This window comes from Leucoraja erinacea, chromosome 13 (assembly GCF_028641065.1).
Source record: "Leucoraja erinacea ecotype New England chromosome 13, Leri_hhj_1, whole genome shotgun sequence".
NCBI lineage: Eukaryota > Metazoa > Chordata > Chondrichthyes > Rajiformes > Rajidae > Leucoraja > Leucoraja erinaceus.
Window position 1 is genome coordinate 29,437,186 of NC_073389.1, and position 287,332 is coordinate 29,724,517.

The 287,332-nt window shown below is 43.1% G+C and overlaps 7 protein-coding genes and 1 pseudogene across 12 annotated transcripts; 5 read left to right on the forward strand and 3 right to left on the reverse strand.

Annotated features, from left to right (window-relative positions):
* Positions 1–910: 910 nt before the first annotated feature.
* Positions 911–77,918, reverse strand: LOC129702779 (phosphorylase b kinase regulatory subunit alpha, liver isoform-like). The gene is made up of 32 exons (XM_055644754.1): positions 77,168–77,918; positions 75,817–76,244; positions 74,523–74,681; positions 69,465–69,512; positions 63,238–63,406; positions 59,426–59,508; positions 57,168–57,248; positions 54,134–54,232; positions 53,886–54,032; positions 51,297–51,350; positions 49,073–49,195; positions 46,210–46,305; positions 43,039–43,146; positions 42,189–42,267; positions 39,315–39,449; positions 37,287–37,396; positions 36,478–36,622; positions 34,840–34,918; positions 34,555–34,733; positions 33,276–33,455; positions 32,222–32,310; positions 28,386–28,522; positions 25,552–25,708; positions 24,930–25,009; positions 23,704–23,782; positions 23,474–23,603; positions 20,145–20,246; positions 15,253–15,371; positions 11,798–11,971; positions 10,001–10,054; positions 8,758–8,958; positions 911–4,944 (listed from the first exon to the last, which is right to left on the reverse strand). Exons 2-32 carry the CDS (start codon positions 75,892–75,894, stop codon positions 4,771–4,773), a joined length of 3,648 nt encoding a protein of 1,215 aa, XP_055500729.1. The 5' UTR covers positions 75,895–76,244; positions 77,168–77,918; the 3' UTR covers positions 911–4,770.
* Positions 77,919–82,173: 4,255 nt separating this feature from the next.
* LOC129702781 (lysosome membrane protein 2-like) lies at positions 82,174–113,977 on the forward strand. Its single transcript, XM_055644755.1, has 12 exons — positions 82,174–82,482; positions 84,746–84,903; positions 85,978–86,122; positions 89,673–89,873; positions 91,296–91,387; positions 94,694–94,813; positions 96,092–96,261; positions 97,228–97,346; positions 98,055–98,128; positions 102,071–102,122; positions 113,395–113,556; positions 113,675–113,977. Exons 1-12 carry the CDS (start codon positions 82,357–82,359, stop codon positions 113,720–113,722), a joined length of 1,467 nt encoding a protein of 488 aa, XP_055500730.1. The 5' UTR covers positions 82,174–82,356; the 3' UTR covers positions 113,723–113,977.
* Positions 105,487–105,591, forward strand: LOC129703127 (U2 spliceosomal RNA; annotated as a pseudogene).
* Positions 113,978–119,315: 5,338 nt separating the features above from the next.
* Positions 119,316–152,111, forward strand: LOC129702783 (AP-1 complex subunit sigma-2). 5 transcript variants are annotated; one of them, XR_008724434.1, is made up of 6 exons: positions 119,321–119,457; positions 126,392–126,570; positions 127,573–127,681; positions 130,630–130,767; positions 144,248–144,348; positions 146,635–149,837. XR_008724434.1 is itself a non-coding variant. In XM_055644761.1 (5 exons), exons 2-5 carry the CDS (start codon positions 126,392–126,394, stop codon positions 146,668–146,670), a joined length of 462 nt encoding a protein of 153 aa, XP_055500736.1. In that variant the 5' UTR covers positions 119,316–119,457; the 3' UTR covers positions 146,671–149,837. The 5 variants fall into 5 exon arrangements, 3 of the variants coding, with proteins under 3 accessions (XP_055500736.1, XP_055500735.1, XP_055500734.1); XR_008724433.1 differs by lacking the exon at positions 146,635–149,837 and adding an exon at positions 151,921–152,111 and having other exon boundaries at positions 119,324–119,457; XM_055644761.1 differs by lacking the exon at positions 144,248–144,348 and having other exon boundaries at positions 119,316–119,457.
* Positions 152,112–152,628: 517 nt separating this feature from the next.
* On the reverse strand, positions 152,629–177,117 carry zrsr2 (zinc finger (CCCH type), RNA-binding motif and serine/arginine rich 2). 2 transcript variants are annotated; one of them, XM_055644756.1, is made up of 12 exons: positions 176,995–177,117; positions 176,603–176,682; positions 174,961–175,030; positions 169,887–169,995; positions 168,631–168,717; positions 166,382–166,420; positions 161,740–161,855; positions 161,138–161,351; positions 158,347–158,402; positions 157,446–157,555; positions 155,996–156,884; positions 152,629–155,629 (listed from the first exon to the last, which is right to left on the reverse strand). In XM_055644756.1, the coding sequence occupies exons 1-11, from the start codon at positions 177,027–177,029 to the stop codon at positions 155,998–156,000; spliced, it is 1,803 nt and encodes a 600-aa protein (XP_055500731.1). In that variant the 5' UTR covers positions 177,030–177,117; the 3' UTR covers positions 152,629–155,629; positions 155,996–155,997. The 2 variants fall into 2 exon arrangements, with proteins under 2 accessions (XP_055500731.1, XP_055500732.1); XM_055644757.1 differs by having other exon boundaries at positions 176,592–176,682; positions 176,995–177,011.
* A 4,340-nt stretch (positions 177,118–181,457) lies between these two features.
* Positions 181,458–198,599, forward strand: cltrn (collectrin, amino acid transport regulator). Its single transcript, XM_055644762.1, has 6 exons — positions 181,458–182,271; positions 187,029–187,087; positions 188,746–188,828; positions 192,923–193,039; positions 193,131–193,325; positions 196,633–198,599. Exons 1-6 carry the CDS (start codon positions 181,977–181,979, stop codon positions 196,781–196,783), a joined length of 900 nt encoding a protein of 299 aa, XP_055500737.1. The 5' UTR covers positions 181,458–181,976; the 3' UTR covers positions 196,784–198,599.
* A 6,531-nt stretch (positions 198,600–205,130) lies between these two features.
* On the forward strand, positions 205,131–256,416 carry ace2 (angiotensin I converting enzyme 2). Its single transcript, XM_055644763.1, has 18 exons — positions 205,131–205,348; positions 214,750–214,908; positions 218,356–218,449; positions 219,472–219,615; positions 219,693–219,805; positions 223,709–223,817; positions 224,971–225,068; positions 228,873–229,045; positions 231,409–231,635; positions 234,420–234,564; positions 235,542–235,640; positions 236,782–236,904; positions 243,517–243,695; positions 244,455–244,513; positions 247,792–247,892; positions 251,637–251,753; positions 252,881–253,075; positions 254,524–256,416. Exons 1-18 carry the CDS (start codon positions 205,166–205,168, stop codon positions 254,663–254,665), a joined length of 2,460 nt encoding a protein of 819 aa, XP_055500738.1. The 5' UTR covers positions 205,131–205,165; the 3' UTR covers positions 254,666–256,416.
* A 2,355-nt stretch (positions 256,417–258,771) lies between these two features.
* Positions 258,772–278,890, reverse strand: il1fma (interleukin-1 family member A). The gene is made up of 6 exons (XM_055644764.1): positions 277,628–278,890; positions 272,518–272,614; positions 271,516–271,981; positions 267,016–267,165; positions 262,425–262,564; positions 258,772–259,846 (listed from the first exon to the last, which is right to left on the reverse strand). Exons 1-6 carry the CDS (start codon positions 277,738–277,740, stop codon positions 259,688–259,690), a joined length of 1,125 nt encoding a protein of 374 aa, XP_055500739.1. The 5' UTR covers positions 277,741–278,890; the 3' UTR covers positions 258,772–259,687.
* Positions 278,891–287,332: the final 8,442 nt, after the last annotated feature.

Here is a 287,332-nt window from a genome sequence, read left to right on the forward strand (position 1 = left end):
GACTGGATAGACTCGGTTTGTACTCGCTAGAATTTAGAAGATTGAGGGGGGTTCTTATAGAAACTTACAAAATTCTTAAGGGGTTGGACAGGCTAGATGCAGGAAGATTGTTTCCGATGTTGGGGAAGTCCAGAACAAGGAGTCACAGTTTAAGGATAAGGGGGAAATCTTTTAGGACTGAGATGAGGAAAACATTTTTCACACAGAGAGTGGTGAATCTCTGGAATTCTCTGCCACAGAAGGTAGTTGAGGCCAGTTCGTTGGCTATATTTAAGAGGGAGTTAGATGTGGCCCTTGTGGCTAAAGGGATCAGGGGGTATGGAGAGAAGGCAGGTACAGGATACCGAGTTGGATGATCAGCCATGATCATAGTGAATGGCGGTGCAGGCTCGAAGGGCCGAATGGCCTACTCCTGCACCTATTTTCTATGTTTAAGAATAAGGGCTAGGCCATTTAGGACTGAGATGAGGAAAAACCTTTTGTGAATCTGTGAAATTCTCTGCAACATTGGGGCATATGAATTGTGAGGTTTTGGTGGTTTTAAGGCACTTTAAAGTGAATACATTTCCAGGGCCTGACCCAGTGCATCCTTGAACTTTGTAGGAAGCAAGGGAGCAAATTTAGGAGGTCGTTATGTAGATTGTAAATCTCCAATTTCCACACAATGGCTACCCAGTAATGGCTGAGAGCTTCTCCATCCAAATACCACATCTGGAAAAATGTGAAACTTTAAAGAGCACAAAAATATATTCTCACTTTTCACTAGATTAAATAAATGTATGTTTTTGGTTGCTATAATCTCATTCACAAAAGATATTAATCACTGTAACTAGGTAATTTTTGTAAGTGAAAATCAGTTCTAAATAACCAAGCCAAATATTAAGAAAATACAAAGTAAATACGAGAGAAATTAATGATGCATGTTCTTTCATTTTATTTACAAGCTTAAGGACATAAGCAACATAAATGCAAAAATATCCTGCTGGTTAGAATTATTTAAAACCTAGTCAGTACTGTACCTTCATCAGATAACAGTTGTGGCATCTCAACTGAAAATAACTGGAATTAGGAATAGGAAATGTTTAAAATGTATATCAGGCAAAGAGGTATAAATCATTAGCACACACTCTCATCTCATCTTTATTTTACTTGTCGCAGTTTATCAAAATTGCTTCTCCTATCATCTGCAAAGATATTTACTTTGTAATATCTGTGTCTTTTGGTTAATGTTTTTCTTCAGTGCATTAAATTTGCTGGTAAATACACGAGTTTATTACTAACGGTCATAACCTAGATTTTGGTTGATGCATAATATTTTATTCATTTAACAAAACTATCAGAAAATCAATCATTTCTGAAAATAGCTCCTTGGACTTTGAGTGAAAGCCTGCAAGATGCTTTGTAAGTGGAATAGTAGAAACTGTTCTGCCTTCATTAGTTGGCTGGTTCCTGGCATTGATGTTAGATGCAGAGTCTATGCCCTCTCACTCAAGAACAAAACGCTGCACTGCACAGCTGAGGCAACGAGACCCTGTCTACAGCTCTGATCAGTATACTCAGTGTTGCACCATATTCAACATGGCTTGTTTTCTCTACTTTTGCATTACTTTTACAAACTGAAAAGACAATCGCTTCACTCGGGGGCCAAGTTATTGTTCATAGCAGCATAAACTTCCAGAATACAAGCTTCAAACAACTAAGACCAATTTCCACTTAATATATTGGGGCTACATGAGGGTGGAACCTTGTAGGTAAATGAGAGGAATTCTAAACAATCCAACTTTAATGCCATCCTAATGTCATAAAGATAACAGCAACAAATATTAGATGATCAAAAAATACAAAGTTCCAGTCTGAAGAGTTCTGACCCAAAACGTTGTCTATCCACGTTCTCCAGAGATGCTGCCTAACCTGCCGAATGACTCCAGTGGTTTGGTTTACTTCACTAAAAATCCCAGCATCTGCAGTCCTTGTGTCTAAATATTACATGAGACCCATTTCATCAACATAGTAAAACAAAATTGGTCGTCTTGGGAAGGAATAAATACAGCTGTAATGTACGTCGCCTCCCTCTTGTGTGGTGGGGGTATTGTTCTTAGCCATTACAAAAACTGACAATTTACCTTTAATAAACTAAACTAAAAACCTGCAGACATTCACACAGAGCCAGTTTGCTGTGGTGAGTCTCTGTGATTCTTCTCTTTAACCTCTCTGCACCACTCCCTACCCTTAAGACACCTATCCTAATGTCTCCTTTAGTTTACCTGCTTCTGTGAAAAGCTGGGACAGTCTTTGCATTAAAGCCAGCAGGTGTAGCAGTAACTTCAATATTAATTTCCGGGTTCTGCTCTATGAAGCAGATCTAGAAACAAAGAACTACAGATGCTGGTTTCCTGAAACACTTTTCCTCCAGAGATGCTGCCTGACCCACTGAGTTATTCCAGCATTCTAGTGTTGATCGAGACTAGAGCATGGTCATTTTGTTTATATAACAGAGTTCTGTTCTGATTAGTGGCTAACTGAGGTGTAGAGCATGTAATCAGCTCACAGATGGTGACCACGCTCTCAAAGGCTTCTTTCTCATTATTACGTCATGGTCAGTGATTTGCATGTAGATTTCTTCCAGGAACAAGAGTCCTCCAAGAAACAAAATCATTCATAAGTTTTGAGTTGTTGTGGAGAATGGGAGCTTTCACCCTAATTTTGGAACAAAATAACATGGATGCAACACATCTGGAAAATGCTGGAATACCCAAGATCAGAGAGCACATAATGAGATAATGCTTTAGGCTGATGACTATCTGAAAGAGGATCCCAGCCTGGAACGTCATCTGTCCTTTCCTTCCTCGGATGCTGTCTGACCTGCTGAATTCCTCCAGTACGTTATTGTCTGCTTTGGAATGTCCATTCCATTTTAACAGACACCTCTATAGGATTACCTTCACAGAGCTATTTTTTTTTAAACCTGCATCCACAGTGTATTAGTACATCATGGGGCCTTGGCAGAGGCATTGTCAAATACAATTATGAAGACATTAGGATGGCGATTAAAACTGAACTGTGAACTTTAAAGGAGGGGGAAGAGGTTTAAGGAGGAAATTTCAGAACACTAGCACGGACATTGGTGAAGCAAATTAATTTGGGGAAGGTCCATAGAGCAACGGAGATATCTCATTGTACTAGAGTAGTGGAGGAAATCAGAGACAGTGGACCCTTAACCTACATGGATACGTTCAGCTTGCCATGCATCACATTTATTTTGGAATGCACATGGTCTCCATGGGGTATGGCCATTCACAGCCTGAGCTTGAATACTGGTAATGCAACCTCCAACTCATGAACCACTACTCCAGTCATAAGGTGTTTTGGCTTTCATAAAAAATGTATTTGAATAAATGCTTTAACACTTTCAGTTTTCCATCTTCTCACAGATGGTAAATAATCACAGTAACATTCTCCATGGGGGGTGTTTGCTTCTGCATCTTACTCATCGCTAATGGCCAGCTGTACTACAGGTGATTGTACTGTTTACCTGGACAATGGGCCACTTTTATCTCTACAACTGCAAATAACATACTGAACCATGAGCAATTCATTTGAAATAAGATTGCAGCAGCATATTCATATTGTAACATTTTGTTTAGGTTTACTTGCTATGAATATAAATATACAACTAAAAATAAAAGCACATTTTCCATTAAAAACATTGTTCGAGCAAGGATCAGGCTAAATTACAGCCAACAGCGCAAACAGTAAACAGCTTTTCAGTGCATATGAACTATTTATTTTTTCGGAAACAATGAGACACAGTTGGTTGGTATTTATACATACCTAGATTACACTACCCTGAAACCAAATTTCTGCCGTATGTATAAACTACTGACCCTAAGGGACAGAATCATATTAGTGCAATGATGCACTGATATTAGTTTAATACAGTAGATAGAAATCTCATTTGGGAAACACATTTTAAAACTGCATTGGGCAAATTCAGACATTCATTAATGCATAGTTTGGCTTCACTCTGATAAGCTCATTCAAGCCAAACAAACTCTCATTTTCCTATCCCCACACTTGTGCAGTACAAAATTGTACCTTAACATGGTCTAGTAAGATTCCTGATTAGCAAATGTCCAAGTCAACTTTCACTGGAAGTTGAGACTGTTGATGTTTTATTGTTCCTCCACCCGTTGTATATAATTTCTATACTGCAAACACAATCTGCCTGGACATGCGTAAGATAGTTTGTAAATATTCACTCGCCAAAAATCACCATTAAGCACTGAAACTAATTGAGCTACATTATTATTCAGATTTGTTAATAGAAAGCAAAACTCTATGTACCTCTAAATTTTAAGTTGTAAATTATCAGAGCTTCATAAATCTTGCTACACCACAATGGAAATAGTAGGTACAGTGCATAGAATCCAGTGCACAGAAGATAATTCAAACATATTTGGTAATCATTTTTCTCACTACATGCTTGAGCTGATTTCGATGCAAGTCAATTATAAATATAAATCTTGGGAGCTGCCAGTTGTGAGTGAGTGGACTTTTGCGTGTCAGTCAGTAGCCACATGCAAAGAAGTTATTGTAACCGAGTCAAATAAATAACAGCCTTAGATAAACAATATTCCATATTATCCCATGCGTCATTGCATCTGGTTATAATTTGATCCGAAATATGTTCAGTTAAAACACAGTGCTGAAGCATAAAATAACATCATGAGGAAGCTCTTCATGCTGTTAACTGCTTCACGGGCCACTGCTCTACTGGAGGAAGCAGCCAGTATTTGGTAAGAAGTCTTGGACATAGGAGGCAACTGCTTTGGTCAGATAGGTCATGGTTCCGTAGTTGCCACTTGGAGCGCTGTCATAGAACAAATTGCAGATTCTTGTGGCTGTGTCCATCTCTAAAATTGAATCACCTGCTCCAAGGGATTTCTGGAATGAAAACAGAAGGATTGCATCTGATGTTATAAAAAGCCACTTGGACAGTTCCAACTCATGGGATATACAGTGCCCTCCATGTTTGGGACAAAGACCCATCATTTACTAATTTGCCTTTGTACTCCACAATTTGAGATTTGTAATAGAAAATAATCACATGTTACTGTGCACATTGTCAGAATTTAATTAAGGCCATTGTTATACATTTTGGTTTCACCATGTAGAAATTACAGCAGTGTTTATATGTAATCTCCCCCATTTCAGGGCACCATAATGTTTGGGACACATCAATGTCATGTAAAATGAAAGTGGTCATGTTTAGTATGTTGTTGCATATCCTTTGCATGCAATGACTGCTTGAAGTCTGTGATTCATGGACATCACCAGTTGCTGGATGTCTTCTCTGGTGATGCTCTGTCAGGCCTGTATTACAGCCATCTTTAGCTTATTTTGGGGGGCTAGTCCCCTTCAGTTTTCTCTTCAGCATATAAAAGGCATGGTCAATTGGGTTCAGATCAGGTGAGTGACTTGGCCACTCACGAATTGACCATTTTTTAGCTTTGAAAAACTCCTTTGTTGCTTTAGCAGTATGTTTGGGATCATTGTCTTGCTGTAGAATGAAACGCCTGCCAATGAGTTTTGAGGCATTTGTTTGGACTTGAGCAGATAGGATGTGTCTATACACTTCACAATTCATTATGCTACTACCATCAGCAGTTGTATCATCAACGAAGATAAGTGAGCCAGTGAGTTCAGCAGCCATACATGCCCAGGCCATAACACCCCCACCAGTGTTTCATAGATGAGGTGGTATGCTTTGGATCTTGGGCAGTTCCTTCTCTCCTCTATACTTTGCTCCTGCTATCACTCTGATATGTGAATTGTCTCATCTGTCAACAAGACCTTTTTCCACAACTGTGGTTGCTCTTTTAAGTACTTCTTGGCAAACCCACCACCCTTTGTGTGAAAAAGTTACCGCTCAGATTCCTATTAAATCTTTTCTTTCACCTGGTCTTCTGGTCCTCGATTGCCCTACTCTGGGCAACAGACTCTGTGCATCTACCTGATCTATTCCTCTCATGATTTTGTACATCTCTACAAGATCACCCCTCATCCTCTTGCACTCCAAGGAATAGAGACCCAGCCTACTCAACCTCTCCCTATAACTCACACACTCTAGTCCCGGCAATATCCTCATAAATATACTCTGAACCCTTTCAAGCTTCACAATCTTTTTCCTATAACATCGTGCCCAGACTGAACTTCTATACTCAATATTCTGACTAATGGCCAATGTGCCTAAAGCCTTTTTGACCACCTTATGTACCTGCGACTCGACCTTCAAAGAACCATGCACCAGCATTCCTAGATTCCTCTACACCACTCCCCAGAGGCCTACCATTTATTGCATAGGTCCTGCCCTTGTTAGACATCGGAAAATGCAACACCTCACAATTTTCTGTATTAAATTCAATCACCCATTCCTCAGCCCACCTGGCCAATCGATCCAGATCCTGCTGCAATCTTTCACAACCATCTTCACTATCTGCAAATCCGCCCAATTTACTTAGTTCATTTTGTTCTTCTTCCTACTCACCTAAATCAAACATTAATTGAATCAAAACTTCTTGTGAAAGAAATAGTTTTCTCTCACTGAGTCGGCTTTACAGGGACACTTTCACCAACAGGATCAGTAAAATTAGGCAATATTAACAGTCATTGGAGGTTTATCTAATGATTTTGTAAATCTACTTTAAGATTTACATTAAAATGTGGTTGTTGGATTGTCATGCACTTCATGTGGTGTGTGGTTAGTTATTACAAGATGGTAGAATGGTGAACTGCAGGAAGCAACTTTCTGAGACTGCTGCAATTTCTTTTCCGAAGTCTAAGCTGATGTAAAATTTCATAAGGTCATGTAATAGCAGAATTAGGCCATTCGGCTCATCAAGTCTACTCTTTCCCGCCATTCAATCATGGTTGATCTATTTCTCCCTCCCAACCCCATTCTCCTGATTTCTCCCCATAACCCCTGACACCAGTACTATTCAAGAATCTATCTATTTCTGCCTTAAAAATATCCATTGGCCTCCAAAGCCTTCTGTGGCGAAGAATTCCCCAGATTCACCACCCTCCAGAGACACTTCCATGTTTATGACTGGGGAGATGGTGTGACAATTCTGGAATGCCACACCATTGAAATGTGTTGCTTCACATTTCAGCACATGCTCCATGGTCCACACAATCCAGTATCAGGCTTCACATTTCATGAAAGCACAAGAAAAGTTGTTGAAAAGCTAACAAAATTTGGCACGGGATCATGGTAATAGATTGAAGCAGGTAAGGTTTTGAGAATCAGTTACAAAGCTCACGGGACAATGACCTCCAAAATAGCTTGAAATTGCAGGCTTTTATGGAGACTATTTCAATTATACCACTATGGGATACTGCTGACTTTCAAATGAATTCACCATCAAAATTCTCACTCTGTGATGGAACGTTTGTAATCTTTATGTGAAAACGATGTTAATACAGGTGCACAACCTTTTATCCGGAGTTCCAGAAACCGAAAAGCTCCGAAAACCGGCCATTTTTTCCAGATGTCGTCTGCGCACCAAAGCTCGCGTTTGGCGCCAAACTTGACCCAAAACGACCCACGGTCAACCCAGGTCTGTACTACTGTAGCGGCTGCCTCCTCCCTGGAGACCGGGAGACGATTAAACATAAGTAAATCATTGCTTAAATGTTAGTCAGTTAGTTTGGAGGGCTTTTATGTGAAGGGGGGTGAAGGGGTAAACTTTAATTCTTAGTCCCCTACCTGGTCGGAGAGGCGGGGAGCGGTCAATGCCTTACCGGGTCGCTTTGCAGTAAGCTCCGCAGCGCTGTGGCCGGTGGGGCCGCGGGCGGCGCCGGTTGTAGCTCCGACCCCGGCAACTCTACCCCTGGCTGCGAGGCGCTCCAAATCCAGTGCGGCCCGCGGCCGGATGCCCCAGCTCCGCGAATGTCGGGAGTCGGCGGCGTCGCAGCGCTGGGATACCAGCGGGGTGCGGGCAATGCCTTACCGGGTCGCCGTGCGGCAAGCGCCAGAGCACTGTGGCCGCCGACACACAACATCGCGGAGCGTCGCTGGATTTGGAGCCGCGCAGCCAGGGGTAGAGTTGCCGGGGTCGGAGCTCCAACCGGCGCCGCCCGCGGCCGGACGGAGCCCCCAGCTCCGCGGCTCCAAATCCAGCGACGCTCCGCGAATGTTGGAAGAAGGCGGCCACAGCGCTCCGGAGCTTGCCGCACGGCGACCCGGTAAGGCATTGCCCGCACCCCGCTGGTATCCCAGCGCTGCGACGCCGCCGACTCCCGACATTCTCGGAGCTGGGATGTCCGGCCGCGGGCCGCGCTGGATTTGGAGTGCCTCGCAGCCAGGGGTAGAGTTGCCGGGGTCGGAGCTACAACCGGCGCCGCCCGCGGCCGGACGGAACCCCCAGCTCCGCGAGGTTGGGAGTCGCCGACCAGGTAGGTAGGGGACTAAGAATTAAAGTTTCCCCCTTCACCCCTACACCACCACCACCACATAAAATCCCTCCAAACTAACTGACTAACATTTATGCAATGATTCTCCCGGTCTCCGGGGAGGAGGCAGCTGCTCCAGACTTTTCAAGCCGCCCGCGCTACCTACCTAATCTACGCTAAAAATCTTCCATTCTGAAATCCGAAAATGTCCGAAATCCGACAAGTGTCTGGTCCCAAGGCTTTCGGATAAAAGGTTGTGCACCTGTATATGCATTTTATTTGAAATCAGCTGCCACCAGTTACCTGATCCTGCAAAAAGTACTCATTGGCCATGTGTACGATGTGGTCCACACAGATGACTCCACCAACGGTGTGGACATCCAGTTCTGCCAGCATAGTGAGAACCAGGATCGTCTCCACCAACAGCTGCCTGTACTCAGGCTGAGGAACACGGTTCAGAACAGACTCCACATGGACGGCAAACTTGATCTCTTGGGGAGTCATCTTAAAATGAATCCAAATAAAGTGTTATATCCCACCACAGCTAATGACCGGACATGAAATAAATGCTTCCTCTAATCTTTAAACAACTTTCTTTCCTTAAAAGGCACGGCAATTTTCAAAGAGAACATTTACACTTTCCTTAGATTTGCTAAGTGAACAAAGATAAAGAATGTTGATTAGTTCTACCATAAAAAATGAACATTCCTAAAGTTCCAATAAATCATACCATGCCATCCAGACCATATTTTGTGCTGTTGTGACAGATCCTGGCTGTGCCATTATTCATCTTTGGGACATGGATCAGGAACAGTCTAAGGTTTGACACAGAATGCTGGAGTAACTCAGCAGGACAGGCAGCATCTCCAGAGGGAAGGAGAGGGTGACGTTTCGGGTCGAGATTCTTCTTCAGACTTAAGGACTGAGGGCTTAGTCTGGAGATAGGTCTTGACCCGAAACGTTACCCATTCCTTCTCTCCAGAGACGCAGAAATTTTTCAATCTGAATAGCATATTTCCAATAGCAGGTTGACCAAAACTGAAACAATACTTAATTTTGCAGATACACCAACGTCAGGTAGTCTTAAAAATTACTATAGAAATAGACAAGCATAAAATAAACTGTCTTTGATTTAATGTAACTTCCCTGCAGTAATCAGACTCTTTAGAACACAGGATATTAATTTCACTGGGAAGGCCATGGAAATTGACAACCAATTGCGTGATAACCAATCTATAGACACGTGTGCACTTGAGATTAATTAGAAAGCTAGTCCTAATTTATCACACATATAACATACGCAACTTCAGTTACCAGTGCTGTTGCAAAGAAGAAAAAGATTTGAGTCTTGAAAGTGTTCATTACACTAACCCGAGTTGTGAAAGTGTTCATTACTGGAACACCCTTGCACTTTGTGCAGGTTTTATATTAAAATACAGGAGTGCCAATGTGTGAACTGACAGGTAGGAGTATTACTGATGCAGAAATGACCCATACACAATACCTGTGCAATCCACATCAGTGACGTTGAAATAGTGTGTCTTACCTCTCTTGTGGTTGAAGAAGGAAGTACAAAGCCATCAATGGAAAGTCCATGGCACTAAATTCATAAGTAAGTCAAGGATTAAAATCATATCTTTTGTCCTTGCACATTTCAATATTTATGCTAAATTTTTAAAGGAGATAATGTGAAGAGGCGTTTTTGAAGTTGCCATCTGTAAAAGTGTTGCAGTGTGTGTACATGACACAGGTGATTGTCTCACCCACCGAGTCTCTGCCTACTCTTTGTAAACATTATCCCAGATGTGGTCTACTGCTGCTCCTCTTTTCTAGAGGTACTATTGATTCCAGATCATAACCAGTTTGATTTGAAAATAAATTGTCTCCCAGTTAGAGTTCTGACAACAGCTTTAAATCTGCATCCACAGGTTCCTAAAACTTCTGCCAATGGAAATGGTTTCTGCCTTACACTTTATCAACACTTCATAATTCTGAACACCTCTTAATTTTCCACTTAACATTATTCACTCTGAAAACAAAGCCAGCTTCTCAGGAACCGTGAATAAATGATCGGAGTTGGCTGTGTAGATCCAGCTGGGCATGTCATGGTAACATCGGTATCTGCACCAATATCGAATCCGGAAAAACACAACATCTCACCAATAAGTGACTACAGATGCTGGAACCTGGAGCAAATGGAGAGCCAACAGCTCTTCTTTTTTATTCTCACCAGCATGACATCCGGCAGAACATTACACCCTCAACAATATAACAACTTAAAATACCAGAGTTGGCCAGAGAGAAACAAATGAGAATATAACAATAGAAACAAAAGAATGACATCTGCCAACGTTCACGTTCAACCAACAGGTAATGAATCAAAGGAACATGAGTCGGCGTTGGGCCTCTGGAGCCTGCTCCACCAGTTGTCCAGGTCATAGCTGATCTCCTACCTTAATACCATCTTCCTGCACGTGCCTGGTCTTTGGGTATTTTTAAAGCAGAGATTGACAGGTTCTTGATGAGTACGGGTGTCAGGAGTATCGGGGACAAGGCTGGAGAATGGGGTTATGAGGGAGGCATAGATCAAGCATGATTGAATGGCAGAGTAGATTTCATGGGCCGAATGGCCTAATTCTGCTCCTATCACTTTATGAACATGCCTCTGCCTCTTTGTACAGGCTAAATCCCCTCTACCATTCCAGTCCAGACCTAAAATATCAGCTGTCTATTTCTCACCATAGATGCTGCTCGAACAGCAGGTATTTTGTTGATCCAGATTCTCTAGCATCTGAATTCTCATGTATCCTCTCTCATTACATAATACCATCCTTCACTGGCTTGCTGCTCCTACAGGTTGGCCTTTACTAACTAGTGTGCAACATACCGGTCTCTTTGACCATCAACACTACCCAATCTCTCACTATTGAATGAACACTCTGCTTCTCTGTTATATTCACCAGTGAATAACCTCACATTTGTTCCACCCTCCATGTTCTCCCGCTCTCACTGAGCTTGTCCAGATCGCCCTGAAGGCTCTTTACATCCCCCATAGGTTTAGGTTTATTATTGTCACTTGTACCAAAGTACAGTGAAAACCTTTGTTTTGCAGGGTATCCAATCAAATTAGACAATACTATACATCAATATAAACAAGTCAAAAATCGAGTACATATGCATGAAATCAGTATTTTTGCTCTTTGTGGGAATTTTTGACATGCAAATTAGCTGCTACATTTCCCCACGACAGCCAATGAAATATTTAGGCACCTTGTAAATGTGAAAGACAGTTTTCTCTTTGTGCAACCTTGCTTCCACATTTACCTTCACCACCAGAACTCACCTTCTGTAGAAGTTTCCAGACTTTTTCGTAGAAGCCCATGGGCACTCGGTTAATGGCTCCATCAAGACGCCGTCTGCGTAGCCACTGACCCTGGCGTTCGTCCCAATTCAAGGTGGCGCCGAAGAAGCCGGCTGGAGATGAGCTGGCGGTGGGAGACGAGGGGTTGCTGCATTGCTGAAACAAGGAAAACAGTACATGCTGCAGAGAAGTGGAAGAGCAAAGAGAAACCATTCTGAACATATGTGTTTCCTGGATTGCTACAATGGTACACGATAGGGTCGTATTTTCACAGTGAACGGTCGGTGTGCAGAACAAAGGAACAAAGGAGTGCAAGTACTTAGTTCCTGAAAGTGGTATCACAGGTGGACAAGGTGCTAAAGAAGGCTTTTGGGACACTGGCCTTCATCAGTCAGGCACCGAGTATAGAAATTGGGGAGTTGTGTTCCAGTTGTACAAGTCAGAGGTAAAGCTGAATTTGGGAGTACTGTGTTCATTTTTGGCCATGGTGCTATAGGAAAGATTCCATTAAGCTGGAAAGAGTACAGTAAATATTTATAGGGAGGAGGGCAGGACTTCGCCTTAACTATAGGGAGAGTTTAGATAGGCTGGGAGTTTATTCCTCGAAGCATAGGAGAATCTTACAGAGGTGTATAAAATCATGAGTGGAATCCACCACTTTTTTCCAGGGTCAAGGAATTAAAAATTAGAGGACATGGTTTTAAAGTGAGAGTGATTAGATTAAATAGGACCTAGGGTGTAACTTAATGATTGGTTATGGAGATACAATCTCCTGGAACACGTTAAACTAGGGAAACTCCAACCTGGTCACGGCCTCAACGTGAGGATCCATGTCTCTATGGCCACACCAGCCAGCTCCTCAGAACACTCTCAAACATGGAGATGATTTAGAAAAGTTAATGAGAATGTATTTTTTTAATAAAAAAGGCGCAGGATAAAAATCATGAAATACTGGGTGAGATTGGCGACTGGAAAACAGCTGAGTGCGAGTACAAAATTTCAATTGTTGAACACTTATGCATTCCATGTATTCGTCAACTTACTGTCATGTTACCTACAAATTAGATGGGCTTTACATAAGACAGCACCTTTAAAGCATCTGCTCACTTGGCAGAAGTTAAACCGCAAATATAAGGTTAGAGACTGTCTTTGTCTGTGTTTGTGTGTTGGTAATACCAGGGCTATATCACATGATCATCAGGCCAAAGTGCAGATATGGAGGGAGAAAAAATGAGCCAAAATCACAGATGGATCAGACATCTCCTCCCCATTCAACAATTTGAAGGGATTGCTCTCCTGGCTCCCTAGTCCCCACTTCCATCCCTGCCACCCACTCCACCTTAATGCTATTTCCCATGCAGCAGCATATTTTTAGCCAGAGGGTGGTGAATGTGTGGAATTCATTGCACTGACAGCTGTGGAGGACGTTTTGGGGTATTTTTTAAAGCGGATGTTGACAGGTTCTTGATTAGTACTGTGTCGAAGGTTATGGGGAAAAGGCAGGAGAATGTGGTTGAGAGGGAAATATAGATCAGTTATGATTGAATGGCAGAGTAGACTCCATGGGCCGGATGGCCTAATTCTGCTCCTATTACTTATGAACTTTTTCCACAATCCAGAGGGCCTCTGTGTGAAGCAGTGATTCACTTTCACTTCTTCCAAATCACTGCACTGCATTGGTGCTCGCAACGTGGTTTCTTCTCATTGCAGGAACCAAATGCACATCATGCAGCTCCTGTCTTCAATCCACAGGGAGGACTGTGAGCTGGCTGTTGCCCATCACTTTGATTCCCCGTCCCACTCTGACCTCGCTGTCCGTGGCTTCCCACACTCGTAAGATAAAATCCAATGCAAGCTTGACAACACCTCAGCTCCTCTATGGGCGTGTTGCAACTTTCTGGACTTGAAGTCTCCTACCTGAAGAATCTTGCTTTCTATCTATCTATATCAAAATTGGTCCTTTCTGCCAGTCAGCCTCTGTGAACCTAGCTCAGTTTTTCTCTCTCCATTATTACAGCCATCCCTTTTGGTCATGACCCATAGCCCTGCTATTACCAACACATGACTCGGATAAAGCAACATAATGTGCTTCTAACCACCACATCAACCCAATTGGTCTCCACCTTTAAGAGATACTAGACCAAGGGGAACACGTTGGGTGCCATCCCCTCAACCCGTGGTTGCGGGGAGGGGCTAGGCGGCCTTCGGCATCACACACACACTAACCACCCCCCACACATAACCCCCACCCCCCCTTGATATTATATTAATATTATTCATTCACTCCTTTTACCCCAACCCCCGCCCTATCCACTCACGCAAACCCCCAACTGCGCTGGCGCAGCTAGAGGGGGGGGGGGGGGGGGTAGAGAGAGGAGGGTAGGATTGGGGGGGGTAGAGATTGAGGGGGGGGGGCGTTGGGTCCCAGCATCACACAGGAGGGCTGGTCCCCCAACGCAATATTCCACCTCTCCACCAATTCCAATATTGGTGGCCAGTGGTGGGGGGGGGGGGGGGGGAGGGGAAGCTTTCTGGAGTGCTGGTAGGGGTTTTGGGGGCTGAAGGGACTGGTCTCCAGAGGGCTAGTATGGACATTGTGGGCCGAATGGATACTTTGGCTGGTGGCTCAGTCACTCAAGCCTGTTGTGCTGGCAGCTCACTCACTCACGGCTCTTGAGCTGGCAATTGACACGGCTATTCCTTGAAATTCTATTTGAAGCAGGGTGCAAGGCCACCAAATCAAGTGCAGTTTCATACCATTTCAAGCAGGGTACAATGCCACTAAAGACAACGAGTCGTGACCTCACCCTCCTCCATTCAGGGCACTGACAGGTTAGTAAAACCACTCACAGTTTAGTAAACATGTGTTCAGTGTTATTCACAGCTCAGACTGACAGAGGTGACCCTCTCGCTCCCCCATCTTGCAGTGACTGACTAAAGCACTCAACACTTTTGGGTTTTATAGTCCCTCCGGAAGGGGCGTGGCCTTCAGGAGAGAGAATCTCAACATTTTTTAAACACTAATAACTCGTTTATTTTTCATCGATGGGAAAAATCCTCTTGTTCTGTGCAGCGGAGGAGGACTCTGAGTAAGGTGGCCAAAAATCACAGCCGTAGGTGGCAGTGTTTTTTCTAAAATTAATATACAGAACACCAGGAAGTGGTCAAGATCAGACTTTTAGTAATATAGATATGATTTCCTTTGTTCTATCCATCCTCTCCACTTTCTTTGCAATTAAAACCATGTGTTTTCATATCCTGTCAGGATTAGGATCCCTCTTTTCTAATCCTGACAAAGGATTCCAGACTTGAAACGTTAACTCTGTTTCTCCCTTCACAGATGCTGCGTGACCTGCTGAACGTTTCCACAATTTTCAGGTTTTATTACTGGCACTTGGCAGTTTTTTTTTGACATTCATATTTTGATATTGACATACCTGTCTCATCTCACTCTTTAGCTTATTGATGCCTGTCCTCTCTGTTTTTGTTGCCCCTGTGTGGCCAACTTCATGGATGGAAATGGCCGGACTGATGCCAGTGGAATCGATCGGTCGAACTTGAAAACAGAAAACATTGTGGACTATTAGATTGATGTATGTTAAAAATATTGTCAGCAACAATGATCACTTACAATGACATAGATCCTCAAACATAATAAAAACATCCTAAGGCACTTCACAAGGACACTGCTGACTATATAACAAGATATTAGGAGAAGAACAAATGTTGGTCTTCTCCTAATGTTGAATGTTAAAGAAAAAATAGGAGGAATTCAGCAATTCAGCGGGTTGGACAACATCTGCAGACAATGAGAGATGGTCGACACTTCATGTTGAGACCCTATATCAGGACTGGCTGGAGGAATCTTAGGAGGAAAAGTTGTTAATTCTACCGAGAGTGGTTCTGAGCTCTGGGCCCTTCCATCTGAACGCATGGCCCACATACTGAGAAAACAGTGCCCTCCATAATGTTTGGGACAAAGATCCATCATTTATTTATTTGCCTCTGTACTCCACACTTTTTGAGAATTGTAATAGAAAAATATCACATGTTGTTAATGTGCACATTGTCAGATTTTAATTAAGGTCATTTTTATACATTTTGGTTTCACCATGTAGAAATGACAGCAGTGTTTATACATAGTCCCCTATTTCAACGCACCATAATGTTTGGGACACAGCAATGTCATGTAAATGAAAGTAGTCATGTTTAGTATTTTGCTGCATATCCTTTGCATGTAATGACTGCTTGAAGTCTGCGATTCATGGACATCACCAGTTGCTGGGTGTCTTCTCTGGTGATGCTCTGCCAGGCCTGTATTGCAGACATCTTTAGCTTATGCTTGCTTTGGGGGCTAATCCTCTTCAGTTTTCTTTTCAGCATACAAAATAAATGATCAGTTGGGTCCAGATGGGGTAATTGACTTGGCCACTCAAGAATTGACCATTTTTTAGTTTTGAAAAACTCCTCTTTTGCTTTAGCAATATGTTTGGGATCATTGTCTTGCTGTGGAATGAACAGCTGGCCAATGAGTTTTGAGGTATTTGTTTGAACTTGAGCAGATAGGATGTGTCTATACACTTCAGAATTCATTATGCTACTACCATCAGCAGTGTAGCATCAATCAAAGAATAGTGAGCCAGTACCTTCAGCAGCCATACATGCCCAGGCCACAACACCCCACCACCGTGTTTCACAGATGAGGTATGCTTTGGATCTTGGGCAGTTCCTTCTCTCCTCCATACTTTACTCTTGGCATCACTCTGACATGTGAATTTTCGTCTCATTTGTCCACAAGACCTATTTCCAGAACTGTGGTTGCTCTTTTAAGCACTTTTCACACAGAGAGTGGTGAATCTCTGGAACTCTCTGCCATAGAGGGTAGTTGAGGCCAATTCATTGGCTATATTTAAGAGGGAGTTAGATGTGGCCCTTGTGGCTAAGGGGATCAGGGGGTATGGAGAGAAGGCAGGTACGGGATACTGAGTTGGATGATCAGCCATGGTCATATTGAATGGCGGTGCAGGCTCAAAGGGCCGAATGGCCTACTCCTGCACCTAATTTCTATGTTTCTATGTTACTTCTCAGCAAACTGTAACCTGGCCATCCTATTTTTGCGGCTAAACAGTGGTTTGCATCTTGCAGTGTAGCCTCTGTATTTCTGTTCATGAAGTCTTCTGCGGACAGTGGTCATTGACAAATAGACACCTGACTCCTGAAGAGTGTTTGATCTGTCGGACAGGTGTTTGTGGATTTTTCTTTATTGCAGAGAGAATTCTTCTGTCATCAGCTGTGGAGGCCTTCCTTGGCCTGCCAGTCTCTTTGTGACTAGTAAGCTCTCTTTATTCTTAATGATGTTCCAAACAGTTGATTTTGGTAAGCCTAAGGGTTCGCTGATGTCTCTAACAGTTTTATTCTTGTTTCTCAGTCTCATAATGGCTTATAGAATAGAATAGTTTATTTTTGACTTTCATTGGCACAACTTTGGTTCTCATCTTGATAAACAGCAATACAAGTTTACAAAGGTGATTGAAAGACTGGAGGAATGCATTTCGTTGTCTCTGTACTGTACACTGACAATGACAATTAAAATTTAATCTGAATCTGAGGAAGGACTGGGTGCTGAGAGCTCTCTTATACCTGCATTAAGGAGGCAATTAAAAACACACCTGAGCAGTTACAAACTTGTAGATGTGACCATCTGCATGTCGGTCCCAAAACATTGTGGTGCCTTGGGTGGGAAATGTATGTATGAAACACTGATTGTCATTTCAGCGGGAACTGTGTGAAAGTCCAAAAAGGTAAAAAAGGGCCTTTACTACAAATCTGACAATGCCCTCTGGAGCACTTTAACCACATGTGATTTTTTCAATTACAAATCTCAGTATGTAGTATGCTACAGAGGAGCACCGATAATAAAGGATGGGTCTTTGTCCTCAAACATTATGGAGGGCACTGTCATTGGCTAGAAGTCGAGGTCCTCATGTTGATTTGAGCAATAAAAGTGATTGAAGGCGAAGGAAAGAAAAGAATGGTGGGTGCTGAGAGCTATCTTATACCTGCATTAAGGAGGTAATTAAACACACCTGAGCAATTACAAATGCCTGTGAAGCCATGTGTCTCAAACATTATGGTGCCTTGAAATGGGGGGACTATGTATAAACACTGCTGTCATTTCAACATGGTGAAACCAAAATGTATAAAAATGGCCTTTACTAAAATCTGACAATGTGCACTTTAACCACATGTGAAGAAAGAAGAAAGAAGAAAGGAAGAGGAGAAGCCAGTGGGCTGAGGGAGAGTTGAGGAGAGGAGGAGAAAGTAAGGACTACCTGAAATTAGAGAAGTCAATGTTCATACCGCAAACTGCCCAAGCGAAATATGAGGTGCTGCTCCTCCAATTTACGGTGGTCCTCACCCATGGAGGAGGCCCAGGACAGAAAGGTCAGATTCGGAATGGGAGGGGTAGTTGAAGTGCTGAGATCAGGTTGTTATTGTGAACCGAGCGGAGGTGTTGGGCGAAGCGATCGTCAAGCCTACGCTTGGTCTCACCGATGTGGAGCAGCTGGCATCTAGAGCAGCGGATGCAATAGACGAGGTTGGAGGAGGTGCAGGTAAACCTCTGCTGCACCTGGAAAGACTGCTTGGGTCCTTGAATGGAGTCAAGAGGGGAGGTAAAGCGACAAGTGTAGCATTTCTGTATATTGGTTAAGAAATTACCAAATGGGAAGAAAATGAATACAATAGTTTGTTGTGTGTGCACACATAGAAACATAGAAAATAGGTGCAGGAGTAAGCCATTCGGCCCTTCGAGCCTGCACCGCCATTCGATATGATCATGGCTGATCATCCAACTCAGTATCCCTTCCCTGCCTTCTCTCCATACCCCCTGATCCCTTTAGCCACACGGGCCACATCTAACTCCCTCTTAAATATAGCCAATGAACTGGCCTCAACTACCTTCTGTGGCAGAGAATTCCACAGATTCACCACTCTCTGTGTAAAAAATGATTTTCTCATCTCGGCCCTAAAAGACTTCCCTCTTATCCTTAAACTGTGCCCCCTAGTTCTGGACTTCCCCAACATCGGGAATAATCTTCCTGCATCTAGCCTGTCCAACCCCTTAAGAATTTTGTAAGTTCTGAATTCTGTAAGTTCACACATTCTGAATCACTTTGTCTTTTGAAAAGAACTTTGCAGTAATATTTAAAAAAAAACAGAAGTCCATGAGACGAACTAGTTCTGTGAATAATTCCTTAACTTGTAAACATGCCCTTGGTTAGATATGAATGGAAGGTGTTCCATTCACAACTGCTGTGCAGTGGAGATTTTAGGCTTCGATCAGAGTTTGCTGTAAGCATTTAACCACATATAGATTGGGCTAGCCAAATTGGTAACAACGCTGAGGATGAGGATTTTCTGGAGAAAACGGGATGGTTTTCTAAGCCAATATGTGGAGGAACCAGCTAGAAGGCAAGCCATCCTAGACTGGGTATTGTGTAATGTGGAAGGATTAGTTGGCAATCTTGTTGTTCAAAGCACCTTAGGCAACAGTGACCATAATATGGTGGAATTCTGCATTAAGATGGAGAGTGACACGGTTAATTCAGAGGCTAGGGTCCTGAACATAAAGAAAGGAAACTTTGATGGTATGAGATGGGATTTGGCTAGGATAGACTGGCAAATGATACTTAGGCAGATACTTAGATGAGGGTTGACGGTGGAGATGCAATGGCAAAGATTTAAAGACCACATGGATGAACTCCAAAAATTGTTCATTCCTGTCTGGCGTAAAAATAAATTGGGGAAGGTGGCTTAATTGTACTCATGTATAGTATGATTTGGTTTAAGTGGATAGCATGCAAACAACAGCTTTCAATACATTTTGGCACACATGACAATAATAACCAATAACAACACAATTTTGCATTTCAGAATTGCCGTTTAAGGACTGCAATTTGCTCATTAGCTCGGAAGCAGCCCACTCAATACTCACAACATACTGACGCCCATCAACCCAGCTAGGCTGCACTCTCAGGCGGGTATTGATGAGGGATCCCCAGCACATCACATTATACCATGACTGTTTCGTGAGAGGGTGAGTGTGTGGATGAGAGGATGCTGGTTTAGTGACTGGCACACAAAGGGTGAATGAAATACAAAGACTATCTTCCAAGCCTTCATCTTCACCAGGTCAGGGAAATTGAAAGATACAAACCAGGTAGTGCTACTGATTTTCTAGAAAATAATAAAAATCCTCCAACTTACAGTAATTTAAAAAGAAACACTTAATTTGTAACAACTTCATAAACATGAAGTTAGCACTGACCACTTTTTTCCACGCCAAACTCTTTTCCACTTAAAATGTGATGTACAAGTTTCTTCATGTCAAAAGGGCACAGATTCATCAAATTCTCAGAAGCTTCTTCTCCTGTGAGGATAAACGAGAATGTAATTTGAAACATCATTACATTTACATTTGGCGTTTCATCAGCTGTAGCTTAATGAGAGACACAAGCAGCTTATATATCTTCCAAACCAAGCCCACAATCTTCCCACCAGGTCAGGGAAACTGCCTTCCCAAACCCAAACCAGGTAGTATCCTTTCACCTTATTTCTAGAAAATGGCATAAAAATCCTCCAAGTTCCCTTACAGTACTCCTCCTGTCTCAAAAACTGAAATTTGCAGCAATTTGGTTAACTGAAAACTGAAGGTCATAAACATGAAGTTAGCACTGACCACTTTTTTCCACGCCAAACTCTTTTCCACTTAAAATGTGATGTACAAGTTTCTTCATGTCAAAAGGGCACAGATTCAGGGTTTCAAATATACTTATAACATAGATATATAAGTATGATTAGATCCTGTGAGGATAAACGACAAATGTTAACATACCAGAGAAACATCATTAGATTTAGCAAGGAATTACATTGACTAAAACTTTGTAGCTAAGCGATTGAGACACAGAGTAGGTTATATCTGTCAGTCTCAAAACCACCCTTAATAACCCACAAGCTCGTATCCTGGATCGAACATATTCAGTGACAGACCTAACCTTCCCAAACCCTAAAGCGACACTGAATGATCCTTTCATCTGTATAATAATTATGACTGGCACTTTATGTCTGCCTTGCATACATAATGCGAAACTATTGCCCTTGGTACCAAGTTCCCCTCCAGTGTTACTCCTCCTGTCTCAACCACTGCAAATTTGCAGCACATTGTGGTTACCCAGCTGAAAATGCTGAAGGTCAGACAACATCTGTGAAAATGAAACTGTTAACATCTAAGATAGTCCTACTCCTCCCACCTGTGCTCCTTCCAATGTCCCACTTAGGTGGCAACACCACATGTTGATATAACAGCATTCCCTCAATGTTTAATTCCAAGAACTGATAAAGGGTTATAGATATACTTATAACATAGATATATAGCCGTATGCTTATGGTCCCGGAGATGATATAGGTCCCGCCGCCTCCGCTCCGGGCCGCTGCCCCAGCTCCAGGCCGCTGCCCCAGCTCCGGGTTAACATCAGCCCCAGGCCGCCGAGAACACCATTACGATACAGCAGTCGGGCCACCATTGACTCAGCCCCGAAAACTTTGTGGCTAAGTCCTGGCTGGCTCTGAGCTGCCTCGGAGTAGGTCGAGGCTGGAGGCCGCCAGCTCCGCCATTAGGCCTCAGCGCAGACGGAGGCAGAGAAGGGGGATACGACATGAAAAAGTCGCATTCCCCCGAAGGAAGAGACAGAGAACATGTTCCACCCCCTCTAACACAACCCAACAAACTAAAACTTAACCAAAACAAGACAAAAAAAACAACAGAAAAAAGTAAAGACAGACGGACTGCAGGCGAGCCGCAGCTGTTAACAGCGCCGCCACTTCCGGACTCTGTGAATGTGGCTCTGAGAAGTAGTAGGAGCAGAATGGGCTCCTACTATGTCAAAACAAAATATAAGAAATAAATTAGAGACTTTTGGATAGGCACATACATATGCAGGGAATGGAGGGATATGGATTACATCCAGGCAGATAGGGGTTGATGGTAGCATCATGTTCAGCAAAGATATTGTGGACTGAAGACCCTGTTCCTGTACTGTATTGTATTAAATATGTTTGTAAATGTCACTGCCATCAGTTGTCTGCTTTGTGTGGCCACTAAACACTTTAAAATGACCCAGTGGATAGCACGAGATATTTCTGAAAATGGTCTCACAATAATGACAGTTATATTGTTCTCAAATCATCAACATGTGGATTGTGTAACTATTTTTAAAAGTAGATAAGCAGCGGCAGACATTTAATGGAGTATTCCATCATTCTTAACAAGGTTATATTCTTTTGAGAAATAAAAGGACGATCCAGTCACAGCTCAAACTGAAATGAATACACTGCTGCCAAAAATTGGATACATTTTTGAAAGAACCAAGGGATGACCAAAAAAAAGGCGTGATGTTCAAATAGATATAAAAACAGGCAGTACGAACTTGAACAGAAATATAAATGAATAGAAAAGGAACAGTAGAGATAACACAGCGGAATTGAAAAAGTAACACAAGGAATTATTTTGTGTCTGCCTTCATGGTAGAAAGCATTAAAAGTAACTCAATAATGGTGGAATATTAGAGGAAAGTTGAAATCCTTTGGGGAGAAACATCCAAACTACCTGACCTTCCACCCCATTATCCAACCACTTAACCTTCCACACCAACCATCAACCACCTGACCTTTCACACATACAGCCCAATCATCTAATCTCTACTACTTCAATTTCTAGATGGAGACGAGGATGAGGTTGTGAACCGGCAGAATTCTCTACGCCAGGGAGTGATGGAGCCTGTCATTGAGTACACAGATGTTTGGTGAATGGGAAGCACACAGTTCTGGGGAATAGGGAGGGAGTGAAGGCCAAGCTCAGATCAGCTGATGTTGCTGAGGGTTAGGCAGGTTTTGAGGGACACCACTACTCTTTGTGGAACAACATGACTAGCGGTGAAGCCTCTGATCCTCACACCATACAGGGCATGGAGAGTAAATGCAAGAGTAAAATGCAAAAATCTCTTTTTGCTCTTATTTGTCTGCCCATTCTCCTTTCATTAAAGATAATGAGGGAGTATGTGCATGCTATAATGCATAGTCACACATTGTACACGTTGAAACACAGCATGAGAAATAGGAGTGGGAGCAAACCATCCGTCTAATCAGGCATTTGATAAGATCATGATGATCTCCCACCTCAGTGCCATTTTCCTGAAATATCCTAATTTCCCTTGACTGCCTGAAGATCCCAGAATCTATTGATGCCTATTTAAAATGAACTGTTATGGAGCCTCACAGACTCACTGGCAGAGAGCTTCACTCTGGATGAAGAGACTTTTCTTATTTCAGTCTTAAGCAGCCTATTGCTTGGTCAGAATCTGATCCCTGGTTCCAGTCTCAACTGGGAGAAACAGCCTCCCTGCATCCACCATGTCAGTTCATGAAAGTGCATGGATTCTTTTAAATTCTAGCAGGGACAGACTGCTGATTTGTCGAGACCACAATGTTATTTCTCTGAACATCAAAGCTTTCAGAAGATGCGGGGTTAACTCAAACAGTAAAATGCCGAAAGGTGCATTGGGTACCATTTGTATCGTTGAACAGTTTATACTTTCGTACCTGAACAACTGAGACTATAAGCAAGCTCTGTGGCCATCACCTGAATGATGAGCCCAATTCTCAGCCTGAGCATTTCTGCAAAGAGACAGGGTTGGGTCCTCACATACATCGCGAGGTAGACCATGATTTCCTAATGCAAATACAGAGAAGGTGCAAGAGTGAGAAAATGACAACAGTGGAATAACTCGGAACAACATCCTTCCAGAAAGGAACACCAATGGAGATGGTACCTGGGTCAGAACTGCCAAACTAATGTCTTGCCCACTTGCCTCGTAAATAAGCTCTGCCAGTTCATCCGGTGGCAGGGGGCTGGGTAATGAAAACAAACACATTCCAGTAACTTCAGGTGCACATGGAATAGATTCTGAATACTTGCAAACATCTTGTTTTGATAGCATACACACTTCATAACGAAACACTTTTAGAATATGATATAGAAACTAAAAATGTAAAAAACAAATAACAGAGGCTAGTCATTGTTTGTGAATAACTTTGACTTTGGTTAGCAAGACCACACCAAAATTGGACGGTGAGGAAGGCAAGATATAGGAGGACATAAATCTGCCACAGAAATGGATGGAAAAAAAAAGATGGAGTTTAATCTGAGCAAATGTGAGTTAGAATGTAGAGAAAAAAAAGAGGTGCATGCAAACAGACTGATCTGAAAGGCAAGGCATTCTGGACCCAGCCAGGGGACAGGTTTGTGGAGCACTGAATCATACACAATTTATAATGCAGATAATAACCAATCAGCCCATTGTTTCTACGTCAGTCAAAAGAGAATCTCCAACTTAACCCCAGCACTGGGCCTGTCCCCCTGCAGCTCACCTCTCTTCACCCACACATATCTAGATCCTATCTAAGCATGATGAGGGCTCTGCATGCACCACCCTTCAGACAGCGAGACCCAGAGTCCACCACCCTCTGGGTGAAAAATAAACCTTCCTCAATTCATCTTCAATCTTTAGACCAATTACTCTAAACATTGCCCCCCTTGGATTTTGATCCCTCTGCTAAAGGAAAACGATCCTTCCTTATTTAATTGGTCCAAGCACATAATTTTAGACACCTCATTAAGACCTCTTTCAGTGTCCTCCATCACGAAGATGACAACCTCAGTCCATCCAATCTTTTCTCATAGCCACAAATCTCCAGTACTGGTGGTTACTAATCAGAACATACTGCAGGGGTGAGGGAGGGGAATGTAGGGGAGGACCAGGCTAATTCCAGAGCTGGCTGACTAAAAGGGTTCTCTACTTACAGCCCTCACAGCCCTGCGCATTTTTCTTTGAGTATTTATCCAATTCCCCATTTAAATTTGTTGTGGATTCTGATTGCATCCCCTTTTCAGGCATGGGTGCATTTTGACACAACATGCCTTTGGATCTCAGGCACACATACCAGCGCATCGGAGGAGGTTGTTCAATGAAACCATCAAAAGCCATCAAATACTCACGTTGTGATGATCCTCTCGCGTGGTTCAGGGGGAAGACCCACCGTCAGCTGCTTCTGATGCGACAGAAGGTCTGTGCAGGCCTACACCCAGAGCAGATCGTCAGTTTCAAGCGGCAAACCAAATAATGCTGGAGAAAGTATCTGCACTGCAAGTGCAGGAATTCATCCAATTCCACTCAAATCTCAACACCTGCATTCCCTACTCAAAGCACTAAACCTCAAAACGCTGGAGAATCTCAGCGGATCAGGTGGTCAACGTTTTGTTGAGACCGTTTATCAGGACAGAGGGTGTGGAGGGGAGATAGACAGTATAAAGTGGTGAGCAAGGATGTGCTCCTGACCCGCTGAGTTCCTCCAGCAATTTGCTTTTTGCAACAGATTCCAGCATCTGCTGTCTCTTGTGTCTTCACTAACTCGCAGAACCCTGTCCCACCGACCACATGCAAGATGATTCCCAGCAACCATCTGAGAACGCAACTACAATGTCTTCGAGAGGCTTAAAGTTACTTTGTTTCAGCATTTTGCCCATGGACAGGTTTCAGTCCAAGATGTGGACAAGTTACTCCAGAAGCCTCACCGCACAGTCCCACAGTTCAGCAGAGAGCAGCAGGTGGTGCACCTACCTCAGCGAGGACTTCAATCCTTTTCCTGAGCAGGCCGGAGATGTAGCGGATCAGTCCCCACTCGCGATTTTGGCCGGCTTTACCATACAGCTCAGTCATGAGGCTCCGAACCGTAGTACCACTCTGTCCCCCGATATTTGTGTCCCAGTCAGGGCCCCTGAATTAGAGAAAAGGAGGAAGAATTGTCCCTTGGTGCAGATTGTTCATCGGGCTGTGCTTGCACTGGGAATAGTTTAATTATTTAACATCATTGGAGATTCGAGCTCCCATCCTCGTCCTCCCAATAATCTCTCATCCCCACGCACACATCTACGCTTACTTCCAAATCCCACGCTCCTCCATCCTCAACCCCAGCATGGGGTGTCCAATGGTCAAAACCTCAGTATGGGAGCTCCAATGGTCAACAAAAGGGGATAATGACCTCCTGCACCTGGCGTTGGGAAAGGGTGGCCAGGCAGCAGATTTTGTACAAGAAACGTATGCAGATCTGAGACACAGCTGAAGCCTCCTGTACTGGGTGGAGAGATTGGAAGATGTGGGGGTTTGGGTGTTGGAATCCTTCCTTATCATTTCCTGAAGGATGCACAACCATTTCTATGAAGGACTTCACATGCCACCCCTGATCATGCAGTCATGGAGTCACACAGCATGGAGACTGGCCCTTTGGCCCACCTTGTCTGTGCTGACGAGTGGACACACAAAGAGTCACAGAGAGCTTCGAGACAAACATCAATGTGAGAATGATTGGGAGATGCGGAGGCCATTACACAGGAAGCTACAACAAGACTGGAAAATATAAACAGTATTTAGCTTAAGGGGTAAAACAAATAGATCAATATTAGTTTTAATAAGTCATGATTTCCTTGATTGATTATTATTTATGATAAGGGGATAATATCTCTTCAAAACGCTACTGTTACATGTGGTGTAGGGTTATGCTGACTATCCAGACGGTTGCAGCATGTGTCACAACGTAATCTCTTGAGACTGAATATTGTGATGGTATCAGTTACAAACATGTGGCGACTAGGAAGTCACCTCATTAATTTAAAACAAGCAGGTGGCAATATGCGACTTGAAATGCACACCATAAATAAGCACTGAGGACGTCCAACCAGGGCTAGAAACCCACCAAACCTCCACTCACTTGGAAGAAGCACAAGGATTGTTAAGATGGTTAACAAGAATTACAGTGGGGTCTTAATCAGCTGGGTATGTGGCCAGAGGAATGGCAGACTGAGTTTAATTCAGATAAGGGTGAGGTGTTTTGTTTTGGGAAGACAAACCAGGGTAGGATGCCACAATGAATGGTAGGGCCCTATGATATGCTGCAGAATAGAGAGACCATGCAGTACATATTTCTCTGAAAATGGCATATCAGTGGGCAGGGTGGAAAGAAGGATTACAGCACATCAACCTTCATCTTTAAAGGCACTAAGTATTGAGGTTGGGATGTTATGTTGCAGTTGAAGAAAATGTTGGTGAAGCAGTACTTGTATTTGTTTCAGTTTTTGGTCACCCTACTATAGGAACGATGTCATTACGCTGGAATGAGTGGAGAATCTATTTATGAGGGTATTGCCAGGATTTGAGGGACTGGGTTATAGGAAGAGGTTGAGGTAGGGTTTTATTCCTTGGATAGTAGGAGATTGAGGGGTGGTCTTATAGAGGTGTATAAGATCATGAGGGATATGGATAGGGTAAATACACAGTCTTTTTCTCAGAGTTTGAGGAATCTAGAACATAGGGTTAAAGGTGAGACGGGAAAGATTTAATAGGAACCGGAGGGTAACTTTTTCACACAGATCTTGGTACTTTTATGGAACAAGCTGCCAGATAAAGTGGTTGGGGAGGGTACAATAACAGCATTTATAAAAACATTTTGGGTAGAGAAAAATCACAATGGTAAAATGAAGCATTTAAAGACAGAAGTTCAGCCACATCCCAGTATGTTCTGCCAGATTCTGACTCTATTTCAAAAAATGTAGTTTAAACCCCAAGACCAATTACCCACAGAAGAATTGCTCATAGAAGAAATTAGGGTTGGGGATATTCAGAAGCAGATAGTCAAGTGTTCCGCATTGCTTCTGTGCTGCATGGTTTACACAGTCCCAACGGCCGACAGGCGATGAGGATGATGGTCAGGATCTTTGCCTGAGGAGTTGAAATGCCATGTTACAGTTTTATGAGACGTTGGTTAGGTTGCTCATGGAGTCTTGAGTGCAATTCTTGTTACATTGCAGAAAGGACATGATCAAGCTGGAAAGTGCACAGAGAAAGTTGCCTGGATAGGAGAGCATTAATTATGAGGAGAGATTGGGTAGGCTGGGATTGTTTTCCCTGGAGTAAGGAGGTTGATATGTATGAAGTGAATACAATTATGAGAAGCATAGATAGGGCCGATAGCAGTGTCTGTTTTTGATGATACGGTTGTCTAAAACTAGAGGGCACAGGCTTGAGAGACAGAGGAGGTTTAAAGGGGATCTAAACGCTAAATGCTTCACACAGAGCAGTAGGTAACTTGAATGAGCTGACAGAGGGGCTGGTGGATGCAGGAACAGTAACAACATTTTAGAGGCATCTGGACAGGTACCTAATTCGAGCAGTGAATAGAGGGATATGGAATTAATGCAGGAAGTGAAATTAGTATAGACATAAAGGTCAGCATTGATGTGGTGGGCCCAATTGCCTATTTCAATGCTGTGCAACTCTATGCTTCTAAATGAGTTATTGCTACAAAGATCTTAATGGACGTGCACTAATGGAAGGAAATAAAACAAATATTTCAAATTGCTCGGTCTCATTGTTCAGAACACTTCAGGAGTTTCACTTACTTAATGACATGCAGGATGTATAATATGTCTGCCTGGTCTTGTAGTGTAATGCATTCTTTCAGCTGTTCAACCAATGAAGCAAAGTCAATATCACCATGGGCATCCTTGGGCAAGCTGAGATCCATTCGATGATCCAACTTGGTAGAAAAGGAACTGTGGTTGGTTTTCTGAGCATATTTTCTATTTACTAAATTTGTAATATCTCTTAAAATATTATGGAATCAAAACATCAGAAAGCTCACACAATCTGGCCTTCTTGGTTATGATTCTGTCACACCATTTAGCCCATGTAAACAAAGTTGCAATCGTATAATGTGTGGGCACATATTAGACACTGACACACTCAATAGACAAATGAATGTATAGGAAGGAACTGCAGATGCCATAAAATGCTGGAGCACCAGATAGACAAAATGCTGGAGTAACTCAGCGGGATAGGCAATATCTCTGGAGAGAAGGAGTGGGTGACATTTCGGGTTGAGGACGTCAGTCAGGAATGTTACCTAAATGTAAGAGTTGCAATTGCATATTACAGTCTTATGAAATGTCGAATAGTCTGCTCATGGAGTATTGTGTGCAATTGTAGGATCTCGACCCGAAACATCACCCATTCCTTCTATCCAGAGATGCTGCCTGTCCCGCAGAGTTAATCAGATAAATGAACTTGATTGTTTTAGCAATAATACCTGCTTGAGAGCTTTAGGGGTCACAGTGATTTACATCAGAGGAATTAATTATAACAGGCTGTATACAATGAAACTGGAGCATTGATGCCCACAGACGGGATTACACGTTAAATTGCAGTTTTCTGGAACATTAGAACGTGTGGCATTGCCGATTGTATTTGCTTTTATATTGTAGCATTTTGAAGTAGCATCATCTCTTTGAAGATCATGTCTGTATGACGAGCATCTTGGCTAGACAATTGTGAGATTAGATTTGTAACATCAAAGTCTGGTCTCGCCATGATAGTAGAGATCGGATGTAGTTTGCTTGAAACGGACAGTGAGCAGTCTGAAGCCTGCAGCAAGGTTACGGGTGGGATGTTCCGTCAGCTGAAGGAACTGGCAGTGTACACACACTCATTCACAGGCAGTATACTCTATCCGACCAATCACCATTCATAAAGATAGACAGGCCCAAACCCAAACCCAATACTGAAAATACGGACATATTCACCAGCATCAAACCATTTATTTGACATATTCAGTAACTCATTGGGGTACCAATAAAAGTTGTGGATGTGATACTGAAACAGCTTTCTCTGGGCTTGGATGGTGAGTGCAATGGTAAATTGTGTGTGGCCGTGGGGCATAGCAGGAAGTGTTGCTGCCTCCCAGCTCCAGCAATCCGCATTCAATCCTGACCTCAGGCAGTCAGCAAAGTTTCTCCCCGTTTTCTCCAGGTGCTCCCTCCCACATTCAATAGACAATTGGTTTCTGTAAATAACTCTAGTGTGAGTGGGTGGTAGTAGAATCAATGGGGGGGGGGGGGGGGGTTGTGAAGTTAATGGGCACATAAGAGGGAAAGGTATCAGGAATATAAGTGGAGTAATAGGACCGATGGAATTGTTCGAGGAACATCAAGTGCTTGATGGGCCGAATTGCCTCCCCAATGTTTTGATTTTCCTTTTTTGCCGATAGGAATTCCATCGGTCCTATTTGTGGAATTCCCTGCCACAGAGCGCAGTGGAGGCCAAATCACTGGATGGATTTAAGAGAGAGTTAGATAGAGCTCTCGGGACCAGTGGAATCAAGGGATATGGGGAGAAGGCAGGCACGGGTTATTGATTGGGGACGATCAGCCATGATCACAATGAATGGCGGTGCTGGCTCGAAGGTCCGAATGGCCTCCTCCTGCCCATCTATTTTCTATGTTTCTATGTTAGGAACTGAAGGGCGAGAATATGAGGATGCCATGGGGGCATTCAGGTCTGGGTGGCATCATCTGCAACACCTCAGGACTACCACTGGTGGAGAGCTGGCCACTTGCTCTGGGTTCAGTCGTTACTGCAGTTGCAGGGAGAGGGCTGGTATGAGTTGCTGGAACCAACCAACATTGTGAAAAACTCACATCCACCAGCTGAGGGCGTTTGCACGTAGGGTCTACTAACAGCATAGTTATTGCCCTCTGGTAAGACAGGCACATTCATATTCATATTGGGTTTATTTATTTGTGTTAAAATGGTACGCGCAATCAATTTATAATTTATTTATTAACTTATTGGGCTTAGTATTGGTATTGCTAGTTTTCTGGTTATTAATGCTATTTATATACCAGCAACCATATAACCATATAACAATTACAGCACGGAAACAGGCCATCTCGACCCTTCTAGTCCGTGCCGAACACATATTCTCCCCTAGTCCCATATACCTGCGCTCAGACCATAACCTTCCATTCCCTACTCGTCCATATAACTATCCAATTTATTTTTAAATGATAAAAACGAACCTGCCTCCACCACCTTCACTGGAAGCTCATTCCACACAGCCACCACTCTCTGAGTAAAGAAGTTTCCCCTCATGTTACCCCTAAACTTCAGTCCCTTAATTCTCAAGTCATGTCCCCTTGTTTGAATCTTCCCTACTCTCAGTGGGAAAAGCTTTTCCATGTCAACTCTGTCTATCCCGTTCATCATTTTAAAAACCTCTATCAAGTCCCCCCTTAACCTGCTGCGCTCCAAAGAATAAAGCCCTAACTTGTTCAACCTTTCTCTGTAACTTAGTTGCTGAAACCCAGGCAACATTCTAGTAAATCTCCTCTGTACTCTCTATTTTGTTGACATCCTTCCTATAATTAGGCGACCAAAATTGTACACCATACTCCAGAATTGGCCTCACCAATGCCTTGTACAATTTTAACATTACATCCCAACTTCTATACTCAATGCTCTGATTTATAAAGGCCAGCACACCAAATGCTTTCTTTACCACCCTATCTACATGAGATTCCACTTTCAGGGAACTGTGCACTGATTTACCTATGATTTACTTCATAAAAACAAAGACTGAAGAGCTGAATTAACTCTCACTAGTCAGTCTTTTCATAATTGTTGAGCTTGAGTTAACAGAGAAGAAGAAAGTCATACATACCATATTAAGCCAGTATACCGTGCCCAACATTGACTTTCTACGATCATTATGCTATCAAGCTTGCAGATTAAATAAACAATGTATCTTACAACAGACAGTGAGCAACACCATGGGTGATTGAACATCGTACAAGTTTGGTCGGCCTGACCAACAAAATGCCACTCACAAAGAAGCACTTTTAGCACCCAGCTCCGTCCTGGAATTTACTACCGAAATACCAGTGGGAGTAGGTTCAATAGCAGTATTTGACTTTGCTATTGGATTCGGAGCTGGGTCACAACATTGTCAGGTGACACATTTTGGTTTGTGCACCAACCACTAACTAAATACATGTTTAGTATTGTTTAGTTTAGAGATAGAGCGCGGAAACAGGCCCTTTGGCCCACGCCGACCAGCGATCCCCGCACATTGACACTATCCTACACCTACTACGGACAATTTTTACATTTACCAAGCCAATTAACATACAAACCTGTACGTCTTTGGAGTGTGGGAGGAAACCAAAGATCTCGGAAAAAACCCACGCAGGTCACGGGGGGAACGTACAAACTCCGTACAAACAGCACCCGTAGTCGGGATCGAATCCTGGTCTCCGGCGCTGCATTCGCTGTAAGGCAGTAACTCTACCCCTGCGCCACCGTGACCATTCGCATCAATGATTTATTTCTCATTTGTTTTATATAAACTGTCTGGCCCAATAGCATACATCAAAGAAGAATCTAATTGTATTAAACAACTAACCTTAACCTTCTGTACTTTTGGAACTTCCAGCAGGTTCAAACACTTCCGATGAGCAACTGGAACTTTCATGGGCAGATACATGGAGCTGCCTGATAAAAAAAATGTGAATTGTGGAAACGCTAATAACCAATACTGTCATGTGCTGCAGAAAATGTTCATAATTATCTGCGACTTCAGTGCCACTAAACTCTGAGGATTTACTATGTTCTCATTAAATTGGAATATCCGTTGAACTAATTTACTGGAGAAGGAGAGAAGTCCAACCTCAAACATTCCCTCTATTTTTGCAATTTCTGTTTTAATTTCAGATTTTCAGGATCTGCAGGCTTTTTGATTAATTCCACTTTTCTCTTCACAGATGCTGACTGGGCAGCTGAATATTTCCAGCTCTTGGTTTTCACTTCACATTCACACCAGAACCAGCCATGTAGCAAGTGTTGGGATAAGGTATCTATGCACACACAGGTGGAGTGTGTTGCTTTGAGGGGGTGGTTGGATGAAGCACATGGAAAACTGACTATCGGCATGCTGAGGCCCTTTGGCAGTTTGAGAGAATCTACCATCCACACCACTGGGTGTGGGCAAGAGGGTGTCCAAGCGAACCTCCTTGTTCAGCAATGAGATCACTGCCCAGATGGTGGAATGGAGAGGTTGTGGGAGGGGGTTACCACAGCGAGGGCAGTGGTAGATGGGGCAGGGGAGATTGACTTTGCACGTGAGGCCACACCACTGGGGCTATCCTGGCCCCGCTAGTTTCTCAGCATCAGTGTTTCAGGCCAAGAAGCCTCAGCCATCCTTCCCTCTCTGCAGCTTGTGGCCGATCTTGCTGATTCTGGGAAAGTGCCGGTAACTTTTCACTAGTCACCTTCTACATCGCCTCAATACTGGCGAAAGTCGTGATCCATGGGTTGGGGCAGGATCAGTGCCAACACATTACATTACTATAATGGAGCAGGCTCAAAAATCCATGCTTGGGTATCAGTACCCATCCCAGAAACATCACTAAATAAATTTCAAATACATTTCCCCCAAAAAGTGCACCAGCTTCACTTACTTGGTAATTCCAACCCTGTTGCTTTGGCCACCATTGTGAATACGTCCTTAGTTGTGTGCTCCGTCTCAAACATGTGATGCATTCCTGGGTTCCGGGAAGTTGGAGGAAGTCGTTTCGATACAGGGGTGGTGCTTTGTAGCAGATGATTTATATACTGCATGAGCTCGTCTTCAGTGTCAACTGTGTGCCAAAATCCAAGAAAAATCAAGCAAGTCCAAGGGCAGTGCAGACAGGGGAAGGTTAGGTAACGTGAAAGGGCTGTACCTATCTTAATGCAAGGGACCTCACAGGTAAGTCAGATGATCTGAGAGTCTGGCTCAGCACTAGGAATTAGAATATTATTAGAATCATAGATTGGTGGTTGAAGGATGGGGAGAGCTTGAATCTTAATGTTCTGGGGTATAGCACTTTCGGACGTGATGGAAGGGGATGCAAAAGAGGAGTACTGATTATAGAGAACATCATGGCAGTTCTTAAGGAGAGATCCTTCATTGAGGCCATATGGGTAGGAATGAGAAGGGCAATCTCTCAGCTGGGATTATATTGTTGGCGTCCCAATAGTCAGCATGAATTGGAGGAACAGTGCTGCAGAAAGGTGCAAAAACAATACGGTTATAGTGATGGGGGATTTTAACTTTTCCATTATTAACTGGGATTTCCTTAGTGTAAGGGGCTTATATCAAGTGGAATTTGTTAAGTGTGCCAAGAGGGTTTTTTAAGGCAGTAGGTAGTCTGATGAGAGACAGGGCAGTACTTGACCTTATCTTGGGAAACGAACCTGGTCAGGTGGGGCAAGTGTTAGTGGGGGAATATTTTGGAATAAATGGGAGAAAGGCTGATTTCAATGTTGTTCAAGAGGACCTGTTGAAAACAGACTTGGGCAGAAGATTACAGCTAATAGGACAGTTCAGAAGTGGGAGTCTTTTAAAAAAGAATTAATATGAGTTTAAGGATGGCATGTTCTGCCAAACTCATTATAACACAACCCATCTGCCTGGAAACTGCAAAGATAGGAACAATCATCTTAGTTGCCACCCCTAATCTACTCTATATTCAATTCAATGGGAGGAAAGCTATACAAGTTCAAATGACCTCTCAAATATAGCTATGTTCACCTAAAGCAAAATTCACCACAAAGATGTAACTAAAAAATAAGTTGCTCTTAATGAACAGAATGTGATCTTCAATTGCTCTGAATTTGTAGCATACAAGAAACTGCTAGAAGATGAGGTGTGACTGTCAGACTTGCAAAGACAGCAGTAAAGAGGAGGACTCTTACCATCATTTTTGTAGCATGAATCATGCGCAGACACCGACTCTGGCACCTCTGTTGTTGGAGTGAAGCTTCCCTCACTGAAATAATCATCCAAGAGGAAGCCGTCGGGACCTGGGTCCATGAAACTCAGATTTGTGTAGCACGAGGTAATCAGAAATTCTGAAAGTTTCCCAATTTTTACCCTGAAAATGTAAATCAGTATATTCACAAGCACAGTTGGTTGATGAAACAATATCTACTAATAGTTCAAAATGAATTGACAACAGTGTCTAAATCAATTCTCCATACCTAGCCCCACATAAGTAGCCATCCTGCAGCTTTCGAAGTGTGCAAAGAATATTCGAGTCAATGTCTGCTCCATCCTCAGCTGGAACAGAAAAGGGTGGAGTTTAAAGAGCATACATTAACATTGTGCATTATTAATACTGAAATCAAAGAACAAAAAGATGATTTGTTTGCATTCTAATAAATACTCTCTGGAGGACTGGATCAAGAACACAAGAAGGGTGGCACTGTGGCACAGCTGCTACCTCACAGCACCAGAGACCCCGTTCAATCCTGACCTTAGGTGCTGTCTGAGTGGAGTTTGCACATTCTTCCTGTAACAGCACGAGTTTCCTCCCACATCCCTAAAATGTGCAGATTTGAGGGTCAATTGACTTCCTTTGCCCTTAAGCATTGGGATTGAATGAGAAAGTGGGATTACTTAAAACTAGTGTGAACAGGTGATTGATGGTCAGCATGGACTCTGTGGACTGAAGGGCCTGTTTCCATGTTGCATCTCTAAATGTTACCTTAAATCTGCAGTGACATTGGGGACAGTCCCAGTGATAGGCAGTGATGTAAAGGTTGCTAGAAAGAGTCAGTATTCCACCACATTACAAATGACTTAAGAGGATAACTCATCTCTTAAAAGGCGTCAATAGTACGTTCTTTCTACCCTATCAAGCACATTACCCCAATCTAACAACCATTTGGATAGTTTTGCAATGTTTACAGTCACGTTTCATGGTTGCAGCACAGAAACAGACCCTTCAGCCCACTATCTCCCAGCCAACCATCAAGCAGCCATTTACACCAATCACATTTTAATCTCCCCACATTTCCATCTAACTCCCCAGGGTCTATCTCTCACCAGCTCACTAGAGGTAACTTGCAATGTATCATTAATCCACCAACCTGCACTTCTTACAGATGTGGGAGGAAAGTGAGTACCCAAGGGAAACCCACATGGTCATAGGGCGAATGTGCAAACTCCACACAGACAGCACCCAAAATCAGGATTGAGCCCCATCTACATTAATGGCATCCCTGCAGTAACACTTGGTGTAGAATTCCACCCCACCCCCAACATTCTCACTGGCCAATAATTATCCGTTCATTAACATCTGCCAATTATTATCTGCCATTCACATATTGCTAATTCTAAAAGCTTTTCCTACATTACCACAGTGGCTATATTTATTGTATTGTATTGTATTGTATTCAAATTTATTGCCATTGTCTCAATTTGAGACAACAAAATGAATTTCCCTTACAGGCAGTATCATAAAAATAAAAAATAAAAATAAAAAATAAAAAAATTAAAAAAAAAATTAAATGTTTATGTTTAAAAAACATTTACAGAGTATTTCAGTGTCAGTAACTCCAATCTGGTCATGAAATGTATTTTTCAAAAGCTGATGGGTAAAAAAATAAGCTTCATTTGTAATATGCTTTTTGAAATTACAATTAAATCGCAAAGTACTTGTGCTGTAACCGGATAAGCGTTCAACCATGAAAAACAAGTATAAAAGAATAATAACCATTGCCAGCACAGTCAAAACTCTCCTTCTGTCGTGAAGCAGTAATTATGATTTAAGATTATGTTAAGATTAAACCTCAGGTGTTTGTTTCCAATGTTTAATAAGATGAACAAACTCTTACTCAGCATGGTTTTTGTGATTGGAAACGTGACTGTAGGTCGCCCTGTCATCTTCCAGGCGGAGAAGAGGTAGGCAAGGTCAGTCCGGAGCATCTCCACAATCATACGATTGTCCAGGGCCAAGTAAAACTGATGCTGATCAATAAACTGTTCATTAAAAAGACAAAGCACATTGAAAACGATTTGAGAGCGGGAACACTTGGCTCACGTTCAGAGGCAGGTGAGTCAACACTTTTATTAGTTTTAAATTTTGTTTAATTTAATGTTTCTAGTAGCGAGAGTGTCACGATAAGGGGACATAACTGTAAGAGTACAAGATAAGTAGCTAAAACTGAGGTGCGTAATCTCTTCTCTCGGAGCGAGGTGAATCACGGGAATTCCCTGCACCTGCAGGCAGTGGAGGCCAGTTCATTAGATATATCTAATGTGGAGATAGATAAATATTTGAAAGATTAAGGAATTGCGGGTACTGGGACTCTGGCTCACAGAGGGAGTTGATCAGCCAGGGTCATACTGAATATAGGGGCAACCTGAAGACCCTGGTGGCCTCTCCTGCTTCAGGGTCTGATCTTACTGTGGGTGGAGCAGCCTGGATGGGTTGTGTTTCCTGCTCCAGCTCCTGTTACCCTAGTATCTAATTGAGATTTAACTCCTATCCTGTCCTTTCACCAACGTATTATTCTATTGTAAATGTTCAGTGACATTTTAAATGCAGCAAAAACGCACGGTGACTTTAAAGTTAAGATTTATAACCTGTACACATTCAGGAACAGTTATACAAAACACATCACTGAGTTCCCGATTAATTTACCTGTGGAGTAAATGAGAAGGTCTGGTTTCTGATCACATACAACTTAGAAGTTCCAAGAACACCAATATGCCGATATGGGCGGCCACTAAGATTCAGATTCCTGTTGCATCCTGTTAGGAAATGAAAATTATCATGTTTCTTCACCCGTCAATACACATATTAACACCTTGCTTCATTGTAGAACTAGGCTATGATTTTCCAGGAGTATTGAATTTTGTCATGACTTTAACAGGTTTTAAGGCACACGGATTGAGCAGTCTGGCAGGAAAGTGTTGATGTGATCAGCTATTATCTTACTGAGTGGTGAAGCTTTGGCTTGAGGGACCAAATGGGCAATTCCTCTGAAACTGTTCCAGTTCCAGGGCTGATAACTGCACATCACCAACTGCGTGGGCCCAGCGAAGGTCAGCGAGGGTGGCGTTCACCCAGCGGGGGTGGCGTGGGCCCAGCGGGGGTGGCTTGGGCCCAGCTGTGGTGACGTGGGCCCAGCGAGTGTGGTGTGGGCCCAGCGGAGGTGGCATGAGCCCGGCGGGCCCAGCGGAGGTGGCATGAGCCGGGCGGGCCCAGCGGGGTTGGCGTGGGCCCAGCGGGGGTGGCGTGGGCCCAGCGGGGGTGGCGTGTTCCATGGCCCCCAGCGTGGGCTTGTGGGGGGGTGGCTTGGGCCCAGCTGGGGGGGGTGGTGGGGGGGGGAAAGATGGCTTGGCCCCTGGGGGCGTGGGGGGGGGGGGGGGGGGGGGGGGGGGGGGGGGAGGGGGAGCGGGATCCGCCACAGGGTTTTTTTGGGGTTTTTTGTGATTTTTTCTTAGGGGGAAAAAAAGGGGGGTGAGTCGCACCCAACGCAACCCCCCTTCGGACGGCCATGAATTCCAATGCTTTCTGTTATCTTATGTGTTTACATTTGCCTAATTCTCACTCAGTTATATGTTACAATGTTTGTTGCGATCCTGACGTTTCCTCCCTGGGATTACAATGGTTGTGTCCCATTCTATATTTATCCAGTGCTCTGTATGAATGCTTTATCAGCTTTATGTAGGTATGTTACAAAACTTACCTTCAGCGGCGCTGCAAATCTGCCACTGGCCGTGTGAACGATTTTGGCGCGTTTGAGGAGGGGGGCGGGGTTAAAACGGGGTTTTTTTTCCGACCTGGTCCTGGATTATATTTGTTGGAGTGCAAGTAAATCGCTGGATTGATTTTAAAATCAGCTTCTGAAGCTGCCAATGCCGACAACGGGGACGGATTTTATGGAGGACCAGGTAAAAGAAAGTAGTTTATTTTTATGTATAAAAGTGTTTCTTAAGATGTATTTAATTCACATTTTAAGTTGCGAAACGGTGATTTAGTCCCCGAACGAACTGTCAGAGTATAAGCTGCAGATATGGGGACTAAATTCACCGCATCCTGAACATTTCAAATGGTCCCGTTCCAGAAAATCCCACTCGCAAGCTGATTTAAATGGCCATTAATTTACAGGTATTTACATTACATTCCTTCCATTTGGCCTATAAATCCATGACAATGAGATTTAAAAATTATGTTATATTGTGAATTCTTATGTGAATGCTACTTGGACACTTAGGCTATTTAAAAATGTTAATCTATTCTTAAGAAATGGATAGATGTTTAGATCTAGTAATTGAATTTTGTAATTAGCTACAATTAGGTAACTAACTAATTATATGCTTTAATTTCAAGTCATCTAAGTAAGATTGTTTCATATTTGTTTCAGATTGCTTCAATCCATAATAACTGAAAATTTATTTCAGTTCTCTTAAATTTTAAGAACGTTATCGGCTTTTAAATGTTCTCGATCACAGCTTTTGTGTTAAGTCAATGAAAAAGCAATAGGGAACAAGATGCCAATTTCCGAGTATGAAAATGGCCATAACTTTTTTAATACTGAAGATATGAAAGTGCATTAGGTGTCAAATTAAACTTCTTTTTATGCTTTATCTGATGGGATAAATTAAAGACTTGATTTTTAAAATCTCAAAATGTTGTAACATTGCTACTTTATGCAACACTTACCCAGCTTTGCATATATGTGGCTCAGAATTCTTCCTGGCTGTACTCTGATTGGAAGAACGTCAGATATAGCCTCGACATCCAAATTATGCTTTGCTAAAATGTTCTTTATCTTTTCAGATTCAGCCAATATTGACACTGTACAATGAGAAAGAATGAGAAAGTTACACCCAGTAAAATGAATGAACTTTAATCTTCAACAAATATTTTCTACACAAGAGACTAGGTGGTTTGGGAATGTTTTTGAAAGTGCTGAAATTGCAAATGGCCATTTTGTCCTTTTTGATTAAAGCTCACCACTGACCATGACTTTCTCCCTTTGGCCTTACATTTCTTTACACTTAATCTTGCCGACAACATAATCTAAAAAATATTGAGATATTCAGCTGACAAAACTGTTCTATAAATGTTACTCTGCAGAAAGGGTTGTATAACAAAGCAATAGACCACACTCGGTAGCAGTTTCTGTCAAAGGCTTTATTGTCTACTGATGCAAATATCAGTTCATTGAAGGCAATTCATTAACATTTCCCAATTACCCATTTTACTTAAATAAATAGCTGGCCCTATCCCCGAACTCTACCTCTGTTGCAATGACAACTGCATTGGTGCTACCTCCTGCACCCATGCAGAACTCATGGACTTCACCACCAATTTCCATCCTGCACTTAAATTCACTTGGACCATCTCCAATACCTCCCTCCCCTTTCTTAATCTCACAGACTCCATCCAGACAGGAAATAGACTATTGACTGACGTCTATTACAAACCTACTGACTCCCACAACTATCTCAACCAACTTTTTCCCACCCTGCTTCCTGCAAAGACTCTATCCCCTACCCCCAATTCCTCTGTCTGTGCCGCATGTGCGTCCCAAGTTGATGTGTTCCATGCCCGGACATCCGAGATGTCCTCATTCTTTAGGGAACGGGTATTCCCCTCTCCCATCATAGATGAGGCCCCCCTAGGTTAAGAGGGTATCTATCGTTCTCCTAGTTCTCCCCATCAGAGTGAATAAACGATGAGGCATCTCATATTTCGCTTGGGCAGCTTACAGCCCAGTGGTATGAATATTGATTCTCTAACTTCTCCATCTGGACTATGTCGCATCAGGTTTTCACCCAACAACAATCTTTTCATCGTTAGGCAGATCTTTCACTCATTGCATCTCCTACATCACCTAAATCTCTCATAACTATCTGAAGAAGGGTCTCTCGAAAAGTACCCATTCTTCTCTCCAGAGATGCTGCCTGTCCCGCTGAGTTACTCCAGTGCTCAGCTAAATGCGACAAAATCAAACTGTGCCTGGTTGGAGGCGTCTCCATGTTCAGGATGTCAGGAGATTAACATTCGAAATATGGTTGGCACCATCCAAATCACCTAACATTCCAATCGTGGTCCATGAATATGCTCCATCCTTTCTCCAACTTCACTTTTCAGTAACCCTAACTATTCGCAATTTAAGTATGCAGGAGTATTAAAGCCTGCTTACCCATGGCCGATCTTCCACAGAGCACTTTGATTGGGAGATATAAAACTGCCGAATGCCTTAAACTGCAGTTGACTGGCACCTGATGATATAAAACTGTTGTCCATCATCACTCTGTCTACTCAACTAAATCTGCTCAACCATCACCAAGAGCTCATCCGCTCGATCACCAAGGCCGCATGCAGTTAATGTAGAAAGAAGGAACTGCAGATGCTGGTTTACACAAAGGGATACAAAATGCTGGAGTAACTCAGTGGGTCAGGCAGCATCTCTTGGATAGGTGACGTTTCAGGTATGGACCCTTCTTCAAAACCTGTTCTACTCTTCTTCTGATCTGCCCAGTGTGCTCACACACACACCATTGTTTTTAATACCCGTTGCCTCCAGCCTCCTTTCACCCAGATTCATTCCCCTCCCACCCACTCCATCTATCCGCTCCCAACGTATTCGTTCCACTGGGTCCCCCCCATCCACAGTTCCCATCTAACCTCCCGACCTCCCATTTTGGGTTTCATGCTTCACCTTCCTGTCCTATCAGATTCCATCATCTGCAGCCATTTTATTGGCTCCACCTATCACTCCCAACCTGGATCACTATTTCCTTCCTTCCCTTTCCCATCTGACTCCATGTGCCAATCAACATCTCCCTGCTTGCCAGCTTTTGTCCCACCCCTCCTCCTCACCTCCTGTACTGGACATCTGCCCTTTATTCTTTCAGTCTAGACGAAGCCTCCTGAACCAAAACAGTGATTGTCCATTTCCCTCTACAGATGCTGCCTGACCCGCTGAGTTCCTTAAGTACACTGTTGCTCCAAATACCAGCGTCTGCAGTCTCTTAGAGTCATAGAGTCAGGCAGCATACAAACAGGCCCTTCAGCCCAACTCGTCCACGCAATTTCTCAAACCTTCTCCAATCAGACCAACAGCACTCTTAAAGCTTCATTCAAAACAAGCTCCTGTAGCTGTGCATTGATACCAGTTATCTCTACCTAGGCTGCTCTCTCCAAAGCACTCTCAAACCTACTGCATGACAAGGCTTTGGTAATTCCTTGCACAACTTGCTGCTCAGCACCTACCATGTTTGCCTCACCTCGGAACATTTTATTTAGAAATGGATACAGTGCACATTATTGCAATCATCATTGGAGCATCTTAATAATGGAGTTGTTACGACATCAAGCCCACCTAGCATGGTATTTAGAACTGTTGTTATGATAGAATTAAGAAATTAAGATAAAAGATAAGAAATTATACACAATATTTTGTTGAATAATTTCCAAGAGCAGGAGAGCTTAAAAAAGGAAACATTATAGACATTTTTCAGCAAAGCTACTTTGTGTAATAACAACATTATACATGCACTGAAGAGTAGAATTCTGCAGACAGACCTTGGACAACAACATCAGGCCTGCCAATTGTAGAAAGTCTTCGACTTAAGGGATCAATTTCACCAGGAGCTAAAAATCCCTGCAAAACAAATAAAGACCAAATGAATGGTGATAGTCAGCTGCTGTTGCCTCATGATGATAGCTGACAGTAGTAGTTGCTGCTCTCTCATTATCCTGACGTGATTATGTCCTCTCACCATGCATTACATCAATGACAAACAGGTCAGCAGTACATGAACAATCAAAGAAATGGGAGAGGTGAGTCCGTGGGAAACATTTGCTGGTTAATGGTTAAAGAATTCTAGTGATTTTCAAATATAATTTTTCCATAGTAATAAATTTAATGGCTCCAAGTTTCCCCACAGAAAGTCATGACCACAACCTAATTATTTAAGAACGACTGATGATGCATTAAAAGCTTTACGGTGAGAGGCGAAAAGTGTAAAGGAGATGTGCGGGGCAAGTTTTATTTTACACGAAGAGTGGTGGGTGCCTGGAATATGCTGCCAGGGTGTTGGTGAAAGCAGACAATAGAGTGTCATTTAATGGCTTTTAGATAGGCACCTGAATATGCAACGAATGGAAGGATATGGATCACGTGCAGGCAGAAGGGATCCATTTTTTTGGGCATCATATTTGGCACAGACATTTTGGGCCGAAGGGCCCATTCCTGCACTGTTCTGTGTCCATTGAAATCATGATTGATTCTGAGGCTGGTATATCTTGGTTCTGGATGAACTGGGAAAGGCTAATATCCATATGGAAAGCATGGTGCACTATTAGTGTCTCCTTTAGAAGCCAGAGTGAAACTATTGTCCCACCATCATTAACCTGATTGTAATGTGCCTACCTCAGATAGGAGACTCCCCAGGATGTACAAAGATTGCCCCCACATATGAGGCAATTTTCCTTTCACAACTCTGTCCACCGTATGTGGGTTCTTATATTCCTCATCCACCTGGAAACAAAAATGACACACTTACATCTAACTGTAAACACATGGTCAACCTGGATATTCAAAGCGACCAAACTACAATACATGTAACCACCAATAGTATGAAGTGAGTGTTTCACAAACGTATGAACAATAAAGTGTGCATCATTCATGTGGACAGACATAGGTATGTTGCAAAGCCTACCTGAAGCGTCGCTCAAAATCTGTCGCTGCGGATGTGCGCGATTTTGGCGCCGTTTGGAGGGGGGCGGGTTTAAAATGCGATTTTCCCTAGGCTGTTCCAATCAGATTCAGATTCAATTTTTAATTGTCATTGTCAGTGTACAGTACAGAGACAACGAAATGCATTTAGCATCTCCCTGGAAGAGTGACATAGCAAATGATTTGAATAAATAATAATAAGTGTCGGGGGGGGTGGTGATTGGCAGTCACCGAGGTACGTTGTTGAGTAGAGTGACAGCCGCCGGGAAGAAGCTGTTCCTCGACCTGCTGGTTCGGCAATGGAGAGACCTGTAGTGCCTCCCGGATGGTAGGAAAACAGTCCATGGTTGGGGTGAGAGCAGTCCTTGGCGATGCTGAGCGCCCTCCGCAGACAACGCTTGCTTTGGACAGACTCAATGGAGGGGAGCGAGGAACCGGTGATGCGTTGGGCAATTTTCACCACCCTCTGCAATGCCTTCCGGTCGGAGACAGAGCAGTTGCCATACCATACTGTGATGCAGTTGGTAAGGATGCTCTCGATGGTGCAGCGGTAGAAGTTCACCAGGATCTGAGGAGACAGATGGACCTTCTTCAGTCTCCTCAGGAAGAAGAGACGCTGATGAGCCTTCTTGATCAGAGTAGAGGTATTGTGGGTCCAAGAGAGGTCATCGGAGATGTTGACTCCCAGGAACCTGAAGCTAGAAACACGTTCCACCTCCGTCCCGTTAACGTGGATGGGGGTGTGCGTGCCGCCTCTGGACTTCCTGAAGTCTACAATGAGCTCCTTAGTCTTCTTGGAGTTAAGGGCTAGGTTGTTGTCAGCGCACCATGCTGCTAAGTGCTGGACCTCCTCCCTGTAGGCCAACTCATCGTTGTTGCTGATGAGGCCAATCACCGTTGTATCATCTGCATACTTGATGATGGTGTTAGTACCATGTACAGGTGTGCAGTCATAGGTGAAGAGGGAGTAGAGGAGGGGGCTCAGCACACAGCCCTGTGGAACGCCGGTGTTCAGGGTGAGGGTTGAAGAGGTGTGCTTGTCCAACCTCACAGACTGGGGTCTGTTGGTTAGAAAGTCCAGTATCCAGTTGCAGAGGGAGGGGTCGATGCCCAGGTTACCGAGTTTGGTGATCAGTTTTGATGGTATAATGGTGTTGAAATCGAGGATGTTCAGCCTAGTTAATTATTAATGGAAAATCGCTGGAATATTCCGTCGCTTTAGCTATTATTAGTTTTAAAGGCTTTATATAATTGTTGTAGTAGTTTAAAAATTAACCTCTAAACCCGTGACCACCGGCAACCGGCAGGGTCTCATACAGCAGACAACAGGAGGTAGGCTGTTTATTTTTACATTAAAAAGGGCTTCTTAAGATCCCTTTATACAAAGTTTAAAGTTGCGAGTAGCTCATTTTGGGCCCATTATATCCCGCAGTATTTTTCTGGGCATTTGAGGGCACAAATCTGGCGCAATGTGAACGTTCTAAACCAGCGCGTTCACAGGAACCCACTAGAAAGCTGATTTAAATTGACTTTAATTTACAGCAATTGAACACTAAATTCCTTCCATTTGGCCTATAAATTAATGTAAATGAGATTTAAAAATCATGTTTTATTGTGAATTATTTGTGAATATTATTTGGACACTTAGGCTATTTAAAAATGTTAATCATTTATTAAGAAATAGATAGATGTTTAGATCTAGTAATTGAAGTTTGAAATTAGCTCCAATTGGGTAACTAACTAATTATATGCTTTAATTTCAGGTCATCCAAGTAAGATTGATTTATATTTGTTTCAGAATGCTTCAATCTATGATAACTGAAAATTTCATTCAGTTCTCTTAATTTTTAAGAAAGTTATGGGCTTTTGACTGTCCACGATCACAGCTTTTTTGTTATGTCCATAGAAAATCAATAGGGAACAAGATGCTAATTTCCAAGTATGAAAATGGCCATAACTTTTTAAATACTTGAGATATGAAAGTGAATTAGGTGTCAAATTAAACTTCTTTTTATGCTTTATCTGATGAGAAACTTGATTTTTAAAATCTCAAAATTTTGGAACATTGCTAGACAAAATAGGGGAATGAAATACAAGGTGACAAAAGCATTGATGGAAGCTAGGAACAGCACTTCCAGATGCAAAATATCTCCTTACATTTCCACACTAGGAATCAGCGGCAGGTACCCACTAACACCTAGATACTGTTAGGAGGCACAGAGCTGGAAATGTTTCTGCTACAAATGTTTATTCTTAACACTATGGTTTTCCATGTTAAATGCTTGATATGCAAATATGCTACTATTCAACCCTCATACAAACAAAACTAGAACCAAGAGAGTGAAGGAGTTCTGGATGATACGCTCACTTTAGTAGAAGTAACATCAGATCAATTGACTAAACTATATATCCCTACATAACAGTCAACTCACACTGTAAACGCAAGTTACTTTATTGGCAGTAATACTCCCCATTGTGTTCAATAAAACATACGAGTGGCACAGTGGCACGGCTGGTAGTGCTGCTGCCAAACAGCGCCAGAGATCCGGGTTTGATCCTGACCTCGGGTGCTCGATGTGTGGAGTTTTCAAGATCTTCCTGTGACCGCAGTAATTTCCTTCAGCTGCTCCTGTTTCTTCCCACATCCCCAAGACGTGCTGGTTTGTAGGTGAATTGGCTGCTATAAATTGCCTCAGTGTGTAGGGAGTGGATGAAAAAGTGGGAGAATATAGAACCAGGGTAAAAGGTGATCAATGGCATGGACTCGATGGGCCAAAGGGCCCGTTTCCATGTTGTACCACAAAAGAAATGAAAACATGACCGGAGCTTAAGATAATTGATAATGAACGCTTCACAGTGCCTGACCTTCTCAGCAGGGACGGCGTACAGTTCTGGCACCAGTCGTATGCCATTCTGTTCCCTTATAAGAATTTCTTCCAGGGCTTCTTTGTACTCTTCAACCTGTAACCATGTCAGAGAGAGAACTTATAGCGTAACTGCACTGTTGCTGAAATGCTTTACAGATAATTGTCCCTCATCTGTTGCACTCCTTAACAGCATTAAAATAGATATACTTCCAATAACATGTTCATATATATTGCTATAGTATAGAACCTCTAGGCAGAGAATAAATATGCACTTTAACCGGTGAAAGCTACAGAGGAGGCATTATGAAAAGCACCCTTCTAAAATTTCAGTATTTGTTAGATTGACACAAATGCCACTGTGTTTGAATAAATACTCACCAGTGGAACAGTTAATAGAAGAAACATACTACCTGGTTCACAGCAAACGTTAGAGGCAATCTATAGATATCAGTCCACCCCTCAAATCAGAAATCAGTCTCACCCCTCGATCTGAAGAAACTTTGACTATTTCCTTCGCTCCATAGAAGCTGCTGCACCCGCTGAATTTCTCCTGCATTTTTGTCTACCCTCAACCTACACTTCAAGGAATAAAGCCCAGCCTGTTCAATCTCACCCCATAACTAAAGTCCTCCAAATCAAGCAGGTCCATGAGTCTACTCTGCACTCTCTCTAACCTGACAATGGGACAATTCCTACAATGTGACAATTACAACTGCACATAATATTCTAATTGTGGTCCAACATATATTTTGTAAAGTTGTCACAAAACGCCCCCAATTTTACATTCAATGCCTCGAGCTATGATGGCAAGCATGCCGTATGCCTTCTTTACCACCTTAAGGGCGGCACAGTGGGGCAGCGGTAGAGCTGGACTTGAAAAAGAAGTATTAGAGGCAGGAGGAAGGTCATCAGTGTGGGATGAGGATCACTTGCCAAAGAAATAAGCAAAAATGATGGAAGAGGAGCTCATCATCATGGAGGTGCCAGAACTCACTGAGATGAAACCATGATTAGATTGTACAGTTACCCCAGTAAATGTACAACCTGACCTGGCCAGAAATAAGCTCTCTTTCAGAATTGCTTTGCTTCATCAGCAAAGTCTGGAGACAATCCAACACGTCCACTACAGCATGTACGACATGGAGAGGGAAGACATATCCATGCCCAATTAGTTAGTGGGTTACGTGGCATTCCAGATGTGGACTGCCAGGTCATCTGGATGCCAAGCAAGGAGCTACAGATTAAAGCAAATAATACAAAACTTTGGAATTTACAAACAATGAGTTTCATGACCATCTATATTACTAAATCTCTGATCTTGACCGCTTTTGGCCTACTGTGCTGCGATTTCCGAGAGAACGCCACCACCTACGGCTGTCATCTTTGGTCACCTCGCTCAGAGCTCCCCTCCGCCGTATGAGTGCGGAGGATTTTTTCCGTCGATGAAAAATTAGAGAGATATTAATATTTTTACAAAATTCCCCATTCTCTCTGCTGCCCCCGCTGGCGGCAGGGGGAGGGGCTATAAAACCAGGAAGTGTTGTGCCTCACTCAGTCTCTGCCAGACCCAGGAAGCGAGAGGGTCTGGCAGAGACTGAGCTGCGAATACCACGGAACGCACGTCTACTGCACGGTGAGTCCCCTCGATGCGGCTGTAAAGCGGCTGCAGCCCTTTTTTAAAAGTTTGTGTTCACAAAATGAATTTTGGTTGTCGGGTGTCTGCAGCCCAATTGTTTGCCTCGCCTTGGCTTTTAAAATCGTTGCAACAGTTGGATGCCTGCCCAAGTATCCATACGGCTCACAATGTCTATACTAGCCCTCTGGAAACCAGTACCTTTGTCCCGCAACACCCATACTAGCGCAACAGACAGCCCCCACCCCCACTGGTGAGCAGTATTGGAATTGGTGGAGAGGTGGAATATTGCGTTGGTGACCAGCCCTCCCGTGTGATGCTGGGACCCAATGGGTCCCACTTAGTCTAGTTGATTCTAGAATTTACTATTAAATCAAAAGTAGGTTGGAATAATAAGCGAGTTCGGTATTCCGACTGCACATGGCCAGGTCATAGGTGACTCGCGATAAACATTCTCGGCAGCTGTGCTGCTGCACGTATACAGACCTGCGTTTCGTCCGTAGTCAGGATCGAACCCGGGTCTCCTGCGCTGCAAGTGCTGTTGAATTGCTACTGGACCGTCCCCGTCCCCTCCCGAGTAGCCCATCCTTGTTCGGGGGCGGCCGGAGATGTCTGGGGTGACCCTGGGCTGATGGGACACCGGCCCGTTGCAGTGGCAGCACAGACTTACAGCCAGCGCGGAGAAGAAGCTCTAACTCCAGCTCAACTCTGTCTGTCCCGCCGGGTTAACCAACAGCCCTGGACTGATGGGACACCAGCCCAGAGCAGTGGAGTTAGAGCTTCTTCTCCGCTAGCTGTAAGCCTGGGCCGCCACTGCTCCGGGCCAGTGTCCCGTCAGTCCAGGGTCACCCTGGACATCTCCGGCCACCCCCGGACAGGGATGGGACACTCGGGAGGTGACGGGGAAGGTCCAGTAGCAATTCAACAGCGCTTGCAGCGCCGGAGACCCGGGTTTGATCCGGATCACAGATGAAGCGCAGGTCTGTATACATGCAGCAGAACAGTTGCCGAGAATGTTTATTGCGAGTGACCTTTGACAAATCCCATGATGCCTTGTGTTTTTCAGAATACCGAACTCGCTTATTATAACAGAATGATATCATGAGTAATAAATGATAGTGATGGTTCAAATGATTAATACTTCTACAGAGGTTGTCTTTTCCACGATATTCAGAATAAACAATATGTTGCCAGTTACTCAGCAGTGACTATCCCTGCCCCTTCCTACCTGCACCTTGTCTTCTTTAAATACCCCATCAATGAGGAGGTAGGTCCAGAACACGGGCCATTCACATTCAATGTTTTCAAACAACTGCAGCTCAGCCGAGTCATAATGTAGTCTGTTCGGATCCTGAAAACAGAGGCATTCTTCAATTACACTTTGACTTATAGCGATATTATGATTTTCAAATAATAATAAAAACAGAATGGATTTTCAAGGTATAACAACAATTATTAGGAAAATACATATCTCTCGAGGGAAAAGTGGATAGGTTTTATAGTCATTCATTTTAAATCAGAATTATTTTGCAAATTCTGTATCTGAGATAGCTATTTTTAATTGACAAACATAGTCCTGATGACAGAGTCCAAGGGTAGTTGCAAATGTTATTGAATGAAGGAGTTTCAGCAACACAGCAAGAATTTTGTGGGATAATTTACAACAGATTATATTGTGACAGACTCAACCCTCAGATCATGTTCATTTTGCTATCACATTGTCTTCTGCAGACACAGGGCTTCTGAGATGTTCTCAGTATCGTCACAGTGGTGTTTCCAAAAGTCAGGTTATCAGAGATGGGAATTAGGCTGCAGAGAGCCGGATTTAAGGCGGCAACCACAGCCTGTCTGATGGCTTCTGACGGCTCGTATTGTCCGAGACATTTTTCCACCACTTCTAAATACAGAGATATTTAGATACTGTTCAAATAATCAACAACAACAAAAACCAAATAAAAACTGTGTTAACAAAAAAAATGGTAACATTAATTTGTTAAGAGAAGCGTCAAAAAACACAAGACACTCCCTTTTTTGTGAGGGTCAGTGAACCTGGTCAAATGAATAAGACACATTAGATGCACAGGCTGTGGCTGACTTAAAGCGGAGGATCCAGATATGAAATACAAGAGAACATATCTTGATCCCAGCAGTGACTCAGGGGCTAATTCAACAGCATCCAGGACAAAGCAGCCCACTTGACCTGCACCACATCCACCACACTGAACATTCATTCCATCCACTACTGGTGGACAGTGGCTGCAGATTGTACCATCCACTAGATGCAGTACAATTACTTGCCCAGGATATTCTGACAGCAACTCTCAAACCTATGATCCCTACCACCAAGAAGAATAAGGCCATCAGGTGCAGGCGAGCATCAGCACTTGTGTGTTGTGCACCCTACTGACTGGGAAATATATTCCCACTCTATTATCATCGCCCAGTCCAAATCTTGGAACTCCCTCGGCACCATCACCAGCAATGGTTCGAGTAGTGGCTCCCAAGGGCTGTCAACAGTGGGCGATAAATACCTCCTTGCCAGCAATGCCCAAATCCTGAAAATGTATTAAATAATCCAAATAAAAATCAGTTCACAATGTGCTGGAGTAGCTCAGCAGGTCAGGCAGCATCTCTGGAGAATATGGATAGATGTTTCGAGTCCGGACCCTTCTTCAGTCATGTTCCCTCGAGATGCTGTTTGACCTGCTGGGTTACTCCAGCACTTTGTGTCCTTTTGTGTAAACCAGCATCTGCAGTTTCCTGCTTCTAAAACAAAAAAGAGCTGGTAGAACTGCTGCCTCACAGCATCAGATATCTGGGTTTGATCCTGACCTGGTATGCTGTCTGTGTGGAGTTTGCACATTCTCCCTAAGACTGTGTGGATTTCCTCCAGGTGCTGTATCTTTGACTCAATCAATTCAAAAGAGTGGCTGCATCTGACTTGCAGTGCTCTCTGTCTGCCGATGCTGCAATGCGCAAGGGCAAAAATATGTAACGTAGTACTGTATGTTGCAGTGTACAGCATCATTCTCTGGGACTGCCAGCTAACATCACTGTGATCTGGCCCACTGATTTTAACCGATTTCCCAAAAAGATGATTAGTGCATGCATCAATTAATCTGCACATAAAATGATCTCTGTATACCAAGATTCAGGAACAGCTTCCACCCCACTATTATCGGGCTACTGAATAGACCGCTCATAAGCTAAGTGTATAGTCCCAATCTCCCAATCTACCTCGTTGCAGCCTTTGTACGTTTTATTATCTGCATTTTCTCTGCAGCTGCAACACTATATTTAAACTGTTATTTTGCGCTTTCCATTACCTGTTTTTATTTGTGTATGGCCTGATTGTACTCAGGTATGGTACGATTTAACTGGATAGTATGCAAACAAGGTTTTTCACTGTATCTCGGTACAAGTGAAAATACAAAACCAACACCAACACCTACCTCTCTTGGGGTTTTGTAGCCGTCCCTCAGAAATCGACAGCAGCCATATCGACCCTATACAACAAAAAGTAAATAATAACGAACAAAATTCTGACTGGGCTGGGATAAGTCCATATGACAAAGCCGCAGTGTCCACCCCAAACAGATATCCTCTATGGATTTCCTGCATAAACTGCCACATCAACCCACTAGACATCCAACGCCAACAGCATTCAACCTTTCAATGCAATGACACTCCACATTGGGACATAGAGGGCTTCACTTTCCCCCTCAAAAGAATGCCTAATCAGCTCCAACTTTAACACTGTCCTTCAACCTAATCTTCAATATTAGACTAGCATAGTGCATATTTCAGGTTACCCAACTATAGCAACATAGAAAAATAGGTGCAAGAGTAGGCCATTCGGAACTTCAAGGTCAATAGATCATGGGCTTAAATCAGTACCCCCCTTCCCTTTTTCCCCTATCCTTTGTAAGAGCAAAAGAAACATCACACTCTTTCTTGGCAGAAAATTCCACAGATTCACTCCAACTTTAATCTCAGTCTAAATGGCCTACCCCTTCCAATCCTGGACTCCCCAAATCGGGAATGTTTTCCTGCATAGCCTGTTTCAATAATTTATAAGATATCCCTCTCATCCTTGTAAATTCCAGGGAATACAAGCCCATTCGACCTATTCTTTCATCATATGTCAGTCCTGCCATCCCGGGAATTAACCTGGTGAACCAACGTTGCACTCCCTCAATAGCAAGAATGTCCTTCCTCAAATTAGGAGATCAAAATTGCACACAATACTTCAGGTGCGGTTTCACCAGGGCCCTGTACAACGGCAGTAGGACCTCCTTGCTCCTAAACTCAAAACCTCTCGCAATGAAGGTCAACGTGCCATTAGCTTTCTTCACTGCCTGGTGTACCTGCATGCTTACTTTCAGTGACTGATGTACAAGCACACCCAGGTCTGGTTGCACCTCCCCTTTTCCTAATCTGACACCATTCAGATAATAATCTGCCTTCCTGTGCTTGCCACCAAAGTGGATGACCTCACATTTATCCACATTATACTGCATCTGCCATGCATCTGCCCACTCACCCAATCTATCCAATTCACCCTGCACCTTCATAGCATCCTCATCGCAGTTCCCACTACCAACTATAGGAAGGATGTCATTAAACGGCAAAGGGTGCCGAAAGGATTCATGCATATGTCATGGGAACTGGAGGGCCTGAGTTACAAGGAGAGACAGGAGTGTAGAGAATCCATTTTTTGTGCAGTACAGAAGGCTAAGGGTGAACAGGTGACTTTGTAGAGATTTATAAAATTGTGACAGGTGTAAATAAAGTGAATAACCAGTCTTTTCCACAGGGTAGGAGAGTCTAAGACTAGAAGGCATAGATTTAAAGTGAGAGGAGAAAGACTTAAAGGGGACCTGAGGAGCCACTTTTCCACACGGAGGGTGGTGGGTATGTGGAATGAATTTCCAGAGGAAGTGGTAGAGATGGGAACAATTATAATGTTTAAAATACATTTGGACAGGTTCATGGATAACAAAAGGTTTAGAGGCATATGGGACAAATGCAGGCAAATAGGTCTAGCTCAGGTAGATATCTTGGTTGGTTCAGACAAGTTGGGCTGTGAGGCTTGTTTCCCTGCTGTATAACTTTGTGAGAAACTAGGATATAAGACCAGCTCTGTGCACCTCCAGATTCAGGGACAGTTTCTTCTCAGCTGTTATCAGGCAACTGAAACATCCTACCGACAACTAGAGAGCAGTCCTGAACTACTACCTGCCTCATTGGTGACCCTCTTTGATCAGACTTTACTGACTTTATCTTACACTAAATGCTATTCACGTTATTCCCTTTATCATGTATCAGTTCACTGCGGATGGTTCGATTATAATCATGGATTGTCTTCCCGCTGACTGGTTAGCATACAACAAAACCTTTTCACTGTACCTCGGTACATATGACAATAAATTAAACTCAAACTCAAACAGTGTGGGGAAGAAGGTCCTACCCAGAGTTCTACAATATTGTAACATCATCTCTACCCCACCAAATCTCAGGCCCAATGAGATAAACCCACCAACATATCCTTCATCCCTGGAGGTTATTTTTTTATATCTGCATGCCAGTTTGGCTAATGTCTGTACTCACACCCCTAACTACCTCTGCTTCTCCAATGACTTCTCAACATTTAGAAAATCTACTTGAATCCAAAGTGGATGATCTCACTCTTTTCCACGTTGAATCCATCTGCCACTATACCAATCACTTTACTTATCAATGGTTTTTACCTGCTCTACATCATGTATTGCAATAAATACTCTATTTAGTACAACCAGCTCACTTAGAAATGTGGCTGTCAGTTTCTTCATCCTCGTAATTTATAAACAATGAAACGTTATTGCCACTCCCTGTTCACACCACCCACCCACTTCTGGAGTACAACCCCACTGATCCCATTCCCAACCAAAATAGTTGGATAGTTTCCAATTCCAGCTGCTCTCAGTGTCTGGTATGGAATCTCACTGATATTATCCAGGCGAGCTGAAGAGGACATGGTTCTTCAATGCTCAGAAACTTACTTGCAGTTTTGTAATTATTTCGTTTTTTGTCACATTCACAAGATCAATGTCGTCAATTGCAAAGGCAGGATAGGAAATGATCGAAAGCAGTCCAGCATCGATCTCTTTTGACGTTGATGCTCTGGGTAACATTGAGAGAAGAATAGACTGGAAGAGAAAACAAAAATCAATCATAATCAATCAAAGCACTGTACATGGACCGATCAACACACAGCAGGTTGTAATTCCCGACAATCTCTCTAGATTACCTGGCATTGTTGCACTTCATCCGGCAAAACGTGGATGACTGATCTAGGACCTCCACAGGCTCCAAACAAATCCAGCTCATCGATCGCCTCCAGCGCTGCCTGCAAGCCCAGGGGACAGTTAGACCAGGATCCAACAAACATCCTTTTACCTGTACCATCGACCTAGTGAACTCAGCCGGTAATGAACTGTTGCCCTGGCTCCCTCAGTTGAAACATTACTAGGCTCTTGACTCTTTGGATTAGCACATCAAGCTGGCCCAGCGGGTTGGAACAGTGCCAGTCCACGCTCACATCTCTGGACCTGAAGGGTTTACCACCCAACACGAACTTTGAACCAAAACAATTAATGGCATTTTCAGCTAATGGCAATGTGTTTAAATAATTGCAATAGGACCAGGTGAACCTAGTGGGGTGTGGTCTGAGTTTCTCAGCCTTGAGTCTAATCAAGAAAGTTGGATCAAGATGTTTAATCAATTTGTGGCCATTTTCAAGTATAGGAATATATAACTTCCAAATATATTATCAATTTGTATAATCACGTTAAATTTGTCAAGTTTAATGTAATCTTTATGTTTGATTATCCATCAATTATATTGTGCAAGTGACCGATTACATATACCTCCTACAATGGAAGCCAGTCATATAAGGGCTGATCAAGCAGGGAGGTGCCTGCAGTGATTCAGGCTGTCTCTTTTGATAGGAATGATCAGATATGGAGTTGCATGTGTTTAGGAAGGAACCATTTACACAAAGCACGTTAGCAGTTTTTCTTCACTCGGGAACCTTAAATCCGACAGGTAGATCTAATCCGAACCCTGAGCATTGCTAACTAAAGTGGAGATATGGTTCTGCATTTTCATTGACCACATAACTAATCATGATCTTTGTGTTCAAGAAGGAACTGCAGATGCTGGAAGATCGAAGGTACACAAATCATGATCTTTCTTCCTCGAGCACTGCCAAGTCAAAATGTGGGAGAAGTTTCAAGTGGGAATACAGCAGGATCGCATGACAGGTTCTTTAAATGGTGATGATGGATAACCTCAACAGAACATGTGATGAGCCGGGTCAAATTTGTGGCCCCTCTGTTGTATTTTGGGCATGGCATGAAAGGTTTGTTATAGATAAGAGGTCTCTGTATCAGATTTCATTGTGATCCATTCCTCATTAGGAAGGCATGGCATGTGTACATTCCTGCTGACACAAAAAAAGTCAACTGACACGGCAAAGCGTATACTTAGTGACTTCATCGTTTTACTATATATGCATTAACAAAAATGCTTTGTGTTTGGAAATATTAACATTTATTTGTGTTGGAAAATCGAAGATACACAAAAAAGCTGGAGAAACTCAGCAGTTGCAGCAGCATCTGTGGAGCGAAGGAAATATGCAAAGTTTCGGGCCGAAACCCTTCTTTGAATAAGGGCTTCGGCCCGAAACGGTGCCTATTTCCTTCGCTCCACAGATGCTGCTGCACCCGCTGAGTTCTCCAGCTTTTTTGTGTACCTTTAACATTTATTGTACTTGCTTAGGTTTTGAGAGTCAATAAATTTCAACGCATTCTCAATGTAAATAAAATCATTCAGGCCCTCAGTCGGCTGGTGTATGGGCTGGTGTATGGGCTGGTGTATGGGTGGTAGGACCTTGGAGGTAGTGGTGTTTCATGTGCCGGCTTTGCTTATCCTTCCAGACTGCTATGCCAGTGTATTCTGTGGTCAGGACACAGTAAAGCCACAACATAGGAGCAGAGGATGGGTGACAGTTAAGCAGGCTGCTTTGTGCTAGTTGGTGATCAAGTTATTTTGTTGTTGGAACTGCAAGGGGAAGGTATTCCAACACTCTCCTGACTTGAGCTTTGTGAATGGTAGGAAAACGCTTTGAGGAGTCGAGTCACCCAACAAAGATCTGGCCACTCTTGTATTCAGGTAGCTGCAGTATTTACGTGGCTGGTCCTTTGAACCAGACAGGATATCGTGATGGGGGAACCTAGCTATTGAATTTCAAGGCAGGTAATTAGACTCCTCCTTGTTAGAACTGGTGATCGCCTGGCTTATGTGTTGTACAAATGTCAAATGTTAGCCCATTCTTGAATATTGTCCAGGTCTTGCTGCATACAGGCAAGGGCTGCTTCACTTACTGATAAATTGCAAATGGAATTGAACATTGAGCAATCATCAGCAAACATCCATTCTGACCTTCTGATAAAGGCGAGGTCATCTGTTGAAGCCATTAAAATCCATGACTGTTCTTGGCATGACCCCCACATTCTAAGAGGGTCCAATAGCAATTATTTTTCACTGCCCAGTATGAAGGAAGCCTGGTCAAAGACCATACATAGTGACAATAGTTAACTATTTTGCCTTTGTATTCTATTATTCTGTTAATAAAATTAAAGAGGCCATAGGTGCAAATAAAATAAATAGCCCTCTATAGGATACGCAATGATTTGGGTCAGGACCCTTTTTCAGACTGATTGTGGTGAATGGGGAGAAAGTTGGAAGAGTGGCGGGGCAGGGCAAAGCATGATAAGTGATAGGTGGATACAGATGAAGGGATGTTTTGACAGGAATGGTTGGACAAAGGCCAGAGATTAAAAGAAAAAAGTGTGAGATAAAGATACAAGAGATGGGAATTGTGAAGCCAGAGGATGGAATATAGGTGGACGGGGAGAAATGGGTGCGAGTCCAGGTGGGGCACAGAGAAAAGAGGGGAACGGGTGGGAGGGGTATAGTTTGTAAGTTCATTACATAAAATTCGAGAATTCAATGTTGATCATGTTGGCTGTAAGCTACCCAAGCAGAACATGAGGTGCTGTTCCACCCTATCAACAATTCTGTTACCTTCAAAGTCTTGTCTGTGTACTTCCTCAGGTTCTTACACCCCCCCCGAAAACTTGCACCACTTTGAGTTCATATTGCTTTTTTTCACTCTCCTTATAAATATATATATTTTCAAAGTTTCTCTGCATTAACTTCCAGTTGTCATTGTCTAGTCCATGCATTCTATATTACGTGCCATTGGAGATGTTAGATACCTTGGCCATGCCCACAGAACTTGCATTTAGCTCTGCTATTCCCTGGTTCGTTTTATCTCCGCGCTCCCACATGCCGTAATCCTGAGGGGTGAAAAGGACAAGCATTAGTTTTCTTCCCTGCCAAAGGCTAATCCTTTTATAATTGAAATCATGCACATGTGGCAACCACTAGGAAATTAACAGTAAGCTAAACATTAGCGGGTTCGGTATTCCGACTGCTGCAGGACGACAGATAGCACAATGGGCTAAGAGTTCGGCTGGCGACCGGAAGGTAGCCGGTTCAAATCCCGCTTGGAGTGCATACTGTCGTTGTGTCCTTGGGCAAGACACTTCACCCACCTTTGCCTGTAATGGAATGTTACGGCGGCAGGCGCGGGCACACCGCGACGCCCTGTGTCTCCCTTTCAAGGGAGATGCTAAAAATGCATTTCGTTGTCTCTGTACTGTACACTGACAATGACAATAAATTGAATCATTTCATTTCATTTCATTTCATGCCCAGGTCATAGATCACTAGCTATAAAGTCTTGGCAACAATAAAGTGGTGCCGCATTGTGTGCACGCTTGCGTTTCTTCCGTGGTCGGGGACAATGACAGGGACTGGGTCGGGGGCGGGGTCAGAGTTGGGCACGACTCTCCGTCGCTGCGGGTGCTCTTGTTGCTGCTGGGCCGTCCCCGTCCCCTCCCCGGTGTTCCATCCCTGCCTGGAGGTGTCCGGGGTGGCCCTGGGCTGGCGGGGCGGCCCCGGACTTGCAGCCGCTGGTTCCAGCTCGGCCTATCCTTCTAGGTGGGCCGGCAGCCCTCCACCTCCATCCTCCACCCCTCAGTCCAACACAGAGATCCTGCTGAAGATGGGCTGGATGAAGTGGCAGCGGGTACCGTAGGGGCAGAACGCAGCTCGCCCCCCCACCCGGTCTCCCCACTCCCCCCCACCCAGCTTTAGAGCGGCGCTGATCTGCTTTGTGTAAACAGGGCTTTATTTCCTCTGTATTGTTGACAAAAAATCTTCCAGCTTCATATCTTGGTACTTTGAATCAGCCATGACAAATAGAAGCTTAAAAAAAGACAAATAATCGGACCAAAAGTATCTATGAAATCTATTTACCGTTATTGCTTACGACCTTTGACAAATCCCATGATTCCTTGCATTTTTCGGAATTCCGAACTCGCTTGTTCAACAACAGGTTTGTATAATAGAGAACATGCGATTCAAACACTTCAGTGAACTCTGCAAGGTCAGTCCACAATAAAAGCTGGTTGCAACACCCCATTTAGTGCCAGTGAAGTTGCAGTGACATCTGATTTACAGCACTGAGCGTTCAACATGATGAACTCAGATCCGGGCTCATTCACAGATCCCAGAGTGTGGCACGGCAAAGGCTCTCCATGGGCAGTGAACAACAGAACAGATGAGTATAAAGATAACAAAGAGGTGGATGAGTTTCAGCAGGACAAGGGGCAGGAACAAAGGCAGGCAAGGGTACAGACGAATAACAAAGCATTCCTGATGGGAGCGGGAGACGACAGCAAAGCTAAAACACAGCAGTATAACGTCAGCACATGATGGCAGGATGCAAAGCTCTGGAGTGACACCATCAATGCTGTTATCATAAAGTTTTCCAATTTATTGCAAGGATAAACAAAATGTCAACATCCTCTCCCATGTCAACATGTCCAGCACTGCGACCCTAATTACACTTAGTAGTCTATGTTGGCCAGGCTATGTCGTTGCCTGACCAAGAACAGACTTTTGAAACAAACACCTTTGGCAGAGTCCGTTTGTCCTACATCAATCCATCAGAACACACAGGACTGGTGACCCTTAGAAGAAGGTCTCGGGTCAGTAACATTCTCTCAAGTTACATCTTCCAGCACAGCTCACTGGAGGTCCATCAACAGCAACAGTTTTTGGAAAGGTTTCTGTTTCCTTGGCCAGGTCCCCTGGTGACCCGAGCCATCATTCATGCAGTCAGTTAGTTCTTTCTGCACTGCTTGCTTTATTTAACAGTCAAGTGGAGTTGAGTTCATATACACAAAGACGGTGAGCTATGGGTGTGATGAAAATCTTGCTTACAGCAGATTCACTGACACAGAGACTTAGACAATGCAGAAAACATAAATGATACATAAATTACAAGACAATGAAAAGAAAAAGACCATGCACTGCACTGTTGATTTTGAACAGTGTCTGAGTGAAGCAGTTAGCTGAATTAATTATCATGACTACTTCAGATTCTGAACTTTCTGTAAATACTCACAGCAACTTTATAAGCGGCCTCAATGTAAAATACGAGATTCTGTATAAACGATACTTCATCCAGGGTGAAAATGATGCGTAATCCTACAGTGAACATAATATTAAATTAATGTAGACTAAAAGCATTGTATTTCCTCTTGCCCTCGAAGGATCATTTTCAAATCGGTCTTTCAGGAATCAATTATGGTCAGAAGTCTAGAATATCTAGGCAACGCTGGGGGGGGGGGGGGGGGGTACCAACAGGCATTTCTACGCTGGTTACACAAAAAAAATCTACCAACGTTTCGGGCCGAAACCCTTCTTCAGACTGATCGGGGGGGGGGGGGTTGGGGACAAGAAAGGGAAAAGGAGGAGTAGCCAGAAGGCTGGGGGATTGAGGAAGGGGGGAGGAGACAGAAAGGACTAACAAAATTGGGAGAATTCGATGTTCATGCCCCCGGGGTGCAGACTCCCCAAACGGAATATGAGGTGCTGTTCCTCCAATTTCCGGTGCTGCTCGCTGTGGCCATGGAGGAGACCCAGGACAGAGAGGTCGGAGACGGAGTGGGAGGGGGAGTTGAAGTGCTGAGCCACCGGGAGGTCAGCTTGGAGACCGAGCGGAGGTGTTCTTATCCACGATCGCCCAACACCGCTTGGTAATCGATTAGATCTTTCCTTTCTGGCTGTCTTGGCAACTGTAGGCAAATGTAGAAACTGCCAGAGGACAATTCTCAATGTTTTTTACTGGCCTGGTAATATGTTGGATTTAATCACTCCAGGAGAAACAGAGCGAAGTGAGACCCGAAATCAGGGGAACACGGGTGATAACCATTATAAAATCTTAATCTGATTTCATTTGTTTGAAACATTTGCTTGGCATAAAATGGCAGGATGGTTCTCTGGGAGATCAAAGCTCCCCTGTGTTGTCATAGTGCTTGTGCGATGTCGCAGCTGCCCCCTGAATCACTCGTGGGAGCAGGAAATCCAAAAGCCACGTGCCAGGCATGTTCAGCTGATGGTGGGAGCTGGAGGAGATACCGGGAGTGGGAACCCTTAAAATATCCCGCACATTGCTTGGTGCAGTTCGGTCCACCTTGGTTCAGCTCCTTCTCTTCTGAGCTGTGCATCTGTTTCTGCGAACGGTACCATCAATCTCCTCACCCCCACCATCCCCCTCATCCTCCCCCCACATAAATCCCTGTTTTTTTGGTTCAAGGACTCCAACTGTGAATCAGCCTTTCTCACTCAAGCTCCCTGTATTTGTTAATTGTCCCACGTGTGACCCTCCAGCAGCACTTCCCATGTGTCCACACAGCAATTAACAACTTCTTTGATTGTAGCTGCTTCCGTTTTTCTTTATTAATGTGATGCATTTTTAAACCCTCTAAAGGTATACCCCAGAATACATTTCTAACCCTTTTTACTTAACGCTCAATGGCCAACAGTAACCTTCACAATTCAATAAATCAAGACCAATAGTAACTTAAAAATTTGGGTGACAATGGGGACAGATTTCTGCTCAGCTTTGATATGTTAACAACCGGGACTACCCTTGCATGAAGTGAAAGAGGGCAATGCATTAGTTCCATTGGGAGAGTTCATCCCAAAAGCTTTGATAATATTTTTGTACAACCATCTTCTCTGAAACATTCCTCCACTTCTGACTGGATGCAAATCAAGAGTGTACGCACCAGAAACAAAACATTGAAAACATTGAAGTCTGAAGAAGGGTCTCGCCCCCAAACCTTAAACCATTCCTTCTCTCAAGAGATGCTGCCTGGCACACTGAGTTACTCCAGCATTTTGTGTCGATCTTCGGTTTAAACCAGTATCTGCAGTTCCTTCCTACGCATTGAAATTCTTATTTTCTGCCGTTTTGCAGGCAGAATAACACAACATACAATAACCAATATTACAATAAATTATCAGTTACACGCGGTAACCAGACCATAATACTTTAAACCAAAATATACTGTTCAATCTAATCAAAAGGGGGAAAATAGGGGGAAACTTTTTTCAGTCACTTACCTTGAAGGAGATGCGATTTTTCTCCATTTCGCACCTTCACCCCCCCCACCCCCCCAGTGGCCTAATAACATGGATTGGTGCGGCCTTTCCTGGAGACCATCGTGGAGCCGAGGATCGCCAGACGAAGAGCGGGGCCTGTGGACTTTAACACCGTGAAGCCCGTGGTCTCTGGTAAGAACCGGGAGCTCCATGCCGCGTAGTGTTCCAATCCGTCCCGATGCCGGAGTTTGGATCATCCCGACAAGAGGGCCAGGACGTCAAACCGTCACAACGGCAAGTGCGGAGGGTTCAAGGCCCCGACCACGGTGAACAAAGAGGAAGATGACTGAACTTTATTGCCTTCCATAACAGTGAGGAATGTTGATTCCACTATGGTGGATGTTTACGTTAAATTTTATTTTATGCGTGTATCCTTTTTTTTTCATTTAGTATGGCTGTATGGCACCTCAAATTTCACTGTACCTTAGTTGGTTAAGTGACAATAAACGCAAACTTGAACTAGAACTTGCGTCTGATGGTTGATGGGAAGAAGCTGTATTTGAATCTGGAAGTAATGGTTCTCAGGCTCCTGTACCTTTTCCCCCAATGGTAGAGGCGAAAAGAGAGTGTGTCTACGGTGATGTGGGTTGCTATAGGCTTCCTCTTTGAGGCATCACTGTCTAGATCTCTTTGATGGTGGTTAGTACCATGATGGATCGAGCATGTCCATCACTTTCTGAACTTTCTTTATTCCTGGGCATTTGAATTACTGAAACCCGGCCATGATTTCTGGGTCTCTACATTTTAACAATGACTTCATTTCAAAACTATTTCACTGGTTGGTTGGTTGAACTGTGCCTCAAGTTGTCATTGGTTGTGAAAGTTGACAAATAAATGTAGTTTTTTTTCCCTTTCTGTTGAGTTAGTGATGTTAGTTACTGAAGATATTGATTTCAGGAACGAAATACCCCGATGTAAATATGTATTAAAGCTTCTACATGAAGCAAGGAGATGCACGGCACCTCAGTTGAACGTATCAAAGCTAACTGGAATTCTGTTCCTATTATCACACAAATCTGCAGCAACTACAGATGTTAATTTACGTCGCTTTTCTTTTGCATTTGAGGGTTCAAACAAAAGTTTCCGAATGATTCTGAGATTTTCCTAAAAAGGGTTAAAAATAAGTCATAATAAAATGATTTGCAAAATAGAAGCAGCAGTAATGGATCTAGCCTAGGGACTGTACCATCACCAACTTAAGATGAGTCCTCCACTCACTCATTCCTAGAGACACAGCAAGAAACTACATGGAATAGGCCTTTCGACCCATAGAAACCACTCTGACCATCAACCAAACATTTACACTAGTCCTACACTAATCCCATTTAACAAGACCTCACTTTCTCATCAATTCCACCCCAGTGCATTTTGCAGAAGCCAATTAACTAACCAATCCACATATCTTTGAGATGTGGGAGGAAACCAGAGAACATGGTGGATACCTACACGATCATTGGGAGAAGTTGCAAACTCCACACAGGCAGCACTTCAAGTCAGGACTGAACCCAGGTCTCTAATGCTGTGACATGGCAGCTCTACCTCCTGTGCTATCCAAAGCTGAAGAATAGGCAGGAAACTGCCCTAGATATTGATAATGCTTAGGAATAGGAAAGTCCACACAGGGTATACACCAACATAAGATGCTCAAAGCTTAGATTCTGTAGTGTTAAAACAGCTTGATGTGCAGGCTGCCAGACTAACTTGTAACATGGTTTCAAACATTGCAGCACAGAAACAGTCTCTAGAGTAAAGTGGAACAGTCCCCACCTGATGCAGTCATCTGTGCCAGGAAGAGCAGGTAGAGGGAGGTAGCATCAACCTGAAGGTGGCCCCACTCATTGTCACCAACCACCGTCCCACACGTGGTGGTGTTGTACTTGGCATGGAGAGCGTCCTTCGTGCTCTGGCTCTGCTTAAACTTCTCAACTTTCTCCACCTAGGTGCAAACACATTGCAATTGTGACTGCCCTCATAATACATTCACTAATGGATTTAATGTATGATTTATCTAATGCAGAAATCAAAAAATTACAATTGATTACAAATTTTACTTCGGAGTCACGTGAGTGATTCCGTGAAGACCCCAGCCCAGTGCGCAGGTGCGGCATAATCGCACAGCTGTGCACACGCGGCCAGCGGGAGTCGGGCGCTCCCGCAACCAAGGAACGTGAGGTAAGTACTTACCTTAATCGGGCCTTGTGGTTTTTTGCTCCAGGGGGAGCAAAGCAGCAGAGGAAGCGGCCCCCGTTCGACTCCAGCGAAGGAGCCGACAGTGGAGGGGGATAGGCGCAAACGGGACCGCACACGCTGCGGACCGCTGACAGAGAGCTGCGCTGATGCCGGTCCGCTGAACAGCTGTTTGGTTAACAGCAGCGGACCGGAGGGAAATTTAAAAACCCGACCGGCAGCCCTGCAGACTCCTGACAAGGAGAATCGCCGCCCGGGAACCGCTACAATGCCGCCTGAAAAACGGCAGGCAGCCTCTAACTACAGGTAAGACAAAAACCTTACCAAAATTACAGGTTCTACAGGAATCAACTTCCTCCAACACTGGAACAGGCTGGAGACAGCAAAAATAAGTATGTCTGTCTCCCCAAGACAGAGGAGGTCATGGAGTTCAAAACCTCCAGGGAAAACGAGGGGTCTCTGACTGAATGCCAAGGGAGCTGACACTCCTACCCTAGTGCTATTGCACTAGCCATCTCCCTTGTCGAGGGATTGATGCAACAACGGAGTTTGAGCTATGCCTCCTCCAATTTATAGCACACCCTTTTGCTCCCTCTTTTGAGGCTAGCTAAGGAGACCAGGGCTGGGCTGGCTTAAACGCTGGGCAGGCGGACAAGAACAGCAGTATGCCAGGGGAGCAGGATCAGGAAGAGCTACTGGGTGTCGTGGGCCACTACATGGCTCCTCCACGCGACCATCTTCCCAAACAAAGCCCTGCAGGAGTAGGCCTTTCTAGAGGCAAATCCGCAGGCAGCTGGGTCAGCAGACTCGCAGACAAGAGCTAAAAGCAGCGAACTTTGAAGCTCCTAACAGAGGGTAAGATGTCACCGCCTTTGCTCGTTTTTTCCACGGATGATACTCACCTGGCAGGCGAGACGCCATGATCACCAAGGTGGTTCTCCCAGGATGAGACTATCCCGTTGCACTACGAGTGTGCTGACGCCTAAGATGTTCCCAAATTTGGGATACTCGACTGACATTTGTGCATATAAGACCTGCCCGCAACCCCAAATATACGGGGCTATGCAAACCGCTGCTGCGGGAAGAGAGGCAGCTAAACCTGTGCGCCTCATGAGGGCAGGCCATGGAACGAGCAGGACATCGCATCCAACACCCAGCTGGCAGCACCCCTCGGCATCCACCAGCAAATATCGAACAAGGACTGGTGAAAGCCTGGCGACCGCTTCACATTACCCCCAAAGTTCTTTTTAGACAGGGGCCCAGAGCGAAGCCGTGGGAAAATGCGCCGCCCCACCGACAGCACCAGCATACCAGCAAAACTAAGCCTTCATGAAAAAACAATAAACATGGAGGTAGGTAGTCTGGTTCCTCCCAGTTTACACTAAATAAGGGTGTTCTACTAACTGCGGGGGGGCATTTACACTTGTTGATAAAGCTGTCACAAATAACTAATATATACTCAACAGTATTAGTGGATAAAAACTTGAATTCAAATTGGGCATATTACCGCCAGTTCAGCAATGCGCCCAAAGGGCATTTTCTCCCTCTAAGAAAGAGAAGTGAGAAGGTCAAGCTGAACTAGAAAGGCTCATTACTAAACGGATCATGGGAGTAAACATGAACCATTGGAATTTGTATCGAATATATTCACCAAAACTACAAAAGATGGTGAATGTAGCATCATCATTGATCTAATATCACTAAATAAATCTGTTGAGTATATACACTTTAAGATGGAGACGGGTTTTTTGTCACTGCCAGACATCTGATCTCCAAAGGATACCTTATGGCGAGCATTGATATGGAAGATGCTAACTATCTTATACCCATACACTAGGATCATTATAGATACCTAAAAATGTTTTACCTGGATAATGGATATCCCGGTTAGGGCAACTATGGGAGTATAGAGCATTCCCAATGGTCTAACCTCAGCCCTAAACTATTATAAATATTAAAAATGGCCATGAAAATATTAAGAAAACAAGCATAATCATGGCATATATTGGATGATATCCTCATATTAGGGGAAACAAAGGAATTAGCTGTGGCAGCAGTTCTAGCTACGAAACAGCTCCCTAAAGCTCTGAGGTTCATCCCACGCCCAGATAAACCAGAATTGAAGCCGTTAACTACCATGGATTATCTGGGCTTCAATAACAATTCCATCCATATGACTGTTACTTTGCCAAGGTACTTGGGTCACTATAATCAAATCATGAATGTACCCACTGAAGCTATATCACAATTACAGTGGTGGGCAGACATATATTTGGCATAGTTTTCAGCCCTATTATCATCACCAATCCCAACTTGGTTATTAAAAACCGATGCCAGTACTTTAGGCTGGGGAGCAACTAAACTCCATATCCAGCACAGGTAACAGATGGACCAATTCAGAATCATCGTTACTACACACACCGGGCATCAACTACTTGGGATTGGTGATCGCCTATTGGGCTAAAAAGCATATGCATTTCAAATGCAGCACGTACATATGTGGTTACGGATTGATAATACTATGGTGGTGGCTTATATTAACCATATGGGGAGCATAAAATCATTATTGTGCAACAAATTGGTCAAACAGATCTGGCAATGGTGTGTCAAAAGACATTTTAACTATCAGCTGCCTATTTCCTAGGAAGCTAGAACACAGTGGGAGACACCACGTCACGGGTAAAAATTTATGATAACATTGAATAGATGTCAAACCCAAAATATCTGCTAAAGGTATTAAGCAGTTTGAAAGCCAGATATCAATTTGGTTGCACAAGACGGAATCACCAGTAACCTATGTATGTGACTTAGGAACCAGATCAGAGGCAGCAGCGATAGATGCCTACACGCTGGAAGGGGGAATTTCTGCTTTGCCTTCCTCCCTTCTGCCTCATCAGTCGGGTACTTCGCAATACAGATGGAATCTGTCTCCGAGATATTGAACGTGCCCGACCGGCCTACACAGCCATGGTTCCCAGTTCATCACGACATGGTGGGCGAGTCACCTATGGATTTCCCTAGTGGACCATGGTTGCTGACTCAACCCAGTATCAGGCATAAGCCACCCATGCCAGAAAAACATCAAACTCCTGGGTGCAGGTTTTGAATAGACCTTACCAGGGACTGGGATTATCCAAAGGAACCATTACCACCATGTCGGCATCCCTGCGAACAGTCACCAAGAGCTAACATGGGTAAAATACTGCCACGACGCAGGGACAACATACCAAACTATTCAACCACTGACGTATTGGAGTTCCTGGAACATCTACACCATGACTAAAAGGTGAGTTACAGTGCCGTAAATACAGCATGGAGCGCCTTGTCTGCTTATCTAAAACAGCAGGACAGCAGAGCATGGGATCCCATCCACTGAAGATAAACTTATGAAGGGCAACTATAATAATAAGCCCCAAAAACCCAGGTATACCCATGTATGGGATATCGGTGTGATATTGACATATCTCAGAGAATGGCACCAGCCAGATCCCTCAGTCTTGCTCAATCTATGTTAAAAACGCTCATGCTTATGGCTCTTGTATACGCTCACAGAGTCCAGTCACTCCATAAAACTAGACTGGATAACATGGTGATTACCCCAGACGCATCACGTTCATCATTCTAGGTCTGGTAAAAACCTAACTCGCAGGTATATGGGACTAGGCGAGATTATGAGTTCGGCACGGACTAGTAGGGTCGAGATGGCCTGTGTTTTCCGTGCTGCAATTGTTATATGGTTATATGGACCAGGAACGCCCAATTCACTGGTGGGATTCCGGGCCTACCCACCAGAGTCCAGGTTGAGTGTGGTGACCCATCTACTACTATATAGACACAACCCACAATCTTAGAGGGAGAGGAAAGCCTATGGGTCAACCACAGAAACCCCAAGACGGGGTACGAGCCAAACCACTCCAAGGTGGCTCAAACAGGTACTGAAAGTTGCCGGAATAGATAATAATACATTTTAATCCCATTCCACTAGGGCAGCATTGATATCAGCGGCTGAACGAATGGACATCCCGGTTGACCACATTCTCAATACGGCAGAATGGTCAAGGGAACGACGTTCAGAACATTTTTTATTGTAAACCGTTGATAAGCCTGATTTAATTGCAGAAAGAATATTACAAACTGCAATATTAATTTAAGCTCAGGGGAGCTCTTTATGTTGTTATTGTTAACAAATACCTTTCTGTTTCTTGTGAAAGCAGATCCATTGGTTGATTACGATAACACTTCCTCCCTCAAAAACTTTGGCAGTGAGTGAAATAAAAACTGTTACACGGTTTGAAATCACAGACCTTTGAAGTCTTCACGGAATCACTCACGTGACTCCGAAGTAAAATAGTAAGATTAAACGAGTACTTACCAGTATGAAGTTTGATCTGTATTTTATGAGGAGTTACGATGAGGGATTACGTGCCCTCCGCTCCCACCCTCAATATATAGATCAAACTAATAAACTGATGTCTCATGATCTTTACTATCTTACTTCAAATATTGTGTCTATCCTGTGATTTCACACCGCTGCTTCGAAGTATGCCGCACCTGCGCACTGGGCTGGGGTCTTCACGTAATCCCTCATCGTAACTCCTCATAAAATACAGATCAAACTTCATACTGGTAAGTACTCGTTTAATCTTACTATTCCCTTTCATGACCATAGTCAGTGATAAAATAACTTGTACTTCCATGGCAACTTTACTATGGGATAATGTCCCAGGAGAGTGTTTTGTACGTGATTGTTTTCCGCATATACTATATCTTCAGTGTTTAAATACAACCTGCACATGCCACACATATTCAAACAACAGTTTTCACAACTTAAAAGGGCACATAGTTTTATTTGTTCCTCTTTCTGTATCTCCCAGCGTCTCGAACACAACCGTACAAAGCTGGGAATTTTTTTCATGGCTTCAATGCATTGTTGAAAGGCAGTGCACCTGCCTCCAATAATTTCCTGGGGAAAGCAGCTGCACTCATTAAATGCATACGTGGGAGACGTGTCCTTTTAGTATTTCACACTCCCTGGCTCATGTGCCATGGTTTGCAAGAGAAGTTTGTGGCAACCTGCACGCGAATGGTGTCTCAGACCAGTTGTTTAATGCTCATCCCCATCCCCGTAAACACTGTGAAGATACACCCTCGTTTCCACAGACCCAGATTAAATAACAGTCCACTTTCATTGACAAAACATCTTCAATACATATAGAACATAGGGCATAAAACAGTACAGCACTGTACAGGCCCTACTGTCCAAAACGTCTCAACTCGTGTGCGGTCCGGGGCGAGAAGCCGAAGCGAAGAAGTGAAAGCCAAGATACCGAACGGAAATGTCGCCAGAAAGAAAAAAGAACCTAACGGACGTGACGCCAAAAAGCCAAATAACGGACATGATGTCTCCGGGGATGGGATTTGTCTGAGACCTTGTAAGCGATTGGTCCAGACCCCCGCATCCATCACAACACTGGCCGGGGGAGACAGGAGGGTGGGGGGGGGTTTAATTTTCCTTTGCCGCTTTTGGACTGCCAAAGATCATAGAGCGGATTATTTTTGTAAGCGTTGATCTACCACGGTGCTTGAGGTTAAGAGGCTGGAATCGCTCTCTCCTCAAATTGTAGTAAAGATCACCAAGTAAACCAGAATCCTCATAACAATGAAAGATAACAATTAATATACACTTAATGTTACAGCTGATCAATCAGGTAACGTACAGGCAGAGAGTGGAATTGTCCATACTGACAACTATCACAATATTGTGCTTTTATGAAATGCTCGTAACCAGATTAATGCAAACAACTTACCTGCCTTAGCATGCATTGGAGAAGTCCCCTCATTAACTTCACAACACTCTGTGGAAATAAATAATCAGTTCAGACTTTCACACACATGGATCTTTGGTTAATGAGATAAACCATTATATTACATACACTGTCAAGATGCTTGATGGGGTCAAGTCTGAATCGGGTCTGAAGAAGTGCCTCAACCCGAAACGTCACCCATTCCTTCTCTCAGTGATGCTTCCGGTCCCGCTGAGATTCTCTAGCATTTTGTGTCAACCTTTGATGGGGTCAATATTGGTGCCTGAAATAATAGGTGATCAGTATGATGCTAGGTTTAAATTCAGAAGGGCATATCTTAAAATGAAGACCAGATTATTGATGAGTTAAATCAGGAAGAAATTCCTACTACACTCATGGAGCAGAGATGAATGAACGAGTAGTAAAATGTCAAGAGGTACTTGGATAAAATACTTCTGCTGAAATCTTTTATCACACACATCATTTTACTTAAATGCCATTTTTACATGATGGGTTAACTTGCCTGCAAAATAATTTCTGAGTTTTATTCTCAAACCCACCAAGGTAACTACAATGAGAGGAAAAAGCTTTTCGACAGAGTTCAAATATTGAATATCAAAAGCTTACATAAAATCTAAATATACAATATTTTTGCTGTACTAATCTTGTGCAGTAATGCCAATCCATTCCATAGAATGGACTTCAGTATAGTTTGGTTTATTATTGGCATGTGTACCGAGGTACAGTGAAAAGTTTTTGTTTGCTTGCTATCCAGTCAAAGACTATACATGAAGACAATCAAGTTGTTGACAATGTACAGATAAAGGATCAAGGACAAAACACATTTAGTGTGATATAACATTAAAGTCTAATAATGTCCATTAAAGATAGCTCAAAGGTCTCCAATGAGGAACATGGAAGGTCAGGACCGCACTCTAGCAGATGAGAGGACCATTCAGTTGCCTGATAACAGCTGAGAAGAAACTGTTCCTGAAATACTTTAATATATATATATATATGAAAGATTCTCAAACTGATAAAAAAAACCTTAATAATTGTAGTTTACCCATTCTAAAATCTGCTGTAAAGCATTATTTAAAACTGATCAATGTTTCTCTCTGTTAAATCACTGCTTGCTCCTCATGGTTTATCAGTTAAAACAGCGAGTAGATGAATCTCACAACCTCTGGCAGATCCTGGTCTGCAAGGGGCTAACTGTCCTCATTGGTGAGATATTTCATTAGTTCCAGCGTTCTCCAATAAAGCAGGGAGACTGATTAAGGTTTTGATTCCTGATGCCAACCTGACGATAGTGTGAATGAGTCAATATGTGCCAACGACAGCGAGGGGCATCTGTGCTCTGTTCTGTCCACACCTAAGTGACTGAGCAGCAGAAGCAGCTTGTGGACTGGATGCCTGGACACGATGTGAAAGGCCAAGGGCAGTATGGAGCGTCCCAGTGAGGGACAATGCAAGCATGGAATAGCAGACATAAATTCACATGTGACATGCTTCCTGCACCATTACATCTCCTAAATTTATCCTTGCAGTCCTCTTTCTCATGTGACCTATACAACCTCTCTGACCTACTTCATGGAACTGTCAGTTCATCCACATTCAAAGATCTCACTTCTTCCGGTGACGAACATTATGCTCTATTTATGGTGCACAGGTTATTTGAACCACAGGGTACAGTTACTCCTTTGGCAGACCTCATAAGTCTCATAGGAATTGTTTTGATACTCTACAATGTGTTACCGATACATAACACACCCTTCTCTTTATCAGCTCAGTTTCTCAAACACACCCCTATCATAAAAGTAACAAAGTTGATGTCCAACAGAGGCTCTGCTGACAGCTATCTAATCTCTCCAGCCAGGAGGCTGGGAATTCAAGGACCACTCCCACACCTGAGCGCACTGTCCAAGCTGAGGATGGGAATGTTACACAGAAGTCACCATTTAATCAAGATGCTAAACCGAACCCAATATCACTTTGCATCACTCGGGCATAGGCTGAAGACCAGCAGTCCATGGAGACCTGGCTGACATTTATCCAAACTAGCACCACAAATCTGGGATTCTCACAATGCTGTTCAAGGGGCCTTGCTGAGCAACTGAGGGTTATAGGGGACTGGTATGGAATAGGGGTTGAGGCATAGTTGAATGATGGGGTAGGCTTGAGGGGCCTGGTGGCTTACTTCTGTGCTGATTTTCCTGTATTTTTAGTTGCAATTACTTTTTTACATTCTTGCAATAGTGGGTACAATTCACAAGCAGTTTGGTGCTACAGGATTCTCAGGTACTTGATGCCACGATGGGCCAACCTTCCACTCTCTCACGTTCTCAGAGGAGCTGGAAAAATCCCAATAAGTATTGTGATGCGTGGAGGAGTCTCACGGCTCTCTCCATTAATTATCCCGCACGTGGTTAGGAATAATTCTGTGGTAAATGCAAACTGTAAAAATATCCTTATTGTACCCTCGCAGTTGATGTGCTACCAAAACATTTATTCAATAATTTACCCTTGTACTCCAATACAAGCATTATCTGTAAACCAATCACTAATATAATGTTTCTCTGCTTACTGAAGCGTGCATTTATATGATGGCTTTCACAATCTTCCCATTTTACAGTGTGGTAACTTAGGAGATGTGGCAGACTATGTGCCCACAGCAAGATCTCACTGGGGGTGTAGCAACAACTATAAATGGCAGAGGTCTGGAGAGTGTTATAGAACAGAGTTCTTGGACGGTTACACAAAAAACAGAGTTCTTGGACTACAGACCCTTACATAGTTCCTGAATGGAGAATAGATGCAAAAGGTGGTGAAGGTTTTTGGCGCGCTTGCCTTCATCGGCTAGGGATTTGAATACAGAAGTTGAGACATCGTGCTACAGCTGTACAAGATGTTGGTCAGGCCACACTTGGGAGTCTTGTGTGCAGTAAATTCAGGCGGCGCGGCTCTGGCCAGCAGCGGCCTCTGCAGCCTGTCCGCGTTTTTATTATTTTTTGTCTGTGTTTCTGTGTAGTTTTTGTTATTTTATGTTTGGGTGTGTGTGTGGGGGGGGGCGGGGGTGGGGGGTGGGGGGGGGGGGGAAACTTTTTGAATCTCTCCCTGCACTGAGACCCGACCTTTTCTCGTCGGGTCTCAGTCGTCGTTGAGGCCGTAACGAGGAGCGGCCTCCAACAGGAAGAGACCGGGGACTCAGGTGTCGACTCACCTCACCGTCGCGGAGCTGGCCGGGTCCGGAGCGGTGGAGGAGCGCTGCTGCTGCTGATGCTGTTGCTGCTGCTGCTGCTGCTGCTGCCGGAGAGTCGGAGGCTCTCTACAGGTCTGTGGACGACGGCGCCGAGCCCACGGCTCCCTGGAGGGAGACCGCTTTTCGGGGCTTCTGCGGCGGCGACTTCTCCCGCCCGAGTTGCGGGGTCAAAGAGCTCCTGGAGCGGGGCCTGACACCGCTGCCCCGCGCGGCTGGAATGGCCGCGGACTCTGCGAGCGCACACCGGGGGCTCCAACACCAAGACCCGGTGTGCGACCTCGCACCACCCGGCGTGGCTTTAATGGCCGCGGGACAATCGCCATCGCCAGCCGGGGGGCTATGACTTTGACTCTGACATCGGGGGGGGGAGAGTGCAGTGGAGAGATACGTTTATTTGGCCTCCATCACAGTTATGTGATGGATGTTTATGTTAAATGTAATTATGTTGTGTCTGGGGTCTATTTGTGTGTTATGTATGGCTGCAGAAACGGCATTTCGTTTGGACCTCCAGGGGTCCAAATGACAAATAAATTGATTCTGAGTTCTCATGGCCTGCTATAAGAAAGATGTCATTAAGCTGAAAAGATTCATTGGGGATAAATACAAAATGCTGGGGTAACTCAGCGGGTCCGGCAGCATCTCTGGAGAAAAGGAATTGGTGACGTTTTGGGTCGAGACCTTTCTTCAGACTGAGAGGGGACAGGGAAACTAGAGGTGTGAAAAGGTAAAGAACAAATTAGAGCCAGCACCAATGACCATGGAAAAGTGGAGCCCACAATGGTCCATTGTTGGCTTTGGAAGAGGTGATAACAAAGTAATACGAACAAACTAGCAGGATGGGGAGGGATGGAGCGAGAGGATATGCAAGGGCTACTTGAAAATAGAGAAATCAATATTAATATCATTGGGTTGTGCCCATGCAAAATATGAGGTGCTGTTCCTCCAATTTGCGTAAGACCTCAATCTTGACAGTGGAGGAGGCCCAGGACAGAAGGTCAGTATGGGAATGGGAGTTAAAGTGTTTGGTAAACGGGAGATCGTGTAGACCAAGGCAGACTGAACGTAGGTGTTGAGCGAAATGATCGCCCATTCTGCCCTTGGCCTTGCAGATATGTACGAGTCCACACCTAGAACAACGGATACCAGGACTCAAGGGATTGATGTAACGATTTAAGGGATTGTTTCTGTGTTGTTTGCCTCTATGACTGGACAATCAGTGCAAGTGATGTTGGGGTATAAATATTGGGGAAAGACTGGGGAAAACCAACTCTTCTTTAAAAATTATTTACCCAAGGGAAAACTCAATGCTCTCCTCGATTACATTCCGAATATCATTTTGCCAGGGCCGTCTACCCACTCTTCTGTACAGATGACAGGAAATACCTTTATGTTGCAGAGTGAAGGAAGAAATTTCAATCCTCTGAAATATTTCATGAGCAGCGCTGGCAAAAATAATAACACCACTGAGGATCTGAAATAGTTGTTGTTTCTTGACCATATTACCAACAACATTCATGTCAGTTTGGGAAGAAAGCTGGAACAGGGTATTGATTTTGGATGATCAGCCATGATCATATTGAATGGTGGCGCTGGCTCGAAGGACCGAATGGCCTACACCTGCACCTATTTTCTATGTTTCTATATTTCAGTTATATCTGCTCTAAAAGGCATCCATTGAAACCCATGCTGCCTGAAGGCATGAAAACATTGGCATTGGTTTGAGGAGGAAATAAACGACCCTGCACACTGTAATTTCCTGTTTTCTTTCTTTCATCACTTCCTTTACCGCCATAACTGACCTGCTCCAGTTCATAAGCTTTGGCCTTATCCTCATCTCGGTCTGCGTTCTTGCGATATGCTAATCCCAGGCCCCAGATAGCCAGAATACTGTACACATTATCTCGCACCCAGGCATCCTTCTGATCGACACTGGCAGGCAACAGTCCCGTTACTGGGTTCTGAAAACAAAAGCAAATTGATTAGGAAAACTATTTTAACAATGATCTGTTTAATCAGTCATTTTGAAATTCCTTTAAAATATGTATGTGTTAAATGTGAGGATTGAGTGAGGTGCCTAAGTTACAGGATTGGTGCATGGAGGCCGGTCGGGGGGGGGGGGGGGGGGGGGGGGGGGGGGGGAGGAAGAGACCGGGCGGCGGGGGGGGGGGAAGGGTAGGGAGACCGGGGAGGGGCTGGAGGAGACCCGCATCGCTGCCGAACCACCAGTGAACCATCCCCGGTGTCCCCCACTCGAGTGTCCCAACTCCGCTCCAACTCTAGAGGAACCCACTCCCCGATGGGCAGCTACGGCGACAAGTGCCAGTTCGCCCACGGCCTCAGCCGCAACCCCAAGTACAAGCCGTACCTTGCACACCACCGGATTCTGCCCTTAGGGTGCCCGCTGCCACTTCATCCACGACCCCAAGGAGGAGCGAGGGCCCTGACCTCGCCTGCACCAGAACGCCAGCCTAGGCTCAGCTTCCTCTGGCCCGGTGCTTGACTGGACCGCGCTGCGGGCAGCCTTCAGCCCCGACCTGGAGTTAGAGCTGGCCCAGGCTCTGGGCTTGGGGCTGTGCAAGGAAGGGGGAGGAGGTTGCTTCTGCTGCCAGCACCACCATCACCAACAGTACCCACAACTCCAGCAGGCGTCCGGCCTGCCCATGCCGGCATGAGCCTGTCCACATACTCTCTCTCCAACCAGGACAACTCCAGCAGCAATGGCTCCGAGTCGCCCGGCGGCTGCCCATCTTCAGCAGGATTTTGGGTCGGACTGAGGGGAGGTAGGTGGAGGCGAATGGCAGCCGACCCGCCCGGCGGGACAGGCAGAGCTGAGCTGGAACCAGCAGCTGCAAGTCCGGGGCTGTCCCGCCAGCCCAGTGTCACCCCGGACACCTCCGGACAGGGACGGGACACCGGGGAGGGGACGGGGACGGCCCAGCAGCAACTCAACAGCACCCACAGCGACGGAGAGCCGACCCCGACTACGGACGAAACGCAAGCTTGCACACAATGCAGCACCACAGTTGCTGATACTTATAGCTAGTGACCTATGACCTGGGCATGCACAGTCGGAATACCGAACTCGCTTATTACCTGGTGGCATAAGATGGTTCTCTGCACCAACCTTGCGTACCCATCCAACCGGACGCCAGAGTTACTCCTGCTCCTCATGCTGACCAGTCCTGACCAGCACTAAACATGGACAGCAGTGCCTATCATTGACCAACTGGTGGTACCTAGTGGAGACTAGGTTATTGGCCAGCAGAAACCAATGTTGACCAGAGGTGCTGTGATGGACTAGGTGTAAACTGCGTAGACCAGTTATCCCCAATATTGAAACCAGCGAAGTCCAGCCTTAATCATCGAAGTCCAATTGTAACTAGCGTATTCCAGCTGTAACCAGCATAGTCCAACGCGAGTTCTATTGACCAGCAGCAATGGGTGTAGACCAACAGAGGATGATCAGTGGAGTGTCTGGGAGTCTCAGCTTCCAGACTTATTGCTGAGCAGGCAAGTACAACCTGTCGACAAAAGAGCTCAATGTTATCCAACACGATGGTATGATCACACACACAGAGCCTCAGGGTACAAAATGCCAGAGTAACTCAGTGTTCAAGAAGGAACTGTAGATGCTGGAAAATCGAAGGTACACAAAAATGCTGGAGAAACTGAGCGGGTGCAGCAGCATCTATGGAGCGAAGGAAATAAGCAACGTTTCGGGCCTGAAGATGGGTTTCGGCCTGAAACGTTGCCTATTTCCTTCACTCCAATAGATGCTGCTGCACCCGCTGAGTTTCTCCAGCATTTTTGTGTACCTGCCAGAGTAACTCAGCAGGTTTGGCAGCATCTCTGCAGAACACCCCACCTGAAACGTCACCTATCTGTTCTCCAGAGATGCAGTCAGACCTGCTGAGTTACTCCGGCACTTTGTGTCCTTTTGTGTATTAACCGGCATCTGCAGTTCTTTATTTCTACACTCAAACGGAACTTGCACACTCAGAGACACACGCCCTTAAAGACGCGCACACTCAGACAGTCGTGAGACATGCACACTCAGATAGTCGTGTGCACTCACAAACAAAGATCTTATAGCGGAGCTCACAAAGACACACAAGATCCTCAGAGAGCGACGCAGATGCGGACACACGTACACTCACATTCAGACGCTCAGGCACAAGCATGAATTCAATGGCACACACACACACATACAACATAACTCTCAGTGCAAGGATACACCGAGAGACGGCTCACAAGCACCGGAACCCGGGCTTTTCCGCGTTCGTTTCTCTGTGCAGCCGCGGACTGGGGCCCGGTCGCTCTGCCCGCTCTGCTGCCTCTGCCGCCCCGGGCCAGCGGCCGAGCAGTGCCTGTCCGGCCCAGACCTGACCTGGAGCCGCCCGCTGGCCCCGGGGATTGGGGCAGCGCGACCCACGGGCTCGGGTACCTGGATAGCCGCCGACCGATGATGAGCTCAAGGTTGTAGCGCCGGCCGAGGTCGGGCGTCTCAGCAGCTGCGGCCCCGCATCTGCCAGCGGGAGGGAACCGTCCTGCAGACCGTGACCCCTCTCCCACAGGGCAGCTGGGAACTGAGACGCAGGCAAAGCGCTGCAGATATCCGATGTGGTCATTTCATTTTCTGCGTTACTTTAGGATTCCCATCTCCTGCAGCCCTACCTCGGCAACGGAGCACTCTAGACTACCTCTTGCACTACCACGGACGTGTTTTTAATTATGTTTTGCACTAATATCTTACTTTTAGTACACTTTTTTTCTTTTTCTATCTGGCAGAATTTATATGCAATTTAGGCATATTTTATGTTTTTGCGTGTTGTCTGAGTCTATGGGCATGTGATGTTACTGCAAGCAATGTTTCCGTTGTAATCTCTGACAATAAACTCAACTTGTTTTGAACTTGTTTTGACCTTTGTCTCCAAATGAGCACAAAATGCCCAGGTTTTGAGACAGCGGCTCTAGCAGCATGCTGACCTTTTCTGATCAAATAAGTGAGTTCAGTATTCCGATTGCGCATACCCGGGTCATAGATCACTCGCTATAAACACTCTTGGTAGATGTGAATCTGCATGGGTGAAGATCTGCGTTTCGTCTGTGGTCGGGGTCGGGCCCAGGTCTCTGGCACTGCGGACGCTGTTGAGTTGCTACTGGGCCATCCCCGTCCCCTCCTGAGAATGTCTCTCCGCCAGTCCAGTCTCCACCCATTCGCATCTGCCCCCTCTATCTCCCTGTTACACCCCACTCTCCTGCTACTTGGCACCCCAATTCCTCAGATTAAATATATTTTTACACATAAATCATGAATAAAAATTTATACACAGTTTATACAGTCAGCGCTTCGTTAGCTTTTTCGTTATAGCGAGTGACTTTTGACAAATCCTATGATTCATCGTGTTTTTCAGAATACTGAACTCGCTTATTGTCTAGCTTGCCTTGAATCTCATGCTCTAACATTTGGACTTACTGGCATGCAGGAAGACAACATCTACACCCCTGCCTTCATCTATCTTTCTGGGCTGAAATTCACATTCTGTGCACCTATATATTTGTGAGTGTGGTTCACTCTCATCTGAGTTGTAAATGTAGATGGGTTGGTGAGTAAGTTTACTGATGACACCAAAATTGGAGAACAGTGAGGAATACTGTCAGAAGATTCAGAGAGATATGGATCAGCTGCAGAAAAATGGCAGATGGAGTTTAACCCAAGCAAGTGTGAGGTGTTGCACTTTGGCAGGTTGAATGTAAGGGGCAAATATGCAGTTAATGGCAAGACCCTTAACAGCAGTGATGTGCGGAAGGATCTGGGAGTCCAAGTTCATAGCTCACTGTAGGTGGCAGCACAAGTAGAGTGGGTGGTAAAGAAGGTGTGTAGTATGCTTGGTTCATTGCTAGGGGCATTGAAGTCATGTAGCAGCTCTCTAGGGCAATTGCACAGCGGCGAGGTCACGACACTTGACCCATAATGTTGCCACGCAATGCCTTCTGGAGGACAAGCGGTGTACTGGAGGCAAATACGAGTGTGTTGATTACTATGGCTGCCAGTACAGCAGGACCATCTTTGGTCCCAGCAGCCATATAACCATATAACCATATAACAATTACAGCACGGAAACAGGCCATCTCGGCCCTACAAGTCCGTGCCGAACAGCCGTTAAATTGTCGCAGTATGCTTCCAATCTTTCAACTGACGAGTACGCACGATATGTTCCAAAAGTTTCTGTGATTGGTATTGACCCTATTTAGTGCCCGAAACAGAGAAATCACATGATATTTTCCAAAGTCCATGGACATCATGGCATACCTGATATCAATGGCGAGTCTATACACGGCAAATAATTTCCAGGCATACAAGTCATCGGAGGCTTACAATCGATTTGCAAATGGTTGGTTGCACAACACAAGACAAGACTCATCTTTTTTGTTTTTTAACACGAGTTATTAAAAAACACACACAAAATACTTTATGGGTATGCAAGTAATGGCTGATCTCATAAACTGATAAATCTGCAAAACTATATAACAGAATTATATTATGCATTGTATTCATAGTATTGGCATGCTGCAAGCAAGGACCTGAATTATAGCTCTACATTTTTTCATAAAGCTTACAGTCCCATTAAACAGGCTAAATTATTTTTATTTATTTCAGAAGTTAAACTTTTTTTTTCTGGTATATTTTAGATGGTCTAAAGTTTGAAGCTCGGGTAACTCAAGAAGTATCTGTTAAATTATAGATCTATGGTTAAATAAAGCAAAACATGGCCATACTTTTTTACAAAGGACATCACCATGCTCAATATAATGTAAATTGAAAATTGGTAGCCAGATGAAAACTAGACATTTCAAGCATTGGATTTGCAAAACAAATTGCCACACAAGTTTTAATACTTCCTAATCAATTTTGAAAACCCTTAGCATAAAAAAATAGCCAGTTCCATTTCAAAATTCACTTTTGTTGTTAGGTAGCCTGGAAAATTAAAAAGAATGCTATGCAAATTTTGGAATTGCCTCACAAAACAAATATTATTGCTAATTAAAAAACAATGCTGCAAATCCAGCGCTTGAAATTTCAGTGTTTCTTTTTTAAATATTCAGACGATAATCTTAAGTGCATTTACTGTTACATAAGCCTACTGTTACTGTACAAGATCATTGTACATGTGTGCATAGCTGTAAACATGGTAATTTTTCAAGTACGATTTTTGTGCTAAAAAAAATTTACATCTAAGCCAGTAGACAATTATTATAAAAATCATGTAATCTTCATGTGATTCGTGAAAACATGCTGCTTAAATTTCAAATTATATAATTATTAAATTGCATGATGAACCCTTTTAAATGAACATGAATGGAATTTGAATTTGTTATCATCTTAAAATTACAAAGTGTGCTTTTACCTCTGTGTTTATGATTCAATGAATTGCTAATTTCTTACAATTTCATTCATGGTAAATGCTGATGAGCCAAGTTACTTTTTTGTAAGCGTTGATTGGTCGTATATGCCCCATACGAAAGCACAGCTATCTGCACCTACTGTGAGACTATGTATTTGTTTAAATTGAAAAGTGCATAACAGATCCTTATCAATTTGATTGTTCCATGTTGCAGGATGTTCTGTAATGCAAAAATAAATAAATCAATGAATGTAAATAAATGTGAGTAGACATGTAAAATTGAAATGTATATTTTGGAAAATAATAATACGTCCTGAAACCCTCCCTTTCAAAGATATTGTCAATTGACCGAGCTGAATAATCAATTACTAGCTAACAATTCTGCCATTCCTTGGCTTGCATCTCAGTAAAATGTAATTCAAAACCCACGTATAAGTTCAATTATGTAAAAGATTTGCAATTTTTTTCTGAGAAATGTCCCTTCAGAAGCGATGTCTTTTTGCATGTAAACACCCACTCGAGAACCATGGTGACTTCTAAAACTTTTTAGATACCAGTGTGAAAAATATAGATTTTCTAGAGGCTCTGGGACACATCCTCAGTGATGTGACCTGGGGTCATCGGGTGTTTCGGGTCTCACAACATCAGACACCCTCACCCAGGCGACCCAGTCGGGGTTGATCAGGCCCCGACTTGCTTCCCAGCAGTAACCGCCTACGGATCAGCCATCTTCATAACTACTCTGCAGGGGTTGGGAGACTCTAGTGCGTGGAGGGACTGGGCTCTGTGGGGTGAGTCCTGACCGGGCTCCTCCTGCGTCTCACCAGGAATCAAGAAAAACACAAACAATGCCTTACCGTTGATGAAATGCAGTGAACAAACGCGATAATTCTCGATCTTTTCTATCTTGATATATGCACGGTCAATGTTCGCCAAACACTTTAGCTGTTGTTGTCCCTTCAACCCTCGCTTCTCTCTACCATTATTTCTCCTCAGTTTTGGATTTCTGAAGTACGTTAAATGGCTCTCACGGTTAGCCCCATTCCCACAATTTTTAACAGCACAAAAACTGACCATTTTTACGGTATTTTCCAGGTAAGAATGTCAAATGAAATTTTGTATAGCGGTAGTACATGTTACGTGTGTGACGAGTGTATGCCGGAGACTTGCTTGTCCTCCAGTACGCTTGAGCGTGGGTCACACACATTGACTTTTTGACCTCCCATGCAATCGCCCTATAGGACTTTGGCTAGATTGCATTTGGAGTATTACGTGTATTTCCTGTCGCCCCATTACAGGAAAGATGTGCAGACTTTGGAGAGGTGCAAAGGAAGTTTACCAGAATGCTGCCTGGATTGGAGGGTTTCAGCTGCAGCAGTAAGTCAGACAGACTTCCACTATTTTCTCTGGAACGTCAGAGGTCGAGGAAAGACTTGTTAGAAATATAAAAAAATTATAAGAGGCGGAGATAGAACCTTTTTCCCAAGGTGGAAATGTCCAATGCTAGAGGGCATTGCCATAAGGGGGGGGAAGTTTAAAGAAGATGTGTGAGACAAGTATTTAGCCAGAGAGTAGAGGGGGTGTGGAACAGATTGCCAAGGCTGGTGGTGGAGGCAGATATGATAGTGGCTCTTAAGAGGCTTTTAGACAGGCACATGGAAATGCAAGGAATTGAGTGATATGGATCATGCACGGGCAAATGAGATCAGTTTAACTTGGCATCATGTCCGTCACAAACATTGTGGGCCGCAGGACACGTACCTGTGCTGTACTGTTCTATGTTAAAGCTCTGGAATTCTCCCCCACAAAAAGCAGTTGAGGTCAAGTCATTAACTGTAATCAAGAAGGAATGAGATATATTACTGAAGGCTAAAGGATCAAGGGTGTAAGGGGACAGGGTAAAATGGGAGGGCTGAAAGCCATAATTTCTGGTCCTAATTTCTAGATTCCTCTGCTTAGAAGCTGGAGCTTGAACCTTTTTTTGTTTCCATGTAGATCGACCTTTGGCACGGAGTTTATTTGCCCTGTGACTGGACCTTGGTCAGCCAGTAAGACCAAGACAGCCAACTCATTTTTGAGTTCAGCAGATCCCAAAAGCTACGGTACACAAAGAGTACCTCTACCTTGTTGATCCATTTCTATAGAGAGTGAACAAGCTTCATGTACCCGGTTAGTTAGCCAGCAGCAGTACCTTGTCGTCCCTACTTCATTGTTTTTTTTTGTGGAAATGATGACCCGCTTACGAAACAAAATTGCTGTGATTGGTGTGTTTGCTTTGGGCTGCTTCATTACATTTGTGGTGTTGACTGTCAATGATGTTCTTAAGAATATAGTGGAAGACCAGATTAAAGAGGTAAGAAACAGCTGAATAGTTTATGATCAAGACATCTTACAAATGTTTGCAAAATTAATTTGCATAAAGTGATGTGAAACTAAGAATATATTTCACACGCGGAGATCCACTGTTACCCTATTTGTCAAAGTGGGTTTAGCAGAGGTCTTTGAAAGATTAATCAGGGAGGTGTGTGATCTTTGACAGGTCGTTCAGGTTTCCCACTGCTTCTTATAGAACGTTCTGACTTTGTGCAGATGACCTGGCTTGTATCAAATCTGCCTGTTGCCTTGTGCTTTGCCCAACTGCTGCCTACAAGGGGGAAGGGAGAGTGTAGATAACAGCCTGGCGAGCTGTTTTGAGAACATGGCTGCTGTGGTTAAATAATGCAGTTGCAGCTGAAAAACTCGGTGTGTAATGTGTGGTCCATGTGGGAAGGTGAGAGCTGCAGGAGTGCTGTTCGGAACATGCAACAGAGGGAATTGTAGGACTGCCATAAGGTACAGGAGAGTCAAGGGAAGCAGGGAAATGGAGGGGGAGGTGTGGTGCAAGGAGGAAGGGAATGGGGAGAGGAAAGGGAGAAAGAGAGGAGGGAGTAGGGGAGAGCAGAGGGAAGAGACAGGAGGGGATTTACTGTAGAAGAAAGGAAATGGGAAGGTATGGATAAAGGAAAGTTGGAGGAGAGGGAGAATTGAAGGAAAGGGGAGGAGTGGTAGAAGTAAAGAGGGGAAGGGAGTTGAGAGTGAGGAAGTGGAGGATTCTGTTTCAGGAAGCAGATGTGAACTGCGATGAGGTTTTCACTTTGATATTAATCAAATTCACTCACACAGAATATTGGTATTTCCATTCCTATTTGGCCCCAGACCAAGCTCACTTGCCTCACTAACCTCAGTTAATGTACTGACTTAGAACCATAGTCATTGTGTCATACAGCATGGAACAGGCCCTTTAACCCAACTTGCCCATGCTGACCAAATGCCCCATCTATACTAGTCCAACCTGCCTGCATTTGGTCCATATCCCTCCAAACCTATCCCATCCAGGTATCTGTCCACCTTGGCACTGTGTCCCACATTGGAATGTAGTATTGAATCTGGAGCTCCATCACATCTCCTCCACCAGGTTTGTTACCTCTGGAGGTGGTCCGACCCCTGTGGATCAGCCGATTCTGAACCACCAAACTACAGGCAGGAGACACTCATTGGGAGTTAGGTCGTACCACCTCATACTTGGATATCAGCACTAATCTCAGCTCCTTCTAACTCACCTTCTTGGGATGTACTGAATGGGAAGGTATTCCCAGTTATTCCTCTACTTACTGGACAATTTGCTATAAATGTCTTACATTGAGTAAGTTCAAATAGGTTTTGTTAATAATCAACATATCACCTAAAGCAAAGATAATAAATGTAAAGTTCAAAGGACCTCAGTGGTAAATCACTGAAACAAAATATTTACAATAACTTGAAGCTCATGAGTTAGGAACAAATTATTTAAAATCAACTTTGGAAGTATTTCACACTCCAGCTGGGAGTTCTGCTCAATTATTGAAAATCATTCAAAGGATTTTAACTTTTTCATTTCTCCCCTGTAGACGTTATATTTGTTCAATAGTCTAATCTTCCCATGTTGTAAAATGTAATTTAAATTTAGCAGTCATTGTATTTGCAAAAAATTTGAACTTAAATGATCAAACATGTAGTTTTGCAGTTTCAATTTACACACAATCTACCCTCATTGGAGTCCATCGGACTATCTTTAATCGGACTTTATTGGATTTTATCTTGCACTGAACATTATTCCCTTTATCCTGTATCTGAACACTGAACGTTGATTTTAATCATGTCTAGTCTTTCCGCTGATGGGATAGCCTGCAACAAGGAAGATTTTCACTCTACTTCGGTACACATGACAATAAACTAACCAAACTAAACTTAACAGGTAAAGTAATGTTTTGCAGTCAAATCTTATGTTTATTATCATATGCATTAGTGCCGTGAGGTACACGCACAATGGACCTAACCTCGTGGGAGGAAACCAAAGCATTCATACGGTCACAGGGAGAATGTTCCAACTCCACACAGGCAGCACCTGGGGTCATGATCCAACCTGGGTTACTGGATCTCTGCCATCTACAGCATGGTGCTGCCATAACATTTCAGGCTACAAACAGATTAGTTGACAAAATCATGTATTAAAAAAATCATACCTGGTTGCCTGGTTAGCCCTCAATTTTTGATCACAATTGTTCAATTTTGTGACGTTTCTGAACCTGTCTCTGCAGCATACAAAGCTGAAGTTGAACAGTGAGGCATTAAAGAACTGGAAGGACCCTCCTGTGCCTGTCTACATGCAGTTCTTCCTCTTCCATATTGAAAACTCCGAGGAAATACTTCAGGGCAAGCAAGCCATCGTGAAGGAAGTTGGACCCTACACATACAAGTAAGATAACAGTCATTGGTGATGAAAATCAAAATAACTGAAACATCAGACGCTGGAAATCTGAAATGAATACAGAAAAATGCTGAAAACACTCAGCAGGTCAGACAGCATCTATGGAAAGAGAAACAGTTAATGCTTCAAGTTTTCTACCTTCATCAGAAGTGGGAAAGAGAGAGATGCAAGCCAGCTTTCGGTAGGAGAGAAGGTGGGGTGGGATGTGCAGAACAGAGAGATGAAACAGAACAGGATGAGTGGAAATGGCTTCATGGTACCAGTAACCAGCACATTCAACAATGTACTGAGGGATATTGGGGTCCAAGTCCATAGCTCCCTCTAAGAGACAACACATGTAGATAGACTGATGAAGAAGGCATACATCAGAGTCATGCAGCGTGGAAAGAGTTCTTCAGCCTGACTTACTTATGCTGACCAAGATACCCCATCTACACTAGTCCCACCTGCCTGCTTTTGGCTCATATCCCTCTAAATCTTTCTTATCCATGTGGCTGTCCAAGTGTCTTTCAAATGTTGTTATAGTACCTGCCTCTACTCATTCTCTGGCAACCCCTACCATATACCCACCACTTCATGTGTGAAAAAATTGCTCCTTGGGTTCCTATTAAATCCTTCCTGTCATCCTTAAATGTATGACCTCTGGTTCTTTATTTCCTACTCTGGGAAAAATGACTGTACAGATATATCCTATCTATTCCCATCATGATCGTATACACCTCTATAAGACCACCCCTCATCCTCCTGCACTCCAAGAAATAAAGACCTAGCCTGCCCAACCTATCTCTATTGCTCAGGCCCTGAGCCCTAGCAACTTGGTGTGCTTGCCTTCAAAAGTCAGGGCATTGAGTATAAACTAATTTCCCTTTCCCCTGACTCTCAATATGAAGAAGAGTCTTGTCCTGAAACGTAGTCTATTCCTTTTCTCCAAAGATGCTGCCTGGCCCGTTGAGTTACTCCAGCTTTTTGTATCTATCATTGAGTATAAGAGTTGGATGTCATGATACTGAATTATAGAAGAAGGCACCTCCTAACAGCCCCCAACAATCTTGTTTTAAACAGGGAGCACAGGCACAGGTCTAATGTAACTCTATACGACAACGCCACAATAACTTCCACTATGCATAAAAGCTTTGTATTCCAACGAAATATGTCAGTTGGTGACCCCAGAGTCGATCACATTACAACAGTCAACATTCCATTTGTTGTAAGTATACATTTTCTTTATCATATTAAACTTGAGTGTAACAATAAACTATTGCATTGTGGAAAATATCCTGACTGATTGCATCATGGTCTGGCACTGCGATTCCAATGCACAGGAATGCCAAGGGCTGCAGAGAATGGTCGACTCTCCGCAGCCCTCCCACCATGGAAAGCATCTACATGAGGCATGGCCTCAATAATTGATTGAATTTAATGATGAAAAGATACACCATGGAAACAGGCCCTTAAGCCCACCGAGTCCATGTGTACCATCGATCACACTAGTTCCATGTTATGCCACTTTTGCAACCACCTCAGATTCAGATTCAGATTCAGATTTTTTTTTTTTCAGATTCAATTTTAATTGTCATTGTCAGTGTACAGTACAGAGACAACGAAATGCATTAGACAACGAAACAAAATTAGACACCTCCTCCTACACACTAGATAGAGGCAATTTACAGAGGTTTATTAACCAGCTCATCTTTGGGATGAGGGAGTAAACTCGTCCATCATCAAGGATCCCCACCGTCTCCATGCTCTCGTCTCACTACCAACACCAGGCAGTTGGTACAGAAGTCTGAAGACCCACATCACCAGGTTCAGGAACAGCTGCTTCTCTAGAACTATCAGTCTGGGTCTGTCACCACTGAAGCTCTGCAGGGATCTGTTCTTTGTGATGACTTAGACATATATATGTAGATGAGTTGGTTAGTAAGTTTGCAGATGGCACCATGATTGCTGAGGTCATGGACTGTGAGGAAGGCTGTCAACGTATACTTCAGAATATACAGCACATCAGCTGCAGAAAAGGGCGGAGAAATGGGAAATGGAGTTTAATCCGAGCAAGTGCAAGGTGTTGCACTTTGGAAGGTCACATGTAAGGGGAAAATATACAATTAATGTCATGACAGTCAATGGCATGGATGCGCAGAGGAATCTAGTGTTCTAAGTCCATAACTCCCTGAAAGTGGCAACACATGTAGATAGAGTGGTAAAAAAGATATGGTGTGCGTGCCTTCATAGGACAGGGCATTGAGTATAAGAGTCAAGAGGTGATAATCATAAGATCATAAGTGATAGGAGCAGAATTCAGCCCATCAAGTCTACTTCGCCATTCAATCATGGTTGATCTACCTTTCCCTCCTAACCCTATTCTCCTGCCATCTCCCCATAACCTCTGACACCCATACTAATCAAGAATCTATTGATCTCTGCCTTAAATATATCCACTGAATTGGCCTCCACAGTCTTCTGTGGCAGAGAATTCCACAGATTCACCACGCTCTGACTAAACAAGATACATCTTTATAGCACACTGGTTCGGCCACATTTGGAATATTGTGTGTAGTTCTGGGTCCCCCATTGCAGGATGGATATGAAGGCTTTAGAAAGGGTGCAGAGGAATTTTATGAGAATATTGCCTGAATTAGGGGATATTATCTGCAGGGAGAGGTTGGACAGACTTGGATTGTTTTCTATGGAACGTCATAGGCTGTGAGGAGACTTGATATAGGAGTATATAAAATGATGAGCGGCATAGACAAGGTAGACAGTCAGAAACTTTTTCCTTGGATGAAAAAATGAAATACTAGCCACATAGCTTTAAGGTGAGATGGGCAAAGTTTAAAGAAGATGGGAGGGGCAACTTTTTTACCAGGGTGGTGAGTGCCAGGAACCTGCTGCCAGGTTTGGTGCTACGATAGCGACATTTAAGAGGCCTCCATGATTTCCACCACAGCTAAAATTAGGTAGCTTCACTGTCAGATCAGAATGTCACATGTTTATTCTGGATATACTGTATATATGGATAGCTGCACTGCCACATCTCAGAGATTTGGTCACAAATCCTAAAGTGTGTCTGGGAGACCTCAGCAGAGTTAGGGAAACCATTGGATAGAAACAAGGACCCGCAGATGCTCATTTATACCAAAGAAAGACACAAAGTGATGGAGTAACTCAGCGGGTCAGGCAACATCTCCGGAGAAAAAAGAAGGGTGACGTTTCATGTTGGAACCTTTCTTCAGACTGAAAATGGGGGGCTGTGGGGGGAGGGGGGTGAAGAGCTGGAGGTGAGGAAATTCCAGGACTAATCAATGCCGGCCACAAATGACCCCAGGTAGGATGGTAGGTACACAAAAATGCTGGAGAAACTCAGCGGGTGCATCTATGGAGCGAAGGAAATAGGTGACGTTTCGGGCCGAAACCATTCTTTATCCTGGTAGGATGGTGCCTGGTAGGCCCATTATTGACTCGGGAAGATGTGGAAGAACTGTGGAACTGGTAAAACGACTAGGGTGGAGGAAGGGGGCTAGGGGGATGAAGGAGGGGAAGGGAGTGTAAGTAGAAGTTACTTAAAATTACATAAGCAAAATATGAGGGTGCTGGTACTCCAATTTGGGTTTGGCCTCACTCTGTCAATGGAGGAGGCCTAGAGCAGAAAGGTCATTATGGGAATGGGAAGGGGTGTTGATATGGTTGGTAACCGGAGATGCTGTAGGCCTAGGTGGACCGAGTGTACGTGTTCAGCGAAACAGTCGCCGATTCTACGTTTATCATTAAGTAGTCTTCATTAATAGACAACCCATTTTGGACAAGACCTACTGTGACATGTTGGGAGCCAACGTCTAATTTTCTCAAGTTGTGATCTTTCACCCTGTTTAAAGGGGATTGATGTTCCTTTTCCAAATTTCAGGGAGGAAATTAAGAAGTAGGATTTGAAACTAACTGGATCTGCATGAATACTCAAGACATTTAACAATGTCAAGGATAAAGTTTCCCATATGCTGGGCGCCTTCTCTGCTACTCTACACTTTTACCCTGGACTATGAAAAGCAGCTGCCCTCCTAGTCAAAGTCTGGAGACACAAGAGACTGCAGATACTGGAATTTGACGCAGCAAACAATGGAGGAACTCAGCAGGTTGAGCAGCATCTGTGAGGAGGTAGAGAGGAAGAATTTAGTTGTGATGTAGGGTCTAGATTCCAAACATCAACAATTATTTTCCCCCCACAGATGCTGCTCGACCTGCTGAGTTCCTCCAGTAGATTATTTGTTGCTCTTTAGTCTGCTGCAACAATAAATTGCAATCTGCATTGCTTGGAATTACAAGGGCAAGAGCTGCATGGGAAAGTGCAGGATCCCTCCAGGTCAGCTTGGACATGAATTGCCAGTTCATTATTAATAAAAGGTAGACAAAAGTGCTGGAGAAACTCAGTGGGTGCAGCAGCAGTCTCTGTACTGTACACTGACAATGACAATTAAAATTGAATCTGAATCTGGATCTATGGAGCGAAGGAAATAGGCAACGTTTTGGGCCAAAACCCTTCTTCAGACTCTGGAACTCCCTTCCAATGGCCTTCTGTGATATAACATGGGTGCTTTCAAACAACTTTGCAAAGACAGTTTATGATGGGAAGATGTTGACCGTGCTGGTGACATCCACATACTATAAATAAATTAAATCAATGTCAGGCAGGGTCTGCTTTAGTTTTAATTAGATTTTGCCTGTGTTAATGTGACTGACTATTATTCCCCCATTTTATTTCCCAGGCTGTGCTGCAATCACTGAAGCAGAGCGGTATGGCCCAGAAGATGTTTCTGTCCATACTGTTTTCCCTGAAGAGCAGTGCGATGTTTCAGACTCACAGTGTGGAGGAGTTCCTGTGGGGTTATGAGGATCCTCTGCTGAAACTTGGTCATAAGCTTCTACCTAGCGTTTTCCCAGACAGTCGATTCGGACTTTTCTATGGTGTGAGTAGTTTTGTGATGAGAACAGCTGTGCAATACACCGACAGAACAAAGCACATGATCTGCAGGGGCCTTTGCTTAGGTTTCAACATCCCTTGCACACTGTAAGATCTGGAGCTGGTTATCTACTTGCACTGTCAAGCTCTCACCCACCGGCGGCAGACACACTGTGTCCTCTGTGGGTAAACCCCTGACAGTCACTGACCAAACTCTTTAACCATTATTTTTGAGACATAAAGAAGGATCTTGAAATTTATTCGGAACTGCACAGGGAGCCAGTGGAGAGAGGCCAGGATCGGAGTGATGTGGTCCCTTTTTCGGGTGCCCGTCAGCAGTCTCGCTGCGTTGTTTTGGACCAGTTGCAGGCGGGACAGGGAAGATTGGCTGATGCCAGTGTAGAGGGAGTTGCAGTAATCTAGGCGGGAGCAGATAAATGTGTGGTTGATCTTTTCGAGGTCATCAAACTGGAGAAATTGGTTTATTTTAGCTATCGTCCGAAGCTGGAAGGAGCTAGCTTTTACCACGGCATTGACTTGTTTGTCAAATTTCAATGCTGAGTCAAACATCACGCCAAGGTTTTTGACATGAGGTTTGAGTAGTGGGGTAAGGCTTCCAAGGCTGCCTGTTATCGTTTTGATTGAGTCCGATGGTCCGAGAGATAGGGTGGTATAAAAGGCATGTCGCATATTTGTTTGGAGGCATTAAGTCTAAAAGTTTGTAAGTTGTGTTGCAACTTTATCAGACTTTGGCGAGGCTATATTTGGAGTATTGTATGCAGTTTTGGTTGCCATATTACATGCAGGATGTGGAGATTTTGGATTGGGTGCAAAAGAGATTCACTGGGATGTTAAATGGATTAGAGAGTTTTAGCTATTGTTTAGTTGAGTTTAGAGATACAGCGTGGAAACGGGCCCTTCAGCCCACTGAGTCCGCACTGACCAACGATCACCCGTACACTAGTTCTATGCTACACACCAGGTCACTTGCGCTGTAAGGCAACAACTCTACTGCTGCACCACTGGTGCTGCTCTACAGCTATATTGGACCAACTCGGATTGTTATCTCTGGAGCATTGGAGGCTAAGAGGCATCCTGAAATAAGTATATAAAATTATGGGAGACACAGATAGAGTAGATAGCCAAAGTTTTTTTTCCTAAGTTGACATATCAAATCCAAGAAGCGTCAGCTTTAAGGTGGTTTAAAGTTTTTGCGTACAGTTCTGCGTGCATGGGGTAGCAATAGATAAAGTGCAGAAGAGATTCATAAGGATGTTGCCTGGAATGGAGGGTGGTAATTATAAGGAGACATGGGGTAGGCTGCGTTTATTACAATCTTGTATGATGAACACAGAAATGATGGGAAGAATGGCCTCCTTCTGTATCACATGTTTTTTCATGATTCTAAAGGCATTTAATCCACTTTCAGGCAAATGGAACAGATGATGGAGTGTATCTATGCAGCACTGGCAAAAAAGATTACATGGATTCCAACAAAATAATAACGTGGAATGGACAAAAGTATGTAACAGTTCATAATTGCATTTATTTGTATCAAAATCCTATACTAATTCCTTTGTGATGGACAGGAGTTGAGTGTGGGGAGAGGGGGGAGGCTTTGTTGGTGTAAGTGAACATTTATCGGTTGGGGGTCTTGATCAGCTCCTGGCGCAAGCCAAGAAGGCAAGAAGAGCTGCAAGCCGACTGACTTTGCCACCAATGCCTTTGCAGAGTCCCAGTGAAGCGGCATGTATGTGCTTCCCGAGTTAACGTGCAGGCACCCGGCAGCTATTGCTCCCTTAAAACATCAGCAAAATAAGTAAGCAAATTAACCTACTTTGGGAATCTGGGGAATATCTAGGGAAACCCATTCTCTCACGTTGCCTCGTGACCATCTCGATGCACTTGAAATGGTAGAAAGGCCTCAAATTTTCACCTCAACTGAGAGCAGCACCTCTAACAGTGCAGCATTCATCAGGAGTGACAATCGCCATGCTGTGTCTATCTCAAGCGGGCCTTTGAGCCACAAGAGATAGGTTTACCATCCTTGGTTCGTCTTTCCTCTGCTGATAGCCTGTAGGCTGATTCTACCTGTCAACAGAATAACAGAAAGTGCTGGAGTAACTCAGGCAGCATGTCTGGAGGACCCGATAGGGGTCATTTCGGGTCAGTACCCTTCTTCAGACTGATTGTGGTAGTGGGGAGAAAGCTGGAAAAGAGTTGAAAGGGCAGAACAAAGCCTGGCAAGCAATAGATGGATACATGTGAGAGGGATTTAGTTTGGTAGATGGGCGGACAAAGGCTAGAGATAAAAAACGGAAACAAAAGGGTGTCAGATGAGGAGAGATTAGGAGTGGGATATGACCCTAGAAAAAGGGCTATAGATGGAAGGGCTCGGAGGGAAGGGGAATTGGTAGGAAAGTGAGAGAAATGGGTGCATATCCAGAGGGTGAAAATAAGGGGGGGGGGGGATGTGTTACCTAAAATTGGAGAATTCAGTGTTCATACTATTGGATGTAAACTACCCAAGTAGGATATGGGGTGCTGTTCTTGCAGTTTGCCATGTCCTCGCTCTAGAAATGGACGCCTAAGACAGATTGGTGAGTATCAAATGGGAAGGGGAGATAAAATGGTTAGCAATTGTTTGGCAATACAGCCACCTAGTCTACATTCAGTCTCACTGATATCATTGAGACCACATCGGGAACATCAAATACAATAGATGAGTGATCCGCCTCTCACTTGCCACTTTGAGGTCACCGTTATATTTGGTGTGAGGAGGAGCTGAATAAGCACGTTTCCTCTATCCTGTTACTTCTTTTTATAGATACATAGAAACATAGAAATTAGGTGCAGGAGTAGGCCATTCGGCCCTTCGAGCCTGCACCGCCATTCAATATGATCATGGCTGATCATCCAACTCAGTATCCCGTACCTGCCTTCTCTCCATACCCCCTGATCCCCTTAGCCAGAAGGGCCACATCTAACTCCCTCTTAAATATAGCCAATGAACTGGCCTCAACTACCATCTGTGGCAGAGAGTTCCAGAGATTCACCACTCTCTGTGTGAAAAAAGTTCTTCTCATCTCGGTTTTAAAGGATTTCCCCCTTGTCCTTAAGCTGTGACCCCTTGTCCTGGACTTCCCCAACATCGGGAACAATCTTCCTGCATCTAGCCTGTCCAACCCCTTAAGAATTTTGTAAGTTTCTATAAGATCCCCTCTCAATCTCCTAAATTCTAGAGAGTATAAACCAAATCTATCCAGTCTTTCTTCATAAGATAGTCCTGACATCCCAGGAATCAGTCTGGTGAACCTTCTCTGCACTCCCTCTATGGCGATAATGTCCTTCCTCAGATTTGGAGACCAAAACTGTACGCAATACTCCAGGTGTGGTCTCACCAAGACCCTGTACAACTGCAGTAGAACCTCCCTGCTCCTATACTCAAATCCTTTTGCAATGAAAGCTAACATACCATTTGCTTTCTTTACTGCCTGCTGCACCTGCATGCCTACCTTCAATGACTGGTGTACCATGACACCCAGGTCTCGCTGCATCTCCCCCTTTCCCAATCTGCCACCATTTAGATAATATCTAAGATTATCAGTTAACTGTGAGGGCTGAGTTATCCACAGCCACACTTGGACTAAACTCCATCTCAGTTTGATGAGAAGATGTCATTAGCATTCTCTATCAATGGTTCGAAAAGATTAAATAAATAATGGCATTGTTTAATGTATAATCAATCTTTAAAACACTTTTTAACTAACAGGAAGGAAGGTTTAATTTTGCACCCCTTTTAGAACATCCAAATTGATTTTATGGTTAAAGAAGTACTTTTGATATGAAGCCATTAATCTTGGAAACATAGCCAACTCCAACTTGTGAATGTGACTGAGCAGAATGTTTTCAGTCCTGCTGTGTGGAGAATAAATAAATATTGACATGAACAGGGGTTAGCTCTACTATCGCAAGTTCTATCCCTGACCTGCAGGTTCAGAAGTGAGCACTGCATCTTTCCAGCACTGTGCACTTGAAACTCATGATTTTTTGGCAGGGTGGAAGACTTTGTTACCATTTCTGGGCCAAGTCATGCCTTGTGTTAAATTCTACCAGGCCTTTCCAGCTGAAATTCATTCTTGCACATCTACCTCAGGTGACATGTTTTCGGGCTGTTGCTATTAATGGGATTATCTGTCACTGCTCATTCCTGGGAAAAGATAGATTAATTTGCCCAGTGATAGACACAAAATGCCGGAGTAACTCAGTGGGACAGGCAGCATTTCTGGATAGAAGGAATGGGTGACGCTTCGGGTCTTGTTCAGACTGAATTCCAACTTGAATGGAACTGAACGTTCTGCCTCAGAAGAGAGAGGAACACATTTTGAAAACCAGTCAACCCCAATGGCTAACACAAGCGTCCACGGGGGAAAGGTCCACCACCCAAAAAACAAGTCTTGCATCTCTTCAGTTAACATGGTGATCCAAAAGGCTTTACCAGTGATATGTATGTTCAAAGTGCAAACACTGTAGGAATGCACCCTGCTATTCTCACTTGACAAGGGAAATGGGAAATAGAGGTTGCTCTTCTGCTTTTAAGGCTAAAGACAATTGTTTGAAGGAGAACACAATAGCCTGGACCAAAGTGTCTTTAGTGATTTTCTTCTGGACAGATTGCTTGCTTGGTGGGAACATTAGTGGGTGTGCCCCATGTTAAGAGTTGTTATTAAGAATTCTCCTTCATTCCATTGTGGTCAGTGATGCATGGCCAAGGTGGAGGATTGAATGATTGACATTTTGAATACCATCACACTTTCTGTTGGACAGATCGCTTACTTGGTGGGCATCCAATACCTCTAACATGATTAATGGAACAGATGGAGCCTCCTTCCATCCACTGATAAAAAAGAACGAAGCCCTATATATTTTTGCTCCTGATATATGCAGGTAATTGAGCGGACCATGAGCACTGTGTGTACTGATGATTTCTGTATTGCAAGATCACTATGGGTGATGCAGTGGCGCAGCTGGTAGAACTGCTGCCTCATCGGACCAGAGGTCCGATCCTAACCTCAGGGTGCTGTCTGTGTGGAGTTTGCATGTCCTCCCTGTGACCATATGGGTTTTCATCTGGATATTCTGGTTTCCTCCCACATCCCAAAGAGTTTAAATTCTGCAAAATTGCCCCTTGTGTGTAGGGAATGGATGAGAAAGTAGGATAACATAGAACTAGTGTGAACAGGTGATCGCGGGTCGGCATGATTTAGTGGGCTGAAGGGCCTGTTTCCCTGCTGTAATTTAAACTAAATGTAAGAATAGGAAATGCTGGAAGCACTCAGCAGGTCAGGCACCATCAGTGGAGAGAGAAACAGAGTTATGCCCCTGTCCCACTTAGGAAACCTGAACGGAAACCTCTGGAGACTTTGTGCCCCACCCAAGGTTTCCGTGCAGTTCCCGGAGGTTTTTGGCAGTCTCCCTACCTGCTTCCACTACCTGCAACCTCCGGCAACCACCTGCAACCTCCAGGAACCGCACGGAGGTTTCCGTTCAGGTTTCCTAAGTGGGACAGGGGCATAAATGTTTCTGGTCAATAACCTTTTGTCAGAACTGAAAAAATGAGAAGACCATTATGTTTTAAGTTTCAGGGAGGTGGAAACATAGAAAGATAGAAAATAGGTGCAGGAGTAGGCCATTCGGCCCTTCGAGCCTGCACCGCCATTCAATATGATCATGGCTGATCATCCAACTCAGTATCCTGTACCTGCCTTCTCTCCATACCCACTGACCCCTTTAGCCACAAGGACCACATCTAATTCCCTCTTAAATATAGTCAATGAACTGGCCTCAACTACACCACTCTCTGTGTAAAAAATGTTTTTCTCATCTCAGTCCTAAAAGATTTCCCCTTTATCCTGAAACTGTGACCCCTTGTTCTGGACTTCCCCAGGGTGACAAAAACAAAGAGAATGTCTGTGATGGAGTGGAGAGCAAAGTTTGTTCAGGTAAACGTTTGGCTCCCTCAAATGATTGGTAGAATGAAAAAAGTTGGAGAGAGGTGAGGACAGAGGATTGGTGGGAGGATTGGAGGGCTTGGGGGAGAAAGGATGAGTTTGGAGCAAAGGAGGGGCAAAAGCCATGGAGGGGAGGGAAGGCAAGAGGGCAAATGGGAAGAGATGACACCAACCATTCCTGACAAAACTATGTTGAATTGTCCTGCTTTTATAGGTCTCTGCATTTGATTTTTGAAAAAGATGTGCACGTGAAAGGTATCAGTGCCTATCGGTTCATTGTTCCAAAAGAGATGTTTGCAATTGACTATCTCAACAAGGAGGGATTTTGCCCAGCAATGAATTGCCAACTCTCTGGAGTCCTGAATATCAGCATCTGCAAACAAGGTGAGGATTTTCAATCCCCAGGTCAGCAAACACCAGGCATTGTCATCTTCAGGCTGAATTGCACAACCACACGTGTGGCCGAGGTGCTTTCTGCTGCTGCTTACACTCGACACGCTCACCTCTCTCTGGGCGAGGTTGATGTAAACGGTGATTTATGGTGAAATTCTTCTGAGCTCCACCTTCCATTTATGCTCCTATCCTATGTGTTTCCCTCTCTCCCCATATCACACTCCCACTCCCCCTCCTCTTCCCTTTTCCGTGGCTCCCCTCTCTCCCACTCCTTTCCTCTACCTCCCCACCTCCCATTTCCCTTCCACTCATCCCCCATCTTCCCTTCTTCATCCATCTTCACATCCTCTGTCCACATAAATATCTCCATTTTGCACCGTGGTAGAGGTGCTGCCTTACAGCCCCAGAGACCCAGGTTTAATCCTCACTACGGGTGCTGTCTGGACGGAGTTTGTATGTTCTCCCCATGACCGTGTGGGTTTTCTCTGGGTGCTTCGGTTTCCTCCTACACTCCAAAGACGTACAGGTTTGTTGGATAAAATTGTAAATTATCCCAAGTATGTTTAGGATAGTGTTAGTGTGCGGAGATCGCTAGTCGGAGCGGACTCAGTGGGCTGAAGGGCCTGTTTCCACGCTGTATCTCTAAACTAAATGACCAGTAGCTAGTAATAACTAGTACTGATCTCCCCTCTGTGTAAATCTCATCTCCTTATTGACCTTTTTGTTATCTGTTACCTCCATTAAATCTTCTTCTCTCTATCATGGACTTGTCTCTAATTGTGTTTTTGCATTAATATGGTGTTATGCAGTCTTTTTCTTTTCAGCGCTTTGTATAATTTACATAATTTTATATTCTGTATTGTCCAAGTCTATGTGCCTGTGATGCTGCTACAAGCAAGTACCTGTATCTCACCTTGCTGGTTAATAAAATAAATTAATGTTTTTTTTATACCTCAGGTGTTCCTATTTTCATCTCATCTCCTCATTTTTATGGTGGGGATCAGAAGTTAGTGAGGGACATAGGCGGAATGAAACCCAACATGAAAACTGACCGAACATTCCTTGACATAGAACCAGTAAGTAGGATGGAAGAACTCTTTGTTGTCTTTTATGTATAGATACCTTCTAAACATTGACACTCAATGAACCTCCCTCAGAGTAAAACACGTATCAACACTGCATTGCTCAGATTTGGCATCATGAGGCTCTAAAGTTCACAGCACAGAATGAGACCAATCTATCCAGTATGTCCAGGACAGCTCCAAATTACAACAACCCTAAACTAGACCATTCATCTGGTCTCTTAAGAGAAGTATTAATCCAGATTTTCCCTGGAAGATGCAATAGTTCTTACTTTAGTCACTTGCTCCAGGCTCCTGCAACCTTCTCTTTATTCACAGTTGTATGGCCCCTCAGCCCACCATTGTCTAAATGCCTCTTAAACGTAATGATTGTATCTAGTGCTAGTGCTCTAGTGAGGGATTAAACTAGCAAGGATGGTTCCAGAGCAGAAAAGAGGAACATAACAAGTTGGGGACAAATACTGTAGTTAAGGAGCAGTATTAGCAGATAGGACAGGCAAGTGGACGACAAAGTGTGAGGAAAGACCCATCCTTGGTGTATTTTCTAAATCAACCACTACCACTCTCGCAGCCTCCCACTCCAGCTCTTAACTTTGTTTTATGCCGGCTGCTTCCCCTGTGCCTCTATAATATCGCATCTCAAAGACAAATGGTAAGAAAACAAATATACCTGAAATATATTGAGCTTCTTGCATCCAACAGATGACTGGTTTCCCTATCAGAGCAGCCAAGAGAATGCAGCTCAACCTCCACATCGAGGCAGTGGACTACATTGCGTAAGTTATTGGCTTTGTCTTTTGGGATAATGGGATGCTGCGATTGTTAATTTCAGAATGAACACAAGAACATAGTAAATAAAGGATAAACCCCTCATGTATGCCCCATCATTCGATATGATGGTTCTGTTGCGCTCAATTTCCCCTTCTGTGCCACCCCTTTATTTTTCAAACCATCAAATATTTATACACCACGACTTTAAATACTTTTAACAATTCAGCTTCCACTAACTGCCTGGCAAAGAATTCCACAAATTCACAACCCTGTGATAGAATAGAGGATCAATCACTCATTTGCAGTCTCTCTCCATTTAGATAATAACCTGCCTTTTGATATCTCTCACCTCACACTTCCCCACAATTGGAAAGAATTTCTGAATTCCACAGTCGAATATTAGTGAGGTAATTTAAGAGTAGATCATTCAGTGTTGGCATTTGAGACCATTCCACTTAATTCCAGATCTCTCAAGGATGTATTCATACTTTGTTGCCCTCTTATTCACTTTTGATTCTTGTGACCTTGTCCCTGTTGTAAAATAAACCGGATTCCTCCCACATCCTCCAAGTTTGCTGTGAGCCCAGAAACCGGCCACAATAAATGAACCATTGGTGGAACCTGAGGGAATTTAATGGGAACGTGAGGAGAACAAAACTTTGATTTGTGTAAGATTAGTGTAAATGAGTGTTAACCAAGTGTAAGATTAGTGTAAATGAGTGTTAACCAAGTGTAAGATTAGTGTAAATGAGTGTTAACCAAGTGTAAGATTAGTGTAAATGAGTGGCCAAAATAGACTGGCGATTGATTCTTAATGGGTTGACGGTGGATATGCAATGGAAGGCATTTAAAGACTGCGTGGATGAACTACAACAATTGTTCATTTCAGTTTGGCAAAAAAATAAATCAGGGAAGGTAGTGCATCCGTGGATAACAAGGGAAATCAGGGATAGTATCAAAACAAAAGTTGAAGTGTACAAATTAGCCAGAAAAAGCAGCCTACCAGAGGACTGGGAGAAATTCAGAGACCAGCAGAGGAGGACAAAGGGCTTAATTAGGAAAGGGAAAATAGATTATGAAAGAAAACTGGCAGGGAACATAAAAACTGACTGCAAAAGCTTTTATAGGTATGTGAAGAGAAAAAGATTAGTTAAAACAAATGTATGTCCCTTGCAGTCAGAAACGGGCGAATTGATCATGGGGAACAAGGACATGGCAGACCAATTGAATAACTACTTTGGTTCTATCTTCACTAAGGAAGACATAAATAATCTGCCGGAAATAGCAGGGGACCGGGGGTCAAATGAGATGGAGGAACTGAGTGAAATCCAGGTTAGCCGGGAAGTGTGTTAGGTAAATTGAATGGATTAAAGGCCGATAAATCCCCACGGCCAGATAGGCTGCATCCCAGAGTACTTAAGGAAGTAGCCCCAGAAATAGTGGATGCATTAGTGATAATTTTTCAAAACTCTTTAGATTCTGGAGTAGTTCCAGAGGATTGGAGGATAGCTAATGTAACTCCACTTTTTAAAAAGGGAGGGAGAGAGAAAACGGGGAATTACAGACCAGTTAGTCTAACGTCGGTAGTGGGGAAACTGCTAGAATCAGTTATTAAAGATGGGATAGCAGCACATTTGGAAAGTGGTGAAATCATTGGACAAAGTCAGCATGGATTTATGAAGGGTAAATCATGTCTGACGAATCTTATAGAATTTTTCGAGGATGTAACTAGTAGAGTGGATAAGGGAGAACCAGTGGATGTGTTATATCTGGACTTTCAGAAAGCTTTCGACAAGGTCCCACATAAGAGATTAGTATACAAACTTAAAGCACACGGTATTGGGGGTTCAGTATTGCTGTAGATAGAGAACTGGCTGGCAGACAGGAAGCAAAGAGTAAGAGTAAACGGGTCCTTTTCACAATGGCAGGCAGTGACTAGTGGGGTACTACTGCAAGGCTCAGTTCTGGGACCCCAGCTGTTTACGATATATATTAATGATTTGGATGAGGGAATTGAATGCAACATCTACAAGTTTGCGGATGACACAAAGCTGGGGGGCAGTGTTAGCTGTGAGGAGGATGCTAGGAGGCTGCAAGGTGACTTGGATAGGCTGGGTGAGTGGTCAAATGCATGGCAGATGCAGTATAATGTGGATAAATGTGAGGTTATCCACTTTGGTGGCAAAAACAGGAAAGTAGATTATTATCTGAATGGAGGCCGGTTAGGAAAGGGGGAGATGCAGCGAGACCTGGGTGTCATGGTACACCAGTCATTCAAAGTAGGCATGCAGGTGCAGCAGGCAGTGAAGAAGGCGAATGGTATGTTAGCATTCATAGCAAAAGGATTTGAGTATAGGAGCAGGGAGGTTCTACTGCAGTTGTACAGGGTCTTGGTGAGATCACACCTGGAGTATTGCGTACAGTTTTGGTCTCCTAATCTGAGGAAAGACATTCTTGCCATATAGGGAGTACAGAGAAGGTTCACTAGACTGATTCCTGGGATGTCAGGACTTTCATATGAAGAAAGACTGGATAGACTCGGTTTGTACTCCTGATGTTGGGGAAGTCCAGAACAAGGGGTCACAGTTTAAGGATAAGGGTGAAATCTTTTAGGACCGAGATGAGGAAAACTTTTTTCACACAGAGAGTGGTGAATCTCTGGAATTCTCTCCCGCAGAAGGTAGTTGAGGCCAGTTCATTGGCTATATTTAAGAGGGAGTTAGATGTGGCCCTTGTGGCTAAAGGGATCAGGAGGTATGGAGAGAAGGCAGGTACTGGATACTGAGTTGGATGATCAGCCATGATCATATTGAATGGCGGTGCAGGCTCGAAGGGCCGAATGGCCTACTCCTGCACCTATTTTCTATGTTTCTATGTTTCTATGTTAACAGGCGGCATGCACTTGATGGGGTGAAGGGCCTGTTTCTGTGCTGCATGTCCCTATGACCTGATGATAGGTCATTAAATGCAGTGATTTTTTGGGGGGTATAAGGATAAGAGTGCAGATTATGGTTTGACACAGACTGTCTAAAAGAACAATGCAGACAGAAACCCTCACCATAGTTAAAATAAAACTTCAATTAGTAACCATGAACTGAAGGGCTATGAACCAAGAGCTGGGGAAAATAATTAACCATCTGCCTGATGTGCTGAGTTATTCCAGCACTTTGTCTTCTACAAAGTATTTACCTAATCTGAAGTTGAAAATTTTGATTTGGAATTAACGAGAACAAGAGTGATCTTAATTGCAACATACACAAGCCTTTGAGGATCTGGCAGCATAGATGTCAAGATGTTTCGACTAATGAAAGAGTCTCAAAAGAGGGAATATAGTTACAAGGTCAGGTGACGGTCATTTAAAGCTGAGGTGTGTTCAAACTTCTTCTTGCAGAGCATGATGAATCTCTGGGAATTCTCTATCCCAGAAGGCTGTAGAGACTAGATTTGAGGGAGTATTTAAAGAGGAAGTTGACAAACATTTGTAAGATCAAGGAATTCAGGGCTGCAGGGAACTGAGACAAAAGAGATAAACTTTGAGTAGATTAGCCATGATCAAATTGAATGGCAGGACAGGTTGAAATGGTCTACTCCTGTTGCTCTTTTCTTCTGTTTTCAGTCATTATGGACATTGATACAAATTACATCTTTGTGTGCCCTTGGTGACTAAGTCTCCTGGCCTTTCCCTACAATGCGAAAAATTCTTCATTCAGACGTTAATTGGTTTCTATGGCTGATAATGAAAAACAATTAACATTGACATCACTTTTGAGGTTGCACTCAACCAGGTTGATACCCGCTATCAGCGTATTATCCAAGTTTCGATGATCAAACATGGGATGTTGTAAAGAGCAGGAAATGCTGTGAGAAATCTATGTAAAAGCAACAGATTGGCATCAATATTTTACATTGGTTACTTTAATAGTCCTTTTCAATGTATTTTGTTACAGCCAAACTGGTCGAATGAGGACAATGATTTTACCAGTTATCTTTTTGAATGAGGTGAGGTACCTGACTTATATTGTAATAAAAAGGAACTTCAAATGCTGGTTTATACCAAAGATAGACACAAAATGCTGAAGTAATTCAGCGGGTCAGGCAGCATCTCGGGAGGAAATGGATGTGATGTTTCAGGTTGGGACCCTTTTTCAGACTGATTGTAGTAGGGAGAGTGGGGGGAAAACTGGGCTCGAAGAAAAAATTGGACACATCAGGGCCAGTAATAGATGACCTCAGGCAAGGAGGTTCACTGATAGACAATAGACAATAGATGCAGGATTAGGCCATTCGGCCCTTCGAGCCAGCACCGCCATTCACTGTGATCATGGCTGATCATCCCCAATCAGTACCCCGTTCCTGCATTCTCCCCATATCCCCTGACTCCGCTATCTTTCAGAGCCCTATCCAGCTCTCTCTTGAAAGTATCCAGAGAACCAGTCTCCACCGCCCTCTGAGGCAGAGAATTCCACAGACTCACCACTCTCTGTGTGAAAAATTGTTTCCTCATCTCTGTTCTAAATGGCTTAACCCTTATTCTTAAACTGTGGCCCCTGGTTCTGGACTCCCCGAACATCGGGAACATGTTTCCTGCCTCTAGCGTGTCCAAACCATTAATAATCTTATATGTTTCAATAAGATCCCCTCATCCTTCTAAATTCCAGAGTATACAAGCCCAGCCGCTCCATTTTCTCAGCATATGACAGTCCCGCCATCCCAGGAATTAACCTTGTAAACCTATGCTGAACAAAGGTAAAACAGTTATAATGGGTGACTTTAATCTACATATAGATTGGGTGAATCAAATTGGCAGGGGTGTTGAGGAAGAGGATTTCTTGGAATGTATGCAGGATAGTTTTCTAAACCAACATGTAGAGGAACCAACGAGAGAGCAGGCTGTTCTAGACTGGGTATTGAGTAATGAGGAAGGGTTAGTTAGCAGTCTTGTTGTGCGGGCCCCCTTTGGCAATAGTGACCATAATATGGTTGAGTTCTTCATTAGGATGGAGAGTGACATTGTTAACTCTGAAACAATGGTTCTGAACTTAAAGAAAGGTAACTTTGAGGGTATGAGACGTGAATTGGCCAAGATTGACTGGCAATTAATTCTAAAAGGGTTGATGGTGGATATGCAATAGAAGGCATTTAAAGACTGCATGGATGAAATACAAAAATTGTTTATCCCAGTTTGGCAAAAGAATAAATTAGGGAAGGTAGTACATCCGTGGATAACAAGGGAAATCAGGGATAGTATCAAAGCAAAAGATGAAGCGTACAAATTAGCCAGAAAAAGCAGCCTACCAGAGGACTGGGAGAAATTCAGAGACCAGCAGAGGAGGACAAAGGGCTTAATTAGGAAAGGGGAAAATAGATTATGAAAGAAAACTGGCAGGGAACATAAAAACTGACTGCAAAAGTTTTTATAGATATGTGAAGAGAAAGAGGTTAGTTAAAACAAATGTAGGTCCTTGCAGTCAGAAACAGGTGAATTGATCATGGGGAACAAGGATATGGCGGACCAATTGAATAACTACTTTGGTTCCGTCTTCACTAAGGAATACATAAATAATCTGCCGGAAATAGCAGGGGACCGCTGGTCAAAGGAGATGTAGGAACTGAGTGAAATCCAGGTTAGTCGGGAAGTGGTGTTGGGTAAATTGAATGGATTAAAGGCCGATAAATCCCCAGGGCCAGATAGGCTGCATCCCAGAGTACTTAAGGAAGTAGCCCCAGAAATAGTGGATGCATTAGTGATATTTTTTCAAAACTCTTTAGATTCTGGAGTAGTTCCTGAGGATTGGAGGGTAGCTAATGTAACCCCACCTTTTAAAAAGGGAGGGAGAGAGAAAACGGGGAATTACAGACTAGTTAGTCTAACACCGGTAGTGGGGAAACTGCTAGAATCAGTTATTAAAGATGGGATAGCAGCACATTTGGAAAGTGGTGAAATCATTGGACAAAGTCAGCATGGATTTACGAAAGGTAGATCATGTCTGACGAATCTTATAGAATTTTTCGAGGATGTAACTAGTAGAGTGGATAGGGGAGAACCAGTGAGTGTGTTGTATCTGGACTTTCAGAAGGCTTTCAATAAGGTCCCAAATAAGAGATTAGTATACAAACTTAAAGCACACGGTATTGGGGGTTCAGTATTGATGTGGATAGAGAACTGGCTGGCAAACAGGAAGCAAAGAGTAGGATTTTACTTCGGAGTCACGTGAGTGACTTCGTGAAGAACCCGCTTCCAACGCATGCGTGTCATATCGCTACACGCATTGCAATGAGTCACACAGGGGGGAACGACGTTCCCCAAGCGGGAGAATTTGAAAGTCGGGAACAGCAGGTAAGAGACTCTGCGTTCCTTTTTTCTACTTACCTTTTAGGTGGAGACATGGACCTGATCCATGAAGGCTGCGGAAAGCTGGCGGGGAGACCCGCGGAGTGCGAGCAGCCGGCAGGAGCAGCAACAGCACCAGTTTCCTGGAGGGGAAAAACCTGTGCCCGACTTCGCTCCCGCACCGGCAAAATTCACTTCTTGGCCGGGCGGGAAGCAAAGCAAACAGGTCCCCTATGCCAGTCTCACGCGAGACTGGCTTGGAGCAGTCGCTAGCGGCCAGCGCAGAGGCTGCAGGACAGAGAGCAGGGACCAGCGCTGTAAGTACCGGGGGTACACAGGAGGGCTGGAAACGCTCAGCGAGTGCAGCGGCACTAATGGAGCAAAGGAACTGGGGACGTTCGGGCCGAAAACCTTCTTCAAAAGGTAAGCACCGGGGTTGGTCCAAGGGGTCCCTAGGAACAGCCGGGTTTTACCGACTGCGGAACTGCCGCGAAGGACCAGCCCCGTGAACACCGGGGTCGGTCCGAGCGGCTCGAACCCGACACGCAGGGAACGACGTTCACCAGCGGGAGAATTAAAAGTCGGGAACAGCAGGTAAGAGACTCTGCGTTCCTTCCACTTACCCTTTAGGTGCAGACATGGACCGGGTCCATGTAAGCTGCAGAAAGCCGGCGGGAGAACCGCGGAGTGCAGGCAGCCGGCAGGAGAGCAGCAACGGCAGCCGGCAGCGGCAGGAGCAGCGGCAGCGGCAGGAGCAGCAGCGGCAGCCGGCAGCGGCAGGAGCAGCAACGGCACATCGATCCCCGGAGAGGGAAAACACCTGTGCCCGACTTCGCTCCCGCACCAGGGGAAAATTCATTTTCTCGGCCAGTATGCCAGTCTCGCTTTGGAAGCGAGTCTGACTTGAAGCAGCGCTAACGGCCAGCGCCGAGGCCAAGGACATTGCAGTGGAGTTGACTGGCTGCAATTGACCGTGAGGGACCAGTACTGTGAGTACCGGGGTCGGTCCCAGCGGGTTTTTTAGTTACAGAGATCGCTTCTTGGCCTTTTGGCTAAGATCAACTATAGTATCTGTTTATTATCAGTTTTAATATCTGATACGTCCCTTATCTAAGGACCATATAAGCAGGAGTGCCCAGAACTGAGGGCATTGGAGTGGGGTTGACCGGCTGCAACGACCGCGAGGGACCAGTACCGTGAGTACGGTCCCAGCGGTCTGAGATAAACGAGCAGCCAGGAGCGCTGAGAGCGTTGGAGCCGGGTTAAAGAAATGGGCTAGATAGAATCAGCTGTGCCAGATGTCCTCCACACCAGCCATATCCACTCCACGGAAGGAAGGACAAAGCTGGAGAAGGAGGACCGTGGAGCAGCGGGCAGCCAGCAGCAGCCAGCGGCACTTGGATCAACCGTAGTGGGGTCAGCTGTGCCCGATGTCGGCCCCGCACCGGCCAGATCCATGCGGCCGAGCGGTAAGGCTAGACACAAAACAAACAAGGTTGTGGACTCAGAAGGGTCCGACTTTGCATAACCGCCGGCGACCAGCGCCCGAGAGTGCTGGAGCGGGAAGAAGCGGTGTATGGAGCCTTGCTCCAACGTGATAAACCCACAGCAGTACCTCTTTGAGGGCTGCACAGTGCTTCTACCCCATCAGAGGGGAGCACTGCGGGTCAGTTCTGGGCTGACCTGCAAGAGGGGTCCGCAGAACAAAAGACAAGTGGGCAGGAGGTAAGCCCCACATGTGCGGGACCCTAGAGATCTCTAACTCTATAAAAAAGAGTAGGCAGGATCCTGATGGGCCAGAGCCTGGTAATACAGCATCCCATGATCCTAACACAGCAGGGACTCTGCTGGACATGGTGGCTGATTACTTTAACCAAGTCAAACATGGGTAGACTTGGATCCAGGATGGCAATAGTATTACTATATGTCTGGCCACAAACGCCAACAAGAAATATTTACAGAGACTGGCCAGACATCTGCCACCTGGCAACGGTGAGGCATTACAGGTGCCCAGTGTAAACCAATGCATTTGGCAGCATATGGGGACGAACATCAGGAACCAGGACCTCAAGATCCAGAAAACCTTAAAGGGATTGACGGAAGGCCTTTTGACGTGAAGGGATCACAGCATACACCCGCACCCTGGACTAAACGGAGGTAACCAAAGACCCATCAAGACGCACTAGCTCTGTTTAGTAATATACAATATGAGCTGAACTACATGTGGAAGGCTGCCATTCAGCCAGCATTGGACCCCTAAAATGCTACCATTTGCAAACAAACAACCGTGGGTGGACAAAGCAAGACACTGGGGCTCATCAAAGCCAGCGCAAGGGCCTATTTTGGAGCACGATACCAGCCACATGCAAGGCCATAGAAAATGTGGCTCATACCAGTGGCAGTGCCAGAAATCAATATAACCCACAGTAGCCTTTTTAGGGTATGGCCAGGGCGGCCACCCTGGAAGATGCGGAAGCCTCAACCTCCCACACAACCCCGAACAAGAGATATCAAACCAGAACCCCCTTTTCAAAAAACCAAGGAAATAACACAACCACCGGTAACCATGGAGGTAGGTGGGTGTGGTTTCTTCTGTTAAAAAGGGACCCACGATGGTGGGGGAGGGGAGATTGCAACACTACAGTTATGTATGGTATATAATCACTACAGATTCATATTATCTCAGCAGTATTCAGGGTTATCTGATAGAATTTACTCATCCCAATAACCCCAGTACAACATACACCAGAATGGCATTTTGTCCTTACATAAACCAAACAATCTAAAGCCCACATGGTGCTACAACAATTGTACACAAAAGGTGGGATTGAGCATACTTTTCATGGAACATTAGAATTTGTATCAAACATATTTATTAAAAATAAAATAGATGGGGGTTGCAGGATTATCATTGACCTTTCAACCCTAAACACATTTGTTCAAGATGTTCATTTTAAGATGGATACTCTTATTACTGATAAAGACTTGGTGTCAGCTGGGTTTTTCTATATGGCAGGCATTGACGCAAAACAGGGGGAACTTTGGCAATATAGAGCTTACCAAAGGGGCAAACATCAGCCCCAATATTATTTACTAAAATTCTAAAACCTGCTTGGCATTGTTATGTAAACAAAGCCATAGGGTGATGTATTTCCCCCGTTCTGCCCCATCAATGGGGTACTAGGGAAAATTCAACTAGACTCGGCATCTGGAATTCTCAGAGTACCCGACTGGCCTACTCAATCATGGTATTCGGTCATACAGGGGATGGTGTTAGAACCATGTTCCCTCATGAACATAGCCAAATTTATTAATTCATCCAGTGACTGGGGGCAGTCATCCATGCCATAAGACTATGGATTTGTTGATTTGTAGAGTCTAAAAGACCCACTACACGGCATGGGGCTGTCAGACAGGACGATGAATCTCATCTCATCTGCACTAAGACTGTCAACACGGAAGCAGTACCTTGGACACACCAAGAAATGGGGTATATACTGCTTGGACAACAACCTCGAGCAAAAGGCCAAGAACATTCTGGCCGTATTGGAATTTTAACAAGCCTCCATTATGATAATCGATGGAGCTACAGTGCCATCAATAGTGCCAGAAGTGCACTCTCCAATTACCTATCACAAGGAACGGAGCGGCACACGGTGGGAACGCACCCCCTGGTAACAAAACTCATGAGAGGCAAATTCAATGGTAATTCCCCTAGAACCAGGTACTCCGAAATCTGGGAGGTGGGTGTCGTTCTAAACATGCTGAGGAGCTGGTAGCCCATAACAGCATTGTCACTTCAGTAACGGACCATGAAGATGGTTATGCTCATGGCGGTAGTTACCGCACAACGAGTCCAGCCATTAAGCAAACTGAGCCTGGACTCCCTGATCATCTCACCCGAGAAACTGGTGTTTGTCATACAAGATTTAATAAAAGAAAACAGACCAGGTTCAATGAATTTATGGTATACCCATATGACGAACGACTGTGTATAGCAAGACACATCCAACTATACATAGAATATACTAAGAGCATTCGAGGTCAGAGAATGGCGTTGTTAATCTCTTACAAGAAACCGCACAAAAGGGTCACGACCCAAACTATATCAAGGTGGCTCAAATATGTCCTAAAGATGGCAGGAATAGACACTAATGTTTTTTAACTCTCATTCCACCAGGGCTGCAGCAACATCTGCAGCAAAAATTCTAGAGGTACCCACAGACCAAATCCTCAGAATGACAGGATGGTCATCCGAAAGGTTTTTTCCAAAGGTTTTATAATAAACCAGTTATATTTTGGAGCCATCATCGTGTTCGGAAACCATTTTTACGTTCAACAATATAATTTGCCCGAAAGGTTACAGGGCTATGATTGTCAATTTAAAAAATTTATATATTTTTTCGTTATACCAAACAACTCTTTGTATAAGTGTGTTTTAAAATTACTAATGATGCTCTCTCCCAATACCCAAGGCAGTTGTGAAGCATGGACTCGTTCCACGGCATGAGGTCACAGAGCTTTGAAATCTTCACGAAGTCACTCACGTGACTCCGAAGTAAAATAGTAAGATTAAACGAGAACTTACCAGTTTGAAGTTTGATCTGTATTTTGTGAGGAGGAACGTTGAGGGAATACGTGCCCTCCGCTCCCACCCTCTTATGATCATATCGAAAACTGGTATCTCTTTGATAATCTTATTATGTTAGATCATTATAGGTTCCTGTGACCTCACACCACTGCTTTGAAGAATGACACGCATGCGTTGGAAGCGGGTTCTTCACGTATTCCCTCAACGTTCCTCCTCATAAAATACAGATCAAACTTCAAACTGGTAAGTTCTCGTTTAATCTTACTATTAAACGGGTCTTTTTCACAATGGCAGGCAGTGACTAGTGGGGTACCGCAAGGCTCAGTGCTGGGACCCCAGCTATTTACAATAAATATTAATGATTTGGACGAGGGAATTGAATGCAACATCTCCAAGTTTGCGGATGAAACTAAGCTGGGGGGCAGTGTTAGCTGTGAGGAGGATGCTAGGAGGCTGCAAGGTGACTTGGATAGGCTGGGTGAGTGCGCAAATGTAGGGCAGATGCAGTATAATGTGGATAAATGTGAGGTTATCCACTTTGGTGGCAAAAACAGGAAAGCAGACTATTATCTAAATGGTGGCCAATTAGGAAAAGGGGAGATACAACGAGACCTGGGTGTCATAGTACACCAGTCATTGAAAGTAGGCATGCACGTGCAGCAGGCAGTAAAGAAAGCAAATGGTATGTTAGCTTTCATAGCAAAAGGATTTAAGTATAGGAGCAGGGAGGTTCTACTGCAGTTGTACAGGGTCTTGGTGAGATATTGGGGTATTGCGTACAGTTTTGGTCTCCAAATCTGAGGAAGGACATTATTGCCATAGAGGGAGTGCAGAGAAGGTTCACCAGACTGATTCCTGGGATGTCAGGACTTTCATATGAAGAAAGACTGGATAGACTCGGTTTATACTCGTTAGAATTTAGGAGATTGAGGGGGGATCTTATAGAAACTTACAAAATTCTTAAAGGGTTGGACAGGCTAGGTGCAGGAAGATTGTTCCCGATGTTGGGGAAGTCCAGGACAAGGGGTCACAGCTTAAGGATAAGGGGGAAATCCTTTAAAACCGAGATGAGAAAAACATGAGTAGTGAATCTCTGGAACTCTCTGCCACAGAGGGTAGTTGAGGCCAGTTCATTTGCTATATTTAAGAGGGAGTTAGATGTGGCCCTTGTGGCTAAGGGGATCAGGGGGTATGGAGAGAAGTCAGGTACGAGATACTGAGTTGGATGATCAGCCATGATCATATTGAATGGCGGTGCAGGCTCGAAGGGCCGAATGGCCTACTCCTGCACGTATTTTCTATGTATCCATGTAACTCCCTCAATAGCAAGTAAGTCCTTCCTCAAATTAGGGGAGTAAACCTGTACACAATACTTCAGGTGTGGTCTCATTAGGGCCCAATACAACAGCAGAAGGACCTCTTTTCTCCAATACTCAACTCCTTTTGTTATGAAGGCCAACATTCCATTTGCTTTCTTCACTGCCTGCTGTACCTGCATGCTTACTTTCATTGACTGATGAACAAGGACCCCCCACATCCCCCCGCCCCAGATCCTGTTGTACTTCCCCTTTTCCCAATTTAACACCATTTATATAATAATCTGCCTTCTTGTTTTTGCTACCAAAGTGGATAACCTCACATTTATCCACATTAAAGTGCACCTGCTGTTTATCTGCCCACTCGCCCAACCTGTCCAAGTCATCCTGCATTCTCACAGCATCCTCTTCACAGTTCACACTGCCACCCAGCTTTGTGTCAGCTGCAAATTTGCTAATGTCACTTTGAATCCCTTCCTCAAAATCATTGATGTATATTGTAAATAGCTGAGGTCCCAGCACCGAGCCTTGCGGTACCCCACTAGTCACTGCCTGCCATTCTGAAAGGGACCTGTTAACTCCTACTCTTTGTTTCTGTCTGCCAACCAATTTTTTATCCATGTCAGCACTCTACCCCCAAATAACATGTGCCCTAATTTTGCCCACTAATTGCTTATGTGGGACCTTATCAAATGCTTTCTGAAAGTCCAGGTACACTACATCCACAGGCTCTTCCTTGTCCATTTTCCTAGTTACATCCTCAAAAAATTCCAGAAGATTGTCAAGCATGATTTCCCCTTCATAAATTCATGCTGACTCGGACCGATCCTGATCCTGTCATATGCTGAGAGAATGGAGCAGCTATCCAAATGTGTCGCTATTTCATCTTTTATGATTGACTCTAGCATCTTCACCACCACCGATGTCAGGCTAACTGGTCTATAATTCCCCGTTTTCTCTCTCCCGCCTTTCTTATAAAGTGGGATAACATTAGCTCATCTTTGCTACGTTGTACTTCTTCTCTTTTATTTTTATACTATCCCTGACTCCCTTTGTCAGTCCTTTACTTCTCTTGGAATCTTTCTTCCTCTTTGGAATGAACTGATCCTGCACCTTCTGTATTATTCCCAGAAATACTTGCCATTGTTGTTCCACTGTCATCCCTGTTAGGGTATCTTTCCAGTCAACTTTGGCCAGCTCCTCCCTCATGGCTCCATAGTCCCCTTTATTCAACTGTAACACCGACACCTCCAATTTACCCTTCTCCCTCTCCAATTGCAGATTAAAACTTGACCATATTATGGTCACTACCTCCTAATGGCTCCTTAACCTCAAGTTCCTTTATCAAATCCGGTTCATTACATAACACTAAATCCAATTGCCTTCCCCCTGGTAGGCTCCAATACAAGCTGCTCTAAGAATCCATCTCGGAGGCACTCCACAAACCCCCTTTCTTGGGGTCCAGTACCAACCTGATTTTCCCAGTCTACCTGCATGTTGAAACCTCCCATAACAACCGTAGCATTACTTTTACGACATGCCAATAATTATGATAAGATTACTGTTGTCTGGTGTGAACCCAAGAGGGATACATGGTTGCGAACTGTGGAATTAGTTAACTGACTTTTAGTGGAGGAAATGGGAAAGTGGGGGGGGGGGGGGAGGAGGGGGAGGAGGCAATTACCTAAAATTGGAGAATGCAACGTTGATATCATTGGGTTGTAAGCTACCTAAGCGAAATATGAAGTGCTATTCCTCCAAATTGTATGCAGCCTCACTCTGGCAATGGAGGGGGCCCAGGAAAGAAAGGTCAGTATGGGAATGGGAAGGGGAGTTAAAATGGTTATCCAGTAGGCCTTGGCGGATTGAGTGCGTGATCAGCAAAATGGTCACCGAGTCTTCGCCTGGTCTCACTGATGTACAGGAGCACCACATCAGGAACACCAGATGCAGTAACCCCAAGTGCTAACATCATCTACTGCAGTCTGAATATCATCTACTATCAGTCTGAAGAAGGCTCCTGACCCAAAACATCACATCCATTTTCTCCAGAGATGCTGCCCAACCCATTGAGTTACTCCAGCATTTTGAGTTACATGACTTTTCAGGTTAAATGTTAAACATACTGTTGCTGCTTAATATGTCATATCAAGTGATTGTGTGTGAATGACAATATTTGGGTAGATTTATTAAGTAGGTTATAACAGTTTCTTGAACTCGTGAACTCTTCGACGTGTTAGAAATACAACTTTGAGTGTTTTGCATCTGTGAAGCAATCCTGATCAGGAAGGGATACATTGAACGAGCACAAGTTACTAAAGTGAGAAAGATTTCAAATACAGGGGATGAAAAGATGAAACACAAGCAAGTACATATATAATTTAGGAGGCAGTAATATGATGCAACCATTAGTAGGCTCTCTATTGTACACCTGTACAGGTTCATTAGAGTATTCATTGATATACCAAATCGCCTCCATCTTTGAAGGAAGTAGAGGCATTAATGAAATTTCTTTATGATTGCATCAATGTGCTAGGCCCAGGACAGATCTTAAGAGATATGCATGGCCAGTAACCTGAAGTTCTTGATTCTCTCCATTACCATCCCGTTCATGAAGGACAGGTTCGTGGATCCTTGGCATTCTCCTCAATCAACTCAACAATCAGCTCCTTGGTCTTGCTAATGTTGAGAACACTATTGTTGTTTGGGCACCATTCAATCAAATTTTCAATCTTTCTCCTGTATTCATCATTACCCATTATTCGTCCAACAACGATGGTATGGTCGGCGAATTTAAAGGCGGCGTTGGAACTGGCCTCACAGTCATGGGTAAAGTGAGCGTAAGGCAATGGACCGAGCACCCAGCCTTGAGGTGCTCCTGTGCTAATGGTTATTGATCAGGAAGTGTTGTTGCCAGCTCGTACTGATTGTGGCCGGCCAATGCAGAAGTTGAGGATCCAGTTACATAGGGATGAGCGATGTCCAAATCCTCTGAATTTAACGATAAGTTTGTTTATCCCTTTCTTTTATTAGCATGCTGTGATTGATGACAAATCAGCAGTTAAATTGAAATGGGCGCTTCAGATTATGAAGATCGTGCTCTACATCCCTTATGTCATCCTAGGTGCTGGAATCCTGCTTTTGTTGATATCTCTCAGTCTCGCCTTTGTCATGTGCAGTTGCAAAAAGAATAAGGTACTTTTATACTATTACCAGAATTATTTACTGCTTTGCTTGTTGGAAATTTATGTTTTGCACTGCATATCTTGTCTTAAAAATACTGCAAATGTAACTTTTTCCTTTGACCCTCTAGGAATATACACCTGTAATTTTAAAAGTGCTGAATATAAAATCACACTGACGGAGATCCAACCACGTGAACTGCTGCAGTTAAACAGAAGTTCAGTCTGATTTGGAGCTGCAATAACTTTAAATTAGAACATACAAATACAGAGCCTTCCACTGACTTGACAATATATTAATAGAATCAGTTACCAATAACTGATGTTGTTTTCCAGATAGTCAACTACAGTTACAAATGGAATATTGCATAGTTCAAATAATAACCGTTTAAAATGAGCCAATCATGTTTCAAAAATAAAATACAATGATTGGATGCTTGGTGCAATCACTTTAAATAATTAATTTTAGTTGCTTTAATATACATTTTTCACAGCTCACAAGTGTAATGTCAAGTGTATTATGTTTTACACTAAAATCATGTAACCAATTGAAACAATAGATTCTGCCGGAGTTTCTGAATGTTAGTCGTTGTACTGACATTTAAAAGTTGCTTTTGTATTCATCTCTCCAGGCACCTAAAGTTCCCACCAAGAAGGACGCAAAGGCTTAAAGATGCTGCTCTTGAACCAGTGTCAACAGTACATGGAAATCTCATTTTTAGAACCACATACACTTTTTAAAAGTTAAACTCAATTCACAAGCTGTTATCCCCATTATCCTTGCTGAGGCAAAATCAGAATTATGGATCCTCTCCCAGGTTCCCAAGTCAACAATAGCATGTAGTTCTATTGCAACTTTAACATTACAAAAATGTTCCAATATACTTCCTTGGAGCTTTGACAAATAAAAGCAATACCAATGTCAAGGAAGGAATGATTAGGTCTGAAGGAGTGTCTTGAAGGTGAGAGATAGGCTCACTTGAAGTTTAGTAAGGAAATTCCTGATCTTAAGAGTACAGCTGATGAAGTAGAGCAATTAAATTATAAGTGTGTTGGAAGGAATTTTAGAATTAAATTCTAAGATTCAAACGTCCATAGCTATATTTTCATATTGATGTTTTTACAACTTCATATTCCATGTAGTTGTAAAAAAGTCTTTATTTTCTCAGACAATTTTCAGTGTGATGGATGCAGTCCAAAAGCAAAGTGTTGTAACTCCAAGATAAAAACAGAGAATACTACCCAACAAGCCAGGTAGTATTAGCAGAGAACGCAACAAGGTTAATGTTAAGTTTCAAGTCAGCTGTGTGGAAACAATGGAACAAAAGTAAAGACAATAGATTTTGTTTTCTCAAAACCCTACAGAAGAAACTCCTGATTATCCAGTAGTAGTGTTAGAGAGAGTGGGGGGATTGTTGGGTGGTGGTGTGGTAAAATACGGCTGCCATTAGCAGATATCACCCATTCTCGCTAAAAATGCACTCTCTGGCCCTGCAGTTTGCCCAGCTTCTGAAACATTATATCCACAAAACACTCCATCTCAGATGCCTTGCTATGCCTCTATTTATTTGATTACAGAAATAAAGTGTATCAGCACCTTTCTCTTCACATCAAGTTCATCCACTCACCAAAATCCCGGTTTTATACACTGTAGATGCTTCACTCCAGTGAACTGCGCTGCACCCACCTGACGCACTGTATGTTTCTCTCTCCACAGGGACTACCTGACCAGTCCCTGTATCTCCATGATGAATGTTTCGGGAAATTTTAAACTTTCAGCAAAAGTGGAGGAACAAAAGATATAAAATGCTCGGCAGATCAAACAACGGCTGTGGAGCTAGGGAATATGCCATTGGGATGGGTGGATGGGGGCTGAGATGACGCGGTGACAGGTGTGGAGCACAGCTTGTTCTAGTCAGGAATGCCACTTAAGCCCTTGCACTATCACTGGCCTGGCAGAGCATGAGATAGACAAGACAATAGGTGTAAGGGTAGGCCATTCAGCCCTTCGAGCCAGCACTCCCATTCAATGTGATCAACTCAAGTCAAGTCAAGTTTATTTGTCACATACACATACGAGATGTGCAGTGAAATGAAAGTGGCAATGCTCGCGGACTTTTGTGCAAAAGACAAACAACAAAACAACCAAACAAATTATAAACACAATCATAACACACATATTCTTTTACATAATAAATAATAGAAGGAAAAACGTTCTGTAGAGTTAGTCCCTGGTGAGAAAGGCGTTTACAGTCCGAATTGCCTCTGGGAAGAAACTCCTTCTCAACCTCTCCGTTCTCACTGCATGGCAACGGAGGCGTTTGCCTGACCGTAGCGGCTGGAACAGTCCGTTGCAGGGGTGGAAGAGGTCTCTCATGATTTTGTTTGCTCTGGCGTTGCACCTCCTGTTGTATAGTTCCTGCAGGGGGGTGAGTGAAGTTCCCATAGTGCGTTCGGCCGAACGCACTACTCTCTGCAGAGCCTTCTTGTCCTTGGCAGAGCAATTCCCGAACCAGATGGTAATGTTCCCGGACAAGATGCTTTCCACCGCCGCTGCGTAGAAGCACTGTAGGATCCTTGGAGACACTCTGAATTTCCTCAATTGCCTGAGGTGGTAAAGGCGCTGCCTTGCCTTACTCACCAGTGCTGAGGCGTGCGATGACCATGTCATATCCTCAGAGATGCGGACTCCCAGATATTTAAAACAGTTCACCCTATCCACAGGATCCCCATTTATACTCAATGGAGTGTACGTCCTCGGATGATGTGCCCTCCTAAAGTCCATGATCAGCTCCTTCGTTTTTTTGATGTTCAAGAGGAGGCTGTTCTCCTGGCACCAGAGTGCTAGATCAGCCACCTCTTCCCGGTAGGCCTTCTCATCATTGTCTGAGATCAGGCCCACCACCACAGTGTCATCAACAAACTTAATTATTGAATTGGAGCTGAACCTAGCCACACAGTCATGTGTGTACAGGGAGTACAATAGGGGGCTGAGGACGCAACCCTGGGGCGATCCTGTGCTCAGGGTGAGGGACTTCGATGTATTCCCTCCCATCTTGACTACCTGGGGCCTGGCGGTGAGAAAGTCCAGGACCCAGGCACACAGGGAGGTGTTGAGCCCCAATTCCAGTTGAGCCCCAAATGATCATGGCTGATCATTCACAATCAGTACCCCGTTACTGCCTTTTCCCCATATCCCCTGACTCTGCTATCTTTAAGAGCCCTATCTAGCTCTCTCTTGAAAGTATCCTGAGAACCGGCCTCCACCGCCCTCTGAGGCAGAGAATTCCACTGACCAGGGCTGGCCTTAAGCCAATTGGACCAATTGCTCCTAATTGGGCCCTACGCCTCAGGGAGCCCCGCGCTGGGCTGGTGGGCAACACACTCTATTCTCTCACACTCTCTCCCCCCATTAGCACACAAAACGTGTGTGTGAGCATAATACAGGACCCAGTGGTAAGCCACGGCTGCGATTGGTACATGTAGTAACTAACAAGTCTGTCAGAAAAAAAGTAGTCAATATCAGCTTCACAGGCTGAAGCTTGAGATGCTGCCGGGAGCAGTCGTGCGGCGAAAGCGTGGCGGCAGTGACAACATTTCCCGCTCTCCATCATCAACCTCGGGGTCTTCCGATACCCGCCCTTCATTCCCACCCGTCGGGAGGGAGCTGTACAGGGACGACATTCTCCCTGACCACAGACTTAAACATTGATTGCAAGGAGCTGGTTGCAACTGCAGAGCCCATGCAGAATATTAGTAAATCTTCACTAAATAACGCATGGAATAATGCAGTTTAATGGTAATTAGCAGGTACGGTAAAGGTTGGAAACCAGTGGAGGTACTGACAGTCAGACGAGACCTTGGCTGGGAACCTGGGGCTCACCAAAATTGTTCCCAATTGGGCCCCGCACCTAAGGCCGTCCCTGCCACTGACTCACAACTCTCCTCATCTCCGTTCTAAATGGCTTACCCCTTATTCTTAAACTGTGGCCCCTGGTTCTGGATTAACCACAACATTTAGCCTTAACATGATTCCATCTGCTTCCATTTTTCAGGTGTAGGTAGGAACTGCAGATGCTGGATAACAAAGTGCTGGAGTAACTCAGCCAGTCAGACAGCATCTCTGGAGACCATGTATGGGTGACGTTTCGGGTCGAGATTCAGTCTCAGTCTATACTTGTTCTTTTAAAAAATCAAAATAATCTTTATTCATGATATAAAATATGTACAAAATAAGATTTTTTTTCTTTCTTTCAAAATAGACTTTATTCAAATAATAAATATATACAATACGTGAACCGTGCGAAAAAATTCATCCAACATTTTCGGAGGCTCTACAAATTGTTCAATACAGTCTATACTTTTCTCAAGTCTGTCCCCCACCCATGCCACTCATGTGGCCCCCTGGCGTGGGATACCTTCCCTTGTTTTGAGGGGCGTCTCCAGCACACTGTAAAAGCCTCTTTAGATATGTAAAATGGAAAAGATTAGTGAAGGGAAATAGAAGAAGAGATCGAGCAACTGTCCATATGATAATAACCTGGCCCTCAACACCAACAAAACCAAGGAACTGATTGTGGACTTTGGAATGAGTAGGAGGAGGACCCACAGCCCTGTTTATATCAACGGGTCGATGGTTGAAAGGGTCAAGAGCTTCAAATTCCTGGGCGTGCACATCTCTGAAGATCTTTCCTGGTCCGAGAAAACTAATGCAATTATCAAGAAAGCTCATCACGCCTCTACTTCCTGAGAAGATTATGGAGAGTCGGTTTGTCAAGGAGGACTCTCTCTAACTTCTACAGGTGCACAGTAGAGAGCATGCTGACCGGTTGCATCGTGGCTTGGTTCGGCAACTTGAGCTCCCTGGAGAGGAAAAGACTACAAAAAGTAGTAAACACTGCCCAGTCCATCATCGGCTCTGACTTTCCTTCCATCGAGGGGATTTATCGCAGTCGCTGCCTCAAAAAGACTGGCAGTATCATCAAAGACCCCCACCATCCTGGCCACACACTCATCTCCCTGCTACCTTCAGGTAGAAGGTACAGGAGCCTGAAGACTGCAACAACCAGGTTCAGGAATAGCTACTTCCCCATAGCCATCAGCCTATTAAACCTGGCTCGGACAAAACTCTGATTATTAATAACCCCTTATCTGTTATTTGCACTTTATCAGTTTATTGAATCATGTGTGTATATATTTATATCATGGTATATGGGCACACTTATCTGTTTTGTAGTAAATGCCTACTATGTTCTGTGTGCTGAAGTAAAGCAATAATTTCATTGTCCTATACAGGGACACATGACAATAAACTCACTTGAACTTGGAAAAAAAAGACAAATGTAGGTCCCTAACAATGGGAGACTAATGGTAAACTTACTGCACCGAGCGCCCCCCACTGGCGCTCTCAGTCCAGGCGTCCGGAAAGCCCCGCCCCCTCACCACCATCCCACCAATGAGGTGCGTGCGGATCCGGAGCGGCAAGATTGACGGGCGTTGCACTCATCCCAGCGGCGCTACGCTCCGATCATAGTCCAATCAACTCCCACGTCCGTGTGATGTTGACCAAAAGTTGACCGGACCAATGGAAGCGCGGGATGCTGCGGGTTGTCCGGCTGCTCCACCAGTGAGGTTACCCCGGGGCCGTGGGCGGCGCAGGCGCAGACAGAGGAGGGACTCGACCTGTGGGCGTAGACACACACGCAGGCGCACATAGGTGCAGCAACGGACTCGACACACGCGCAGGCGCACATAGGTGCAGCAACGGACTCGACACACGCGCAGGCGCAGTCGGCCTGTGGGGGTTGGCCCCAAAGATATCATTGGTTGGCCCGAGCACAGCCACACGCGCAGGCGTACTAGAGGCGCAGCAACGGAACGGATCCGGGCTGAGGGGCGACTGCAGGAGAACACGGTGAGGTAACGCGGGGAGGCCCGCGGCTGAGGGGTTGCGCTGGTCTCGTCCCTGTTGCAGCGGCCGCTCGGTGGTGAGCGGGATTCAGGGCTCAGCCAGGGCCGGGTGGGGAGCTCTGGCAGCGCCGGCGGTGTGAGCTGGGCATGGCGCCCGTGGGCCTGGATGCTTTCACAGTGCATCTGTAGAAATTGGGTCGTTTGCAGAGATCACTTTCCAATGTTTGAAAGCTGAAGTTGTTGGCAGGCTACAGTTTTTCATAGCTTTGACAAGTAGGAAACCTGCACGATGATACACCAGTGGCAGATTGGGTTTATTTTGCCTCATTCCCTAAAGTTTTAAAAAAATGATTGAAATTGGTTTGTCAATTGCCTCTGGATAAAAGTAAATAAACTGACTATTAATGGTGAGGTAATATTTGTTTAATAAATATTAATAAGAGTTAGGCATTATTTTGTAGTGGAGCTTTCTCTCTTATTCTTTCAATTTGTTTTAGTTATTTTTTCTGTGTGTGTGTGTTAATTGCCTTTATTGTCCATTCCTAATTGCCAGGTGAAGGTGGTGTTATGTGAGGCAGCCCCTTGAACCAACGCAGTGCGTGGAAATGTTGCTAACTTAAGCTATAAACTAGGTACTTCACTCGTGCAGCTTAGTAAAAATAAGACCTGTTTTTTTTTCCACGAGCCTTTTGGAACTTTCTGTTCCCAAACAATGTTTCAGCACTGAATACAATTCATAATCATTGCACAAACAGACCATTTAGCACACCATGTCCATGCTGCCCCTTTGACCTTTTTAACAGTAGTTCCATTTGCCTGCATTAAATCTGTATCTTTCTATACCTTGCCTATTCAGGTGCTTGTCTTAATGCCTTTTACACTTAATTGCATTGGATTAAATCATCGCCATCTCGACCTGAAACGTCACCCATTCCTCTGTGTTTTTAAACACACTGTTCTGTGTTTAAAAATATCTTCCCTCTCAGATCACCTTTAAATATTCCTTTCACCTTAAATCTACGCAGTCTTGCTTTTGATACTGCCAGCACGAGTAAAAAAAAATGTATCTACCCCTTTTTTGTTCATCATAATTGTATGTACTTGTATCGTCACCTTTGGCCTCCTGGAAAATGAAGCACAACCAATCCAATCTCTTCTCATAGCTAGCCCTCCAATCCAAGCAATGTCCTTTTGAATAATTTCTGCACTCTCTCCAGTGCACTCGTATCCTTCCTATGATGTGGCCTAATCAGTATTTTGTAAAGTTGCGACATAATGTCCCAATTTTATATCCTGTGTCCCATGAAGACAAAAATGCCAAATGCCGGCTTCACTCTCTACCAAAGATCATAGACCGCCGGTCGCTCTGTGATCTTTGCTATCTACCCAGGTTGACATTTTCAGAGGACAATGGATTTGAACTCTAAGATCTCTCCCTTTACCATTACTTAGTGCTGCTTGCCCTAAGAGAGCCAGGTGTTTAATTGTCATTTGCACCGAAATGGAACAATTAAATTCTTGCAACAGCAAAACAGGTTTGTACGTCAAGTTTATTTTAAGTCAATACAGTGCTCAATAGATAACATCATAAAAAACAAAGTTCAATATTTTAAAAAACAATATCATACAAAACAGGCCAGAAGTACCTAGTGCAACCCTATTTTACTTCTCAAAATGCATCACCTCACACATGCCAGGATAAAATTCCATCTGCTAACACTCAGTCAACTCGCCATCTAGTTTATACACTGCTGTCACCTTAAGCAACAATCACCACACATTTTCAATTCATCTGCAAACTTAATCATAGCTCCTACATGCACATCCAAGCTGTTAATATATATCACATGATTGCAGTGCACCACTGATGTAGATTTACAAACATAAGCTTACCTCCACCACTATTTAATACATCCGACTACCAGATCAATTTTGGATCCAGTTTACAAGCTCATGGTTTCACTTAAGTCCTACCTTCATCAGTCTTTGTTGTGAGTGAGACGTGATTTTCCTTGCACAAAGCCATACTGACTACAGATAGACACAAAGCAGGAGTAACTCGGCGTGACAGCTCATCCCTCATCTGTCCCTGACTTTCCAAGTGCACCTAAATCCTATACCGTAAAAATGTCTCCAGTAAATTGCCTACCACTGATGCAAGATTCACTGGCCTGTTGTTACCTGGCTTAATCTGATTGTTTTTCTTAAATATTGGTGGGTGGTTTATAGGTCTTTATCTCAGAAATTTGAAAAAAAATTAAGTTTTTCCAGTTAGTTGAAAAAAATATGAGTTTTATTGACAGATTAATGTGAATGGAGTGTTTCCTGTGCCTTTCGTTTGAGATGTCTACATGTATTTTTGCAAATGCTGCCTGAACTCCCTGTTCATCTTTGGCTAACAAGTGCGATTACTTGTTCAGGAATGAATGGATGTTATCATGTTATACCTTTAACTTGGGAACAGTTACACTTAGCCATAAATTTACTTGAGATTAGGCCACCCTTTGTAAGTACATGACCTGAGAACAGGTCTTGCTTTCCATCCAGCCTGAATCATTCATTGCATGCATTGTCTGGTGACATCTTCATTTCCCCTGCATCAGTGGCTGAAAGATCTGCCTCAGCAAGCTTTTATAAAGTTCCTTCATGTCCTTTCAAGTATTTTCTGTATTGATTTATGAATGGACCTAGCAGGTTTGCAATCACTGTGCACATAAGTCCCCACATAGTGTACATGTGAAACTTCAGTCCAAAAATTACTTCAAAGTAGCTCCTCACTTTGTATGTAATGCAATTCTTTTGAGTCAGAACTTTTGCTGGATTTTCAATGAGCTGAACAGAGTTTGTGACTACAGCAATACCTGTTGCTGCCTGACTGTAGCATCCCCTGCAGCTATTTTTCTCTTGAACTTTCTTCTACCTATTTACCTACCTCTTTAACACGGTGTTTGGCGCTGGCTGCACTGTCAGAAGAATCTTTTTTGGGAGTGTTCTATTAATGTCTAAACAGACTGAGGGAAACGTGAGAATTTGCAGGCTAATTTCTGATGAAATGACAACACTGGGATAATGAAAATTTTGATCACTGAAATATTAACTGGGATATAGTCAGTGTAAGAATGGAGGGTACTGAATTTGTAAATTGTGTCCCAGTAAATATATTTTTTTGCCAATTTGTAGTAAGCCCAAATCCTGTAGTGAGTGGACAGGATGGGAGGCATGCCATTATGGCTGTTGTTTTGGGGAAGAAGGCTGGGCAGATGAAAATAGAAGTGGAATCATTACCACAATGCTAGATAAGGAGCATTATGGAAAAAGATGAAATTGGACTCGCAAATTGGATAAGCCTTACTTTATGACACAGTGATTTAGCAAATGTGAACTGGAAATATGATAATTAATTTGTCTCAAATTCAGGGAAGTATGCAAGATGAGGGTGGGCATGTTAGAGTCATTGAGTCATCTCACACGGAAGCAGGCTCTTCGGCCCAACCTGTCCGTGCTGACCAGGATTCCCCTCTACACTCGTCCTGCCTGCCCATGTTTGGCCCACATCCTTGTAAACCTTTCTGATCCATTTACCTGTCCAAATGTTTTGTAAATGTTGTAATTGTGTCTGCCTCAACTACCTTCTCCAGCATCTTATTCCATATACCCACCATGCTCCGAATGAAAAAGTGGCCCCTTGGGTTCCGATTAAATCTTTCCCCTTTCACCTTAAACCTTTGTTTTCTAGTTCTTGATTCCCCTACTCAAGGTAAAATACTCTGTGTATTTGCTCTATCTGTTCCCCTCCTGATTTTATGCACCTCTATATGATCACCCCTCTGCCTCCTGTGATCCAAGGAGCAACGTGCTACGCTGCCCAACCTTTCGTGATAGTTCAGCCCCTCTAGTCCTGGCGACATCTTTATAAATCTTCTCTGCACTCTTTCCAGCATAACATCCATCTTGTGGCAGGGAGACCGTAAAATGTTGTCAGATTTGGTGTCCCTCAAATGATGAGATTCATATAGGGTCAGATAGTATCTTTCAAATGCCAAAACCTGCACGGGGGGGGGGGGGGGGGAAGAAGGGAATTGTAGAGGCTCTGATCTTCAGTTTTTTTTAAGCATCCTGTACAGGCATAACTCTCCAGGATTGCTGATGTTTTGCCATTAGTGTAAATTTAGCAATAGGTGATTTACTGGAATTTATTCAAAGGGACAGGATAAACATTTAGATGAGCACAGATTAATCAAAGACAGTTGGTACGTATCTTGTCTCTTTAATCATGTCCGACTAATTGATTGCTCTGAACACTAAAAAGACAAAGGAGATCATCACTGATTTCAGGCGACATAGAGCGGAGCTCAGGCCACTGGAGATAGGGGGCGAGGAGGTGGAGAGGGTGCCTAGTTTTAAATTTCTGGGGATCAACATCAGTGAGGATCTTAAATGGTCGGTGAACTTTGCTGTAGTAAAAAAGGCGCAACAGAGACTTTACTTCCTCAGAACACTGAGGAAGGCCCATCTGTCTGCTAAACTGCTGGAGTCTTTCTACCGCTGTTCGGTAGAAAGCATACTGACTTACTGCATAACTGCCTGGTTTGGGAACTGTTCAGCAGCTGACAGAGCAGCTCTCCAGAGGGTGATAAAAACTGCCCAGGGTATCATTGGACTCCCCATGCCCCCACTGGAGGACATTTACCACTCCAGATGCCGCAGCAGGACCTGTAATATCATGAAAGACATTACACATCCTTGTCACCACCTTTTCACACTGCTGCCCTCAGGAAAAAAAAGGTGCAAAAGTCACACACTGCCAGACTCAAGAACAGCTTTTACCCATCAGCAATCTTGGAACTGAACTCTGTCTCGGGAGCGGGTTATGGGGAAGGAGGGGGAGTGGGAGACAGTGTTAATTTATGTAAATGTGAATCCATGGGTGGGTTTGGGGAGGGAGGGAGTGTAAAAAGTATGAGTATGTGAATGTTTTAAGTTCTTTTAAATGGAGAGACACAGTAATCTCGTTGTATGTGACATGCAATGACAATAAAGCATTCTGATTCAATGATTTCCTTTGTTAGCCAAGGCATAAGACCTGGAAAATAATGCATAAACCATGTACAGCAATTGTTAGGCCACAGTTTTGTGATTGTGCAGATCTAATCAGCACATTACAGTAAATCTGTGATTGCACTGAAAAAGGCACAGAAGGGATGTTGAAGATGTTGCCATGACATGGATGGGTGACGTTTCGGGCCAGGACCCATCTTCAGACTGGTCAGGGAAGTGATCACCTATCGATTTCTTGCAGAGATTTATGGATAGAAATGGTTTATAGGCATATGGGCCAAATGCAGTCGTGGGACTAGCCCAATATTCCAACCTGGTTGGCATTTTCAAGGTTGGCTGAAGAGCCTGTTTCTGTGCTGTACAGACACTATTGCAGGTGACATAAGCCAGTACAAGATACAAGATACATTTAATTGTCATTTGGACCCCTTGAGGTCCAAATGAAATGCCGTTTCTGCAGCCATACATTACAAACAATTAGACCCAAGACACAACATAATTTACATAAACATCCATCACATTGCTGTGATGGAAGGCCAAATAAACTTATCTCTCCACTGCACTCTCCCCCCCCCCCCCCCCCCCCCCCCCCCCCCCCCCCCCCCCCCCGGATGTCAAAGTCAAAGCCCCCGGCTGGCGATGGCAATTGTCCCGCGGCCATTAAAGCCACACCGGGTGGTGCGAGGTCTTGGTGTTAGAGTCCCCGGCGTGCGCTCGCAGAGTCCCGCGGCCATTCCAAGCCGCGCGGGGCGGTGATGTCAGGCATCATTCGCTCTGACTTGAAAACATTGTGTTCTCCTGATGAGTTGTACCAAGGTGGTAATTAGCAGCCTACTTGAAGTTGCACCTTACAGTGTATTTTCTGGAAAAATCATGAAATGCAGTGCCCATAGCCCTAGTGCTTGCATTACACTCTTAGCTGTGCTTATTCAAGCCGATGATTGTGGTGTTTGGGGGATTTTGTTCAGCAAAAAACAGTGCTTGAGGAACTATGCTGGCAGCAGTGGTGCCGCTGGTAGAACTGCTGCTTCACAGCGCCAGTGAGAACGCCAGTATGGCATAAACATTGTGAGCCCAAGGGTCTGTTCTGTGCTATGATGTACTATGTTCTTGGAATCCTTCAAATCTACAAGAATGCAATTCTCTACTCGTACTCTGAATCATAAAGAATAAGAGTAGAATTAGGCCATGCGACCCATCAAGTCTACTCTACATTTCCATCATAGCTGATCTATCTCTCCCTCCTAACCCCGTTCTGCCTTTTCTCCATAAGCTCTGACACCTGTACTAATCAAGAGTCGGCCTAAAGGATCCTTCCGCGCCTGGTTTCAGTGGAGAAAAACAGTCAACTGTTTAATCTCTATTTGGGAAACAATGCATTCTCTGGAGTGTCATTTGTGGCTTTATGACGGTACAATTTCCTCCCAAAGTGACAAAAGCAACACAGTGTTTAAAAAAGAACTGCAGATGCTGGAAAACTGTGGGCTACTGGAAGTTTGAGTGGAAGTCTGAGTTAAATGGGTCTAGATTACGGAAGTCCATGGGCCACCTGGCATCTATCCAGAGAGAAATAAAGTTAACAATTCTGGTCTTTCGCAGAAATCAATGAGCCACAAAGTACAAGATAGCTTGTACTGTGCTGTCAATGCTCGTAAGCAATAAATCTGGGGTGTAGTGACTTTCTACTTTGCACATAGGATGGATATCATTCAACGGGGTAATGTATAATCATGAGGGAGAAAGGAGGATGGTCTAATATAAAGTATGTGCCTTTGAGCACTAATGTAACCCAATGGATAAAATGAATTAATGCTGTGAGATTGTTTTTGTACTTGTGAGGGCTCAAAGCCATGTTACTTTTAAACACTTTCTTTTAACAGATGCAGTTTATGCTGCTATTTAGTCGTCAAGGGAAACTTCGACTGCAAAAGTGGTATGTTCCCCTTTCAGACAAAGAGAAGAAAAAAATTACAAGGGAGCTGGTCCAGACAGTCCTAGCACGTAAACCAAAGATGTGCAGCTTTTTAGAATGGAGAGACCTGAAGATTGTGTATAAAAGGTTTGAATGCAAACATTCACTTCTAACTCCTGTTTGTATATGCACTCACTACACCAGTTAGCTTGCTTTTTCACTTTAAAAATGTTCCTGTGCACGATTATTGAACAACTCGTCCTACAACAACTCTTAAATAATCCATCATTATTGAAAACCTGAAATCGAATGTATTTCTTGGAATGTATTTCGCAGAACTTTTTAAAAATTTGGCATTGAAAAAAATCCAATTTATTTTAAGATTAGCCTAGAGGTAAAATATTTTGTAACAGGAACAGGTAACTATGTATGAATGTACACAAAAATGCTGGAGAAACTCAGCGGGTGCAGCAGCATCTATGGAGCGAAGGAAATAGGCGATGTTTCGGGCCGAAACCCTTCTTCAGACTGATGGGGGGTGGGGGGGGAGAAGGAAGGAAAAAGGGAGGAGGAGGACTCTGTATGAATGTCTTGTCGTCATGGAGCTTGTCACTTTTAAGGTTGTGAAATAAATGACAGGATTAGCAAATGGGACAGGAGCTTCTTGTACTGTAATACACATCCTGAGGCTGTTTTCCCATTCTTTATGTAAAGGGATTATCCACGCTCAATTGGCAGATTTCAAACTCATTACATGAGAATTTAAGTTCATTATTAATTTAATTTTGATGAAGGATTAAAATTGAATATTGGGTGCTATATCAATGGTATTCAACATTTTAGAAACGTAGAAACATAGAATATAGGTGCAGGAATAGGCAATTTGGCCCTTTGAGCCAGTACCACCATTCAATATGGTCACGGCTGATCATCCAAAATCAGTACCCCATTCCTGCTTTCTCCCTATGTCCCTTGATTCTGTTAGCCCTAAGAGCTATATCTAACTCTCACTTGAATCTCCAAATTATTTGCAAAAGATGTAAAATAGTATGGTAAACAATTTATTTCAGTCATTTGAGCTGATGTAGCAGCTGTTGCTAAAAAGCGATGGTATTAACAACAAATGATTGAACTGTTATGTTCGTATAGGTATGCAAGCCTTTATTTCTGCTGTGCTATCGAAGACCAGGACAATGAGCTCATAACACTGGAGATTATTCATCGTTATGTTGAACTACTAGACAAGTATTTTGGAAGTGTGAGTTGAAATCCTTAAATTCATTATACAATATGCAGGAAATACACCTTAAGTGCATTTGATCCCCATGTATATGTAGTAATTTTGAAAAAGAAAAAACTTAATTCAGTGTATTTCCTTCAAAATCCTAATAATTTAAAATAGATGTTGGGAAGCTTCGACAAATCGGGTGGCATCTGTGGAGAGAAATTGTCCATGTTTCAGATCAATGACTGTCAGAATGAACATTACTGTTTTTTTTCCTCCATAGATGCACTTTCTGATTATTTCAAATATTCTGCACCTACAGATTTTTCTCTTTAGATTTCCAACTATTTAAATTAAGTTGACTAATCATTTAGTGCAAATTTGATCATGTTAGTGTCAAAACAAAGGCTGAAGTGCTCTGAACCGGAAGCACTTGCATTCACTGAATCACTCATGATAGTCCTCAGTTTGTTCTATGATATCAGGAATTGTTGAGAGCACTGGATACAGCAATTCTATTTGAGCAGATCACATCCTGTCAGTTGTTGAGTTCTAGAATTTTATGGGGGTGGGGGAGGCACAGTGACACTGCAGAGGAGTTGCAGCCTACAGTACTAAGAACCTCGGATGCTGTCTATATGGAGTTTGTATGTTCTCCCTGTGACTGCGCAGGTTTTCTCCAGTTGCTCCGGTTTCCTTTCCCATTCCAAGGTTTGTAGGCTAATTGCCTTCTGTAAATTGCCCCTAGTGTGTAGGATGTGAAACTGGGATAACATAGAATTGGTGTATGGGTGATCAATGGTCGGCGCGGACTCGGTGGGCCTGTATCACACTGTATCTCTAAAACTAAAATTAGCCATACTTCATGGCAAGATTCCAGTACAGTTACAATCTTACTGGACTATGTGAGAACTGCCCGAGTATATGCTGTCTACAGAAAGCAGGGCAAAGGTAATCCGGCCCAATAAATCATGTGAAAACTGCGAGCGAGCGGCACTTAATCAACAATAATATTGTCACCAGTGCCTACACTGGGTTTTTCCGGGACCACAATTTTGGACAAATGTGGACAAAAGAACCAAATTCAAGTTGAGGTGAGAATGCGTCAAAGCAGCATTTGACTGAATGTGGTATCAGTGAGTCCTTGCAATATTAACGTGAATAGATATTGTTGATTCCGGATCTATACTATCCCCTTAGTCTGGTTCAGTCAATCACTGAAACGAACACTCTTCTCCAATCACTGAGTCCAACCTCTTCTTTAATTGTAAACGGTACCGTGGGCCGGACTCGGATCAACTCACTCGAGTATTTACTAGTCTCGTGTAAACAGACTAATAGGGTGATTTCACCAAAGGTCAAATGAGCGTAGATCCCCCCTCACGTGACCGAAAATTCTGACTGGAGGACATCTCTCAGTTTGGTACATGTAAGTGAATGGGGAAACACGCACTTTCCCACCCGTTAAAAACATGGAAAACGGCCGACTTTTGAGCTGAAATTTTCTGTGCTAGTCGGGGTGACCCTGAAGCACAGCGACCTAAATTTTCAGGCAAAACAAAAGATAGAAAGTGAGGTAATTACAAGAGGGAACTGAAGGTAGAAAGCCGCGGAAATGAACAGCTGACAATTGCCGTGGTGATTTTAAGATCCAAAATATCGGGAATTATCGCATTTGCTCGCTGAATTTCATCAAAAGTAAGTTAATAATGCCTTAATTTTGATGAAATTCAGCGAGCAAATGCGATAATTCCCGATATTTTGGATCTTAAAATCACCACGGCAATTGTCAGCTGTTCATTTCCGCGGCTTTCTACCTTCAGTTCCCTCTTGTAATTACCTCACTTTCTATCTTTTGTTTTGCCTGAAAATTTAGGTCGCTGTGCTTCACTGTCACCCCGACTAGCACAGAAAATTTCAGCTCAAAAATCGGCCGTTTTCCATGTTTTTAACGGGTGGGAAAGTGCGTGTTTCCCCATTCACTTACATGTACCAAACTGAGAGATGTCCTCCAGTCAGAATTTTCGGTCACGTGAGGGGGGATCTACACTCATTTGACCTTTGGTGAAATCACCCTATAGACAACTGGCACACCCAAATGAACACCTACACTTTTATACCCCTAAACGGAAGCGGGGCACTAAAGGCATGAAAATGCAATAGGAGGGCCATCCCTACATGTCAATCACTTCTTACAGATAAGGGATCACATTAAGAGGCACTTTGCCTTCTTACAAACAATGTATACAAAAAAACACAACACATAAACAAAAAATCCTTCACCCAATCACACATTAACCCAGACGTGGTGGCACCAGAGCTTACTTGGAACAGAAACAGTTGGGAGCATCTTTACAAATCTAGACTTGATGGCACCATGTAATTACATGAGCCTCTTGCACTTGGTGTCCCTTGGTCGCCTCAGCAAAGCTTGACCTTTTTCATAGATGCCTGCCATTTCCAAAGTACCCAAACCCCTGCATATCTACAATGTCACTGGGAAATACTCCAATGGTCAGAACTGTACCTCACACAAAGGAAGGTGGTGGTGGTTAATGTAGGTTCTTCATCCCACGCTCCAGGCACCCACTGCAGGGCTGCTACTGGGCAGTGTCCTAGGCCCAACCTTTTTCAGCTGCTTCATTGTCAATTAACTTTCTCACGTCAGAATTATTACGGATACATACGACGTTAAATGATGCTCTGCCGAATACCGAACTCGCTTTTTGAGTGCTCTTATGTCCATCCTAGTAGTTCATCTCCTTTCATTATTTTGTGTTATGCAAAATGTCTGGAGTTCCTGGTTGCTATATATTTTCAAAGAAACATTTGTCAGTAGTATGGTAATTGTACACAAACTATCTATGTATGAGAAAAGTAAATGATTGCTGAAATTAAGTCACATTGAGTTGCAAGTAAAGTTACTTTGCCGTATTTATGCTTATGTGAACACCATTTGCTTTTGTTTCCTTCTCTTGAAGGTTTGTGAGCTTGACATTATCTTTAACTTTGAGAAGGCTTATTTTATCTTGGATGAGTTCCTGTTAGGAGGGGAAGTTCAGGAGACTTCAAAGAAGAATGTGCTGAAGGCAATTGAACAAGCTGATCTGTTGCAAGAGGTAAGCATTTAAGAATGTGCTTGGGAGACTTTTAGCATGTTGTGTTTTAATAGGAGAAATTGTCACCTTAGTACTAACCCTAATTTGAAAGAACAAAGATTGTTAAACACCCACTTTGTTAATACTTATGATTATGATTTGTGTATGATTGAAGTTGCATGTTTGTCTCGTGACAAAATACGAAGGCAGAAGAAGAATTTACTAATATTGTATAAGTATGAACACACAAGTCTTAACAGCCATTCCAGATTAAAAACACATTCTAGTGTTTTATATTTGTTTACACATGATCAATCAGAACTGCCATAATACAAATCTGCACATTTGTCCTCTGGTAAAATGGCTTTTAAAGTCTTCATTGTGGAACAAACAGTAGATTGTATTTGTCTCCATGTGTCTGCCTTCCTTTATATTGTCTTTTCCCTGAAAAGCTTGTGTTTACCGTTTATTGTTGCCATGTTAGTTGCTTTGTTATTTACCTCGCTTTGCTGCATTGTCCAATTGTTGAGGCCCCGGAATCAGACTTATTTTTAGATACTGTTTATTGTGTCATCGAGTAGGGTGGCAACCTTTGAGCAAATAGGCCATCAAGGCAACTTGGTTCAGAAGTATTTTGTCTTGATGTTTGCATGAAAATATTAGCAATACAGATTCCAGACTCATTATGTCTCACTACCTGTTGAGGCATAACCCAGAACCAACTGTCAAGCATTGAAGATATGAAGCATTTACACACATTTTGTACATTTATTTTACCTCTGAGCACCAGCTTCATTGTAGCTTGATTAGTGTGTAAGGCTTGATGACCTCTGCTCGGATCTGCTTATTCTTTGGTCATTATTGATCTTGTTGAAATTGGGTCAATGCAAATACTTTATGGCACTATTCAAAGTAATTTTTGGAGTTTCAGTTGTATCTAGTCTGAGCATTGTCTCTGCTGCTTATGGGAACTTGTTACATAGTCACTGGCATGATTCCTGCCTATTGCAGTACTTTAGCTGTAGATGTGAAAATAGAACTTTTTTTAATGTTAGTAGGTATTGAATAAAGGCCTTGCATGTAATAATAGTTAATCCTGACAACAGTATTTTTAAAGACTAAGCAAAATACTATGGATGCTACCCAGCAGGTTAGGTAGTATCTGGCAAAAGTAAAGCAGAGGTGCAGGAGAAAGTGCATATGGTTCCCCGATGATTGCAGGGGAAAGTGCCTGGGGACAGGGAGATTGGATGGTGAGGAATGAATGGACCAGGGAGCCAGAGGTGCATAACATTCTGTCTGTAATTGCATCCATTTCACTAGATCCCTTTTTCTAGTTCATTTTGGCGCCTCTGACACACTGGGTAGATTAGCAGTTTTCCTGACCGGCTTGGGCTTCCATTTGGAAGCCAAATATTCCAAACTGCCATAACAATGCAACCAATCTTATTTTGAAGTTCTACAAACTTGTACAATATAAATGCGCTTGTGGGTGATTAAATCTGCCAACAGTCGGCTTGCAAAGTCCAAGGACACCAAGCAAGTGTCTCCAACTAACTTGGGTCATTCCAGATCATTTAACTTTGCTTGATGTCAGTACATTACCTAAAATCATGAACAGGATATGAATATTATTGCAGTGAAGGATTGGAGCTAGTTAGTATACAGTGCCCTCCATAATGTTTGGGAGAAAAACCCATCATTTATTTATTTGCCTCTGTACTCCACAATTTGAGATTTGCAATAGAAAAAATCTCATGTGGTTAAAGTGCACATTGTCAGATTTTAATAAATGCCATTTTTATACATTTTGGTTTCACCATGTAGAAATTACAGCAGTGATTATATTTAGTCCCCCCATTTCAGGGCACTATAATGTTTGGGACAAAGTAATGTCATGTAAATGAAAGTAGTCATGTTTAGTATATTGTTGCATATTCTTTGCATGCAATGACAGCTTGAAGTCTGCAATTCATGGACATCACCAGCTGCTGGGTGTCTTCTCTGGTGATGCCATGCCAGGCCTGTATTGTAGCCAACTTTAGCTTAACCTTATTTTGGGGGCTAATCCCTTCAGTTTTCTCTTCAGCATATAAAAGGCAGGCTCAATTGGGTTCAGATCGGGTGATTGACTTGGCCACCCAAGAATTGACCGTTTTTTAGTTTTTAAAAACTCCTTTGTTGCTTTAGTAGTATGTTTGGGATCATTGTCTTGCTGTAGAATGAACTGCCAGCCAATGTGTTTTGAGGCATTTGTTTGAACTTGAGCAGATAGGATGTGTCTATACACTTCAGAATTCATTATGCTACTACCATCTGCAGTTGTATCATCAATGAAGCTAAGTGAGCCAGTACTTTCAGAAGCCATACATGCCCAGGCCATAACACCCTCACCACTGTTTCACAGATGAGGTGGTATGCTTTGGATCTTGGGCAGTTCCTTCTCTCCTCCATACTTTGCTCTTGCCATCACTCTGAGATAAGTTAATCTTCATCTCATCTGTCCACAAGACCTATTTCCAGAACTGATTGCTCTTTTAAGTACTTCTTGGCAAACTGTAACCCGGCCATCCTATTTTTGCAGCTAACCAGTGGTTTGCATCTTGCAGTGTAGCCTCTGTATTTCTGTTCATGAAGTCTTCTGCGAACAGTGGTCATTGACAAATCCACACCTGACTCCTGAAGTGTTTCTGATCTGTCGGACAGGTGTTTGGGGACTTTTCTTAATTATAGCAAGAATTCTACTGTCATCAGCTGTGGAAGTCTTCCTTGGCCTGCCAGTCCCTTTGCGATTAGTAAGCTCACCAGTGCTCTCTTAATGATGTTCCAAACAGTTGATTTTGGTAAGCCTAAGATTTGGCTGATGTCTCTTAACAGTTTTATTCTTGTTTCTCAGTCTCATAATGGGTTCTTTGACTTTCATTGGCACAACTTTGGTCCTAATGTTGATAAACAGCATAAAAGTTTCCAAAGGTGATGGAAAGACTAGGTGCTGAGAGCTCTCTTATACCTTCATTAAGGAGCCAATTAAACACACCTGAGCAATTATAAACACCTGTGAAGCCATGTGTCCCAAACATTATGGTGCCCTGAAATGGGGGGACTATGTATAAACACAGCTGTAATTTCTACATGGTGAAACCAAAATGTATAAAAATGGCCTTCATTAACATCTGACAATGTGCATTTTAACCATATGTGATTTTTTTTTTTTTTCTATTACAAATCTCAAATTGTGGAGTACAGAGACAAATAAATGATGGGTCTTTGTCCCAAACATTATGGAGGGCACTGTACGGATATGCACTATCCAGGTCTATAATGTTCAATTCTTCACTGGAGCCTATTTATGGACAGTGACTTAATTTGAACCTTGGCCTGTGGATAAACTGCTGAAAAATGATGAGCCTTCTCAAACCTGAACATTTGGACCAGATCCTATATCATTTCAGTAGTCTCTGTAATGCTCTTTTGTGAGAAATGCTACTGCTGAGCATTTTTGTGGATTTTTTTTTTTTTGGTTTGCTGTTGAGAAGGATTCTTGGGCAAATTTCTGGCCTGTATGAGAAGGTATCTTAACTTATCCTTTGGACTCGTTTAGATGGTTCGGCAAAACACCAGCACATTTTTATTTTTGTATTCAATAGTTAATCGGCAGTATGCGTGGGCTTTAACCCGTATAAACCTCTGTACAAAAAAAACCTGTATGATTACAACATGAAGGTTTTGGGCATGGAAAGGTGAAGTGAAAGGTGAAGCCCAATGAAGTAATCCAAAATTCTAGGGTCTGTTTGATTTGGAGATATTTAACTTTTCTTTTACATAATCAAGTGTAGAGGGGCCAATAAATAATATTAAGTATGTGGACAATGGAGATGGGGAAAGTTGAATTTCAGAAGGTCATGTGATAGGATTAAAATTAGGCCATTCAGCCCATCAATTCTACTGTGCCATTCAATCTTATCTGATCTATCTCTCCCTCCCAATTCTCCTGCCTTCTCCCCATAACCTCTGACACCCACACTACTCAAGAATCTATCTATCTGCCTTAAATATATCCACTGACTGCATCCACAGCCTTCTGTGGCAAAAAAAATGACAGATTCACCACCCTCTTTAGTCAAAAGAAATTCCACCTCATCTCCTTCTTTAAAGAGCGTCCTTTAATTCTGAGAAGATGATCTTGAGTCCTCGACTCTCCCACTGGTGGAAACATCCTTTCCATATCCACTCTATCCAAGCCTTTCACTATTCTGTACGTTTCAATGAAGAAATATAGAATGTATACTATTTTAATCGGTAACATTTAATTTGAAGACCAGTACTTATTGTACATTGTTTGTATTATTGGGAAGAAGTTCCAGACTATTACAAAGTCTCTTGGAACATAGGACCATAAAAGAGAGCAATTTATTTTCATCAAGATCTTTCTGAAAATCTAAATGCACCACATCCACTATTCAAGAGTTTAAAAAACAAACAGCAGTAGATTTGTCAAACACCACATTTCCCATTAGTAGTTCATGTTGATTTTGATTCAACTGTTATCTCAATTTGTCATCTCATCTTTCATAAAAATCTTGCCATTTTCCCTTCTACTGATTTTAGGTTAACCTGTACAGTTCCCTCCTATTTCTTTTGTTTAAATTAATGGAGATACATTTTCTACCTTCAATCTTCAAATTCTATAATCGGTAGAATTTTGGAAAATGATAACCCATCCATTTTCATGGATTCCTCTTTGTACTTTGGGCATGAGCATTTATGGGTTTGCAGCTTCATTAATTTTTCAAGCACTTTTTTGTCACCTTTTAATTGTTCCCTTTCCAACAACTATTGGTTTCTTGGTATTTCTGGAAAGTTATTTATGTTCTCTTCTGTGAGGACAGAACTGAAATAATATCACAAAACCCCCTGCAGTTTGCATACCGGGCCAATAGATCAGTGGATGACGCAGTCAACCTAGGCATGCACTCCAGTACCTAGACCGCCAGGCTTTTGTTTGTGAGTTTTAGCTCTGCATTCAACACCATTGTGCCAGAACTTCCCGACAGACAGAAAACAGCATGTGAGGCTGGGAAATCACCCCTCTCTGACCCCTCTCACCCTGGCCACAAACTCTTTGAAGCACTTCCCTCTGGAACTCGATTCCGGACTGTCAAAGCCACCACAGCGAGACATAAAAACAGCTTTTTTCCGAAAGCAGTAGCTCTACTCAAAAGTTTAAAGTCTGTAGCCTCCTTTTGCGCTGGTATTTTATTTAATTCTTCACGTGTTTAAATTATAATATTTTATTTTTAATTGGCTACTGTATATATTGTTGTTACTTGCAAACAAAGCACCAAGGCAAATTCCTTGTATGTATACATACTCGGCTAATAAAATTTATTTAATTATTCAATTTCAAGCAAATTTGCTGTCAAGCAAGGTGTAATTTTAATAAGGAGATTTATTTGGCTACTGTTTTAGTTTAGTTTGCAAGTTGAGCGTAAATTAGTTTTTTTCTACAAACATTATACCTTCATGACTGAAAATGAGTGTTATAATTAAAGTAAGTTTCATGTGAATTAATCTCGGAATTATCCAGATTAACAATTTGGCCTCCTATCTAAATATTGCACCTCTGTAGAATATAGACAGGTAAATGGAATATGGTCATGAATCTGACAATCTAGCCCTAACTTGGAACAGCTGAGAGAACCTGATGCTCTCATACTGAGCTGAAGAGAATAATGAGTGAAGAACTAACTGAACTGAATGGTGTATTCACTCAGCTATTCCGTGCACAGAAAGAAAAGTAAGAGGAAAACATTTTTTCAATGATGTACTGACTGTTGAGTACTATATTAAACTGTCGTATCTGTTCTTTCTAAATCTTTTTTGGAGTAGTTTTCTGATGAATATAACCTCTGGTGTGGGATCACTAGAGAAACCTGTTGCCACACAGCCATCCCATCCTGGCTCTTCGCATTTCCATGTACTTTGGATATGAAGGAAATGTGTTGAATGTTTGAATGCCATGGAATAATATTCAGTCCCAGAGGTCAGCCTGGTTTTATGCGGGCATAATTATTATCTTCTATATTAATGTTAGCTGTATTGTTGCATTCTCAAATGCTTTGACTGGAATTCTTTCAAAAATTATTTTTTAAATCTTTACTGATTATTCTAAGCTTGGCTTGCATCTGCAGACTGATCCATATGTCAAGTCCTTCTGTTTGCTGGTACAAATTTGGACACAGAGAAATTTACATTTGTTCCAAGAATATGTTTGGGCAGGTGCTACATTTTAAAGAAGCCTTCACTGGACAATGGTGGAGAAACAGAATGGTCTTTCATGTTGCATTCATGATGTAGTTCCCACTGCCCATCTGGTGTGTCACTCGACATAGTGTATAAGTATATACAATATATCATGCCCTGCTTTACTAGTCACAGTCATTTAGTGTTCCAATAGAAACTTACATCACATGAATTCTAAAATGTGTATCATAATGAGAGTGTATTGCTCTTTGACGATACATTAGCAGAAGTGGACCACTTGGACCTTAAGCCTGCTCTGTTATACAGTAATGGCTGGTTGTAATTGCAATTCCACATTGCAACCTAACCCCTCTGCATCAGTAAGCTATTACCCTCTGCCTACCTCTACCCTAAAAATATTTAGACAGCGTACATTGTCTTTTGAGAAGTAGTTCAATGGCCTACTGAGAGTAGAACTTTTACTTAATCTTGTCTCAAACGCCAACACCTTATTTTATAAACAGTGGTCCATAGTTCTAGATTTTCTCGTAAAAGGAAATGTCTTCTCCACATTCCTTGAGGTCATTCAAGTCATCTCTTATCTTCAGTAGATACAAGCCTGTCGAGGTTGTCTAAGAAGGAAATGTGAGACTGGCTAATCTGAATTTCATGCAGATTGCTTGTAACTCTCAACAGGTCAGGCAGCATTAATGGACAGGGAAACCGGGTTTCAGGTCAAAGACCCTTGTCTGAACTGGGTAGGAGAGAATACGAAGTAATACCGAGCTGCAGTGAGTGGTGATCAGGATAAAGGGAATTTCTTGGATGTCTAACATGAGGGTTGCTGTAGGGGGAGATGATAAATCATCCAGTTGATGGGTTATTACAGAACTGCTGGGAGGAGAGAGCATAGCTCATACATTCATTTGTCCGTGTTCTCGCTTGGTAACTACCCTCATTCATTTATTTAAGAACAAAGGGCCATTTCTTTTCTCTCCCTACAGGCCCTAATTAACCCATCATGCAAGACCTCATTTATTGCTTCACCCCAGGGCAACATTGACCTCTCCCTATCGGAGTTCCCCCATGCTGCCTGCACCGTTATATTATAGCAGAGAATTTCAAAGAACCAATAAATTGTCCACCCCTTTGACAAAACAAGGTGATATTTTATCTATAGAGCTATTTATTTTGATTTATATACAAGCCCCATTCTGCATGCTGAATAGAAATTTTATTTGTGAATTGGGCAAAATATCTCTATTCTTCCAAGAAAATGAATCTGATCACAATTTACTTTCTCTAGAGTATACTCTCAATTTTCCGACTTGATTTCTATTTGGCCCACCTTACTCGCCATTATCGTGGGGTGTTTATTTTACAAGTTATTGACATTTTAAACTTTACAAAAAACACTTTTCAAACCACTTTTCCACTTGCCTTGCACGTCAGCCGCCTTCAAAGTCACAATGACTTCACAATGGAATCCCGAATTTCATTTACATTAAACAATCGCGGTTTTCATTGATATTGATTTTTTTTTTTTTTTAAAACCTGTTTAAATCAAATTCTTCCGTTTTCATTAACGGCTAACATTGTGTTATGGTTATTTTAAAGAAAAACGCGATTTTCATTGAATTTCATTAAAAAAAAAAATCACGATTTTTATTTGGGGATGGGAGGCGAGAAGTGGGGGAGTGGGCGAGAGGAGGGTGTAGGGAGGGGTGACGGATATGGAATTGGGGGAGGAGGGGGGATTAAGGGGGAGGATGGAATGGAAAGTGGGGGAGGTGAGGAGGGGGAGGTAGGGAGTGGGGGATAGAGGGAGACAATGGCAGTGGGGGAGGTGAGGAGGGAGAGTGGGATTGGGGGGAGGTGAGGAGTTGAGGAGCAGGGCGATTGAGGGAAAGGGATGCAAGGGAACGAAGAGGGGTTATGGAGGGAGTGACTGAGGGTAGGGGAAAGGAGAGGGAGGGAGAGTTGAGGGAAGGTGAAGAGGGGGAGGGAGTGCTGGGGATGAGGGGGAATGGAGGAAGATAGGGTTAGGAAGAGGGATGGTGAGGTAAGGGGGGAGGGAGAGTGAGATGCGTTCGCATTGATATTATATTTTACAAATCATTGCCATTTTGAACTTTTAAAAACGTTGCAGTCGCGCTCCCACTTGCCGCCTGCGCTGTTGGGGGAGGGTTGCCGTGACTCGCATCACAATGGGGATCTCTGGCTTCACGACGGGAACCTGTCAGCCTCGCCTGCGCAGTTGAGGGCTATGGGTCAGTGGTGGAATATTGTGTTGGAGGACGGGGCCCAACGGGTCCGCACTTGGTCTAGTTTACTATAAATTCTGGACTTGCCATTGTCTTGTTAAAGGCATTGGATTCAGGAAACTGAAACTTTGGGCGAATGCAGTAACGTTTTTTATGATGCTTGCTTTGCTCTTGTCTTTTATGACACGTTCAGAACAAAAATATAATGTTGCCTTGAAAGTGGAACTGCTTGTGATTTATATGAATAAGGTTGATCATTCCAAGTTCACTTTGGAGATGAATGTAAGATATCATTTGATCTTTAAGAATTTACTAGAATGTTGCCTGGGTTTCAACAACTAAGTTACAGAGAAAGGTTAAATAAGTTAGGTCTTTATTCTCTGGAGCGCAGAAGGTTAAGGGGGGACTTGATAGAGGTCTTTAAAATGATGAGAGGGATAGACAGAGTTGATGTGGACCAGCTTTTCCCTTTGAGAATAGGCAAGATTCAAACAAGAGGACATGACTTCAGAATTAAGGGACAGAAGTTTAGGGGTAACATGAGGGGGAACTTCTTTACTCAGAGAGTGGTAGCGGTGTGGAATGAGCTTCCAGTGGAAGTGGTGGAGGCAGGTTCGTTGGTATCATTTAAAAATAAATTGGATAGGCATGTGGATGAGAAGGGAATGGAGGGTTATGGTATGAGTGCAGGCAGGTGGGACTAAGGGAAAAAAGTTGTTCGGCACGGACTTGTAGGGACGAGATGGCCTGTTTCCGTGCTGTAATTGTTATATGGTTATATGGTTAATAGCTCAAAGAAAAACAATGCGGTTTAGCGAGAGAAAACCTTGGTTTCCAGTTGATACTTTTTTTATTACTCTTCGAACATTAATTATTACTCTCTCCATGGAGGCTTTCTGATTTTTATTTTTATTTGTATGTTTTATTTATTTATTACTTATTTTTATGATACTCGACTGTAAGGAAAATTCATTTTGTTGTCTCTAATATGAGATAATGACAATAAATTGAATACAATACAATACAAAAGAATACAATACAATCTGCTTAATATTTCCAATATTTTCTGTTTTTATTTGAGATTTTGAGCATCTGCTGAACTATTTTTTACTTTAGGCAGCTCGTTCATCACCCTCTGGATGGAAGAAGTTGCCCCTCTAACTAAACCTTTCTTCTCTTATTATGTCCTCTAGTTCTTGATTTCCCAAAACTGTATTCACTGTATCTAGGCCCCTTATGATTTTATGCACCTCAATAAGATCATCCCTCGGTCTCCTGTGCTCCAACAGATAGTCCTAGCTGCTCAATCTCTCACTGTAACTCAGTCCCTTGAGTCTTGAGAATATCCTTATAAATCTTGTCTGCACTCTTTCCAACTTAATGGCATCGTTTTCCAGCTGTGGCATCTTATTTTCTGATCATAATCCCATTTTAATCAGAATGTTTCCACATTTTAAAATTTACCTAGATGCACTCAGCAAATGATACTACCTCATTAATTCCAGCTTGGGTGGTTACGTGCTGTGGTCTGAAAATGGTTCTCGTCTTGAGTAGAAATATGAAATTTTCCTTTCTTACTCCAAGTTTTCAGTTATAATTTTGAGATCAGTAAGACTTTTAAAGGCACATCTGTAATTGTGGGTCATTTTATCCACTTATTCATGCCTAGTTATCACCTTACATTATTTGCTCACAAGTTTTACAATCAATGGTTCAATGGCACGTTATTGTCAAATATACAGGTGCACAACCTTTTATCCGAAAGCCTTGGGACCAGACACTTTTCGTAATTCAGAATTTTTCGGCTTTTGGAATGGAAGATTTTTAGCGTAGTGGTAGAGTGCTCGGCTCATATCCGCAAGGTCGCGAGTTTGTGCCTCGATCCCGGCAGTTACTCAATCGCGAGTTTGAGTCTTCAATGTAGTTTTTTTCTTGCAGAATAGGAGAGAATAGGCAGGGTTAGGCTGGGATCATTCTCTGCGAGATGATCTTAGTGCGGGAGACAAGTGTAGGAGAGGTGTACTGACTGTGGGCAGAACTTTGGAAGTGATTGCCCACCATTCTCAAAAGCCGCTGTGTCTCCCTGTCCCTCCAACTCCAGAGGAATCCGCTGCCCGATGGGCCGCTACGGCGACAAGTGGCAGTTCGCCCACAGCCCGAGCTGCGGCCCCTCATCCGCAACCCGGGTTCCTCTGGAGTTGGAGCGGGGCTGGGCTAGAGTTGCTGCTGGCTGTGAGTCTCTGGGATCTCCGTGCTTGCAGTGGGCCTGGGGGTCGATGTCCCGATGAGGGGGCGCAGCTCGGGCTGTGGGCGAACTGCCACTTGTCGCTGTAGCGGCCCATCGGGGAGCGGCTTCTGGTGGTCCTGACGTCTCTCAGCTCCTGTCCAGGGGGACGGCCGGAGACGTCAGGACCAACAAGAACCCGCTCCCCGATGCGCCGCTACAGCGACAAGTGGCAGTTCGCCCACAGCCCGAGCTGCGCCCCCTCATCCGCAACCCGGGTTCCTCTGGAGTTGGAGCGGGGCTGGGCTAGAGTTGCTGCTGGCTGTGAGTCTCTTGGATCTCCGTGCTTGCAGTCGGTGTCCCGTTGGTCCTGACGTCTCCGGTCACCCCCTGGAATGGAGCTGAGACTGGGAACTGTACCGCCCTTGCCCCCTCCCTCTGCAACTGCAAACAACCCCACAGTTCCCAGTCTCAGCTCCTGTACAGGGGGGTGGCTGGAGACGTCACAGCCCGAGCTGCGCCCCCTCATCCGCAACCCCAAGACCAAGACGTACTTTGCACACCATCAGCTTCTGTCCCTACAGGGAGCGTGTTCCTCTGTAGTTGGAGCGGGGCTGGGCTGCTTCTGGCTGTGGGTCTCTGAGATCTCCGTGCTTGCAGTGGGCATGGGGGTCGGTGTCCCGTTGGTTCTGACGTCTCCGGTGACTGGCATTGCCGATGTGAAGACAGTGCAAAGCCCCCGCGCCGGTGCAATGGGCGGGGAGCTGGAGAAGGGAGGGAAGGGGTCACACACATGGCTGGGAAGCAGAGGGGTGTAGGTGGGGTGAAACTGAAGGGAGCGACAATCTGCTGCTACCAGCCCGCTGAGTTAAAAAGTCCCCACGCAAGACTCACGATACACTGTGTATCGTGAGTCTACCATGGGAACTTTTTATAACTCAGCGGGCAGGCAGCAGCAGATTGTCAATTATTAACCCTCCCGCGCAATATACCCTCACCTTCTCTTTTATGGATGGGGATTTAGTTCCCCTTTCTTCGAGGACCGACCGGAGGTTCCGCTATCACCTCTGCGGGCCGCCCTCGGTGAACGTTTTCAAGGACCTTTTTTCAAGGACCGAAAAAATGTCCGGTATTCAGAGCTTTTCGTTATTTGGAACCGGATAAAAGGTTGTGCACCTGTACCTAGGTTCAGTGAAATTCCTTTTTTTTTTGCGTTGAATTCAGTAAAGACCTTACTATACCTAGGCACTATCATACTCGAGTACAAGAATGTAAGCACGTAAACATTACACAAGGACCACACAAGAGGCACCATGTTTCCAGCGCCATCTTGTATCCTTCAAGTTCAAAGATGTTAAAAATGTAGCATCTTATATTAGCCAGAAAGGCCCATTGGCCGGCGCCGGGTTGCAATTGCAGGGGTTGGTCTGGCCTGACGATGTTGTCAATGTGCTGCTCCGCTGATCTGCACTCCATGCCACTGCAGGCATGTCTGATCTGCATGCTCGGCTTCTTGGAGCAGCATTTGATCCAATTGAGCCCCTGGCTGCTGCAGGTCCTCCAGCAGTTAATTCCTCCGACATCTTGATCCAGAAAAATCCACCTAGGACTGTGCTGTCCCTCACACAGCCACAACGCATCCTCCAAACCCTGGCCAGCCCCGCAGCCAACATCTGAACTCCCAGAGCGCCTCCACGGCCGCGGGAGGTAAGCCCCCAGCCCATTCACTGGCATTATTCTTTTCGTCCATCTGCTGCCATCTTGATAGGCTTGCATAGAGATGCTGTTTAACAGACTACCCCATTAGTCTTCAAGGAAACAAAAGGCCATGTTAAGCAGTAATATTTGCAGCTATGCTGTTGGGGCTAATGTATGCTGAAGGTCACAGAATTTGTTAAGATTTTAAAAAATTTAAAAAAAGTTATGGATCCATTGGAAAAGGAAAAAGAAGTGCAAAATGCTCATATGCAGGAGAGACTGGCTCAACTATAGTGTCACTGAACCTGTGCAGCTAAGTTTCAGTGACACAGTACCACCCTGGCATGTGGTTCCACCTTTCACTCCTAGCTTATGGCTTTTCTGAGAAAAGCTGGCATTGTCTGCAAGATCGATGAGTTGCAACTTTCTCAGGATCCTGGAATCATTTTGTCTTTTGCCTAAAATATGCTGTGCAATTAATCTTTTTACCAGTCTTTGCGAACTGAGTGTGTCCATCTGAGATGTGTCTTGAATCTGATTTGTGCTGTCTTTCTGTGATTAGACATGCAAAATTGCTTTCAGATGATTTGCACTGAATGCAGTCCTTTGGTTTGTTATGTGGTGAGACTGACCAATGTTCCATGTTTTTATCATTTTAATCTATTGTGTTTTAGTTTCGAGATGGCAGGGTGTATACATAAGGCTGTGGTTCTACCTTGCTAAAACAGCAGTGTGCACAGTTTAAAATGTGTAAAAATAATTGATTTATAGATTACTTTTTGCTCAGAATGCAGATGTTTTTCAAACTCTGATTTTGATTGTTTTTACTGTAATATGTACAATGAATTAAAATATATGGAATGCCTTGCATTCTAGCATGAATGTGAAATGATGGCTTTTGATTATCTTGCTGGAGACCAGTTGTTCAGTTGTAGCAATGCTTCTTGGAAACCGTGTGTTGCATGTCCTGTGAAATTGAGATTGTGTTCTTGTTGATAATGGCACTCCTTTTCCAGAGATGTTTAGAGGAAAAATTGTTAATTCTCACATGCTGCTTAATTTTGTGTTTTAGAACCAAAATGAAGACTGGGGAAGTTTGTCAGCTGACGATATCTTATGATTGAAAGAAATCTTAGGCTATTGGCCTGTTATGGCTCCCCATCCAGACCATTGGTAACTATTTTCCCATTTGAGTGGCATGGGTATAATTTGGAAGCATAATGAATGATGCACGTTTGCAAAATTGCCATGGCATTTATTGCTAAATTGCCTGATGTAGGGAGAAGAAAATTAAACACTGTACTAAAGCAGATGGTGACGGGATTGATCCTAATTGAAATTTGCATGATGGCATTGATGTGGTGTCTTGGTGCTGCGTCTATATTTTTGAAGCTAACATTGTTAAAAGGCAATGCTTAACTTGTAGCAGGCTTTTAAAAAATAAAACACTTATCCGTTTAACAATATCATAAAGTAACATTAATGCATCAAATTCAATCTGAAATGGACCGGAACAGGTTACAGGAGATCTTTAAACGCTGTTGCAAAAAGGAGAGGATTGGTGTGATAAACCGCTTGTTGCTGTTTGTGTTGAACATGAAATACCTCATTGAAGTGGGGAATTAGTGGATGATCAACTCGGCATTGAAATATTGTGATGGCAGGAGATTTAAAAAAAAATCAGTGTTGCTATTTTATTTTTTGTTTCTTTGACTTCAAAAGGAATATTTCCCGAGTGACTGTTCCCTTTTTATTAAAATTCACTCCGAAAATGAGCAGGAAAAAGTATTTGAAATTATTTCCTAACTTCCCTCAGACTCTACTGTTAAATTCAGAAAGATCTTATGAAGTTGTTGAAGTGAAACCTTGTCTCAGGACTCATTAACAAAATGTAGATTGCATTGATAAATCTATCATGTTTTAACCTTTGAAGTTGAATGCATATTTTGGTTTGTAGTAATAAGTTTATAGGAATAGGTGTGCCTGGAGCACGTGAGGAATCTCTTTCTAAATAATCCTGTTTAAACTGTACAGCTGTGGCATTAAAGTACAAGGCATAGCATTTAAAATTACCATTTCTATAGTTTGTTTATTTTAGGACTCATAGTCTGTATGATCTTGGATTTTTGTTGTAGTTTGTAAATTAGTTTTGCTATTCAAGAAGCAGATGCTTGAATTTGCATTCAACTATTTGGATAATTTGCCAACATCAAATGTGGAATCCAAAATGTGCTCCATGACATTTATGTCAGTTGGGACCAAAGTCCTTCACAATTAACTGAAAAGATAAATTCTCTACTTTTAGTAGGAAAGGATCAAATTGCAAAAGTGTTTTATTTTGAGTCATCAGTAACATATTCACTTCCATTTAAATATTTTAGTTTAAGGACTTGGGTACCAGGCAAATAGATGCTCAAGGTCCTTGTGCCTGAATTATGTGTTTAACTTACTCATTGTATTGTTTAATGAGCTGAGCTTGGATGAATGAGTATAGCACTTAAAATCCTAAAGTCTATGATTACTTCAGATGATCTTCTGAACATTGCTACGATAATTGACATGGCAGAGACAAGCATTTATTCCATCAGATCCACGGCAGTGTCTGTTTCGCAATGTTTTGCACACCAAATTTGTCTTGTGTTATTGGCATAGGCATATTCTTTTCTCTTGCAATTACTTAGCCTTTCTTGAAAAGTCTGTGCTGCTTCCTTCAGTCACTCATTTATTCAATGTCCACCCTATACCCTGGGTAAAGTTTTCCTGAATTACCTGTTTTATTTATTGACTGGGATTATGGTCAGTTTGTGGATTCTCTCAAGTGGAAAAACCCTCAGCATGCCTATCCTATCAATATATTTTGTAATGACTTTAATTTGGACTTGCCTCCCCACATAGTTAAAAACTTCTGTTTTGTGCTACTAGTCTGGTAATTTTTTTTTCTGCACCATCCCCAGTATCTCATGTCAAGTTACATTGATGAATGTGTATTTCACAGTGAGACGGCTTGAAATTAACATGAAATTGCTGTGGTGAAGAAACCCAAGATACTGTTTGTTGTTCCCCAGTCTTCCTTTTGACAGTCAAACACATTGTACCTTCTCATCATTGTCTTTGAAATGTGAATGTGGCCAATAACTGTTTGATCATTCTTTCCATTGATGATTTGCTTTCCATTAACCAATGTAAGCTGTGTTTGTAGAATGTAAAAAAAATCTAATTAAGCAGCATCCTTGTTCCAGCATGTTCTTGTTCGTTGGCTCTCAGTTAATACTCTGCATTTTGCTTACCAATGTGAAATCGTGGTAATGGGCTTCGGCATTCTGTTAATGCATTTGGGTTTAACATCCACGTGTTTCCATATTGACGCTGAATTTCACCCCACAGTTATCAAAGTGTTTTAATAAAGTCTGCATGCTTTTTCCACTAGAAGATATTGGCATTTTGTTTTTTCCCCTGTAGCCACGCCACGAATATTTTAATGTTCCTGTATATTAATGCCGTGGCTCATCCTACGTGGTGAATCGGAGGAGGTGACCGTGTCTGCTTGCTGTCGGAATGCTTTCCTGGGCTCCTAGGCTCTGTGAAGTTCACATGAATGTTGTACAAATACTTAGATGTAACGGGAACATCAGTACTTTGTCATCTAGCCGCCTGGTACATGTTTGTGTTTTGCTCATTTTAACCTTGTTCTGTGCTATCCTAGTTCCAATTGTAAAGCAACATTAATTGCATTTGGTTTAATGTCTCATTGCATGTTGAGTCTATCTCTGTAAGGTTTAACACAGTTTTAATGTGCACCAAGCAGGCCTGATACTGCTATATTTGGACATCTCTGATCATCTAAGATTCTAAATTTAATACCAACTTTTTCAAACAAAAGTATGATACACCATATTCATACATGGTAAATGATGCCTGCACAAGGTCTTGCTAATGTCAATTAGAGCTGGTGTCCTAGACCACAAAAGTAACAAGTTAGAGTTTTGTTAATTATAGTTCTATCAATTGCGCCATTTCTTATTTGCCAAGATCGAACCAGCTAGGTTAAAAGCTAATCAAAATTTAGGCTGGTTTAAAACTGTTTTACTCTTGACTCATTATAAGATGTCTGAAATGTTGAGTTATATTGCACTCCTGTCTTTTTTTTTTGATGCTCAGAAACAGCCACTAACCTGGCTATATTTGAGATTAATGTTGCAAAAGAGCTCTAAACTGTTAATTCCAATCTTTCCAACACAATCTGCACTTTTTATTTCATCACCCGCTGTATTTTCACATTCATTGTTCATCTGTACAGCAAATGAGATGCTTGCTAATGCTAGGTTAGTTAACTCCGTGCATAAAGGGCAGGTTCAGGGTGTTACGAGGAGCTGAAAGATAATTTTTAACCACAGTTTTTTTTTCATATCCGTGGTTTCTTCAGGGTGGAAAGGTCCATTCTCTCATTCCTTTTGCTCTGATTTTTGTACTTGTCACAACTCTGCAATTCTTCCCATTTAAAAAAAAAACACAAGGCCATCTCACACATTCAGTTCTGTGCTAAGTGTTTAAGCTTGGTGTTTTGTATGTTTGCAATACAAAAATATTTATGTTGTTGGAGAAACTATTTTTAAAACAACTGCTTGCTCAGCACCACAGCGTACCAATTAGCAATACTCTGGTTCCCTCGAGTATCATTGTGTGTGTCTATTAAACCACTATCCATGTGGTATGTTCAGATTAAGAGGACAGGAATACCCAAGTCCTATTTATCCAAAATGTATGCTGCTTCCGCAGTAATTTTTGCCACCTACATTTTATTCTGTGGCATTGGTGTAAGGAGCCATGCCATTCAAATTGGATTATATACTAATCTGTTTAAATGTTAATAACATAATTGTATCCTCATCTTTGTAATCCCAAAGCCATTTGATATTTATTGGGTAAAATATATAACTTAACAGTGTATTTTGCTTTAATGCAGGAGTTCTTGAATTATGCTGCTAGCCATTTAGTATTTGTATATTTTTTTAGTTTTCAGTTTGGTGCTGATACTTAATTTTTCCCTCCTTTCCTTTCTCTTCACCTTATCAATGTGGTTGGTAGAGGATGTGAATTTTCTTCCATGGTTTGAAAAGTGGAAATGAGTTCCAGTGAGTTGTCATAGGCAGTTCACGAGGTTATGTGACTGAAGCATCAGAGAAGGAAAGTTGAAAAATAACTAAGTGCTGAGGGAAAGGCAGAATGGTCAATGTTAGAGCTGTAAAAGTAAGGATAGTTGATTAGCTGTCAAGAACAGTATCTCATTGCCTAGCTCAGGCTGGATTTCATCTTCCATGGTCTTTCTGGATAGAACTGTAACTTGAGGATTTCTGTATTAAGTACATTTGCGATAAGATTTCAATTGAAATAATGTGAGAGAGAAGATCATTGATTCCCCCCCCCCCCCCCCCCCCTTGCTGCTTCCTCCTTGGCCATTTCTGTGCAGGTAGCAGCAATTTCGACTTGATCTGAGCAAAAGTGTTATATTCAAATATCCCAGAAAATATATCACTACCCAAGTAGCAGGAAACATTCTGGACTACTATATACATTTTATATTATGTAACTTAGTTAGCTGAAATCTTTTGGTTCTTAAATGTTGTAGTATTGGTGTAATTAAATGGATATAATTGCCTTTCTCATTTTGGTGATTTGGAATAGAGTAATGTAATTCCTATGTAAATTTAGCCCCCCTTTTTTTAAAAACCTGACTGTGCATCGAATAAATCTTTTACATTCATGTCTCTGAAATTGCCATCTAGACATAGAAATCATCTAAATACTATTTTTTGTCTGAGTTAATTAAATTTACAGCCAGTTCAAAAGCAATTATTCCCTTCCCAATTCGTATTAGCTTTGTCTAACAAGTGCAGCCCCTCAGAAAATCTAACCGTGCATGATTTCCTTTCTCGGAGCTGGGATTCAGCCAACTCTGTCAACTGGTAACCCTGGAAATGAAAACCTCATGCATATTTTACTCCATTGTACTCCCCTTACTAGGTCAAGTTATAGCTTGCTTTTGTATGCATAGTTAAAGGTGAGCTGATTCAGTCCCATCATTTAAATGAGAGGAAATAGCTTGCTAAGTCCAAAGTAACCTTGAAAAATATCATTTATTGTAGACTGCTTGTTCTCATGAAACCTACAACTAATTTGCACACACTAATTTATGTATTTTCAGTGATGACCATCTATAGTGTTTGCTAATCGTTTGACTTTCTAAAGGCTGGTGTAGTCTTAAGTGAAGCATTTGTTATTTGTACTTTATTTTAGCTTCATTTATTTTATATTTAACAGTAAGTATTTGTACTATGATTGGATCAGTAGTTTCAAGTTGCACCCTAGCAGTACTATCTATATCAGTGAGAGGGAAAGAAAGAAGTACTTTAGATATGTTATAATGTACAGAGACACATTTTAGACGGTAATATTCTGTTTTCAAAGTTCAATCGTTTAATGCCTACTTTACACTAACATTTGTTTGCTTTTGCAGTCTGCTGTGATTGGCTTTTGTTGCTATGCATTAAGCTCACTGAAATTGTTATTTTATTTGTGATTGTAAAAAGCTTGCTTTAAGTTTGTGTTCTATTGTGTTCAAGTGCACGGTTCTGGCATGTTATAAATAAAATATTCCTGCATGCATCAATGTTGTTTTCTGTGGCTATATTTCCTATATATGCAAACTTACAATAGTATATATTCAAAGTTATATATAATATTTAAGAAGTTCTACTGATCAGTAATAGAACTTGAAAGCCAGTTTAATGAGGTACTTGGTGGTTTTGGCTTCAATATGAATAGTTTTTTTCTGATTGGCCCGGTTATTTTACTCCCATAAATTCAGGTTCCTTTTTGTCTGGATGCCCTACTTATCTTTTAACCATTATTTTTATTTATTTACATAAAGTATTGTTTTTCAGTTAGCATTTGCTTGATATCGGCATTTGGCTTTAAATTCTGTCATCTAATTTACTTTTTCAATTAGGATTACAGTTACAAATAATGTTACAAATTTTGGAATCCTAATTTGAAATTTGGGTTGGAGTGGTAGTACATGATAAATTGTGCAGGAGTGGTTTAATCTGTTCCAGAATATAAATTTTCACAATGCAGCCATCACTGGATTTATTCATGTGGAACATTGTGGCGATTTTGACTGGATATTTGGAAGCATGCTCAGCAATTGATATGAGCACCCACTCTATCAGCCAGAATCTGCCGTTCTTTCCTAAGCGTTTACTTGGTGCAGCTACATTCCCATCTTCAAATTTTGACTTGGAATTTCCCATATTCATGATCTGCGTCACCATAGTGAAGAATTGACCAACACAAATGCACAGGGACAAAATGGGTTTCAGCTGAATCTTCATCCTGTGACCGAGTAAAAAACATATTGCCTGTAGCCATTCTTTGGAGTTGTCGGAGCAAGCAAGGGCTGACTTTGCCCCTTTGCTGATAATGAATTGAGAGCTTGTGGTCTTCTCCTCCAGTGTTTTTGCATTACTGATGCACGGATTCATTTTCTCAAAGTTTGGGAAATATAAAACCAACTTTATTAAAATTGTCCAGTCAAAAAAAATGTGCTTGTTCTTGACTTGGAAGTATTCTGAAGCAGCACAATGGTGCAGGTAGTGTTGCTGCTTCACAGCGTCAGTGACTTGGGTTCAATCCAGATGTGCAGTCTGAAGTTTGTATGTTCTTCCTGTGACTGTAGGATTCCCCCTGGGTGCTCTAGTTTCCCCCCACATCTCCAAAACTGGCTATTTGGTTACTGGAAATTACCCAATGTGTAGGTGAATGGTAAAAGAATCAACAGGGTGATTGTGGCGGAATGTGTTTGGTTTGAGATCCGGCATGGACTGAATAACCACCATCTAGGTCGTATGGAAATTTAGTAGTCTTTTTAAGTATAATTACTGCAGTTATAATGTCCATTTTAAAAATAGAGATGTAAAAGGCATTAAGCATTTAATTAATGCTATCTTGTGAAACAGAATATCCCTTCACTGCAGCCCCCATTAGCATGTGAGTGCGTGCACTGTTCACCGTCTCTCTCACCTCAAATTGTGAACTACAATTAATTACTGAGATGCTAATCAGTGTAGATAACTGATATTAACACCTTGCATCTGTCTACAGAAAGCTTACAATTTTTCTTTTTTCTTTTGCCACGCCCCTAATTAGGATGTCAAAGTAAGTTGTAATTATACATTTCCTGTAAATTTCTTGCCCCTTCTGAATAACTTTGTAAAATGTTGCTGTGTTTGAAAACCTTTGGTCTTTTGTCATATTTACCTAAAGCTATGCAAATAGTATATTCTCACCACTGGATCTTCAGTTACCCGCAGATTTATGTTGGTCTGATCTTGAGTGGGGAAAGTTCAAAACAAAAATCTGACCCTGCCTCAGTGAGGAAAAACTGGTGGGAAATTGCAATACACAGCTATTTTATACCACATGCAGGACGGATTATGGATAAGAAACTTTCCTAACCTCTTCATCAGGATTTGGTGCTGCATTGCATTAAATGGGAGAAAATACCTTTGAAATTGGAAGATGGGTACATTTTTTCAACTGGAAACATGGCTTCCACAATTGCAGGTTTATTAATGTTTTGCGCTTGTATTTTGGCTATTTCTATATATTTTGTTCCTCTTGAAAATACTGAATCCAGTGTTATTCCTTTATATTTGATTACCAAAGTGTTTAATTTTTCCTCCGCAGGAAGCTGAGACTCCTCGTAGCGTGCTTGAAGAAATTGGACTGACATAAGTCTTCAGTTAAAATGAATGATGCCCCAAATATACAAATTTAGAGTTAGCTGCTTTGGTTGTTAATGTATGGCTAATATTGTACAATACTGCCCTATGGATTTTTGTGATTTGTTCAGTCGAATATGTTATTTTTTTTAATTATGCTTGAGTCAAAAAGGAAAACAAGTCAAAAATGAGTTGATTGGAGACTTGGCTTAAGCTGGCAGAATCTTTTTAAGTATGACCAATTGCGATGTGTTTGAGAACTTACTAATGAAGCCAACTTTCTTCTCCCCCCCCCCCCCCCCCCCAGTGTTTGAGGAAGTGGACAACTTTATTTCCCGTTTAATGTAAATTAACATTTGTTCTCTGCTAAAGAGAAAAATCTCCTTTCTGAGTGATTGTCAGAAGTTTGTGTATCGTGTAAATGTTTTAATGTGTGTTTAATCTAAAATTCATTATACCAAAGCAGCCAATGACGACAGCTATTGATGTTTGGAAATGCAGTCTATTTTTAGATCGACAAAGTTAGACAGCTGTGTACTTAAATTTGTTTGAACTTTTAATCAAAAAATCTTGATTGGAAAATCATTGTCTTTTAAGGATGACTGTGATCATGATGCAATACAAGGGATATGTAAGGGATTTAAGTCTGCAATATGCTGTAATCATGTAAGACTAAAAGGCAATTTTCAATGATGTGGAATAACCATTGGTTCAGTATCTTGCAACACTGCCCCACATCAGATATAATTGCAGAGGCATCATTTTACAGCAATCAGTGTTGTATGGATCTGTTCAGTATGTAGTATTCCTATTCCAAGTGCTTTTATCTCACCAAACATACTGTAATTTCACCTAGGCATTTTGTTATGTGGTTTAAACAACAATTAGTATAGTTGTTTGCAAAAAATCTTGTCTAAGTCAAATCAGGTTTGCTCTTGCTTCAATGTTATTTTTGGTCAAATGGCTTGCCTTGTGCAAAAATGTAGCAAGCTTTAACTGTTTATCACAAGCTTGTCAGACAGTGATAGTCCAGTGATTTGTCTTCACGTAATAAACATCACAGAGTTAAAGTATTACAACAAATATACAAGATGCAGATTTAAAATGTTCTTTTTATACATAACATAACTGCTGTACCGTTTGCGATTAAGCAACAAATTTATGATTAAAACTATTTGGTATTTTTCAGACCGATCGATTTTTCACTGTGTAATTGTGGGTAGTTTGCAGATTCATTCACTCGGGTAGTTAACAGATTGTGTTAAAAGAACGGGTATCTACTTGTTGTTGTCTATTTTAATGTATACTCCCACTGACCAAAACTCATGTCCTGTTAAAAGAACATATCACTTTGTTGAAAGTACATGACAAGCAAAGCTGACTTTGGGGGTAACAGCTTTAAAAACAGAATGTTGGAAATATCCAACAGTTCAGATTGCATCCGAGGGAAGAGAAACACAGTTAACAAGCCAGGTTAAAGTCTCTGTTAAAACTAGGAAGGAGACAAAGCTTGTTAAGCTGCTGCCTTTGACAGGGGGAAACCATGGTATAAGCTGTAATGGTTCCCTAGTTGAATGAATGGGAGCAATTGGTGAGAGCACAGCAGTTGTGAAATGCAGAGTAGGAAGATGGGCCAGGCAGGTCAGACTGGAGATGTCCTTCAAGGTACATAAATTGTAGAATGCCAGCCCCGAAGGCTACATCATGCTCAGATGAAAGATATTAGTCTGTCGTGGGCCACATTGTAACTATGGGAAGCCACAGATTGAATGTTCAGTGAGTGGGTTGTGGAATTAGTGGCAGGCAATGGGAAGCTCGGGATCGCCCCTGCAAAGTGATCATCTGGTGGACTAATACCACATGAGCACTGAATAATAGTACGGTAGATTGGGGTGGCACAGTGGTAGAGTTGCTGCCTTACAGCGCCGGATGAGACTATGGGTGCTGTCTGTATGGAGTTTGTACGTTTCTCCCCGTGACTGAGTGGGTTTTCTCAGAGATCCTCGGTTTCCTCCTACACTCCAAAGACACACCGGTTGGTTTGTGTAAATTGGCTTGGTGTATGTAAATTGTCCCTAGTGTGTGTGAGTAGGATAGTGTTAATGTGAAGGGATCGCTGGTCAGTGCAGACTGGGCTGAAGGGCCCGTTTCCGCACGGAATCTCTAAATTAAAATTAAATGCAAGTGCATTTTCAGTATTGAGATATAACTTCATATTTTCAACAGTTGCAGCTTTGTTCATTTTCTGGATAGCAGGAACTCATCATCCCATTTTCAATAGAATTGTGCCATCATGCCACCAGTCATATTTGATAGCAGTCCAAGCACCAATTGTTCACAGAACATTCATTGTAACTTATACCTCCACCACCAAGAGTTTTGGGTCCCATTTCCCAACACAGCTCCCTTGTGCCTTGGCCTTCTGAGTTACTTAAACATTGTTTTAATACAATGGGATTTGCAAAATTGAATGTTATATATCCCAAAGCAATTCTGACTAGTGGGACATGATGTCCCAATCAGTCCCTGCCTTTCCAAGTGAACCCAAATCTTCAACTTTCCTATCACTAAGATTCGCTGGCCTGTAATGTCCTGGTTTATCCTTTTGTCCGTTTTGAACACGAGGATAACATTACCCAGCATCCAGTATTCTGGAAACTCACCTGTGGCTAATGAAGATTCAAAACTAAGACCCATAGTTATCTCCTCCCTTACCAAATTGGGATAGATCTAGTCAAGCCCAGCAGCTTTATCCACACTAATGTTCTCATATTTCAGTGGATTTGTTAAGCATGATTTCCTGTTCATAAATCCCTGCTGCCTGGTGTTCTTTAATTGCATCATTAATGGATTCCACCATTTTCTCCATTACTGCCATTGGCCTTACTAGTCACACATGCTTTGGTATAAAGAACATAAAATTTGGCAAATATTGTGAAAAATGCAGAATTTATTACGTGAGAATGGCTTAAATCACATGTTGGATATACTGAATGGTCAAAATGTAACAATATTTCACCTAAAATCAGATTACTGACAAACAAATTGTTATCTGCAATATCAGTTGCTGCCTACGTCCCAGGTAACATTTATAAACAAAATATACAACGAAGGGAAAAATGGGAAAATTTCATGCTGGATAATTGATCCAAATTGACGCTTCATGTTTGAAATAAACTTTACCCTCTGTTACTGTAAGTGTCCCAACTTTATTAACATGATACCAAGACTTTACATAACTGTTTCCTCCACAAATCCATGTTCACCAAAGTACAACTCTTCTGTGACATATTTCAGTCTATATTCCATTTACAGCGCAGAAGGCCACTTTGCTGGTTCAAGCAGGTTTTTCCAAAAAGTATGGCACGTAGTAGATGCGTAATGAATTTTTCCTCTTTCTGAAACAGCAAAGTGGGATGGAAACTTCTAAGTATAAGGGATCACAGCAGCTCAATATATGTATATGGCATTGCTAATGCCACACTGATCCTAGCTGCCAAACTATTCAAAAGGATTCTGCACTTTCATGATGCTTCAAGGTATGAACAGCATGCAAAGTCTGGCCAGTTCTACAACTGGATAGCAGTCCTTTAAGAGTTTCTCTTCAGCTTCACAGTGCTGCTTTGGGCAGCCAAAGACCCACACTCCATTGTCGTGCATCTTCCAGCACCAACCTGGAAAGGATAATTAAATGGAATATTGAATAACCATGTCTTGTCAATATTTCCAGCAGAAAAAGTTGAATAGCATTCAGACTGCTCCAGTGCCTTTCCAATTTACCTCCTTGCCATTATCCATTCTGCTTGATCCCCATTTCCACTATTCCCAAGGCACTCCTCACCCAAGCCCATTTCAACCTCTGAGCATCAAGAAACCCATTAGCTAAACTGCCCTTCATTGTTCCATCTCCCTGCCACTATCCCTAGCAGAATCCCAACCTCTTGTATCCCTTAATTTTGAGCAAAATGTCAGATTTTTTTCATAAAATTGGAGTACTCCTGTTTTGTATCCTTAGATAAGTCCCAACATTAAACAGTTACCTTCATTCATCAACAGCTTCTGTTTCAATTGTGTCATTCAGTTTGGTAGCTGTTGTTGTATCACTTGTAGAGCTCTTAACACTCGGAGAAGTGGAAAGGCTTCTTACATCAGGATGGTCCACGGTGACTTGTGAGTCCTTTTCCAGTGAACTAACTGGCAAGTGACTGAGATCACTTTCTAGTCTTTTTGATTTATGGCCCTTTGATTTGTTTTCAGACTTGTTTTTAGATTTCTTCGCTTTCTTAGCCTTCTTTTTGCTTTTTTTCTCTTTACTTTCTGATTCCTTCTTACTTTTCTTATTCCACCCATGAGGAGGACTTCTGCTTTTAGACCGTGACCTCTCTGTCCCTCGGTCCTTGCTGTTGGACCGGTCACGGCTTTTACTCCTGGATCGAGACAGACTTCTGCTCAGTGACCGTTCCAGACTTCTGCTCCTCGACCTATATCGGCATCTCTCTCTGCTTCTGGACCTCCTTCGTTCCTGACTTCTGCTGCGGGACCTTTGTGATCTGCGAGCTTCTTTACTCCGGCTTCTGCGATGCCTTTCTTTACTTCGTGACCGTTTTTTTTCCTGGCTCCTGCTCCTGGACCTCTGCAACCTTCTCCTTTCCCTGCTTCTGCTTCTCCTCCTATTCCTTTCAGGCTCTCCAGACCACCTCTGCTTTTTGTCTGGACTACAACTATACTTCCTCCTAGATCGACTATGGTTATCGTAACGATGGCTCAATCTATCTCGCCTCTCAGAATACTTGTTAGAGTAGGATTTCCTTCGCTCTGGTGATGTGCAAAGATCTCGATCAGCCTCCCAAAATTCACTGTTAGGATTCCGGAACACGTGAAGGAAGTTGCAATGTTTCCCTCTGGGGCACTTGCGCCTTTCGTAAAGTCCTGTTAAGTGTTTGAATTAAAAAAACATTAAAACATAACTGGTTCTTGATAGCATGTCATTATTAAACAATACTACAGGCTGCCACAGATTTAGACACCCCTACATACGAGTAAGCTCCCTTAATATTATTCAAACATCTGACATACATACAATTGGCAGAACTAATTTTCTCTTCCCCACTACAACTAATTGTTCTTTCTTACTCTGTTTAATTGCTATTCATTACAATGCGGTGAAGTTATGGTTATCCAATTGAGTATATTTCCTGAGCTGCACACAAAATTAACTGAAGGACTTTTGTAAAAATAGAAGGCATTGCTTTCCTGCCTGTAATTGATTTCAGGTGGATAGGCCGTGAAAACTTGCAAAACCATCAACTGTTAATTCAAGTAATTAGTTCGATTGGCAGATTCTTTATCTGTGTACAATAACGATGAAGCTAGAGAGCCAATAATATTAAGGTAAGATCTAATTGATCATTATGGTTGTGCGTTAAACATCACATTAATTCAACCATTATGAAAAGAAACTTCAGTAAAAAAAAACCATTGGGAACAAACCACATATTGCTGTTTTCCATCGAGTTACAGGTGAAAATTCACACTGCAACTGTTTCCCTGCATACCAGCGCCCATTGAATAGTGCAAAGGCTTGCTGGCATTCCTCTTCTCTGCAGCAAAACACAAACCGGTGTTAACAACATAATGGTGACACCGGATACATCAAAAATTCCCACACGGCTCTCAGATGGAGAATACTGAAGGTCTGAGCAGAACAGCAAAATGACCTTTCAAGGTGAACGTACACATATAACCAAAATGATTTTTTTTTTTAAAGCAGTCAACTGAGGAATTAGTTTAGAAATACAGCATGGAAATGTGTCCTTCGGCCCATGATGTCCACAGTGACTTGCGATCACCTCTTCACACTAGTTGTATTGTACGGACAAGTTTAAAGAAGCCAATTAACCGGCACATCTTTGAAATGGGGGAGGAAACCGGAGCACCCTGAATAAAATCTATGTGATCACAGGAAGAATGTACAAACTCCGTACAGACAGCACCTGTAGTCAGGATCGAACCCGCTGCAAGGCAGTAGCTCTACCACTGTGCTGAAACAAATAATAATTTGTCAGCTGGCCTCCCAAATGATGAGGAGCCCCAGCTCAATACTGCATAGGCCAATATTCTGTGACAAAAAGGTAATGTTGATCTGTTGTACTCACTCTGGTAAGTTCATCAACCAAGGGCCACCTGCCTGCTCATGCAAACATAAGAGTCCTTAAAAACCATCTAAAGGCAGGACAAAGGTGACCTGACCTCTTCCAACAACATTAGCCCCTTGATCAATGCTAAATAGAAGTGATTTAATTAAAACAGTCATCAGTAGCAATAAAATGTGTTTCTATGTCTGGACAACATTTGTTTGATATAATACAAAAGTCCATAGAAAAAGACTTACTTTTGATATTGCACATACACATTTCCTCTCAGATGTGGCTCATAATTGCAACTGACCTGGAAAAAGTATGAACAAAGTTTACAGGCAAGTAACATTTATGCATTTATCTAACATTTATCAAATGAGTTTGGTTGTGCTACATAACCCAAGTCTGAAGGAACTTGAATAGCAGGGGATTGGGTGATTATTGGAATTGACAGTGCGGCAGTGGCTCAGCTAGTACAGTCGCCACCTCATAGCGCCAAACACCCCGGTTTGATCGTGACCTCGGGTGCAATGTGTGGATTTTGCACGTTCTACCTAACTGCGTAGGTTTCCTCCCACATCCTAAAGGCGTACGAGTTTGTAAATTAATTGGCCTCTAAGTTGCCCCTAATGCAGGGAGTGGATGAGAAAGTGGCACAACATAGAACTGGTGTGAATGGGCGATTGATGGTTGGCACAGACTCGGTAGGCTGTATATTTCAATCGATTATGTCTACATTAATAATTTGAATGACAATGTAGTTAACAGTTAGTACATTTGCAGATTACCCTAAAATTGGTGGTAGAATGAGGAAGGCGATCAAGTTTACAAAAGGATATAGATTAACTCGAGAAGTGGATCAAGAAATGGCAGATGTAATTGAACTCTTACAAATGTGAGGTGATGCATTTTGGCAAGTTAAACCAAGGTTCTACAGAACAAATAGGATCATTATTATTAATAGTAATTATTAGTAATAATTCTAATATTTACTAATAATAGGACAGCTGGGGAGCGTGGTCGATCAGTGAGACCTTGGAGACCAGGGTACACAATTCCACGAAAGAGATGACACAAAATGACAGGGTGGTGAAGGGTACTGAATACAGAACTTGGGTCCCCATGGTACAGTGCATGATATTGGCAATATCATATTTAAAGTATTATATGCAGTTCTGGTCATCCTCCTGTAGGAAGGATACCATTAAGCTGAAAAGGGTGCAGAAAAGATTTGTCAGGATGTTACCAGGACTTTTTAAGGAGAGGATGGAAAGGCTCGGACTTATCACCCCAGACTCTTGGGGGGGGGGGGGAGGGGTAGACAAAAATATGAGGGGCATACTATTTCAATATACAATTATCAGTCTATTTCCCCAGAGTAGAGGAAGCCAGAAATAGAGGGATAAACATAAAATGCTGAAGTAACTCAGCGGGTCAGACAGCATTTCTGGAGAAACGGAATAAGTGACGTTTCAGGTTGAGACCCAATTTAGGCAGTCAGGGGAAAGGGAATTAAGGGGTAGAGAACAAGTGAAAGAAAGATATGCAACAAAGTAACGATGCTAAAGGAAACATGCCATTGTTAGCAGTGTTAGAGGGCATAGGTTTAAGGTGAGGGAGAAGTAAGAGAGACCTGAGGGACAGTTTTTCACATGGAGGATGGTGTGCCTATGTAAAAAGCTGCCAGAGGAAATCATTGAGGCGGGTATAATGGTGATATTTAAAAGACATTCAGACTAGTATGTGAAAGGTATGGAGGGATATGGACCTAAAGCAGCCAAATAGGACTAGCTTAATTCAAAAATATGGTCAACATGGACATGAAGGGTTGAAGGGCCTGTTTCCATGCTGTATGACTCTTATGCTCTCAGGCTCAGTTAGATCAGACTACTCTGACTAGATTGCTTGGAATAGTTCTATACACTGTCCAAGGCTAGGGTTCTGTACACAAGCTGGGTACCTGGAAGGTAGTCTTAGGCCTGATAAGGGGTGTGACTGGGGAAGGGGCTTCAAGGACCAGCTCCCCACTAAAGCCAGCTGAAAACCAGCACACAGCTGGAAGTGGCAGCCCTTCTATCTCTGCCATACCTACCCAATTGAGAGACCAGGCCCGTTGGATTCAGTTTTGAAAGCAAAAGGCCCCAGGGATTGGGTAGGTTAATGAATGATCAACCATGATCATATTGAATGGCAGTGCAGGCTCGAAGGGCCGAATGGCCTACTCCTGCACCTATTTTCTATGATGTTTCTATGTCAGGTTTTAGTTCAATACCCAAGCATCCTTTACTAATTGCCCATTACCATATTTCCATGGGTGCTTCTTAATGACGTTCATAAAAATGCTTGAAACTACCTTTGTTTACCTTACAGATTTCAAAGCAATGAAGCATTATTTCTACTTTTGTGCACCAAACTTAAATGAGAGTACAAAAGCGATTAAATGTAATGGGTTTGGGCTGATTATAGCTACATTAATCTAAGGATTAGACATAAAAAAGAGATGGATTTGATAATATTCAGAATCACAAAGGGTTTTAGGTAGTTGGGAGTATTATGTGCAATTCTAATCTCAATAATAGAAATCTGGACATTGGAAATCATTTAAAGGTTACAAGAGTGATACTGGAGCAACAAACAGGAAGGTCTGCCTAAGAATGAGGCCTTTTGGCAAAGGCAGCCAAAACAGTGTCTGACAGGTCTAAAACTTGGCAGGGCTCTGATACAGATAATTGTAGTGTATGCACTTCCATGCAGGGAACGTACAACATGTCTAAAACTAGGTACCATCTTTACATTGCACTAGTCACTAATAATTCTTGCACAAAATTTAACATAAACAGTGTGGCAAGAAGAACTGCAGATAGGAGTTGCACTTTCTAGGAAAGCTGGATAAATATAAATTGGAGAAAGGAATAGTGTGATATGTTGGTAGGTTATGTTGAAGTAAGTGGTGGGAACGGTGCCATGGAGCACCAATAACAACATGAATCAAATGGTCCAAACAGCTATCAATTTTATATATTGCGATAGAGGAAATGAAGATACCTTAAATTGTACAACTTTCCCAATGCTCTTAAATTCAGGCAACACATCCTCATAAAATTCCATGAACTGCTGGTAAATGTCCTCCTCACTGTGCTCCAGACCAGAATCGGTATCATAGTCATCTCGCCTGCTTTCTTCCATGCCAAAAGTAATAAACATGGCTCTAATAAGAAGGGTCTGACTTGATGCTGGATAGACATGTTTACGAGAGCACCTGTGTTAAGAAGTGTCATTGGTGTTACAAAGAATGGAACAATCATTGTTAGACATACCACTTTTAAAAAAAAAAAACAGAATTTCAAAGCAACTGCATCTCAGACCTGTATACCTGCCTGTGTTATAATAAGGGGGAAAATTAACACAGATTAGATTTTGTTAAGTGTTAAGTAAATCCCTAACATCTCCAAACTGAAGAAACTAAACACAGATTGGGTTATCACTGTGGAGTACCTCCACAAAAGAAATGAGACCAAAACAAAACACATCACCACTTTTAAAAGATTAGACAGCTTAAATGGATAATAAGGGATAGTCTGAACAAGGATAATACTTTCAGGTTTTATAAAATACTTTGGTCAGTTCTACTTACTGATTTTACTCACCTATCACCAAATCTGCAAGACCCAGTTTTAAGAAAGAATGGACAAAATGATTTATCCTTTTCTGTCCCATAATCCTCTGGTGCTTCTGGATTATGCCATGTGCCACCATTTTCAAGCTATTAGCAAAATAACAGTAACATAAATGATTAAGGATGAGCATTTAAAAAAAAAAAATAAGGTAGCATTTAGAGAATTATAGTGATCACCTAATGGATTTGCAAAAAAAGACAAAGTGCTAGTTTAAATCGGTGGTTCTGGTAAACATGGATAGGTGATGTTTCTATCCCAACGTCCAAGTCCTTCTGCCAGTCAGCTAATTTTCTATCCATGCTTGCCTCTAATACCCACCTCGTATCTGTGTTAGTAGCCTCACGTGCGGCACCTTATCAAAGGCCCTATGAAAATCCATGTAAGCAACATCACTGATTCTCCTTTGTCTATCCTACTTGTTACTTCTTCAAAGAATTCCACCAAATTTATCAGACAATATCTCCCTTAACAAAACCATGCTGACTTCAGCCTATTTCACCATGTGGATTGGAAATCATGAAGCAGAGCAGGGTCCAAGTTCATAGCTCACTGAACATGGCAGCACAAGTCGAGTGGTTGGTTAAGAAGACGTATGGTACCATTGCTAGGGATATTGAATATAAGAGTCAGGAAGTCATGATGCAGCTATAAAGGACTGGTTAGGCTGCTTTTGGAGTATTGAACAAAGTTCTGGTTGCCCCATTACAGGAAACATGTAGAGGCTTTGGGGAAGGTGCAGAGGTGGTTTACCAGAATGTTGCCCGAATAAGAGAGTTTCTGCAGGAGAGGTTGGATAAACTTGGATTGTTTTCCCTGGAACGTCAGAGGTTGAGGGGAGACTTGATAGAAGTATACAAAATTATGAGAGGAATAGATAGGGTAGGCTCAGATTCTTTTTCTCAGGGTGGAAATGTCTAACAATAGAGGATATAGCTATAAGGTGAGGGGGAAAAAAATTCTTGGAGATGTGCGGGGCAAGTTTTTTTTTTTACACAGAGTAGTGGGAACACACTGCCAGTGGAGGTGGTAGAGGCCGATGTGATAGCAGTGTTTAAGAGGCTTTTAGATACACACATGGAAGTTTAGGGAATAGAGGGATATGGATCATGTGCAGACAGGTGATATCAATTTAACAGCACCATGTTCAGCACAAACATAGTGGGCTAAAGGGCCTGTTCCTGGGGTGTACTATGTGCTTCCAAGTACCCCTATACCTCATCCATAGTAATGGATGCTAACATCTTACCAACCACTGAAGTTATGCTAGCTGGCCTAAAATGTCCTTTCTTTTACCTCAATCCCTTCTTAAACAGTGGAGTTACATTTGTTATTTTCCAATCCTCTGGAACCATTTATGACTCTAGTGATTCTTGAAAGAACACTACTAATGCCTCCACAATCTCTACAGCTCCCTCTTTCAGAATTCTGGGGTGTAGACAATAGACATTAGACAATAGTCCATCTGGTGCAGGTGACCTATCCACCTTCAGGCCTTTCGGCTTCCCAAGCACCATCTCTTTTGTAAGTGACGACACTCACTTCTGCCAGACTCTCTTGAATTCCTGGCATGTTGCTGGTGAGATGGTTCAGTTCGTCAACCATTTATTTGTTCCTCATTACGTCTCCAGCTTCATATTCTAGCGATCAAATGTCTAATTTTGCCTCTTTTACTCCATATATTTGTAAAAGATTTTGGTATCCTCTTATATAATTGGCCAGCTTACTTCTATATTTCATTTTTACTCGTATTCCTTTTTGTCGCTTTCTGGTGGTTTTTAAAAAGCTTTCCAATCCTCTAGCTTCCCGCTTGTCTTTGCCATATTATATACCTGCACAGGTAATTGGATAGGAAAGGCCATTTGGACAGGCAGTCAAACGATCTTGAGGGAGTCCAGAATCAGTGGCCACAGTTTAAGAATATGGGGTAAGCCATTTAGAACAGAGACGAGGAAACACTTTTCCTCAGAGTTGTGAATCTGAGGAATTCTCTGCCTCAGGGCGGTGGAGGACAGTTCTCTGGATACTTTCAAGAGAGAGCTAGACTGGGCTCTTAAAGATAGCAGAATCAGTAGATACGGAGAGAAGGCTGGACCAGTGTACTGATTGGGGATGATCAGCCATAATCACATTGAATGGCGGTGCTGGCTCGAATGGCCTACTCCTGCACCTATTGTCTATTGCTGTACAGCTCTATGACTATTTGCAAATTCATGGAATTATAGGTCACAAAGGTCGAGCAACCAGGTTCAATCCCAACTTCCACTGCTGTCTGAGACAAATAATAGGATTAATGGAAGATCAATAAGAATGGATAATTGATGATCAATGCAGTAGACCAAAAGTCCCTTTACAATATTATATGATGAGACCTGGGACAGCTCAGCCATGATCATTCTGTATTGATGGGACAGATTTGAGAGACTTGCACCTATTTACTTGTATTCTTGCAGTTATAATGCACATATCTGTTCATGACAGTTTGCAATACAATTAAGATTACAAACATAACTACAGAGTACCTCATTAGTTATTAAATGTTTAGTGGACATCTCAAAGCTAAAAAAACTTTTAATTATAAACCTTTTATGTTGAATGCTGGAGGACATTCAATTTTGAGCTGAAAACAGGCCGAGGGACTAAAATAAATATACAATTACATAATATACAAATATGCAATTACATAAAACACTAATTTCTCTGGGCAACGGAATAAATAAAAACTGGGGCATTAGTGGAATGATTCAAGGGGATCTGACAAAAAACATTTTCTCCCAGAGGGTGGCAGAGGTCCATAAATAGAGACACAAGCCCTCATTGCATGTAGCTGAAAACCATGACCTGTAAAACCATAGGTTACACAAAAAAGCTGGAGAAACTCAGCGGGTGCAGCAGCATCTATGGAGCGAAGGAAATAGGCAACGTTTCGGGCCGAAACCCTTCTTCAGACTGATCGGGGCGGGGGGGGCGGGGACAAGAAAGGAAAAAGGAGGAGGAGCCCGAAGGCTGGGGGATGGGAGGAGACAGCAGGGGGACTGAGGAAGGGGAGGAGACAGCAAGGACTAACAAAATTGGGAGAATTCGATGTCCTCCCCTTCCTCAGTCCCCCTGCTGTCTCCTCCCATCCCCCAGCCTTCGGGCTCCTCCTCCTTTTTCCTTTCTTGTCCCCGCCCACCCCCGCCCCCGATCAGTCTGAAGAAGGGTTTCGGCCCGAAACGTTGCCTATTTCCTTCGCTCCAAAGATGCTGCTGCACCCGCTGAGTTTCACCAGCTTTTTTGTGTAACCTTCGATTCTCCAGCATCTGCAGTTCCTTCTTAAACACCTGTAAAACCATGTCTGAAGAAGGGTTTTGGCCCGAAACATTGCCTATTTCCTTCCCACCATAGATCATGCCGCACCAGTTTCTACAGCACTTTTGTCTACTCATGACCTGTAAAGCTGATGACCCAACGTTGAGCAGTGGAATTAGGTTTGTTGCAGGTCTTTATTCAATCCAAATACCATGGTCTATGTTGTCTCTTGTCATAGAACTGATTATATGAAGCCCATTCTCGAGCGGCAGCATTTTGAAACAGTAATTCACGCCTTTATTTCATCTCGGCTGGATTACTGTAATGCGCTCTACACTGGAGTCTCACGAGCTTCGTTGGCTCGTCTCCAGTTGGTCCAAAATGCTGCCACTCGCCTTTTAACCGGAACTCGAAAGAGGGAGCACATTACGCCAATTTTGGCCTCCCTTCACTGGCTTCCAGTGCACTTTCGAGTTCATTTTAAAATTCTTTTATTTGTTTTTAAATCATTGAATGGCCTCGCCCCGCCTTACCTCTCTGAGCTGCTCCACCTATATGCTCCTACCCGGTGCCTCAGGTCAGCGGATCAGCTGCTCCTTGAGGTACCAAGGTCTAAGCGGAAGCTCAGAGGGGATAGAGCCTTTTCTGTTGCTGCCCCGGCACTCTGGAACACCTTGCTGCTGCAGATCAGACAGGCCCCTTCACTGTCCATCTTTAAATCCTCCCTAAAAACTCACTTTTATTCACTGGCTTTCGACACTGGCTGAGACATTGTTCCTGTTTTAGTGCTTTTAATGTCTTTTAATTTTTTACTGTTTTTATAGTCCTGTCGTCTTAATGGTTTTAGTAGTTTGTACTTTTAGTTTGTGTAATAACTTTTTGTTGATTTCCCATGTACAGCACTTTGTGGTAACTGATGTTGTCTAAAAGCGCTTTATAAATAAAGTTATTATTATTATTATTATGTATGACCAAATTGCCTTCAGTCATTTGGTGCAGAACATATTTTTGTGGAATTCCCTGCCAGAGGGTAGTGGAGGCCAAATCACTGGATGGATTTAAGAGAGTTAGATAGAGCTCTAGGGGCTAGTGGAATCAAGGGATATGGGGAGAAGGCAGGCACGGGTTATTGATTGGGGACAATCAGCCACGATCGCAATGAATGGCGGAGCTGGCTCGAAGGGCCGAATGGCCTCCTCCTGCACCTATTTTATATGTTTCTATATCCTTTTTAACGATTCAGCTTTGGACACAACTTTACTAAGTAGTTTTCATTCAATGTAACTTAGTTTAAATTGCATAATTATTCAAAAACAAACAGTACCTGACTTTCCGCCTGATCCAGCATTTTCTGAACAGCCTCCTACAAATGGTGTAAACATAGTACTGGTAAAAACCCTGCAGTATACGTCTGCTACATATCTGATTCTACTTGTTAAGATTGAGAGCTTTAGAATGTGAATTCCCGACTGTCAAAATATCGAAGTTATTTTAAAACAATTTTAAAACGACTAAATTAAAAATCATAAATGTACAAATTATCATTTCAATCAGGATTTATGAAACAGGAAAAAACATTTAAAAAAAAAACATGCACAGCCACATCGATATTAAGGGTTTGGTTTGTGACTAGCTCATTCCTTATTTGCTAGATGCTCAAGATTGTGGCATAGGTTCATCGAAAGGTATGGAAAACAGAGAATGGTGTTTTCCAAAACAAATTTAGATAGCAGTTCTACATAAATTTGGTCCAACAATTGATTTTGATGCTCATGATTAAACACCAAGGTTGTGAGACAAAAAGATTTCTACTAGTAAACCCTTTACATTTTGTATAGGGTGAAGTAACATCTTAACCGAAGAATCTGTGAAATAATTGCTAGTCGCATTTATTAAGCATTTCGAAAAAGATACGTCTTGATGAATTAGTCAGTAAGGATGAACGGTGGAAACTCTTTCGTACAGGATTGTTAAGGAATATCATTTGTATAGGTCCAAATAATTTTCACCATGTAAATACAATACTGGTACAAGAAAAATCATCATTTAAACAGCAAGGAGTATTGCAGTTTCTGTATAGTTCCTACATTTTAAAATTGTTCATATACAATCAATTTGTTATTTACATTCAATACCACGTTGGCTTAATCTTGGAAAGCATTGGAGTCTCGGCAACTTTTAAACATGATATTCTTTCAGAAATGACCCACAGACCTGTACCCACCCACCTTTCTCAACAAAGAAAAATATGGAATAGTATAATCTTATGATCACACACTATGCAAGGAAAATTCAGCTTACTAAATTATTTATTTATACATTATTTAAAATAAACGAGATTGAAAAAATTCAATAAAATTGAAATTTGTTGCTGAGATTAAATTCTCCCAATCCATACAAACACTTTAGTGAAGACTAGTTTGACTCTTCACTGAGGAAACACTGATCCAACAGCTCATCATATTTTGTTGAACACGTTTTTTGTTAAATGGTTGACGTTTATGAAAAATTTAATAAATTGGACTATTTAATAAATATGAATTACACCTGACTTTAAATGTGATCTGTCCAAATCATCTTAACAAACAGCCCATAGTAATGCACAAGAATTTGATCCCAAAGACCTATCTGCACTACATGCCTACCTACCACTATTCAGCTGATCCTTCTACCATCTAAATTAAAAACAATGGATTGAAATGGAAATGCTTTAACAGTTTAATCAAGTGCACAATCTCTAAAGATCTAATACAATTAGTTTTTGTGAAAGTATTATGATGGTGCAGTCCACAAAATATGGAAAATTGGAAATATTTTCTACTTTACCACCAAATATGGTCAATAAAACATGATTTGTTCAGAATTTAAATATATAATGGTTTCAAATAGTTATCAAAAATGCAAATGTCATGCTGGTCTGACACTCAGTAATGGAAATAAACACAAAGTCACTGCAAACACCAAGTTGATTCAATTCTCAAAATTATTTTGAAATACATCCAATTTGGCACATTATTACGCACACCGACTATAAAAGCTAAAAGACTGATCACAAAGTTTACCAATCATTTGCTCTATTGAGTTGTCTCAGTAAAGCATACACCTAAAAGGGAAACGTTCTTGTAATATCTCTAGAGCCAAGCAGTTGAATGCATTTAACCTCTCTCAACTGTATTCATATTCAGTTTAAATTGATCGAAAGCAGCCGTTTGCTGCCAAGACTGTAGACTGCCTGCAAACCAGTGACAGAAAATGGCTCCTGGCTTGGCAAACTCACGCAGGATAGGGGGTGAGAGACAAATCCGACCCATTGCAACTGCATGCCTCGAAATATATCCTGATTATAAATATGCTGTAGATGAATTTGGAAGTATTTAATTTTGAACTTGGAGGCATAAAGTATTCCAGTCACAAGACCCAGCTTGAAAACAAAAAACGTGTACTGCATTTAACTCCATGATTCTTTGTCCATTTAATTCTATTTTGAACTAGATGCAGATATTTTAAGATTCCAAAGAACTTTTTAAAGAGGATATATATGTTGTGAATTTATCCTCCTAGAGCTGGAATCACCTCTCGTTCTCTCCGCTCCTGACGTTTGTGCTCTACTTCCTCCTTTTCTTTCATCTGCTGCTGTTCCCATTCTTCTCTGATTTTTCTCTGTAGACAGAAAATAAGCACATCACTGTGATATCTCATTTCATAAAGTTACATTATTGCTAAGTATCTCATGTTTAAGGTCAATCTCACTTTTCAGGTTTAAAGATAGATTAGGAATATTAACTGGAATAATATTTACTATCCTCTAGAATATTTAATCCAATGGTGAAAGTAAAAAGCTCAAGATACGAATTACCAGTCAGACCTTTTCCGGACCCAGCCTGATGCCTGGAATTGCTGCCAGCAGTCCCCACCCACCTACATTCGCTGAATGAGCACCACCTATCTCACTTGGCTTCTGTACCCAGGATTCAGGAAGTAAAATCCAGATAGGCATGGGGTTTCAGGCACCAATCTCCTTGGCAGACTGCAAGGACCTGGCCTGTCAAAATTAAGAACCTCCTGAGAAACTAATTAATAAAAAAAACACATTGCAGCACTTAAAATTATGAAATAATTAAAAACAAAAACTATTCGACAGACATAGGATTTAGAGATGACGGTGGGGATTTCGATTCCCCCGCTGGAGTGCACAGGGACTCATCTGTCACTCAGCAGGTCTGAGACTTATTTCCATTGGAATACATTAGAAGCCGAATGTCCCATAGCCAACAAGAATTTATATTTCTTTATATAAAAAAGAGATATAGATTAGTTTGGACTGGACAAACTACAGATCAAATAGTTTTTCCCATAACACATCAGGTGCAATGCTATTTGTTCATTTCAAATAGCTTAGTTAAGTGTACACTTGCACTAATAAGAAATTGGAGGACATGACATATCATCCTCCAAGATATTTCTCAAAGCCGCTTCCCCTGCAAGGATGCATTCACAGCTTGGGAGTGGTGTCTTTAGCAGGCCAGGGTTGTATTGTTGTTTCATCATCGCGTGATCTCAGCTGGCCCAGAAAAACAGATAATCCAGAAAGGTTATGGAACAGAGGGTGCCAGAAAATCAGTGTTTAACCTGTACAATTCAGTTAGTTTGGACAATCTGATGCCAAGTGTTAAATGATATTTGAATTGCTACCTACATATCCTTTAAAAGGATATATGCAATTTCACGCCAGTTTATCTAAACAAAAAGCAAATGGGGTAGACCACCAATCTAATCCCACTGCTCTTGACAAAAATAATTAAGGTGCTTAAGTGCAAAAATCAGATTACCTCCTCCTCTTCCTGCCTTTTCTGTGCTGCTGCTTCCTTTTCCTTTTTTAGTAGGAATTCTTCTTGTGCCCGCTTTTCTTTTTCCAACCATTCTAAATGCAAACGTTGCCTAAAAAAGGAAACGGTATTGTGCTAGTTTACTACAGCTGTCACAGGATTGTAGCAACAGTGCCGTCTTGGAATCTGAAAATACAATTTACGCATATAACTTCTAACCTTTGACTAATTATAGTTTTAGTAACATCTACTTTTCATTCAATATAATTTATCACTAATGCAAATTGAAAATAAAAATCCTCAAATGAAATGCATTGTTCTTTGATTACTCATTAATAAGCAGTAATAAGGAAATAAAACAATCTATGATGGAGCTGAAAATTGAATATGGGCAAGCTTGAAGCCTAAGAATACAAGAATTTATTGACAAAGGCAGCACTGTTCAGCAAGATCATGGCTAATCCTCAAGAACCATCATGCCATCCAATCTCTTTATCCTTCAATTCCCCTACTGTCCAAGAAACCTTTGACCTCCTTTGAATACAAGATACAATTTAATTGTCATTTGGACCCCTTGAGGTCCAAACGAAATGCCGTTTCTGTTACTTTAGACCCAAGACACAACATCATTTACATAAACATCCATCAATCGCTGTGATAAGGAAATAAAACTTATCTCTCCACTGCACTCTCCCCCCCCCATGTCAAAGTTAAATGATGGCGATTGTCCCGCGGCCATTAAAGCCAAATTCGAATCTTGTGTTAGAAGCGTGCGCTGCAGAGTCCCGCGGCCATTCCAAGCCGCGCTGGCGGTGATGTCAGGCCCCGCTCCAGGAGCTCTTGCAACTCGGGCGGGAGAAAGGCAGCCCAGCGGTCTCCCTCCAGGGACCCGCGGGCTCCGGTGCCGCCGTCCGCCAGACCCGCAGTTGCAGCCTCTGAATCTCCGGAGCAGCAGCAGCGCTCCATCCGCTCCAACTCGGCCAGCCCCATCATGACGGTGAGTCGTCCAATCCCCGGTCTCTTCTTTATCCTTCAACGATCCCAAGAAAACGGGTCTCCCGTGCAGGGAGAGATTTAAAAACCTCCCTCCCACCCCACCCCCACCCCCCCACACACACACACCCCAACTCCTACATAAAAACATAGACAGAAAATAATAAAAACGCGGACGGGCTGCAGAGGCCGCTGCTGACGAGAGTCGCGCTGCCTACCGGATATACCCCATAACTGAAATTCCAAAAAAAATCACAGCACACAAATACGTTTTTGGTCTCCAAATCTGAGGAAGGAGATTATTGCCATAGAGGGAATGCAGAAGGTTGACCAGACTGATTCCTGGGATGTCAGGACTGTCTTATGAAGAAAGACTGGATAGACTTGGTTTATACTCTCTAGAATTTAGGAGATTGAGAGGGGATCTTATAGAAACTTACAACATTCTTAAGGGGTTGGACAGGCTAGATGCAGGAAGATTATTCCCGATGTTGGGGAAGTCCAGGACAAGGGGACACAGCTTAAGGATAAGGGGGAAATCCTTTAAAACCGAGATGAGTAAAACTTTTTTCACACAGAGAGTGGTGAATCTCTGGAACTCTCTGCCAGAGGGTAGTTGAGGCCAGTTCATTGGCTATATTTAAGAGGGAGTTAGATGTGGCCCTTGTGGCTAAGGGGATCAGAGGGTATGGAGAGAAGGCAGGTACGGGATATTGAGTTGGATGATCAGCCATGATCATATTGAATGGCGGTGCAGGCTCGCAGGGCCGAATGGCCTACTCCTGCACCTAATTTCTGTTTCTATGTTTCTATTTTTCACCAGTTTTATAAAGTTCAATGTCTTGAACTCAGTCTATGTTCTCTAATTCCATGGTCTAGCCAGAAGTCACATTCAACATCTTTCCAGTAAAATCTTCTTACAATTGTGTAAGTTTCAATGAGATCATCTCATTCATCAAACCCGAAGCATACCAATCTACTCAAACGTATATATCCAGTAATCAACCAGTGATTCTATGTTACTTAAAATCTCAAATCATATCCTTCCTTGAGTCCATGCACAAAAACTAAATTCTCCATGCTGCTTGGGCTGCAATATCCTCCGATTTCCCTGTGTCATCAGAACCTTAAATATATTTATTGATAGCATCAACAAAACATAAAGTGCTGAAGTAACAGCAGGTCAAGCAGTATCTCTGGAGAACATGGATGACGTTTCAGGTCTGGACCCTTCTTCAGACTGATTTAGGAGGACGGAGAGAAAGAAAGTTGGAAGAGACATAGCGTGGACACAGGCGAGGGGGGTTTGATAGTCAGATGGTTGGACAAAGGCTAGAGATGAAGAAAAAGTGCAAGACAAAAGGATTGAAAAGTTACAAATTGTGAAGCCAGAGCAAGGAATGTCGGAGACAAAGGACCGTTCCCTCCGCAGCTCTGTGGCCAACTTGACACCGTTCTCTCTGCAGCTCCCTGATCAACTCGTCCCTTCCCACCCAAACCACCCCCTTCCCAAGCACTTTTCCCAGCAACTGCAGGAGATGCAACACCAGTCCCTATACCTTCCCCCTCGACTCCATCTAAGGACACCGGTAGTCTTTTCAGGCGAGACAGAGGTTCTCTTGCACCTCCTCCAAACTCATCTATTGTGTGCACTATTCCAGGTGTATATTGTGTCCACTATTCCTGTATATCGGCGAGACCAAACGCAGGCTCGGTGATCATTTCGCTGAACACCTCCGCCCAGTCGCCTTATCTACCTGATCTCCCGGTTGCTGAACACTCACACTCACATTCACACACTGACCTTTCTGGCCTGGGCCTCCTCCATTGTCAGAGTGAGGCCCAGCGCAAATTGGTGGAACAGCACCTCATATTTTGTTTGGGCAGCTTGCACCCCAGCGGTATAAATATTGACCTCTCTAACTTCAAGTAACCCTTGCTTTCCCTCTCTCTTTCCATCCCTCCCCATTCCCAGTTCTCCGACCAGTCTTACTGTCTGACCAAATTTTTTTTGTTACCTTCTCCCAGATAACAATGCTCCAAGCTAAAAACATTGTCCTTGATCTCCAGTCCCTTTGGCCGTTTTCCCCCACACTTCCTTATCTATCTATCTATCTCCCCCTCCCCCTCCTCCCAACGTCTGTCTGAAGAAGGGTCTCAACCCGAAATGTCATCCATTCCTTCTCTCCAGAGATGCTGCCGGTCCCGCTGAGTTACTCCAGCATTTTGTGTCTATCTTTGGTTAAAACCAGCATCTGCAGTTCCTTCATACACCCTCAGGAGAAAAATCTGCTTCATCTCAACGTGTAATTGTTGCTCTATTGTCCCAGCACCAAATCTCATTATTCTGAACTTCTACACTATAGAACACACATCTTGTCACATCACCTCAGAATTTTTAATATATCATTGTCACATCTTATTCTAGCCTCCAGAGTATATGTACATTGTGCTCACCTATCCTTGCAGAAAAAGTCAATTTATTCTTAGAAATTATAATCTGGTGAATTTACTGCAGCACTGTCTCAAAAGCAAGGTAAACTTGCCCAAAATGAAATCAAAACTCCTTCCAATAATCTAATGTTGTAAAGCTACAAGAGGATTTAATTACCTTTGTATCCCAAACTGCTTACAATAAAAGCCAACATCACACGCTTTAATGACCTGCAATACTTGTATGCCTGCTTTACATTTCTTATTCAAGGACACCCGGATTTGCTGATCAACAAAATTTAAACACTCCTGATTTTCTATCGTTCATATCAAAGTGAATAATGTCACATTTATACAATACAATATTTATTACATGTCATTTGAACCTCAGTGAGGCTCAAACGAAACTTCGTTTCCACAACCATACAAAGACAATTTCCTACAGACATACGCACAATTCAATTTACAGAAACATCCATCACAGTGAATCTCCTCCTCACTGTGATGGAAGGCAAAGTATTTTCTCTCCCCTGCACCATTTCTCTCCCGATGTCGAAGCCCCAGGCGGGCAATGGTAAGTCCTACGGCCATTTTAGGCCGCGCCGGGCGATGTACGGCCCCGCTCCAGGCCCAAAAGTCACAAAGTTGGAGCCCCGGCAGGCACTGGAATGTCCCGCGGCCATTAAAGCCGCGCCGGGCGATGTACGGCCCCGCTTCGGGTCGTTCCAAACCCGCGACACGGGCTGGAGAAGTTGCATTGCGGGAGCTCCGAAAAGCGGTCTCCACCTGGACCCGCGAGTTCCCGATGTCCCAGTCCACCGGTCTACAGCTGCAGCTGGAGCTTCCGAACTCCGGCGTCGGGCCGTAGCAGCGAGCCACCACCGCCCCCCACACTCCGAGGCCGGCCAGCCCCAAGATGGTGAGTCCACAGCTCCGCGACTGGAGCCCCCAGGTCGTTCCGGTTGGAGGCCGCTCCACGGTGCTAGGCCCCAACGACAATGGAGACCCGACAGGAAAAAGGTCGGGTCTCCCGTGCAGGGAAGAGATTTTTTTTAAGTTTCCCCCTCCTACCCACGCCCCCCACATATACACAATTAAAAACAGTATTAAAAAACAAGCAACTACATTTAACTAGACTAAAAATTTAAAAAAAAGACAGACAGGCTGTGGTGGCCACTGCAACAGGCGAGTCACGCCAATCCCTTTACCCCAATCTAAAATCAACTGTGACATGTTTAGTTCTGTCCTTCCATTTGGTCTCAGGCCAGTACAAATGCAGCAAATTCCTTATTCCTCAAATTTAACCCTGCCGTTTCAAATCAGTATTGTACACAGGTAGCAGGATTAAACCAGAGCAGTGAATCCATTGGAAGATTGATACAGGTATACTAGTTGAAGTCCATATTCAAAGACCACTGGCACGTATAAAAAGGAACACAGAATTATTTATTTTAATAGTCATTGCAGTGTAAACATTCGGTTAGCCCAGCAAAGTACAGTACTCATTGGGACTATCAGGTCTTATTAACGAAGACACCACTTTACAATTCTGTTAAACAGTAGCTTGATCTCACCTTAGCAATGAATGAAACTTATAGACTGTTGCACTAAAAAAAGAACAACTTGCTTGTCACCTCTAAAGACCACTAACCTTTCAGCCTCCAATTCTTTTTCTTCTTCAAGTTCTTCTGCCTCTTCTATGTCATTGTCACAAGTTAATTCTGGAAATAATTGAAAATAATCATATTCTTGATACTGTCATAAACAGGTGCAAGTATAAAATTCAAGTGCTTACATCAAATCAATTGACCAACACAATAGACGTGGTCCATCATATTTCTCCAATTTTTTATTACATCATAGCCATTGTGAAAAAAACATTAATTATTAATGTACTAACATCATAATTTTCATAAAAAATAAGTAATTTCCCAAAAAACACTGAAAGGCTGATATTTTGACACAGACTACATCATGCTCACTTTGATGGCCAAAGTATAGTAAAACACAAATAATCTGCTATGCAAAGTTTAGAAAATCCTTAATGTTCAGCATCTGACTCACTGTTTCCCCCAACACTCCTCTAAGGCACGCCCGGGTCCCAGTACCCGCACTCCCCTTAATACTCAAGGCCCCTGCCTTCTTGAATGGCACCAAAGTCCTGAGGATGCCAATTTGTTGGAGTTTTACAATATTCTGATATACAGAATGCATTGTTTATTTCCTTTAAACACAGTTAGGTAATTTCCAATACCAAAATTAAGTTTACTTTGTTACAGATCAAACAGGCTATTTGTCAACAGCTTTTTGCAAATAACTATCTTACTTCCAGTTGTCTGTTTAAACCAGCATCTGCAGTTCCTTCCTACACATCTTACTTCCCTCCTCCATGTCTAGAACTTCACCCTTACAGCTCCAAGGTTTAATAGTCAGGGTTTTGAAAAGTTAGCCCTCTTTCCAAATGTCTGATCTGATCATATTTCCAACATTTTCTATTTTTATTTTGAAAGCTAAATGTGTTTACGCTGCAGGAGGATGAGAAAACTATTACATTTTCCCTTAAATCATGCAAGTTTCTTCTGACTTGTTGGTATGAACCATTGATCAATCCAACAATTTGTATGAACTGGAGCTCATTAACTTTGTCAAGTCACAGAACTAAACAGAAACACCCAAGCCTTGGGCAGAATATTACAGCGTGTAAGAAAGAACTGCAGATGCTGGTTTAAATCGAAGGTAGACACAAAATGCTGGAGTACAAAGTGGGTTACAAATCTCAATCGGCTTAGTTGATTAGGGAAACCTTAAATGAAGGTATGCAAAATTCAATTATAAAAGTTACGCAGGTTAAGTACACCAGATTTTAAATCAAAAAATATAGTTATAGGGGGTGGATTCATATTGATGAACAAATGAAGGGTTTCTCATGCACTTACTACATTCACACTACATCTATATATCTATCCAAGAAACTTATAAATCACAATCATTAGTTTATTCATTTGTGTCAATCCAGCTCAAATACATTCTATTTATGCTACAATAGGGAAATTTATCAGAATAGATATTTCAATATTTAAATTCAATGAATTACTCCTAATTTTATTATGTTTCCTATATGTCATAATAAAGACTGACATCTGACTTCAAAACAGAGAAGTATGACACTTTGAGGTAACTGTGTCTGTTGAGGTACTAGTCCCGCCCTCCACCTGGATATCATTGGGGATTTGATTTAGATTGTTATGTTATTTCCCAATTTTTGGCGCACTGCAAACCCACCGAGCACCAACCTTCTTCTCTCTGTTTAGCCGCTGCCTGCCGCTTTCTCTTGCGTTTTTCTTTTTTCAGTAAAGCTCTGAATTTCTTGTGACTGCAATTAAAAATATAGGGAAGATAGTACACTGGTTACAAAAGCTGCTCAAGCCTCCCCCTCCCCCTCTCCCTCCCTCCGACTCCTCGTCCACTCACCCCATCCCCAGAATCACCGTCCTGGTTAAAGCCATCAGGGGGCCTCAGACCGCGTCTCCCAGCTCCCCTCAATCCCGCCCCGCGTGTTTTCCACCCACAACCCTATTCTGCGCAGATGGCCGAACCCCTGACATTTGTCATGATAACTGGTGCTAATGTTTGACCCCCCCTCCTCATCCTACACATCGGCAGTGATCGGACACGATTCCCGCACCTGAGCTTATGAATCGGCACTACCATTGCCGCCATTTTGCGACCTGGCGCTTGGCGTGGGTCACGTGGGACGCCGACTGCGACGCACGCTGATCACGTGTCACGCTTTGGCGTGGGTCACATGAGACAGTAGCTGTGCGGCGTGGGGGATGACTGGCATAGGTCACGTGGGGTGACTGGCATAGGTCACGTGGGGTGACTGGCATAGGTCACGTGGGGTGACTGGCATGGGTCACGTGGGGGGTCACGCGTGGGGTGACTGGCATAGGCGTGGGGTGATAGGTCACGTGGGGTGACTGGCATAGGTCACGTGGTGGGGTGACTGGCATAGGTCACGTGGGGTGACTGGCATAGGTCACGTGGGGTGACTGGCATGGGTCACGTGGGGCACCTTCTGTCGGTGGCTCGGGTGAGCGTCGTGGACGGTAACCGGACAATCTCTTCAGTCAGCGCAGTGTTCTCCCAGCCCCTCAAATCAGCCACAATCCCCTCGCCCCAACCATCTCTCTAGCCCCTACCCGTCTACAACACCTCCTCAATGTGTGGGAAGGAACTGCAGATGCTGGTTTAAACTGAAGATAGACGCAAAAAGTTGGAGCAACTCATCGGGCCAGGCAGCATCTCTGGAGATGCATCTCCCCTCAATCATCCGCTTCCCTCCATTCCCATCCCTGCAACAACACACCATCTTTCCCGCCTTGACTAACCCAAATCCCTTCACACCTCCCTCATCCATCCCCACACTCTTTCAGTCTCCTTCCCCCTACCACCCGACCAAACCCACCTCTCTAACTAGCCATACCCCTCACATCCCCACACAGTCCTTCCAGTCTTCCAATCTACCTCATTGCAGATCTTGCATGTTTTCTGATCTGCAATTTGTAGCTGTAGTGTTGCAACACCATATTCTGCACTCTGTTTAAGAAGGAACTGCAGATGCCCTCTGGTTCTAGACTCACCCATTACTAGCATTACACCCCTCCCCCCCCCCCCTTTTACCTTTTACCATTCACTGATCAGATAGAACCCATGTAGGGCCCATGTGATGGCAACATAATAATTATTATTATACATTTTATTTATGGGCGCCTTTCAAGAGTCTCAAGGACATCTTACAAAAATTTAGCAGGTAGAGGAAAAACATGTAAGGGGAATGAAATAAATAGTAGATACATGACTAGTACACAAAGTAAAGACAGAATACAATTCAAAACACAATATGAGGCAATTAATGCACAGATGAAAAGGGAGGGGGACGTGGGGCTAAGGATAGGCAGAGGTGAAGAGATGGGTCTTGAGGCGGGACTGGAAGATGGTGAGGGACACGGAATTGGGCAACAGCCTGTCTAGAGCAGCATACCTCGTCTCCGGTGAATATTTGGTGTTCCTTTTCATCAAAGTCCTGAGAGTCCCTACCACTGTCTCGGAGGTGTCTATCTGTCCAACGAGAGGCCGATGAAGTAAGGATTGTGCAGATTAGGCTCACTGGCGAGAGCTGTTTTTAACTTCCAGAAGGCTTTGCTGCTATTATCCACTGTTTCTTCCCCAGTTGGCCCATCTTGGACATGTTTGAGAGGGAAATTGCCACTGAGGATAAAAGAGGAACAAAACATCACAAAAATGGAAACCAACCACTGACAATGCACCTATTCATGATGTAATATGTTCAATGCATGAAGTACAAAGTTTGCATAAAGTTCATGATAATACTAGCCCACACCTTGCACTGTGGGATAATCACATTGTCATCCATAGTCATTCACGGAATGTTACAGATGTTGTTCTCAAAGGCATCAATAAATTGTGGCAACTAGATAGTTAATGCAGGGATTGGTGTTTGGTTCCCAGCTGTTCATAATCTAAATTGATAATTTGGGTGAGAAACCAAAGGTTATTTCCAAATTTGTTGATTATTCTCACAGGCAGGAAAGAGAAGGATATTAAAGATTTCAAAAGAATATGGACAACAATGATAGAAGAAAAGAACATGAGAAATGAAAAATGTGGAAACTATTTGAGGTCACCTAATTTGGTGTATAAAACAGAAAAAAATGTTTTAAATTGGTGACAGATTGGGAAATGTTAATGGTGCAGAGACTTGGAATTTCAGCTTAGAGTTTGCCTTTCCATTTCTGGAGTGAGCTTTGAATCCAGTTTACTGACCTGAACAGCTATAGTAGACACTAACTCTAAGCATTCATTCTCAGTGACTCCAAATTATTCCCTGCAAGCTTGGTATCCTGAAAGCACAGGAGTTATTTTTATGTTTAATTAATTTGAGTAAGGTGGATGTTACTGGCAAAACCAAAGTTCAATACTGTCCTTAATTTCTCTGGTGAAGTGGTGGTGAGGCAATTTTTGAAGTAAAGTAACAAAGAACTGCAGGTGCTGGTTAATACACAAAAGGACACAAAGTGCTGGAGTAACTTAGCAGGTCAGGCAGCATCTCTGGAGATCATGGACAGGTGAAGTTTCGGGTCGAGACCCTTCTTCAGATGTGAAGGCGGCAGGACTTCAAACTTGAAGTGCTCCAATCCCTTAATAACATCATGGAGCTGGCGGCCTTGCTGGAAACTGACTTTGAGCCTCACCACCGGGCCGTGGACTTACTATCGGAACCTGCGACCCCTTGCCTGGGATCGATGGACGCTCCAACCACAACCTACGGATTTCAACCGAGGAGCTCGCAGTCTCAGGGAGAGACCGATGTCGGGAAGCTCCAAAGTCACAAGAGGTTCGACCAACCCCGACCCAGGGTCCCACCTCCCGGCGCGGGGGAGCTGAGATCCCCCGATGCGGACAATTGATCGCCCCGACACAGAGGGCCCGACCGCCGGTCACGGGAGCCAGGATTGTCCCGTCAACGGATGGCTTGAGGCCCCCGACTGCAGGAGAACAAAGAAGGGAAAAGATTGAACTTTTTCTTCGCCTTCCATCATAGTGAGGAATGTGGAGGGGTCACTGTGGTGGATGTTTATGTTAAAATGTATTTTGTGTGTCGTGTTGTTTTTTATTGATTTGACTATGGCAAATCAAATTCCTTGTATGTTGCAAAACATACTTGGCTAATAAAGTTATGATTGTGTTATAATGCCAATTAAGAATGGTGTGTGACTTGAAAGTATTGGGATTTCCGTATAAATCATAGATTCATTGAATATTTAGCAATCATATCTGTGGCAGTCAAAGAAAAATGTTTGCCAGCTTAATCTGAACTTCATAAAGGGCGAGCAAGTTCTGCAGATCCTGAGGTCACCGGAGGTCTCCAACATTCACCTGCATTCACGAGGCTTTCCGGCTCTCTCCCCCCTCCTCTCTCCCCCCCCCCCCCCCCCCTCTCTTCCCCCCTCCTCTCCTCCCCCCTCCTCTCCTCCCCTCTCCTCTCCTCCCCCCGCTCTCTCTCCCCCCCCGCTCTCTCCCCCCCTCTCTCTCTTTCCCCCCCCCTCTCCTCCTCTCCTCTCCCCCCTCTCTCTCCCGTTCCCCCTCTCTCTCCCCCCCCTCTCTCTCTCCCCCCCTCTTCTCTCCCCCCCTCTTCTCTCCCCCCCCTCTCTCTCCCCCCCCTCTTCTCTCCCCCTCCTCTCTCTCCCCCCCTCCCCTCTCTCTCCTCCCCCCCTCTTCTCTCCCCCCCTCTTCTCTCCCCCCTCCTCCCTCCCCCCCTCCTCCCTCCCCCCCCCTCCTCCTCCTCTCTCCTTTACCCCCTCTCTCTCTCCCCCCCCCCCCTCCTCTACCCCCCCCTCCTCTCCCGCCCCTCCTCTCTCTCCACCTCCTCTCTCCCCACCTCCTCTCCAGTGAGGTTCGGTGAGGTCAATGGCTGGGGAGGCACTAGCTTCTAGCACATCCTAACTTAGTTGTGTGTGTGTGTGTGTGTTAGTTGTCTGTGCATGATGTGTGTGTGTTAGTTGTGTCCTTCCTCCCATCTCTCCCTCCCTCCCTCCCTCCCTCCCTTCTCACTTTTCCTCCCAGACACATCACGCACAGCCAACTAACACACACACACAACTAACACACACAACTAAAGATGATCCAGGATTTATAAAACACAACCCTTTAACTAACTCTGGAAATCTGCAGCAGTAAAAGTTATTTACACATGAACAAGGTCCCCATTTGCTTGCTCGGCATATTCAGAAATTAGAGTGGTACTTTTGCTTGTTTTTGTTGTAGTTACTTGTTAACTTCAGCAAAATATGCATATGATGTGACTTCATCTTTTATTGATGTAACTCTTGTTAATCAGTGGTTTATGGCGGCAATAAAGACATATTCTGCATTGCTGAACAATTTGCTAGATAGCATAATTATTAACGTGCTGTGACTTTCTAAAAATATGTTCCGTCTCCACTCCATGTTGGCCAGAACCAGGCAAATACCCAACTCTCCTCTGGAAACGTGCCCAATGGATCCTCTTTTACTGTGCAATTATCTGGAGGTGCTAGAAATATGGTTTGGAAGAGTGAAGCCATAACCAAGAACTGGACAGTGAGCAGAGCCAAGTAGGTGTGGCATTCTGTCAGGAAAGAATTTGGCCACAGGTGTGAAGTTTCCTCAGTGTTGCTGTATGTCAAACAAATAAAGCCCATACCCTGCTCTTCCACCACAGCAGTCCACAAACAGTTTTCTACTTTATGAGGATTGAGACTTCAGGGAAAGGGTTGAAAATGCAATGAACCCGACCCTCAGCTAAACAACCACCTTGTGTGTGGCAGCTACAAGCAGTGTGTTGACCCCGGATATGCAAGCACCAAGAATCTGCACTCGCAGAGATTTGTTCCATCCCCAGCATTGTGATTTACTGTTCTTTTCATATTGTCACAAAACATTATTTTCCATTATACTACTTGTCTCTGATGGAAATGATTGTGCAGAAAAATAACTGGCCATGAGTCAATCAGGTAATGGTCTGCAAAGAATGTTCTCGACCCTGTGAGAATAGGAAAGGGTGGAGCTTGTTGAGGGACACAGAGCAGATGGTCATTTAGCAGAATGCCTAATCAGCAGATTTGTCAAATAAACACCAAGACCTATCTTGACCAGAGTCTTAATCTCAGCAGACACTGCCCTCGAGGAAGCTGTTGTGCAGATGAAAATGTCATACATCTCTTTTCAGAGTGTGAATTTGCCATGATAGTCTTCACAGTAGTCTTTGTCAATGTTCATTCTGAACAGCCAGAGAACACAATGTGGAGTCACAACACAACATTCTGTGCTTTTCGTGCTGTTTCCAAGGACACATTGAGACAAACATTGACTGTGCCGCAAGATTACAACCCATTGAAAGGTGAGCTTGGTCTGCACAAAACATATCTGGTCTGCCAGGAGCTGTCCACAATGGAGGACCATGTGCTGCAGTACACACTAACGATTGGAATAGGCACCACAAACAGTTTAGTACTTTCCCATTACTATACACAGAGGAGATGGAATCCATTTAATAAACCTGTAGAATTGTTTACTTGTAAAATGTAAGAAAAGAGAACATAGGTTTGTAGTGAGGGAGGAAAGGTTTAAAGAGGACCTGATAAAATATGAATTATCTGCATTGGTGGAATGCTCTGCTTTGACTGCGGAAGGTGACATTGGAATCTATTGTGTTACATATTGCAAATTTTATGAATAGGATACATTTGTAAAAGTAATCATTGTGAACATATTAGTTTCCCCAGCAAAGATTTCTTTAATTTGAAGAACAATTATCTGCATACAGATTGTTTTAAGCAAATTTGTGCCCAATTGGCTTGCTCACCCTGTGATTTAATCTTCTGGATCAGCCTACAATATGGGATCTTCAAGTCAAGTTGTAACATTTATTTATATAGCACATTTAAAAAACAACTCTCGTTGGCCAAAGTGCTCTGTGTCCCTCAACACTGCATGGCAACGCCTCCGTTGCCATGCAGTGAGAACGGAGAGGTTGAGAAGGGGTTTCTTCCCAGAGGCAATTCAGACTGTAAACGCCTTTCTCACCAGGGACTAACTCTACAGAACGTTTTTCCTTCTATTATTTATTATGTAAAAGAATATGTGTGTTATGATTGTGTTTATAATTTGTTTGGTTGTTTTGTTGTTTGTCTTTTGCACAAAAGTCCGCGAGCATTGCCACTTTCATTTCACTGCACATCGCGTATGTGTGTGTGACAAATAAACTTGACTTGACTTGACTTGACTTGACTTACATTTGTTATAAGAATAGTATAAACAAACAAACTACATACATATATCCATATAGCCCTCGCTCAGTGGACGTCAGGAAAGGCTTGGGAGCATAGATACGTTTTTAGACTTGACTTAAAGGAGTCGATGGAGGGGGCAGTTCTGATGGGAAGGGGGATGCTGTTCCACAGTCTAGGAGTTGCAACCGCAAAGGCACGGTCGCCCCTAAACTTATGCCTAGACCGTGGGATATTCAGCGGCCCCAAGTCGGCCGATCTGAGGGACCTGGAGGTGGAGTGGTGGGTGAGAAGACTTTTAATGTAGGAGGGGGCAAGCCATTGAGGGCTTTGTAGACATAGAGGAGGGTCTTGAAATGTATACGGAATCGCACAGGAAGCCAGTGGATTGAGGCCAGGATCGGGGTGATGTGGTCCCTTTTTCGGGTGTCCGTCAGGAATCTCGCTGCGGTGTTTTGGACCCAGGCGAGACAGGGAAGATTGGCTGATGCCAGTGTAAAGAGAGTTGCAGTAATCTAGGCGGGAGGAGATAAATGTGTGGATGATCATTTCGAGGTCATCAAAGTGGAGGAATTGTTTTATTGTCTAAAGCTCTCCCCAATCCTCTTGGTCACCTCTTCAAAAACCTTAACTACATTTCAGAGATATGATTACCGATGCAGAAAGCCATATTGACTATACCTTATGGTGTCATAGAGCCAAATAGCATGGAAACAAGCCCAACTTACCCAAGATGGCCAAGATTTCCCATCTGCACAAGACCTACGTGCCTGCATTTGGCCCATCCCTCTAAATCTTTCCTATCGCGGTTTGCCTATCGCAATTGCGGTGGCCTCAATAGGGGTGAACATGGGGTGGGGACTGGACATTGTGCCTATGGGATGATTTTTTTTTGTCTAATTGTAGTCCTGTAGGTCTGTGTCCAATATGGCTGCCGTGAAGAGAGAGTGTATGCTGGCGCGCTTTGGTTGCCGCTGCTCTCTCTTCACACTGTGTTTTCGATTTTCTGTTTTTGGATTGAATTCTGTTTTTAATTTGTGTCTCTGTGATGTCTTTATTACTTGTTTTATTCCGATTATATGTTTTCATTCCGATTACTATGTAAGGTGTCCTTGAGGTGTCTGAAAGGCGCCCATTAAATAAAATGTATTATTATTATTATTATTATTATTATCTCTGTACTTGTACAAATTTCTTTTAAATATTGTTATAGTACCTGCCTCAACTACCTCCTCTGGCAGCTTGTTCCATATATCCACCATACTCTGTGTGAAAAAGTTTCCCCTCAGGTTCCTATCAAATCTTTCTCCTCTCACCTTAAACCACGTCCTCTCGTTCTTGATTCCTTTACTCTGGGGGAAAGATTCTGTGCATCTATCCTATCTATTCCCGTCATGATCTTATCAACCTGACATGCCTCTTTTCACGGACTGGAGCCTCGGTATCCCTTGTCAGCTAGAATTCCCAAATCTTGCCAGTCTTGCCTTCACTCTAACAGGACCATGTTGACTGTAAACTCTTCCTTTCTCACTCTTAAAAGCATCTCACTTGCCAGATGTCCCTTTATCTGCTACCAGCCTCTCCCAATCAATCTTTGTAAGTTCTTGTTGAATGCCATTAAAATAAGGCTTGCCCCAATTTAGGACTTTAAACTTTGGGACTATTCTAATCTCTTTCCATAACTATTTAAAAACTAATAGAATTATAGTCCCAAAATGCTAAATAAAACGTGACCTATTCCTTTTCTCCAGAGTTGCTGCCTGACCCACTGAGTTACTCCAGCATTTTGTGTCCATCTTCGGTGTAAACCAGCATTTGCTGTTCCTTCTTACTCATGATCCAGTTAGCTAGCTCTACCTGGATTCCATGCAAGTTAACCTTCCAGAGCAGCCTACCATGCAGAAACTTATCAAAGGATTGCTGAAGTCAATATAGATAACATCTAAGGCCTTGCCCCGGTCAACCTTTTTCATTTCCTGTTCAAAAAACTCGTAATTCATAATCTCCCACATACAAAACCATGCGACATATCAGTCCGTCTATCTAAGTCTGTCCGAAGAAGGGTTTCAGCCCGAAACGTTGCCTATTTTCTTCGCTCCATAGATGCTGCTGCACCCGTTGGGTTTCTCCAGCACCTTTGTCTACCCTGTCTAGCCAAATGCATATAGATCTTATCTCTCAGAATCTTCTCCAGAACTTGTCTACCACAGATGTTAGACTCACTGGTCTATATTCCAAAGCAATTCCTTGCAGCCCTTCTTAAATAGAAGCATAACAATAGTCACCCTACAGTCATCTGGCACCTCACCTGTGTATACCGTTGATTCATATATCTCGGCCATGTCTCCTGCAATTTCTTCTCTAGCTTCTTACTACGTCCTCGGATATGTCCGAGAGGTTGAACAAACTTGAATTGTTTTCTCCGAGAATTGTTCCGAGACTGAGAGGAAACCTTTTAGAAGGATATATAATTCTATTCATTTTTCCCAGGGTGGAAATGGCACTAGACTATAAGACATTGCTTTCAGGTCAATGTGCAGGGCAAGTTTCACAGAGGGTGCTATGGAAGATGCTGCCAGGAATGGTGGTGGAGGTAGATATGACAGTGGCGTTTAAGAGGCTTTTAGATAGACACATGAATATGGAGGAAATGAGGGATATGGGTCACATGCAGGCAGAGGAGATTAGTTTAGCTTGACATCATGTTAGGCACCGATGTTGTGGGCCAAAGTGCCTGTTCCTGTGCGACATCCTCCTATGTTCTATGCTAGACAAACTCAGCGGGTCTGTGGAGGGATATGGACAGATGATATTTCTAGTCAAGACCCTTCTGACAGAAGAAGAATTTTTTGTCTGAAGTAGGATCCCAACCTGAAAAGATGTGTGGCCACGTCCTTCCGCAGATACTGCCTGACCCGCTGAGATCCCCCAGCACTTTGGTTTTTGCTTACATCAATATTTTAATCAGTTATGACCACAGCAGTGACAGCTTTGTGAAGATATACAGGGTGTTTACCAGATCACCCATCCTTGTTTAATAATTAAACCTTGTACAAGCTAGAAGAAGCATTTTTACAGCCGTTTTTTGGTGGTGGTTTATATAGTACGGTTCTCTGCGGGTTATTCCTGGCAGTGTCCTTCATTGTGAAGATGTTGTTTGTGCTTCTGCTTATTGTTTCTAATCCTTCAGTGGCTGCAGGGTCTGGAGCTGTAGCACCAGGTCAACTCTGTTCCAAAGGTATGTCACACTCTACTGGAACTCCACATTTTGTGAATTTAGAGGTTTTATACTTTTATCAATGTAATTAAGTGATACACTGCGGAAACTAATCATATCATTTTACTATTGGTGTCACTTAATTTCAGAATTTTTGACCTAATTACGTTATTCAATTTCAAATCAGACTTTAAATCCCAATCAGGAATGACTTAAAGTCACAATGTTATACACTTGGTATATTTTAGCTGCTCCTCCTTTGGCTGCTACTTAGTAAAATGAAAACTGGAAAGACTTTTAACACTATTTGTGAATGCACAATGAGCCAATTCAACCTGAAATGTCACCTATTAATGCCCTCCAGAGATATTCCCTGACCCGCTGAGTATCTCCAGCACTTTGTGTTTTATTTGTAAGCCAGCATCTGCAGTTCCTTGTGTCCCCAGTCTCCTGTAGTACTGTATGGAAAATCAGTAAAAATCTTAGGAATGAGATTTCAATTCACTAGTTCCTGAGTCAGACAACAAAACTGTCAGCTGAAGAGAGCTGAGCGAGTATTGTAAATGTATTCAGCAATGCAGGGAATCGTTTGGACAAACATTTGCTTTTCTGTGTGAGTTTGATATTTTTTTAAATTATTATTCATTTCAGATTCATCTGATGCTTTTAAAGTGCGAATCAGCCTGAAGACAGCTCTTGGAGATGAGGCTGTAAGTTCATCTTTATTGGAGATGTATGTGATAACATGCAGTAATCAAGGGTAATTTTAATCTGAATATAAAGATGGAAAACTAAATGACTGCTAACAAGTAGAGGATGAATTCATGGAATATACCTGAGATGATCTTTTCGTACACCAACATTGGAACAGACTATTTTAGATTGTACTCTGTTATGAGAAACACTCAGTTAATGATCTAGTTGCAATAATTCAATTTCAATAGTAAATTAGTTCAACCTGAAGCTAGATTCTCAATCCAAACAAAATAAATGATGAAAGTTTGAGGGCAAGTTGGTTGGGAAGACTGGGTAACTAAATTGAAGAGTGTGCTAGAACATAGAACATTTCAGCACGCGAATAGGCCATTCTTAAAAATCTCTTAAATGCCGCTATTGTATCTCCCTCCACCACCACTCCAGGCAGCTTGTTACTACCCTTTGTGTAAAAACTGGCCCACATATCTCCTTTAAACTGACCCCCTCTAAACTTTGCCCTCTAGTATTTCCAGCCTTGTATAAAGGTTCTGACTGTCTACCCTGTATATATCATTTTATATACTACAATCTGATCTTCCCTCAATCTCCGGTGAACCAGGAAAAACAATCCATGTCTGTCCAGCTCCTCACTGTAGCTGATGCAGGCATCACTCTGGTAATCCTCCTCTGCACCCTCTCCAAAGACTCCTCTAATGGGGTGACTAAATCCCATGGGTTGATAATTTTTTGGGACCCTGGAGAGCCATGGAGTGTCAGTCCGATTAATAACTTCCTGCATTTTAGAAGAACCATGGTATGTGGTGATAGGATAGAAATGTGTTGCTGCAGAAGAACAACTATGATTTTGCTAAATGGTACACAGGTCCAAGGGACCGAATGGCTGACTTCTGCCAATATTTCTTACCTTCTTATTATAGTTCATTGGATAAATAGGGAGGGAATAATTTCTCCGGTGAGGCTCAGAGTTTAAGAGTTAAGCTATGGATCAAAGGCCATGTCAGGAAGCAGTTTACATGCAAAGAGAAGTAGACATCTGAAATGCTCTCCTCAAAAGCAGTACAAAACCTAAGGATCAACTGAAAACTTCAGAACTGAAATGGATAAATCATTGTTATGCATGGACATTCAGAGTTATGAAACCCAAGCAAGTGGATGGAATTAAGATACACTTCAATGTATCTTAAGGGCAAAACAGATAGACACTGCTCCTCCTACATAAATGGTGATTGATAAAAGTTTAGCTGAACTTCATTGCTCTATGTATAAACCCAGGAATCCAGGTCATGTTTACATATTCAGCCACATATCCTTTTGGACTTATATTTAGATGCGAAGCAGCTCTGCACTAGGTAACTGATTGTGAGATTGTTGAATATTTTCAATGATTGTTGGAAACCCATTAACCTCGTCATAACGTCCAATGGAAACAATTCCAGTGAGAGTCTTCCAGCTCTGTTGATTCAGCACATTTTGTGCATTGCAAGGTTTTTAAACATAATCACTGAAGCAGCAAAAGTGATAATCCTGTGAGTTAATCTCTGTCCTACACGAAGCAGGCGCTGAACATGTTAAACATTACTACTTGTGTTTCCTTTTGGAAAGCTGAGATCTTAAAGCTGGCCTGATGGTTTTATTTCTTGTTCAATGACAGTATGATTGGGATGAGAGCGAACAATTCTACTTTCAAGCAACAGTAGCATATGGTATGAGAAAATCAATGAATAAACCATTTAAGTGAGTATTTCATTAAGTGAATCACGGGGCCATGCTTTGATTCTCACTCTTCTCCTATTACATCTCAGTATCATAGCCGAGGTATACTGTTAATTGTTAACAACTAACATATAATGTAATGAATTTTTGAAGACTCAGTAAAAATTCACTTTGCAGACTGCTGGAGTGCCACAGCAAGCCAGGCAGCATTTGTGCAGGAAATGGGATGACCATATTTTAGGTCATAACCCTTCTTTAGTTTAGTTTAGTTTAGCCTGGAGGAAAGCAGCGGAGTAGTAAAGTGGAAACAAAATGAAATCAAGATTCCTGCATTTGTATTCTCCTGTATCTCCAGAAATTCAAGTTAGTTTACAACCAGCAAGATGGTGTTGTCGTGTAGCCATTCTTTTGCATGCTGGTTCCAGAAGAGGATCTACTATCATCCATTCCAATGTTCCACTCTTTTAAATCTCTATTCAATTATAAATCTATCACAATTTCTAACAATACTAACAATATATTCTCTTTAATTTTCTCCCAGGTCGGCCCTTGCACTTTTTATCTGCACAAGTTTCTCTATTACTACTACTAATAATAATAATAAATTTTATTTATGGGCGCCTTTCAAGAGTCTCAAGGACACCTTACAAAAATTTAGCAAGTAGAGGAAAAACATGTAAGCGGAATGAAATAAATAGTAGAGACATGACTAGTACACAAAGTAAAGACAGAATTCAATTCAAAATACAATATGAGGCAATTCAAGCACAGATGAAAATGGAGGGGGACGTGGGGCTAAGGATAGGCAGAGGTGAAGAGATGGGTCTTGATGCGGGACTGGAAGATGGTGAGGGACACGGAATTGCGGATCAGTTGGGGGAGGGAATTCCAGAGCCTGGGAGCTGCCCTGGAGAAGGCTCTGTCCCCAAAACTGCGGAGGTTGGATTTGTGGATGGAGAGGAGACCGGCTGATGTGGATCTGAGGGACCGTGAGGGTTGGTAAGGGGAGAGGAGGTCAGTGAGATATGGGGGGGGCCAGATGGTGGAGGGCTTTGTAGGTGAGGACCAGGATTTTGTAGGTGATCCGGTGGGAGATGGGAAGCCAGTGAAGTTGTTTAAGGACTGGAGTGATGTGATGCCAGGATTTGGTGTGGGTGATGAGTCAGGCAGCTGCGTTCTGGACCAGTTGGAGTCGGTTGATGTAGGTGGAGCTGATGCCAAGGAGAAATGAGTTGCAGTAGTTCAGTCAGGAGGAGATGAAGGCATGGATGAGTCTTTCAGCAGCGGGAGGTGTGAGAGAGGGTCTGATTTTGGCGATGTTGCGGAGGTGAAAGAAGGAGGTTTTAATGACATGGCGGATGTGAGGCTCAAGGGAGAGGGTGGAATCAAAGATCACGCCAAGGTTGCGGGCCTGGGGAGATGGGGAGACAGTGGTGCCGTCGATGGTGAGAGTGGGGTTATTGATTTTGCTGAGTGTGGATTTGGAGCCTATGAGGAGGAATTCATTACTGAATATTACTGTAATGCTGTACTACTATATTCTGCACTCTGGGATTTTTTTCTCTGGACTACCTGTTATACTTGTGTATGGACACAATAAGCTGGAGTAACACTTCAGACTCGACCCCAAACATCATCCATTCCTTCTCTCCAGAGATGCTGCATGTCCCGCTAAGTTACTCCAGCTTTTTGTGTCTGTCTTCGGTTTGAACCAGCATCTGCAGTTCATTCCAACACTTACTTGGGTATGGCGTGATTGTATTCATGTATAGTAGGGTTTGACCAAACAACATGCATACAATTAAAATAATTGTATCTTGGTACATTTGACAATGATGAGCTGATACCAATAACCATGTGGAGCTCCTAATACCAGCCCCTAAGGATTGGGAGTGGTCAATATTAGTTCCCGGGGTCGCAGTGGGATCATTATCCATCATTGAGTCTGACAGAAATAAATTCCAGGAAGAGGGTGTGATTTATATGAATCCTGGAGTGAATCTGGTTGCTCTCAGTACCTGGGGAGTTACTGTGGTTGATATCAGTCCCGAGACAAAGAGTGTGGTTAATATCAGTCCCTGGGGAGTGTCTGTAGTTAATATAAATCCCTGGAGGTTGAGTGTGCTCAATATATCTCTGGAGAATGGATGGCATCAACTCAGGCCTTGAGGAGTGTATGCATTTGATATTGGACTTGGATGTCTGGGTGCTCTTTGGTACCATTCTATAACAAATTGGTTGCAATCTCTCTCAATGTGATTTAATCAGCTCTGTGGCTGATTTTGTTGATATTGGCCAGCACTCAACCTCCATCCAGGTCTGACCCTACTCTCTTTTGACTCTTCCTTCCCATTTCTCCCATTCTGGTCTATTTTAATTGCGTGGATATGTTTATGAAATTGCCTCAATGTCTGCAGGTGGCAGTGTGCAGTAACCTTCAACACTGTTTTACTTTCTCTAGAGAAGTCAAAAACAGTGACCATTTTTTGTAACTGATGGTTCCAAAACAACAGAAAAATTAAATGGGGGAATGGTATTTCTCTGAAAATCAATTCAATGAGCCAAATAGCCCCCCTCCATGTTATTAGGAAATGTAATAAAGGAAACGTCAAAATAGCAACATCTATCTGGGATGCTCTGTTCTTTAGAGGCAGTAATTTAGTTCATTTAAGGTTTTAGCCATATAGCTTTCAAAATTCTTGGTTTCTGTAACAATAATGTTTGGAGCATCTACATTCTAAAATGTGTCATGAATATTATCATATACTCTATTATGAGGGAATAAAGTTCATTTGTTTTATGATAAGGATTCCAAAAATACTCTACTTTAGCTGTAAATCAGTTGCAGATTGCCTTAAACTCCGCTATAAAAATATTGAAGTATGACATTTTGTTTTCTGACATAAAGTATATTAAGTATTAGGTAAGTATATTTCTTGCATATACCTTGCTTATTTCTTGCAAGACCTGGTAATGTTCTGGATTTCTCAGGAAGCTGGTAGTTCTTCTCAATCCCCCAATTTGAATAGATAGGATTCTGTCTTATACAGATTATTTTCAAAAGAGATTGTACCTTCTCAAGAGACTTAGCAAATCCTAATCCGGTGAAGAAATGAAGATATACCCAAAGTTATCTCTGTATGTGTAAGACCTGATAAAGCCCCAGAAGTTAATTATAGTCTGTGAATTATTATCAAGCATTGATTGGGAATCAATGAACAGAACAGGAATTAGGTTGAAGGGAATCAAGGCAAAGAGTGATGGGCGCTAAGGTAGCAGCAGTGAAGGATCTGTTGATTTCAAGAGAAAATGCATATTGTAATATTGATGAATGTAGCAGGGTGGAAAAGTTTTTTTATATGTTACCTCTGCTGTCATTTGAATGAGCTGGACACCAGGTAACAGAGGGCCTGCACATAATTAACATAGCATTTATGCTTTCGGAGACATGTGTAAACTTGGTTAATGTCATGCTTAGTTTAGTTTAATTTAGAGATACTGTGTGGAAATAAACGCTTTGGCGCACCGTGTCCATGCCGACCAACGATCAACCGTTCACGCTAGTTCTATCCAACACACTAGGGACAATTTATAGTAGCCAATTAACCTACAAACCTGCACGTCTTTAGAATGTAGGAGGAAACCAGTGCACCCAGAGAAAACCCACGAGGTCACAGGGAGAACATACAAACTCTGTACAGACAGTATCCATAGTCAGGACTGAACCTAGGTCTCTGGCACTGTAAGGCAGCATCTCGACTACTGCACCACTGTGCCGCACTAGCACTGCAGAGTGGAATTTTTACACCTTCAGAATTGCAAATTTCAGCGTTGTCTGAACAACATTCCAGATCAAAATGTTTCTTGCGGTTTACTTTCCCAATGCACAATATTCTAATATTTCGATTACATGCATCTTTTAGTATAAATACATTGAAGCCAACAGGACCATGTTGCAATGTGCCTTAAATATTTTATATTCTCAATGCATATCTGCAAAATATTTCTCTGGCCACAGTCTTCAGTTATGGTTTCTGTTTAAGTAAAGTTAACAAACAATTGTAGTTAAATAGGGAGAAAGCATGTTGAAGTTATGCCCATTGCTGTTTTTATAGTGTGTCCGATGTGCACATATGTGAGGAAACAAAAAGGATCTCATTTTATTTTGTGGTGACAGATCCACATACAGCATTGAAACCTCTTCCCAAGACACATGTGGAAAAAGCAATCAGGTAGGCTTTACACTGTTTGAACACTACGTATCACTTACTTGTGATTAATTAGCTTAATCTTTCAATTAACATTCTGTTTTGGTCATTTCAGAATGGTCAGAGCCAGATTCAATAATGCCTTTTCTCTGGATGACAACACACTGGAGTTTATTGGTATTGAACCTACCTTAGCCCCAGCCTGGGAGCAACCTGTCACTGTGTGGCTGATCATTTTTGGTATCATCATGGGCTTGATAGTATTTGGTTTAATTATGATAATTGTGACCGGCCATCGAGAAAAAATGAGGTAAGTATTTCAAAACATATATTTCCCTCTTCCATCCAGGATCAAACAGTTGGGGAATGAGGGGGATTTATGAAGGAGTTTCTCCCTGGGTTAAATGATGAATGCAAAGTCCTTGTGAACCATCTGTGCAGTTCTAGTTGCTCCATTGCTGGAAGGGTGTGGGGGGGGGGGGGGGGGGGGGGGGGGGGGGGGTTAGAATATGAGGTGCTCTCTCCCCTCTTCCCTGTGCCCAATCTACTTGCATGCAAAATTAGGTAACTGACCAACAACCCCTCTCTTTTTTCTCCTCTCTTCCCTCTGCCCACCAGGATGCGCACCCATTTCTCCCACTATCCCACCACCCGTTCCCCTTCCCAGAGTCCCCTTCCATCTCCATCCTTTCCGCTGGCTTCCCATTTCATGTCTCTTCTCTCCTTATTCGCAGAAATTTGTTTTCATCTCTGACCATCGTCCAACTACAGTATCTGCTAATTATACCCCCATCACCTGTACCCACATGTCACTTGCCTGGCTTTGTCCCACCCCCACCCCCACCTCTCCTCCAGCTTTTCCTCTTCACTACGATCAATCTGCAGAAGGATCGTGACCCGAAACATCGCCATGTCCTCCAAGGATCCTAAAAGCAAGAGTGGAGTCTGGTGCAGTACTTAAACATTAGCCAATCGATCATTCATCGTGAAGCTAGAATAACCTTGGAACACTTGCTTCTTCAGGCTTCTGTTAACACACTGCAGTGTGGGACAAGGAACCTATTGATGTTTGATGCCATTGCATAGTGTACATTAGAGAGTTATAAGCAAAGTGAACTGTGAATTATCAGTCACTAATTCTACCCTCAACCCACACGTAGGAAGGTTCCAGAACAACTCATCAATGCTGGCTCCACTATGGGGCACAAACACAAGTATACAAAATTATAATTAACATAGATAGAGATTCCCAGGATGGAAATGTTAAGCACTAGAGGGGATAACTTTATGGTGAGAGAGCAAAGTTTAAAGGAGATATGCGGGGCACATTTTTAGTGGTGGGTGCCCGAAACACACGCTGCCAGGGGTGGTGGAGGCAGATACGCCATTGATGTTTAAGAGGCTTTTAGGTGAACACATGTATATGCACGGTAGGGAGGAACATGGATATTGTGCAGAGATTACAGTAATTTAACCTGTCATCATGTTTGGCACAGATATTGTGAGCTGAAGAACCTGTTCCTGTGCTGTACTGTTCAATGTTAAGTCATGCCTCGTGCAATATGAGCTGAGTGAACTGTGCCTCAAATCTGCTCCATCAATTAAACCAAAGGCTGATCTTGTGCTTCTGCTCTGCTTTCCTATCCTCAAATGTTCTGATTTATTTAAACCCAAATAGCTATCCCTCTCAACTTTGAATGTGGACAACAACCCATCATTCTTAGCCCTCCGAGGTAGAAAATTCTAAAGATTTGTAGCCCTCTGTGAAAATTAATTTCTACGTATACAACATAGAAACAGGCTCTTCGACCCACCGTGTCCATGCAAACCAAGTTGCCACACTGGGCTTGTCCCAATTGCCTGCATTTAGCCCATAGCCCTCAAAACAGCTCCTAACCAGTTCCGATCCTCTCCAAGTATCTTTTAAAAGTCATATTATATCTGCTTCCATGGCTTTTTGTGGCACTTCATTCCAGGTATGGACTCCCCTCAGCATGAAAAGGTTTCCCTGAGGTCTCTCTTAAAAAGCTCCCATCTCATCAAGTCATTGCTCTCTAGTTTTAGAATCTTCTCTCCAGAGAAAAAGACTGTGAGCATTCACTATATCCATGCCCCTCATGATATTGTACACCTCAATAAGGTCACCCCTCAGCCTCCTATTACCTAAAGGGGAATGGCAAGTGGTAATCAGGAGAAGGCTTCCTTGCCTATGTTTGTCCTAATGCCATAAGACTTTGTGGAATGTTGAAACAATGTTAAGGACTCCAATGCTATGGTGGTCCTGCTCTTCCAGTGGCTCAGGATGTATCCAAGGATTTGATGAAACATAGAAACATAGAAAATAGGTGCAGGAGTAGGCCATTCGGCCCTTCGAGCTTGCACAGCCATTCAATATGATCATGGCTGATCATCCAACTCAGTATCCTGTACCCGCCTTCTCTCCATACCCCCTGATCCCTTTAGCTACAAGGGCCACATCTAACCCTCTTAAATATGAACTGGCCTCAACTACCTTCTGTGGCAGAGAGTTCCAGAGATTCACCACTCTCTGTGGGAGGGACTCTAGCTCAAAATATAACCATCACTAAGTCGTTGCTGTTTAAATTGTATCTTTCGGCATTTATGCGGTTGGCATTGATAGTTGACCAGGCTGGAAGTACCCTTGATTTACTACAATATGGTGGCTGGGTCAAAGATAGATGGGGTCAATTAAAGGGTTCTTCATTTTCACTGCAGTTTGAACTTTCAGTTAAAATTATTTCCTTGACTTATTTCAAATCTCCACAAGCCACTGTTTGTGTACTGTTGGCACAAATGCTAAATCCATGATTTTTATTATGGCTGCACCTCCGTGTTTATGTCATTAACATTCACGCAAGAGTGGAATCTGGATCATAGGTTTTATTGGACATGCAATCAGTGGGTCCAATGTTCAAAAGCGAATGTTTAACGCAAAAAATCAGTGCTAGCATTGAACAAGAAATTATTTGTTTACTATTTCTAAAAAAAATCATCAATCTCAATTTGAAATTGAGCAACTGGCTTCTGGCAAACTGTATTTGCTCAATAATTGTAAACCATTAGCACGATGAGAACAGCAGATGTTGAAAGAATCACAGAATGATCCAACACCAAAAACAACTTGCATTTACGCAGCAACCTTTACAACAGCAAAGCATTCCAAGCGCTACATTGGAGCAATATGAAACTAAATAATACTAAGCAACATAATTTAAAGGGTAAATGATCAGAAACTTGATCAAAGGTTGATTTTAAAGGGGAAATAAGAAGGAGAATCAATGAGTCAGAAATGTATGGAATAGAAGGAAGACATTTACAATCTTGCCCTTGATTTAGTGGCTAACATAGTCTTACATCTCTTATAAAAGTTAACCCCCAGCATATCTTTCCTGCTTCAACTCCAAATTGTCCCGATGAAATCACAACAGGAAACAAATTAAAGAAGCATTTTTTTAATTAGGTTTGACGGCAAATCCTACATTGGAATTACGTTTTAAACTGAGTTCAAATAAAAGCAATGAATCCGAGTTGGAGAGAGTTTATTCGAACCATGCATAATCACATATATTTTCTCTAATGTACCTTTGCTATTGTAGGAAAGCAAAAGCTGCTGAAAAGGAAGAAGAAAATGAAGAAGAAAATTTCAAAGGGGCTGAGAATGGAATCCACTGCAGAACACTGGGAGGGAGTGAAGGATGTCAAAATGAAGCATTCCGTCCAGATGATGATAGCTTAACAACACTATAAAATCAGCTCTGCCCTACCATCCATGCAGGCCATTGCAGCCTTAAGTACATTAATGGTAGAATTAACTCAGTAAGTAAGTGTTATTAAAATTAAACACCAACCCTTAAATCAGTTCAGTTTTACTTATAATTTTCTTTTTAGAGAGTACATTTGCTTCATGTTGAATGAAGATAGATGTGTAGCAATGTTAAACATTGCAGCAAATCCGTAATTGCTAAATTTGTGTCTAAAGTTGGAGTCTTGCTTATCTTTCTTTATTGTACTGAATACTGATCACTTAAGAGAATATTAACCTGGTTCATGGTGAGGGACTGCATATAGTATTCTTGCTTTCATAGGTCGGGACATTGAGTGTGAGAGTCAGGAAGTCATGGTGCAGCTTTATCAGACTTTGGTTAGACTACATTTGGAGTATTGCGTGCAGTTCTATTCACTCCATTACAGGAAGGATGTGAAGGCTTTGAAAAGGAGGCAGAGGAGGTTTACCAAAATAATATCTGGTTTAAAGGGTTTAGCTAAAGGGAGAGGTTGGAATGATTTGAATAGTTTTGTCTGGAACGCCAGAGGTTGCAGAGAGACCAAGTAATAGGTAAAATTATGAGGCACAGGTAGGATAAACAGTCCTTCCCAGGATGGAAAAATTAATTACTAAAGGGCATAGTTTAAAGTTGAGAGTGGTAAAGTTTAATTTTTACACAGAGAGTGTTGAGTGCCTGGAATGCGCTGCTGGGGATGGTGGTTGAGGCAGGCACAATAGTGGCATTTAAAAGACTTAGATAGGCGCATGGATATGCAGGAAATGGAGGGATATGGGTTGTGCGCAGGCAGATAAGAGTTGGTTTTGTCATCAGGCTCGACACAGACATTGTGAGCCTAAGGGCCTGCTTTCGTGCTGTACTGTTCTACGATCTATGTTTTGTGTTCTAAATATTGGCTTTGCAATTAAACCATGCCAGCTCAACTTCAAGCAGTTGTCTCTGTCAATCTATTTTTCCATGTTTAATTTTTGTGTTTTTTCACTTCAAGTATACTTTTAATTAAAATTCTATAATTAATTAAACATGCTATAGTTATTTTAGTTATTTTATATTATTTTGGCGTATATGTAATGGTACATTTTCAAATAAAATAAAAAATATATAAAGAAAAAATGTAAAATAATAGGCCTGTAGGATAATTGGCTTGGCATAATTGTAAATTATCCCTAGTGTGGGTGGGATAGTGTTAGTGTGTGGGGATCATTGGTTGGGCAGACTCTGTGGGCCGAAGGGCCTGCTTCTGCGCTGTTTCACTAAATTAAAGTAAGCTCCATTTCAGTCATCAACATGCTTTAACCCTTGCATTACATTCCACCCCTTGGAGTTGTCTGTCTACAGCATGCATATAACTGTGTTACGATACGATTGTTGCCATGATTATACAGCTAGCTCTTCTATCTTCCTAATCTACAAACCTTGCAATGGGATAACATATGTAGTTTCTTAAGTTGTCATCTAAAAAATATAAAGAACAATATATTGTAATATGCGTATAATACAAAGCCTAACAATCACATGTGAAATAACGCAATCCATGGATGAACTTCAATATTCATTCCCTAGTTTCACATTTGTGCCCATCAACTTGAGTTCTGCAATTCCTCTACCATATTGCGTTTGTGTAATATTTCTTCCTTTTTGTGATTAGCCCACTGGTTGATAAATCCCAATACTTTGAAGTCTCAGATATTATCCAATCTCAGATAAGCAGCGTTCAAAGTTTTTCAGCGAAGTGCTTGTGTTAATGTAGATTCAAGTTCCAAAGCTCTAACTTGGAAAGTTTCTGACTACTGCTTATGTAGGCTGCCCAACCAATGATCCCCACACACTGACTACTGCTTATGTAGGCTGGCTCTAGTTCTGTCTCTCTCTTTCTCTCTCTTTCTCTCTCTTTCTCTCTCTTTCTCTCTCTCTTGATCTCTCCAGTGAGTCCAAGTTTCAAACGTTTTGTCACACTTTGCATTCCACAAGTGCACATAGTATATGTTTGTTCAGTCCTTTAGATAATTCTGGGCCAATGCCTGACAAATCAAATCATCCCAAGCATTTAGACACAAGGAACTGCAGATGCTAGAATCTTGAGCAAAACAAAATGTGTTGGAGGAACTCAATGTGTCAGGCACCAACTATGGAAGGTTTGAAGAAGGTCCCCGACCTGAAACATTGTCCATTCCCTACAGGATGCTGCCTGGCTCGCTGAGTTCCTCCAACACAAAGGACAAAGGACATTTATTGTCACATACACCAATTGGGGTAGTGAAATTTGAGTTGCCATTGCAGCACACAAATAAAATAAACACAACATTATAGAATTTAACATTAAACATAAAAAAACATCTCCCCACAGCGGGATCAACGTTTCCCACTGTGAGGGAAGGCAGCAAAGTTGAGTCCACATCCTCACGTTCACCCTATTGAGGCCTCCGCAGCCGCCGCAATGGTGGCCTGATGTTTCAGGCCCTCTCGCTGGGATGATGGAACTCCGGAGTCGGAAGAACACTCTCAGCGGCTTGGAGTTCCAAAACGGCCGTTTGCTACCAGAGACCGCGGCTCCCGAAGTCCACAGGCCGCGCTGGGCGGAGCTCCAACACTGGCGATCTCGGCGAACAATCCCAGGCTCCGCAGTGTTTAAAGTCAGCGCCACTGCGGCTGGAACCTCCGCAGACCACAGCTCCATGATGTTGAAGTCGGCAGGCCGAGCACTCCGGAGCTCCACACGGCAACCCGGGTAAGGCATCGCCCCGCTCCGCGATGGTACCTCAGTGCTGCGCCGCCGTTGAAGCTGAAGCTCGAAGCTCTGGCCGGTCTCCGGCAGGAAAGACAGCGCCAATCCGAATGGTAGGCCGCGAGGAGGGGGCGAAGATGGGCCTCGGAGGAAAGACGCATCCTCGACCAGGTAGGGACTGGAAAAAAACGGGTTCCCCCTCCCCCCCCCATCCCCCACATAAAAAGACTAAAAAGGCCTCCAGAACAAAACTTTTTAACAAACTAAATATTAAAAAAAGGTTGAAAAACGAACAGCTGCAGGGAGGCTGCCACACTCTATGGCACCACCACTCGATAAATTGGTTTTGCATCCAAAACATTTGGTCAACAAACACTCACCTTTATCTTCTCTCAGTATCATCATTCAGTTCAGCTCCACTGATTCCACAGGTCACCTCTCATATAGTAATTAGAGTGATTATTCCTTGATTGGACAATATACCGCACCCCTGTCAGCAGCCAGGGTTCTAACCATGAATATGAATACCATATTAAACAATACTAGCACACAAAATCATATACATGCGTGTGGACATGCTAAATATTGCTACATTATTTCATGCCCCCTCTTTTATCCTGACATGTTTATCACTATAGGAATCACTCTATGGAAGTTCACTGTACAATTTCTTGTTGCGTGACATACAATCTTTAATACTAACAACAAATAAATGTCATCATAATTAACATTAAAACAAAGTACAATTACACGATGAATAAATGAATTTGGTTATATATTGGCTTTAGTGGACCACCCTTTGGAAAATATCACATCAGAGGATGAACATAAAATCTATCTCCACTACAGCCATTTGGTAGAACTGTCCACCATCATAAACCATTTTATTCATGATTCTGGGTGATTTAATGGACTGAGCTTATTGTGCAAACCATGGAGACATTACGCCACATATTTCTACTTGGAGCTTGGTGAAATTTCTATCCTCCCCAGAAACATCTGCCATAGATACCACAGGTGCATTGTTTTCCATTATTCAGTGCACTTGGTTATTCCCATCTTGTTTTGATATTCAAGAAGTTAACTGTACCCAACTGTACCATCACCTCCTAATACGTTAAATCTCCCTACATGCAAGACAATGTCTGACAGTTTCACTGTTTGTATTCACTGTTTGTATTCACTTGTCACCTTCCCCACAGCCAACAATGGACCAATGTGGGCTCCACCTTTCCTTGATCATCACTGCTGGCTTTGATCTGTCTTTTTGCATTTCTTTCATTCATTTGTTCTATGTAAACATAGAAACATAGAAAATAGTGCAGGAGTGGGCCATTTGGCCCTTTGAGCCAGCACCGTCATTCAATATGATCATGGCTGATCATCTAGAATCAGAACCCTGTTCCTGCTTTCTCCCCATATCTCTTGATTCCGTTAGGTCTAAGAGTTATATCTCTAACTCTCTTGAAAACATCCAGAATCCACTGCCTTCTCTGGCAAAGAATTCCACAGATTCACTACTCCCTGGCTGAAAATGTTTTCCTCAGTCCTAAGTGGCCTGCCCCTTATTCTTAAAATGTGACCCCTGGTTCTGGACTCCCCGAATATGGGGAACCTTTTAATATCTATGATGTCCTCTCCCCTGATTCTCAGTCTGAAAAGGGTCTCGACCCAAAATGTCACCTATTCACTTTCTTCAGAGTTGCTGCCTGACCTGCTGAATTACTGCAACTTTTGTGTGTTTATCTTCTAAAAGAAACACTGCCTCTTAAACACGAAGTACTTCAAATTTACTGTACATAGAGGAGCCGAATCATTCAGTCACATCCTATTCTGTCTGGAGTAGAGGATTAATTCGACTTTCTCCCAGTACAGATTTAATAAACAAGTAACAACCTTTGTACTCACTCACTTCATGCATTTTCAATTCACTTTGTGTAACTCAAAATTAACTCACAAATTGCCACACCGCTTGCAACATTCACAGATCATTCACACTTTATACTAATTTCATGTCACTTCATGAGTTAAATGGTTAACAAAAAAAGAGCACCATCATACAACTTTAAGGAAGCATTTAGACTTAAAAACTTCAAAACATAGATTGGTGTAAGTTATTGATCACACACACAAGTAAATACTCAACGTTTAAAATATGATAACACACATCAATTAAAACTCCAACAAGTTTTAAGCTTCACATTACAAACTCTGATCCATAATAGGACTTAGATTATGAAACCTATTTGTAGCACAGATGTGGGTTTAATGACCCACATTACCACAGTTGAAGCATTAGCTTTGGGTACTGTACTTGATGTTTTCCCCCAAACACTATCTTGCTGTATAGGTAAATTCTTAAGAGTTGGACAGGCTAGGAAAAATGTTCCCGTTGTTGCGGAGTCCAGAACCAGGTGTCACAGTTTATGAATAAAGGGTAGGCCATTTAGGACTGAGATGAGGAAAAACTTCTTCACCCAGGGGGAGAAGGGGGGAGAAGGATTGGAGACACTTTTAAGAATCCAGCCAACTTTGAATAAGCCAGAGATACACAGCTATGAAGTTTAGTGGGCATTTAACATTACCGGTTGGTTTTCCTTGGTTTTGAAAACTCGTGCTTCCGTTTTTCTTTCCCCCAATGAAAATGCCCGGTCAGCAAAGGAGATTAACTAAAACTACCTACGGCTACCTCGACTACCCACCACAATGACATGGCGACCCCACTATTACTTCACCTACGATTACAAAAGTATCGATATTCTCCATGGCGACCAATTTTTGGTTGTAGAAAGTTTTTCAACATGTTGAAAAATTTGCTGCGACCATACTGAGGCCGCGACTAGCTCCCAGAATGCGGGAACTCCTCGCGACCGTGAAGGAGACTCACCAGAGACCACCAGCGAACATGTGGCCTGCACTCGCCTAAAAGGTCGCCTAAGTGGGACAGGCCCTTAAGGCTAATGGAATCAAGGGATATGGGGAGAAAGCAGGAACGGGGTACTGATTTTAGATGATCAGCCATGATCATATTGAATGGCGGTGCTGACTCGAAGGGCCGAATGGCCTACTCTTGCACCTATTTTCTATGTTTCTAGGTCTATGAAACCTATTTGTGCACAGATGTGGGTTTAATGACCAACATTACCACAGTTGAAGCAGTAGCTTTGGGTACGGTAAATTGAGGTTTGCCCCCACTGTATGGGTGAAGGTATACTACACTGCAATATTTCCCTTCTGTCACCTCTCTGGTGCTCTCTAACCTTGACCTTCATTACTCCGCACAATGCCCTATATACTTCTCCCTCTCCACCATAAAGTTATCAAAACATGTGGTCTCGCTTCCTGATCTTACTCCAGTGATAGGGTTACTCGTGCTTGAGCTCTGGAGCCCTGGTCCAAGTGGCAGCTGAGGCACCACAATTCATCAATCTATTTCAGGTGGTGTAGAGCTGTACCACTGTAGGTGCAAAGTGCTTCACTTCTACATTATTTGCATTTTTTTATTTCTTACCAGATATAAACATTTCTTTCCTAATGGGCCACCATTTATTTGTGGGAAGAGAGACACAAACTCAGAACTCAGAACATTAGGCAGCATCCCTGGAGAAAAGGAATAGGTGACATTTCGGGTCGAGATCCTTCAGACTGAGAGTCAGGGGAGAGGAAAAAGGTGGTGTGATAAGGTACAAAACAAATCAAAGCAGGCACCGATGACTCAAGAAATGTGGTGCCCACAATGGTCCATTGTTGGCTGTGAAAGAGGTAATAATGAAGGGATACAAACAATGAAACTAACAAGATGACCAGTGAGGGGGAGGGAGGGGGATGGACGGAGAGGGAGGGAATGCAAGGTTTACTTGAAATTAGAGGTCAATATTCATACCTCTGGATTGTAAGCTGCCCAAGCGAAATATGAGGTGCTGTTTCTCCAATTTGCATGTGGCAGTGGAGGATGCCAAGGACAGAAAGGTCAGTATGAGAATGGGAAGGGAAGTTGTAATGTTTGATAACTGGGAGATCTGGCATCCGATCAGACTGAGAGTCAGGGGAGAGGAAAACTGGAGGTATGAAAAGGTACAGAACAGAACAGAGCCGGCACCAATGACCAAAGAGCCCACAACGGTCCATTGTTGGCTGCAGAGAAGGTGATAACGGCGGGGTACGAACAGTAAAACTAACAGGATGCTCGAGTGGGGGAGGGACGGAGAGAGAGGGAATGCAAAGGTTACTTGAAATTAGAGAAATCAATATTCATACGGTTGGTTTGAAACTGCACAAGCAAAATGTGAGGTGCCGTTCCTCCAAATAGAACTAGCTTTTTGTGCCATGCATCAAGGCTGGGTTCTAATTCTCAATCCATAGCCATGATAGCAATCTCTAAAGGTGTAAAGGTTCCAATCCCAGAGATAATGTGTTCCTTTGCTGCTGTGCATCGATGCCACAGTGAGCAGATTTCTACTAAAGGAGCCCAATATGTCTTCTTTCATTCTCATTTGTGTACCCTGATCCCACAGTCAGGTGAATCAAGGAACAAAGGGCTCGCCATTTTGCTGTTTCTTTCTGGCTCGTAACTCTTGTAATTCTGTGGCACCATAATGCCGGACAGTGGTTTCTGTGATCTCGGTCTGAGCATCCAGCTGAAAGGTGAAGACAGAGAAAATGCAGATTGAAAAAAGTGCAAGGTTGCAATGAGGTAGATTGGGAGTTCCTTAGCTTAAGAGACACCAGTTTAATAGTCTGATAACAGTGTGGAAAAAGCTGTTCTTCAATCTGAAGATACGTGTTTTCTACCATTTATATCTTTTGCCGGATGGGAGAGGAAAGAAAGGGGAATGACTAGGATGTAAGTAGACCTTGATTATGTTGGCCGCTTTCTCAATTAATCTAGATGGGGTCAATGGGGGTTGGCTGGCTTGTGTGATGGTTCAGGCTGCATCCACAACTCTCTGCAATTTATTCTGGTCATGGGCAGAGCAGTTGCTAAACCATGTTGAATGGAATCCCCATTGGATGATTTCCGTGGTGCATCTGTAGAAATTGGTAAGAGTTATTGGATACATGGCAACATTCCATTGCTGAAGTTGAGACGATGTTTCTGTCAGGGCTGTTGGAAGTAGTGACGTTTGTGTGGTTTCTTGGCGATAGGGTCAGTGTGGACGGACCAGGGCAAATTCTTGATGATACTTCTGCCTTGGAGTCTGGAGCTGTCGACCATGTCTGCTTCAGCACTTGAAGCAGTCTGGCGAAGGTATACCACCCCACTTCCTGAAGTCAGTGACTAGTTCTTTCATTTTTATGACATTGAGGGACAGGTGTCAGGACAGCATGTTACTATGTTCTCCACCTCCTTCCTTGATATAATCTGTTGTCTGTTTTGCAGATATCCTAACTCATAGCAAATTTCAGATCACCATTAAATGGTTACGCTGCAATCCATAAATGGGTTAATTACATTAGGCTAATCTCATCAGCACTTAGTTACTACACAACAGCTTGAGGGCACATTGATTACTTTCTGTGCCCTTACTTCCTGTTCAAAGGCCATTGTGATCCGAGCTGATTATGCAATTATACTTGGACAGATTAGACTCAGTTGGGAACATTCAACCGGTGGAGACGATGTTTCTGCCAGGACTGCTGGTTCTGAGCCTTGCTGCAGTTGCATTCTCCCAGTCACCAGAGAAAGAGGCCAGGGAGTTTCTGGCAAAATTCAGTGAAGATGCTGAGCAAATGGTCTACAAATCTTCAAAGGCATCATGGAACTATAATGTAGACATTACTGACGAAAATGCAGAAAAGATGGTGAGTACTCTGTCAAAAATAGTTTTAACACTTTGAAATGTTTAATTTAACAATCTTATATATTGGAGAGGCATGTTTGGGAGGTTTCATGCAGATAAGTGCTAAGGAACTTTGACCCCTACAGTCCTCGTGTGCTGCTATTGTCCCCTCTTTGCAAAAGGCGCTAAATCATGCCATGCTAGCAAGTGTAGATCAATAAATGGTCCTCCTTTAGTGAAAGTTATTGAGCCATCTAAGTCTGTGCTGCAAGATCATGGTGGATCCTCTAACAATAACATTTGGGCAGCAGGGTGACACAGTGGATAAAATTCATGGCCCTGAGCTCCAGAGACCCTGGTTCAATGCTGGCCTCTCACTGTCTTTGTGAATTTTGTACGTTAACTGTAACTGCTATAACTGTTAGAGTTTCATCTGGGTGTTCTGGTTTCCTCCCACCAGATTCAAGAACAGCTTCTTCCCTGTTTAAGAAAGAACTGCTGATGCTGGTAAAATAGAACGTAGACACAAAATGCTGGATAAACTCATTGAGTGTGGCAGCATCTATGGAGAGAAGGAATTGGCGATGTTTTGGGTCGAGACCCTTCTTCAGACATTTGCATAGCAGGGCATTGGAGATGTCCTCATGGGGTTCCCCTCTTCCATTATAGATGAGGCTCTCACTAGGGTCTCCTCGATATCCCGCAACTCCACTCTCACTCCCCATCCCCCCTCTCGTAACAAGGACAGAGTCCCCCTTGTCCTCACCTTCCACACCATCAGCCATTGTGTACAACATATAATCCTCTAACATTTTCACCACCTCCAAAGGGATCACACTACTGGCCGTATCTTCCCATCTCTACCCCTTTCTGCTTCCGCAGAGACCATTCCCTCCGTAACCCAGGTCAACTCGTCCCTTCCCACCCAAACCACCCCCTCCCCAGGCACTTTCCCCTGCAACCGCAGGAGATGCAAAACCTGTCCCTTTACCACCCACCTCGACTCCATCCAAGGACCCAAACAGTCTTACCAGGTGAGGCAGAGGTTCACTTGCACCTCCTCCAACCTCATCTACTACATCTGCTGTTCCAGGTGTCAACTTCTCTATATCGGCGATCGTTTCGCTCAAGACCTCTACTCAGTCCTTCTTAACCAAGCTGATCTCCTGGTGGCCCAGCACTTCAACTCCCCCTCCCACTCCCAATCTGACCTTTCTGTCCTGGGCCTCCTCCATCGTCAGAGTGAGGGCCAGCGCAAATTGGAGGAACAGCACCTCATATTTTGCTTGGGTAGTTTGCACCCCAACACTACAAACATTGACTTCTCTAACTTCAGGTAGCCCTTGCTCTCTTTCTTCATTCCTCCCCCCCCCTTCCCAGTTTTCCCACTAGCCCCACTGTCTCCGATACATTCTTTCTTTGTCCTACCCCCTCCCCTGACATCAGTCTGAAGAAAGGTCTCAACCCGAAACATCGCCAATTCCACCTCTCCATAGATGCTGCCTCACCTGTAGAGTTTCTCCAGCATTTTGTGTCTACCACAGGTTATTCCCTGTTGTTATCAGACTTTTGAACGGCCCTCTCATATGCTAAGGGCATATTTCCAATATCCCAATTTACCTCACTCAGGCCCTTCAACTTTTTTAAAATCAACATTTTCTATGTAGCTGTAACAATATATTCTACACTCTATTTATTTTCTCTTTTGCATCACTTGTTGTATTCATGTATAGTATGGTGGCACTTATTATCGTAAGATTTGCTTGGCTAGTAAATCTTTTCTCTGTATCTATACATTAGACTGTTGAACCCCGTTGGGTCCCATGTTCACATGGGAGGGCTGGTTCCCCAATGCAATATTCCACCTCCACCAATTCCACTCCGTCTCCGACCTCTCTGTCCTGGGTGGCCACAGCGAGGCACCAGTGGAGGGGGGGGGGGGGGGGGGGGGGGAATTTCAATTTTGAGCTTGCTGGTATGGGTTCTTGGGGTGGCAGCTCAGTCCCTTAAGCCTGATGTTCTGGCAGCTCACTCGCAGCTGGTGGGCTGGCAGTTGACTCATGGCTATTCCTTGAAATTTCATTTCAAGCAGGGTGCAAGGTCACCAAATTCAAGCAGTTTCTTACCACTTCGAGCAGGGTGCAAGGTCACCAACTTTAAGTGCAGTTCACTACCACTTCAAGCAGGGTGCAAGACCACCAAATTCTTGCAGTTTCCTACCACTTCAAGCAGGGTGCAAGCCCTCTGAATTCAAGTATAGTTTCCAACCACTTCAAGCAGGGTGCAAGGCCACCAAATTCAGTGCAGTTTCATACCATTTCAAGCAGGGTGCAAGGCCACCGAATTCAAATGCAGCTTCATACCATTTCATGGTGAAACCACCATAAAACCACACAAAACACCAAACTCACAGTTCAGTAGACATTCAGTGTGTTCAGTTGATTCACAGCTCAGACAGAGATGTGACCTCGCCCCCATCATGCAGAAAAAAGCATGGCAGGTGATAGGTCAACATCGGTGGGGGGGGTCTTCCCACCTCCCCCACCCTCACATCAGTTTGAAGAAGGGTTTCGACCCGAAACGTTGCCCATTTCCTTTGCCCCATAGATGCTGCCTTACCCGCTGAGTTTCTCCAGCATTTTTGTCTCCCTTCAATTTTCCAGCATCTGCAATTCCTTCTTAGACAAATCAGGATCCTTCTTCAGTCTTCAGAAGTCTGAGGAAGAGTCCTGACCCAAACTGTCATCTGTCCATTTCCTTCCACAGATGCTGCCTGAACCGTTGAGTTCCTCCAGCAGTCTGATTGAGCAGACTACTCAATATTCCAGCATCTATGTCTCCATCATCTTTACTAAACTTTTGCTCGACTTAAGCATCAATATATTGATTACCTTAGTTTGTAACTGTGCAACACTCCTTTAGAGTGTACTGAAATAATGTTTTTTTCATTTTTTGCTTCTGTAACACACATGGAGCATAAACCTGTGACCTTCCGACTCAGAGATCAGAGTGCTGTCCTCAGTTCATTAATGTCGTAGCAACACCTTATCTGATTCTGGATGTTTTGCGTTCTGAATACCAACGGCTTGTAACAGCCTCTCTGTGCACCCGGGGGATGTAAAGTCGACATCGACTTTTTGGCCCAAAAGACCAGATTCTGTGCTTTAATATTTATTTATTCCCATATTCCAGGAGAATTGGGCTGGCGGGGGGTTAATGGGCATGTGTAAGAGAGATTGGAGAAAGGGAGAAAGAAATTAATAGGACATCTCTGGGGAATGGTAGAGACATGATGCCACTGTAAAGCTCTTTACCATAAGAAAATATAATATACAAAGGGGCAAAGAAATAGAGGCAATGCTTGGGCCTCAGTGACTGACTGGATCGTAAACTGACCATACAATCCCTCCAATAGACCCTGAAACTTTTGGCTTGGTTACTATGGAAATGATTAAGAGGCTACTGTGTCTGTTCCACCTTAAGATAGAAAATATGCTGCCATCAGCAAAACATTGAACTGCCCTCAGCAAAATCAAATCTTTACAACATAATGAAGTGTCGTATAACATCCATTTATGGAACATTGCAAAACAATTGATGTCCCAGATTTGCAATGGACCATAAAAATGACGAAATAACAATACATTTTAAAACTGCAATAAATTGTTGATAACATTCTGACGAACAGAATTAAATTGTACATGATGAGGCAGGAATTAGTTAGGAACACACCAGTCAGGCATGGGATGATCCCGTCTAACTAATTTGATTACATTTCCGAAGTGGTAACCTAGTGGCTGATGAGGGTAGTGCAGCTGAAGTAATCCACGCGGACCACAGCAAACTAGTCAAAAAGCTAGGGGCCCGAGGGAGCCAGAGAAATTTGGCAAAATTGGATCCAAAATGTGCTTGGTTTTTAAGAGGCAGAGGGTAATGGTTTTCTGGTTTGAAACCTATAACCAGTGGTGTACCGGAGGGAACTGTGCTAGAACCCTGACCGTGTTACACATTAGTAATCTGGATGTGAGTGTGGGACATATGATTGCTAAATTCACAAATAACACTAAAATTAGTGATACAGAATGATATTGGTGAGATGTTATGATAAGTAGTGAAACGGTGGACGGAATTTAATACAAATAAGGTTATAATGACACCATTTGGGAGGATGTATAAGGGTAGGACATACACTGTGAATGGTGGATGCCAGGGATATTGAGGAACAGAAGAACCTTGTGGGCAAGTCCAATGATTCTGAAGTTTGCAGCACAGGTGCACAAGGTGGTGAAAAAGTCATATGAGATACGTGCCTTTATTTGCCAGGGCATAGAATTTAATTAAATGTTGGTTAGGTGGAGTACTATGTGCAATTCTAGTCACCACACTGCAGGATGGATGTGATTACACTGGAGAGGGTGCAGTGAGAATGTTGCCAGGGATGGATGAACTAATTCAGTTATTTGGAGGGAATGCAAATTGTTTTCCTCAAAGCAGAGGAGGCTGAGGATGACCTGATACATAAAGGTATGAGGGCACAGATAAGGTGGATGATGAAAACCCTTACCATTGAGCAGTCTGTTCAAACTGAAGTGCATAGGTTTGGGGTAAGGGTAATTGATTTTGAGAGAATTTGAGGATGATGTATTTCACCTAGAGGGTGGTTGAATTGTGAAACTTTGCCTGAGAAGGAACTGCAGATGCAGGATTATACCAAAGATAGACACAAAATGCTGGAGTAACTCAACATGTTAGGCAGCATCTTTGGAGAAAATGGATAGGTGATGTTTCAGATTCAGATTCAGATTCAACTTTAATTGTCATTGTGCAGTGTACAGTACAGAGACAACAAAGACAACAAAATGCAGTTTCAGGTTGGGACCCTTCTTCAGACTAAATGGAGTTGGGAGGGTGGGGGAAAAAGTGGAAGCAAAGAAAAAAAACAGGAGAAATTGGAGTCGGCTACAGATGACTTCAAGCCAGGAGGTCCCATGATAGGCTGTCTGTTGGTTAAGGACAGGTGAAACTAGCTCACTGACTTTTAGTGGAGGAGGAGAAGAGAGGGGGGAGGGAGGATTTTGTAAGAATTACCTAAAATCGGGGAATTCAATGTTTATACCATTGGGATGTGAGCTACCCAAGCGAAATAAGAGGTGATGTTGCTCGAATTTGCGTGTGGCCTCACTCTGGCAATGGAGAAGGCCAAGGGCAGGTAGATCAGTATGGGAATGGGAAAGAGAGTTAAAGTGATTCGCAACCGGGAAATATTTAGCTTGGGCAGCTTCATGTTGGATAAATTCCCAGGGCCTGATGTGATTTATACCAAGCCTGACAACAGCAAACGTGGTCCTTCTTTTCAAGAAGGGGCAGCAGAAAAAATTCTGGCAATTAAAGACCAGCGGGCTCAACATCAGTAGAAAATATTCTGGGACAGGATCGATGATCACGTGGAAAGACATGGACTAATCAGAGATAACCATCATGGCTTTGTCAAGGACAGATCTTGTCTGATCAATCTGATTGGATTTTTATGGCTAGGTCTGTTTTCCCTGGGGCAGAGGAGGTTAACAGAGCACATGTCTGAGGTGTATATGATTTTGAGGATATTGATAGGGTACACTGCAAGAATCTTTTTCCCCTTAGCAGAGGTGAATAAAAGCAGAGTGTATACATGTAAGTTAAGGGAAGAGATTTAAAGCGAATCCAAGGAGGAAACTTTTACATCCAGAGAATGGTGAGTACCTGGAGTGCACTGTCAGAGAGAATGTTGGAAGCAGATGCTCTGACAGCATTTAAGTATCTGGATGTGCACTTATATTGCCCATCAGAATGTTACAGGCCAAGTGCTGGAAGGTGGGATTAATACAAATGGATACCCACTGGTCAGCCTGGACTTAGTGTGTCAAATTATTGTTTTTCATGCTGCATGACTCCATTTCACTGAACACTGGCAAAACAAACAAACTGCACACACGAAGCATATATCAGCGCAGAATTAAACTCAGGTGAGTGGAGTTGTGAGGCTCTTGGTGTACTCTGCCGCCTGAATGTGGATGAGCACTTGATGCGCCATGGGATAGAGGACTACATGCTGCCGACTGGCAAATGGGGTCAGTACTTGGTGGTTGGCAAGGACCTATTTGGACTGGACTGGAGGGCGGCAGCTTCGGCAGCTTCGACCGCCCCGGGCTGCGGAGTTTGAACCGGCCCGTTCGCGGTGCTTGGATTCAGCCGCGGGACTGACTTACCATCGCCCGGTGGGGTCACAAGATCCGAATCCTGGATCGCCTCGGCGCAGAGGGAGAATAAGGAGGGAAGAGACAAAGACTTTAATATTTTTGCCTCCACCAGAGTGAGGAGGTGCCGGGTGAACTCATATTGTGTTGGATGTTAAATTGTGTTAATTGTGTGTTTTTGTCATTTTTATTATATGTAGGACTGCAAGGCAACAACATTTTGTTCAGATCGAAAGGTCTGAATGACAATAAAGGCTACTTTGACTTTGACTTTGACTTTGAATTCCTTACTGTATGATTCTTCAATGATTTAATGTTGTGAGTGGTCCATTTCTATCTGGATGAGGTGTACTTACTTTCTGCTCATCACTCATCTGATGCATCAATTAGAACTAGAAATGTGTGGGTGCAATCAAACATGCAGAAGTGCAGATTTCATGCAGCCACATCATCTTACAGCACAGAAAAAGGTCCTTCCACCTGACTTGTCCATGCTGACCAAGATGCTCCACCTGTTAGCCCCATTAGCCCAGAAACTAAACTTTTCCAATTCATGTATCTGGCCAAGTGACTTTTATATGGAACTAGACTAAGTGGGACCCATTGGGTCCCATTCTCACACAGGAGGGCTGGTCCTCCAATGCAACATTCCACCTCTCCGCCAATTCCAATATTCCACCACTCATGCATAGCCCCCAACTGCGCAGGCGCGGCTGACAGGTTCCCGTTGTGACGTTCCTGATCCCCCCCTTCTCCCCTCACCCACCCCACTCTGCCCCTTGACCTCCCCCACACGCACTCACTCCATCCTCCCCTCAAACAACCCCCCCAATCCACTCAGCGACACAGCCATTCCCTCCCATTGGGTTCCCATTGTGACATAGAACACTGCAGGTATTACTGCGCAGGTGCAGCTGACGGGCATGGCAAGTGGAAAAGGGATTTATTAAAGCTTAAAATATACCAATTTAAACATTAAAGAGGAGATTTATTCAGTCCATTCTTTCTTGTTGCCCCTCATGTTGCGTTCTGCAACCTGGGACGGGGTCAGCTTCAGGCGGGGCTGTCGGGGGCCGGTGGAGCATTCTACAGCTGGGGGCAGGGGGATGGCGTCGAGCGGTAGCCAGTGGGGATGGACTTTATCGAGGGCTAGTATGAGTGTGGGCCAAAGGGACTGGTTTCCAGAGGGCTAGTATGGACATTGTGGGGTGAATGGATTCTTGGACTCACAGTCCACTCACTCACGGCTGGTGTACACAGTTCACTCGCTCACGGCTGGTGGACTCACAGTTCACTGACTCACAGTTCACTCACTCATGTCTGGTGGTGGACTCACAGTTCACTCACTCACGGTTCGTGGACTCACAATTCACTAACTCACGGCTGGGGTACTTACAGTTCACTCACTCACGGCTGGTGGACTCATAGTTCACTCACGGTTGGTGGACTCATAGTTCACTCAGTCAGCTGGTAGACTCACAGTTCACTCACGGCTGGAGGACTCACAGTTCACTCACTCATGGCTGGTGGACTCACAGTTCACTCCCGGCTAGTGGACTCACAGTTCACTCAATCATGGCTGGTGACTCCCAGTTCACACGCACACGGCTGGTGGACTCACATTTACTGACTCACGGCTTGTGGACTCACAGTTTAGTCACTCAAGACTTGTGGAGTCACAATTCACTCACTAATGGCCTGTGGACTCACAGTTCTGGACTCAACTCTCACTCACGGCTTCCGGACAGACACCCGGCCTCTGGGACTTTATTCTACTCGCCCCTGGAAGGGGCGTTACCTTCATGGTGACAGACAGACAAGAAGACCAATCTGCTGATCTTACGATTTTTCTAAACCATAACTTTTCTAATATTCCACCGATCGGAACAAAACTTGGTGCACTTGGAGCAGAGGAGAACGGTGAGTAAGGTGGTGAAAATATCCTAGCGATATATGGCACCGTGTTTGTGCAAATCAAAAAACAATGCAGACCGGAAGTGGTCAAGATGAGAGTTTTAGTAATAGTATAGATAGATTATTATGCTGCCTCAATCTTTTCCTTTGGTAGCTTGGGGTTCTGGGGCTGCATATCCCACCATGTTTTATTATTAATGTTTAATGTTTTATGCGTCATTCCTAACTGGCACAGTATGTCATGTTGTCACTTGTGAGCGGAGCACCAAGGCAAATTCCTTGTATGTGCATACTTGCCCATTAAACTTAAACTTATTCAAACGTATTCACTTATCATGTAAGAAAGGTGCCTCTCAGGTTCCTCTCTCATCTTAAACCTATGCACTCTAGTTCTTGATTCCCCCATCCTGAGAAAAATACTCCGATTTCACCTTATCTATGCTTTTCATGATTTTATACACTTTGATAAGATCACCACTGAGTCACGTAAGCTCTAATGCATACAGTCTTAGCCTACACAGCCGTTCCCTATAGCTCAGGCCCGTAAGTCCTGGCAACATCCTTGTAAATCTTCTCTGCGCTCTTTCCAGCTTAATGGCATCTTTGCTATAGCAGGGTGATCAAAAATAAAACACAATAATCAAAGTGCGGCCTCGCCAACATCTTGTGTATGGCTGTAAAGTAATGTCCCAACTTCTGCACTTGGATCCCTAATTGAGGAAGGCCTTCACCACCACATACACCACCCTTACCACTGTGATGCCACTTTCCGATAACAATGTACTCTTGAATCCCTCAAGCTGTGGCGTTAATTCTTAGTGGTAAAACAGGTTGACAAGTTGCAACAGCTAAAATCTGTCACTTTGAATACAAGGTTTAATTTATGGCAACAGCTCAATGTTAGTACATCGAAGATTCAGTGGTGAAGTAAATTAAGTTTAAATGTTGATTAAATGATTCGAGTAGTCAGTAAAAATATTTTTTTTACATGTCAATAGAACAAAGGACGGCGTTGATCCTAAAATTTGAGCAATGCCAGAAACTATAGAAACATTGAACCTGGATTTCTCACACTAAAACAAAACTAGAATCCACCAGAAGTGCTCAGCAAGTCAGATATCTTTTATGGAGGGAGGAACAGAGGAATTGGCAGGTGAATTAACTTTCATCAGAAATACCACAGAGCGCAAAACCCAGTTGGAACTAGACATGCTGTATAATATATAACTCACTAGTCAATGTTTTGATTCAAATAAGTTCACAATTTCTTTTGCAGAATGTGGCAAGTGCTGAGTGGTCCCGGTTTTACCAACAAGCCTCTCATAATGCCACCGGATTTGATATCACTATGATACAGGACGCAGTGATCAAACAACAACTGGAGATTCTTCGATTCAGAGGAACTGGCGTTTTATCCACAAGCGAGTATAACCGCGTAAGTAACAATCTGAGCATTAATCTGCATTTGTGGAAGTTGCTGCAGTTGTGCAGTTACAGCTGCCTTGAAATGAACTCCCCAATCTTTACTTAATCATTATCATATTAGAAACCCTTGGGATTTATGTTAGTAGTCTGTATCAATGCATCACAGGGAAGGTTCATTGACACAGCTAGTGGAGCCACTGCCTCAGCTCCAGTGACCCCGGCTCAATGCTGATCACTGCCACTGTCAATGTGGAGATCGCGCGTTCTGCACGGGTTTCCTCCAGGTGCTCCAGTATCTCCCACATCACAGATTGGTAGATACATTTTCCACTGTAAATTGCTCCCAGTGTGTGGTAGCGTCTGATGTGACTATAGAGTAGAATCAAAATGCAGTTATATAATTTAGTGCTCAGTGGTCAGTGTACGAGTTGGGCCAAAGGGCCTGTTTACATGCTGCTTAACTCTACGACTCCGAGTTTTCTATACAACATTTGAGGGATTTATTTTTGTACTGGAACGTTTCTTCCCATCCATCCTTCAGTGGAAATCAGTGTGAGCACTGAAGAAGTTCCTAACATCTTTTCCTAAGCATCAATATTAACAGGGAGATCATGTGACTGGTCAGGAAGTGACCCTTGGTTTTGGCAGTGGGTTGGCGTTCGGGGCTTGGGGTTTGCGGGAGTTCTGTGCTTGCAGCTGCTGGAGGGCAAGGTGGGATGGGAAGGTTTGGGATGGAGGAGAGAGAAACTTTAATGACAGGAGAACTACTCCACCCCATCTGTCCCAAGGCTTTCAAAACTTGCCCCGGGCGGACGAATCAACTGCTTGGCGCATTTGCCCTCTGCCGCGGTAGAGCAGTCAGTGGTGGAGTCCTCTGCAGCTCCAATAACTTTCTCTCAGTCACAACAGTGACATGATGATCCAGCTATTCCACACTGCAGTTGTTTTCCCCCTAGACACTATACATGCTGTATCATTTGCAGCAGTTGTATCACTCACTTTTTGTGACTTGCCATGGAAACATGTTGTCTCTGTTTCTCATGTTGGACTCCTGTCTGACATTTCCTGCTTTATTTAGTAAACCACTACATTGCGCTCTTTGTTCAGACATTAGTGGTTTAGGAGTAATTAAAAGATCAGCTGTGTGGGGGTTGGCTGCCTGGAAAATCAATAACAGGGATTCATGCCATTTGTGAACACATGGTGCTGGCCATGCTTCTGAACCAAACCTTTGCGAGGTTCCATTTGATTATGGGTTCCTCTTACATTTGGAGCTGCCCTGGAAATAATTCTCTGCCACTGTTGGCTGCCATCTCCATGGAAAATATAGTTCTCCAATCAAGTGTCTGTTTTGCATTAGGCTCTTGAATGGACCTCTCATGTTAAGGATTAATTCCCTATCTTCCCCCTTATCATGTGTCAGACCTTGCAATTTTTAATCTGTACTTTCTCTGTAGTAACACTATATTCTGCAACTGTTTTGTTTTCTCTTTGTGCATGTACTTTTGTATTAATGTACGACTCACGTACAGTATGTGCCTGGTTAGTGTGCAAAACAAGGTTTGTCACTGTATCGCGGTAGAGGTAACATTAATATACCAATACTAATACCTGTTTCTATTAAACCATTTTATCCTTTACACCACAAAACCTATCGGGAAATATTTTGACGAAACAATGTGAGATTTTCCCAACTTTTGAGAATATGTGCCAGGTTTATAGCACATTGTCATCATAAATTACTGTGATTTTAAGAATTAACAGAATAAAGGACACAGAGAAATACAGCACCGGAATAAGCCCTTTGGTCCACAAAGTCTCTGCTGAAACTGATCCCAAAATAAACTGACATCATCTGCTTACACATGATCCATATCATTCCATTCCCTGAATGACCATGTCCTTTCGAAAAGCCTCTTAAATGGCACTATTGTATCTGCTTCCACCACCACCACTGGCAGCATGTTCCAGACACCCACCACCCTCTGTATAAAAAAATCCTGGCCTGCACATCTCCTTTAAACTTAACCCCTTTCATCATGAAGCTATGACCTCTAGTACTTAACATTTCCACCATGAGGAAAAAAGATTCTGACCGTTCTATCTATCTACTCTATCTATGTCACTTATTATTTTATATTCAGTGTTCCAGAGAAGGATGAGAGGGACTCTCATTGAAACATATAAGATTGTTAAGGGCTTGGACACGCTAGAGGCAGGAAACATGTTCCCGATGATGGGGGAGTCCAGAACCAGGGGCCGCAGTTTAAGAATAAGGAGTAAGCCATTTAGAACGGAGACGAGGAAACACTTTTTCTCACAGAGAGTGGTGAGTCTGTGGAGTTCTCTTCCTCAGAGGGCAGTGGAGGCGGGTTCTCTGGATGCTTTCAAGAGAGAGCTAGATAGGGCTCTTAAAAACAGCGGAGTCAGGGGATATGGGAAGAAGGCAGGAACGGGGTACTGATGGGGGATGATCAGCCATGATCACATTGAATGGTGGTGCTGGCTCGAAGGGCGGAATGGCCTACTCCTGCACCAATTGTCTATTGTCTAATACAGCCTAATCCGAGTCCTATAAAGCTATATCACAACTTCCTGAACTTATACTAAACGCGCCAACCAATGAGGGTGAACATACCATATACCTTTTTTTACCGCTCTATATAATTGTATAGCCACTTTCAGGGAGGTATAGACCTTGACCCCAAGATCCCTCTGTACATTAATGCTGCCATTAACTACATACTTTCATCTTACATTCAACCTCCCAAGGTGCAATCCCCCACACTTGCTTGGATTAAACTCCACCTGCCATATTCTCCACCCATTTCTACAGGTGTTTATTGTGAGTTCTATGCTTTTTTATTCTACCAACAAGGAACTCACGACACAAGGGTGTTTACATTCTTATCCGTCCCTGTGATATTCTGACCATGTAAGTTGCTGCACAACTATATTCAAGTTGCTGGTATTTACTGGCCTGGCTCTCACCACTGTGCCAATCATATGACAATCGTTGCATTAACGTTACACTTCCAATTACATTGTGGGTAGTCGTACCACAAAATCACTCCACTGTGGAAATTACAATAAGCACGGTGCTGGAGACTCATTCAACATGGAACATGGAACAGCACAACACCAACTTTGGCCCATAATGTTTGTGCCAACATGATGCCAAGTTAAACTGATCTCACCCGCCTATACGTGGTCCACGACCATTCCCCTCTATTCCCTTTACTTCTATGTGCCTATCTAAAAGCCTCTTAAACACTATTGTATCTGCTTCCACCCCTGGCAATGCAATCCAGGCTCCCACCACTCTCTGTATAAAACACCTGCCCTGCACATCTCCATTAAACTATCTGTTTCTCACCTTATATGTTTTTAAAAGTGTTTCTGATTGTGGAGAAAGCTAATGCTTAAAATAAAAATATATATATTTTTTTAATTCCAGCTAAATGAGATTCAGAATGAAATGAGCACAATCTACAGCACAGGAACCGTCTGCTATCCAGATCAGCCCTCTAAATGTGTCGGATTGGAGCCAGGTAACTGAAGCCTTTCAAAGCATCACCCTCCACAGATGCTGCCTGACCACTGAGTTGCTCCAGTTGCTCCCCTTGTCTTGGTACAGATTACTGCATCTGCATTCTCTCCTGCCTCTCTTGTATTAACTCCTTCTGCTGCTGCTTCACATACATGTACGCATTCTCATCCATTCTCATCCACTCTCACTCACTCACTCACTCACTCTCACTCACTCACTCACTCACTCACTCACTCACTCACTCACTCACTCACTCACTCACTCACTCACTCACTCACTCACTCACTCTCACTCTCACTCACTCACTCACACACTTAAGATAGACATAAAATGCTGGAGTAACTCAGTGGGACCGGAAACATCTCTGGAGAAGGAATGGGTGCTATTTTAGGTCGAAATTCAGACTGAGAATCGGGGAAGAGGGATTCTAGAGTTATGCAGGAGTAAGGTGTGAAACGACAGATTAAAGCAGATGATGATAAGGAAGTATAGAATGGTTCATTGTTAGCTGAGGGGGAGGTGACAATGTGGCATACAATCAGTAATATATATTCAGGAGGACAGTAGAACGAGTCGGAAAACTAGGATGGGGAGGGACGGAGGGAAAGGGAAAAGAAGTGTTCCTTGAAGTTAGAGAAATTAATAGGCATACTCTCGCTCCCCCTCTCTCTCCGTCCCTATTTCCACAGCAATCTTTGAGCTAGGGGTTAACTATGTAATCTTGTCAATCCTATTACCAGTTTGCTTGTGGCCCAGGTAGAAATCCAGAGATTACTACCATTTTGATCCCGCTTTTCAATTTAGTACCCGTCTGCTCAAATTCCCCTAGCTTTCCTTGTTCTACCTACATCATTGGTACCCACTCTAGATCTTTAAGAGTACATATTTATTGGTCTGCAGTAGCGGGCAGAAAGCCACAGATGATCTTCTCAGGGACTAATTGGTGAGTTTTGTTGCGTTGTGAAGGCCTCTTCATGATCAAGATTGGACTAGACTCTTCCTAACTCTCTTACTTTTGTCCAGAGTTGACCATCCTGATGGCTGAAAGCAAGGATTATAAGGAGAGGTTGTGGGCCTGGGAAGGCTGGCGGGTTAACGTGGGGAAGAAACTCAGACCACTCTATGAGGAGTACACCATTTTAAAGAACAAAGTTGCCAAATTGAATGGTAAGCAACTAAACAATGACACATGAGATAATATGCAGTCACGTGAAGAACGCTGCCTAACTGATTACTCTGTGCAGGTTATGATGACTATGGTGACTACTGGCGCTCTAACTATGAGACCAATGGTGAAGGAAAATTTGCATACTCTCGGAACGATCTGATGACGGATGTGGAACGTCTGCTCCAAGAGGTCTGACTTACTTCCTGTACTGATCCTGTGTGTCCCTGTGCATGTTACCTGGTCTCCTTAACCTGAGAAGCCTCTGGTTATTTAATACCACCTCCTTGTGTCTGTCAAGCCATTAAATTATTTGGGCAAAAATAATGAACTAAATACATATAGAGATTTCACCAGGTAGAAGAGAACTAAGACTGAGCTGAATTCAGACCATCATGCTTTTACCATCCCAATAATACACCAGTATTCCAAGTAGAGCCACAGAGACAAGGAGATGTACAGAAAGAGACTCTTCAGCGAATCCCTGGAAGTTTAGGAGATTGAAGAGCATATTTAAAAAGGCAATCAGGGGGCAAAAAGCATGTATGAGACAACTCAAACAGATAGGATTAAGGAGAACTTAAAGATATTTTTTTATGTATAGTAAAGGAAAGAGGATAACTAGGGGAATAGTCCCCTCAGAAAACAATGTGGTCAGTTATGTGTGGAGTCATGGTCCCCAAGGACTATTTCTCCTCTGTTTTTATTGTGGGGAAAGACATAAATCATGCGGGATATTGATAGAGTTTGGGAGTCAAAAACTAGAAAACATAAGTTTAAGGCGAGAGGCGAAAGACTCATCTTTTACACTCAGAGAATGGTGAGTATATGGAAGGAGCTGCCAGAGGAGATAATTGAACAGGTACAATAACAAAATTTAAAAGACACTTGGACAGGTACATGGATTGTAATGTTTGAAGGATGTGGGCCAAATGTGGGAAAATGGGACAAACTTAGATAGGGCATCTTGGTTGGGAAGGACAAGTTGGACCAAAGGGCCTGTTTCCATGCTGTATGATTCTATCATGCTATGATTACCCTCTGAGTGAAAAAGTTACCCCCAAAGAACCTTTTAATTCCCTCCCCTCTCAACTTAAGCCTTTGCCCTCTAATTTTAGAATTTTCTACTCTGGGGAAAGGACTGGGAGCACTCACGTTATGCATATCCTTCATGATTTGGTATACTACAATAAGATTACCCCCATCCTTCCATGTTCCAAAGAAAAAGGTTCCAGCCTATCCAACTTTCGCCTACAACTCAAGGCCACAAGTCCAGGGAACATCCTGGTGATAAATTTCAGCAACCTTTACAACTTAATGACATTCTTCCTGTAGCTGAGTAACCAGACCTGCACACAATACTCCAAGGATGGTCTTGTTAACTACTTGTACAGCTGCATCATAATGTGGCAATTTTGTACTCAATGAAATTCGCAATGAGGACAAGCACACCAAATGCCTTCTTCAAATTCTGTTTGCCATTCCTTGCTCCACCTTCGCAACTAATCTAGATCCTGTCGTAAACTTTGATAGTCTTCCCCATTGAACATTTTACCACCAATTTTAGTTATTTGCAGATTTACGAACAATGTTAACTACATTGTCATCCCAATCATTAATGTCGATAACAAACAGCAGTGATATCTGCACTAATCCCCGAGGCACACCACTGGCTTTGGCCTGACCTCGTCAATACTCTTCATGATCTCTTCAAAATACAATCAGATTTGTGAGACAAGATTTCCCATGCACAAAGCCATGCTGGTGTAGTAAAATAGGTTGGGTTTGTGCTTAACGCCCTGTGAAAATCTGGCCATACCTGTTCCAGATATCTCACCACCTCCAAACAAACCTCCAGTCCAGTCAAGCCATATCAAGTTGTGTTGAGTTTAGTGTCATATGCGTAAGTATGGTAGGGTACAGGTATAATGAAATCTTGCTTGTAGTAAGATCCCAGGCACATCCTGCAGATACAGACATCACACAAAACATAAATTATATATAAATTGCATATAAATTTTAACAAGATAGTGAAAAGAAAAAATCTGAAAGAACAAGACATTAGTGCAAAGCATTATTGAAAAAAACACGTCTATAATAGTTCAAAAGGTTTGCCTCAATCCTGCTCTCTACTTAACTGGTAAAAGATAAAAGATATTTGAGGCTGGATTGATTAACATCACCAGGGGTGTCAGATGCAATATCCAACCGGTATCCAGTATAGATAGATAGATCCTTTATTGTCATTCAGACCTTACGGTCTGAACGAAACTATGTTGCCTGCAGTCATACACAGAATCAATAATAACAAAACATACAATAAACACCAATTAAACATCCACCACAGTGAGTTCACCAAGCACATCCTCACTGTGATGGAGGCAAAGTCTTAGTTTCCATCTCTTCCCTCCTTGTTCTCCCTCTGCGCTGAGGCGGTCGATCCAGGCCGGAGATGCCGCTCTCCAGTCCAGCGGACCTCCGTGGTGATGTCGCCGCTGCCGATAGCCGGAACGCCATCCCCGCTCCGAGGGGCAGTATCTGTGCATCTCAAATGGCTGAGCAAGTTTGCCTTAAACCTCTTGGTATCTGAATGTAATAGGACTCCTCCCTAGCTATGATTCACTGCCCCTCTCATGTGGACTGAGCAGCCTCCAGGATTTGGAAAGAGTGAAAGCACCGGATGGGTGTTTACCGAAATCTAGCTGCACAAACATTAGCTGCGTAAAGATTAAATTATTGCGACTGACTATTCTGGAAATGATGCCATTATCTTTATTCAAGATGTGTCACTGCTGACAATCCAATCCAAGCTTATATGTTTAGAAACAATTGTCCACTGAAGTGATTTTATGAGCTTTCTGTAATTAAGGTAATGATATCATCCCTGAAATGCAATTATACTCATTTCCATTGCTGCAACTCGCCCTAAGAATGTTCCTTCAGTGAATGGTTGAGCCAGGATTGGACACTGATACTGTACTGGTTACATCCCGGCAGTTGCTGAATGTGATATCCTGATATAATGAAGCGTTTCAATTTTCCAGTTCCATTGTCTTACACAAAGCCCACAGGAGGTGATTAAACCTGGAGCAGCACAGTGGCGCAGACGGTAAAGCTGGTGTCTCACAGCACCAGAGACCCAGGTTCAATCCTGCCCTCAGGTAGAGTTTGAAAGCTCTTCCCATGACACGGGTTTTCTCTTGGTGCTTCAGTTCCCACCCACTTACCAAAGCCATGCAGGTTTGTAGGTTAAATGTCTGCTGTAATATGTTCCCAATGTGTAGGTAGTGGATGTGAAAGTGGGGGATAACATAGAACGCATATGAATGGGTCATTGATGGTCAACAGGAACCCAGTGGGCCGAAGAGCCTGTTTTCATGCTGTATCTGGAATCTAATCAACAACTAAAAACAGGAAACTAATTAGATACAGCATGATAATTTTATCAATGACAAGGCAATGAATATTGTTGGATGGCACTGAGGTTTGTATAGGGTATGGTGGAAGGCTGGAGGCATGATAATCTGTAATCGTAAAAGATCTCTCATATAATCTGGACTTCCTGTGAGTGACAAAGTTCCACAACACCACACATACCAATAATAACATTCTATATGTTGGCATCATTATAAGAACTGGAAGGTCTGCCTTCTCAACTAATCAGGGCCTACTGCAAAAATATCACTCAAATGCTGAGTTCCTCTCTCCATTCCTTCTATCCAGAGATGCTGCCTGTCCCGGATGAGTTACTCCAATGTTTTGTGTCTATCTTCACTCAAATGTTGAGTTGTTTTGACTCACGATGCTAGTATACTACCGACTTCTTCCCAGAGGCCATTCGGACTGTAAACGCCTATCTCACCAGGGACTAACTCTACTGAATGTTTTTCCTTCCATTATTTATTATTATGTAAAAGAATATGTGTGTGTTATGATTGTATTTATAGTTTGTTTAGTTGTTTGGTTGTTTGTCTTTTTGCACAAAAGTCCGCGAGCATTGCCACTTTCATTTCACTGCATATCTCGTATGTGTATGTGACAAATAAACTTGACTTGACTTGACTTGACTACAATCTGTTCTTCTGACTCCATTAGATAATGCCTCTGTACAAGGAACTGCATGCATATGTAAGGGCAAAGCTCCAAGATACCTTTGGGCCACAAGATATCAGTTCAAAAGGATGTCTCCCTGCTCATTTATTGGGTAAGATCACTTTGTTGCATAAAGAATAAACAAGCATGCACTAACAGCGCAACAGCCTGACATAATAGTAATGCTCAGGTACAGTTTCAAGGTCTAAAGGTTTGAAAATTTTGCTTTTGGATTTTTTGTGACCCAAGGTTTGATGCATGATGAGATTGTAAAACAAAATTACACACAGAAGTCTAGCCTCTGTTTATATAACTGCACGCTCCATGCAAAACACTTGGGGTAATATGCCTCCACTTGTTATTAAAATGCTATTATTTTAGGCTTCGAAGACCATAGGTGTCCAACAGTTAACTGGAAACCTTCCTCCACCAGTAACCGCAAAACAGCCATAGTTTCACCAACTTCTACAGATGCACCGTATTAAGTAGCTTATGGGATTCATCACAGTCTGGATGGGAACATCACAAGAAATTGCAGAGAGTTGTGGGAATATCCCAGAGCATCTCACAAACCAACTTCCCTTCCATTGACTCCATCAATACTTCACGCTGTCTCAGGACCTTTATTTCCCTCTCCATCAGGCAGGAGATATAGAAGTTTGAAAACTCATACGTCCAGATTCAGGAGGTATAGTTTATTCCCTGCTGTTAACATCAGTTAGTGTGTGGTCCTGACCTTCCATCCTCCTCATTAGCGACTTTTGAACTATCTTTAATCGGACTCCATCCGACTTCAATGTTATATCTTTCCACTTAATGTAGTACCTTTTATCCTTTATCTGTGCACTTTGGACGATTTGATTGTATTCATGTATAGTCTTTTCTTTGACTGGATTGCACACAAACAAAAGCTGTTCACTGTATCTCTGTACATGTGACAATAATATACAAAACTAAACTGAACAACATTTATCTGCATGGTTGTAAAAGACAATGGAATGGATTGAGGTCATTGAAGAGAATTTATAAATATATCTTTTTTTCATTAAATGTGAAAACATAAGATGAAATGACAACTCAGGTTGCGTTGGCATCAGTTAACAGGGAAAGTCTCTCAGGCACGTCACCTTAGCATGTGGTTTATGAAGAATAGCCATGCTCCACTGTGTGTCTTCCTTTCTGTGGCTGTTTCTGGGTTTTGTGCTCAACCATCAGTTTCTTACGATCTTAATGGCAATCTGATCTAAATTCTGTTTTATTTTCAGGTGACATGTGGGGAAGATTTTGGGGAAACCTATATAATTTCTCAGTTCCATTTCCAAAACAGCATGATATAGATGTAACATCTGCAATGAAAGAAAAGGTACGTTCAGGCTGCCTGCCCCATGGGAGAGGATGGTTTCACTTGTGGGAATGCCTAGGACCAGGGGGCCCAGCCTCAGAATAAAAGGGCATACCTGGAAGTGAGGAAGAATCTCTTTAGCCAGAGGGTGGTGAATCTGTGGAATTCATTGCCACAATCGACGGTGGAGGCCAAGTCTTTGGTATTTTTAAAGTGAAGATTGATATGTTCTTGATTAGTAATTGTGTCAAGGGTTATGGGGAGAATGCAGGAGAATGGGGTGAAGAGGGAAAGATAGAATCAGCTATGATTAAATGGCGAATCAGACTCAATTTGTCGACTCGCCTAATTCTGCTCCTATGCCTTATGAACATATCACTTGATGAACATTTCCTTGCAAGGCCTTGCAAGACATCACTATATGTCCTTGATATACTGGTGGTATTAATAGACATAATTATTTGTTACATGCAACATCCTTTTAACATTGGAGATATCATTGCATTCAATTAAGCCAATGCAAATAAAACATTCTTCTTCCTGTTTCAGGGTCATTTATGACAGTTATCCAATATTACCCAATCCAACAAGTTCAGAATTTAGGTATATTATATATCTAGAATGCCCTCATATACTTGACCTCTTAATGGACTTAGCTATAACATATCAAAATCAGATCGAGATCCTTCTTCAACCATATAACCATATAACCATATAACAATTACAGCACGGAAACAGACCATCTCGGCCCTACAAGTCCATGCCGAACAAATTTTTTTTTGTTCCCCTTAGTCCCACCTGCCTGCACTCATACCATAACCCTCCATTCCCTTCTCATCCATATGCCTATCCAATTTATTTTTAAATGATACCAATGAACCTGCCTCCACCACTTCCACTGGGAGCTCATTCCACACCGCCACCACTCTCTGCGTAAAGAAGTTCCCCGCTCATATTACCCCTAAACTTCTGTCCCTTAATTCTGAAATCATGTCCTCTTGTTTGAATCTTCCCTATTCTCAAAGGGAAAAGCTTGTCCACATCAACTCTGTCTATCCCTCTCATCATTTTAAAGACCTCTATCAGGTCCCCCCTTAACCTTCTGCGCTCCAGAGAATAAAGACCTAACTTATTCAACCTATCTCTGTAACTTAGTTGTTGAAACCCAGGCAACATTCTAGTAAATCTCCTCTGTACTCTCTCTATTTTGTTGACATCCTTCCTATTAAAGGCCAAGGCGGATCACAAGAGGAGCATAGAGTCCCACTTGTCCAGCAATAATACACGGGAGGTATGGCGGGGCATACAAGACATTACCAACTACAGAGGCTGTGCCACAAAGTCAGAAGACCTGAGTGCGCCGCTGGCAGAAAAGCTAAATTGCTTCTTCTCCCGCTTTGAAACATCACAACAGCAGCACTCACCTGCTACAGCCCTGTTCCCACCCTCACCTGGCTCCTGTACTACCCCACTCACTGTCGGGGAACACGATGTCAGACGGGTGCTCCTGGCAGTGAACCCCAAGAAGGCTACCGGCCCAGATGGAGTCCCTGGTAAGGTGCTCAAAGCGTGCGCCCACCAGCTCACTGCCATCTTCACCAGAATTTTCAATCTCTCCCTGGCCCAGGCAGTTATTCCGTCCTGCCTAAAATCAGCCACAATCGTCCCTGTGCCGAAGAAGTCTCCCATCACCAGCCTTAATGACTACCGTCCTGTTGCCCTCACTCCGGTAATCACGAAGTGCTTCGAGAGATTGGTCCTCCAGCACATCAAGGACTATCTACCACCAGACTTCGACCCCCACCAATTCGCTTATCGCCAAAACAGATCCACAGAAGACGCCATCACCGTAGCTCTCCACTCTGTGCTGAGCCATCTGGAGCAGGGGGCAGAGCCACGTCCGGATGCTCTTTGTAGATTTTAGTTCCGCCTTTAATACAATCCTTCCGGACATTCTCATAGGTAAACTGGTCACTCCTGGCCTCCCCACTGTCACATGTGCCTGGATTAAGGATTTCCTCACAAACCGGCCCCAGACTGTGAGACTTGGCCCCCACCTCTCCTCCACTCGCAGGTTGAGTACCGGTTTCCCCACAGGGCTGTGTGCTAAGCCCCCTCTTATACTGTCTCTACACCTACGACTGTAGTCCGGCCCACAACAACAACCGCATCGTCAAATTTGCTGACGACACTACTGTGGTCGGACTTATTTCAAAGGGAGACGAGGCAGCCTACAGAGAGGAAGTCCTGAAGTTGACAACCTGGTGCTCAGAAAACAATCTGGCTCTGAACACCAGGAAAACAAAAGAGCTCATTGTCGACTTCAGGAGGCACAGCACCGACTTAGTCCCCCTACACATCAACGGCGAGTGTGTGGAGAGGGTCAACACCTTCCGGTTTTCTCGGCGTCCATATCGCGGCTGACATCTCCTGGACGGACAACACGACAGCGGTCATCAAGAAGGCTCAGCAGCGGCTGCACTTCCTGAGGGTCCTCAGGAAGCACAACCTGGACTCTAACCTGCTGCTGACCTTCTACCGCTCGTCCATCGAGAGCCTGCTGACATACTGCATTACAGCATGGTATGGCAGCTGCACCATGGCAGACAGGGAGAGGCTTCAGAGGGTAACCAGGACAGCGCAGAGGATCATTGGTTGCCTCTCCCCTCCCTGATGGACATCTACACCTCCCGCTGCCTTAGCAGGGCAAAGAAGATCACCAAAGACAGCTCCCATCCTGCGTTTGGACTGTTCGACCTGCTGCCCTCTGGAAGGCGCTATAGGTGCATCAAATCCAGGACAAACAGACTCAGGAATAGCTGCTTCCCGAGAATTATATCTACCATAAATTCAAATCCACACATGCACTGACTACACCGCCCAACACGGACTTCCATCTGTATATATGTATATATGTATGTAGCGCCGTAGAATTTGTGCACCTATTCCCCCCCCCCATCTCCCTTCTGTTTTGTTTTTCTGTTTCTTGTTTTTTGTGTAAAATTGTATGTATGCACTGAGTACGAGCAGCTTTCAGTTTCACTGTACATGTATAGTGACAATAAATGGCATATCTATCTATATCTATAATTGGGCGACCAAAATTGTGCACCATACTCCAGATTTGGTCTCACCAATGCCTTGTACAATTTTAACATTACATCCCAGCTTCTATACTCAATGCTCTGATTTATAAAGGCTAGCATACCAAAAGCTTTCTTTACCACCCTATCTATATGAGATTCCACCTTCAAGGAACTATGCACGGTTATACCCAGATCCCTCTGTTCAACTGTATTCTTCAATTCCCTACCATTTACCATGTACGTCCTATTTTGATTTGACCTGCCAAGGTGTAGCACCTCACATTTATCAGCATTAAACTCCATCTGCCATCTTTCAGCCCATTTTTCCAAATGGCCTAAATCACTCTGTAGACTTTGGAAATCCTCTTCATTATCCACAACACCCCCTATCTTGGTATCATCTGCATACTTACTAATCCAATTTACCACACCTTCATCCAGATCATTGATGTACATGACAAACAACAAAGGACCCAACACAGATCCCTGAGGCACCCCACTAGTCACCTGCCTCCAACCCGATAAACAGCCATCCACCATTACCCTCTGGCTTCTCCCATTCAGCCACTGTTGGTTACACTTATGCTCATTGATGAAGACACAGACTGCTCTGGATATGGTGGGGGACCAGGTGTCTAGAGTATATGAGGAGCTCATTTCAAAAATCATGGTTAAACTAGCAAATGAGATTAGCCAGCTAATACATTGATGACTAATTCCTGAATCTCTCCCCATACAGGGATGGAAACCAAAGGGTATGTTTCAGGCGGCTGATCACTTCTTCCAATCTTTGGGCCTTAAACCAATGAATGATTACTTCTGGAATTATTCCATGATCGAGAAACCTACTGATGGCCGCAAAGTTGTCTGTCATCCAACAGCCTGGGACATGGGCAATGGACTCGACTTCAGGTGCAGTAGATTGTGCAGTGTATGAAATAATGGATTTTCCATGAACATTGTGTAACTACTAACGTACAATATATTAGGCAGTAACACACTCAGAGAATCATCTTTACTTTCATGTTTGTTGAAAACTTCCATTCTTAAAATTAGTTTTACTTAGTTCAAGTGTGATGGATAAAAATGGGAACATCAAATCCATTGCTTTTGTTCATATCCATGAACTTATTTATTTTCTACTGACACCAACACTTTCCCTGGCAAACTCTGGGCATTGTTCAAGCCGTCAGCAACATTACAATAACAAAAACATCCCAAGGTGCTTCAAGTGTTAGCAAACAAAATATGACACAGAGTCATGGAGTCATACAGCATAGAAACAGACCTTACATCCCATCTCATCCAAGATCATGGCCCATCTAGCCTAGTCCCATTAGCCCAGATTCGGCCCATATACCTTTAAACCTTTGCCATCCATGTACCTGTCCAAATATCATTTCTCCTGGTCTTAATTCCCTTGTGCTGGATAAAAACTGTGTGCATTCACCCATGATCCATTCCTCTCATAATTTTATATACCGCTATCAAATCACCCCTCAGCCTCCTGCGCACCAAGGAATCAAGTCCTAACCTGCCTAACCTTTTCCTGTAGCTTAGGCCCTTGAGTCCTATAAACATAATTCTCTGCACTCTTTCCAGCTCAGTGACATCCTTCCTATAGCAAGGTGACCAAAGGAAATCTGATCACTGCACTGTAATAGATCTTTCTTAAACATGTATCTATTTAAGAAAGAACTGCAGATGCTGGAAAAATCGAAGGTAGACAAAAAATGCTGGAGAAACTGGGTGGTAGTGTGAGCTTTGAGGAGGCTGCTATGAGGGCTGCAATGTGACTTGGATAGGTTGGGTGAGTGGGCAGATGTATGGCAGATGCAATATAATGTAGATAAAAGTGAGGTTATGTACTTCGGTGGCAAGAACAAGAATTATCATCTGAAACTGTGACCCCTTCCAGGACAAGGGGTCACAGCTTAAGGATAAGGGGGAAATCCTTTAAAACCGAGATGAGAAGAACTTTTTTCACACAGAGAGTGGTGAATCTCTGGAACTCTCTGCCACAGAGGGTAGTTGAGGCAAGTTCATTGGCTATATTTAAGAAGGAGTTAGATGTGGCCCTTGTGGCTAAGGGGATCAGGGGGTATGGAGAGATGGCAGGTACGGGATACTGAGTTGGATGATCAGCCATGATCATATTGAATGGCGGTGCAGGCTCGAAGGGCCGAATGGCCTACTCCTGCACCTAATTTCTATGTTTCTATGTTTCTATGAATGATGTCAGATTAGGAAAAGGGGGGGGGGGGGGGGGGGTACAATGACACCTGGCCTTGTACATCACTCACTGAAAGTAAGCATGAAGGTACAGCAGGCAGTGAAGAAAGCAAATGGCATGTTGGACTTCATAGCGAGAGGATTTGAGTTTAGGAGCAAGGAGGTCCTGTTGCAGTCGTACAGGGCCCTGGTGAGACCACACCTGGAATATTGTGTGCAGTTTTGGTCTCCTTATTTGAGGAAGGATATTCTTGCTATTGAGGGAGTGCAACATAGGTTCACCAAATTAATACTCAGGATGGCGGGACTGACATGTGATGAAAGAATGGGTTGACTGGGCTTGTATTCACTGGAATTTAGAATGATGCGAGGGGATCTTATAGAAACATATAAAATTCTTAAGGAATTGGACAGGCTAGATGCAGGAAAAACATTCCCGTTGTAGGGGGAGTCCAGAACCAGAGGTCACCGTTTAAGAATAAGGGGTAGGCCATTTAGAACCGAGAGGAGGAAAAATGTTTAGCCAAAGAGTTGGGAATCTGTGGAATTCTCTGCCACAGAAGACAGTGGAGACCAATTCATTTGATGTTTTCGAGCGAGAGTTAGATTTAGCTCTCAGGGCTAATGGAATCAAGGGATAGGGGAAAAAGCAGGAATGGGGTAGTGATTTTGGATGATCAACCATGATCATATTGGCTTGAAGTGCCGAATGGCCTACTCCTGCACCTATTTTCTGTTTTATGTTTAGGTAATTAACTTGCCATTTAAACCCAATTTTCTCTCTCCACAAGTGGCATCCACTTGACTGCTGAGTATTTCCGGCATTTCCTGTTTTTATCTCAGATTTCCAGCATCCACGTTATTTTATGTTTCTAAGTTACCATTGTAAATCTATCGTGCCAAAAATGCATTTTTTAACTACTGTTGGAGAAGTTACTGTGGTGCATAAAAGCTGGAGTTCTCACAGAAGATTCTCCCACTATGAAAAGAAATGGGGAGGGAAATGTAAACCTAAAATAATAAATATATATTTTTTAATGCAGGATTAAAATGTGCACTAAAGTGAACATGGAAGACTTCCTGACTGTCCACCATGAAATGGGACATATTCAATATGACATGGAGTATGCAAACCAAACATACTTATTCCGAGATGGAGCCAATGAAGGTTTTCACGAGGGTGTTGGGGAGATCATGTCACTCTCAGCAGCCACCCCAAAGCATCTAAAGGCTATAGGTCTTCTTAAGGACACTTTTATTGAAAATAATGGTTGGTTCCCAACTCTTTACAAAGTTATATTCAGATGTTGAGTTCTTGTCATAGTAATTTATAGTCAAAATGAAATCATCCATTAATGATCCATTTATTTATGTACTTCCATTTGTCAATGTCCTGAGCAAGATCAACTACATTAGCTTGCAAAGCTGACAAAGAAATGTCTTACTTAACAACAATCATCTGATTGAGAATTTCTTACTTAAGTAAGAATTTGCCGGGTTTCTCATTCATTTTCAGGGTTTCAACATTGTAAATGTCTATAACCTCAGTGTCACTTTCCTGCACCAACCCCATGTCCTCTAGCATCCCAAAATCAATTAAACTCATGTCCCTGGGTCATGCAAATAACTTGAGCCCCCACAGCTTTCTTGGGTGGAGAATTTGAATGCTTCACCACTCATAGACTGAAACAGCCTCTCCTAATCTCTGACCTGAATGACCAACCCTTAAACTAGATTGAATATAAAGCCAAGGATTCTTGACATCCCTGACAAAGAAATGGCTAGTCAGTGTAACTAGCCCACTGCCGTCCTACTAGCATTTCACCCAAGGTACCCACTTTGATATTGACTCATAATTTAAATTGCTCGGTATAAATTCAGCCACCTCTTCTCAATGGGAATAAAAATGGTGAGAGATGCAAATCAAACAATTGAGTCAATGTCACTTGTTATATACAGGCAACCAAAATTAAAACAGAAGGTCTCAACTGAGGCTTCTTTTGGTTTGTGTGGAGTCATTTAACTATTTCCCCTTCCTTTATCGATGAACAGCAATCCAGAAGGACAATCTATCCACCTAATGTAATACGGATACTGTTAGTGGACAAAAGTGGACATGATCAGACAGAACAGGAGCCCAGAGTAAATCGCTGAATTACCCAAATCAGTGCTGGCCAACACAAATGGTTTCAATTTCCCCGAGGGAGGTCAAGAAACCACATTTCCAGTTTCTGCCCTAGATGTGGCCATTATACATGGCCTTGCAATGTGGCTTCTGCCACTTAGCCACAAAGTCATCTCCACAGGGAAGTGGAGATGACAGGGACAGGTATGTGCCTGTCAGGTTTAGTGATAAGATTCCACAAGATTAACTAACTTCCTGATTATCGACCTTTAGCTTTATATACAAGGTTCCAGAATCTGTGGAATCATTGCATGATTTATTTCCCATTTCACATAGAGATGTGTTCCCATTGGTATTTAGTGAAACCTTTATTTCCCATTCCTAATTATCATTGAATTCAGTGTCTTGCTTGCTTTATGACAGTTAAGAGTCAATTGTTGTGAGGCCAGATTTATTTCCGTGCACAATTACAGCGATCAGATCATTGAATTAAAATAATCTACAGTATGTAGCAATGTTACAAAATTTTGAGATTTTAAAAATCAAGTCTGCAATTTATCCCATCAGATAAATCATAAAAATAAGTTTAATTTGACAGCTAATTCACTTTCATATCTCAAGTATTTAAAACGTTATGGCCATTTTCATACTCGGAAATTAGCATCTTGTTCCCTATTGATTTTCTATGGAGATAACAAAAAAGCTGTGATCGTGGACAGTCAAAAGCCCATGACTTTCTTAAAAATTAAGAGAACTGAATGAAATTTTCAGTTATCATAGATTGAAGCATGCTGAAACAAATATAAAATAATCTTACTTGGATGACCTGAAATTAAAGCATATAATTAGTTAGTTACCCAATTGTAGCTAATTACAAACTTCAATTGCTAGATCTAAACATCTATCCATTTCTTAATAAATGATTAACATTTTTAAATAAGTGTCCAAATAATAATCACAAATAATTCACAATAAAACATGATTTTTAAATTTCATTTACATTCATTTATAGGCCAAATGGAAGGAATTTAGTGTTCAATTGCTGTAAATTAATGTCCATTTAAATCAGCTTTCTAGTGGGATCCTGTGAACGCGCTGGTTTAGAACGTTCACATTCCGGTAGATTTGTGCCCTCAAATGTCCAGAAAAATACTGCGGGATATAATGGGCCCAAAATTAGCTACTCGCAACATTAAACTTTGTACAAAGGGATCTTAAGAAGCCCTTTTTAACGTAAAAATAAACAGCCTACCTTCTGTTGTCCCCTGTATAAGATCCGGCCTGTCGTCGGCGGTCGAGGGTTTAGAGGTTAATTTTTAACCTACTATAACAAGTAAGGAAAGCCCTTAAAACTAATAATAGCTCAAGCGAGGGAATCTTCCAGCGATTTTTCGTTAATAATTAACTAGGCTGAAAAACCACGATTTGAACAGCCTGGGGAAAATCGCGTTTTAAACCCGCCCCCCTCTAAACGGAGCCAAAATCGCGCACACGGGCTGGGACAGATTTTCAGCGACGCTTCAAGTAGGCTTTGCAACATACCTACAGTATATTCCCCAGGTGGCATGTTAGGATTTGAACTCTTTACCTGATAGCTGATTCCAGTATCATACCACTGTTTAATCCATTCATTTTACAAGAGAGAGAGAGAGAGAGAGAATACAAAACAAGAATATAAACTAAAATCCAGAAGAATTTGACCTCAGTAAAACATCATGCAACACACCTTTACTTCCTAATAGACTCATGGGAGACATTGGAAGGTGCGTAGGATTTCTACATTTGCTAAGAGCTAGTCCAACACTATTTTCAATTGAAGACTAGTAGATGATCAATGGCTCAATGATGTGAATTAGGACATGTTCGGGATTAATGTGTAAAGTAACACCTGTCAGTGAGTTATGATAGTTGTGGTGTTTTCCTCTCTAGAAATTGACATCAATTTTCTCCTGAAGCAAGCCCTGACCATTGTTGGCACGTTGCCTTTCACTTTCATGATGGAACAGTGGAGGTGGAAATTGTTCAAGGGAGAAATACCCAAAGATCAGTGGATGAAAAAGTTTTGGGAAATGAAGTGAGTTTGAATGGCATTCAACACTTAAAACTGATTTTTGAATTAATCCTAATGAGAATACGGTGAAGATAAATACATCTCTCCCCTTTGTATTAATTTTCTCATTGCTATTTGTAATGTGCATATGTTAGCTACCTTTATGACATCAGACCATGACCACGTTCTGAAGGTAGAAGCAATTGGCCACAGAGCAACCTGGAACCTCCTCAGATGACTAGATCCAGTCCTGTCTTTAACCCAATGTGTTGCCACCTCTCCAGTACTGACCCTCACTTTATTACCTTATGTCCAAGCACAGAATCACCCTCAAGCCTGGCCTGCTGCCTCTCAGGAATTTGTGATGTTGTATGTAATCTGTTATTCATTCGCTCCTCTCTTCACACCAGTTTGGTATTAAATCTTGCAATAGAAAGAAGCTTCCCTCCTTAACCACCTCTCCCTCCTCGAAACCAACATTTCAAACGAGTTCAATTACTGAGCTGAAATAAGCATAGAACACACTGGGAATATAGCTACCACGGTCAGTTTGGGTCAATATTCATCCCCTTTTGGTTATTTGTTTTATGTTCTCCTTTGTAGAAACCCTTGTGATATTTGCCAAGGCTGCATTTGATTTTTTTTTATCTCTTTAAAATAAACTAAATTACAAATACCATATTTAATATTTAATATTTATTTTCTTATATTTTTCTATTACCATTTTGACAAAAATTGATACTTTTTAGTACCTTTCTGAGTAAAACCCTTCATCTTTACAGAAAGAAATACCTGTTGCTTTTAACATTTGGTCTATCACGGCCACATGAGCTCACAAAGCAATCTTATTTACAGCCACTGATTTTCCTTGCAGATTATTGGATAATTGGAATGCTCTTTTGTAGAGACAGCAGGTGGAATGGTTTCCTTTACTGTGTTATTCTGGAAGTGATTCTGTTTCTCACTCCCCTAAAGAAGTTAATTATTTCCCCTTTCTTTAGACGAGAGATTGTTGGTGTTGTTGAGCCTCTCCCCCATGATGAAACCTACTGTGATCCAGCAGCCTTGTTCCATATCGCCAATGACTACTCCTTCATAAGGTATGTGTGCCGGTTTCTCTTCTCCCAAGCACTGGGTACAAACCAAGCCTTCATCATGTGTCTGTCCATTCCCTTCACAGATGCTGCCTGACCTGGTGAGTTCCTCCAGGACTTTGTTCAATACTTCATCAGTGTTCTCATTCTTTGCTGCAGAGCCATTTAAAACACTTTTAAAAGATCTTGTTTGCATGATGCCAACCCTTAGCAACCTTAGTACCAAAGCACCATCCTATGGTCAGCACTACTGCACGTTTACATTCATCTTTGCCCATTTCTTTTCTCATCATATGTTAATATTAACTTTTTTCAAGATATTTGGCGCTGGAGTGAAGGATTCCCAGACTGATGACATTTGTATTTCACAATGGTAAAAGTTTGACAAATGCATTGCTTGAAATAATTAGAATTTCCCATCTGTAAATATTAAGATTTAATTCTTAAATGTTGCATTTGAACAATAGTTAAGGACACACTCCTGTCTAGCTTGAACTGTCCCTTGACTGTGGTCTCAACCCTAATCCTTCCTCGGTGGCAGAACACCACACCACCTCTTGCACTACCATATACTTGTTTCTAATTGTGTACTTTTACACTAATGTCTTGTTTTTTTGCAGTCCTTTTCTTTTCACATGAATAGTTTACCTGTAATCTATATATCATTAATATTTTGGGTGAATTTGAGCCCATGTGCTATGATGCTGCTGTATTGTGCCTATATCTCACCATATTTGTGCAGATGCGATAAACACGACTTGACTTGATCTGACCTATAAAATGTTGTCTTTGGCTATGGCCATATTATGATGACAGGATCCAAAGCTGCTCATAACCCTGAGGGAGAGGAGGTGGACACTGCTTTCAGTTGCTAGTGTCCCTGCCTCTTCTCTCCCAATGTCCAAGTATTGTTTACCACAGCAATAGGCCACCAGCTTTCTGAAGAATAGTTCTGGAATATGAACATAAATGAAAAGTCATCACTGCCAGACATTGCTGGTGAGCAAATAAACTCAAGATTCATTCCAGTGTTTTGTTCATTAATATGCAAGTCCATTAGGTGCAAGATTCTGCAGAATGTTGTGACCTTGGTACTGAATCACTTACTTATTCCATTAAGTAAAAGACCACCCACTCTTCTCTTTAGGTACTTCACCAGGACCATCTACCAGTTCCAGTTCCACAAAGCACTGTGCAAAATTGCTGAACAAACCGATGAACTGTATAAGTGTGATATCACCAATTCCACAAAAGCAGGCACAGCACTCAGGTAAGTTGCCAATCACTGTGGGTCCTGAACAGATGATATATGAGGATACTTCAGTTGACAGAAAACATCATGCAACATATCAACATAAGTTCTTAAAGCAAATAGACATAAAAGCAAGATGGTCTAGAAATTCTGACATATAGCATAAAGATTTTATACACGAGATTTTATTGTCGATTTGGAAATTAATTGCTTCTAGCAATTAACGCCTCCAGATATGTGCTTCATCGCAATCTTCCTTGCCCAATACATGCCCCCCTCACAGAGTCTTCTGGGTACGCTGCAATAACGTCACGGTGAGAGGCACATGCCGTTGGTGTGTTAGTCTAGAGCTGAGTGTTTGCAGCCAACAACTAGACAAAAGCAGACACAAACGTGGGTGTGAAAAGAAATTCGTTTTTTTTAATTGTTCACCTCATTTTCCAGCTGTTTTCTGATGCTTGATGGTCATCAGGTGTAATATAGAATTGAGAGCCAAATGTCATAAATTTTCTCAGAGATAGATAAGGCCCGTCGACCATCATCCATCAATCATACATTTACACTACTCCCATTTTACTCTCTCCATGATCTTCCCCCCAGATTTTACCCTTCGCCTCCACACTTGGGAACAATTTACAGCAGCCAATTAACCTATTGACCTGCTCGACTTTGGGATGTGGGAAGAAACCAGACCACTCAGTGGAAACCCACCTGGTCTCATGGAGAACGTTCAAACACCACACAGACAGCACCAGAGATTAGGATTGAAGCTGGGTCTGTGGAGCTGTGAGAAAGCAGCTCTAGTGGCTGCGCCACTCTGCTGCCCTAGATTAAGCCAGAAAGTTGTCTAGAGTTTCTCAACGTGAAGCTATGTCAATTAGTTTTGGTCTCCAAATCTGAGGAAGGACATTATTGCCATGAGGGAGTGCAGAGAAGGTTCACCAGACTGATTCCTGGGATGTCAGGACTTTCATATGAAGAAAGGCTGGATAGACTCGGCTTATACTCGCTAGAATTTAGGAGATTGAGGGGGGATCTTATAGAAACTTACAAAATTCTTAAGGGGTTGGACAGGCTAGATGCAGGAAGATTGTTCCCGATGTTGGGGAAGTCCAGGACAAGGGGTTACAGCTTAAGGATAAGGGGGAAATCCTTTAAGACCGAGATGAGAAAAAACATTTTTCACACAGAGAGTAGTGAATCTCTGGAACTCTCTGCCACAGAGGGTAGTTGAGGCCAATTCATTGGCTATATTTAAGAGGGAGTTAGATGTGGCCCTTGTGGCTAAAGGGATCAGGGGGTATGGAGAGAAGGCAGGTACGGGATACTGAGTTGGATGATCAGCCATGATCATATTGAATGGCGGTGCAGGCTCGAAGGGCCGAATGGCCTACTCCTGCACCTATTTTCTATGTATCTATGTATCTATGTAATTACTCGCATGTTAAGAACACAAAAGAGCACTAAAGTAATTGCAAAAGGCTTCTCCACTCACACATGTGTGGTTTAGTAAGTTGCTTAGGATAGACTACATGTTGCCCTGGGTCCTAAACTCAACATGTGGAGAGCAGAACACTACAGTCAGGCAGCAATAAAAACACAAAAACAAGTCCTACAAAATTAACACCCTAATTATAAACCAAAGGTGCACACTGCCACTGGCAGCTAGTCAAGTATCTACAAACCTTTTTTTTTCCCACAGAACAGCACATGAAAAGGCCCTTCTGCCCACAATTTCTATGCCAAATATAATTTCAAGATAAACTAATCTCATCTGCCTGCACTTGATCCATACCCCTCCATTCCCTGCATATTCATGTGTCTATATAAAAGCCCCTTCAATGCCACAATCATATCTGCCTCCATGATACTTCCCCTGGCAACATGTTCCAGGCATCCACACTCTCTGTGTAAAAACCTTGCCCCATACATCTCAATTAAACATTGCTCCCCTCACCTTAAATCTATGCGATTTATTCTTTGATATTTGCACCCTGGGAAAAAGATCTAGACTCTTTTTTTATACTTCCGTCAGGTGTCCCCTCAACCTCAGGTGTTCTGGAGAACACATTGCAAGTTTGTTCAACCTCTCTTTGCAGCTAGTACCCCCGAATCCAGGCAGCCGCCTGGTAAACCAGTTCAGCACCCTCTCCAAAGACTCCACATCCATCTTGGAATGGAGAAACCAGAACTGCATGCAATGCACCAAATGCAGTCTAACTACAGTTTTATAGAGCTGCATCATGACTTCCTGACTCTTAAAGCCCTGTCCCACGGTACGAGTACATTCCAAGAGCCCTCCCGAGTTTGCCCTGATTCGAACTCGGAGATTTACGGTAATGGCCACTCGTTGGTACGCGGGGCTCTCGTGGACATTTTTCAACATGTTGAAAAATCTTCACGAGTCTTCCCGTGCTTACCTGCCGTTGTTAGCGAGTTAGCAGCACAACCCAGAACTATTTTCAAAGATGTGTTAGAATTGCACAAATCCTACAAATAAAATAATCGGAAGAGAAAATTATGAATATTGTAATTCAAAATGAAATTACTGAAGGTTTTAGGTAAAATATTACAAACCATTGTATACTAGTAAGTACAGACTCTGTAGGCCTTCAACCTATAATCCTATCATTGTAACTTCAGGGGTCCAAATGACAATTAAATTGACTCTTGACTCTTGATTTGTTCACAAAACAACTCTCTCTGACACTGTGCAGTCTGCAGTTCACTTGCAAGCTGTCTTTAACTGTAAATATTATTCACTCTTTAATCTAGAAAATTGTGGGCAGTATTTACTCTGCCAACTCCGTAGGTTGTGGAGCAGTTCTGTCTGCTGCTCCATGACAGTTGTTCCCTCTCCCCTGAACCCACCTTATTTTAGAATCCAAAAACCACACAACCTTCCCTTTAGACCGTAAAATCTTCATCCTTTTTGCCTGCTGCAAGACCATGAATCATCCAATCTGTCAACGGTTGTTGTACAACTATTAACACAACAAAGTTGCTTTGGGAAATGAGGGGAGAGGATTTTGAGTTTATTGGTGCTGTCAAAGCATCAATGAGCTTTTCCTGCTGGTGTTTACATTTTCAAATGCCTGTTGTGGACAGACCCAACAAAGTGGAGCCAGATTGTTATTAACGCAACAATTTGTTACGTGTTGTCAACAAGACCTCAGCAGGCATCTGTTGCTCCCCCGGTCATGTCTCGGTACAGAACATTCTGAAAAGGGAAGGATAACAGCCAGCGGTCGTAGTACATGTGGTTCCTGCCACATAAATAGAAAGAAGGAAGAATTCTTGCAGAGAGACACAGGGAGGTGACAGAAGGTTAATCTTGGGTCTACTCCCTGTCCGTGGGCTAGTGATGGTAGAATAGGATAGATGTTTGTCTGGTTGAAGTGCAGTTGCAGATTTAGGCACTTGGATCATTGGGGTCGTTACTGGGGTAGATGGGACTTGTACCAGAATGGCAAGTTACAATTAAACTGGAAAAGGGACCAATATTTGCACAAGGTGGTTTGCTCATAGAAAGGTTTAGACTAATTTGGTTTGGGAAACTTAGCAGCTGTGTGGCAGGGGAGATTTTGACCAAAATGTAGGAGATAACTTAAGGAAGACCAGTGGGCAGAGCAGTCAAAGGAGCATGGGACACCTGAGAGGATCAATTGCACTTTAATGCAAGGGACCTCACTGGTAAGCCTGGTAGATCTAGAGTGTGGATCAGCACTTGGAATAATAATATTATTGCAATCACAAAAATGTAGCTGAATGGACAGGACCAAACCAGGTGGCGTCATAGACAGTGAAGAAGATTACCAAGAATCACAGTGGGATCTTGACCAGCTGGTTAAGTGGGCAAAGGAATGGCAAATGCAGTTCAATTCAGAAAAGTGTGAGGTGTTGCATTTTGGGAAGTCAAACCAGGACAGGACCTTAACAGTGCATGGTAGTGCCCTGGGTAAAACAGGGACCTAGGGGCACATAGTTCCCTGAAGGTGGTGTCAGAGATATACAGGTTGATGAAGAAGGTTTTTGGTACACTGGCCTTTATCTGTAAGCTGGGATGTTATGTTACAGTTGCACAAGACAGTGGTGACACCCGATTTGGAGTATTGTGTTCAATTTTGATGGCCTTGCAATGTGAAAGATCCTATTAAGATGAAAAGAGTGCAAACAAGATTTATGAGGATGTTGCCAGGATTCCAGGAACTGAGCTATAGGGAGAGGATGGGCGAGCTAAGACTTTATTCCATAGAGCATAGGAGACTGTGTGGACCTTATAGTGGTATATTAAAACATAAGGGGCATAGATAGGGTGAAGGCATTGTCTTTTTCTAGGGTTAGGGAATCAAGAACTAGAAAACATTGCTTTAAGGTGATAAGGGAACCCGAGGGGCAACTTTTTGCACAAATGGTAGGGCACATACGGGACGAGCTGCCATGGGGTTGAGACAAATACAATAACAACTTTTAAAGACATTTGGATTGGTACAAGGATAGGAAAGGGTTTGAGGTATGTGAGTCAAACATGGGCAAATGGGACTAGGTTAGATGGGCAACTTGGTTGGTATGTACGTGTTGGGCCAAGGGGCTTGTTTTTATACAGTATGAATCTATGACTGGCATTTAACGTTCCAAGGTTTAGAAATTTCAGACATGACGTGTGTGATTTCCAAAGAGGATTGGAGAATTCAATTATTGATTAGGGAGAATAGTTGTAGAGAGGATATCCTGGAGGGATCATCCAATGCGGCTACCTACGTAGGAATAACACAGGAATAAAAGAGAGTTATCACAATGCAGGGGTTGTACTATAGGCTTCCAGTAGTAGAGGAACAAATATGTAAGCAAATCACGGAAGGATGCAGAGCAATAGAGTTATATTAGTGGGGGATTTTAACTTTCCCAATATTTACTGGGAATGGTTTAGTGCAAGTGGCCTAGATGAGACAACATTTGTTAAGAGTTTTTTGAGACATAATTGTTGAGTAATATAACACACATACTCACGGATCTGGTACAATGGTATTTACTGAGTAACGTGTACAACACACTACAGCATGTTACTTCAACCATGCAGCAGCACTGACTAACAGCACATGTCGAGTTGCAATAATATGAATGGTGTGGTAATAGGCGGAGCTTATAAAACACCACATTGGTTAGGAAGTAAAATAACCAATCCACATCTTTCCTTGCAGGAATAAAAAGTGAAACACATCTACAATAAGTGATTATATGTATAAGCACGTTACTAAGTGCTGACTGACTAAGAATGGAACTAAAACGTTAATAGCGCACACAAGGAAGTTCAGATGGTTCACACAAAGTCCCTGTATCTAAGGGGTGGCCTCCAAACACATAGAAGTATGAAGGAAATAGGGATAGGGATAGGGAGAGAGTATGTAGTCCCATTGCTGGAGGGGTCGAGATGAGGAAGGGAGTGATGAGGTGTGGAATGGAGAGCTGGGGCAGCAGCAGAGGCAGGTTCAATGGCAGCGTTCGGAACGGTGCTGGGTAGGTGCCTGAAAGGGAGGAATCTACAGGCAGAGAATGAGGTGAGATGGAGAGACTGGGAGAAGATGGAGGAGTGGAACCAGTAAAATTGCTCTTATGCACTCAATGGGTCAAAAGGCTTTCTGAGCTGTAACCATCCACAATGCATTCAATTTGCAAACTTGATATCTCACATGAGCCAAAGCTGAGCTTTGTCCCCTGAATCCCACTGAGACTGTCACCTTCACTGTCCCATCTTCTGTGTGCATTGCCATCACAGGTTCCCTGCATCTGAAGTCATTATCCACACCTACCTCCATCCACTCCAATGCTCTCCTGGCTGGTCTTCCTCCCACCACCCTTCACTCAGGCAGTCCACCCATTTCTATCTTGTCCAACATGTGGCGGTGTGGGATTCTCCCTCAGCCATGGCATCAGTGGGGGAACATGGATCCTAGTCACTCCTCTGCTACCTGATCAACATTGCTCATATTTAAGAACATTGGAGAGGAGGAGGGCATACCATCCCATTCAATGGCCTTGGCAACTTTCTGACAGGTCATCGCAACTCTTGTGGACCAGAAAACGTCCCACCTCAGCCCTGATTGTGTTGAATAGTTTAGCTTTTCCCATGCGTCTGGATGAGGATTCAAATTATTCCCAGCCAGCTGTCAGGAATAATTCCTCCTCCTCCTGGACACATGGATGATTCCCTATGCCGAGACAGTTCCAGACTCCCCACACTCTTCACAGTATCCATCCTGTCCAACTCCCCAGAGTCTTAAACCATTCGATATTAAATCATCTCTGTATCAAAACCCATGAATTTATTTTCCTTCATTTTCAAATTGTCATGGTTTCCCAGTGGCATCTTCTGGGTGGCACAATGCTATATCTTCTTTCAGCGAATCTGTTAGATATCCCACAGCTCCTTCATCCCACAGTGAGTGGCAGCATCTTCGCAGGGCCAGATCCCAAACTCTGGAATTCTTTCCCAGAACCTCTTAGCTTCAAGTCTTTGGCTCTTGTTTAAAATCTCCGGCCTCTCTCCTATACTCAACTGTTACTTGAAATAATATAAAATTATAAAATTCACTCAATTAAAGACCTGATTGCTATTATTGTCTATTGCAGTAACATGCTCAAACTAGGCAAGTCTAAACCATGGACAGAAGCTCTTTGGGAAATAACTGGAGAGACCAGAATGAACTCTACAGCTCTGCTGGAATATTTCAGCCCCTTATACACCTGGCTGAAGGAAGATAATATGAAGAATGGAAGAGAGGTTGGTTGGGACACCCAATGGAGCCCATGTAAGTGAAGTGGTTAGTAATACAAGTCTCAACACAATATTGTGTGTGGCTGTTATCTCTACAGTTCTCTTTTCTGACTTGACAGGGCTTGTGCAAGCAGTGGGTGTTGGGGAGCGGGGTTGGGGGTACAAGTGCAGGACCCCCAGAACCTATTAGAAATTGCTGTTCAATGTTGGGTGTTAGGAAGAGTGTCAAAGAGGGGCTATGGTTGGAGATTGGGGGTTTGTGAATCTGGAGGCTATGGAATGAAGGGCTCCAGAGGAAACAAGGATCATTCTGGGAAGCAAATGATGGTTGATGGGATGGGGGAGCTCATGGCCAAGCAGATATTAGAGAGGTTGGGGGTTAGAAAGTCGACATTAAGTATAATGTTCTTCATGGAAATGGTGGCCTGTTTCTATGTTGTATGACTCCACGACTCTTTTTGTCTATGCCAATAACGGCAGCATCTTGACAACAGGTTTAAAGGGGCAAGTTTGATGTTGCAAGATTGGGAGAGGTAAAGAAATTGGGAGGGCAATTTGTAGTGACAGGATCAAGGGAATTTGACGGAGCAATGGGAAGTCACAATTAGTGGAGATTTCTATGAATGTGAGATGAAGCCTGGTTAATGAAGTGGAGACAGCTTTAGAAGGAGAACTCAGCTCTCTCTAAATGTAAATATAGCGAATGTTTACAACAAAATACGGGTTTCAGACTTTATATTTTCAGTTCTTTTCCAAATTAGATTGTCAGACAATTTCTGCCCTCCTTTTTCAGATATAAAAGATTCCATTAAAGTGCGGATCAGTCTGGTGGCAGCCCTTGGAGAAAATGCCGTAAGATTGATTTTCTGAACAGTTCCAAAAATTGTACCATGCATCAGCAAACCGTGTTCCAAATATTAATGATGCCATTGGCTCTCCAGGGTTCGGTTCTGTGTGAAAACTTGAGCTGCAGGCTGGTTAATTAAAATGATTTAGTGAGGGAATGGTAAATGGCAAGGTTTGGATGTGTGGGGAGATACTGCGCCAGCAATTCAGCTTACAAAAGTAACAAACAATAATTTGCCGATCAAAATGAGAAAATAACATTTTGCAAACCTAATTCAATACCCATGCTACAATAAATAAAAGGAGAGAATGCTGGGACAGGCAGCATCTGTGGAGGGAGGAACAGAGCCAGCGTTACAGGTCAATGATCCTCTATCAGACCCCATTGGTCATATTGGTTTATGATTGTCACGCTTACTGAAACGCAATCCTGGGTGGGCGGCGCAACTCACGTCGCAGCGGCCTCTGCAGTCCGTGTCTTTTTTTTCTTCGTTTTTAATTTTTTGTCTCGTCTGAATGTACTTTTTATTTTTATTTTTTAACTGGGTATGCGTGTGGGGGGGCGGGGAAACTTTTAAAATCTTTTCCCTGTAAGGAGAACCCGACCTTTTCTCTGTCGGGTCTCCATTGTCGTTGTGGGCCTAGTACCGTGAAGCGGCCTCCAACCGGAACGACCTTGGGCTCCAGTCGTGGAGCCTGCGGACCTACTTACCAGCTGGCCAAGTTCGGAGCAGGAGGAGCTGTGGTGACGAGCTGTTGCGACCCAACCCCGGAGATTCGGAGGCTCCAGCCGCAGGTCTGGTGGACGGTGACACCGGGAGCCCGCGGGTCCCTGCTGGGAGACCGCTTTTCAGGGCTTCCGCAATGGCGACTTCTCCCGCCCGAGTTGCGGGGTTGAAAATTACCTGGGGCGGGGCCTTACATCATCGCCCGGCGCGGCTTTAAATGGCCGCGGGACTTGTTAGCGCCCGCCGGGGCTCCAATACCAAGACCCGGAGCGTGGCCTTGCATCGCCCGGCGCGGCTTTAATTGCCGCAGGACTTATTTACCATCGCCCGCCAGGGGCTTTGACTCTGACATCGGGAGGAGAATGAGGAGTGCAGGGGAGAGATACGACTTTGCCTTCCATCACAGCGAGGAGGTGAAGCGCTGTGATGGATGTTTGTGTAAATTGTGTTGTGTTTTGGTTCTTTTTCTTGTGTGTATGACTGCAGAAACCAAATTTCGTTTGAACCTCAATGAACCTCAATGAGGTTCAAATGACAACAAATAAATTGTATTGTATTGTATTGTATTGTATGCGGCAAATAATTTTGGCGACACCATGTTCTAAGCATTTCCACCATACTCTGTTTTTTTTGCACATTTCCAACATATGCAATTCTTTAATTTTCCAGCTCTCTCAGTAATCTGTTTACTTGTCTGCTCCCTGCATCTTTGAACACTTTCCTTCATGCTCTGGCAATACTTCCCTGCATTTTGTCAAGGGTTAACTCTTGTGTGGGTCGAGACCCTTCATCAGACTGAGAGTCAGGGGAATTGTGTGCTCTACAATTTCCTTGATCATTATTATTTTTTGCATATCTTTCATTCATTTGTCCTGTGTACCTTCTGTATCTCTTGTTTCCCCTTTCTCCTGACTCTCCGTCTGAAGAAGGGTCTCGACCCAAAACATCATCTATTCCTTTTCTCCAGAGATGTTGCCTGACCCACTGAATTACTCCAGGTTTTTGTGCCTTGCTTTAATGTCTCACACACCAGGTGGCAGTACTGACTATGTGGAGCATCTTTGGTCCTGTTTGAGAGTATATCAAGATTCAAGATTCAAGATTCAAGAGAGTTTATTGTCATGTGTCCCTGATAGGACAATGAAATTCGTGCTTTGATTCAGCACAACAGAACTTAGTAGGCATTGACTACAAAACAGATCAGTGTGTCCACGTACCATTATATAAATATATACACACATGAATAAATAAACTGATGAAGTGCAAATAACAGATAATGGGCTATTAATGTTCAGAGTTTTGTCCGAGCCAAGTTTAATAGCCTGATGGCTGTGGGGAAGTAGCTATTCCTGGTCGTTGCAGTCTTCAGGCTCCTGTATCTTCTACCTGAAGGTACCAGGGGCCACAGTCTTAGAATAAAGGGGAGGCCATTTAGGACTGAGGTGAGAAAAAACTTTTTCACCCAGAGAGTTGTGAATTTGTGAAATTCTCTGCCACAGAGGGCAGTGGAGGCCAAATCACTGGATGGATTTAAGAGAGAGTTAGATAGAGCTCTAGGGGCTGGTGGAGTCAAGGGATATGGGGAGAAGGCAGGTACGGGTTATTGATATGGGGACGATCAGCCATGATCACAATGAATGGCGGTGCTGGCTCGAAGGGCCGAATGGCCTTCTCCCGCACCTATTTTCTATGTTTCTATGTTTGTGACTGATATTTGCATTTCCACCCTAACCATCTACATCTACCTTATCTGTGCCTCTCATAATGTTATCATCGTCGGCGGTCACTTGAAACGAGTATGACTGTCCTCTTTTGGGACAATCCCTGTGTGTGACTTTGTTTAATGTGGGGAAATGGGTGCACAGACAACCACTACACAGTTCTTGACAGATCTGGGTCAGGATCCAGTGGCATAACGATTGGGGACCCTTTTCTGCTGCAGCCTTCATCCGCCTTCCCAGCCGTTGTGATGCTCCACTAAAGTCAGCCATCATCCTCCGTCTGTTCCACCGTTAAGGTCTTGGTTGGATTGCTCTTTGTCAGGGACCTCCACCTCGACCTTATCGCCATGGGTGGTCCTACTAGGAGCATAGCTCTAGACGGCATCGCTATCAGGATCTCAGGACCACACAAGCTTCTCCACCACGACAAGGTCACCCCTCAGCCTCGGATGATCCAGGGAAAGCAATCCAAATTTGTCCAACCCCTCCTTATAGCTAATACCATCCAATCCAGGCAAATCCTAGTAAATCTAGTATCTGTCTGAAGCCTCCACATTTGTCCTGTAATGGGGTGACCAGAAGAGCCAAAACTCCCATTCCTGCGCATTGGAGTTGCTGTCAGGATATTGGCTCATCTGTAGAGATTTGTTAGAGTATTCAGACTCATGCTAAAGCACTTTAAAATCGCTTTTCAGTAAAAATCATTTATTAGTTCTTTATAAATATAGTGCTATGATTGATATGTTTAGTTCCGACATTAATTTTTTGCTTGCTCCACTATATCATTGCAAGGGTGAGAGGAGAATGCTAACAATGCAATGTAATTTGATTTCAGTACACATGGGACGCAAGTGAAAAATATTTTTTCCAATCAACAGTGGCATTTTCAATGAGAAAATACTGGAAAGAATTTAAAGCTCAGCAAGTCAACTTTGTGTAAGTTACTTTTCTGTTTCTTTATATCACCCTTAATTAAACTGTAGAATTCGCTACAGTGTACATTTTAAACCAGATAATCCATATGAATGCCTATGGTGCTGGCATAAACAATGCAGCACAAGTCCAACTGTTCTACTAATCAAGTCAAGATTAATGTCATATGCACCAGTATGGTGAAGTCAAGGGACAATGAAAATCTGCTTGTAGCAGCATCACAGGCACACAGCCACATACATCAATTCAAGAAGATATTGAAAAGGAAAGGACTGCAAAATACAAGGTATCAGTGCAAAAATACACAATTAAAAAACAAGTTATGGTCATGTAACAGGTAGTCTGTAGCATTCTCTTGCTCAGGTAAGATTAGGGTTGTGCAGGTCAGTTAAAAAACTCGATTGTAGGAAAGTAACTGTTCCTGAACCTGGTGGCGTGGGACTTCAGGCTTCGTTACCTCCTGCCGATGGTAGCAAAATGAAGAGGGGATGGTGGGAATCCTTGATGACTGATGTCGCCTTGTTCAGGAAGCATCTCATGTAGGTGCTTTCGATGGTGGTGAGGACTATACCCAAAATGGACCAGGCTGCGTCCACTACTCCCTGCAAACTCTTGCGTTCCTGCGCATTGGAGTTGCCAAACCACGATGTAGCCAGTCAAGATACTTTCCACGGTTCATCTGTGGAAGTTGGTGAGAGTATTCAGACTCATGCGAAATCACTTAAGATTTCTAAGAACGGAGATGCGCTGGTGTTCCTTCTTCATGATTACATCTGAGCATGGGACTGGTCATCCAAGATGCTAAAGCCCAGGAATTTGAAGCTGCTACAAGGATGATTATGGAGCTACATAGTTACAGGCACATAGTGGCATTTAACATAGAGTTAGTACTGTTGCCTCGCTGCTCCAGTGGGCTGAAATCAAATCAGTGGATCAATGGATTTGGTGAAACCAACTGGCAATCCCCCTTCCGGACTCAGAAAAGCAGGCTGTAAATCCAGGCAAATGGATGAACGGTCCAACTCATGAAGAAGTCATTTACCTAAACACATAGAAAGCTTAGATTGGGGAGAAAGAATCACAATCACTCTGGCTGTTGATGCATGGATGGATGAAGATGCTGACCAGCCCTGGGAAAGATTGCAGGGTTAACACAGTTACACAAAATAAATAAAAAAGTGAAAAAACTCTGGATAGACTGCAAAGACTGTGGATAACAACATAAGGTCACACAGAAAGCAAAACTGCACTTGAATCAAACTGTAAATTCCATGGGAGAACAAATGAAAATATGAGATGAAATTACAAAGGAAGAGTGAAAGGAGCAAAATCTAAATAGCCGGACTGTGCGTGGTGGTGGGAGTTTGTGAGCACTGTGCTATTCGTTGTATGTAGTAGGTTCCAGAGGAGTGAAGTTCCTCCACCATCCAGCTCTATGTCCAGAAACAGAAGGGTCCATCACAGGGTGGAGAGGCCATGTGAACTGTGGCTCATCCCAGTGGTCCACCAGATGGAAGAAACAACCCTGAGCGTTGAAAGTAATTAAAAGCATCTTCCAAAAAGAAGCAAAACAGACCTAATCCAAATGTGCTCAGAATGTTTTGCTGAAGCGCTTGGATGCCTTGAGTGAAAATGACAAAGAAAAATTGAATCGAAAGTTCAGGAGATGGAGCAGAATGGTGCAATGTCCAAAGTCATTGCAATCATGCACTGGGTAAACTCCACTGCGAGGAGAGAGGCACCTAATGGGTAGGGATTGATGTGAACTGAAAAGACTTGAATCAGATGCCACCAGTATCCAACCAACTCTGGAAGCAAGCACACCAGCAGTGGCCGAGGACAAGGTGTTATGGAGATGTTGGATAATGGCAAATGTCAGGACCAGAATTTCCTTGAGAGAGCAAAAAGGGCCAGGAAGGCTAGGCTTAATTATCAGCTAATAGATAGATACCTCTGTTGAGGGGGTTTGGAGCAGTTCTAATGCAAGATGGCAATGCATAGTTAGTTTATTATTGTCACGTGATACAGTGGGTAGGTCAGCAGTGCTCATGTATGGTCCCGTTCTGGTAAATTGGCATATGTGTCCTCCGTCCGTGCCCGCAGTCCCACACACAAGCTCACACATTCCCAGGACATGGAGACTCCTCTGTAGTATGCCTGGTGTCAGTCTTTGAGTGTGTGCTTTGACAGGTTGCCATTGCCGTAGCCTCTTCACAAAGTCCCAGATGTTTGAGGAATTTGCAACACTTCCACCTCTCATCTGAGGGTTTAACAATGATACTTCAGGCAAGGATTTATGTTCAAGCCTCCACAAAGCTGCATGAACATACACCTTCAGACTCCATGCTGGGTGGATTACAAAATGAGCAATACCCCGATTTGAACCCTGCTTTTGATCAGAGCAGATTAATGGATAATTGCACAATGTTCCTGCCTCCTGTTTGTATATAATCCAAAGGTTTCAAAGGTCTTTTATTATCACGTGTACCAATTAAGGCATATGCGAATTACCATAGAGCCATACTTAAAAAAAGCAACAAGACACACAACTACATAAAAATTAACATAAACATCCACCACAAATATGAAGTTGGTATATCCTTTTTTGCGTGTTTTTTTATAATAGAGCAAGTGTTTCTCTTTCTTTCTTTCTTTTCTAGGGTCTATTTCTTAACTTTCTTCTCTAACTCTTTCTCTAATGGGCTTTTTTTTCCCAACACTTTCTCGCACTATCACGACTCTTTCTCACTTTCTTTACTTCCTTTATTTCTATCTTTCTCAAAGCTCAAAAAATGAAGGGGTACAACAAATGTAATAAGATATGTGTCGCTTGTACTACTGTGACTTAAGGATAAAGGGGAAATCCTTTAAAACCGAGATGAGAAGCACTTTTTTCACACAGAGAGTGGTGAATCTCTGGAACTCTCTGCCACAGAGGGGAGTTGAGGCCAGTTCATTGGCTATATTTAAGAGGGAGTTAGATGTGGCCCTTGTGGCTAAGGGGATCAGGGGGTATGGAGAGAAGGCAGGTACGGGATACTGAGTTGGATGAACAGCCATGATCATATTGAATGGCGGTGCAGGCTCGAAGGGCCAAATGGCCTACTCCTGCACCTAATTTCTATGTTTCTATGTTTATTGTACTTCTAATAAATAAATTTAAAAAAACATCCACCACAGCGGATTCCCCACATTCCTCACACTAAAGTCTAATCTTCTTCCCTTCATTTTTCTCCCGCGGTTGGGGCTGTCGAGCCAACCGTCGGGGTGATCGAATCTCCCGTGTCGGGGTGACCAGAGACTGCAAGCTCCCCGATGTTAACGTCCACAGGCACATGTGGTAGAGCTAAGAGGTCGATCCCTGGAAAAGCGATCGCAAGCTCTGCGATGTTAAACTCCTGCAGGCTCCCGAAGTGGAGCTCTCAAAGTCAGTCTCCAGCATGATACGTAAAATAATCGCATCTCCGTCGAGGTATGAGATTAGAAAAAGTTTCCCCCAACCCCCACCCGCCCCCTATGTCAAACACGCTAAAGAACACTAAAAACATACATTTACCACATACTAAAAAAACAACAAAGAAGAAAGGGTCAGACAGACTGTTGGCGAGGCAGCCACTGCTGACGCCACCTAGTGTAAATAAATGGGTATTATTGAGAATATGCAGAGAAATGCTACTAATTTGATCCAAGACCTATCTGGATTGGAGCTTCCTCTGATTAATTTACCTTTCCTTTATTTTAACACAGGGCAGAAAATGTTCAGATATTCGAAGAAACAAAAAGGATCTCATTTTTTTTCCGTGTTCTGAACCCAGTGAACATCACAGAAATGATTCCAAAGACTGAGGTGGAGCAAGCTATCAGGTACCTTCTGCAGTAAACAGTAACTCTGAAACAGATATTTAAACATTGACGGCACGCTCTGCAAAATAACTGGCCAGTCCTGCAAGCAAGGATAGCAGTGTGGGAGGGTGGCTTGATAGCAGCTTATCCTTACTTGCAAAGTTCCAACTAAGCATAAACCCAGCAGCTGGCACCCTCTCCCCACTCTCTGACCACAGCCGTGGCCTGCTGCCTTTCCCATTCATCAGGCAACACACAGGCCAAAGAGGCAGAAAATGGGAGAAAGATCAGAATTATGTTCATCTTGTGCACTAAGGAGGATGTGCTTGTTCAAACGTTTGATACCCACACCATCACTTTCATTTTGCTATGTCAAATAAACCATTGAAAACAAGTGATTGAGGAATTTGCTGTGAGGACTTTAATATTTTGCATGAGAAGATTGTGCGGGCTCATTTCAGACTGATATTAAACTACCTAAATGTTGAATTCTCCAATTTCAGGTAACCCCCCCCCCTTTTCTTCTACCCAGCTTCCCCGCAACTCACACCTTTCTGTCCACTACCTCCAGTTCCTTCTCCCTCCTCCATCTCTTCCATCCGCTCATCTTCCACTCCCCCTCCCCCCTCCCACCCCATTCTTTCTCTTCACTCCCTCACCCATCCTTTCCTCTGGTTCTACATTTCACTCCCCACCTTCCTTCCCTATCAGACCAGGTGCACACTCTTGTCTTCTCCAATTATCACCTCCTGTCTTGGTTACTATCTCCACCCTTCTGCCCCCCAACCTAATTCATCTGCCTTCCAACCCCTCCTTACCTGATGCACTTGGCAGCTCTTCCCCAACCCTTTCCCTTAGCTCTTTCTACCAGCTATCTCCCCCGTACTCCATCACTGAAGAGGGGTGCTGACCCAAAACGTCATCTGTCAATTTCCCTCCACAGATGCTACCTAACCTGCTGAGTTCCTCCACACTGTCATTGTGAGCAAAGTTGTCAAAGGGATGTCAGTTGATGCCTTTTCTGTGCCAGATCCTCACACCGAAGAAACTTCCTCTTGCTAATCATTATCCATATTTTAAATTAGAAATGTATTACATGTTGCCTAAAATGACTGAGAGTGACTCTACAAATTACTTTTCCATCACAGGAGTAACAGAAATCGATTCAACAAAGCGTTCTTATTAAGTGATGACACACTAGAGTTTGTTGGTATTCCACCCACTTACCCTCCACAGACTGAGGCCCCTGTGACTGTCTGGCTGATCGTGTTTGGAGTTATCATCAGCCTGGTTTGCATTGGACTCATTATCTTGATCGTTACTGGATACAGAGCTCGAAAACAGTGAGTACATGGAAATAGATATCCTTCATTGGACTTCATTAACTCTACCAATTTCCTTCCTGCACACAAATTCACTTGGACCATCTCCAACAGCTTTATCCCCTTTCTTGATCTCACCGTCTCCATCACAGGAGATAGATTATCGTCTGACGTTTATTATAAACCTACTGACTCCCTCAGCTATCTAGACTACACTGCTTTCTACCCTGCCTCCTGCGAAGACTCTATCCCCTATTCCCAATTTACTACTGATTTTCCGTCTACACTGAATCCACGACCAAGGTGTTCCATACCAGGACATCCGAGATGTCATCATTCTTTTATAGATAAGGCCCTTGCACTTGCCTCCTCGGTACCCCGCAGTTCCACTCTTGCTCCCCCTCCTCCCAGTTGCAATAGGGACAGAGTCCCCCCAGTCCTCACCTTTCATCTCATCAGCCGTTGCATACAGCACATGATCCTCTGACATTTTCGCCACCGCCAATGGGATCCCACCACCAGTTACGTCTTCCTATCTCCACCACTTTCTGCTTTCCACAGAGTCCATTCCCTTCGCAACTCCCCACTTAACACATTCCTTCTAACCCAGACCACCCCTTCCCGATACTTCCTCTGCCCAGGGACCCTGACAGTTCTTTCAGGTGAGGCAGAGGTTCACTTGTACCTCCTCCAACCTCATCTACTGTATCTGCTGTTCCAGGTGTAGACTCCCATATATTGGCGAGACGTAGCAATCGCCTGGGCGATTGTTTTGCTGAACACTTTAACTAAGTCCTCCTTGGCCTGCATGATCTCACTTTAACTTCCCTTCCCATTTCCATACTGACCTTTCTGTCCTGGGCCTCTTCCATTGCCAAAAGCAAACTGGAGGAACAGCACTTCATATTTTGCTTGGGCAGTTTACATCCCAGCGGTATGAGTATTGATTTCTCTTACTTCAAGTAACCCTTGCATCCCCTCCCTCTCTCCGCACGTCGCCCACCCTAGTTGATGTACTTGTTTCACCATCATCCTGTTAAGTTTCATTATCTGTTTAACTTGTTAACAAAGATCATAGAGCGGATGATCTTTGCTCGTTACCACTTACCCCACAACCAACGATGAATCACTATGAGGACCAGAAAGGATGGCAAGAGGTACAAAGAACAGTAGTGACCAAGGCACAGCAATTAGGACAATGACATTTCCAAGTCAGGAATAGGAATTAATGTTTAATGCCATTAACAACTCTTGAACAAACTAGTATCACTAGCTTGGCTGGTGAAAATATGCAGCCTGGACATACACATTAGAGAAGCAATCTTCTGATTATTGATTAGTCAGGATGAGGCCTTGAAGTAGTATTTCTTGAATACTGGATTATGGATCTAATCTATTAGATGTTGGTTTCTATGCATTACTTCTATTTGTCCATTCTAAGTCATCTTATCTTTATTTCCCGGTTACAGGAAGGCAAAAGCACAAGACACAGAAGTAGTTGACGGTGAACCTGATGAAGACTATTATTCGAGCCTTGAGATGGTAAAAGGGAAAACAAATGAAGCGTTCCACACCGATGAGCCAGAGATGTCAATAAATCATTCACTCTGATTTTAGTCCCATTCCCAAGAGAGAATATTCTTAGGATAGCTTTTCACCCCGTACAAATTAACTTTTAAACAGATTTGATTATTACAAGTTGACCTGCTATTTCTAGCAACAGAATTAATGCACGGTTATGTTTAGATATTGCATCCGCTGAAAATTATCCCTTAGGCATGCTCTTGAAAAATCTAGATGTAAACAATGATAAATGTTTGGTCATTTTTGGGCAATTGTGTAAGTATTCAGGTCCTTCATCAAGAACATTCAAACAGGACTTCCCAAATCCATGACTCCTACCTCGATGAAGCCAGCCAACTCCTAGAGATTGTTTACAAGTTGCAAGCAGGTTATATTTTGCTTGGGCAGCTTATATCCCAGCAGTATGAATATTGATTTCAAGTAACCCTTGCATTCTCTCTCTCTCCGTCCCTCCCCCACCCTAGTTGTCTTGCTAGTTTAACTGTTCTGATCCCTTCATTTTCACCTTCTCCTCCTCAACTAACAATGTACCATTTTGGGCTCTTTGGTCATTGGTGCCATCTGCCTTGTTTTGTACCTTTTCATACCTATGCACCTATTGTTTATTGTCTATTGTCTCTGTATCCCTCTCCCCTGACTCTTAGTCTGAAAATGGGTCTTGACTCAGAACGTCACCTATTCCTTTTCTCCAGAGATGCTGCCTGACCTGCTGAGTTATTCCAGCTATATTCGGTGTAAACCAGCATCTGCAATTCCTTCCTACACACTGACCTAGAACTACACTGCTGATCCTCTAGTTCGCATTACATAATTCCCTCCTCAACAGCACTGTGGGAACAACTTCACCAGGACAGCAAGGTTCAAGAAGGCAGCCTGTCATCACCTTCATGTGGGAAATTAGGGATGAGCAATAAAAACCGGCCTTGCCAGTGACACTGGGTCCAAAAATAATTAAATAAATAAACAGCATCGATTTCACCTTGACAGAAGGAGAAGTAATCTGCTCTGAGCTGCAACAAAAGAAAGGATCCTTACCATGTTGTCTACTTTTACAGGTCTAGGCACTGAATTATAGAATTCAAATATTGTTGGCTACAATCTCAGATGAAGTACTGTGGAATTTTGTGATATTGTTGGTTAAACTGGGAGGATAGAGTTAAACACTAATTGAGCAGAAATGCAGCATTGGAGGCTGGACTGAGTCTGTGAGATTGTGCGGCACCTCACACACCTGCCCAACCCATTGCCAGCCTCCTCCAGCTCCCCATGCTGCCAGAGTTGGACTTTCCCCCTCGCAATGATCGAGAATCTTCACAGCGTTCAAGGAGTACTCCTCGATGTTGCAAACTGGAGAAGACCCAGATTATTGATAAAATGCAGATAGCTTCTGTGAACAATTTGTTTTGATTCTGATATACTGTGTGATGTACTGTAGGTTGGTGAAGTGACATCAACAGGCAAGGCTTGTGTTAATCTTCTCACAGCAGACTATCTGGGCACCACAGGTGCTCTGCCCCGCTCCCTTGTACCACTGTATCTCTTTCATTGTAACTACTGAATCAACATGATTGTTTCAAACAAATAAAGATATGTCAGAGCCCCTTTTGCATGTCCTTAATATTGTTTTATTTCATTGGCAAATATGAACAGACCCTCAACCATTGACTTTGAAAGTCTTTATCAAGTTTGGACATCTAGAGCATGTTTTTAGATACTCCATGGCCACATGTGGATGAAACCGCCAATATCTTACACCAGAAGCCACCTGGGAGATCCTATAGCACTCATAATTCCCCATGCATGCTGCATTGGTTAAAACACTGCAATTAATGAATTCAAATCCACCTCCAGTTCAAATTCCATTTGGAATATTTTGTATGACCAAGAACCACGAAACAGCTGTGCGCATTCACATGAGGAATATCTTGCTCAAAGCACAGAGATACAATGACTGGTAGATGCAGGAATCTCAAGTAAAACACAGTGTTGGTGTGACAGTGGACCAGGCAGCATCTGCAGAGGGATTGTTTGGGTCGGGGCACTTCCTCTGACTGATTGCTGTAGGGGGGAGAAAACTGGAAAATGGAAGTGGGTGCGGGGCAAAGGCTGGCAAGTGATGTGAACACTGGAGAGGAAGGTTTGATTGGCCGATGGGTGAAGTAAATGACAACAGCTGGAGAAGAAAAGATGTCAGATGAGAGAAGAGTGAAATGTAAAGCTGGAGGGTGAAGGGGTAAAAGGGGACGGTTGGGGGGTAGAGTGGGGGAAATGAATGCACAACAGTGTGTGTGGCAGGATGGGAGATGGAGGTGGGTGGGGATGTATTAGTTAAAATTGGAGCATTCAACTTTTATACCATTGGAATGGAAGCTACACAAGTGGAATATAAATGTTCCTCTAATTTGCATTTTGGTCTCACTCTGGCAATGGAGAAGGCAAAGGACAGAAAGTTCGGAATGGGAAGACGAGTCCGCACGGTTTAAATTCCATTTGGAATATTTTGGAGGACCAGGAAACCAAGAACCAAGAGTGTCCCGGGAAGCCACGCACGCAACATGAGTGTCCGTGGGAGCCACGTGGGCCCGATCCACCCTCCCACAACCGCGCTGTCGATGACCAGAACCACAACTGAAGACCGGAACGTGCCCCGGAATGCCCGACACGCCCCACAGGCCTCCCTAGGGACTACGGTGAAGCCTGGCGGTGAGGCCTGGCGGTGAAGCCTGGCGGTGAGGCCTGGCGCTGAGGCCTGGCGGTGAGGCCTGGCGGTGAGGCCTGGCGCTGAGGCCTGTCTGGGCCGAAGGAGCCTCAGCGGTGGTCCAAGTGGTTCTCTGGTTACCAATCAAAATCATGTTATCGTAAATTTGGCCCACACAGAACAAATAGTGTTCTCTAATTCCTTACCTGTGTTATATCGTATTTACAGTATGGAACCACGTATTATAACGGTTGGTTCTCATGTTCATTCTCGTGCATCAGTAACATTTGCCTCTTATAGATGTTTACATTTCTGAACCAGCATACTGTATGTGGGAGTAATAAGCTGCACCACAAACACCTACATGGTGCAGCAGCAGCAGCAGCAGCAGCAGCAGCAGCAGCCATTTAATGCAGGTGTGCATTGTAGGTGAGTTCACAATGAAATATACCCAGCTGATTCCTATGCATCTCTATCGATGAGGTCAACACATTGAACTGGCTACAGCACCGCCTCTCCCGCTGCTTCCAGGCCAGAACCACTGCCACCACCGCCAGCCCACACAGATTCCCCGGCTGTGCCCAGACTGCACCTGCCACCACTGACCCTTACCTGCACTGTGGCCACCTGCGGGCCACGAACATTGATTCCACCACTCAATCAGTTCTCCCCTGGCTGCCAGCAAGCCGAGGCCGTCAATTCACCTGGATTCCAGGATCTGTTCCAGACCAAGAGTCTGAAGGAGGGTCCCAACCCGAAATGTCACCTATCCATGTACTCCAGGGATGCTGCCTGGCCTGCTAAGGCTCCAGCACTTTGAAAATTAACCTGCATCTGCAGTTCTTTGTTTCTACCACTTGTACAATGCCTTGCTGATCACTTACTCAGTTATAGTGGACAGTCAACAACAACGGACACCATTTCCCCCTACGTCTGCTATAATGAGGGATTACTGTTGTTGGATAAAGGACATTGCTGGAAGCTGTAACTAAAGAACTGGTAATGGGACACTTGGAAAATAATAATAGGATTGGGTAAAGACAGCATAGATTTATCAAAGGAAAATTTCTAATATTTATTTAAATATTTTCAGGTTGTAGATGATAGAATAGAACAGTCAGTGGTCTATTTGGACTTTCAGAAAACCTGAGATAAATTGAAAACAAACATAAAAGAATAAAGGAAATAATTATAAAAAAAATAGAACACACGGTATTGGGGATCTACAAAATTGTGGACTGAAGATTAGCTAAAGGACAGAGAGTAGAAATCAACAGAATGGGTAGCAGTGGTTAGAGTTCACACAGGGAACAGAGCCAACAGTTCACTGGCTACATAAATGATTAAATAAATCAGGCGTAAAACAAGTCACATTACTAACTACATTATTGCGTCAAATAATACAAATTCTTTACTATCTCCCCCTAAAAAATAATAATACAAAGATTCAAAGCTAGATGGCAGTGTGGGTTCAGAGGCTGTGGAGACAGTTTAGTGGGATATGAGGTAAGTGAATCGGCAAGAGCACGTCAGATGGAATATAATGTGGAAAAATGAAACTCGGGTAGAAGACGTGGGAATACAGAGTATTTTTTAATGCTGATGGATTGAAAGGTGTTGGTGTGCAGAGAGACCCAGCTGTCTATGGTCAATGAATCTAGCAACATTAATAGATTCCAGCAGCTGCCCCACAAATGATGTCAGTTAACAGCAAGTAAGTAGGAAGTTTGAACAGTGAGATCTGAGGGGAACCTTCTTCACCCAGAGAGTGGTGAATGCTGGAACACATTGCAAGAGAGTTAATGGATGCCAGTAAAGTCAGAGCCCATTCGTTACCCGGGAATAGCCTGTAGGTTTCTAATTACTTAAATATTCTGACAATTAATTAAAAACATTGAAATAATGCTTAAATAAATATTTCAAAGTCTGTTTAATATATATTATTTATTGAGTGTTTAAATCTATTTCAATAGCTGTCATATAAAAATTGTGAAAAGCCTTTATCAGCCAGCAAGCAGCGGGTATTCCTGGGGTTTATCCACAGATGCGCTACCTGATGCCTCCTGGATGGTTGGAGTCAACTCTGTCTCGCTGCGCACCTGTCTGCTGGTGGGGTAGGGTTGGGGTGCAGATCAGTTTGCTGCTTTAAACTGTGGGGGTGAGTAGGTGGGAGAGTGGAGAGTGGACTGAATCTATGATGAATCAGTTCCAGAACATTTAGTGCCGTCTTCACTAGTCAGCAAAGGTAAATTAGCAGAGTAATTTTATTCCCTACGACCATCAAAACTCATACTTTCAGTAAAATAAATATAAAATCTGCATTTAGCGTTTCTTCCACGGTTTTTTTCATTTCAGCCCTCTTTTTCGTTCCACTTGTTGTTGATGAACCAGCCTGGGTACCGAGCCGATTCGAAGCTGAGGGTACCATTTTGCTGCTCCTTCATGTAGAAGATGAAACGCCATGTCGGGCTCCCCTCTGCAATATTCTTCAGAGACTCAGAGCTGCATTCCTGTGATTGAAGGACGTCTGCCGGTCAACCAATGCCAGAAACTGAACCAAAGCCAGCAAACTTCCATTAACTTCCCCCCAACTCTGATACATCCCAAATCCATCTTCTCCGTCCTTACAGACCACGTACTGCGACACAGCCCCAACAGGTTTTCCCTTCTCAGCCATCTGTAACCCCCCTCCAGCATCCTCATGACATATGGGCCATTCATTCTCTTCTCATCATTTGCAAATTTAGTCTCTCTGTTGACTGGAGCCTTCGGATTTCAAGACCCTGTACGCTGGAATTCACTGCCCAAATCTCTCTCTCGCCATCTCTGTCTCTGTCTCTCACTCTACTCCATCTGTTTCCATCTCTCCTGCATCTCCCATGCTCTCCATCTCCCTCTCCCTCCTCCCATCTTTCTCTCTCTCTGTCTCTCTTTCTTTCCATCTCCCTCTCATTTACACGGTTAGCAGTGGCACAGTGGCGCAGCGGTAGGGTTGCTGCCCTGCAGTCGGTTCGATCCCGACTATGGGTGATGCCTGTATGGAGTTTGTGCATTCTCCCCGTGATTGTGTAGGTTTTCTCCCACACTCCAAAGATGTACAGGTTAATTGGCTTGGTATATATGTAAATTGGCTCTAGTGTGTGTAGGATAGTGTTTATGTGCGGGGATTGCTGGTTGGCACAGACTCAGTGGGCCAAAGGGCCTGTGGCCACGCTGTATCTCATAACTAAACTAAACTAACCACTCTTTCCATCACTCCCTCGTTCTTTAACCCACTAGAGGGGAATCAACAACCCGGGAACATAGATTTAAGGTGAGAAGGGGAAAGAATTAAAATGAAGCCGAGAAGCAACTTGTTCACACAGTGGGTGGTGATTATAGAACGAGTTGCCAGAGGAGGTACTATAACAACACTTAAAAGACATTTGGACAGGTACCTGGATGGGAAAGGTTTAGGGATATGGGCCAACCACAGGCAGGTGGCACCAGCATAGAAGGGGCATCTTGGTCAGAATGGGCAAGTTGGGCCAAGCCTGTTTCTCCTTCTCCTTCTCTTCAAAGTTATTCATAAAACCTGCTACTTTGAGCAGAATTTTGATCCCCTGCCCTAAGCTCTCGTCTGCAGTGTAACATTACGTTACACTTCCATTGAATGTTTCAACCTGCGGGCTTAAAGGTGCAAGTTCCTCATGATCCATCAATCTACAAACATATACAGGTGAGTTGGCAAGCCAATGCAGGAATGACATAGAAACATGGAAAATAGGTGCAGGAGTAGGTCATTCGGCCCTTCGAGCCTGCACCGCCATTCAATATGATCATGGCTGATCATCCAACTCAGTATCCTGTACCTGCCTTCTCTCCATACCCCTGATCCCTTTAGCCACAACGGCCATATCTAACTCCCTCTTAAATATAGCCAATTAACTGGCCTCAACTACCTTCTGTGGCAGAGAATTCCAGAGATTCACCACACTTTGTGTGAAAAATGACTTACTCAGAAACATCTAAACTTTACATTGGTCTCAGGAATTCAAAATGACAAGCATGAATTAGAGAAATATTACATGAACATGTGGATTAAAGACGAAACCTATACTTGGATAGTTTTCTGCTAGGGAACTGAAATACTGAAAAGCAGAAGATTGTCTGATAATCTGGGCAAAGTATCAGAATTAGTAATAATGAACAATTAGTGCTCATTCTGTCCTCTGCTTAATTGGTACGTGATAACTGCATTTTAGCTAAAAGGCAGCACAGTGGTGCAGTGGGTGGTGCTGAGACCACATCAGCTGCAACTTACCCACTGTTCTGACTTCAAAATCACCATCCTTTTGATATTATTAGATCTAAACACTGGAACTCCCTCCATAACAACACCCAGGTGTTCTTCAATTGCTCATCGTAACCTTCACCAGGATAGGTGGACATCGGGAACACTTCTAATCTTGCTAGTGATAATCACTTCCTAAAAAAAATACTATAATGAGAATGTTCACATTGTTGTATGGATACAAAATGCACTGGAGATGGTGAAAGGGTATTTGCAAAGGTTTCAAAACCTGCATTGGAGCCTCATACTCTCTCAGTATGGACCTGTACGGGTGTCTGGGTAATAGTGGTGCAGCTGATAGATTCACTGCTCCACAACTCCACCTACCCGGGTACAATCCGCTACTGTTTGTATGGAGTTTTTATGTTCTCCCTACGATTGTGTGAGTTTCCTTTGCACGTGCTGGTTTCCTCCACACCCCAAAGATGCATGGGTCAGTAATTGGCCGCTCTAAGTTACCTGTGGTGTGGGGGGAGTGGTCGAATTTGGGGTGAGTTGATAGGAATGTTGGGGAAGTAGAATAGGATTAGAGTAGGTGGATGATGATTAACACAGATTGGTGGGCTGAAGGGCCTGCTTCAATACTGTTCTATTCCATGATGATGCTCTGTACATGGCAGACAATGGATGCTCCGTCTCCTTCCCATAATTGTTACATGTTGGTTCAGTTTGCGACTGAGCAACTTGGCTGTGAGTTTGCCCACATCGTAGACTGAGCAAAGCACAAATCCAATCCCTTCTTCACGCTCACTTACCTCTATCCTGAGCAGTATGTTAAGCTCCTCACTGTGACACATCAGGAAACAGTTGGTGTTGGAGAACTTCAGCACGACTGGCAGCCCATGATACGGATTGGGTATTTTATTGGATTTATAATAAAAGATGGTCATCTGGGCTGTGAAGGTAATGAAAGTTGGTCACAACCAGAGTGATGCCGCGAGAATGATTCATCTCCTCTAGATGGTTCACCACATCTTGTTTCAGATCTAAGTGGGCACATTCGTTTAACAAAGGAGAGAAACACACACACACATGCGACTAATAGTAAAATAACCTGCTGGATTTCATCTGTCAAATCCAAGACCCGTGTCCATCAGTATCTATCTGATTTGTCTTACATGGGCAGACCTGATCCCTGACTTTCACCGTGTGATTTCAGATAAAGATCACTTTCCCCACTTGCATCTCCCTGTCCACTCCTTGGTTTCATTCCGTCTCCCATCTCCAGCCTCGATCAGCCTGCATTGTCGTCACCTCTGTTGCCTGAACCTTCCCCTTCTCTCAGCATCTTGAAACAATGGAAGAAATGGGATGAGTGGGCTGCCAGGTCTCCTGCTGGTCTCCTGCTGGTCTCCTGCTGGTCTCCTGCTGGGCTCCTGCTGGTACTTCCATCTTTTTCCCATCGCCCCCATTATATCGAACTCAACCTTGACTACACTGAACAAATGATCAGTGTCCACACCCCTGAAGGTAGGACCATTCTGAAGATTCAGTGCCATCAGTCCTCAATCCCATGCCCTTGACTCCTTCCTCCAAGCCAATGTTGAATCCAGTCGATAGCTCACCTTGGATTGCATGCGATCTAACCCTCCAGTCTGGTGGGACCTTGTCAAAGGCCTTGCTAAAGACCATCTAGACAACATTCAATGACGATGGAGTGACTATATTTCCCAGAGGCAGCCATGTGTGACTGCACACTAACCCTGCTGCAACTTGTTGAAGCCAGGGTGCATTCAGCTTGGCTGAAGACACTGCACTAGAATTGGCAGGCATTTGAGACATGGTGACACTCCTGAAGTTGGAGCTGGCCTGGTGACCAACCTGAACCTCTCCAGTGCTGTTTAGATGACATTTATGTACAATGTTCCAAATGAACATTTACATAGGGAATTCTCTGGGCATGGAAGCCAAGGTCAACTTGTGTTTCCAGACCAACACAAACATCACTGTCCTGACATGGAGATCAGTGTTGGATTACAGCCAGGTCAAGTAAACAGCAGGGACATGGTGAAACAAAAAGGCAAAGACACTGTAACAAGCATTAGAAGAGGAGATATAGTAACAGGGCTTTATAGATTGATTTCTCATTAGGCTTACAATGATGTGAGGACATGCGGAATATATGAGGTAAGATGATGGATGATCAGCCATGATCATATTAAATGGCGGTGCTGGCTCGAAGGGCCGAATGACCTACTGCTGCACCTACTTTCTATGTATGTTTAGGTCTTGCACATCCAACAGGCCAAGCAACAGCACAAAACTGTAGTTATACAGCACAGAAATAGCGCCTTCAGCCCTACTCGTTCATGCTGACCAAGATGCCAAACTATGCAAGGTCCATTTGCCCCCGTTTGGTGCATATCCTGTAAATCTTGGACATATACCCACAAAAGCCGTTTAAATTATGTTATTGTGCTCGGCTCTTCCACTTCTGACAGCTTGTTTAAAGCTACTATTAAAGCTATAGTGTTTGTATTAAATTGTTCCCTTCTCACCTTCAAGCCCTGCCCTCTAGTTCTCGATTCCTCTGCCTTGGGAAAGAGACAATGTGAATCTGTGGAGCTGTGGAGCTTCCAGGGCTGACCACTGAACTTAGACAGTGGCTCCCCTTGACCATCAGCGCTAAATCTGGCTCTAACTCCATCTGCAAGTTTGCAGATGCCACCATTTGGTGGGCTGGACCACAAACAATGATGAGATGGAGTAAAGGAAGAAGTTAGTAACATGACATCAGGACATCCGTCAATGTCAGCAAGACAAGGGAGATAGTGATTGACTTGAAAGCCTGGTGGAGTAGATCCTCAATTAGCATCTATGGTGCTGATAATTAAATGGTTGAGGGCTTTGTTCCTTGGTGTACATATTACCAACGATCTGTGGTGAACAAACCACAATGGAGCGTCAGTCAAGAAGGCACACCATGACTCTACTTCCTCAGGAGACTGAAGAAATTCAGCATGACTCCAAATACTGTTACTGCACATGCACTGTATAAAGCATATCGTCAGATTGCATCCCAGCTTGGTTTGGGTATAACTCCGCACAAGACCCCACAAAATTGCAGAGAGCTGTGGATAAAGCCCAGTCCATCAAAAAGACCAGACTCCCCACCAATGACTCCATCCACACTACATGCTGCCAACTACTAAGCACCAACATAATCAATGACCTACTTCACCCCAGTCATTCCCTCCAGATGTGGAATATAACTCTTGCTGCTCTTCACGACCAGTGTGACTGTCAGGATGAGATGGCGTGAGGGATTCAGCCCGTGGGTCACAGAGATTGCATAATAAAGGGCAATCTTCCTCCCAATGCCGGGAGAGCCCCTGTGTGGACACTTCAGTGGGAGAGTCCTGTATGTGCTGAGGGGCCCAGACAGGGCCACAGTAACTCATAGAATCACACTGCATGGAATAAGGCTATTCGGCCTTCAGGCGCTATTGGTTTTATCTATCTTTGATATGAGAAAGGTTTTCTGCAGTCTAAACCACTCTGCCAGATTACAGGAGACCAAGAGCTGAGCTCCTCAGATCTGATGACTCTTCCCCTGTGCAGAGACTTGCTGTCTTCCTCAGATGATGGAGGTCCACGATGATGGAGGTCCACATCTAGGTCAATGGAAAGTCCTGTCAGCCCTTGGAAATGGGGGAGCGTTGTTACAAAATGGCGGGATTGGTCTATGTTACTCTCAGCCAATACTGAGGCACAAGGTCGAGCCACTGCCTCACAGCTTCAGCAACACAGGTTCCATCTTGACATTGGCTGCCGTCCACATGGAGTTTGCTCGTTCCATAGTGACTGCATAACTTTCTCCAGGTGTTCCAGATTTACTCCAACATCCCAGACGTATGGTTGTGGGTAGGTTTATAGGTTAATTGGCTGATGCACATTTCCCTGTGTGCAGGTGAGTGAGGGCAGTTGAGGTCCATGTGGGTGAATAAAAAGGGATTAGTGTAACTGGGTATTAGATGACTGGTGTAGACTCAGAGGGCCATAGAGCCTGTTCCAATGTTGATTATATGATTAGATTATGTGGTTAACAGGTGGGTGCTGGATGTGCCTGGGACTATTACTGCAGTTGGTTTATGACCTAATGCGCCCATTGGCCCTGACCATGTGTTTAAGGCTGTTGAACTTCTGGCAGTACTAAGTCTAGCCAGGTGCCTGAGGCTGGACTTCAGGCACTATTGCTGTCAATCTGTTCTCAGGCTTTGGAGAGTTTGCCTGTAGGGCCTCCTGCCCTCCTGGAGATGAAGTACATCCCGTCATCTCCCTCCTCCTCTACCGAGGCCTCTGGTGCATCGTGACAAACCTTGAGGTCCTCCCTCTTCAACCCCTCCTGCCTTACAGAGCTCCAGCTGCAACATATTGCTTTTCAAGCCCTGTGGTCTAGGCCAATGCTTGGCATTGTTACGACCAGCTCTGCAATGGAAGTCAGGGTAATAAACAGGTTGGTCTGTACTAGAGGCGATGCTGTTGTTGTATTTCTGCCCACACCAGCATTCTCAGGGGTCACAGAGCACTGGCTGTAGCACCCGACATGAAATGGACAGAGCTGAGAAGTGGTCAGAATTAAAATTAGTCAGGTTTAAGAACATTAAGTAGTGTTGAAGAAGTTTCCAACAACTAAGGTGACTAATAAGGCAGAAGTTTGTGCATTTGGAGTATTGTGTTCAGTTTTGTTTACCCTGCTATTAAGCTGGAAAGAGTCTAGAAAAAGATGTTGCCAAGACTTGTGGGACCGAATGATACAGAGCAGTTGGCCAGGCTAGGAATTTATTCTTTGGAACGCAGAAGATGGGGGTGATCTTATAGATGTCATATAAAATCATCACGAGAGGCATAGATAGAGTGAATGAATGCAGTCTTTTACCCAGGGTTGGGGAATCAAGTACTAGAGGGCACAGGTATAAGGTAAGAGAAGAAATATACACGAGGAACCTGAGAGGCAACTTTTTTCACACCGAGGAAGCGGGTGATGAAGGTACAATAACAACTGTTAAATGTCTTTTGGACGGGTACATGGATGGGAAAGGTTATGGACTAATGGGACTAATTTAGATGAGCATCTTGGTCAGCATGGATGAGTTGGGCCAAAGGGCCTGTTTCCATGCTGAGTGACTGTGGCTCTGCAAGTTGCATTGGCGCTTTCTTGTGATAAACACTGAGAGGCTGGAAGGAGACAAGTTTGCCTCAGGTTAAGTGGCAACAATTACCAACTAAGATGAGGAATTTTCCTACCTGGGAGATGTACTTGAAATCCAATAACATTTCCGGGATGCAGTGATCATGACAGCATGTTCATGACATGGGAACATTAGTTTAAATATTGCTACTTACCAGACTCGGAATTCTGCCGACTAAGGACTATTCTTCTGCGGCAGACCCCAGGTCGCAAGTACTGGTCTCGGTCGTTGTGAATCAGAAATGGACAATCGCTATTCATTACTTTCATCATCATTCCACAGCATTCATTGGGAGAAGCCTCTTCTACAGAAGATAAATAGGTTATTGTAAATAATGGATCTTAATATACAAGCGGCATTTGAGACTGAGAGGTCAATCATGTTTTGGAGGTTCCATATTTAATTAAAAGGACTGTTTCCTGCATGCAAACATACACAATACTGGGGAAAGCAAGAGCCATGTTGCTCCCATTGAATGCTTGGGTTATATGATCAGCCTTGGGTTACATCCTGAAACCATTCAGTACACAGAGTTCCTTTGTCTACAGAATTCCTCTTAAAGGCTTCAGTCACGGATTCCTAAAAGGAAGCTGTAATTCTCTGATAGTTCTTATTATTGAGAGGCTGGCAAATGAACAGATAGGACCAAATGGAGCTCAGCAAAGTTTACAAAACTGCCCAAAAACATGCATCAGGTGCAACATTAATTCGCCACCATTGCCTCATTCATCAGGGAAAAAAACTACCACTTTAGTGAAAGTTGAATCACATCTTGAGAGCTGGAGGAATCTTTACAGTGCAGAAATAATGAAGTATAAATTCCGACATGCATTTGTACATCTTTAAAAGATATTTTTAAGGTGGGGATTGATAGATTCTTGATAAGTAAGGATTATAGGGAGAAGGCAGGAGAATGGGGTTGAGAGGGAAAGATAGATCAACCATAATTGGATAGCGGGGTAGACTTGATGGGCCAAATGGCCTAATTCTGCTCCTAAAACTTTTGGACACCAAAGCACCATTGTAAACATACTTTACATTTGTGTAACTATAGATCATTGTATTAAAAGTGTTTCATTAAACTCATGCAAGGTGCATTGCCACTGAAGTTTGAGCAGAGTAAGAATCTGTGTGTATGCACCATGCCTTGCAGTAGATGAGAAAACAGTGAACAGCCCAGATCCCTGTGGAAATGGAGATGTGACATCAGACTGACAGCAATGAACTTAGTTTGGGATTTATTTTAACATTTCTCAACCATGAAAGATTTTGAAAGTTTTTTTTGACAGTCAGACTTCACTGACTCCTGGAATCAGGCGCCAATGTGCTTTCCAGTTAATCGGGTGCAGGATCAACTGATACACTATGTAGTGACTAACAGCGACTGTGGAGGCCATGTGATGTCATTTACCAGCCTAGACCATTTCCTGTTTGACAGTCAAACTGAAACATTTGTCTAACTTCAACAACAATTTCCTGCCTGAAACACGTCTCCTCACTAACACTTCTCTCATTTAACTGTCCACGTATTGTCTGATTGGCCTCCTAGTTTCACTGGGGTTTTTTTTGTAAAGTACGCCACATGTCCATTGCAGCCATGGAACCAAAGTAATTCTTTGTTTTGGTATTGGTATTATTGTCACGTGTACTGTGATACAGTGAAACATTGCTTGCATGTTATCCGGTCAAATCAAAGTCCACCAGGTAGTCTAAAGATAAAAAAACAACAGTGCAGCATTCCAACCTTCCAGCTACAGAGACGAGCAGCAGTGGCGCAGCAGTAGAGTTGCTGACTTACAGCACTTGCAGCGCCAGGGACCTGGGTTCGATCCCATCTGTACAGTTTGTACATCTCCCCACGTGAGTTTTCTCTGAGATCTTTGGTTTCCTCACACAAGATATGAACACTTGAAAATGTACAGGTTTGTAGGTTAATTGGCTTGGTATAAGTGTAAATAGTCCCCAGTGTGTGCAGGATAGTGTTAATGTGTGGGAATCACCAGTCGGCGTGGACTTGATGTGGTGAAGGACCTGTTTCCACGCTATAATCTCTAAATTAATCTGACATAAAGCATTGGGTTGTAAATTGGCTGCTTTCCCAAGGCAGTGTGAAGTATAAAAGGAGTCGATGGTGGGGAGACTGGTGTGTGTATTGGAGTGTGTTACATCCACAACTTTCTGAAATTTCTTGCTGTCTTAGGAAGAGCTGTTGTCAAACCAAGCTGTGATTCATCTCAATAGGATGATTTATATGGTACATCTGTAGATGCTGGTAAGAGTTGTTGGAGAAATGCTGGTTTCCGTAGTCTTCTGAACAATGAAGTAGAGTTATACAGTTTGGAAACAAGCCCTTCGGCTCATCCCAAATTCCTGGACCTGCCTACCTCTGACCCATAGACGGCAATGAGGATAGGTGTCAAAACATTCGCCATGATAATTCTAAAGGCCGGTGTCCCGCATGTTTGTATTGCCAGCCCCTCACTATGCTCACTATACACTCACGACAGTGCAACCCTATTATGGCACAACTCACAACTCAAGTGAAATCACCATAGTGGGCCAGATGTCAAACAATGACAAATCAGAGTGCAGGAAGGAGAGAGAGAAAATGTTAACATAGTGTCAAGATAACAACCTCTCCTTCGATGTCAGCAGGACGGAGGAGCCCGTCATTGACTTCAGGGAATGAGATGATGTGGAGATGCTTGAGAGCTTCAAATTCCCAGCCGTAAATATCATCAATTATTGGCCCTGGTCCAATACACATTACTACACATTATGGCTCGAAGGGCCGAATGGTCTACTCCTGCACCTATTTTCTATGTTTCTACTATGGCCAGAAAAGCACACCAATTCCTCTACTTCCACGCAAGAGAAAGGAAGCTTGGCATGTTCAAAGACTCTTACCTATTTCAACAGATGCACCACAGAAAGCATCCTAGTGGGATGCATCACAGCTTGGTTTGGCCACAGCCCTGCCAATGACTGCAAGAGATTGCAGAGTTATGGATGTAGCCCAGTCCATCACACAAACCAGCCTCCCCACCATCTACTCCATCTACATTTCATGCTGCCGCGGGAGTGCAGCCAGCATAATCAACTACCATGATTTACGCCCTAGTCATTGCCAATTCTCCCCTCTCCTGTTGGGCAGATGATATGAACACTTGAAAGCATGTACCACCTAATTCAGGAGCAGCTTCTTTCCCACCGTTAGCAGACTACCTAATGGTTCTCTTATCAGCAAAGGGAGTAGCAGTGATCTCCCAACCTACCTCATTGCAGCCATTGCACTTTCTCTATAATTGTTATGCTATAATGCAAATCCATTCTGGTGTTTTTTCTCTTTGCAGTGCCTGGTGTACTTGCCTTTGAATTGATTGTATTCATGTATAGTATGATTTGACTGGTTACCATGCAAAACACACTTTTCACTGTATCTCAGATGTGACTAAAAATAAAGAAAAAACAAAATCTTGTCCTTGCCATGGAAGACAGCATTTAATTTTGGACTTTGGCCTATCCATGGATTGAAATTGCTTTTTTTCCTGTTCTGAACTGTCCAATCTCTTTTACACTGCTGTGATTCATAGCACACTTGCAACCATTACTGAAGATGTCAGTGATTTTATCAGCAGTAAAGCCAGCATCAAACAGCCCAATCATTGTCCTGGTCATTCTGCTGGTTATTGTAGAATAGGCTTATAAATTGTCAGATGATGGCCTGAGGGGTATCATTTTTACACAAAGGGTGGTGGGTGAATGGAACGAGCTGCCAGAGGAGGTAATTAAGGCAAGTACTATCGCAACTTTTAAGAAGCATTTAGGTACATGGATAGGATAGATTTAGAGGGATATGGGCCAAATGCACACAGGTGGGACTAGTGTGGATGGAGCATGTTGGTCGGCATGGGCAAGTTGGGGTGAAGGACCAGTTTTCACACTGTATGACTCTATGATAACAATCCCAAATCTAACCCTAGTTTCGATAATATCTTTCGGTGCTGGAGTCATTAGGATGGTGAAGCTGGGAACTGTCTTCAGAGCTGCCACTTCCGCTGGTAGAAATGCACCATGGTAGAGGAATAATATACTCGTGAAGAGCAGTTATCAGAGAATTATTGAGAAGCAAACTGCTGCCTTAGATTTTCAACTGAGGTGAGTTTGGAGAAACTGTGACCAAAAACTCTCTAATAGTAGTAGCACATTGGCTATAAACATTGGCTTATCAACTGTTTTACTGTTCTTTACAATCCATGTTCTCGGTACATCTAAATCTAAATTTTATTAGTTATTTATGTTATGACATCGGTTGGAAGCTGCATAACAAATCTTGTTGCGCTTATGTGCAATGACAATAAAAGATATTATTATTATTATTATTATTATTATTATTATTATTATTATTATTATTATTATCAACGTCAGTATCTGTTATACAGTGCCAGCCTCCTTGCACCTTTACCGGAGCCCTCAAACACAACGCAGTGGATCTACCAAATCCAAACTGAGGGGTACTACACACCTCCAGGCAGGCTCCAGTTTTGGATTCAACGGATAAGACATTTTTCACCCAGTTATGAGTCATTAGCACAGCATCAGCTTGCCTCTGCCCAAGTATCTCCCAAGCATTAGTTGTAACAAAATTACCAACCTTTTAGGTAGTAGACCTCTGTTTTGGACTCTGTGCTGACATTCACATGTTGTATTTCACACTCCGCCTGCTTGCACACTGGGCACAGTGTTCCCGAGGAGCAGTGAGGCCCCCGAGCCCGGACCACGGAAACCGCAAAGTGATTGAGTGCCACCAGCAATACCCGTGCCTCATCCTTGTCACAAACCACCCCTCCATTTTCCTCTCCCACGCTGCTGGGCTGCGGGAGGTTCAGAGGTGTGAGGGGTGTTTCTGGAGCTGGACAGGTCCCATCCTTCCCCCCGATGGTAGCGTCATTGTCATGGACTGAAGCCAAGCTCTCCAACCCCTTGCAGCCGTCATCCTTCTGCACCATGGCTAAGCTGAACTGGAGCTGGATCTCTTTCTTGTTGTACGGCTGGTACACTGGGCCCACATCCTCGCTGGGCTCAGCTGACTCTGTCTTGATGCTGGGACTGTGAAGAGTCTGCACTTACAGAAACATAAAGCTTGCTGTTAATACATAACGTGCCCTGTTCAGGTTGTCTGGAACACAAGTATGTTGCACATTCTAACTTCAGAACATGTTTCCTGTTCTAGGTGCCTGTAATCAACATGGGCAGAACTCACAAATCTTGCTGAGTCGGCAGTCCATGGAGTTAGAGGCCATCTGAGTTTCCCATCTGCTTATAGCTGACTCTGGAAAACTTCATTCAGCACCCTGTGATCACTGATTTAACCCCGCCGAGTGCCTGTGATCACTGATTTAACCCCGCCAAGTGCCTGTGATCACTGATTTAACCCTGCCAAGTGCCTGTGATCACTGATTTCACCCTGTCAGCTCTGTGGAATCACTGATTTCCCACTACTGAATGTATGTGATCACTGATTTCACCATAGTGACTTCATATGACTGCTGATTTCACTCTGTCAGCTGCCATGATCACAGTGAATGGCAGTGCTGGCTCGAAGGGTCGAATGACCTACTCCTGCATCTATTGTCCATTATCTATTGTAACTTACCAGCAGTATGAATCTCTCTTTCAGTATCTCAGCCAAGGTCTCGGGTGGGAAAGCCAACACATTCTCCCCGTTTATCTGCAGCAATTGGTCGCCGCTCCTAAAATATGAGCAAACAGCAACAGCACATTCAGGTTTCAGCACTAACCAATGGTTATTTTTATTTACCAGGGTAATACATTTAGAATAGACCTGCACACAGTAAACACATTCCAATCTTGCTCTTAAAACAGTTTACATGTTTAGTTCCATGGGGACAGAGGGCGTTTGTGAATGATTACACTGATGTAACAGACAACACCAGAGACGGTGGCATCTTCTAGCACGCAGGCTCTATGACTCTAACAGCACCACAATGACACTGTGCACCATTGTGCTGAACAGCAAGGGGGCTAGGAACATGATGTTAGTCCTTGCCCCGCACCTGTGCTCCCCCAATGATGAATCGCTCCCTGGCTCGGGGTGGGGTGGCTACCTGTGGGGGTCTGGTGTCGGGGGCTTCTACTTCTTCTTGCATATGGCGTGCACGGCCTAAAGTTGTCGGACAACTTGTTCTATTTGATCTTATTTGATTGTGCACGCCAGGTTGATTGCATTCGTCGAAACAGGGCGGACCACGTGAAGGTTGCAATCTCCCACCCTGTGTCACCGTTGCTGAGGAGCGGGGCCTGCCGCATGGCGTGTGCAGTTGACAGGCCTGCTCCGTGTGTTCATGGTGTGTGAACCAGGAATAAAGCGTATGTTTGGAAGGTTTCCGCAGAACGCTGTCCCGTTGCTCTGGGGGTGAGCTGTCACTTGCCAAGTACGTGTCATGCGACTGCAAAGTGCCGGTAGTTTCATCCAATTCCATTGTTCCTCTTTCTTAAATCTCTATTCCAATTGTACATCTGTCAGAGTTTCCAGTAATGCTATCAATAATCTCCACAATCCTGGAAAATATATTCTGTACTCTGGTATTGTTCTCTCTGTGCTACCTGTTGTGCTTCTGTAGAGCTTGATTGTACTCAAGTATGGTATGATCTGATTTAATTGGATAACACACAAACAAAAGTATTGCACTCGCTGCATCTCGGTGCACATGACAATAATAAACCGATACCAATGCCAAGCTAGACACAAAAACCTGGAGTAACTCAGCGGGACAGGCAGCATCTCTGGAGAGAAGGAATGGGTGACGTTTCGGGTCGAGACCCTTCTTCAGACCGGTTAGGGATAAGGGAAACGAGAAATATAGATGGTGATGTGGAGAGATGAAGAACAATGAATGAAAGATATGCAAAAAAGTAACGATGATAAAGGAAATAGGCCATTGTAAGCTGTTTGTAGGGTGAAAACGAGAAGCTAGTGCAACTTGGGTGGGGGAGGGATAGACACCTTCGCTCAGCTCGCATGAACCAATCTGATAACCCTGTTGCCGGACAGTTTAATTCTCCTTCCCATTCTGTCCTCAGTCTCCTCCATTGTCAGAGTGAGGTTAAACGCAAATTGGACGAACAACATCTCATATTTCGCTTGGGCAGCTTACAGCCCAGTTGTATGAGTATTGATTTCCCTCACTTCAGGTAGCCCCAGTATTCCCTCTCTCTCTATCCCTCCCCCACCCAAGTGGCACTAGCTTCTCGTTTTCACCCTACAAACAGCTTACAACGGCCTGTTTCCTTTATCATTGTTACTTTTTTGCATATCTCTCATTCATTGTTTTTTATCTCTCCACATCACCATCTATATTTCTCGTTTCCCTTATCCCTAACCAGTCTGAAGAAGGGTCTCGATCCGAAACGTCACCCATTTCTTCTCTCCACAGATGCTGCCTGTCCCGCTGAGTGTGTCTACCTTTGGTTTAAACCAGCATCTGCAGTTCCTTCTTACACATCAATACCAAGCTCGAGGTTAGTGGGCCAGCGCTTGCTTCTCTCCTCACTTTCAAGAGAAAGCAGAACTCTATTCAATTCAGCGGTCACATATTGCACATTGGTGACTAGTAGTTAAAATTGGAATCTGCTTCCTTTCTCACTGTTTTCAAGTTCCTCTCTGAAATTTCCCATATAATTACAGCAGCTTCACCACTTGTCCATCACTGCTTTCTGATTCCTTTACTCTAAACCTGTCCTTCTACTTTGCAGGCACATATTGCAACAGCTCTGATCTTCTGAATTTATTATAATTTTCTCTAGCCTCACATTCAATTCTACAAGGACATAAATTGCCCCTAATGTGTAGGGAGTGGATGTAAAGGTGGGATAACAGAACTAGTGTGAATGGGTGATCGATGGTCGGCCGGGTGGGTGGTTGGAGGAGGAATTTGTCTGACCATGGTAATAAGCTGTAACCATGGGGTGGCACAGTGGTGCAACTGGTAGAGCTGCTACCTCACTGCGCCAGAGACCCGGATTCAATCCTGATCTCTGTGTGGAGTTTGCATGTTCTCCCTGTGACTGCATAGGTTTTCTCTGGGTGCTCCGGTTTCCTCCCACATTCCAAAGACAAGTGGATTTGCACATCAATTGACCTCTGTAAATAGTCCTTAGTGTGCAGCGAGTGGCTGCAAAAGTGGGCTAACCTAGAACTAACGTGATGGTCTGCATGTACTTGGTGGGCCGTGGGGTCTGTTTCCATGGTGTATCCTTCAATTCAATTCAATAAAGTAAACCTTGGTGATATGAGAGACTGCAGATGCAGGAATATTGAGCAAAACACATAGTGCTGAAGGAACTCAGCAGGTCAGGAAAGGATGGACAGGTAACGTTTCAGGTCAGGACCCTTCTTCCTGATTGGAGTAGGGGGAGGAAAGCTAGAAAAGAGAGGAGGTGGTGGGACAAAGCCAGGCAAGTGATAGGTAGGTAAGGATTGGGGGCATTTAATTGGCAGATGGGAAATGACAGCTGAAATGGAAGCAAGAGGATGTGAAAGTAAGGAGTGAAATGAAATGGGGATTTCCTCAGGAAAATGGGGAATTCAGAGATGGAGATGAGTATACGAAGGAGGGGAAAGGAGCAGGTTGATTGGTGAGGGTGCCGGTCTTTTGGTTTGTTACATTGAACATTCCTTGTACCGAACATACCCCAGAACCATTCCCCTACACTTTCTCTCATACATTGACAAATATATCGGGACCACCTCCTGCACCTATTTAGAAAGCACTGATTTCATTAACTTTACAACTAACCTACCCTGCCCTTAAATTCACTTGAACTCCCTCTTCTCCCCTTTGGGGACACTTTTCTTCCCTTTCTTGACCCTTTTGTGACACTTTTCTCCTTTTTCTTGATCTCCCTGTCTCCACCACAGGGGTCAGACTTCTTCGATCGAACCCACTGGGACACACAGCCACCATCAAAGATTATAGAGGAGCCTCCTCTATAATCTTTCAGGCCACCATGACTACACCTCCGCCAAACATGCCTCTTGCAAGGATTATTCTCAATGTCTCTGCCCCATCTGCTCCCAAGAAGTGGGCTTTCCACTCTCAGAGCTCCAAGATGTCCACTTTCTTCAGAAAGCGTGGTTACCCCGCTGATGTGAATGAACCCTCATCCATGTCTCCTCTGTGACCAGCAGGTCTGCTCTCACGATTCTCCATCCAGACCAGAGTTTCCCTGGTCCTTACCTTTCACATCACTCTTCTCCACTTTGGGGACATGTCTTTCTTCCCTTTCTTGACCCTTTTGGACACTTTTCTAGATTTTTCTTGATGTTCCCTGTGTTAGGGACAGGGTCAGACAAGGGGTCACAGCTTAAGGATAAAGGGGAAATCCTCAAAAACCGAGATGAGAAGAACCTCTTAATCTTTGGCCACCATGACTGAATCTCTGCCAAACTCTCTTGCAGAGGGTATTCCAGTTCATCTGCCCCATTTGCTCCCAAGAAGTGGGCTTTCCACTCTCAGAGCTCCAAGATGTCCACTTTCTTCAGAAAGCGTGGTTACCCCTCTGATGTGAATGAACCCTCATCCATGTCTCCTCTGTGACCAGCAGTTCTGCTCTCACGACTCTCCATCCAGACAGAGTTTCCCTAGTCCTTACCTTTCACATCACAAATCTCCACATCCAACATGTCTTTCACAGACATTTCCACTGCTTTTATGTTGATCCCACCACTGGTCAGCGACTTCCCATCCCCACTATTTCCTCTTTCTATAGAGACCTCCCCCTTCCTCAATGTTTGGTTTGCATATCCCTTTCCACTTAATCCGTCCCCTCCCGAGGTACTTCCCCCCGCAACTCCAGGGGATGGACCACTTGTTCCTACACCACCCCTCTCACCCCCATCCGAGGACCCCAGCAGCCCTTCCAGGTTGAGACAGAGGATCTTATGCACGTTTTTCAATCTTGTCTACTGCATTGGTGATGTGGCATTCTTTACATCGGGGAGAACAAGCCGAAACTAGGTGACCGTTTTCTCAAACACTTGCATTCTGTCTGCCAAGGCATGTGGGATCTCGCAGTTGTTACCCATTCTAAAACCATTCCTAGAAACTCCCGTTTCTATTCCTATCCTGACCTTTCTGTTCTTGGTCTCCTTCATTGACAGAGCGAGGCCACACACCAATTTTCCTTCGCCCTTTCTAACATCCTTCTATCTCCTTTTCACCTCTAATCTTTGTCATATTTACCCAGCCCATCTACCAGAGATGCTGCCTGTCCCGCTGAGTTACTCCAGCTTTTTGTGTCTATCTTCCATCTATTATTTTCCGGGCTTTGCTCACCCCCCTCCTTTCTTCCAACCTCCCGTCGCGAAACGTCGCCTGTCCATTCCCTGCCAAGGCACTGCCTGACCCGTTGAGTTCCTCCAGCAACTTCTTGTTTTGCGCAAGATCGCAACATCTGCAAGTTCTTGTGTCTCCGGGCCGTGTCTCACTCAGCACGAAATCACCGAATGGGGATTTACAATGAGCGTGCAGAACATAAGAGGGGAAGTTTTTTTCATGGGTGACAGACCGAGTCTGACTTGGACTGGTGGTGCAACACTCACCTCTCATGTGTTAAATGCAAAGATACAGCGCAAGAACAGTCATATATTCCTAAATAAACAATGTTATAATTTGAATAATTCCTAAAACATTCATTTTTAAGTTAGTCAAATAAATTGTACGTTAGCCCAGCTGAAGGTTTACCTGAAAGGAAAGCGTGCGCTTTTGCTCTGCAGGACCTCTCCAATCCTGTAGCGATGTTTGCCGTCCACCACCTTGTGGTGGATCACAGCTCCTCCTCTAGGGCACTGGGACATCTTGGTTCAGCGACGGTCACTGTTCAACCGCACCCCGTGCTGGAACCTTGGTTACGGTAGGTACCGACTCGCTCCTGCCACTTGTACTTGGCCACTGCCGCGTCCCTTGATATATCATCAACCAAGGGCAGATTTCACTCCAACTCTTCCCCTTTGGGATTCCCGCACGGCATTGCATGTGACTGGCCGGGAAGTCATGGGGTTTCGCTTCTGCTTTTAATGAAAACCCATTTGCTTAACAACTTCTTCATTTGAGCTCGGGCCTGAGGATTAAAGATTAAGTTCTTGACCTCTAAATAAACGTCAGCATAATCTCCGTGTAAACGAAGAATGGTGTTCCCTATCTGTGGAGGTGGAGCCTCCCGCCTCATGGATGACCGGGGCGTTTTGAGCAATGATGAAGGAAACCAGAATTCCTCATTCTGTGGTCCACGTCTTCTGCCCTTTCTTTGTTGCACCTGACCATCAAGGCTGAGCAGGTGAGGAAAGTGCTGAGCAGACTCTGCCCAGGCAAAGCCACCGGTCCCGATGGTGCCAGCCAGTTGTGCAGAGTACTCCAGCATATCTTCAACAGGAGCCTGAGCCTGGAGAGGGTTCCTGTGATGTGGAAGATACCCTGCCTGGTTCCTGTAACAAAGATGACACGCCCCATCTCCCGCAATGACTGCAGACGAGTGGTGCTGACTTCATATATCATGAAGTCCCTGGAGGAGCTGGTGCTCACTCACCTGCGACCCCTGGCTAAACCCTATCTGGATCAAGTTCAAGTTCAAGTTCAAGTTCAAATGAGTTTATTGTCATGTGTCCCTGATAGGACAATGAAATTCTTGCTTGGCTTCAGCACACAGAACATAGGAGGCATTTACTACAAAACAGATAAGTGTGTCCATATACCATAATATAAATATATACACACATGAATAAATAAACTGATAAAGTGCAAATAACAGATAATGGATTATTAATAATCAGAGTTTTGTCCGAGCCAGGTTTAATAGCCTGATGGCTGTTGGGAAGTAGTAATTCCTGAACCTGGTTGTTGCAGTCTTCAGGCTCCTGTACCTTCTACCTAAAGGTAGCCCCTGCAGTTCGCTTACCAAACAAAGATGGGGATTGAGGATGCTGTCATCTACCTGCTCCATCGTTCCTATGCTTATTGGATAAGCCGGGAAGCACTGTGAGAGTCATGTTTTTTTCCTTCTCTAGTGCTTTTACCACCATCCAGCCTGCACTGCTCGGAAGATGCGGGTAGATGCTCCATTGGTGTCCTGGATCATCAACTACCTGACTGGGTAACCACAATAGGGTATAGAATTATGTCTCGGACATGGTAGCGAGCAACACAGCAGCCCCGTAGGTGACGGTTCTCTCTCCATCTCCCTTCCTGCTCACCATCTACACCTCGGACTTCAGATATAACTCTGACTCCTGCCACCGGCACAAGTTTTTGAATGACTCTGCCATTGTGGACTACGTCAGTGAGGGTGAGGGGGGGGGGGGGGGGGTGGGGAGCTGAAGCTGAATATAGAGGTGTAGTCAATGGCTTTGTTGAGTGGTGTGGACTGAATCACCTGCAGCTCAACACCAATAAGAATAAGTAGTCAGTGGTGGACTTTAGGAGGAGAGGAACAACTCTGTCCCCTGTCTCCATCAGTGGTGTGGATGTGCAGTTTACCAGGGAGTACAAATACCTTGGAGTGTACCTGGACAGTAAACTGGACTGGTCCAGGAACGCTGAGGCCCTGTACAAGAACGGACAGAGCCGGCTGTACTTTTTGAGAAGGCTCCATTCCTTCAACGTCTGCAGTAAGATGTTGCAGATGTTCTACCAATCAGTGGGAGCCAGTGTCATCTGCTTCGCTGCCGTGTGCTGGGGCAGCAGGGCGAAGGCAGCGGACACCAACAGGATTAACAAACTCATCAGGAAGGCTGGCTCTGTCCTGGGGGCGGAGTTGGATTCATGGGAGGTGGTCCTGGAGGGGGCGGTGCTCCTCAAACTGCAGAACATCCTGGATAATACAACTCACTCCCTCAAAGACATACTAGTGAACCTGAGGAGTACCTTCAGCAACAGACTAGTTCCACCAAGATGCAGTCCCGAACACAAGAGATCCTTCTTCCCTGTGACTATCAAACTGTACAACCTCTCCCTTCTATCGAGGGTAGACTCTCCTCTCCTCTCCACCCCAACCCCCCCTCCCCAATCTTTGCACATACCAAAGCCTTTCCACTCGTCTCTGTAATTTCATATTTCATCTTGTGTTTTATGACTGTTGGCAGATCAGTTTCCCTCCTAGGATAAATAAAGTTGTATTGTATTATATCGTATCGTGATTAAAGTAATTCTAATAAGGTTTCTCCCGCTTCTCTAGCCAAACCCTACATTAGCCCAGGGCCAACCCACTGAAGCATGACTTCTGCCGACTACCCAGTCACGCAATCCTCCATGCAGCTGAGAGGTATTACTGTCCAAGAAAAATGGCTCTGCCCTAAAATATTTCTGCTTCCCTGTTCATCCGTGACCGTTCCATTCTTCCCTCCCACGCTGAGCAGCACAAAATGCTTAGCTATACTTCCCCCCCCACCCCCGAATTGTATCCGTGTTAGTTTTTAATGGTACTATACTATTTTTTTGAATTACATTCCAGGTGGTCAAACACAACTTCCGCAATTACTACAATAAAGTTTCAAGAGGAAATATAGTTTCAACGACTGTCACATTCACAATGGGATTAGTTACACCAGTTCTCCCTTCACACACAGTTCAATGTGGCTGCCCTTTGTATTAAAAATAAATTGCTCTTTCTGAACACTTTTTTTCCAACGACTGTTTTTGATCGATTGCACCTGCTTTCTCCGTAACATTATGGATGCCACAGCTCGACTCTCAGCAGGAAGGTCAGAACTTGAGTATCTCTCCCTCACAGACAGTCCATTCAGAACTCTGCTTCTCCCAGGTATACCGCACACTTCGCTTCTGGAACTGTGCAACACATTGTGTGACTGTCTCCAGTCTGACCATCCAGCCCTGTCAATGTCCTACTCATCAACCTGGCCATACCCACCCACCTGCTGGTACTCTGTGTGGCCATACATGCAGGATGGGTAACATCAACTGGATGGTACCTGGACTGGAGAACTTATGTTGTAGCAAGAGATTGGATAGGCTGAGTTTCCCTTCCCTGCTGAAGGAGGCTAACGATAGCTAATTATATAATTAGGATGGGGGCAGATAGTGAATATCGTTTCCCATGGTAAGGTATCAAAAACAAGAAAGCATAGGTTTAGAGTGAGCAGAAGGAGTTTTAAAGGGTGTCTATGGGTTTTTGTTTTAATAGACCAGAAGAGGTGATGGAATCCGATACAATTATTATGCTTAAGGGACATTTGGACAGGCGCTCAAATAGGCAATGATATAGTCCCAATGTGGGTAAATAGGACACATGCAGATGGACAGAGATCAGCAAGATAGTTGTGGGTCAAAGGGTAGGTTTCTGTGTTACGTAACTCTACGGCTCAGAGTAATGTTCAAGTACCGTGCCAGTTCCAAAGACTCATCATGGATTTTAAATATCCACCGTGTTTCAAGTAATACTTTCCTTTGCAAAATACACACTTTTATTTGGCTGGAATTGTTAAATTGCATTATTTTTTAAATTGCTCTCTTTAACGTCTCCCAAAATTGTATTTAATCATTTGTCTGTTCATGTCAAATATACAAATATTTGGCACAGATTTAATTCTCTTTCCAGAAGGTGTCTGTCTTCTTTATATTTATTTCCAATTATTTGTGAGAACAAATTGATACTGTAGAGACTCAGTGAAATGATGAAACTTACAGTGAAAACTTTTACTCTTAACATTTCTTCCTGCTAGAATTTATCAATAGTAATACATCACGTATGCGTTTTCAATGGCGATCTCCAGGATTTTTCTAAAACAAAGATTTCTAAGTTAATCTGATTAACCTTTTAATATTGAAGATGAACGTGGTTAGTAATGAAGGAGAGTACTTTTAACCTCAACCTCCTTTCCTGGGCTTGAATGCCATCACTTCCTACAAGGCGAATTCAGGAGGCAGCTCAAATGTCAGCGAAGCATCACTCCCTGACGAGCTCAATGTGTTCTATTCACGCTTTGATAGGGAGAACACCGATGTGCCATCCCGAGCCCCCATTCACCGTGATGGTATTTCGGTCACAGTCACAGAGGCCGACGTCAGAAGATCCTTCAGAGAGGTGAACCCTCGGAAAGCGCCTGGACCTGATGGTATACCCGGTCGTGGTCTGAAAACTTGTGGGGATCAATTGGCTGGAATTTTTTTTAATTTAAAAACATTTTTTTTTATTAGAAGCAATTGACAAGGCTATTGACATAACCATTATACAATTATTGTACAGCTTCATTTTTAACATTGAAACCTAAATCAACAAAAAAAGAAAAAAAGGAAAAAATTGAGAAAAAAGAAGAGAATGAAGAAAGAGAAGTTAAATGAGAGAAAGCAAGAAAAGACCCCTAAACTACCAAAGAAGTGCAAGAGGAAAGAAAAGAAATAAGAAAAGAAAAGATGGAGATATACCTTCCCGCCCCCCTCCTCACCCATCCCTGGCATCGGGTTTAAATCTTTGTTTAACCATTCTGTTGTTGCAGAAATTCAGTGAAAGGCAACCATGCCTTGAGAAATTGATCTGCTTTTTCAGCCAAGACAAGCTTAATGTTTTCTAAATGTAGTGTCTCGGACATATCGGTAATCCACATCTTCACTGTGGGAACTGTAGTCTTTTTCCAAAATTTGAGTATTAGTTTTTTTGCCGTTATTAGGCCGTAATTGAGGAAACGTCTTTGAAATATCGTTAGCTTAGAACAGGCCTCTGACATACCTAATATGATCAGTTTTATATCTGGTTCCAATTTAATTTTAAGTATTTTAGAGAAGATATCAAATATTCCCCTCCAGAAGTTTTGTAACTTTATACAGGAAGCGAAGGAATGGGTTATAGTCGCTTCTTGGAGGTGACATTTATCACAAATAGGAGAGCTGTTTTGGAAGATCTTGTTCAATTTGGTCTTTGAATAGTAGTCTATGCAGTATTTTAAATTGTATCAGGGAATGCCTGACATTGAGAGAGCAGTCGTGTATGTATAGTAGGCTTTCCTCCAAGCTATCCTTTGAAATTAATGAAACCAATTTGGCTTCCCATGCTCGCCTATGCATCTCAGAAGATGGGATATGTGCAATTAAAAGAGTGTTGTAAATGTAGGATATTAACTTGCTTGTATCGACATGTCTATTCATACATTCATCTAGTATATCTGGCCCATAAAATGACAGTCTTGTGTATATGTTTTCACATAGTCTCGGATTTGAAATCTAAAAAAATTGCTTGCTTTCAAGTGATATTTCTCCTGTAGTTCTTGAAACGAGAGGAAAATCCCCTTCTCGTAAAGATCTCCCACCGTTTTAATTCCTGAGTTTTCCCATTGTGCAAACGCCTTATCTAAAGTAGACGGTTTAAACTAGGGATTGTTAGCGATTGGTAAAAGGAGAGAGAAATTTCTGTTTGAGACTTAATTTTAACTGTTTCCAAATGTGTATTATCGGATTTTGCTCATACGTTGATTTATTCAGATGTGTTGGAGAAAGAAGAATCGTGCCTATATTAAAAGGCAGATAATCTTCCCTCTCTATTTTTAACCAATTTACCTGTTGACATGTATCATCCATCCAGTAGATTAAGTTTTTAATATTAGTCGCCCAGTAGTAGATAAGGAAATTAGGGAGTGCTAATCCTCCATTTTCTTTAGATTTACATAAATTTATTTTATGTATTCTATGGGTTTTATAGTTCCAAATAAAATTTGTGATAACAGCCAAGTTTAAAAAAAAAACTTTTAGGAAGATATGTCGGTATTGATTTAAATAGGTACAGGAGTTATGGAAAGAAAATCATCTTCATGGCATTTACTCTACCTATAAGGGAAATAGGGAGTGCTTTCCAAAATTGAATGAGGGCATTTAATTTCGTAATTAATGGTGGGAAATTTGTTTGAAATAGAGAGATGTATTTTCTAGTCACATAGACTCCAAGGTATCTCAATTTTTCAGTAACAATTCTAAAAGGAAATGTTTGAAGTTGTGAAGGGTCGAGCTTTTATTGGTATAATTTCATTAGTATTCTAGTTTATTCTATATCCTGAAAAGGAACCAAATAGTTCTATAAGGTTTAATATATTTGGGATACTAAATTGGGAATGATGTATAAGAGTACATCGTCTGCATATAACAAAATCTTGTTATTGGTATGTTTAGTATTGTATCCATGAATACCCAAATGTACTCTTATGCTTTCTGCTATGGCTAAGGCAAATAACATTGGTGAAAGGGCACATCCTTCTCTATTACCCCTGGATAATTGAAATGTAGGTGACAGAATATGATTAGTCAATATTCTAGCTGTCGGATTGTTATATAACAGTTTTACCCATCAAATAAAAATTTCTCCTAGTTGGAATTTTCCCAACACTGATTTCTGATGACGTCACTTACGCGAAAACAAGCGTCTGCCGGTAAGCAGTTTTCTTCTGTCCGTTTTATGTATTTTTGGCCGTTTTCCCGGAATTTATCGGAGCGGAGTTAAATGGCGCACGTCTTAGGTCGCCATAGTGCCACCGGAAGTCCTAATTGGCTGGAATTTTTACGGACATTTTCAACCTCTCACTTCTAAGGTCTGAGGTTCAAACCCACCTGCTTTAAAAGGCATCAATAATACCGGTGCCCAAAAAGAGCAAGGTGACGTGCCTCAATGACTATCCGCCAGTAAGTGCAAATCCATCATCAAGTTCGCCGACGACACCACTGTTGTGGGACGTATCACTGAAGGAGACGAGTCAGAGTATAGGAGTGAGATCAACCGACTGACCAAATGGTGCCATCACAATAACCTGGCTCTCAACACCAGCAAAACCAAGGAACTGATTGTGAACTTTGGAAGGGGTAGGATGGGGAACCACAGTCCCGTTTATATCAACGGGTCGATGGTGGAAAGGGTCTAGACCTTCAAATTCCTGGGCGTGCATATTTCCGAAGATATCTCCTGGTCCCAGAACACTGATGCAATTATAAAGAAAGCACATCAGCGCCTCTACTTCCTGAGAAGAGAGTCGGTATGTCAAGGAGGACTCTCTCGAACTTCTACAGGTGCACAGTAGAGAGCATGCTGACCGGTTGCATCGTGGCTTGGTTCGGCAACTTGTTCAGCCAGGAGTGGAAAAGACGGCAAAAAGTTGTAAACACTGCCCAGTCCATCATCGGCTCTGACCTCCCTACCATTGAGGGGATCTACCACAGTTGTTGTCTCAAAAAGGCTGGCAGCATCATCAAGGACCCACACCATCCTGGCCACACACTAATCTCTCCGCTGCCTTCAGGTAGAAGGTACAGGAGCCTGAAATCTGCAACATCCAGGTTCAGGAACAGCCTCTTCCCCTCAGCCATCAGACTATTAAGATCAACTCAAACATAAATCTGAACTTTAATAGCCTATTGCACTTTATATGCTTATTTATGTGTGTGTGTATATATATACCATATATATATATATATATATATATATATATATATATTTCAATGGTATATGGCTACACTGATCTGTTCTGTTTTTATTTATGCCTACAATATTCTTTTGTGCTAAAGCAAAGCAAGAATTTCATTGTCCTATCTGGGACACATGACAATAAACTCTCTTGAACTTGAACTCTTGATGACACATCAATTTTTGCATTTCTTTCAGGGAAGTTGATTGCCTGATCACACCGGATCTTTGCGATTCTGAATGGATCCTGTTTGCCTGGCTTGCAGCATATGTAATTGCCCGAGAAGGCAAATTTACACAAGATACTGCAGATGTTGGAAATCTGAAATAAATCCTGGAAAAGCTGGAAGTACTACGGATGGTTCATGGCCCCGACCATGGGTGAACAAAGGAGGAAGATTGACTGAATGTTATTGCCTTCCATCACAGTGAAGAATGTTGATTCCACTGTGGTGGAGGTGTATGTTAAATTCAATTGTGTATTGTAGAAACATAGAAAATAGGTGCAGGAGGCCATTCGACCCAGCACCCTCAATCATAATGATCATGACTGATCGTTCCCAATGAATAATCCGTGCCTGCCGTCTCCCCATACCACTTGATTCCACTAGCCCCTAGAGCTCTATCTAAATCTCTCTTAAATCCATCCAGTGACTTGGCCTCCATTGCCCCCTGTGGCAGGGAATTCCACAAATCCACAATTCTCTGGGTGAAAAGGTTTTTTCTCACCTCAGTCTTAAATGGCTTCCCCTTTATTCTAAGACTGTGGTCCCTGGTTCTGGACTCGCCCAACATTGAGAAAATTTTTCCTGCATCTAGCTTGTCCAGTCTTTTTATAATTTTATATGTTTCCATAAGATATCCCCTCATCCTTCTAAACTCCAGTGAATACAAGCCTAGTATTTTCAATCATTCCTCATGACAGTTCCGCCATCCCAGGGATCAATCTCGTGAACCTACGCTGCACTGCCTCAATCACAAGGATGTCCTTCCTCAAATTAGGAGACCAAAATTGTACACAATACTCCAGATGTGATCTCACCAGAGCCCTATACAACTGCAGAAGAACCTCTTTATACTGAAATCCTCTTGTTATGACTTGTTAAGGCTCAGTCTCCAACTAGAGTGTCAATCATTCATCATAAGATGGATATTGAAACTTTGGACTTCTGTATCCAAGAGGGATGCAAAGGTTCAGTTGCAAAATATATTCAAGTCAGAGTTGTGGAAACAGGCCAGTCCAAACCTACCAGTGGGCATTCACAAATGTTAGTCCCATCTTCCAGTATTTGATCCATAGTATTATATGCCAGTCTGATTCAAATGCTCATCTGGACATTACTTTAAAGCTGTCAGCGACTCAGTTTCCACCATTCCGGCCAGCAGCATATACTAGGTACTCGCCACTCTGGGTGAAAAAGGTTCTCCACAGATCACCTTTAAATGTCTAACTTCTAGCCTAAATCTGCCTCTGATACAGGGAATAGTTTGTTGCACTCTATACTCTCTATACCCCTCATAATTTTATACATATAAATTAAGTTGCCTCTTAATTTCTCCACTCCAGATACTAACATATTACCCAGATAGTGACACACCACCTGGGCAACATTCCAGGATTTCTCCTCTGCACCCTCCTCAGCACTATCAGATCATTCCTATTGTTTGGTTACTAGAACTGCAGACCTCTCTGCTTGTGTCCAATGCTTTGATGATTGATAGCCAGTATCTCATGTCCCTTCTTGGTCACATTATCTACCTGCACTGTCACCTCCAAGGATCTTGTCCAAGAGGTTAATATCTGATAATCTATCAAAATAATCAAGGAAAATGTGGCTCACACAGAAAATTGATGCTGAGGCCAAAGATTAGTCATTAATTTAGTGCTGGTGCTCGGGATTCAATTAATTGCTATTAAGCATCACGAAATCTGAACAATTTTATTTTACCCTCAACTTTTTTTATTTTAGTTACAGTGGAAATGTACTGTTCTCCAGAAA

Bases quoted from the DNA above. Each gene is read 5' to 3' on its own strand.
- LOC129702781 (XM_055644755.1), top strand. From the start codon at position 82,357: ATGATGACCCGCTTACGAAACAAAATTGCTGTGATTGGTGTGTTTGCT. The intron at 82,483-84,745 runs GTAAGAAACAGC...CTGTCTCTGCAG, and splicing joins TGGAAGACCAGATTAAAGAG to CATACAAAGCTGAAGTTGAA. The intron at 98,129-102,070 runs GTAAGTTATTGG...ATTTTGTTACAG, and splicing joins GAGGCAGTGGACTACATTGC to CCAAACTGGTCGAATGAGGA.
- il1fma (XM_055644764.1), bottom strand. From the start codon at position 277,740: ATGTCCCAGTGCCCTAGAGGAGGAGCTGTGATCCACCACAAGGTGGTG. The intron at 272,615-277,627 runs GTAAACCTTCAG...CTCATATTTTAG, and splicing joins AGCGCACGCTTTCCTTTCAG to GAGCGGCGACCAATTGCTGC. The intron at 262,565-267,015 runs GTAAGTAGCAAT...TTACCTTCACAG, and splicing joins TCGGCAGAATTCCGAGTCTG to CCCAGATGACCATCTTTTAT.
- LOC129702783 (XM_055644760.1), top strand. From the start codon at position 126,392: ATGCAGTTTATGCTGCTATTTAGTCGTCAAGGGAAACTTCGACTGCAA. The intron at 127,682-130,629 runs GTGAGTTGAAAT...CTTCTCTTGAAG, and splicing joins TAGACAAGTATTTTGGAAGT to GTTTGTGAGCTTGACATTAT. The intron at 130,768-151,920 runs GTAAGCATTTAA...TTTCCTCCGCAG, and splicing joins AAGCTGATCTGTTGCAAGAG to GAAGCTGAGACTCCTCGTAG.
- ace2 (XM_055644763.1), top strand. From the start codon at position 205,166: ATGTTTCTGCCAGGACTGCTGGTTCTGAGCCTTGCTGCAGTTGCATTC. The intron at 219,806-223,708 runs GTCTGACTTACT...TGACTCCATTAG, and splicing joins TGGAACGTCTGCTCCAAGAG to ATAATGCCTCTGTACAAGGA. The intron at 231,636-234,419 runs GTTGGTTCCCAA...TTTCCTCTCTAG, and splicing joins CACTTTTATTGAAAATAATG to AAATTGACATCAATTTTCTC.
- LOC129702779 (XM_055644754.1), bottom strand. From the start codon at position 75,894: ATGAGGAGCAGGAGTAACTCTGGCGTCCGGTTGGATGGGTACGCAAGG. The intron at 39,450-42,188 runs GTCTGTCTGCAG...CTCATTGTACAG, and splicing joins GCCTGATGTTGTTGTCCAAG to TGTCAATATTGGCTGAATCT. The intron at 34,734-34,839 runs GTATGGAGAATT...TTACATTTTCAG, and splicing joins GGCTACTTATGTGGGGCTAG to GGTAAAAATTGGGAAACTTT.
- cltrn (XM_055644762.1), top strand. From the start codon at position 181,977: ATGCCTAATCAGCAGATTTGTCAAATAAACACCAAGACCTATCTTGAC. The intron at 182,272-187,028 runs GTGAGCTTGGTC...TATTCATTTCAG, and splicing joins AGATTACAACCCATTGAAAG to ATTCATCTGATGCTTTTAAA. The intron at 187,088-188,745 runs GTAAGTTCATCT...GTTCAATGACAG, and splicing joins CAGCTCTTGGAGATGAGGCT to TATGATTGGGATGAGAGCGA.
- zrsr2 (XM_055644756.1), bottom strand. From the start codon at position 177,029: ATGGCGGCAATGGTAGTGCCGATTCATAAGCTCAG. The intron at 168,718-169,886 runs GTAATCTGATTT...TTCTGTCTACAG, and splicing joins AAAGGCAGGAAGAGGAGGAG to AGAAAAATCAGAGAAGAATG. The intron at 161,856-166,381 runs GTACTGTTTGTT...TTTTGCTAATAG, and splicing joins TGGATCAGGCGGAAAGTCAG to CTTGAAAATGGTGGCACATG.